At 37.2% G+C, this 237,112-nt stretch overlaps 4 protein-coding genes and 1 non-coding gene across 10 annotated transcripts; 3 read left to right on the plus strand and 2 right to left on the minus strand.

Annotated features, from left to right (window-relative positions):
* Positions 1–16,821: 16,821 nt before the first annotated feature.
* CD200 (CD200 molecule) lies at positions 16,822–54,695 on the minus strand. Of its 4 annotated transcripts, none has more exons than XM_058295854.2 (6): positions 54,610–54,693; positions 45,061–45,142; positions 41,829–42,155; positions 39,220–39,486; positions 36,991–37,098; positions 16,822–17,992 (listed from the first exon to the last, which is right to left on the minus strand). In XM_058295854.2, the coding sequence occupies exons 1-6, from the start codon at positions 54,625–54,627 to the stop codon at positions 17,964–17,966; spliced, it is 831 nt and encodes a 276-aa protein (XP_058151837.1). In that variant the 5' UTR covers positions 54,628–54,693; the 3' UTR covers positions 16,822–17,963. The 4 variants fall into 4 exon arrangements, with proteins under 4 accessions (XP_058151837.1, XP_004483464.2, XP_058151836.1 ...); XM_004483407.4 differs by lacking the exon at positions 54,610–54,693 and adding an exon at positions 54,411–54,514; XM_058295853.2 differs by lacking the exon at positions 16,822–17,992 and having other exon boundaries at positions 36,941–37,098; positions 54,610–54,695.
* On the plus strand, positions 50,688–50,795 carry LOC111761892 (U6 spliceosomal RNA). The gene has a single exon (XR_002795131.1). It is a non-coding gene; the product is annotated as a U6 spliceosomal RNA (small nuclear RNA).
* A 154-nt stretch (positions 54,696–54,849) lies between the features above and the next one.
* Positions 54,850–76,623, minus strand: LOC101424382 (OX-2 membrane glycoprotein-like). 2 transcript variants are annotated; one of them, XM_004483406.3, is made up of 5 exons: positions 76,502–76,623; positions 64,634–64,972; positions 63,599–63,898; positions 58,642–58,747; positions 54,850–54,972 (listed from the first exon to the last, which is right to left on the minus strand). In XM_004483406.3, the coding sequence occupies exons 1-5, from the start codon at positions 76,593–76,595 to the stop codon at positions 54,882–54,884; spliced, it is 930 nt and encodes a 309-aa protein (XP_004483463.3). In that variant the 5' UTR covers positions 76,596–76,623; the 3' UTR covers positions 54,850–54,881. The 2 variants fall into 2 exon arrangements, with proteins under 2 accessions (XP_004483463.3, XP_071070926.1); XM_071214825.1 differs by lacking the exon at positions 76,502–76,623 and adding an exon at positions 65,984–67,166.
* Positions 76,624–89,126: 12,503 nt separating this feature from the next.
* SLC9C1 (solute carrier family 9 member C1) lies at positions 89,127–218,707 on the plus strand. 2 transcript variants are annotated; one of them, XM_058296421.1, is made up of 28 exons: positions 89,127–89,196; positions 94,024–94,199; positions 97,579–97,679; positions 99,866–99,994; positions 103,812–103,977; positions 109,389–109,517; positions 115,199–115,360; positions 126,256–126,355; positions 130,975–131,118; positions 131,774–131,948; positions 138,585–138,666; positions 151,286–151,452; positions 153,344–153,469; positions 169,572–169,669; positions 170,514–170,633; positions 179,815–180,010; positions 184,628–184,813; positions 186,659–186,808; positions 188,173–188,224; positions 188,905–189,053; positions 194,723–194,848; positions 202,305–202,403; positions 202,919–203,092; positions 208,537–208,668; positions 208,798–208,983; positions 211,257–211,383; positions 213,356–213,408; positions 218,412–218,707. In XM_058296421.1, exons 2-28 carry the CDS (start codon positions 94,037–94,039, stop codon positions 218,415–218,417), a joined length of 3,498 nt encoding a protein of 1,165 aa, XP_058152404.1. In that variant the 5' UTR covers positions 89,127–89,196; positions 94,024–94,036; the 3' UTR covers positions 218,418–218,707. The 2 variants fall into 2 exon arrangements, with proteins under 2 accessions (XP_058152404.1, XP_058152405.1); XM_058296422.1 differs by lacking the exon at positions 194,723–194,848.
* A 5,876-nt stretch (positions 218,708–224,583) lies between these two features.
* GCSAM (germinal center associated signaling and motility) lies at positions 224,584–232,460 on the plus strand. Its single transcript, XM_004483405.2, has 4 exons — positions 224,584–224,786; positions 227,214–227,260; positions 228,834–228,862; positions 229,711–232,460. The coding sequence occupies exons 1-4, from the start codon at positions 224,758–224,760 to the stop codon at positions 230,014–230,016; spliced, it is 411 nt and encodes a 136-aa protein (XP_004483462.2). The 5' UTR covers positions 224,584–224,757; the 3' UTR covers positions 230,017–232,460.
* Positions 232,461–237,112: the final 4,652 nt, after the last annotated feature.

The following is a 237,112-nucleotide window of genomic DNA, read 5'->3' on the forward strand; positions in this document are numbered from 1 at the left end:
TCCACCTAAATTTCACTCCTTTTGTAAAGGACTTCAGGAATAGGAGTAAGACCCATTCTTATTGGGGTGGTGTATTAGTCAGCCAAAGGGATGTTGATGCAAAGTACCAGAAATCTGATGGCTTTTATAAAAGGTATTTATTTGGGGTAGAAGCTTACATTTACAAGGCCCTAAAGAGTCCACCTCAAGGATGCTTTCTCACCAAAGTCTGTTGCCATGTGTTGAAGCAAGATGGTGGACAATCTCTGCCAGCTCTCTTGGGCCTTCTCAGCTACTCAGATGCTCTGTTCTCTTCAGGTGCAAACTATCAGGCAAATGGCTCATCTCTTTTCCCAGGGTTTAGCTGTTTGAAACTTCTCTTTTCTGTCATATGGCAGTACAGAAATGACCATATTTCTCCTCTCCTATGTCTTTCTTTCTCTTCCCGTGTGTGTCTTCTTGAGTGTGTGTCCATTTATATCAGCCCACCAAGGGGGTGGGGACTCAACTCTGAGTCATGTCCTACTGATGTGCTCAAATCCAAACCCTAATCTTAACAGGTAATTTAATCAAGTACACCTCAGGTAAATCTAATACAATCAAAGGGCTCACACCAGGAAGAACAGACTAGTTTACAAGTAAGTTTTCTCTTTTTTTCTGGGGAGGGGGGGATGGTGTTCATAAATAATATCAAACTGCCACAGGTACACCATTTTAACTGAAGTAACCTCATCTAAAGGTCCTATTTATAATAGGTTCACATCCACAGGATTGGATTAAATTTAAGAGCATGTTTTTCTGGGGTACATACAGCATCAAACCACCACAGCAGGGGAGCAGGTGTAGCTCATTGGGTGAGTGCCTGCTTCCCATGTATGAGGTCCTGGGTTAAATCCCTTCTTAAATAAATAAATAAATAAATCACTGTATTTGAACTATAAAAATATTTGAATATATTAAAAAACAAACAAACAAAAACCCCCACCACAGCAGGGTACCAGGCAAATAACTTTCAGCATCCTAGAAAAAAACCACAGTTTTAGGATGGGATGGGTCCATGTATAAATGAGAAGGGGTGAAACAGTGAAAAGGAAGGGAAGGAGCAGAGAACAAAGACCTTAAGGAGAGTTACTCTCCTTTTGTGTGTTCATCCTCTTTGCAGAGTTGGGGTAGGGGAGATCCTTTAGCAATGGTCAACCCTGGCTATTATTTTGGGACTGTAATAGATTAAGGTCTTTTTTTTTTTTCGTTTGTTGCTTTCCTATTGATTCTGGAACTACTGTTCTTTGCCTCACATAGATGATGGTCATGAATCTCCAGGATTTCTACCTTACCTTGAACTTTCCCTAAATTCTGTTTGGTGTGTTACAGAGAATGAAGGTGCAATGGAGAAAGGAGGTTGGGTGAAGGTTGAGGAAAAGGAAAGTTTGGAAGGGAAGACAGTGAGAAGACCATGAACAGTCTTTCTCCATGTGGAAGCAGCCATGTCCCTGACAGAGACACAGGGAATATAAATTTTTCAACACCTTCCTTTCTCTATCCCTTTCCTATTCTCTTTGTGTCTTGTGCTTTTTCATTTCTTAAAGAAGCATGCAACTAGATGCACTGAGATTTGGAGGGATGCCATAAAAAGGTTTGTATCACTGTTTTCCAGTCTGCCGTGGAGCTCTGACATTCCAGCAGAAATTAGTACATTCAACCAGAACTAAGACACCAAGCAAAGTCTCATAAAAAATTCACAGAGAACCAAAGAGCACATGTGCATATGTGCTACCTGTCTTTATGAACAGATGCTTTAAAAACATCTTGCCCATTGCCCTTATGAGTATTAGTCAGACCATATATCTTTTTTTTTTTTAAGATTTATTTTCCCTCTTGGCTTACCACATGGCCACTGGCTAACCATGCAGGCATGCTTTCTTTTCTTCTTTTTCACCAGGAGGCCCTAGGGATGAACCTAGATCCTTTCATATGGTAGGCGGAAGCCCTATCACTTGAGCCACATCCGTTTCCCTGAGACCAGACCATAAATTCTTAGTCTTAATTGTTTTCAAAGACCCAAAGGTTTTCCTGTAGCACTGACTGTTCAAAGGTTAAAAAATAAAAAAGTCTATATTATGATATGAATAGAGTATGAGTAAATTCTTACTTCCAGCTGAACTTGAGTATCTGGGAGAGCAAGTGAGTCAACTGGGGAAGAGAGGAAGGATATCTTCATAGTGGATGAGTAGTCCCACCAGTTCTGCCATGGTGACTAGGGGATTTCCTTCTCCAAATCATTCTGGACACCCAGCAGCAGCTGTGAGGGTGAGGCCCTAGCACATGGATTTAAGGAATGTTTCCTATACTCAAGGATGTATTGCTTAGAAGGAGAGAATAGAATCATCCTTAAGGGTGGGAATGCATTATACGAGGGAATAAATATTTATTTAGTGCCTATCCTGAGCATAGGGTTGGGCACTAAAATGGGTATTAGAAAGTATGCCCATCACCTACTTATTCAAGAGAGGTTCAAGTGTTTTAATGTCTCAAATGGTCAAAGGCTCATATTATGGCTTGTGGTTTTTTTATATAATGCAGTTACTCAGAAGTTTACAAGATTTCTGTTGTATTTTCTTCCAGTGAGTTCTGTGTCCAGGAAACATCCAGTATTTTAGATATAGTTTTCAAGCCTGTCTTATATCTTCACTTCCTCACCTTCATATTTTTTTCTAGGTCTCAATTTAATTACAGCTACTTAGAATGTTATTAGGCCCCAGCAAGAAGGTATTACATCTTTTTTTTCCAAGTAAGAAATCCAATACTTTAAAAAGCTGAGAAATGTTTTCAAAGTTAATCAGCTAATAGGTACAAATGAAATTCTATTCCACATTTCCCAGTTTCTATCAAACCAGGTAGAGAACTCACAGCATTTCTAAGATGCTTAGAAATACCCTTAGGGAACTAAAGCCTCCTCAACAATATTTGAGAGGCCTAAGGTTCAAGATGGAGTTTAGAGGTATAAAAAGAGAGGAGAAGAGAAGGTGAAAAACATAATAATATGCCACAGAGGCAGAAAAATGAAATAATGAAATAACATATGTTTGCATTTACTAAAGACTGCCAATGCAAAAATACAAGAAATGGGTTGGCTTCTATAATGGGAATTTATTAGGGTAAAATCTTATAGTTCCAAGGCCATGAAAATGCCCAAGTCAAGGCAGTCTCACTGAAAGTCAGCTGCTGGCAAATCCTAGAAGCTTGGCCATGTAGCAAGGCAAAATGGTTGCCTGACTCTGACTTTTCCTCCAGTATCACTTTCTCCCCTAGCTCAGCTGTGGGCAAACAGGCATGTGGTGCATTTCTTCTCAGACCTCATCTCTTCAGCTTTGGGCTGCTCTGCTAATTCCAACTTCCAGCCTCTCGCTTAGCCTCTCAGGGGTTCTCTGTCTTTCTGTGGCTGTAGATGATCCTGGAGTTGTCTTTCACGTGGCAGGGTAAAAATTGTGGCTCTCTTTCTCTTTGTGTCTCCATTTATATAAGACTGCAGTGAAAGGATTAAGACTCACTGTAGGTCCTGTAAAAGCCCCTCAACCAAAGTGATTTAATCAAAAGTGATCTAATTAAAAGATCCCTTAAATGAATCTAAACAAAAGGTCCCACATACCTTAGAGGCACAGGAATTGGTTAGCTTAAGAACATAAAGACTCAAAAGACTCAAACCCAGGACAGCATATGTTAGGTAAGAGTGGTTCTAGGCATAGTGGAACCCAAAGCAAAGGCATTTATCCTTGGAATAGCCTGCCAAGGCTATATAGTCCCTTAGTTATAGCTAAACATTTTGAGAATGGACAAACAGAAAACTGTAAATATGGCTTATATTAAAGGCAAGTTATGAAAGTCAGGAACTATACTTAATCCCATTTTGAACTTCAGTTTCCTCACCTGTAAAAGGAGAATACTGATCTCACAACACAGTATCTGGCTGACTGTAGGTAGTAAATGCATTCCCCACCCCTAAAAAAAGACATGCTATATTTTGTAGGTACTGTTTTAATTTCCTTGGCTATTCAAGCAAATACCATGCAATGGACTGGCATAAACAATGGGAGTTCAATGGCTCATGATGTTGAGGAGAAGTTCAAATTAAGTACAAATCAAGACTTCATCAAGGTGATGCTTTCTTCCCAAGGACTGGTATTCTGGGGCTGGCTGCCAGTGATCCTTGCTGCTGGGCCCCTATGTCACATGGCAATGTGCATGATGGTCTCTCTTGGCCTCTCCCTTTTCTTCCAGGTTCCATTGATATTCAGCTTCTGGCAGCTCCCTCTGTGGCTTTCTCTGTCTGAATTTCATTCTGTTTATAAAAGGGTCCATAGGATTAAGACCCTCCTAATTGAGGTGGGTCACACCTTGATCAAAGTAACCTCATTAAAAGTTCCTGCCTTCAATGGGTTCACACTTCCAGAAATGGATTGGGTTTAAAGACATGCTTTTCTGGGAGTACATAAAGCTTCAAATCATCACAAATATATTCTAAAATTTGATTCTATAATCCTTTCCTGATGATAACAACTCCAAAAGGAAATTAAATCAGAATAGTTCTGCCAAAGCACCCAGAAAGAGGGTAAAAACATGAAGTAGAGGAAGTCTGCTCTCTGTGACCACATCATCCTCCCCAAACTTCAGCAAGATGCTAGGTATTTGTATACTATATGTAGGACACACAGGTGGTCAGATGAGAGCTCAACTCAAACCTGACTTCCCCAATTCCTAAGCCTTCCCTCCCCAAATATGCCTGTCAGTAGTCTGTGTCTCATCACTTTCAGGCATTGCTGATTAATTTTTAGAGGATCACCAACCTATTTGATATTCTAATGAAAGCTGTGATCATTTCCTCAGATGCAGGCATTGAATCATATGCACAGCAAATATTTATTGAGCACTTATTCTTTGCAAGGCACCACACTCAGTGCTGGAGACACAACATTGAACCTTTCTTTTCCTCATGGGTCTTACCTTCCAGAACTGTAGTCAGATAATAAATTGCAAATTACACAAATACTCATTTTTTTTTAAAGTACTGGTTTAAGGAGAGAACACACAGGTAGGATAAAGGTGTATGAATATTTGAACTGATCTGGTGGAGGCAGTTCTGTGAGATTTCTTTTAAGAAATTGTATTAGCTGAGAGTTTGAAGAATCAGTAAAAATTTAGCCAGCCAAATGGAGTGGTGAGGCTGAGGTGGGGATAGATTTCCAGGCAGATTACAGAACATATGCTAGGGCCCTGAAATAAAAAAGAAATGTCATTTTCAAAGAATTGAAAAGTGATATATTACAATAAGGCCCTGATTCTTCATTCCACCTTTTATCCACATTATCTGTTGTATGCTTTTGAAGTTCCTCTCACTAAAATGATGGTGTCTATTTTCACACTCCTTGAATCTGGGATGGCTTGCTTTGGCAAATAGAATGCGGTGGAAGCAACATGAGCTGTTCCAAGCCTAGGCCTCGCTTGCTCCACCTATTCTTTTGCTTTCTACTGCCACAGGAGAGTGCCCAGGATAGCCTGCTGGAAGATGAGAGAATGTGGAACAGAGTCAAGTTCCTTCAGTTTTTCTAGCTGATGGCCAACTGATTCCTGGACATCTGAATAAACACAGCCAAGATCTGCAGATCTGTGTAACCAACTACCACCATGTACAAGCAATATACTCCTGTGATTGTATGTCTCTGAGATTTGGTGGTGGTTATTGCATTAGATAACTAATACATGGATGAAATGCGAAGAGAGTTAGGGGATATGTGCAAGATGAAGCTGGTAAGGTAGCTAGGAACCATACTACTGGCCTTGTTAAGGATCTGGGATTATATCCTAAGAACAATGGAAAATCATTTGAGGGTATGAATAAGACAGGGGGATGGCATAATCAAAATTTGGAAAGATTACTTGAGTAGGTTTGTGGGGAATGGATTGGCAATATTTCCAACAAGTGATGATAATGTTTAGAATAAGGTAAGTAGTGGTGGAGGTGTAGGATGCATGTCTTCTATTTTGTAATAGTGATAAGATGATGATTACTTGGATATGGGAACAGAGGAAGAGAGAACTGTGACAAATGCCTGCCAGGTTCCTAGTTTGCATGCTTGGATGGCTGATAACATCGTTCACTCTAATAGGGAAAAACTGGAGGATGACTGAATATAATAGGACTGGGAAAGACCAGGAATTCAGATTCGGACCTGTTCGATTTTGAGGCATCTGGGAGGAATCTAAGTGGAAATGTTCAGTATACAATTGGGTACACATGTCTGGAGCTCAGAGAAGAGGTCTGGATTAGAAATAGCAATTTTGGAGTTTTGAGTTTATAGATGAAAATTGGGCAGGGATGACATTACACAGGGAAACTGCATAAATAAGAAAAAGAGAGGGAAAAGATAGTTTAAATAAAGAGTCTGGTGTAAGATTCCCTAAAAATAGGCAAAACATATTCACTGAGTTTATTGATATAGAAGTCACTGGATTCCTTCCAGAAAGCAAAAATTTGCTATGATTTCAAAAGGATGACCAGATTATCTGGTCGCAAACTCCCAAAGCCCAGGTTCAGATCCTACCTTGACAATCTAATTGGATCCAGAGTACTCGTTTTCCATCTCCTCAAAGGTGAGGAAAGTTACTTAGCTGTGCTACTGTGAGTTTTATTTCCCCAAGCAGGCTGTTGCCCCAAAGAACAAAATTATAATAATATAAAGAAGGTGTCCTCTTTATTTACCTGTAGGAAAGTCTGTTCCTCTGCACATTTAGAAAGCATTAGATGAATCAACTGCAGGGAGATGGCTGTGCAGATATGAAGTTCTGCCAGGCATTCTCAATCTATTTTTCCAGTCATAGCCAACATTGACTTCCTCCTGCCCTGGAAACTAACTTTCCTGTTTGGACTTGGCTTTATTATTTTTAACCCAACCAGAGATAATACACCATGATGGGAGTAAAATATGGGAATTTCTAAGAAATGATTCCAGAAAACTACGGTCAGAGATACACAAATCTGAGAAAATGAAAGCCTAAAAATCTTTTCAAAGACTCTCTTCTTTCCATGCAATGAACTTTCTCCATCCTGACCATTCAACACCTGAATCACTTCTCCCATTGCAGGATGCCAATGATTTCTTAACTCAGCCCCTCACACTCTTGAGAAACTCCAATAATTACAAAGTTCATCCTTTTACTTGCTTCCAGCTGTTCTAGTTCTGCCTCTGGACTTTTGTATTAGTTTCCTAGGGCTGCTGTAACAGCTTGCTACAACTTGGGTGGCTTAAAAAAAAACATAAATGAATTCTCTGACAGTTCTGGAGGCCAGAAGTCTGAAAGCACTGTGTCTGTAGGGCTGCACTCCCTCTGAAGACACTGGCGCAATACGTAGGTCATACTATTAATACTTACTTGAACAGCTATGACCAAGTTTGTGCATGCTCAGGCAATAACAAACACATTACAACTAACTCCCCCACTATCCTTTAGAACAACCCCTCAAGCAGCTATAGTGCTGCAGCTGTGTAATTCCACATCCAGACTCTGCTGACTGAAGTCATTTCCTGGCTTGTGTCCACATTATTTCATTCTCTGCCTTTGTGACCACTTTGTCTACCTCTCTGTGTTCTCCATGTCCTTGTAAGGACACTTGTCATGGAATTTAGGGCCCACCTGGATAATCTTGGATCATCTCATTTCAAGATCCTTAACTTTATTACATTTGTAAAGACACTTTTTTCCAAATAAGGTAACAATCACAGATTCTAGGAATTAGGATGTAGATGCATCTTTTTTGGGACCACAATTCAACCTACTACCACCTCCCAAGAATACATATATTTTCTCTTCCACAAAACTGACTTTCTAATGTTTAAAGAGAGATACTAGGTCTACAGTTTTTCACATTAAAGAGAAATTAACTGACATTTCTGGAGAACGACTGTATACCAGGCATGTAGCAAAAAAATATGTGCAAAGTTGGTCTCTATTTTAACCCTTGTTATTGACTGCCATTTATTTTCCCAACATTAAAACAGGTAGTAATCTTTTGATCACTACTTCAAGGAAAGGATATGACTGGTAGAAAATAGCAATAACCTATTTTTATTTTACAAAAGGGTAAAATCATATGCAATTGGAAGAAGAGAATCAGGGCATACATAAAGAAGAATGAACAGAGCAGAGAAAGGGGTGAAGTCTATGGATCCCAAGAACTAAGGATGCCTGGATAGATCCAACTGTACTAAAATTGTCTGTAGCAGATAAGGACAGTATAAAACAGCTCTTGTGAGTCCCAGGGAGAGAATTACAATTTGAGACCCTTTGGTTTTGGAGTAAAGCTGTGCCTTTTTCAATGCAAAATATTTCCTGTTGAGAAACAGCCCTTGGTTTACTATTGGGCCCTGGAAGGTCCTAAATACCTGAAGACGGGGACACAAATGACTCTTAACCCACAGTCATGAACTTTGTATTCTGATCCAACAGCCATAAAGTTGGGCATTCCCATTGACACTATGTCAAGTAGAATTAGTATTGATAAGCCCAGCCTCAAGAATGGCTTGAATGGGAAGTGGACTTGGCCCAGTGTTAGGGCGTCCGTCTACCACATGGGAGGTCTGTGGTTCAAACCCCGGGCCTCCTTGACCCGTGTGGAGTGCACCCTGTAAGGAGAGCCGCCCAGCGCGAAACAAAGTGTGGCCTGCCAAAGAATGGTGCCGCACACACGGAGAACTGACACAACAAAATGACGCAACAAAAAGAAACACAGATTTTCATGCCACTGACAACAACATAAATGGACAAAGAAGACGCAACAAATAGACACAGAGAACAGACAACCGGGGTGGGGGGAAAGGGGAGATAAATAAATAAATAAATAAATCTTTAAAAAAAAAATGGCTTGAAGATACAAATTAATTTTGTGGGCAGTTGGTCATTCTTTTAGTGCAGAGGATACTCTGATTGTATCGTCACCCCTCTCTCAACTCACTCTAAGTGCCTTAGGGAGAATTCCTATAGCAACTGAATAAAGAAGACAATATTCTAGCCTGATTAATGAGTGTTTCAAGGTGGAATTGCACTACTGCAGCACTACAGCTGCCCAAGGAATGGCAGTAGGGAAGCTAGTGGGGATGTATTTGTCATTGACTGAGCATGAACAAACTTGGTCCTATCTATTCATGTTGTATGACTTAAAGTTAGTTATCTGAATTGTTAGAATTATAGATAATGTCTTCAATTGCTATTTAAATTGTTTTCAAAAGATACTATATGAGGCCAGATGACTTCATTGGTGAGCTTTACCAATCATTTGTAGAGGAATTAACATCAGTATTTCTCAAACCCTTCCAATAAATAGGAGTATATACTTTCTAACTCATTCTATGAGGCCAGCATTACCCAGAGACCAGAGCCAAACAAAGAAACCACAGGAAAAGAAAACTACAGACCAATATCCCTTATAAATATAGATGAAAAATTCTCAGCAAAATACTAACATACCAAATTCAGCAGCATATTAAGAGGACTATAAATTAAGACAAAGTGGGATTTATCCCAGGAATGCAAGGGCAGTTCAATATAGAAAAATAAATAAACGTAGTATGCAACATTGATAAAATGAAGGCCAACAACATATGATCATCTAAATTGATGCAGAAAAAGCATTTGACAAAGTCCAAAGCCATTTCATGATAGAGACACTTAGAAAGCTAAAAGTAGAAGGGGACTTCCTCAACACGAAAGAGGCCATTTATGAAAACCCAACAGCTGGTAACATACCCAATGACAAATCCTAAAAACTGTCTCCCTAAGATAAGGAACAAGACATGGATGCCCACTTTCACCTTTTCTACTTAACATTGTAATGGAAATCCAAGCTAGAGCAATTAGGCAAAAATAAATAAAAGGCATTAAAATTGGAAGGGAAGATATAAAAGTATCTCTATTTGCAGATGGAATGATCTTATATTTAGGAAATCCTAGAGAATCCACAAAAATTGTTAAAGCTAGTAAAAAATTCAAAGTTGCAAGATACAAGATCAACACAAAAATCAATGGTATTTCTGTATGCTAGCAATGAAAAATATGAAAAGGAAATTAAGGGAAAAAATCCATTTACAAGAGTATCAAAAAGAATAAAATCCTTTGGAATAAATTTAACCAAGGACATGTAAGACTTGTATAACAATACATTGCTGAAGGAAATTAAAGAAGACTTAAATAAATAAAAAGACATCCATGTTCATTGACTGGAAGATTTAATAGTGTTAAGATGGTAATACTCCACAGAGTAATCTACAGATTCAATACCAGGGCACCAAAGCAGATTCTATCAGGCCACATACAGGTCTTTGTAACAACATTAGGAGTTTCTGCTGCCCGGGTCCCCCTCTATTCTGGTAAAGAGAGTGAGGATTACATGCTGTTAGTAAGTCACTTGACTTTTCCAGACCTTAGTTTCACAGATCCCTTCTAACTCTGACTCTTAGTTTCTCAAATCCTTTTAACTCAGACTTTCTGTGATTTTATTTGGTCTCCTCTACAGGGACTACCATGATGCTATATCTTTCAGCATGCATTAGAATATTTAGTCAACCCAGGGGCATATGTGCCCTGAACACTCCCCGGCACATTGTCTTGGGGCAGACATTAGATCTCAAGCTGTTGTTGACTTTCACTTAAACAAGATGCTGCCTTAGGATGACACTTTGGGGATAGGGTCTGGAATAAATTAAATACTGTTATCAGCTTGATAGCCCTGCAGTTTCCTCAAGAAATACCCTCTGCTTCCAAGGGATTAGTAAATTAAACTTAGCTCTAAGACCACATAGAAAGAAGAACCTCCTTTCCCCCAAGTGGTTCTAACCATTCTGGGCAGCCCCAGAACTAGCATGGTCACACAGAAATTCACTAAGACAAGTTGGAAGGGGAAATAAAATTCTGGAGTATCTTTAGGCTATATTTCATTAACACTGGTCTTGGCTTTTCCTACCAAGCCCTGAAGGTGTTTGATAAAGTCAATATACTTCCAGCAGACTGCTCACTGCTTTCTCAATTGGTCACTGAAATTTTAGTGTTTCTTGATGTTTCTTACCTAACAGTCATCTGTCCTATTACTTAGGAACATTTAATTACAGCCATAACTTGACTTAATTCCAAATGAGTTATTTACAAAATTGTCTTTGATTTACAAGGGAAACCAAAGTACACAGAAGTTAAGGAAATTACTAGGTACATATCTAAATAGCAACACTAGACCCAGGATCACATAGATTTGAAGTTCATCATCAAAGCATCTGGGCTTTAGTGCTTCTCTGGTGATACACTTGGACTAGAAAGTAAAAGCTACTCCTAGAAAAAACAAAAGCACCTTTTTAGCGAGTGTCTTTTGCTAGGGTTGCCATAACAAGCTGGATGACTTGAAAAAACAGAAATTTACTGTCTCACAGTTCTGGAAATCAGAAGTCCAAAATTGAGGTGTCAATAAGGCTGTGCTTCACCTGAAATCTGTGGGGGATACACCTTCCATACCTCTTCTAGTTCCTGGTGTTTTCTGGCAATCCGTGGTATTCCTCAGCTTGTATATGCATTTGCCTGACTTCTCATGGCCTTATCCTCTATGTTCAGTTCCCCCTTTCATGTTGGATGAAGGCCCACCTTCATTTTCATATTGCATGAAGGCTACCATTCATATTGGATCAGGGTCCACCTTAATTCACTTTAGCCTCATTTTAACTAATCTCATCTTTAAAGGTCCTATTTCCAAATATGGTCACAGTCATGGAACTGGGGGCTAATATTTGAACCTATCAACCCGTAAATGTTAGTGTCCCCAATATCTACACTAATATGATTCTGGTTAAAAGTTTCGACATACTTGGTCAGTTCTCTGGAAACTTTCAAGTTCAGGCAATGTGGTTTATTTTTGTTATGACCTGTTATTATTAGCTCTAGCAACACAGTATATTATTCTAGGGAAATAATTCAGGAATGACAATTTTGGCATCCTCTTTAGGTCTTTGGTTAGGGCTCTCTGCCATCTCTGAGGTCTTGGCTATTAGTACTCTAAAGGTAGCAAACCTGTACTTAGTAAGCCAATGCTAAATAGAAAAGTCATTAACCCTTTTGTTTTTTATTCCTTTCATCTTCTTTTAGGATGAAGATAGGCGGAACAGTTCTGACTGGTCTCCTCTCTCTGCCTCTGTTGAAGCAAAGTGTAGGGAGTTTCCTCTTAACTCCGTCAGAAGGCAGCTCCCAGTGCCAACACACCCTGCTCCTCTTCATTCCATTGTCCACCTCTGGACAAATGTGGGCCTGGTTCCAGGGGTTGGAACGGCAACTACAGACACATGACCTGGGCTGTTTTAGTGGGAATTTTAACAGTCACAAGGGCAAAGACACATCAGCACATAACCTTGCACACGTTTGGAGATGTACCCCTTCTCACTCAATCCTTACTACTACCCAGAGAAACAGACTTAGTACACACTTCAGTATTATAGTTGAGGAAATGTAAAGTCTATAAAATCAAATGACTGGTCCAAGATCACATGTTATTAAATGCCATAGATGTAACTTAAATCCCATTCTTTTGGCTCTAAATCCTTTACCTTTGTCCCTATGCCTCATAACTGCCAATTCTAAAAGTCCTTTTCCTACTCTCAAGTTCAGTCACACCCTTCCATAGGGTAGGAAGAGTGTTCCAACACACAGATGTTTGAACTTCTCCTCTCTTCAGTAATATATTAGCAAAAAAATAATTCATTAAAGAAATATTTATTGACAACTGATGTGCAGGGTATTCTAGGTACTAAAGAAAGGCAAGCAAGGAAACAGAAATATCTGCCCTCGTGAAGTTTACAATCTGGTGGAAGGAGACAGAATATAACAATAAGCAAATAAGGCAAATACCTTGTTAGATGGTGGTAAGTACAATGGAGAAAAATGAAGGTGAGGGAGCTAGGATGTGTTTGTTAGGGGACAGGGCAAATTGGCCATGCGGCTGTTTCAGGAAAAACATTCCAGAGAGAGGAGTTAGTACCAAGACCCTGAGGCGGAAGCATGTCTGGAATGTTGGCAAAATAGAAGAGGCTACTGTGGCTAGTACAGCATGATCAGGAGGGAGAAACAGAGGGTGCCTGAGAGCCCAATCATGCAGGACCTCATGGCCCCTATAAAGACTGACTTTCCAAGAATGACATGATTTACCTTGACTTACACTTTAAAACAGTAGTGATGAAAATTGAACAAAATGGGGTGAAAGCAGAAGCAGGGAGATTACATAGAAAGCTTTGACAATAATCCAGGAGAAAATAATGATGGCTTGAACCAGGTGGTAGGACTGGGGGATTCAAAAATCACTGAAAAACTTGGTGCCCCATTTTTCACATTTATAATATGGACTTAAGTACCTTCCTGCACTTACATGGCTATTATGAGGCTCAAATGAAATACTGTCTGTACAAGCTGGAGCCAGGTGACTTGGAAGTCAATTACCCTGGACAACTATTAGAGAGGCTGAGATCAAATATGGAATATCTTGAGATAAAATACAAAAAAATAAATAAAGCAAAACATTATAGCTTCTCAATAACTTAAGAAGCTTTATATATATATTTTAAAGTTAAATCCCTCCTTTTTAAGGTAAACTAGGAAGAACCATAGAAGAAAGATCAAGAAAATTGTTTCAACTAAAACCTCTATAAGATTTTTTAAGATTTTGAAGATTACTAAGAGCAACATGGATTTTGCACTCTTTTTGAACCTAGATTTATGATCTGTTTCCTAGTCAGTGATTAATGAATTCCTACACTCCCCCACCAAAAAAATCCTCATCAGTTTTAGTTTCATTTAAACACAAAGGGTTTTATTGCTTTCTGTTTCTGTAGAGGTCTACCACAACCCTGGGATTTTTTAAAGTTTTGACTAAGGAAACTATGTGATTAAATGATTCTAAGTGACTCAGAAGTTTGCAAGTTTCCCAATCATACTTAAAAGCCCAAGATACTCCTTTCCAATTCAGAAATACAGAAAAATCACCCCTAACTGAAGAGTTCAAGAAAACTGGGGGGAATTGGTGAGCGCCTGCCAGACGTAAGACAGGCAGGAGTCATGGGGAGAAAAGCAAGTCTATTTCAGACAGAGCTACATGCTCTGAATCATCCTTCCTCTTGCTATTTCACAATGACTCTTCCAAGCATTCTTCACCAAAACTTATCTGTCCTTTGTCCTGTGTCCAACTGTTTATCCTGATAGGGAACTAATAAGCCATTTAATAAGCCAGTTTAAATGGAATCATTCGTGATGGATAACAGTTATTCCTAGAGCTCTCGGATCTCTCGGCACTTTGAGGGGCAACTCCCAGACAGGTAATGGCCTAAATTAACCTTATGGTTGAATGGTGGAATGCTTAAACATTCCAAGATAGCTGTCTGATAAGGAATTATTTTGAGATAGACTCATGAAATCTTCTCATAAGGTGGTCTCCTTCCATGCCTGTACTTTAAATCAGCAGTCTTCAGTATTGACCCCAAGATCCTTTCAGGGTGTTCACAGAATCAAAGCAATTGTCATATTAATATGAATATATTATTTTCCTTCTTTACTCTCACTCTCCCACAAGTGTGCGCTGGTGTTTTCCAGAAGCTACATGATGTGAGATGTTGGTATCACTTTGACAGCTAATGGAATAATGGTTGCTTTTCAAAAATTCTCAGTTTCAATTTCAAATATGGCAAATACCAACAAATAGAATTTACAAGAAAAGCTCTTTGGGTCCTCAATAATTTTGTAAGTGTGTAAAAAGTTCCTGAGACCAAAATGTTTGAGAACTGACGCTTTAAATTGTCCTGCCTGATCCTGTGGCAACTCAGCTGACATACCAAAAATACAGCAAAACCAGAAGTAGGGTGATAATTCCCACTAAATTCCAAACTGTGAGGTAATCAGTTTGCAAAGATTGGTATCAAACAGCAAACTCAAAAGAGTATGTATAAGGAAGAGTCCCAGGCTGACTGGGCTATGTCAAAAGGACACAGGGACCAACTCAAAGTAGTTCCCACTAACCAAATCCTTGACAATTTGAATGTCACAATGAATAATGAAAGTAAAGGATTATAGCACACAGAATAAAAAAGAATCCATAAATCACAGTTTCACTATAAAAATAAAGAGAGACTATAGTATGGGAAGTGGATGTGGCTCAACTGATAGAGCGTCCACCTACCATATGGGAGGTCCAGGGTTCAAACCCAGGGCCTCCTGGCCCTTGCAGTGAGCTGGCCCACCCACAGTGCTGCTGAGTGCAAGGAGTGCTGTGCCATGCAAGGGTGCCCTCCATGTAGGGGACCCCACGTGCAAGGAGTGCGCCCGCCATTGAGCCACCCCATGTGAAAAAAGTGCAGCCTGCCCAGAAGTGGTGCCACAGACATGGAGAGCTGACGCAGCAAGATGACATAACAAAAAGAGACACAGATTCCTGGTACTGTCGAGAATGTAAGTGGATACAGAAGAACATACAGCAAACGACACAGAGAGCAGACAACAGGACAGGGGGAAAAAGGGGAGAAAAATAAATAATAAAACAAATAAATCTTTAAAAAAAAAAAGAGAGAGAGAGACTAGGGTAAAGGTCTTCTTTATAAAATAATGCCCGCCAATAGATGTAACAGAATAACAGAATAAGAAAAAAATACTATTTTGCAATACCAAAGTAGCAATAGATTCAGGCAATTTACTCAATCAACTGATACACAAGGGATCCTAAAACAAATTTTTTTGGGAAAAAGATATTCATACCACCCAAAGCATAACTGCCCATATCACTCATGGAGAGTAATGGAGTAATGACTAACCAAGTGAGTAAATTTAGGATTATAAGCAACAGGACATACTGACATCATGTGCTTCCTGATAGGCTCTGACACCATCTCTAGGCTATTATTGTCAAGAATATTTAACCCAAATATAATCATATGATTGTGAGGCATTCTAGAATGAAAAATGCTTCAATTTTTTGAATGTCAATATCATGAGAGAAAAAAAGGAGGCTTGACTGTTCTAGATTAAAGGAGACTAAAGGGGAATGACAATTAAAAGCAATGCATGATTCCCAATTGGACCCTAGATTTGTAAAACAGCTCTGGAGGATATTATTAGGACAAGTGGGGAAAGCTGAATATGGAGTGTGATAATGGTATTATGGTTACTGTAGTTCTTAGGACATTCATGGGGAAATTTTTGGGGTAAACCATTGTGAGATCCATAATGTATTTTCACATGTTTAACAGCTATAAATAGTTTGCATATATATGCACAAATAGCTGTTCATCAGCAATATCAAGCACATGATGTATTGGGTGACTTTTGTAAATTGGAACTCTGTAGTAGACATCAAAAAAAATGAAAAAGATTGTTAAAACAGTCCCCTGTCTTTGGGAACAAAACAATCTTGTGGGGGAAAACATTAGCTGAATTGTTCCATTCCATGACTTTTAAACTTGTGGTTATGCCATACACGTGTGATTCTTATTCCTATAGCATCTTGTGAATTCGAAAACATCAGTGTCTTGACTCAAGTCCTTCCCTGTACTATTCATCAGCCTCTGTTATTTCCTCTTATTTGCAAGTCACAATATCTGTTTACAACCCATCTACACAGAAGTCCTTTGTGTGTTTTAATATAATTTTCCAGTTGAACTCTTAGAAATATCAACTGCAATTTTTTGGGCTGGGAGATGGAGGGAAGGAACAGTTTCACACACAGAAGAAAAATACAAGTATTATCATGTATTTCCACATTTCCCACAAAATATAAGAAACCAACTATTTTGATTTGACATCTTTAATTGTTCAGTATTTTAATACAAATATAAGAAATATTCAAGAATTAAATAGCTTGCTAAATATATAAATACCCAAAAAAACAATAAAAACAATTTAAGCTTTAGTTCCTAAGTCACTGGATAAAGACAGAAAGCAAAAGATCCTGAAAAAAGCCACTAATTTGGTCTTATTGTTATTTAAGAGTTCAAAATTGTTCCACTAGTTAGAATGCTATCTTTAGAACAAAGGGATCTGTATATCCACACTTGTCTACGCTGCTATGGTGAGACGTTAATGAAGGGAAAAAGAGGCCAAGATAGACAAAGCATATGAGTTGGCTGACTGCAATACAGGAAATCTCCTCAATATCTGTTTTCATAATATATTTTTACTGTACAAGTTTGAATTCAGAACGATTAAAAATAGGGCTGAGTCTTACTATGAGACAAATGGAAAGGGAAAGAATCTTTTTGAAATGTAAATTCCTGTCTAATATACTTATTCTGCTGTATAGTATATAAATTAAATTAAGGTTGCCAATGTTATTTCACAATAAATTCAATTCTATTTTTGCAATGGTAAACCTCACAGCAGTACATGAAGTGAAACCAGGGATTCTAGCAAGACAGAGTTATAGCAAAGTGACTAGATACTGAACGATGGCAAGCAGATTAATGAGCCGAAGACCAGCAAGTAAAAATAGATGTAATCAACAGAAAGGCAAAAAGTAGTCTTAGAAAGGTTCTTTGGTCTTTCATCTTCCCATTTTCTTTCTTCTCTTTCTTACTTCTTTCCCCTTTGTTCCTTTTGTGTGTGGAATTATATCACATTTTAGAGTGGAATGGCAAATTATCTGGTCCACTTCCTTCATTTTCTGGCTGAGGACATGGATACTCATTGAGGTAAAATGACTAAGATCCAAAGTCAGTGTGCTAACTCAGGGCTCCTGATTCTAAATCCAGTGTCTTTACAAACTGTACAACGTGTTCATTACTTTATGGAATTAAGTCCTACAACAGACCTGAGAGGTAAAACCTTCTTCATGGAAACTAGACAAGCACGGAGCCTCTTTTTCTCTTTTAGGTCCCAAGGAGTATGGTTAGTTTTCCTCTTGCTTCAGAGTCAAGTAGATCAAGGAATAATTTTCAGGGCTGTGTATGACTCCTCAAGGGCTCTGGATAAAAGAAAAGTCAAGATATTAATTTTTAAACATTTATACTTTCTATCCAAATATATTTTAAGAGGACAAATAATATAAACATCAATAAACATAATTCTCCTGGTGCGTATTTCATTGGCAAAGGTAAGGAAATGGATATTCCTGGCCCAATATGATATAGGGGACTGTGATTCTCTTTAAAAGGACGTAAGTGATGCCAGGCAATAATAGTTGAGAGAATTATCCAAGACTGCTACTACTACTTTTACTACTACTAAGTAAAAGAACACATTCAAAATTTCAAATAATGTAATGCATTTTATTATTTATAAGACCTTGAGCTTTGTTTCCTATGAATACTTACTTGTTGGATATTGAGATGCGAATGGTTACAAAGTAGTTAGATTGAAGCTATTTTAAGGGCAATCGGCTTTCTAGACCATAAATTGGGAAGATGTAGGCCTTTCTATCAGACATGTAGACAGTGAAGTAAAAAGACCTAGAGTTTTGTCTTCATGCGGCCTCTCACTCTCTGTAATCATAGCTAATTCTTTATCAGAACCTGCAGGTTCTGTGTATTTTAGACACTGCCAACATTTCCAACATCAACTCTCTGTGGGGAAGGACCATTTTTCCCCAACATAGATTAGTACATTTGTAAAATACAATAAAAATAAATAACAAGAAAAATTAAATAAGAGATGAATAAATTAAAATCCATTTTTAAATTACATTCAGCAGACATGAAATTACTGTCATATTGCTATCACTAAGCATTTATACTCATTTCTGTACTTTTTTGCTGCAGAATGAAAATAAACAATTCTTAGATATTTTATTTCTCCATTGCTTAAACGATGGGAACTTAACGGGTCACAGTTTTGAGGCTAGAAGTCCAAAATCAAGGCATCAGCAAGGTGATGCTTTCTACCTGAAGACTGTGGCATTCTGAAGCTAGCTGCCAGAAATTCTTGGTCCTTGACTTTTCTGTCAAATGGCAATTTTCACAGTGATGTCTCCTCTGTTCTCCTACAAGTTCCATTGATTTCCAGCTTCTTCTGCTGGAAATTTCTTTTGCTTACAAGGACTTCAGCCATATTGTATTAAGACCCAGCCTCATTCAGTTTGCGCACACATTTAATAACATTTTCTAAGGTCCTATTTACAAACGAGTTCCTACCTACAAGAGCTGCATTGGGACATGCACATGCATTTTCTAGGGGTCATGACTGAATCCCCAACAGAGAGGCAATCATCCTCAGATGCACTTAAAACAATACTGCTCTAACACATTAATGGCTTTTCTGCCTTTTAGATTTCCACACATGTAATTCTTTTGCTAGTTACCACTGCTTTCTTCTCTCCCCATGGCTGTCCTGTTCTTTCCATTCAAGTCTCTGATTAAATGTCACCACTGCAGAGAAGACTTGCCTAACAAATTCCAAGTAAGTAGTCCCCTTCCCAAGTTTTCTTTTACTGCAGCTCACAGATATATTTTTATATCTAGAATCCAGAATAACAACACAAGTGATAGAAAATTTTCTTTAGAGAGCACTAGAACATATTTTTTGAAAATCTCTTAAGCCCAATAGTTTTGATTGATTGGTTGATTACTGGTGATTTGAATCTGGTCCAAAAGGTTTTTCCTTTCTCTAAAAGTTCTTGTACCAAGTATAGACTTACTTTATCCCAGAATGGCATACTTTATTCATAATCCTTGATGAAAGAGTTCCTTTTAGAATTCTTCTGAACTCTAGAATGCCTAAGAACCGGATCACCCGAAGTACTGGTTAATTTATAGATACCCAGGATTAACCCAGCAATTCTGATTCCTTGTCTTTTCATGTGGTCCAGGAATACTCTTTTTTAAACCAACAAGCAAACAAGCAAGCTCAACAAGTGATGCTAGTAAAGACGGCTTACTGACCATATATTGAGAAATTACCTTAGCCACCAATATTTTATACCATGTAATCTATTCCCTTTCAGAGGTATGGGTGACTTGACTGGGAGGGAGCACCTGGTCCAAGGAAAGCTAATTCATATGTTAATCATGAACAAGAATAAAATAAGTAAATCAATTATGTTCCTCACTTGTAACTTAGAATGAATAAATAAGAGAAAGAAGGAAGCTAGCTGTTGGCACTAGAACTGGATAACTGTATTGGGTAATTTATGAATTAATGTTATGAGAGAACAGAAACGATTAGTAAGCAGAATCAATGAGGTGTGTAAAACACGTAGAAAAGTGGGTGAAGAAATTGGTTAATGGAAGTTCAATGGTAAACAGGAGAAATTAGATTGAATATCCATGAATCACTGCTGCTGAGCACTCTATGGCAGCTTTGTGTTTACAGCATGTTCAGGTAGCTGCTCTTCTTGAGTTTTGACAATTTAGAAACACATTCACATATGCTCTCCCAGTAACTGTCCTTCCTTCACCCTCTGATTTGCACTAGCTTTAGTAAGTACCTGTTTTCCCCTCCCTCACCAAAAAAGCCTATCCAAAACGGTTTCTCTTCTTCAAAAAGAAAAAAAAAGTTTTTGAATATCAAGAAATAAATTTTAGGCAACACAAGTGCATTTCAGCACACGTACAGGCTTTTTGTGCATGTATTTTCATCACTGCTATGTATTTTCTGATCTTGTCTTCCCATTTAGCTTGCCTACACTCCAAATTTCTCCCAAGCTGTTGCTTGAAATTACTTCTATGTGCAGTTCTCTTTTCCAAATATTTCTACCTATGTGTCCAAACAAATTCAGATAACCTCTGTAATCCTCTTCCTAAAGGCTGTCCAACTGCTGCAACTCCTCTTTTCACCTCCATTTACTTCTTCACAATGTAAAATTGCCCCACCTTCAATATTTGTATAATTTATGAAAATAAAAATCAAGGCCCTCCAAAGGGATCTTAGAGTTAGTAATGACAAGAGCTAACATTTTTTGAAACTTACTATGTTGCATTGGTGTGCTGAAGCCATATTAGCTAAAGGAAAAAAAAAAGCTATAGAAAAAGGATTTCCTTTCCTCTCTTCCTACCCCCTCCACTTACCAAAATGTTTTTCAGTCCTTTTGATTTTGATGCAATTATAATAAAAATAACATATGAAAATATTTGTAACTTAAAAACCAATAAGACAGAGAGGATTGTGGGAAGATGATAGAGTAAGTAGCTCCAGGAATCAGTCCCTTCACCAGAATTTCAAAATTCCGGAGTTCAATAGAACACTGTTTAACATCCAGAGGAATAGTGGAAGGAAGAGGCTGGTAAACTGTGGTAAATACTTGCTCTCTCCATGCAGCAGTTATTGGTGCCAAGTCTTCATTCTCATAGCAGGCAGATACAGCTTGATGGTGCCAACAAGAGACATAAAAACTACTTTCCCAAGATTCAGGGTGGACATGAGACAAATCCTGAAAACAGCTTTTGATTCACTACTTTGGATCACTAGGGGCCCAATTCTGAGGGCAGGCATTGTTTCAACCTGCCCCAGATAAAGGTAGCAGAGGAAACTTAAGGATGGTATGCTTCCTTAGAGGACAGTTTAAGGGTTGCATTTGCTGAGAAGGTCAGGAAGGCACAGATTTGGGGAGGCACAGAAGCAGCTCCTAGTGCTCTTCCTGGCCCCTCCTTTATCCCCTCTGGACAGTTTGTAGCCAGCAGGTACTCCTTTGTGAATCCCTGGCTTTATTCCAGCTGCAAAAGACTGACTTGGGAAACTGCTCTCTGGTATGATCCCCTCCCAGGATTTACCTTCCAGGCAAAAGGAGCTTGAGACAATGAAACAGCTGGGGCAGACAGGCTAGGCCAAAGGCTAACCTGCTTTAAGTCCAGCAGTGGAACACCCAGGACACGGAGAAGGTCTATCTCCTGGGAAGTAAAGGGGGCATTCAAATTTTTGTAAACAGGGGATATCCTAAGGCCACTAGCAGGCACAAGCTCAGGGCAAGACACAGACCTGGAAAGACAGGGAGGACCCTGTCCTGTACTTTGTATTTGCCTTGGGTGGACCTTCTTGGTAAGAGAGCTAACACTCAAGAAAATCACTGACATATTGCCAGCTGGTTACAAACTCAAGAAACAGACATCTCAGGGAATAAATCTGAGAGTAAACATTTTAAAATATTAAAATGTACAGTATTAAATAAAATATTACAAGACAAAGAAATAGGAAAGAATGGTCCATATAAAGGAAGAAGATAAATCCAGAAAACATCAATGAAGAAGACCAAACTATAGACATACTAAACAAAGACTGTAAAAAAAAGACTTTCAATATGTGCAGGTGTATTGAAGGAAAATAGAGAGAAAGACTATCAGGAAAACAATGAATAAACAATATTGAGATTCTTAATAAAGAGGCAGAAATTTAAAATGGAATCATAGTTACCATAGTTGAGGACCACAATAGCTGAAATAAAAAAAAATATGTAGCAGGGTTTCAACAGCAGATTGGAGCTGGCAGAAGAAAGAATAAGTGAACTTGAAGATAAGATGATTAAAATGAGTCAGCATGAGAAGAAAAAAGAATTATGAAAAGCAAATATAGGCTAAGAGATCTCTGGGATACCATCAAGCACACCAATATGTACATTATGGGAGTCCCAGAGGAGAAGAAAGTAAAGGACAGAAGGAATATTCAGAGAGTATTCAAAGAAATAATGACAGAATACTTCCAAAACTTAGCAAAAGACATGAATATGCACATTCAAGAAGCCCAGAAAACATTAAAGAGGATAAACTTAAAGAAAAATATTCTTCATCACATATCAATCAAACTGTGGAATGCAAGGGACAAAGAGAGAGTTCTGAAAGCCACAGGAGAAAGGAACATATTATATACAAGGGAATTCCAATTACACTGAGTGTCAATTTCTCATCAGAAACAATGGGGGCAAGAAGGCAGTGGGTTGAAATACTTGAAGCCCTGAAAGAAAACTACTGCCCAAAATAATTATATATCTGGTGAGACTTTCTTGTAAAAATGAGGGAGAAATTAAGACATTCCTAAACCAAAAAATGTAGAGGGAATTCATCACACTAGACCTGCCTACAAGCAATGCCAAGGGGAGTTCTTCAGACTGAAAGGAAAGTACACTAAACATGGTTCAAAATTGCCAGTATACATTTTGTCAACACCTATAAAATTGTGCAGGGCAAAGTGTAAACTATAATGTAAGCTCTAATCCTTGGTTAGCACAATGCTTCAATATGTGTTCATCAATTGTAACAAATGTACCATACTAATGAAAGATGTGGAGGGGGAGGGAATGGGGTATACAGGAATCCCTTATATATATATATATATTTATATATACACATTTTGGGGTGGCACACGGAAACACCTTTTTTAAAATTTTATTTTTTATTGCCCACCCCCTTCTCCCCTGAGTTGTCTGTTCTCTGTGTCCATTTTCTGTGCATTCTTTGGTGTCTGTTTGTCTTCTCTTCATGCAGCACCAGGAACTGATCCTGGGACTTTCTGGAATGGGAGAGAGGTGCTCAATCTCTTGTGCCACCTCAGCTCCCTGGTCTGCTGAGGTGTCTCTTATTGTCTTTCTTCTGTGTCTCTTTTTGTTGCATCATCTTGCTGTACCAGCTCTCCACTTGGGTCAGCCTGCCACGTGGGCCAGCACTCCTGTGTGGGCCAGCACTCTGCATGGCCAGCTCTCTGCTCAGGCCAGCTTGCCTTTACCAGGAGACCCCAGGAACCGAACCCTGGACCTCCCGTATGGTAAATGGGAGCCCAATCTCTTCAGCCACATCCACTTCCCAATCCCCTATATTTTGATGTAACATCTATGTAATCTAAAGTTTCTTTTTAAAAAAATTAAGTAGTATAAAGAAATAAAGATCTTGGGTAAAGGTAGACATTTCAGTAATTATAAATGTCAGTATAATTGTATTGAATTTTTTGGTATCTAACTCCTCTTCTTGCTCCCTACAAGTGTTAAATAGCAAAGGCATAAAAATAAGATAAATCAATGATTGTGGACATACAATATAAAAAGATATAATTTATAACATGTATAAGAAAAGGTGGGGGACAGAGGGATTTAGGAATGGTATATGTGCCTTGAAGTCAAGTTGGTTTTGAAATATATATGACTGTTACATATTTAGGATGTTAAATTTTAACTCAATGGAAACCACACAAAAGAATAAAAAATAAATCCAGAAAGGAATGAGAATGGACTCAATATGGTACAATACAAAAAATCAAATAAATATGAAAATAGGCACTAACAGGAGAATTGAGGTACCAAAAAAAGGTCTATGACTTAAAAAGATTAAATAGAAAAATAGCAGGAGAAAGCCTTGCAATATAAGTAGACTTTTAAATCTAAATGGATTAAAACTCTTCAGTAAAGGAGAGAGGAGAAGATGGATTAAAAGGTATGACCTGACTGCGTGCTATCTACAAGAGACTCACCTTAAATCCAAAGATATAAGTAGGTGAAAGTGAAAGGATGGAAAAAATATACAATGTCAGTAGTAACCAAAAGGGAGCTGGGGTAGGTAAACTAATATCAGATGAAATGAACTTTAAGTCAAAAACAGTTACGAGGAACAAAGTCAGTCATTATATTCAGATAAAGGGATTCAATTCAACAAGAAGACATAAAAATTATAGATGTATATGCACCTAACAGCAGTGCCCCAAAATATCTGAAGCAAATACTGACAGATTTGAAGGGAGAAATTGATGGTACTACATTAATAGTAGGAGATTTTAACATACTACTAACAATAATGGACAGAACATCTAGACAGGTGATCAATAAGGAAATACAAGACTTGAAAAATACTCTAAACCATCTAGACCAAACATACATATATAGAACACTTCACCCAACAACAATAGAATACACATTCTTCTTGGATACACATGGACCATTCTTTAGGATAGACCATATCTTAAGTCACACAACATTCTCAATAAATGCAAAACATACTGAAATCTTCCAATATGTCTTCTCCAACTACAATGGATTGAAGCTAAAAGTCAATACTATAAGGAGAAATGGCAAATTAACAAATGGTGGAAATTTAAAAATGTATTCTGAAACAACCAATGGGTTAAAGAGGAAATCGTAAGAAAAATTATCAATTACTTGAGGTGAATAAAGTGAAAATAAAACATAAGAAAACATATGGGATGCTGCAAAGGCCATGCTAAGAGGAAAATTTATAATTCTTAAGTGCTTACATTAAAAAAGAAGAAAGATTTCAAATCAGAGACATAACCTCAAAACTAGACAAACTATAAAAATAGAGCAAAGTAAACCCAAAGTGAGCAGAAGAAGCACATAAAAATGATTAGCATGGAGATAAATGAAATAGAGAATTTAGAAAATCCCAATAGAATCAACAAAACTATAAGTTGGTTCTTTGAAAAGATCTTTAAAATTGACAAACTTTTAGCTAGATTGATAAATTAAAAACAAACACAAATGATTAAAATCAGAAATGAAAATGTGGGACATTATTACTGACCCCACTGAAATAAAAAGGATTATGAGAGAATACAATAAACAACGGTACCTCAACAAATTAGATAACTTAGGTGAAATGGACAAATGCATAAAAACACACAAACTACACACAGTGATTCAAGAAGAAATAGAAGCTCTCAACAAATCAATAATGAGTAAAGGGCTTGAATCAATAATCAAAAAACATCCCAAAAAAGAAAAGCCCAGAACAAGATGGCTTCACAGGAGATTTTTACTAAACATTCCAATAACTAATCCAATTCTGCTAAAACTCTTGCAAAAAATTGAAGAGGAGAGAACTCTCCCTAATTCATTCTATGAGACCAAATACGCTCACACTTAAGTCAGATAAAGATACCAAAAGAAAAGAAAATTACAGACCAATATATCATGAATATAGGTGCAAAAATCCTCAAAAACAATAGTAGCAAATGAATCCAAGAGCACATTAAAAGAATTGTCTCATCATGATCAGGTGGCATTTATCCCATGGATGGTTTAACACAAGAACATCAATTAATATAATATACCAATTTAACAGAATAAAGGGGGAAAAAACACAATCCTGTCAATTTGCACAGGAAGGGCATTTGAAAAAAACCACCATTTCTTCTTGATAAAAGCAATAAGAAAAGTAGGAATACACAAATACTTCCACAACATAATAAAGGGCATATATGAAAAACCCACAGCTAACACCATAGTCGATGGTAAAAGACTGAACGTTTTCTCTCTAAGGTCAGGAACAAGGCAAGGATGACCACTATCACATTTGTTATTCCACATTGTACTGGAAGTTCTAGCTATAGCAGTTAGGCCAGAAAAAAGAAATAAAAGGCTCCAAACTGGAAAGGATGAAGTAAAACTTTCCCTTTTTGCAGATAACTTGATCTTATACATAGGAAATCCTCAAAAACCCAGACTAAACTCCGAAAGCTAATAAATGAATTCAGGGAAAAAATAGGGTAAAAGATCAACACCGAAAAATCAGTAGTGTTTCTATACACTAGTAATTTGAGGAGATCAAGAAAAAATTCCATTTACAATAGCATCTAATAGATCAAATATCTGGGAATAAATCTAACCAAGGATGTAAAGAACTTGTACACAGAAAATTATAAAACATTGCTAAAAGACCAAAATAAGTGGACTAACATTCTATATTCATGGATTGGAAGACTAAGTATTGTTAAGACATCAGTTCCACCTAAAATGATTTACAGAATAAACGCAATCTTCATCAAAATTCCAACAACTTTCTTTGCAGAAATAGAAAAGTCAGCCATCAGATATACATAGAATGGTAAGGGCATCTTAAAAAGAAGGAAAAAATTAGACTCATGCTTCCTGATTTAAACCCTATTACAAACCAGAGTAATAAAGAACAGCTCGGTACTGACAAAAGGACAGACATACAGATAGTTGAATTAAACTGAGAATTCAAAATCAACTCAACTGATTTTGACAAGGGTGCAAAGACTATTCAATTGGGAAAGAATAATCTCTTCAACAAATGGTGCTGGGAAAATTAGATCTCCATTTGCAAAAGAATAAAGGTCACACCATATACAAAGTCAATTCAAAACGGATCAAAGACCTCAATATAAAGAGCCAGAACTAAAAACTCCTAGAAGAAAACAAAGGGAAGTATCTTTGGGATTTTGTGTTAGGAAAACTTTTCTTCCACTTAAAGCACAATCAACAAAAGAAAAAAAAAATAGATAAATAAAATCTCATTAAAATTAAAAGCTTTTGGGCCTCAAAGGACTTTATCATGAAAATAAAACAAGGCACACCACAGGAAAAAACATTTGGAAACTATGTATCTAATAAAGGTTTAATATACAGAATATATTTTAAAAGTTTCAGATCAATAAGACAACCTAGTTAAAAAATAGACAAAAGACCTGAATAGACATTTTTTCAAAGAAGATGTACAAATGACTAAAAAGCACATGAAAAGATGTTCAACATCACTAGCTATTAGGGAAATGCAAATCAAAACCACTATGAGATACAACTTTATACCACAACAATGGCTACTATTAATATTAAAAAAAAAAAAAGAAAATTGCAAGTTGGAGAAGATATGGAGAAATAGGAACACTCATTCATTGATATTGGGAATGTAAAATGGTGCAGCCACTGTGGAAGACAGTTTGGCAGATCATCAGAAAGTTAAGTATAGAATTACCATATGACCTGGCAATCCCACTACTAGGTATATACCCAAAAGAACTGTAAATAGGAACTTGAACAGATATTTTCACATCAGTGCCCATACTGGCCTTATTCACAATTGTCAAACAATTTGAGTAACCCAAATTTCTATCAACAAATGAAAGGATAAACAAAATGCAGTATATACACACAATGGAATATTATTCACCCTTAAAAAGGAACGAAATTCTCATAATTGTGACAACATGGATAAACTTTGAAGATATCATGTTGAGTGAAATAAGCCACAAACAAAAGGACTGAAGACACAAAAGAAGATATTTCATATCTCACTGATATCAAATAATTAAAATAAGCAAATTCATAGAGTAGAATCTAGACTGTAGGCCATCAGGAATGGGGTGGAGGTAGGGAACAAAATAAGGACTAAAATGTACAGTTTCTATTTGGGGTGATGGAAATGGTTTGGTAATGGGTGGTGGTGATGATATCAAAACATTGTGAACATAATTAACAGCAATAAATTATATATTTGAATGTGGTTAAAAGGGCAAATTTTAGGTTGCATGTATGTTACTATTCCAAAATTTAAAAAAAACAAAACCATGGAATGCACAACACGAGCAGTGAACTCCAAGTTCAATCGTGCACCATAGTTTAACAGTACACATTATAAAATCGTGGTTTCATCAGTTTGAACAAATGTTCCACACCAATGCAATGTGTTAACAATATGGTGGTATTTGGGAATCCTGTATTTTATGCATGATTTTTCTGTGAACCCACAACTTCCCTAAAACAAAGCAAAACAAAAAACACAAACAAACAAGACAGCAGTCTGATGATGTTTAGAAAACGCTAGTCTTTTACTGTAAAAGCTTGGATAAGATCACAAAATGTTGGATTAGATTAATGAATGTATTTATGTCCCTCTAAAATGATTTCAAAAAGGTATCAAATGGAAATGCCTACTGATCCTTGAATATCTGAGCCCTTCCTGTGGGCTTGATTGGTGTCTGGTCAGTAAAATCCACCAAGATCTTCTAACACGATTCTCCAAGTAAGAGAGACCCAGAAACCCCCATTTTAACAAGTTATGATACATCAGGAAAAACCAAAGTTTTGGTTATTCAGAACCAGTGACCTTGAGTATGAGTAACATATTAAAGGAAGTCAGAATCGCTTGACTTTATAAGCGGTGGAATTAGAGAGGAGGGGGAACTTGTGAAAACTGAGGTTTCAAGGGAATAAAAAGCAAAACAAACAAAAAAACCCCACCTCAGTTCTGTGTAATATTACAGTTAGTGATGATGAGAAAAAGAAGGAAAGCATAAGTAATGTTTTTGCTTAAGAGACCTGGCAGACAAAATATATCAGACCTTGAAAACGAAATCTTGAGTGGGAAAGCCAACATAATATGGTCAGAGGTTCTGACCGGCTCTGATGTTCTCTGACCGGGAGTTACCATGAACAAATTTAAGGCTATAGAATCACAGGTGTAGAATGATTGTTTTGGGAAATCAGGAAACAATCCCCCTCTACTCCTCATTCCCCATTCCTTCTTAGTATTTGTCGTAGGCATAGTAATGCCCCCTCCAAAGTGTCCTCATCTTAATTACAGGAATGTGTGATAACGTTACTTTACATGGCAAAACGGACTTTGCAGATAGGACTTAATTAAGTATTTTGAGATTTAGAGATTTTCTTGGATTATCTGGTGACCCAACATAATCACAGAACTCTTTCTAAGGGAAAGGGGGAGGCAGGAGAGTCAGAGTCAGAGTAGAAGATGGAGACACACTTGACTGGCCATTGCTTCTTGAAGAGACCCACATGCCAAAGAATGCAGGCAGTCTCTAGAAGCTGGAAAAGGCAAGAAAAAGGATTCTTTCTTAGAGCCCCCAGAAAGGAATGCAGCCCAACTAACACCTTTAGCCCAGTGAGACCAATGTCAGATTTCTGACCTCCAGAACTGTATGATAACAAATTTGCATTATTTTAAGCTACCAAGTTTCTGATAATTTGTTACAGAAGCAAAGGAAAACTAATATAGCATTTATGATGCTTCCCCCTCAGTTAAGGTGATCTGCATATTTATAAAGTTACCCAAATCTAATATTTTCCAGTTTAAAGCCCCAGACCCAATTTCTCCTAGTAGTGGGGACTAAAGGCTTGGATCTGCTTAGGGCAAAGTTTAGAAGGGTGGACATGACTATGCTGCTTATCTATGATGCTGACTTTGAAGCTAATGTTCTGTTTGATTCCAGACAAAACAATCAATAAAAGACATTAGGTAAAGGAAATATATATCAGCTAAAATGTGAAAGGAGCAGAGATAATAGAGGATTGCTCAGCTAGTTTTTCTCATTCTTCAGGTTTTCTATTAATTAGTCGAACAAATGACTCTAATGCTCATGACTAGTCTCAAAAGAGCTCCAAAGCTAAGAAAAGGGAATGGAATGAGTGTGCCCTTTGGGGACTGAACTGTCATATTTATGACACTTAGCTGGGCTTTCGTAGAAAGAACACTTTGAGAATGGTAGAAAGTCACTCTGGGAAATTTTAATTCTTACTTTCTATTTCAGTAATAAAGTACTGGACTCATGAGAGAAAAGGATGCTACTTGAAAACATATTAATCTTATTGTTACAGTCTAATGGAAAGGAACTGTGATGATCCCATTAGGAATGGTACAAAAAGAAAATGCCTGTACCTCATAACTTCCTTCACAGCATAACTTTACTGTTGAAAAAACAGTATCATGCTCTTTGGCAATTATACAGAACCAGCACAAAAGTGAAGTGAGTCTACTTTCTAGGTAAAGGAACATCGGCATAATTAGAGATTACCCCTCCATGCAGAAATGTAAAATTTGCTTATGTTTTTGGGAGCAATGAGTGAATGACTGTAATCAAAAATAAGCTTTTTCCTCTTTAATTTGACATTTATCCCACAAAGAGTTGAACTTACTTAACCAGATATATCTTACCTACCAGATTTTTCTTACTGGCTACTGGACAACTTCCAGAGATGTTCTTTTGTCTACTCATACTCAATAAATCCATGAACTAATTCATCCCCCTCCTCCTCTTTTGCTTTCTACAAATTCCAAACACACACACTCAAACGTGTGCACACTCTCTCAAATTCCCCTCATCACTTTCCCAACTACTGAGAACAAATACCTTGCAATGGGTTGGCTTAAACAATAAGAGCTTTTTGGCTCATGGTTTTGAGGTTAGAAGAAGTCCAAAACTGAGGCATTATCAAGGCTATGCTTTCTCCCAGAAGACTGTGGCATTCTGAGGCTGGCTGCTCATGATTATTGGTCCTTGGCTTCTCCATCACCTGGCAAATGGTGGCATCTTCTCCTTTTTCCTCTGGGTTCAGTTGACTTCCAGCTTCTGGCCACTCCCCATGGCTTTTCTTCCTGTCTCACTTCCTCTGCTTATAGTGGACTCTAGTAATCTGATTAAAGTATGCTAACTAGAAGTAACACCTAGAAGAGATTTTATTTACACAGGAATGGATTAAGAACTTGTTTTTCTGGGATATATAACTCCAAGTCACCACATCATCTTAGAGGTCTATGTTTTCAGGAGATTATGGAAAAAAAAAATAAGAAAGAAAACACAAGTAAAGGTGAGGAAAAATAGAAGACAAATGTAATAGAACTGTTACCCTTACAAACTGACCATCAGAATTCATTTGAAGAAATGAAATGTGTCTCTATCTATTATGATTTTTTCTCCTTTCTTCTTATAATGACACTTGTCCAATTGTTTGTATAACTTAAATTTTGGTTTTAATAAACTAATATTTCCTTGGACCTGAGTGTTTACACCTCCAGCATAAATGATACTTTGTTTACTAGCTGTATTCATATGGAACGAAATTATCCAGTTGTTAAATTTTTGAAACCAGTCAAGAAATAGTCACTTAAAATATGCTATTGAACATTCAATGAAGTTAATTGAATTGGCCATATGTCATGAAGATATAATCAATAAATGACAATCCTAGCACTTACAAGATTTAAAAGTTTTGGATACATTTTTTAATAAATAAGGTAAAGCTTGGGCACAGAAAAAAAGCAGAATCTTTTTGCTTCAAGAACTGAAGAATGAACTGAACATTGTAAAGACAACAGCACCAAATTACATATTTGAATGTGGCTAAAGGGGGTCATTTTATGTTGGATATATGTTACTAGAATAAAAATGTAAAGAAATATAGGACTGCACTTCCAGACTTTAAATCATATTACCTAGCTAGGGTGGTAAAAACAGCATGGTATTGGTATAAAGAAGACACATAGACCAATGGAACCAAATTGATGGCTCAGAAACACCCCTCACATCTATGGCCAAGAGATTTTTGACAAGCCTGTCAAACCCACCCAGCTGAGGCAGAATAGTCTATTCAACAAATGATGCTGGGAGAACTGGAAATCCATAGCCAAAAGAAAGAAAAAAGACCCCTATCTCACACCATATATAAAAATCAACTCAAAATGGACCAAAGACCTAAATATAAAAGCAAGAACTATAAAGCTCCTAGTGGAAAATGTAGGGAAACATCTTAAGACCTGGTGATAGGTGGTGGATTCTTAAACCTTACACTGAAAACACAAGCAGTGAAAGAAATCTGGATAAATGGGACCTCCTCAAATTTAAAACACTTCTGTGATTCAAAGGACTTCATCAAGAAGGTGAAATGGCAACCCACTAAAAGGGAGAAAATATTTGGAAACCACATATCTGATAAGGGTTTGATTTCCATTCTACATAAAGAGATCATACAACTTGTATTAGTCAACCAAAGGAGTGCTGATGAAAAATACCAGAAATCTGTTGGTTTTTATAAAAGGGTATTTCCCTCACCAAAGTCTGTTTCCATGTGTTGGAGCAAGATGGCTGCTGAAGTCTGCAAGGGTCCAGGCTTCCTCTTTCTCTTAAGGCTCTGTGGTCCCAACTTCTTCTAACATCAGCTGTAGGCTGGGATAAGTCACTCCCAAGCTTGTTTCTCTCTGGGTTCAGTTGCTCTGATCTCTCCACAAGGTCAGTTGTAGACTATCAGGCTCTCTCTCTTTCCAGGGCCTCTGCCATGTGTATGGAGCCTTCTCTATTCCTCTGTGTTCTTCTCCCATGTGTTTACTTCCCAGGGCTCCAGATCAAAAGACTAACTTTCTCTTCTGCCATGTCATTTTCTCTGTGAATCCCTGCCTGCCAAGGGGGAGGGTCTCAACATCCTACAACGTGGCCCAATCAAAGCCTTAGTCATTATTTAATCAAGTAAAATAATCCAATCCAAGCTAATATGCCCAGAGGAACAGACCAGTTCACAAACATAATCCAATATCTATTTTTTGAATTCATAAACAGTATCAAACTGCTACACAACTCAACAATAAAAGAGCAAACAATTCAATTTAAAAATTGGCAAAAGATTTAAATAGACATTTCTCCAAAGAGGAAACACAAATGGCCAAAAATCAGGGGGAAAAGGTTCCATATCACTCGCTATTAGCAAAATGCAAATCAAAACAATGAGATATCATTTAACACAGCATAGAATGACTATTATTTAAAAAACAGACAATAATAAGTGCTGGAGTGGATGTGGAGAAATAGGAACACTCTTTCACTGTTGGTGGGATTTTAACATAGTGCAGCCTCTATGGAAGACAGTTTGGTGGTTGCTCAGGAAGCTAAATAAGAACTGCCATATGATCCAGCAATTCATCCAGAAGAACTAAAAACAATGACACGACCATTATTCACAATTGCCAAAAGATGAAAACAACGCAAGTGTCCATCAACCAATGAATGGATAAAGAAAATATGGTATACGTATATGATGGAATATTATGCTGCAGTAAGAAGAAATGAAATTGGCACACATATGATAATATGGATGAATCTTGAAGACATTATGCCAAGTGAAGTAAGCCAGACACAAAAAGACAAATATTGCATGGTCTCATTAATAGGAATTAAATACAAAGAATAAATGCATGTAGTTAACAACCTAGAGTACAGGTTATTAGGAGATGAGAGGATGGTTAAGAAGAACTACTCATGCTTAATGTATGTAGAAGTTTTAATTAACTTGACTGTAAACGTGTGGAAATGGGCAGAGTTGATGGCAACACATTATAGTGAGTAGCAGCTTGTTTATAACTGCAATTGTCGCTGAAAAAGGTAGTATGTGGAAGTAAATGTCAATTGAAAGAAAGCTAGAGAATAATCTAGGGACTGAATAACACAGTGAACTCAAAGTTGGGATGATAATTGTGACTGATGGTACAGATGCAAGAGTGTCCTGCTGTTAACTAGAGCAGATATATATCACTATTGCAGGGTGGTGGGACTGTAGAGAAGCATTGGAAAAATACAATGGGTATGACCTATGGACTGTGGTTAACAGCAATACTATAATATTCTTGCATTAATGCCAAAGATGTTCTGTGTTGATAATGGAGGTGATCAGAAAAAGTGTGCCAAATGTAAAAATACACTACAGACCATGGTTGGTGATAATAGTCTGATGATATTATCTCACAATCTATAACAAATATTCCACTATGGTGTGGTGCACTGGTGAAGAGGTGTTGTATGGGAATTCTACACATGTGCATGATTGTTTTGTAAGTTCACAACCTCTGTAATAAAAATATATTTTATAAAAATGGGTGAGTAGGGGAAACATATACCAAACTAAGATAGGGACTATAGTTAGTAGTAATATTTTGATGATTGCTCTTGCATAGTTTCTATCAAATATTTCACAACAATACAAGGTGCTGGTGGAGGGGTGATGTATGGGACCCCTGTATAATGTTATGCATGATTATTTTGTAAGTTTACAACCTTTACTATACACTTACTATTTATACATATTCATATAGGAATGATGTAATTCAATAAAAAATCTATTAAAAAAACAAAACATAGGACTGAACAATATAAACAATGAACCCACTTGTAAATGATGGACTATAGTTAATAGCACAATTATAAAATCATTCTTTCATTAATTGTAATAAATGTACCACACTAATGGAAAGTGTTAAGAATAAGGTGGTTCATGGGAACTCTATATTTTATGTATGAGTTTTCTCTAAATTTACAACTTCTCTAATAAAAAAAAGAATGAATTGAACAATTGTATTTCCCAGAAAATTCAAGACTTTCTAAATGAACAAAGGGCTTCTTTTTTTTTTTTTTTTGGCAAATTCCCCTTTCTAGTGGAATGTACCTTGAATTTTGAAAAGATATTATAAGATTCTTGTACATGAGGGATATTTTAAAAATGAATTTGACCATTTATTCTTACATGCTCACAGCAGTAACAGGAAAAGTCAGAATAAAAAAAAAATGAACTGATAACAATAGCCCTTTCAAGTCAGGGCAATAACTAGAAAAGCATTTCGGCAGAAGTTGGGAGACCAGGATTCTAGACCTAGGCCTGCTGTTAACTAACTATGACCTTGGGAAAGTCACCTTCCCTCTCTGGGCTTCATTTTGGAAAAGGAATCGTAAAAAAAATGCTTGTATAAGGTAAACTCTAATAGCCCTTCTACTGTTGACATTCTGTAGTGCACTTAAGAGGTTTACATGCTTAATGTTTATGTGCAATAAAATGATCTGGTTTGTAATCTCCTCTCCCTGACAGAACAAATGTATTTACCTACTGATGTAAAAGAATCATCAATATTGAAGAGTTGTTGTCAGTTTTACAAGAATCAATCTGGTATTTATATCAGGCTCATGCAAAATAAAGCATTTATGAAAGTTATTAGTCCATAAGACATAAAATGAAAAGGAAAAAAAAGGAAGTATTTGAGTGAGATTATTAATGAAAATCTAGAACAACTCTTAAAGTCAACATTTTTTCTTCCCTGATCCTATCCTTCAATTATCTAAGATAGAGCAAATTCCTATAACACTCCTTCACCCTAGGAAATTTCCACTATCACAACATAAACTGCAGCTTTGCATTTGTTTCTAAATATTATGCACCATCTTCAGAAATCAAAGACATTTAATTTACTCTTCCTGCATAGGGCACATCTCTTGTATTACAGCATCTCATATTTTACAGCACCTCACAGCATTTTGGACTCAATAGTTATGAGGTATACTGAATTTACAGTAAGGGAAAGAGAATTGAAAAAAAAAAAGTCACTTTAAAAATTCATTCATTCATTCATTCATTAATGTATTTGCTCATTCACTAATTAATGAAAATGTATTGAGCACCTGGTATACGTAAGGTACAGTGATAGATATTGTGAGGGGATAGAGAGAAATTTACAGTCTAGAAGGACAGAATATTATAACCCAGGTTACAAGTGTGGATCACCTATGCATATACTATAGCGTTTAGGACATAGTGAGAGTATAACACAGAAAGTGCTATTTAATGAGTGATCATATTGGGCAATTCTGCAGTCTCTTAAATGGGCAGGTGATTTGTGAAATGTAAAAAGAGACTGTCCTCATTAACAAGAGGAGAAGGATTATGCATGAGTGCTGAGACTTCTTTCTCTGGGTTCGGACATTAGGTGATTTCACTGTGATAGGATAAACTCTTTTCTTATTTCTTCTCAACCCTTACTCTAACCTTATAAAATAAACCATATTAGCAAGTGAAAAACAGAAATGCCCAATTGCAAGAAAACGACCCTGTATTAGTCAGCCATAGGGGTGCTAATGCAAAATACCAGAAATTGGTTGGTTTTTATAAAGGGTATTTATCTGGGACAGGAGCTTACAGAAACCAGGCCACAAAGCACAAGTTACTTCCCTCACCAAAGTCTATTTGGAGCAAGATGGCTGCCAACGTCTGCAAGGGCTTGCTTTTCTCTGGGTTCAAGATTCCTCTCTTCCTGGGGCTGGCTTCTCTTTCCTCTGGGAGTTTACTTCCCAGGGCTCCACCTTAAGGCTTCAGCATCTAACTCCAACATAAGAAAGCCCCTGCATCAAAAGCTCCAACTCTGTCCTTTGCCATGTTTTTTATCTGTAAGTCCCCACCCAGCAAGCGGTGGAGACTCAACGCCCTAATGACGTGGCCCAATTAAAGCCCTAACCATAACTCAGTCATGCCCAGGTATACATCAGATTACAAGCATAATCCAATATTTCTTTCTGGAATTCATCAATATATCAAATTGCTACAGACCCTAAAGCATTTTAGAAACAGCATCAAAATTTGTGTGTCTTAGAAACAGCAAAGGAAACATATCATTGCTGTCCCCTTATTAATAGATGATCCTCAAAATAACTTTAAAATTATTTAACTTGTTTCTTTGTATCCCTGTGATGACTCACCTCGGTCCTGATTCCGGCGATGTTTCCAGTATAGTAAGATTGAGATTAAGATCAGAAGAATTACCAGGGAAATGATGCTTAACAACAGCGGAACTGAAAACCAAAAGCCTATTGAAGAGATAAAAGGAAAACAAAGTCACAGGAGGAAGCTACTGAGGCAAAAATTGATGAAGCAATGGTTATTATGAATTTCTACTAGAGTTAAGCTTTCAATTAAAGTTGTCCTTAAATGGGGTAGGATGTAGCTCAGTGGTTGAGTGCCTGCTTCCCATGTATGAGGTCCTGGGTTTAATTCCCAGTACCTCCTAGAATAATAATAATAGTAAACAACTCATTTCATGTTATCATAAATGCCTTCTAAAATTATCCTTAAATATATGTATTTTGACATCTATATTCATGACTTCATATTATAATTACTAATGTATGCATAATATGAGCATAACTAGCATGTTTTTCTGGGGTTGCTAATAAGAGCTTTGTAAGTATCTCATTCAACTCTCAAAACACCCCTGAAGTTAAGTATTATTTTTATCCCCATTTAACACATGAAAAACCTGAGGTTCAGAGAATTTCAGGAACCCAAAATCACAGAGAATTAAGTGGTCAGAAGCCTGTTTGCCTCCAAAGCACATATTCTTTACCAAACTGTCCATTAAAGTCATATATGTTTATTGAGGAAATTTGGAAAATACAGAAAATAATAAAGGAAAAATCTATGACTCCCATGATCCAACCCCCAGAAATAATCCATCTCAAAGTGTCATATTTCTTGTCATCTGTGTTCTTGTTATTAAATCTCTTTTTAATAGTCAATAAATGAGACTCAGTCAAAATACCAGCTCCTCAGTGTCTCTCTGTAACACAAGGCAAAGATATCAGAGCTGAAGCTCCCTGATTCAATCACCTTTAGCATCTTTTCCAGACCTCCATAATTTAATTGAGCACCATCAGACAGGGATTTGTCTAATTCTGATTAGTTCCAGTGCTTGGCATAATACTTTGCACAAGGAAGATTTTCAGGATTTATTTGCAGAATAAACAAATATTATGTCAATGATACAAACATTATGAATGATATAAATTTTTGAATTCTTAGAAAACATGTTTCTCTTCATGTTCTTGTTGTTAGGGAAGTCTACTCTGCCTTGATTGACCCTGAGGATCTCTTCGCAAATGGCAAAACTGCAAACCTTTTTGACCAAATTTATCTAAATATTCACTTTCTGCCTAGTTTGGTTTTTCAAGGACCCCTCATGGGTTACCACACCAGTGAGAAATCTGATGGAACACTTTTGTGGGTTTGATATTCACAATGCCCCCCAAAAGGAGCACCAAAATTTTTCAGGATACTTATTACTAGGTGCTTCATCCAGAGTAAGCATCTCAAAACTCACAGGGAAAGCAAACTGTTGCTGTTGTTGCTAAAACTTCTTACACCTAAAGCTGCTGTCCATTTTAGTCTTTTACCTAACATCTATGAGGCCCAGAGAAAATAGTTAGACAGAGCACAAGAGAGCAGTGGAGGACCTGAATGGGGCGGGGGGTAGTTTGTTTTAAAAGTGGGATGAAGACACCTTAGATCAATCTTCTCCTCGCTCGCTGATCACCCCTTCCCACATTGTAGATTATGCAAAGGTTTCATCACAGATGTCACTTCTTCCAGAAAATCTTCCTATAATCCTTCAAGATTGAAATGCTGCCCCTCCCCTTCCCCACTCCCATTAGTCCTCCCATGATGCACTACAGCTCTCTTATCAGAGCCTTTAACACACCGTTTTACAATCATCATTTCCTTCTCTGCATAGCCTAGTAGACTAGACACACTCTGAGTGCAGGTATTGAGTCTTGTTCATTACTGTATTGCCCGTGTTTCACCCAGGGCCTGGCACACAACAGACACTCAGTAAATGTTAGTGGAAAGCAAGAATAAATGAATGAATGAATCTCAGCAGAAGCATGTGGTGGGTGGACAGCGTTTCTGAAGAGGTACTTTATTTGCTCTCACAACTCTGTTTTCTGTCATTCCACACTTACTCTCTTCTCTTCCTAATTAGCTCACTGGTTAATAGGGAAAAAGTCTCACCAAGACAGAGACCGACTAAAATAAAATAAAATAAAATAAATAAATAAATAAGCATAGATGGATTAAATGAGGGAGGAAAAAAAAAGACAGTACCACCCTCAGGTACATGTACACAGATGCCCTCTTGACCCACCTTCTCTTACCTTTGTTCACAGTTTGCCTCAAGTCCATCACAGACCCCAGATGTTGCACCTCGCAGATCACCTCCTTGCCAACCTGACTCTTGGGGTCTTTGACCTGGAGGATGCTGATGATGGATGTGGTCCCATTAGGGTGTGACAGTGTACTGTTCTCAACCACTGACCCATCTACCTTCCAGGAGATCTTAGGGGCTGGGCGGGCAGTGGCTGTGCAAGTGATATTTAAGTGGTCTTCAGAGAATTCGTAGTGAAGGGATACTGTGGGCTGTACTGGGACAAAAAGAAATGATGGTTAGGCAGCAGGTCAGCGTCTGGAGCTCTCCTCAGAGATGAGAGGAGGATCCTCACAGAAAGACAGTGGTACATTCCACCCTAGCTGGGGCCTATCCAGTTCTTTGTCTAATACTTTGACCCACAGGATGGATGCTGGCCCAACACAATCCTCTCTGCAGATTAGACAGACTCTCTCTGCAGTTGTTCCCTACCAGAATTAGCTGAAATGGATAAGGGGTACTGAGAAGTCAGATAATATTCTTCTCTCCCAAACAGTCCACGTCCTCATTATTCTGTTCTCCTGTTCCATGGGTAATGCAGCAGCCCTGCCTTGTTCTAGGTATTCCTCTCAGAGAGCTTGCCAATAATCCCTGAACAGCACTTCCATACATGTAGCCTGCACCTCTCAGAAGCTTCAGGGCAGCTTCAGACAGAAAGCCCCTGGAAGGGCTGCTGATTAGAAGGAGAAGAGAGAGGTGTTTGCTACTTGGAGCTGAACCAGTGAATGAGATGCATGGAGGAGACTTGGAAAATCCCTGTTTGGGAGATCACACCACACAAAAAGTCAATGAGGAATTCACAGGCAACAAGGAAAAGAGCAAAACAATGACAGCTTGAAAGGCCTTGGGGGTCCTCATACAGAGTTAAGAAAAATAGTTCTTGAGAAGAGGACATTATCTTCCTAATGGCTACACCCTGTTCTCTTTTAAAATGAACTAATGAGTTCATTTTCTTTGGAACCCAGAGTTTACCACTGCTGAGTAATTGCAGACTTGTTCTTTATGTGTTGCCTTTAAAGTCCATGAGTGATTAAAGGTCTTGCTATGAAAGTCTAGGCTATACTTAAAGGTTCAAGAGATGGAGGGTGAAACTGGATGGGAAAGGAGGGCTATAATCCTGTGGTTCTGTCTAAAGAGTACACAGACTGCTACTGTCAGGAGGACAGGAGGACACATAAAAACCAAGGTAGAAGAGTACAGATGCTGCGGCCAGACTGCAGGCCAGGGTCCTCGGGTGCAGCAGATTAGAGCTGTAAGGCTTAGATTAGAGCTGTAAGGTATGGCAGGAAAGGGCCAGTATGGAGGAGAAACAGGATGACTAGCCAGAAGTCTCAGCGGAGTCTAGTTTTTGGACTAAAACTAAGATGAAAGATTATGAGAAAAGAAGGGAGAGTAGGAAAACAACAACAAGGTAAGAGAAAAAAGGAAGAAAAGGACAAAGAAAAATGTGATGAAGAAGGAAAAGAAGGAAAATGAGATAGGAGGGAAAAAGGAAAAAAAGAAAGGACAGAGGGATAGAGATGGGAGGGAAGGAAAAGAAGGGAGAGGGAGAAGAAGTGAGAGAGAAGAAGGAAAGTGAGGGAGGAAGAAAGAGAGGGGAAAAAGGGAGGGACAGAGAGAGAGAGAAAGAAGTGAAAATCAAGAAGAAAGCCTAGCATTTGATCTTTCAGGGAGGATTCATTATACAGACAAAATAAATGAAAGAAACTTGTACTTGGTATTGTCACACCTACCTTGCCACCTTTCCTACTGAGCCTACTCCTCCCCCATCTTCAATATGCTTGGTGTGCTCATATTTTCACTTCAACATTCCTAATAACCCTATCTAAGCTTATCTTACCCCTCCTAAGACCACCATCCTGTGTACCAGGCTACAAAGCGACCCCTTATTCTTAGTTCTTAGTCCTTGATCTCAGCTGTATGTTGGTCAAGAGGAAAAGAATCTCATTAAATTAAGCTCCTTGGATTTGAAAAGAATGCTTAGTTATCTAGGTAAATCTTTAGTTTGTTGGTGTCAATGTAAGTAGGAAGAGGTAGAGGTTCCCTTTTCAATCCTGAGACAGCTACTCTGACACAAAATGAGAGGCCACCACCATAACTGGGCTCCAGTTCAGCCTAATCTGGCTCTGTCCTTAGATCCAAAATAGTAAAATTTTAAGAGACCATAGAGGTCAACTATTTCACACTTGGGCAGATGAGGAAGCTCTGGTGAAGAGAGACAGGACCCTTGTGGGGTCACCTGATTGCTAGTGGCAAAGTCAGGTATGGAGTATATTGTTGCTTGTGGAGTACTTGCTGCCCTCACTAGTATCCTCAATCTACTCTGGTTGATGGTCAGATCCCCCAGAACAAAAACTGCTCCACGCACAGAACCCAGTGCAGCCTCATGAACTCTCCAATACCTGTAACTCCACCTGCAGTAGATATGAGAGACTAAGTGTCTTATTGTAAGTCTTTCTATGGTTAGGACCCTGAAAAATTAGACACTATAACCATGTGTCAAACATTCTTGAAAATAATATTTCCAGCCAGAGACAATGTATTCTCAAGGACTCTCACCATAGACAGTGAGGCAGGCTGTTCGTGAGATCTTCCCGGAACCAAAAGTGTTAAAGAGGCACTGGTAACAGCCCTCATCCTCCAGGGTGGTGTTCCAGAAGGTGATGGTTGAGTTCCAGAGTCCCAGCTGGGTGATGTTTAGCTTGTCCTTGTAGGCAGGCTGGACCACAACCCCATGGTCCTTGCTGTAGGTGACCATGTTTTCTGGGCTTGTAGCCTTGATTTTCTGCCATGTTACAATCAAGACTTCCTGGGAAGTTTGCAGAGAGCATTTTAAGGAAGCAGGTGTGTGCAGCAGCACACTTTCATCCTGGGTCTCCACTCTCCCTGCGGAATCATGAAAGAGCATTTATATTTTAAAACTTTAAATACACACACACATGTTTTTCTGATTGCAAAAAAGCACATTAAAGTCAAATATAGAAAAGACAGGTAAAACATAAAGAAGAAAGGAACATTTATTACATTCCTGATGTTGCTAAGAAATAAAGGTTCAAATAGGGTTAGTACTTAAAAGTAGAGTAGCAGAATAGAAAAACAAGAAAACTCTCAGTGACCAGAAGTTGTGAGGAATCCCTATAAAATAATAAGTACATGGGAAGAGATTAAAGATGGAACTGTCAAACAGAGTAGGAGAAGCATCAAGTGTGTTCTTGCCTGGAGTGGCAGAAGCTAAGAGCAAAAAAGCGTCAGAGAACAAAGGCAGAATGATTAGGTGAAGAAGATGGAGCAGCTCTACACATTACACATACATACACACACACACACACACACACTGCAAAGTCAGGCAATAGCAACAGAGATGTCTGTCCCCAGTCTATAGGAATATGAGGTAGATGTACAGGACAGTGCTTGGGGAGGCTGGCAGTACCACAGAGGAACTAGAAACTCTGACCCCACATGACAAGCCAAACATGCCCAATTTTCACTAAGCATAGTGCTGAGCATAAGCCATGGCAATAATTTCTTCCCCTCTCCAGTGCTGGCTACTCGTAGTGACGCAATAGATGATATAACAGGAATTCTCAACAAAGTAACAAATAGTCAAATATTTGAGAAAGCTGACACAATCAAAGAAAAATAAACTCTATAAATCCAAGAACTATGCCAAAAGAATAACAATATCATAATTCAATAAACACTTTAACAAGACTAAATGTGATATAATTCCAAGTAATAAGAAGCTGGCATTGTAAATAGCAGAACTTGGAGAGGCAGAAAATAATATAAAATCTCAACACATTGGCTGACTTAGCAGAGTGGACACCCCTAAAGAGTGAATTAATAAAGCAGGAAGACCAGGCCATGGAATTCTTCCAGAATGCAGTACAAAGGGATAAGGATAGGGAAGGAATTAAAGAAAAGCAATTAAAAACCTAGAGAAAACTTAAATGTTCCAACATCCAAGCAATAGGACTTGTAAAAAGAGAGGAAAAAGGAGACTGGAATGCAAACTCATATTTCAAAATGATAAAGGGGACAATCTAAAATAAGATATATTAATCATTAATCTTCATGTACCCAACAACATAATTTGAAATACATAAAGCAAAAACTGATAGAACAAAGAAAAATTTATAAATCCATCATGAATGGAAAACTTTTCCATACTTCCCTCAGAAACTTTAATTCCATAAATTAAAAAATAAGTAAAGCAAAAAGTCAAATGTAAGGAAATATAATTGAAAAACACAAATAGCTATATCTTTATATGTATAAACTTTCACCCAGAGACTATACAATCTTTTCAAACACATGTGTAACATTCTCCCCAAATTAAACTTGTAACGTCACAAAAAATACTGCTAACTTGTGGCCTTGAATACTGCCCAAAATGCAATAAAATTAGAAATCTGCACATTTCTTTTAACTCTCTAGGTAAGGTAGAAATCATAACAGAAATTATAAATTTTCATTACTGATGATCATGACAGAATTATGTATTAAAATTGGTGAAAACTGGGCGAAGCCTTTCATAGAGGGAAATACTGAACCTTAACTATATTTATTACAAAACAAGAGATTGAAAACCAGTACACACATACATTCAAACCTACCCATTACTGAAAACAGGAGTGAATAAAAAGAAAACATAAATTAATGAAATTGTACACAAAATATAGACGATCAAAAAATCAAAATCCATTTTTAAGACTAACAATATAGATGAAATATTAGCAAAAATAATTAGACAAAAAGAAGGCAGGACAAACAAGCCCCTGCCTCCCAGTAATATCAGGGATGAAATGGTGGACACAACAACAAATGAAAACTGGAATCCCTGACTTCTGTATAGCTCCAGTTTTAGTAATGTATACTCTTCAGAGATGGGAAAAGTTCTGACGGCAATATTGTCAGGGTCAGGGTTACTCGGAAGCTTTGAAGATTTTGCAGTGTAGAGATTTGAAAAAAAAAACACAAAACTATCTTTAATATAGAGAGCAGAAAGAGGATTGAAACTAGGGTTTAACTACTTGGGTGATTTTCTCTTTGACTGTGGAAGGAATCATTTAGTGATGAGTCTATAATTGTTTGCTCCTGATAAGGAATTCTCTTTTGATGCCCCTACCCGGTAATTGGTGCTGTAATGGCTACTTTAATACAGCGTTGTAGTTGGGTGTGAAGCCTGCCCTTCTTTCACCTGCTTTGCCTGCCCCATGGAGGCCAATGTAGAGCAACGCCCACTGAAGGTGATAAAGGCCAGCAACAAAGTGAGGGGTGGTCTCCAGCAGAATGGAAAAAGGAGAGCTAATGCAACTAGGAAATTCAGCAAACAAGTAGATGGCACAGGTGGATTTTATATATATACCTATTTATACACACACATATGAGATGTGAACTTTCATGACTTCTGCATTTCTGTATTTTCCTGTAATTAAGGGCACACCCAATTTAAGACTTACTGCCAGATTCCCTTCCAAAAAGACTGTATTCATTCGTACTTCCCAAAACATTTCCTCATCCTTGCAAGCACAAGCTACTTATTATTTTTTTAAAGCTATTCCATTTAATAAGTGGAAAATTATATTTTGATTTAGAGAGCAGGTTTTTCCTACGTCTGATTCATCCATGGAAACAGCTTCTAAATACTGTGGACAGCCAGGAAGAACCATTCCTACTCTTCCAAGCAGATTACAAATTTAAATAATTCATGTGGGCAAATGGAACTAACATGGCACAAATAAACAACAGTGGCCAAAAGTCTCCATCCCAGAAAATGTTTCTTCTTTACCTTGTGCCCTGCAGAGCACCAGTGCTGCCATGCTCCAAATCAGTCTGTAGGTAGAGAGATGATAGAAGAGCTTCCTGAGCACCTGAAGACAGAAAGCAAAGCACAGCAAATGAGGTTTTCATTTGGACAAAGCCAAGGAAACGTCAACAAAATCCCTATTTCAGGAAATGCTGCAGCTCAAGTTTTAACCCACCAGAGAACTTTGGTTTTTGTGGAGGCAGAACCAGAGGCTATAAATGGAAGAAATGAGTGAGTGTGCTCGGGATGTGGGGAGGTAAAAACCACCATGTGCTTCTTTGGCTATGGCAATCCCTAGCAATCTGGGCTTTGCCCTTAAAAAGTGCAGTGTTAGTAATGCCACCATTGCCAAGGGCAAGTTCTCAAAGACACAGGACCACCAGGGAAAACAAACTGCCAAAATGCATGCACAAACACAAAGTGAACACAAAGGTCAGGCAACATCCACATAGAAAACAATCTACATCCGTTAACATTAAAAATATAACTCATATAACTCAAGGGAAACCACTTCCCAGGAATATTATGTGGCTGTCTCAAAGTATGCTGAGGCAGACCTTCCCGCAAATTTAAGTGTACCTTTTAGAAACCAGCAGTGGCTTTAAATGGAATGTTTTTTATTTCTATGTATCTGGACAGAAATGGCCTTTTAACAAATCATGGTGGTATTTAAGGGAATGTTGTTCTGTGCACCATCTTGCTATAAAATGAGAGGGAGGGATATAGGCAGATCTTCTCTCTGTGGTGGCTCCAGAAATCTATTCACTTGGTCTACATGTGTGTTCATTGTAATGGGTACTGATCTCGGCAAGAAATAGAACTTTTCCCTATATTTTCTATATTTCAATAATAGAGGTATTAAGAAATGCAAGCTTTCCCTGTATTTTTATTTAACTGAACTTCAGTTTTATTTCATATCTCTGAAGCAGGCTAGTTTAGGGAATGAAAAGACGAGTCTGGAACCTGGCACAACACCATGAACCCTCCCTGAACAAAAGATCCTACAAGATGGCTGCCGGAAGAATCTCAAGAGAAGTCCCCATTTGGAATGGGATTTGTCTGGGATCAAGGAAAAGCCCCGGATATTCGCAAGGGGCCTTGCCATTGGGCCCCCAGGGGAATTGATAGGTGGGGTAACCAGTCAAAACAGCAAACAGCTGGGACTCCTCCCCTGACATTAACAAGGGGTGGGGTAATTAATGGTTTAAAAAGCAAGTCCAGAAGTTAAATCGACCCTTTTTCTCTGCTTCCCATTACGGCTTTTCTCTCCCTACCTGGACCAGCATGCAAGTAGACCTGGGGATTTGTAATCTGTGATGAGGATTTGTAATCTGTAATGTGGTTTTGTAGTCTGCAAATCAGCCCTTTTTACCCCTTTTCAGCCCTATTCCTCTCTCTGCCTGAACCAACCTGCAAGTATACTGGGGACCCTTAATCTGTTATTTTCTCCCATTTCTCTGTTCTCATTTTCTTAATAAACTACTGGCTTAACTAAACTGACATACATTTAAACTTCTTTTTTTGCAACATTTCCATTACAACTGGAGCTAGAAACTTAATTTCAGTCAATGTTGCACAACTTCTGTCAATTCAGCCCCACACCATCCCCACACTCCATAATTGTCCCAATCTGTGACACTGCACCCATACTGCTGGGGGTCTGACATAATGCCAAGTCATGGGACAGGGCTACTAATCATTGGTCACAGCCATCTATCCATATCGGCATCTGCTAAGACAAACAGTCACCGTGGCCATCGATTTGTGCAATGACAGCTTACAAGGTGCGCTGGTGTTCTCTCGTGTTCTTCCAGGCAGCTTCCTGGGCTGGGAGAAGGGAAACCACACAAGGCTCTCGGCGGGGACTCTGATGTATCTCTCCACCTCACTTTGCCTGTTTGCCATGCTGGGCAGGATTGCTTCCCACAGTTCTCCCGGGGAAACAAGACACGGGCAATTTCTGTACTTGGATCTCAACACTGATCTGCGAGCCCTGGAATCCCGACTCTCAGGCAGGTGAGCACAGTGCTCCCTTTTCAGGACACAAACTGGTATCCGAGGGTCGACACAGTCAGTCCCTTTTTGCTTTCTCAGTCTAGAAAATACTTCCCTCTCCTGGGGTCAGACAAGATGGTTCCTCCATCTCCTCTCATCCGTCCAGTCAGCTCTTTAGAGAGTGTGCCTAACTTGTGTCCTCGGCCATTTTTAGCATTAGGCTTTTGAAATTCAAAAGTTTCTGAAGAGTTTTTGAAACTCAAAAGCCTAGGCTCTTGCTGTTCCAATTATTGGCTTCTGAAACTGAAAAAGTCTTCATTTCTGCTTTTTTGGCAGTAGCACTCCTCTAAGGCAACGAGCATCTGACAGTCTAATTTAAGGCCAAATCAGACTGGAACCAAAAAGCATGTGGGATTATATATCAAAATAATACTCCAACTTATATTTTCTAGAAGGTGATTAAACCACTGGTAATAGCAATACTTACATTTATTGAGCAATTCTGAATATTTATTATGTGCCAGGCATTGTTCATAGTCTTGACATAGACTATTTCACTCAATACTGAGTATACACCTATGAAGAAGGCACTACTATTACCACCATTTTCAAAATGAGGAATATGAGGCACAGACAAGTTAACTAACTTGCCAAGATCACACAGTTAGGAAGTGGCAGGGCCAGGATTTAAACCTAGGTTATCTGGCTCCTGAGCTCATAACCATAACCACTCCATCATATTGCCCATCACATGTATAAGGGATGGTTCGTTTTAAATTTCTGACACATAAATATAAAACTGTGCTATCATTGCCTAAAGTCAAATTGCTGTTGTGAGGGATTATGAAACTGTCACTCACACAGCAGTCTCTACACTACTGCCCTGGAATAATATGCTAAATTCATTTTGAAGTTGGTATGTGAGAAGTATTTAACCACATTTCCACAAAGCTGACCAATCTCTGGAGGTCACTCAGTAACTGTCTAGGAGCAAGAGTAGTAATTATGCAAGTCCCAATCTGATTTCTCACCAGAGTCCCAGGTAGGCATCTGTCTCGACCTACAGACAAGCCCTCCCACCTCAGGGCACAACACTCTCCTCCTTGCACACCAACTCCACCAAACTGTCCTCCTTTCTATGTCTTGAAATCACAAAGCGCTTTCCTGCTTTGATGCTTTTATTTATGCTTTTCCTTCTGCCTAAAATGCTGTCAGATGAATGAATAAAATGAATAAAAGTCTGAATGAATGACACCAAATACATCATTTTACCCCAAACAGCCCCTCCTCTGGACCTTCTCTCCCAGGCACTCAAGTCATCCTAGACATCATTCTCCCTCTCCTTGGACATACATAATAGGTTTTCCCAAGTGAAGTCTCTTGTATGTATCTGTTCCTGTCCTTTACTCCCCTAGTCTCATCTCTTAGCATTGGCTATTTTGTTCAGTCATCTTCTAACTGAACTTCTGTTAAAACTTCTTTTATTCTTTAAATCATCATCTCTACTGAGTTCGACATTTGGCTGGGCTCTGTACATGTGCTTTGGAGACAACAGTGGATGAGAGAGACACAAGCCCTGTCATCAACAAGTTCACTATTTTGCTTATGTACATACTGGGTTGTTTTTTTTTTTAAATCTTTGTCTTTTTTACTTTTAACTTTTAATTTTTTTCAGTGCCAAAACCCAGTATCAAACCATACATACTGTTGACAGATTAAGTTTCCTTAAGTTCCTCGTTAGATGCCACCCCCTTAAAGACTTTCTACGGCTTCTTGCTGTTTAGAGAATACAGTTCATAGTTCTTAACCCAATACTTCCATTCCTGCAAATCATCTTCCACTACTCACCTACAGATACCTCTACATCAGCTAGCTTTGTCTATTTCTAAAGGCACCATACAATTTCCTGCCTTGGTCCTTTACTTGTCATCCCCCCAATCTGAAAAGCTTTCCCCCTCCCTTAGCTCTCACTTTTGATAAACCCATTTGCAGTCACCTCACTGTGCAGTGATCCCCCTCCTCTGAGGTATTTTGTGACTAGGTGTGTTAGAGCTGTTAGTGCTCTCCAAACAGATTCAAACCTCTGCCCCCCAGTGTTGAAGGGGTCTGACTTCCCTTTTTCCATGATCTCACCATTTCTAGATCTTGTCTCAACACACCAGTCTGTTTCCCAGCTTGAGAGAAGCTCTCCCTAAGTGCAGCCACCAGAGCCTTTTCCATAGTTGTGCATACCCACCACGTAGCCCAGACCCTGAGACACTGCTCCCAGCATGCTTAACCTTGGAATCTGCTACCTGTCTCGGTTCCCTAGCTGTCATCTGTCCACTCTCCCTTGCCAGTGGGAAAAATCTGCCAATTTTGTAAACAATGTTTGTTCTCAGCCTGTTTAAACTCCTGTGGTTGGGACATTGGCTGCTTACATGACTGGAAATAGTTTCTCTTGCCTCAGTGCCTCCCTAAACTTGGCTCTATTTTTTATGGTACTTAGAGGTAGGATCATCCTCTTCCACACAGTAGTGGACTGTTGTTGTCTATCCCTTGCCTACAAGAACCTCAAAAACCACCAGATCCTGTTGTGTTAGGAGGAATTCCTAGCCACTGTCTCCTTGTTCTAATCTATTGCCACAACAAACCAGCAAGAGGAACCCATTCTGACTTTATACGTTCGTATCAGCTCCTGCCTTGCCCTGACTTCTGCTGCTATAACTTGAATCTTATTTCGAGAATGTTGAACCAGAACCACTTAAATGGACTTGGTTTAGGGTCAGGATTTTTGTCAAAAGTTAGTGTTCTACCTACAGGGCTCCCATCATCTCATTCTAGATGTGTGCTGTAAATAAGCCCTGTGTATGTCACTCCTGTGGCTAAAATGACTTGCCAACTAGAATTCATTTTCCCCAATATTCTAAGCTGTATCTTCCTGGATGCCTTCAATTTTTCTGGAAATCTATTGTCTTAACGAATTCTTCTTCCTAGAGGCTTGGGACCAGGGAATAGCGAAACAGGGTCCTTGAAGTTCTGAATCTCTTCTCTTTTTTTTTTCTGCCAGAAGTATCTCTCCTTCCTTTTCCTGTCCAGGAAGAGCCATCCCGAAACTATATCCTCCTTACTCTACCACACAGACTTCTTAGTTCTGGTTAGTACCTGACTTCTCTTCTCTTAGGCAATAATCCCTGAAAGGCGAAAGAGATAAACCAGTTTACCAAGAGGTAAAACACATCAACAAGTGTTTCACGATACTGTCCTAATTACATAAAGACTTTTGAACACTATTGTAATCCTCACCATCTATTATATTTATTTCACCCATAAAACAGCTTATAAATTATTAGTTCTATTTGAAAATGCCCTGTCTGCCTTACTAGGTTGATTCTTTACTAGTATGAAAATTAAACAATTTTCTATCATTCTATTGCTAAAAAACAATTAAAAAGAAATATTTTATTTTTCTAACACAGTATGAAGTCTGTTAATATCTTTATGCTTCTCTTGGGAAAAGTGTAGAACATGGTATTCCTCCAACTCATGCTGAAGTCTCTTCTTTCATCTTACATTGTTGTTGTCATCTGGCATTATAGTTCTACTTTGTTTTAATCACAGAAATGTGATTAAATGTGCTCTCTTCTGCAGCACATGTACTAAAATTAGAATCATACAGAGAAGATTAGCATGGCCCCTGAGTAAGTATGACACACAAATTCGTGAAAGCATTCCATATTTTTTGTTGATAATGGGGGAGGATGGTATGGAAAATTGTGCTGAATGTACACTATGGACCATGGTCGGTGGTAATATTAACAGTTTGATATTATCTCATAATACGTAATAAATGTTCCACCATGATGTTGTTAGTGAAGGGGTATTGTATGGGAATTCTACACATTTGCATGATTGTTTTGGAAGTTCACAACTTCTGTAATAAAAATATATTTTTAAAAAATAGAGTGGGTTGGGGAAAAAATATACCAAAGATAAGATATGGGCTGTAGTTAATAGCAATATTTTGACATATTCTTCTATAATTTGTAACAAATGTTTCTCAATGATGCAAGATGTTGGTGGCGGGGTGATGTATGGGACCCTTGTATGATGTTATACATGTTTGTTTTGTAAGTTCACAACTTATATTATTGTTTATATATGTTCATGTATGAATTATATACTTCAATAAAATTTTTTAAAAAACTAAAAAAAAAATTTACCAGTAATATTCCTACTAAACATATTTTAATTAGAGTCAATACTTACTTACATTTTCAATATGTTATCCTTTTTCCATGTCCATCATTACTTCCTACATTCCATTCATTCCTTCTGAGTTTACTTTCCTTCTTTCAAAAGGGAACCCTGTAGTAGCTCTTTCAACAATGTGTAGTCTTTTCATGATAACTCACCTGGATATGGGATTCTATATTGACAGTTATTTCTCCTATAAAATTTTTCTTTCACGGATTTTAGAATTTATCACTGCTGATGAAAAGTCTGTTGTTAGTCTAATTGCTATGCTAGTATAGGAAGTCCACCTTTTTTCTCTTATAGCATTTACTATTTTTCTCTTCACTATTTTATTTCTTCTATTCAAGACTCAGGATGCCTTTTCATTCTAAGGACCCTTGCCTTTCATCAATTGTGAAAAATTCTCTGTTCTCTTAGACTATTGCTTCTTCCCCATTCTCTGATATCTTCTCTTTTTAGACCTTCTATTAGACATGTTTTGGTGCTTCTCACTCTTCTTTCCTAACTTATTGCCTCATTACATATCTCTGGGCTGCATCCTAAGGGATTTCCTCAAATATCTCGTTCAATCCACTAAGCTTCTCTTCAAACCTGCCTTGTCAACTCTAGAGCCCTTCTCTTGAGATTTTTATATCAAAGACTACATACATACATATATTTTTTACATCTAGGATTTCTGCTTTCTTGTGCATATTTAACGACATTGATTAAATAAATTGTATACATATTGTTAGGTAGACTATGACTGTTCAACAAATATTAGCACTTAACTACTTCCATAATCACCACTCTCAGCTACCTATACCATAAGTCCTGCCTTTGGATGCCAGTGTCAAAACTTAGCAGTGCCCAGGTTCTAGGCTTCTTCCACACTAACAGCTTTCACCTGGAAAGTCTTTCATTATTTGTGACCTCAGCCACTAAGAGGTACTCATTCCAGAGAATTTACATTTCTAGATTCCAGAACAACCAAGTCACTTTGACGAAGGAAGTCAAAGTTTATGCAGGTGTCTGAAAAGAAGCTCTCCACCTACATTCAATACTGCTTACACTGCTCCTTCCTATCATCCACTCCTAGACATCACCTTAATGTCTTTGATTTTGAAGTGCTCCAGAGACAACTTGACAATTTTCTTATTCTGTGCAATCCTCCGTATTATTGAGACTGCCCCACCCTGTCTAATTGTGTAGGAAAGTCAAAAAAAAATCAGACCACATGTTTCCTCAGGTTCAGTTACTAATGCCAACATAGTTTGTTTTATTTCCAACGAAGACAATCACAGAGAAAGAGATTGACATTCTAATCCCACAGCATTTTTTAAACCATTATCCAGACTCTAGTAGAGGCTATGTTGGAGAATGCAAGATGGATTAACTCTCCTAGTGAAAAATCTTTGTTTTCGAAAAGGTGAGACAACAGATGAACACTGAAAGTCAAGATATATAGACTGGGTGTCAGCAATGTTTAAGAAACAAACAAAAATCCACAATGATTGAAGCAAAGGGAATTAGAAGGGAAGCCCTGCTATTAAATACATACACCATTTTACACAGTTCTTTTTCTTCAATCCACACAGAGTAACTGAAAAAATTACTACTCTGAAAACAATAGTATTTATTTTTTTACAGGGCGGTGACCTGGGAGCAATGCTATGTGGTAGCTCTGGCGGGACCTGAGATAGTCTGGGCTAAACCAAATACCAAGTGTGTATTTGGTATTTTACCTCTCTGAGACTCAGAAAAAAATAACAGCACCAACCGCTTTAAAAAAAAGAGTGTATGAGTTAGCATATGTAAAGCTCCTAGAATAGTGCCTGACACAAACAAGCACTAATCCTTATCTCATCTGATTATTCTGAGAAGCACTTAAAGCACTTCCCATATATTTTTCATGTAACATGTTTTCATGTAATCTACAGCATCGTTAAAAATAAAAAAAAATTTAACTTAAATATTAAGCACTTAGTACAGTAACTAGGATATAGTAAATACTAATACATGTTAGGTAGCTAACAAAAATTAATTAAATCATACACTGGTGGGAACACTCATTGAAACAAAGAAGTGCACATATATTCCTTGCCTTCAGGGACAGAAAGGATGCTCAGAGGCCTCAGTCTTACCTGGCCACTGCCAAATCTGGAGGATACACTGCTTCCAAAGGTATCTCTAGTGCCTGAAAGTCCAAACCCTGGTGCCACCGCATGCAGGTACACAGCCTTGGAAAACCTAACCTTTCATCCTGCATTTTTATTTGTAAAAATGGGATGATAAACAATTCCTCACTTGAAAGGGAGTTTGAAGATGAAAAGGGCAGCTAGCAGGAGCGGACACTCCCTGGCCACCATTCTCCTTTGTTAAGGAAGACAAAAGAATCCTGCTGTGTGTCTACATGTGAAAAACTGCTCTGAGGCATTAAAATTACTTGGATTTTTATCTAATTCTACTAGTGGGGTAAATAGAAACCTTCCCCTTCATTTTATGTCACGTAAACAGATCCTGAATGAACAAGATTTCGAGTCTCTGGGTACTCGGCGTTGCGTTTCAACGTCTCTCACATGTAGCTGCAGCATCCACTGCATCACCAATTCCCAAGGCAGGTGCCAAGGGTGCTTTAGAAAGGGGCTGGGGAATCAAGCCGGGAGCAGGCTGTCCAGGTGACCACGCGCCCCGAATTCTGCATCGCCCCCACCTCCAGCCCTGGGTGCCAACACTTCTCTGCGCAGCTCCAGAGGACCGACCTGCTTTCTGTCGGAGCCGCAGCCAGAACCGAGTCGCGAATCTGCCCAGAGGACGCGCCGGTCTCCAGCGCCCAGTTCCGCCCCCAGTACAACCATTATCTTGGGAGAAGCATCTCCAGAGCCCTCTCCTGGTCGCATCCCCTCTCCAGAGACTTGCGACCGAGAACCGGGAGGTAAGAGGAATCCCCACTTTGGAAAGCAAAACCTGCCTCTTAGCAGCGTTACGCGCGGACCCCGGGCTGACCAACCTCCGGAGCAAACTGGGGCGAGCCGGGGCCCAGCGAATTTTGCCCGCCGTCTCCCGCCGCCCCGGGCCACCAGCCCGAGACCACCCGCACCTCCATCCTGCCTTCCGCTTACCCGCCTCTCCATCTTCGCTCCCCGCGCGCTGAGGAACTGCGCGGGGTTCTGCGAGCCGCTGAAGGTCGCCGGCGAGGCGGGGTTAGCCGAGCAACCTGCCCCCCGCCGCCGCCCCCGCAGCTCACTCTCCTCCCGCCCAACCGCGGGCGGGGGCTAAGACAGGTGTGGGAGGTTTCGAACGCAGCTCCTCCTTGCCTACCTTCAAAAGATTTTTCATTTCTCATTTTTCATAGGCGAAAGAGGATACCGAGATAGTGTGAGTGAGCAACCATGTGGAGAGAAAAACGCGCTTTTTCCGTTTTCCTGTCACTGAAATAGAGGGAGGGGGATGAGAAGGGGGAATGTGGGGGGGGGGGGGGGCGGAGAATAACTACGTCGCACTAATTAAACAATGGGCATGTCTTTACAAAACAAATTTACATTTATTATTTTTATCCAGAAGCAATCGATTCTGTGATTCTCTCTCCTTGCCTAATGTGACTGGTTTTTCTTTCTTTGGTGAGGAGTTTCTGCGTGCAGTGACCATGGGGATCTTGTTTCAGCAATTTCAGAGTTCTTGGCTCTGAAAAAAAGAAAAGAACAAACAGATCAATGAAATGTCCACCCTCTGAAGCCTTTTCTGTTTTACCACTACCATTTGTAAGGCTCCATGGTGCTGTTGCTTTCCCATCCCGCGCAGCATTACTCCCACATTAGAGCACCCATAAAATGCTTTAAACTGAAACTGAATTTGACAGAAAATTCTGGGTTTTTCTTTAGAAGCCTAATTTTTTCCACATATTACTTTCATATACTAATAACAGGTGATCGGTGAGTGAGGTGACAACCGCGACATTTATGCTCACATTCATTTTAGACAGAAAAAAAAAGTGTAGGTCTTAAAAGAAGTGTCACAAATTTGGGGGAAGTTAGAGAATTATATGAGTAGGAACACATGCAGATAGCACCACATTTGTATCTCAGCCCCTCACTCTGAAATTCTTTCCTTCTCCTCATTCAACCACTTTCTCAATCCCCCATCTCTCTCCAAGATAGTGTAGTACATACACACACATACAAATACAGAGTGTCAATATCTATATAATAGAAAGAGTCCCACAAGGGAAGGAAAAAAATGGAAGACTCTGACTAGTAAAATAACAACTCATTTTTAAAAGCAGAAACATGGAATACACATGTTGAAATGACTCATGAAGTGTCAAACAGGGTGCATAAGAGAAAACCCGTGTATAGACATTTTATAGTGAAGTTAAGACCAAATTAAGAAAATCAAAGAAATCAAAGAAAGAATTCTAAAAGCTTCAAAAAGGAAGAGAAAAGATCACTTGTAAAAATGTCATAAATGTATCAAGGCAGAGGTAGATGCAAGAAGACAGTGAATTATTATTTTTGAAACAAGCACTTTAAACTCTACTTTGTCTTTGTAAAAAATTGCTACTTGGTATTTTTTTAAAACTTTTTACTTTTATCACATGTATCATGCATAGAGGAAAGTGCAAACGAACATTATAAATATACCAAAAATAAGTAATACCTTAAAAAAAAAAAGCCATTTACCTTAGATCAGAAATGTTAACACTTGGGTATAAATCTAGCCAAGGATGTACAAACTATGAAGAAATATGAAGACAACTATGATATTTTTATGAAAGAAATAAAAATATCTAAATAAATGGATATTCTGTGTTCCTGGATAGGAAGCCTCAATTTCGTTAAGATGTCAGTTCTTCCCAATTTGATCTATGGATTCAATGTTACTCCAGTTATAATCTGAGCAAGTTACTTTATGAATAACAACAAACTGATTCAAAAGTTTATATGGAAAGTATGACATTGGCAAGATTATAGAGAAACAGAACAACAGAACAGAATAGAGGACCTAAAAATAAACACACACAAATATGGTCAACTGCTTCTTAACAAAGAAACCAGGAAATGCAATAGGAAAAGGATAGTTTTTCAAACAAGGTGATGCTGGAACAACTGGCCATCCACAAAAAAATGAGTCTAGATTAATAACTTACACACTTCACAAAGATTACCTCAAAGTGGATCGTAGACAAATGTTTAACACAAAACTAAAAGCATGGGAGAAAATCTAGGTGACCTTGGGTGTGGCAATGACTTCTTAGACACAACACCAAAAGCACACTCCATGTAAGAAAAAAATGATAAGTTGGACTCGTTAAAATTAAAAACTTCTACCCAGTGAAAGCATGGCTAAGACAATGAAAAGACAAGCCACAGACTGAGTGAAAGTATTTGCAAAACATTTATCTCATTAAGGACTTATATACAAAATATACAAAGAACTCTTAAAACTCAACAATAAGATAAGCCACCCAATGAAAAATTGAGCCGAAAAGCTGAACAGACACCTCACCAAGAAATATATACATATAGCAGTTTGATATTATTGATGACTTCCAAAAAGAAATATTGGATTATGTTTGTAAACTATTCTTTTCCTCTGGACATATTAGGTTATATTGGATTCAGAGGTTTGCTGATTAAGTAATCGTGCAAACCTTTTATGCCAGTACAGCATTGAGTCCCCACCCTTTGGTGGGTGGGGAGTCACAGATACAAGGCATGGCAAAGGACAGAGTTGGGGACTTTTAATGTTGGAGTTTTCATGGAGTTTGATGCTGAAGCTGGAGCCACAGGGAGAGAGACAGAGCCGTTCACCTGATAGTCCACAGCTGACCTTGTGGAGAGAGGCAAAGCCTAGAGAGACTCATATTCTACAGCTGACCTTGTGGAGAAAACAGAGGAACTGAGCCCAGAGGAACCCAGGAAGCCTGAACACTCGCAGCATCAGCAGCCATCTTGCTCCAACATGTGAAAATAGACTTTGGTGAGGGAAGCAACTTATGCTTTATGGCCTGGTATCTGTAAGCTCTCACCCCAAATAAATACTCTTTATAAAACCAACCAATTTCTAGCATTTTGCATCAGCACCCCTTTGACTGACTAATACAGTACAGATGTCATATAAATTAAGTTCAACAATCTATTTATGATAAAAATCAAAGAAAAATAAGAGCAGTAAATATTTCCTAAATGTGATAAAGGCAAAGTAGTCAAACACTGCAGCAAACATTATCCTTACAGAAATTTTAGTCTTTAAGTTCAGAAACAAGACAAAAATAAATGTTATCACTGTTATTATTTAATATAAAAAGAGGTAGGTATAAGAATGAGAAAAGAAGAAGCAAAACTGTCGTTATTGTAGAGGAATGGTCATCTCCCTGGAAAACAATCAGAATCAAGAGGAAAGCTTTGAATTAATAAAATGTTTAACAAGGTTTTCAAATACTGTTTAACTTACAAAGGTCAGAAACAATCCTAAACCTCTAGTAACCAACTAGAAAATTTCATTAAAAAATAAAATACCATTCACTATAGTCAAAAAGTTAAGATTATTAAGGGGGAAGCAGATGTGGCTCAACTGATAGAGCATCTGCCTACCATATAGGAGGTCCAGGGTTCAAACCCAGGGCCTCCTGGCCCATGTGGTGAGCTGGCCCATGTACAGTGCTGCCGTGTGCAAGGAGTGCCCTGCCACGCAGGGATGGCCCCCGTGTAGGGATGCCCCATATGCAAGGAGTGCTCCCGGCAGTGAGAGCCACCCTGCGCAAAAAGTGCAGCCCGCCCAGGAGTGACGCTGCACACATGGAGAGCTGATGCAGCAAGATGACACAACAAAAGAGACACAGATTCCCAGTGTCACTGAGAATGCAAGTAGACACAGAAGAACACAGCGAGAACAGACAATGCAATGGGGAGTAGGAGAGAAATAAATCTTTAAAAAAAAAAAGAATATTATTATAATTGTACTATTACCTCTTCGTAGCTTTGTCAGTTGGACTTATCTCAGACTTCCAATTTCAGTCTTTTTTACCACTCAGTGGACCCCCTCTCCCACGGATATTTGGGGTCATTATAGTGTCTTTTATCGAAATCTGTCCTTAAGAAGGAATCTTAAACTCTACTATAAACATAAATGATTTCCAACAGCCTTAATATATCCCAACCCCAAATAGAATATCATTTTAACAAAGTCAAATCCCTGACTGCAGGAATTACCAAGCAAACAGAAAATAATATTTTATAACAGAAAACTTTGACAGAGCCCTTGGAATTTTTGTGTGTTTTTTTAAATTTTTATTTGCAACTAGTCCTGTTTTACCCATCTTCTCTTACACAAGCAGGTAGTAATACAACTTACTTTTTCTTTCTCCAAAAAATAGGCAGAAAGGTCACAAGAACAACAAGTAGAAAAGTTATGATTGCACCAACTATAGGTAGCCGGTTATGTGAATAACTGAAAATATCTGAAAAACATAAATCAGAAACATATTCTTTGTGATTATATTCCTTTCTTTACACTGTATTATCATTTGGTCACTTTTAATCTGTAATGCTCTTTTAATTTTTTTTTTTAAATAGGAATTCCACTTATATATTATGTTTTGCTTTGATGTTAACAAATATCTTCTTCAAACATTATCCATGGAAACCATTAGCATCTAGTTATAACAAGTTGATTTTTTACTCAAGGAATGTTTGCATTTGATGGATTTTGTTCGTTTGTTCATTTTAAAAGAAAACTCCAATTCCACTTATTTGCGCCACCGTGCACATATAACAGACTCTGCCTTCCAGCTTCAGACTTGTCCTTCAGTATACATTCTTGTTGGGTTAAAGGAAATGTCTAGAAAACAAGCCAAACTGCATGAAAGTATGTGCTTTTTATTGTTTTCAAATTAATACTGTAAGATTATTTGCCATTTTCCATTTTATAAAGGAATATGCTAATATATATTCATGTTCATCAGAGCTTAAAATGCTTATCAATATGATATTAATATCCTACCATTGTCAAGAATAAGAAAAACAACATAAACACCTAAATGTTCAAACACAGAGAAATGATTAAGTAAAATACAATATTGTCATTTGGTGAACTATTATCCAATTACTAAAATGGAACTTCCAGAGTCTGTAACAACCTTAGAAAATAAATTTACAATAATAATAATTAATATTTAACAGTAAGGTGCTAGGCCTTGTGCTAAGCATCTTACAAGGATTATTTAGTGTTAATTTCTAGTTTTTACCTACTTTCTTTTTTAGAGAGACACCTGATAGCTCATTCCAAATACATAAGGGAGGGTGAATCTGGTGAATTTGGCACTAAAATGTCAATGAGCTCTGAAGCCAACAACAAAGCATAAGAAAAACGAGACTCTATATGAGATTTCAACAGAACAGGAATTTACATGTCTAATACTGGTTACAAAGCTAAGCAAGGAAGGCTTCTCTTCTTAATTTACTGACATTTGTTTCTGAGTGAGAATTAAAATTAACCATAATAATCTAATCTATCAGTGGAATATTGATGAGAGATATATTTGCAATTCAATTGGCATACTCCAATCTCATTACTTAGGGGAATTAACAAGAAAAAGGGAGCTGATTAATTTCAGTTTCAAGAGACAGACATAGCAAAGTCTCTCCTCCTTCCCAAGATGCCATTAAAATTATTGTAACAAAAGGATTAAATGCGAAACAACAAAGTGATGAGTGACCTTCAGTGGTCAAGAGATTTAAACAAAAGTATGAAAAATATAGAGTAGATAGCAAAATTGCCAAGGCATGATGCAGACTGAAAGAAGATGCAGCTTCATGACTGCACAGAGCAGAATACATTTGCAGAAAGAGTCCTGCAGAGGACTCTGAAGACAATAAATGTGGTGAGTGGGGGGTGAGTCACACAATTAAGATTACAGTCAAAAACACCCATTTCTACACCCAAAAGCAGAACTTTTGACATCCTGGTGCTTATTCCCCAGGCAATGGATTGGTAATATCTAAAACAATGTGGAGATCAGGATTTCAGAATAAAGACTTTTACATCGTGACTTTTTGGTTCTCCTAGCTAATTGCTGCTTGCTCTCTTTTTTAAAAATGCTGCCTCTTGACAATTTGCATCCCTTTGTAAACCTCCAATCAAGGCTCATAAGATATTGACAAAAACCTGCAATAGGAGAGAGAAAGACTGAGTAAAAGAAACACAAAATGAAAATGGTCAGTAGAAGGGGAAGATAAGGAAACAGATGATAATTATAATATCTCCAAATTATGATTCTCAGATGAGGTTGATATTACTTTCATAAAGCAGGAAGACAAGGCTATGAGAATAAGTAAAACAATTTCAATTTGCAAAATTAATTCTAAATTGCAAAAGCAGGTCAACAGACATGTTTTTCTTAATTCTTGAAAACTGAAGAATAGTACACTAGGTTGAAAAAGGCTCCAGAAATGAAAGATGAGGGATGTAACTTAAATGACTTTGCTTTAACTTGAGATTCAAGTTAAAAGTACACTTTGGATAGAATAGCTAGAAATAGCAGCTATGTACAATGGAGAAAGCATAGAGAGATTGTGAGGTGAGGAATTTTCTTGTTTTATTATTATTATTATTATTGAAATAATGAACATGCTCTAATAATGATTGAAGTGATGAACACACAACTATGTGATTATAGCAAGTACCACTGATTGTACACTTTGGATGAATTGTATGCTTTATTGATGCATATCAATAAAGTTGATTTGTTTTTAAAAAGTATATGGAGGGAAGCAGATGTGGCTCAAGCAGTTGGGTGCCTGTCTACCATTTGGAAGGTCCCAGGTTCAGGTCCCCATGCCTCCTAAAGAAGAAGAACAGACACCACACCTGCAGCAACCAGTTAGACACCGCTCCTGCAGCAATGAGCTAGACACCACACCCACAGCAACAAGTAGGTGCCTAAACGAGCAGATACCACAAGCCAGCAGATGCTGCAACCCATGGGGAATGGATATGGCTCAGGCCGTTGGGCACTCGCCTCCCATGTGGGAGTTCCTGGGTTTGGTTCCCTGTGCATCCTGAAGAAGGTGAGCAAACAATGAGCAGACAAGAGGAGAGGACCATCCTGGGGGAGTGGGGACAAAAAATGATATAATAATAATAAAGTAAACAAATCTTTTTAAAAAGGCATATGGCATATAGAAATATCAGAGATGAAACCATTACATGCTTAATAGTTTGAAGCTGTCTGACTACACAGAAAAAGGTTCTTTCTTTACAGATACATGGTATACTTTGTGGCTCTTAGGAACTCTTTAGGATATTCAAGTAGGATATTTCATGGAAAGATAACCATCAAAACTCTAAGCTAGAGCATAAAGGAATTAGAGCATTTGCTCTGAACTACAGAGGGCCACCATTATCTTAAGTCCTCTGTTTAAGTAGGAAAAGGATAGTATGTTATTCTTGATCCTAGAATGGAGTGGAGTCTGTCATTGGGCCCTCAGTTAGCTACAACAGTTTGCTACAACATCCTATGTAATTTTGCACTAAATCAAAAGGAAAAGTTAGAAGGGGAGGAAGGATTTGAGAATACCATCTTCGTCCAAGCTTAAATGGTTAATATTGAGGATTTTCATGTTTACTCTAAAAGAGTCAACTCTTTTTAAAAGGGTCAACTTGAAAGTTGGCAAGGTTTCACGATTAGAGGCACTATAAGGCTGGGTCTTAATAATGTTCAAATGATATTCCTGAAATCATATTAAGTGTAGCCTTATAAAATTATCTTTTTATAAGTCAGAATGGTGGTATGTCAGCAATATCATATCATGTCAGAACTTTAGACAGCCAGATGCTTACTCCCTAGCAATACCTGAAGAGCTAATAGTCAAGAATTTTCCAAACGTGATGAAAGACAGTATCCACAGATTCAAGAAGCTTAGGGGAACCCAGAGTAGGATAAACAGACATATCATAATACAACTTCTGGAAAACAAAGACAAAGAGAATATCTCTAAATCAGCCTGGGGAGGACGGGGCAGGGAGGTAGAATACATTTATTTCAAAGGGGCAACAATAAAACTGAGAGATTTCTATTCAACAGAAATAATGCAAGCCAGAAGCCAATATAAGGCCCCTAGCAAAGTGATGAGAAAATAACCACCAAGCTGGAATTATGAATTCTGTAGCAATGTTCTCCAAAACTGAAGACATTTTTTGACCAACAAATTGAGGGAATTGGTCATCTGAACACCTTCATTAAAGGGAAAACTAAAGGGAATTCTTTAGACAGAAGAAAAAGATTTCTATTAATAAAAGAAAGTGTGAAGATGGAGGAAGAAGTGAAAAAAGAACAGAAAGGGTAAATCTAAATAATATTGACTACACATAACAATAACAGTAATACATCATGAGATTTAAATAATTAACTAAAATATACAACAACAATAGCACAAACATGGGAGTTGAAATAAATCCATTATATTGCCTGAGATGTGGTAAAAGCACTAAATTATATTAAACTTTAAAAAGTCAAGAATGTATGTTATAATGTCCAAGTCAACCATTAAATGAAGGGTAAATTAACGTGTTTAGTAATAAACTAGTAGAGGGATTAAATGAAATTTTTAAAAATTAATGCAAAAGAAATCAGGAAAAGAAACAGAAAGGGACATAAAATAAGTTAGATGATAGAAAACAAATAGTAAGTTGGTATATTAAAACCCAAGTATGTCAATATTTATATTTCATATATTTAGAGGGACTAAATATTTGAATTTTAAATGATTGTTAGATGGGATATAAAGCCAAAATTATTTAAATGCTATTTTTTGGTTTTCAGATTTTGGAACCATCCTATTAGAAAACCATACCCAGTTAATTATTGTTATGAATCAAAAGATAAACACAGCTGACAGAGTTCCAGAGAAGGGTGGGCAAGGAGAGGTGGGCAGCTTGGAGATACTATGTGGATGAAGCAAGAATCCTACATTTAGTCATGGTGTTGCAAGTTGCAGAGTTGAGCAGCAAATGAACTACACTGAGAGGAAGAGGGAGGAAGAAAAGTTGTGGGTGGAATAGATAAGCTTAAACGTCATTGATTGAAGCAGAAATTAAGGGGAGAGCATGTAAATATCAATCAAAACTGTGCCATATAAAAAAAGATATCTAGGGACCAAAACTGGAGTAGGGGCTTTATTATTTAATTCCTAGAACCATGTATATGTATAACTTTGATTTATATTTTTTAAAAATAGATGACTTATACATCTATTTAGCAATGAATTTTGAAGATCAGTATTTCCTCTTGTTGTATATCACTTCTACTTACATTCTTGTTCTCCCAACAGAGGAACAATCTTCTCTTCCTTCTTTAGAGGATGATCCAAGCGCACGATCAGGTGTTGGAGTCGTAGGAACCTCGCAGTCTCCAAAGAAACATTACACAACTTAGTGACAGTTACGATGCCATTTGGGTTCTGAACAAGGTTTTCCACTGGAGGATTAATCAGGACTTGGGATGGTAAAAGAGATATTTGGGGAGCGGGTTTTCCCATAGCTGAGTTAATAACTGTAAGAAAATCTTCAGAGCTGAGATTGAACCGGACTTCAGTTTTTAATTCAGACACAGCTAAGGGAAAAAGGAGAAACAAAATTAAATATAAAAATATGTCATACCGGATTTCCTGGTGTTAAAGACTGGGCTTGCCAAAAAATTTCATATGAAGGCAAAATGTTGAAATCATACCCCTTTCAGATACTTCTCTATATATTTTACTAAACCTCACAATTACATCTGTACCCGCTGACAGGCCCCCCAGTTTGCAGGGAACAACTGGTGTTTCAACTTCCATTCAATATGAAAATTACATGCTCTGAACCCCAGTGTCTTACATTTATAGCCATATAATGGGAAAACACTATTGCACTAACTTTAGCCCTATAACAATTTGTTCATGTGAGACTAGGGGGTTCATTTGTTCTCTTGGGTCTTCATCTTTTCTCCTTTTCCTTCTCTACTGTCTTTTCCTTTTCCTCTCTTGCCTCAACTCTGTAGTGAGAAAATCCCCATTCTCTTTGTGTATTTTATCCACTGGATTAAAGCCAGTGTGGTGTGGTGTAAAGGAGTTAGACAAGACAACAGACAACCTAATTGCTATGCCTCGTCCTGTACTGTCTGACAACAGGCAAGTCACAAATCCATTTTCGGCTTTCATTTTTTCCTTCTGTACGAAGAAGGATTTGACCCCTAAGGCTTTGTCTTTCCAACTTCACTATTCTTTCTCTGGTCTCCATTCACAAAGATCCATCCCCATGATTTCTGTCCTAGAAATTTGCCTCCCCTTCCCCCAGAAAATATGTATACTTAGTATGTTAAGGCAGATTCGTCCTCCATAGCTTCCATGTGGAAACACATTAAATAGACACTGGTAGCAGGCTTCATCTTCGAAGGTCACTTCACGGATAGTTATGAGTGAGGAATTGGGTTCTATAATCTCACAGTGTAGCCGACCTAGGTATGGTGGAAGAATCTTTTCCCCATATTTACTGCTATAAGTGCCAATATTTTGTGGCAAAGAATCTTGGATCTTTTGCCAAGTAACTTGCATAACATCTGCTTGAGTTGTCATATTACAGTAAATTGTCACATTTTCTCCCAATACAGCCGTCTCATTATTTTTGTGCTTTATCCTATGTGAAAAACCTGAAAATAAAATGAAGTATTAAGTAAAAATTATTCTTACACCTTTACCTTACCAAATCAAAGCACTTATTTCACTGTGTTATAATTATCACCTGGGCACTTGGCTCATCTCGCAGGCACTCATGTGGGCACTTGGCTCGCCACGCAGGCATGCATTCTCTCCTTCTTTTTCACCAGGAGGTCCCACAGATCAAACCCAGTTCCTCCCATATGGCAGGTGGAGGCTCTATCACTTGAACACACCTGCTTCTCTAATTATCATTTTATTTGCCTCTCTTTCAACTAGAAATTGCACTCTCCTGTCTTCTCCATTAGCATATACTAACTCATCAATAAATATTTATTGAATGCATAAACTGAAACACAAATTAACCACATGGGTTTTGTTGGTAACAAATTGCTTTTTAGCTTATAGATTATATGGTAAGAATGATATTAGCTCAACTAAACTAAAGATTTGATGATTATAGGAATGGTAATAAGATAAATACAGGGCATAAGAATTTAAAGATATGAGCAAATAATTATCCTGAGATCCCCTTCAGAAGCGTTAATTCCCTCAAACTTCTGCTTAGTGTGTTAAGATTGGCAACAGGGCACAATTACTTAGTTGGTTAAGATAAAAAATTCTTAATAATTTTCCCTGACACTACATAGTAGTTGAAAATGGAATCTGATGAAGGTATTTTCTAATAGGAAGTTTAAGTGAAATTTTTTATTTTCCTTCTAAAGAAAAGAAAGATTTTGGAAAATTTGCCTATTAAATGTGTGCATGTCTATCTAAAGTGTCAAGAGATACAAAAAATAATTAAAATTAAGCTTAGAGTTTCAAAACTTCAATTTTTAGATGGGATAGTTTGCAGGAGGTCATGATACTACTGAGAACAACTAGAAAAGTCAGATTAATTACATAGTCATTTATTTAAAAGCAGCAAGGAACTGCAAAACCAAGAAAAACTATAGAATATAAAGGGAGTCTCTCAGAAGTAAGATGAGGATTGGCAGCCATACCTGGGGTTATTTGTCAATTCTCAGTTTGGGTTAGAATCTGAGAATCAGGCACCAGATAAGCCAGCAGAGATGTTTGGAGAACTGCAAGGACAAAATGGAGGATTTTGTGGTGCTTCAGAAACATGTTGATTTTTCCCTCAATATTTCTGCCGAGTTACAGAGCTGCACAGGATGGGAGGCCAAGAGCTAAATCAAAACCTCAGATAAGCAGAATGAAATTTTCCCAGTCTCAGGGATCTTAGACGATAAACACTCTCTCAAGGAGGACCCCTAGAGAGTAAAAAGCTCCAGAAAGAGTGCTGGATTCATATTGAAAAGCTGCTAAAACGCTTTCTGATTTGGGCACAGATCAAGGGAAGAATCTAGGTTTGGCCTTTAGCATTCATTGCTGCTGAGAAACAGAAATCAACAGAACTTTTGGTAGTAGCTTGAACCAGAGTAACAATAGAAAAATGAGGAAGATCAAACATATAGCTGGTCTTCCCATCAAAACATTTACCAAATTCTGAGTGTGTACTGGATAAGAGACTTGGAACTAAGTTCTCTTCTAAGAGTTTCTTCAAAATTCTCTCTCAAAAGCTCAGAAGAAATTCCCAAAGTCTCTTAGTGCTGAGAAGGTAAACATGCATTAGTCTCTCATTTTGAACCTCTAGAGAACCATGCTTTTAGAAAGAGAGATAAACCTATTAGAAGGTATTCTGAACTGAATGATAACAAAGATATTACATGTTAAAACTTGAGATATGCAACTAAAAAAGTGAACGGGGAAAAGGCATAGCTTTAAATCCACGCATTAGAAGAAAAATGAGGCAGAACATTGATAATAAAAAGCTTCCATCTCAAGATGCTAGCAAAAGAGTGGGAAATAAAATTTCTCGAATGTTTAAGAATGGAAATATCAACTATAAGAGTTCAAGTTAATCAAATGAAAGAAAGGACAAGATTAAATTATTTTGAAAGATTAGTAAAATTAATAAACCCCAAGCAATATTGATCGAGAAAAAAAGAAAGGAAATGCAAGTTATTAGGATAAAAGGGGGACTGCATAACAAATCCTGCATATATTAAAAAGATAATAGAGAATGATATCAACAACCATATGCAAATAATTTTGACAATTATCATAAAGCACAACTTACCAGCCATGACACAGATGAGATAGAAAGCCAGAGTCGTGAGATATCTGTAAAGATATCTAATTCATTATTAAAAATATGCTAAGACCAAATTTTAAAAATCAAGGCCTTTATTTACTTTCGCAAACAATTATGGAAGAAATAATATCAATCATATAAAACTCTTCAATAGAATAGGAGAAGTGAAAATACATACCAACTCTTTTTTTTTATTATTAGATAAGTTGTGAGCTTACAAAACAATCATCCATAATGTGCAAAATTTAGTATTGTACAATTGTTATAATTCATGAGAGAACTCTCTCATATTTGTACTGTTAACCACAGTCCATCTTCCACCACATGGTTCACTGTGTTATACAGTCCCATGCTTTGTACGTTCTATCCAAAGTGTACACTCAGTGGCTCTCACTTTCATAAGAGTTCTGCAGTCAATGCCTCAGTAAACCTTTTTTGTTTTTTTATTTTATTTTATTTTTAAAGAAGTTTTAGATTACAGAAAAGTTATATTGAAAATATAGGAAATTCCCATATGCCCTTCCCCCTCTCACATTTTCTCCTATTAATAACATCTTTCATTAGTGTGGGACATTTGTTAAAATTGGTGAACAAATATGAAGCATTGCTACTAACCATGGTCTATAGGTTACATTATGGTTTACATTTTGCATGGTACAATTTTATAGTTTTGACAAAATGTATAATGGTCTATATCTATCATTGCAAAATCAGGTAAAACAATTCCAATGCCCTAAAAAATGCCCCATGTTCCATGTATTCTTCACTCTCTCCCTGCTCAGAATATCTTTATATCAATGTTACGAGTTCTTCCATTACTAGAATCATAATAAGTTTACTTTGGTCCATAGTTGCATTCCCTCCTTTCCTTTGTTCATTCCTGAATCTTGTGGATGGTGATGCCCATTCTGCTTCTGATTGAGAGGGGGTGTAGATCCCATGAGGCAGATGGATGAAACTGTATTGTTTGCAGTTGTACATACTCTCTGTTTTTTGAGGGATGGGTGTTGTCCCTCATCATCCTTTTGTTAGTTGTCCTGGGTGAGTCTGATGAACTGGAGAGTAGGTGTTGGCTGCAACTCTGCTGAGATTTAGGGCCCAACTGGCATATGAACAGACTGAAGATTTAATCCTTGGAACATATGTTTAATGGATATAGTGTTAATTATAGGTTCAAATAAAAGGGGCAGAAGAACCATGTATATGGAAATTATAAATGATTCTAATTCTGTTATATTGGGGAAATATGATAACATATATTCCAAGGTAAGTCTCATTTATGGGGTTGTGTGCCCTGCCTATAGTGTCCAGATGTCTATAGAGCCCTCAAGAGGCCCCCTTTTGAGGCTTTGTTTACTGTGACAGTTAGTGAGATCCTCCTGAGATGTGCATAAGCATAACCTCTGGAATGACCTCCCAACTCATTTTGAAATCTCTTAGGATAAAAACTCTTTCAGATTTAATATTCCTCCCTTCTGTTAAGATCTTTTTCCAAGTGCATTGCTAATTGATGCTTGGTAATAATCCCTCAGTGCCAGGGAAGCCCAAACCCAGCAGTCATGTTCCATGCTCGGGGGAAGGCATTGCGTTTATATGCTGAGTTTGGCTTAGAGAATGGCTACATTTAAGCAACAAGGAGGTTTCAGGAGATAACATTTAAGCAATAGAAATTGCGAGGCTAACTTTCAATTTTACAAGTGAAAGGTTCATAAGTACACGCATTAATACCAAGGGGCCTGGCATATTGTTCTGTCCTCTTTCACTAGTCACTGCCTATGTACTCTAGATATTCTTGCTAGTCTATTAAAGAATGTAGCAGGACTTCTCAGGATAGGAATTTAATATTTTGTTGGTTATTGTGTGGGTCTCCACCCACTGAGATAGCACCCCATGACCATATGAGCACATTCATATTCCACAGAGGTATACCCCAGGTGCACCCTTTTCCACACATCCCACACCACCAACAACCTTCAGTAGTGATCCTCTCCTGCTACTGTTGTAAATTTTCTGAAATCCAAAACCTCCCCAAAAACAAAACCAAAAAAAACTTTGAACAATTCCCTTAGTCCAAAAGAGATCAGCTCTTTTTTTATTGAGGCAGCATAACCTTGGTACTAAATCCTAATGAGACTATTTCAAGAAAGAAGAATTATAGACCAAGCATCTCATGAATATGATGCAAAAATCCTAAAATAATATTAGGTGATCAAATGAATCAATATATTAAAAAGGATAGCATTATCACCAAGGTTTCCGCTCTCCCCAGTTATTCAAGGGTGGTTTAATATTTGAAAAATCAATCAATATGAATCACCATATTAACAAGAGAAAAGGAGGAAAAGTATATGAGCATCTTATTAGATTCAGGAAAAAAATTTGACCAATTTCTACATCTACTCATGCAAAAAGCAGGTATCAAACTAGGTATATAAGAGAATTTCCTTTATCTAATAAAAAGTAACTACAAAAAACTACATCCTGGGGAGCAGATGTAGCTCAAGTGGTTGAGCACCTGCTTTCTATGTACAAGGCCCTGGGTTCAATCCCCAGTACCTCTTAAAAAAAAAAAAAGCTACAGCTAACGTTATACTTAATAGTGAAATTGTGACTATATCTCCCTTGAGTTCAGAAACAAGACAAGGATTTCCACCATCAGCACTTCTCTCCAACACTCTTCTGGAGCTCCTAGCCAGGACAATAAACCAACAAAAAGAAATGAAAGGAATAAAGATTGCAAATGACATGATTGCAAATGTAGGGAATTAGAAAGACTGTATCTACAGAAACATTATTAGAATTACGAAGTCAATTTTAGCAGGGCCTAGATTTAAGGTCATTATTCTAAAATCAATTGTAAGTTTTCCAGTTTCAGATGTAACATGTAAAGAGTTTGGAAGGGTCATTCCTATCCTAACAACAACAACAAAAAACCTGAATGCATGAAAATAAATGACTTCTCTTGGGCCTATCATAGAATTGAAAGTGAAGGGCAAACCACCTCCACACCCCAAATCTGGAAAGAGAGGCAAATAAAGAGAAAAACAGATAAGATTTGCTTACCTGTGGCAGAACTACTGGAGACATAAACTGATAAGAATATTTCAATGGTTCAATGGTAATTTTGACCAAATTTGGAGGCTGAGAGTGAAACAGCTTTGAGAGTGACAAATTCCTCAGGGGCTAGGGGAACTCCCACACTTTCGTTGGTTACCTTCAGGAACACCATGGGATTTTTATCGTGAGCAGCCAAGAAAAATCACCTCTTGCCTTTGGCAGGGGTATGGTAAAAGTAAACATTTTGAAATAAATCCAGACTTTTCTCCATAACAAAGGCCTATTCTCCCCGGAAAAATATTTTATCCGAGCTTTATCTCATAAAGGCAGAAAGGAAATGACCCAACTCTAGATTCCCCCTTGGCTTTCCTTTCTCACCTAATAGGGGGAGAAAATTAAAAGCAAGAAAGAGTTGTGATAGTTACAGCCAAGGGACAGAAACCCACTGAAAGAATCAGATTTAATGATAAGATTTTAGAATGTTTTCCTTCCCACCATGTCAACAGGGCTCTAATATAGTAAGAATGGCTTACAACAGAAATAGCTGCAAAGCTCAGATTCTACTTAAGAAGGAGTTCTTAGAATCCAGGCATCAGGAAAGATGAAAACAAGGACACTGAAGGAATCTGAAACCCTTGGTACCAAGAACTACAATGAACAATAAACACAGACCAATTCCTAGACAGTTTACCTCAAAACTTACACTTAAGGCCTATTTAGTTTCTATGACCTGATAAAGCATCTGTAAATTTCAACAAAAAATTATATGAGATACTAAAAGGCAAGAAAAAGAAAAAACCATCTAAAGAGGCAAAGCAAGCATCAGAATGAGAGTAATATATAACACCAATTTTGGAAGTACCAGACTAGGAATTAAAGTAACTGTGATTAATACATTAGGATTTTAATAGAAAAAGTAGACAATATGGAAGAATAGATTGGTAATATAATAGGCAGAGAGATGGGAACACTCAGAAATTATCAAAATAAAATGCTGGAAATAAAAACATTGTAACACAGAAATGAAGAATGCTAGAACAGGCTCACTAATAGATTCAACAGTGTTGAAGAAAGAATCAGTGAGCTTGAAGATACGCCAATAGAAATTTTCCAAACTGAAATACAAAGAGAAAAAAGAATGAAAAAATAGAATGTAATATCCAAAACTGTGGGAAATTTTCAAAACGTATAACATATGCATAATTGGAAGAAAGAATAAATAGAGCAGGAAAAATATTTGAAATAATAATAGCTGAGAATTTTTAAAAAAGGAAGCAGATGGAGCACTTCCTAACTTATTCCTTGAGGCCAGGATTACCATAATACCAAAACTAGATAAAGACATTACTAGAAGGGAAAACTACAGACCAATATCTGTGATGAACATAAAGGCAAATTTCCTTAACAGAATATTAGAAAATCAAATCCCACAATTAAAAAAAAAAAAGAATTATACACTACAGCCACATAAATTTTATTCTAGGTATGCAAGACAGGGTCAATACTCAAAACTCAATTAAAGTAATCCACTACATCAATAAACTAAAAAATTAAAGTCACATGATCATAGCAAATTGATGCAGAAAAAGCATTTGAAATCAAGAAAAAATAGTCCAAGCAAACTAGGGCTAGAGGGGAACTTCCTCAATTTCAAAAATACAGTTACAAAAATCTACAGCTAATATCATATGTAATGGTGAGGAACTTGATACTTTACCCTTACTCCAGCATTAACAAGACAGGAATGTCCCCTCCAACTACTCCTGTTCAGCACCATAAAAGAAGTCCTAGATAGTGCAATAAGACAACAAAATAATATGTGTACAGATTTGGAAGGAAGAAATAAAACTCTCTTTGTTCACAGATAATATGATTTGTCTATGTAAAATATCCCAAAGAAGCAACAAAAACTAGAACTAATTAGCAACTACAGCAAGGATTAATATACAAAAGGCAATTGTTGTCCAGTGTACCATGATGAAAAATTGGAATTTAAAATAAAAAACACAATGCCATTTTTAATAACATCCTAAAAAATGAAATAGTTTGATCTAACAAATCTAGCAAAATACATGCAACATCTATATACAGAAACCTACAAAATTCTGGGTAAAAGAAATCAAAGATCAGAATAAATGGAGGGGTATTCCATGTTCATGGATTGGAAGACTCTATTTTCAGGACATCAGTTTTCCCCAACTTGATCTATAGAATTAGTGCAATCCCATTCAAAATGCCAGAAATCTGTTGGTTAGATATTGATAAACTGATTATAAAGCTTAAATGAAAAGACAAAAGACCCAGAATAGCTAACATGATACTGAGAATAAGAATAAAATTAAAGGAATGAATCTGCCTAACTTCAAGACTTACTATAAAGATACAATAAAGATGATGATATGATATTAGCAAAAGAATAGACATATGGATCAATGAAACAGAATAGGGGGCTCAAATATTGACCCACACAAATAGAGTCAACTGATCATTGACAAAGGAGCCAACATAATTCGATGAACAGATGTCAAATAAGTATGTTAAAATATGTTCAGCCACCTTTGTCATTAGGAAATTAAAACAATTAGGTACTGCTACACACCTACTATAACGGTTAAATTTTTTTAAGTGACAGCACCAAATGCTGGAGCAATAAGAACTCTCACTCATTGCTCACTGGAATGAAAAATATTATAGCCACTTTGGAAGACAGCCAGACAGATTTTTTACTAAGGTAAACATGTACTTACTATGTGATTCTGCAATCATATTCCTAGGTATTTACCCAACTGATTTCAAAACTTTTGTCCACACAAAAATCAGTATGTGAATGTTTATTGCACTTTTCTTCATAATTGCACCAAACTGGAAGCAAGAAAAAATGGTGTATTAGTCAGCCAAAGGGGTGTTGATGCAAAATACCAGAAATTGGTTGGTTTTTATAAAGGGTATTTATTTAGGGTAGGAGCCTACAGATACCAGGCCATAAAGCATAAGTTACTTCCCTCACCAAAGTCTATTTTCACATGTTGGAGCAAGATGGCTGCCAACATCGGCAAGGGTTCAGGCTTTCTGGGTTCTTCCCTTCCAGGGTTTTGCTTCTCTCTGGGTTCAAGGTTCCTTTCTTCCTGGGGCTGGTTTCTCTTTCCTCTTAGTGAGCTTATAACCTGGGGCTCCAGCTTAAGTCTTTAGCATCAAACTCCAACATCAAAACTCCAACATCAGAAACCTTCAACTCTCAACGCCCTAATCATAACTCAATCATGCCCAGGTACAGATCAGATTACAAACAAAATCCAATATCTATTTTTGGAATTCATAACCATATCAAACTGCTACAGATGGCCTTAAATATGCGAATGGATAAACAAGCTGTAATAATCCACACAAAGGTATATTACTCAGCAAGAAAAAAAATAAGCTAGCAAGCCACAAGAAAACATGGATAAACCTTAAATGTGAATTGCCCAGTGAAAGAAGCCAGATTAATAACTTCTGTCCATCAAGAGATAATACATCTTCAGCAGTGAAAAGGCAACCCACAGAGAGAAGTATTGACCATACATTTACATGACAAAGGACTTGTATCCAGGATGTATGAATATTTCCACAAATCAAGAAGACAGACAACTCAATAGAAAATTGACTAATTTTTAAACATATTAAGCTGCTGATCACCTGCACGAGAATCACTAAAATGAAAGACAGACCATACTGAGTCTGGTGAGGATGTGTAGAAAGCACAGCTCCAATACACTGCTGGTGAGAATGTAAATTCATTCAACCCCTTTGGAAAATGCTTTGGCAGTATCTTAAAGCTGAAAAATATGTATATCCTATAACCAGCAAATCTACTTCTAGGTAAGAAATGCATATGTATGCTCTCTACAATACATGTGCAAGAATGTTCATAGGAGCACTATTTAGAGTCAAAACCAAGTAATTACCCAAATGCATATCAACATTAGAATTGATAAATGAATTATAGAATTCACACAGTAGAATATTATACAGAAATGAGATTTAACAAACCACGCGACTCTCAACAATATAGATATATCTTACCAATATATAATTGAGTCAAAAAAAACAAACACAAATTGATGGATACTGAATGATGACACTTATTAAAAAGTTCAGCAACAGATAAAATGAATCTATGGTGTAAGAAATTATAATAATGGTACTATTGGGACAGGGGGAGAGTTAGAGGAAGAGGGCATGAAGAAGGCTTCTGGGGTGCTGCTGATTTTCTGTTCTTGATCTCTGCTTAGATGTATTGATTTGATCACTGTGAAAATTCATTGAGCTGTATACTTATGATTTATACATTTTCCTGCATGTCTGATTTAAATGCAAAGGTTAAAAAGAAATCTTTATGATCCTTATTCAACTTTGCTTATATTATCTGTTTTTCACTCACTTCTCTTAACTTTCATGTTGAAATTATAAGCAATTTTTTTCAAATATTTGTCCAAAGTCCTGATCTATGTTCACAGTATTATGGAATAATCAAATGCATATAATAACTTTGTTGTACAGATAGCACATAATTTATCAACAAAAGATCTATGAGGATGTCTCACTTAGGCTGCTTTCTGGGAGCATGATCTTGCAGGAATCCTTTGACTCCATAAGCCTCAGGTTTTTCATCTGAAGAATGGGTTTAATAATTTCTGACTCACATAATATCATGAATATCAAATAAAAACATATAGATGTAGTCACAATTACAATTACCATAGGTGATTCAGTTACCATGGATGATAAGGTCCCTGCACTCAGGAAGGACACAATAAAACATAAGGGAAGTCAAATAGCAACACAAAAAAAGTAACAATCATTACTTTTAGTATCTATTCCTATTTTCATATTTTGGTTGTTTGGAGCTGTGTGTATCCAAGCAAAATATGTTCTTAAATTTAATCTATTCCTGTGGGTGTAAACTAATTTGTAAATAGGACTTTTTGATGAGGTTACTTCAGTTAAGTTGTAGCCCACCTCAAACAGGATGTGTCTTAATACTATTACTCGAGTACTTTTTAAGTAGAATGAAATTCAGATATATAGAGAGAGAGCCACAGAGGAAGCAGCCAGAAGCTGAACATCATCAGAACCAAACCCAAAGAAGAGACCAGGAGGAACCACCATGTGCTTCCACCACCATGTACTTTGCCATGTAACAAGCTAAGGACTACAGATTGTTGGCAGCCACAGTCTTCAGGAGAGAAAGCATTCCCTTGATGATGCCTTGATTTGAACTTTCCCTTCACCTCAATACCTTGAGACATTAAATTCCAACTGTTCCCAAGCCAAATCATTGCGTGGTATGTGCTTGAGTAGCCTAGCAAATTAAAACACATATCCATTTCTATAATTGCATTTTCCACACCCTTTCACTTGTTTGTTCACATGCTTGTCTCTCCCGCTAGATTCCAAATTACTTGAAGACACAACCAGTCTTTTTCATTTCTCATTTTAGATGCTAAAGTAAGTTAGGAAGAAATACAGACAAGCTGGTTTCCTCTACCTGTTATCATTTCCTTTTGTCCATAGCATACGATGTTATCTATCAGATGGAATCACCTAATTGAATTCCAAAGCTACTTCTCCTTGGAAGAACTCCTTAACAAGAAGTTATGATTTTTCTTCTCTCCTGAAATTATCATGCTATTTTTCTCTCTTTAATTATTATACAACGTTGAGTATTGCATTTACCATGAACCAAATTAATTCTAGGTGGATTCAAATTAAATATGCTTAAAAAAAAAAAGTAAAATGATGAGAAGACAATAGGGCTGAACATTTATTAAATCTTTAAAGTATCCAAGGAGTACCTCAGCTCGTAAGGCTAGGAAAGCCCCAAAGGAAACAACAGATTTCACAACATATAAATAAAAAATTTCTTAATGACTGAGAAGATTCTCAAAAAAAAACAAACCCAAAATTAAAGAGCAAATAGACTGCAGGAAGATATTCACAAAAAATACTAAGGGAAAGGAAACAAAATTGATTTACCAATGTTAATTTGATTCCAGTTTATGGTCTCTAATTTGGAGCTGCTGAGACAATCTTCAAGATCAGTGCTTATTACCTTTTTTGTTCTCTTGTTTAATAAGTTACTGTCTCAAACATGCTCAAATTAAACTGGTTGCTAAATACCAAAAACTTGGAGAACTATATGATTGACAGACAGAATCAAGCATAATGCCCCATTTACTCAACTCTATAGAAATAAATGGACAACTGACTGATACTTGTTATTGATTTCCAGACAAATGCATCTGAGAGAAAAAGTGAAAAGAGTTACCTGATCCTTGTACCCACATGGGAAGCATAAGGAGCTGGAGAACGGGACGGAGCAGAAATCCCATGAAATTTGATGAAAAATTCTTCACTAACATTTGGAGTAGTAGATTTCCTAACTGAACTCCAGCACTGATAATTGAAAATATATTAACCGTTAGAGTGTTGTGCCAGATGGTTTACTCATTAACCACCTGCAAGTCATGGTAGTTAAGGAAATCAAAGTTGCAGGTTTAAAATTTCCTTCTTTTTCATTTTTTCAAAAATTTTTAAAAATGTCTTTCTCCCCCTACCACCTTGCCATTTGTGCTTACTGTCTGCTCTCCCTGTCCATTTGCTGTGTGTTCTTCTGTGTCTGCTTGTCTTCTCTTTAGGAAGCACCAGGAACTGATTCCAGGACCTTCCAAAGTGGGAGAGAGGCTCTCAATCTTATATGTCACCTCAGCTCCCTGATCTGCTGTGTCTCTTAATGTCTCTCCTCTGTGTCTCTTTTTGTTGTGTCATCTTGCTGCTCCAGCTCTCCACACACCAGCATGCCACATGGACCAGCACTCCACATGGGCAAGCTTCCCTTCACCAGGAGGCCCTGGGAATCAAACCCTGGACTTCCCATATGGTCAACCGAAGCCCAATCCCTTGAGCCACATCCACTTCCCTCCTTCTTTTTCTTAAAACATGTGTCACGTTCCTTGTCTGCCCAGCCTTCAAAATGTTCAGGTATTTAGGTCTATGAAGATCCCCTATCTGCCTGTTGTTCTATTCATGGCACATGATTCAAGCACAGGCTCTGAAAACTTACCTGCTGCCTTGCTAGAAAATTGAATTGTTCTTCTCTGGGGAGTGTTACTAGCTAGTTCCTTCCTAATACTAATACTGTTATCTATGCACATAATAGACACCAAACTAGTTTATCCACTTTATGTGAGAGCAAGTATAAAGATCACTCTCCAGGAAGATAAGCTAAATTTCTAAAAATATGTGTATATATTCCTCTTGGAATCTAAATTTTTACATGCTATCCCTACAAAAAAAATTGAGTAGAACAATTTAAAACTTACTTTAATGTAAGATCATTAGACAAATTTCAAATTAAATATTTTTTTATTAAAATGCAAAGAAACAGTGATCACTGTATGCTTCTTGTAAACTCCTCTTCTCACATATTATTGTAATCAGAAGAAAAGCATTCTTTGTCTGGTGCTTTTGATTAATTTTTCCACCTTCTTATTCCAAACTAGCCACCTGTCTACTCATATTTCATACACACAAACTCAGCAACTTCCCCAGAAATTCTTTGTCCTGCTCAAATCCTGGAAAAGCCGTGCTCATTCAACACCAATTCAAAACATACTTTAGCACAAGCAATGCACTTGAAAGTGAGGATTTTTTTTCTCTCCTGCACTGTTGTTAATGCTGGGTGTGATGGTTAGGCTAATGTGTCAACTTGGCCAGGTAATTGTGCCCAGTTGTTTGTTCAAGCAAGCACTGGGCTAACTGAAATATGAGGGCATTTATGGACTTTAGTCACCATTGACTTTACTGCAGTGGTAAATCATAGCTGATTACAACTACATCAATCAGGGAGATTGCCATCAGCAATGAGCGAAGCTTTATCTAATCAGTTGAATGCTTAAAAGGGGAAGTGATTGCAGCACTGAGTGAGAATTTCCCAGCTTGTCTTTGGATAGCCAACTTCTCCCAGAACTCATCAAGAAACTTCACTGGAATTTCGTTGCGGCTCCTGGTTGCAGCCTGCCTGCGGAACCTGGACTTGTGCATCCCCATGATCACGTGAGAGACTCATAAAACCACATACTATTAACAGATATCTCTGGTTGGTTCTGCTTCCCTAGAGAACCCTGATTAATATGCTGGGTTTTTAAAATGTTTTATTTTTTTAAAATGTAGTTAGATTACATAAATGTTACATAAAAAATGTAGGGGATTCCCATATACCCCCCACCCCACTTTTCCACATTAACAACATCCTTTATTAGTGTGATACAATTGTTACAATTGATGAACACATATTGGAGCATTGCCACTAAGTGTGGATTATAGTTTACTAAGTATTGCTTGAAAGATTGTATGTTCTGCCTTACAAGTTAGGGCAGTGATTTTTATCCAGAATCATTGACAATTATATTTAATTAGCCAAATAGATTAAAATTTGGGGCTTGAAGCCAGGACCAGACTTTGGAACAAATACTATCCTCAGAGAAATACAGTTGGTTTTTTTGCTATAGGGCAGGATCAATAACCCTTTTCCCTCTATACCTATACATCTACTCCCTGCCACATGCAAACACATACACAATAATGTGTGCACACCCAAGACACTTTCTGGGTAATAAGCCCTTCCCATTTTATCACTCGTAAATTTCTGTTAGAAATAATCTGCTTCTATCATAATTTCTCCCCTAGTTTTTGTCTCACCATGGTAATGAAGTAGAGCAAATTCAATAACCAAAGGACAAAAGAAAGTAATGCTATCAATCTACCACCTCTAGTGTTGGGAGCCAACCCTAAACCAGAAGGAGGGATCTTGTGAATAAAAAGGTATTAGGAGCAAGTGCTCAGAGCCGTCCACCTCTGGGTCAGTGAGTAATCAGAAATAGTTCTACAAAAATAGTTGGAGACTTCACTATCCCACTTTCAATAATGGATAGAACAATTATAAAGATCATCAAGGAAATAGAAGACTTGAACAACTCTATCAAACAACTAGATCTTACAGACATCTATCAAACATTCTACCCAATAACAACAGAATACACATTTTTCCCAATACACATGAAACATTCTTCAGTATGGATGACATGATAGGCCAGAAAACAAATTAAAAAGACTTAAATTATATAAAGTACATTCTTTGACCACAATGAAATGAAGCTAGAAATCAATAACATAAGGAAATTTGGGGAATTCATGAATATGTAGAAATTTAACAACATACTTAAATAAACAATGGGTCAAAGAAATCATCAGGGAAATCAGGAAATACTTTGAGATTAATGGAAACAAAAACACAACATACCCCAATTTTAGAGGTGAAGTGAAATCAGTACTAAAGGGAAATTTTGTAGCTGTGAACACCTACATTAAAAAAGTGATTGGGCTCTTGTCTACTATATAGGAGGTCCAGGGTTCGATTCCTAGACTCCTGGTAAAGGCAACCTGGCCCACACAGTGAGCTTGCCGGAACAGAGAGCTGGTCCATGCAGAGTGGTGGCCCATGCAGAGTCTGTCACGTGCAGGAATACTGGTCCATGTGGAGAGCTGGTGCAGCAAGATGACACAATGAAAAGAGACACAAAAGAGAAACAACAAGAGACTCAGCAGACCAGGGAGCTGAGGTGGGGCAAGAGATTGAGTGCCTCTCTCCTACTCTGTAAGGTCCTATGATCGCTTCCCGGTGCCACCTAAAGAGAAGACAAGCAGACACAGAAGAACACACAGCAAATGGATGCCCACAGAGAGCAGACAGCGAATGCAAAACAAGGGGGGCGGAGTGGGGCGGGAGAAATAAATAAATAAATCTTTTTAAAAAAAGATCTCCAATAAATAATCTAAAATTTACCTTAATAAATTAGAGAAAGAAGAGCAAGTTTGTATCTTGCATGGAATAATTTGGGTTTAGCATATTCGGGATTCACTCCAGTTTGTCTGTAGGTGTATATCTTTTAAGAAATTTGTGAAATTTTCTGCCATTATTAATTTTTTTGGTGTCACCTTCTTTTTCTTCTCCCTCTAGTTCTCTGATGGCCCAAATACCAGATCTTTTGTTTTAATCTGATATCCCCCAGTGGCATTCACATTTTTTCAGTCTATTTCCTCTGTATTTTTCAGAATCAGTAATTTCTCTTGTTCTGTGCTGAAATTCATTGATTCTTTTCTCTGTATTTCCTATTCTACTGTTGTGTCCATTTACTGTTGTTTTTTGTTTGTTTGTTTAATTTATTTCATGTATTGTGTTTTTTATCTCCAGACTTTCAGTTGTTTTTTTCTTTGTATCATTTATTTCTTTGCAGGGAGTTTTTTGCTCATAGATTCTATTTCTCATTTGTTTCCATTGTTTTCACAGTTATTCATTAAAGTGCTTTTATGATGATTGCTTTAAAATCTTTTGCAGATACTTCTAACATCTATGTTATCTTGAATTGGTTTCTATTTATTGTCTGTTCTCATTCAAGTTAAGATGATCTTAGTTCTCGGTATGATTAGTGATTTTTCAATTGATGTCTGGGCATTTTTAAAATCCAGTGTTTCAACAAGCCTCCTCTGGTCAGAAAAGAGGTGACACCACCTTGTTACTGGTAGGTGGGGATGGAAGGTCAAGTTCTGCAGTCGTTGACACATTACTGGGGGAGGGATTATTCTTGTTACTGTTAGGTAAGGGTGGGAATTCAGACTCCCCAGTAGGCCTCCACTGATACCAACCTCGCTCGGAGGGAGTGGGGCACCCCAATATTCCTCCTCACATGGCCTCCACAGATACTGTGGGAGACTGGCCTTGTTACCACTGAATGGTAATGAAAGTCCTTGCTCTCCACTTAGCCTCCTCTTACACCATCTCAGTGAGAGGAGGGAGGAGCACCTTATTACACCTGGATAGGGGCAGAACTCCAATTTCTGCACATCGTCTCCCCTGACACCAAAGAGCTGGAGTTGGGGGGAAAGTTTCCTTATGGCCAGGCAGGTTTGAAAGTTCCAGCCCCCCACTAAGTCTTTTCTTGACACCTCGCTGGTAGAGGTGGGGTTAGATTCTGACACCTTGTTATAGCCTGACAAAGGTGATGTTTAATCTTCCCACATGGCCTTTGCTGGTATGTATGGGGATGATGCAAATGTTTTTCTGTGGGATTTTTGCTGGAGTAGAGCAGTTATTGATAAAAATTGTCTGTCTGGCTTAGCTGTCCATTTCACGGTCATTTGGCTAGAGAGAGCAGGTTTTTCCTGGACTTTTAAAAATTGCATCCATTGGAAATTCCAGATTGTTAACTTCTCCACTACCCAGTCTGGGATATATGAGGTGAAAAGAAAACCCAAGGAACCCATCACTGTGTCTTTCCTTGGATGCCTTCTTCTCTCCATCTTTCAGAATCTTCTCTTTTTTGTTTTATATATCATGCCAGGACCTGGCCTTTAGCTGTACTTAGGGCAGAATAAGGAAAAGTACTTCTAACTAAGGGTATTGAGCTATGCTGTGGGAGTCTCCCAAAAGCAAGAATCCTGCACAATTCATTTTAAAACCTAAGCAACAGACTTGAACAGGAGCTTCACAAGTAAGAATCTACAAATGGCCAGTAAACCCATGAAAAGACAGTTATTCAACCCTGTCATTCATCAGTTAAATTCAAATTAAATCTATAAATGCAATAACACTGAACCCCAACAGAAAAGCTAAAATTAAAAACAATTCTCAATATGAAGGGTTGGCAAGGTTAGTGAGAGTTTAAACTAGCACAATCACGTTGGCAAATGTTTTGGCCGTATTTAGTACAACTGTGCTTTTGCATGCTTTTTTCCTACTAATCCATTCCTAGGTATATATCCAAAGAGTCAATATTTTAAAATTATCACAATTTCTTTGTGGTCATCAAAACTAAAAATAATTCAAATGTCCATCATCTGTAGAATGGATAAATTGTGGTGACAGTTACACAATTGAATTCTACATAGCAATTAAAAAAGAAAAGAAAAAAACTGCTGTAACACACAATAATGTGGATTCATCTCATGGATATACATAATAATGGGTGAAAAGTCAAACACAAAAGAGTATATACCATATGGTTCCATTTATATGAAATTCAAAACAGCAAAATTAGTCAATGGTGATAGGAATCAGAATAATGGTAATTCTGGGGAAGGAATATTGACTTGGAAGGGGGACAGGAGATATTCTGGTTTGCAGGCAACATCTTGTATCTTTCTATGGGTTTTAGTTTCTTGGGTGGATACATAGACTATTTTTTTGAATTAGACATCTAATATTTGTGCTGTATTAAAAAATTTAAAACAAGTGCTCTTCTATTTTACATTAGGAAACACTCTAACGGTCACACACTGAACCTCCTTGCAATCGAAATCATCTCGTTTTTGAGATCTTTATTATCTCTCTCTTCTTTTAACATACCTGCCTCTATACAAGTTCTTTTTACCTTAATCTCCACTATTCTTACCTTTCAACTCCCTTAAAATATGTCTCCTACCTATCTTCTATCTATCTGCCAATACAGATGGTATCACCCCAATGTCCACTGCTGACCATATCTTGAGGACATGATAGTTTTCCACAAAACCCTGTGCATACATGAGTTTAGTTCATCCATCAAAATCTGCCTCATTTGTATGAACATCCCATTAATTCTCAGGAAAATAATTATAATTTTCTTATATAAATAATGAACATAACTACTTCTATGGTAGCACATACTACACTATTGATAACTATTTGTTTATACACCAGTAAGCTATTTAAGGGAAATAATCACTTTTCAGTTATCTCTATATTCCCAAGGCTCTCATGTATGTAGAAATAATGCAGATAAGTTGAATTTTTCGTCAGACACCCCATTTCCTCACCAAACTCATCCATAAAACCAGTTCCCTCCTGTCATAATAAAGCTCAAATCCTGCTTCCTCTGAAGAGCCTTCGTTGATTGTCTTAACCAAATGTAATCCTGACTTTGCTTATCCTGAAAAGTCATAGCACATAGGCTATGCCCTCTTGTGGAATTTATTGTGCATCAAAATAATTCCAAATGGACATGAATCAAACATTTTTTTAAAAATTAACCTATCAAAAATTGGAAGTCGGAAGCCACCATTTTTGATCCTACCATGTGAAACAGGACACAAGAATCACAAACAATCAAAGCTTAAGTGTGAAGCTCTGAAGAGACTGGGCCCATGGAGCAGCTCAAGAGGAGACAAGCCGTACTATTTGTCTGAGAGCACACAACTGAACTTTGAAGAAAGTGGCACAGCCAAGGCTGAGGAAGGAGACTGGAAAGAGACAAGTCCTGTGCCTGGTTGCTCATAGCTGAACTCCAAGCTGGACTCTGGAAGATGGCAGTGAAGGCAGAGATTTGGGAAGAGATCACCTGCCATCTTTCTTCACCATGTGGCAGCTGACTTTGTGAGAAAGCATCTCTGATGGTGCCTTGATTTGGACATTTCATGGCCTCAGAACTATAAACTTATACTCTAATTAAAATTTCCATTATAAAAGCCAACCCATTTCTGGTACTTTGCATTGGTAATCCTGTGGCAAACTAAGAATGAAATGGTACCAGAAGAGAGTGTTTTATGCTGCTGCAATTACCAAAAATGCTGGAAAAGTTTTATAAATGGGTAAGAGGTATTTTTTGGAGGAATTGGGAGATGCTTGATAGATTGCTTTGAAGAGACTATTGGTAAAATTATGGATGCTAAAGATAGTTTTGATTAGACCTTAGACAGAAATGATGGCTGGAAAGAAGAGGTATCAGACAACTTGGCAAAAAATTGACTCCTTTTTTAGATGTAAGATAGAATTTGAAAATAATCTTGGACTTTTAGCTGAGATTTCCAAATTAAGTTGGAAATGTGGCAAATTATAGCAGAATACAAAAGGAAAGAGATAAGCTGTGAACTGTACTTCTGGGCACAAAGAAACCAAAGATGATGATTTGGAAAACTCCGATCTTCTGGAAAACAAGCTAGTACCCCATGTGAGGACTTAACTAAACTTGGAAATAGACAGCCATATCAATGAAAGTCAGAAATGGAAATGCATTTATCCAGAAAAGATTTATGGAAAGTCTTATGGTCAGATAGGCTTGGACCCCTGTTTCCTGCACACTAAATCAACAACCTTTTTGCAGATCTATATGAATCAAACTACTATCAGCCTGGAATAAATGGGACAGGGAGGGAAGATATTGAAGAAAAAATTGCTTTAAGAGGAAAACTGTGGGAGCTGAGGTCTGGACTTTGGACATTTTCTCAAGCCAGAGAGGGATCCCACCCATGTGTACAGAAAGGTGGTTATGATATTCTCCTTAACCCTTTAAATGTCATCCCTTTCTACACTGGTTCTTGGCATTGTTATTTTTGCCACATGAACTTCATCAGAAATTATGCTTCAACATTTATTTAGTGGGACAGAATTTTTTGAATGGACCCTCAATTTATTGCCTATACTGAAAAGATGAAGAAATTTGAGAAACAGACTGGACATTTTACATAGACTTTCCTGAAGATACGCATTTTCTTAAATTGAAACTAGTAGCTAGCATTGCTTCTGGGTAGTAGAAATAAGCATGTGTCTTGGCTGCTAAGTGATAAAAAGAACATTAATACCCTTAATTTCTTTCTAGTGGGAACTTTTTCTACTTTACATACAAGTTCTATATATATGTAGAAAAAAGTAAATATATATTTAAGTACAGTTTTTTGAGGATATTTTAAAGGCCATATTGCTAACCTTATAAAAAAGGTTTTAAGTACTGAAAGAAGTATTAATTTAGCTCTTTTATGCTGTAATGCTATAGGCCTGAAGTTGGAGTTGGTCTTAAAATCTTTTAAATAAATAATGTCTGTCTTGCTTTGCCACAGGGCTGCTGAAACAACATACCAGAAATGGGTTGGTTCTTATCATGGGAAATTTATCAGGGGCAAAAGCTACCGTTCTGCGGCGGCTTGCTCGGTCGGTAGAGGTGGGGTCTGGCTGGGGACGAGGGGTCGGTCCGGCAGCAGACGAGGGATCGGTCTCACAAGGGGTTGCGCGGTTTGGCTGACGGGGTCGCCCGGCGAAGCCGGCGACGAAGGGGTCGCCCGGAGAAGCCGGCGACGAAGGGGTCGCCCGGAGAAGCAGGCGACGAACTGGGGACAAGGGAGGCCAGGCCCTTGTCGGGGGCTCTCAGGACTGGAGGGCGCACGGCAGAAGAACTACCGCGGAGACAAGGTAAACACGCAAGTCCACTTTATTGAGGGAGAGGCAACCGTTTTATAGGGGCTGGGGAAGGCTGATTGGTCGAAGCCACGCCCTGTTCTGATTGGTTGCCGGCAAAAGGTCAGTGGGCAGTACTGGACGGGGGAGGGGTGGTGGTTAGGGATTGGCTGTCGCTGTTGCTGGGGGAAAGGGCAGGGTTTAGGGATTGGTGGCTGCTGTTGCTGGGGTGGAGGGCAGACTTGAGTTTCCCACCCACGCCTGGCTGTTGCTGCTGTTGGGGGAAGGGAAAAGGGCAGACTGGATTTTTCCGCCCACGCCTGGCTGTTGCTGCTGTCGGGGGAAGGGAAAAGGGCAGACTGGATTTTTCCGCCCACGCCTGGCTGTTGCTGCTGTCGGGGGAAGGGAAAAGGGCAGACTGGAATCTTCCGCCCTGCGCCTGCGCAGGGAGAAAGAAGAAGAAGGGTGCCGCCCTACAAGGCATCGTGTGGCGCTATCCGGGAGGAGGGGCGGCCGCGGAGTCATGGCTGCTGAGAAGGGGAGACCCGAGGGCACTCTGCGCCCATGCCGAGCTTCCTTCAGGGATGGCGGTGAGTCCGACCAGCCACCCTATTATGGGGGCAGCGGCTTGGCCTGCCGCGGCTGCTCCCCCGCCAGGCCAGCAAACCACACTTCAGCCCGAGGGGTGACCGCACAGTTCCAAGGCTATGAAATGAAAAATTAAGGCATCATCAGAGATGCTTTCTCACCAATGTCGGCTGCCTCATGGTAAAACAAGATGACCACCAATCTCTGCCTTCCCCTCCAGGCTCACCATCTTCCAGAGTCCAGTCTCCAGAGCTCAGCTCTGAGCTATCAGGCTATGGTTCATTTCTCCCTGGTGTTCAGTTCTTTGAGTTTCTTGGGGCTTTTCCCCTTGAGCACAGCTGTGGGCAAACCTGGAGTCCTTTCTCTCACATTGTAGGATCAAATATGGCAGCTCCCTTTTCCTCTGTGTGTGTGACTCTGTGTGTGTCTATGTTTATACCACCCAGTAAGAGGGTGGAGACTCAACCTGAGTCATATCTCACTGATGTAGTCCAATCAAAAGCAATCTCATCAAGTGATCTAAAGTGAATCTAATGGAATCAAAGGGTACTGAACCCACAGGAATAGATTAGTTTAAGAACATTATCTTTTTTGATTCACAAAATTCAAAATGTCACAGTGCCATTTCAGACAACTCTTAGTTGTAGGTATTGGCCTCATATGAGACTTTAAATATTTTTTAGAATTTGCCTAAAGAAAAAATATCATGGGTAGGACAATATAAGTTGCTAAAGTGAGTGTGAAGCTGCTGAATCAGGCGTAGCAAGCTCTGAGTACTTCCACTCTTGTTGGGAATTGGCCAATTTGTGGTGATTCTCCCTTTCTTTGAGGAGTCCTTTGTTATTGCAATGCACTATTGGCATCAGTAAATTAAAGCATTTGTGTATCAGAGGGAGTGGAATATTTTAGTCTGAAGGTTTTCAAAGTTATTTGAATTTTTAAACTGAGCATAATTTCTGCTTTTTACATTTTCATTTTTGTATATCATGTTTTCTTTATAGTTAAATCTGTGTTTTGTAACTTTGTGAGTTGACTTGCTGAATTTGCACTTTGAGCTGTTGATATAAATGCGATATTTGTCTGATTATCTGGTTTCCATTTTTGAACATCAACTGTCACCATTTATACTTACAAAGAAAAGTGCAGAAGTAATTTAATAATATTTTACAGTTAAAGGAATATTCCTATTTTTTACATGCTTCATTTGCTAAGCTGTTTTCTACACAGTTTCAACATGTATTTATCAAGCTATTTAGTGTGTGAAATTCAGTTAATCTGATAAAATGAAGAATATAGAAGCAGCTCTTTTTCCTGCTTAGAAAATTTATATTTTCTATACAGATGGAAGAATAGAGCTAAATTTTTAAGGGTTGATTAAACAAGCCTTTAACTCAAACCAAGAGTTGAGAATTCAGCTTATTGGTTTTTGCGTATTGTTTTCTGTTATTGATTGTTGTTTTCTGTTTTGGGGGTTTGGTTTTTAAAACATGAAATCATATTCTAATGTTTCTTTTTATTTTCTTTTTGTTGAAACTTATACTGTAAAGAGGTCCACGTAATGGATTAAAATGGATTAAAAAATGCAACTGAAAAAAAAATGGAAGTAAATAGCTTTCAATATTTATTTAACTTCTTAACCATAAAGGTGGACTGCACTTAAAAATGGAAGAAGAAATCACACACAAAACATTTATAGAGTTTAGGGTACAAAATATTTAAATTTAATAATGGTGAAATATTCTGAAAGCAAATAACAGACGAGAGGAAGTCACTCACAGCAGATATTATAAGAATAAAACATGACTATTTGTCATGAATCTCAACAACCAAATAAATCAGAGAGGAAAAAAAGAAAAAGAAAGTTAATCCTTGTAGTCATTGGGGCTAATTTAAGGGTTAGAATTTAAGAAAGAGATGAAGCATCGAGAAAAAAATAAAAAATAACTTAGAGAGAAGTCAATACCTTTCTCACAAAAATATACATATGATGATTGAAGCTTTCAATTGCTTTACTAATTATAGCTCTAATAGAAGATATGAGTGTGATTCTTATGTTTCCATCAAAATGATCTCAACTTAAATTTCATTAAACATCTGTACTTCATCACATTTAAACCCCTTTTTTCTATTTCCTTGACAAACCAATCCCCAAAATGGATTTACATTATTCACTTTGTGAAGATAATTTCTTTCAGCATAGCCTACTGCTTTGTGGCCACTAGGAGAATTTGAACAAGGGCTATGATTATTTTTCTGCCATCCAGGAAGATAATTTAGCATGTATCCTTTAGCAGTTAATTCTGTATTTGGTGGGTTTCTCTTTTTCTTTCCAACTCCTTTACATCTCTTATCTGCACATCAGCATTCCTTCTCAGATGCCCAAAATAGCATCACGAAGACTGTGTGTGAGTAAGAGAAAGGTAAAAATACAGATATCACACCTGCCAAGTAAATATCTAGATTTCAGAATAATTACAATATTTCTCCCCAAATATTTTATGATGAGACCAGGAATATGAAACTTGGTTTTATGTTATTATCGCTAGGTAATTCAAATTAAAATATTCTTTACATATTAAAACTTTTGGAATAAATGAGTGTATCACTGTTCCTGAGTATTTCCACATAACTCTCTGAGTCCACCTAGACTGATCGCCATAATTTCATTCTCCTGTATGCCCAGAACAGTCTTTCCCTTTCTTTTATCCTGACACAGCAAAATGTGTTCTTATATTTCAAAATCTTTAATACTCTTATTCAGGAAACTCACTCCTGCTAGAAGTCCAGGAAAGCAGTGTATATTAGCATTTTGTCAGAAATCCAGTGTTCCAAAACTTTAAATTAAAATAACCCAAATTCTTGAGTTCTTTTTTCACCCCTTATTTGTTTAATTGTTTAATGGAATACACTGCACTGCATTGTGGCTTCAAAAGCTGCCTTAGGTGTACAGCGGCGAGGCCGCTGCCTGTAGCACCTACCAGACCATATTTCATCAGCCAATCAAGTCAGGAGTTCTAAACCTGAAGCCAATGGGTACAGACCAGGGGCGGGGCTTGTTGCAAGTAACTGTCAGTGAGGTTGCAGTTGGTCTTAGCTGTTCTGGGGTGAACAAAATCGCTGGCCTCCACTTCTTACGTACGTACTGCAAGATACTCCTCCTGAGGCTTTGAAAGGTGAGCCCTCCCTAGTTTTCCTATCAAGGTGCTCTTTACCTTCGCCACTGGGACTTTCTCCCTCAGCTTCTCTCCAGCAGAAACAAATGCCCCTACAGTATTCCCGCTGTGGATTCAGCGGTTCTCTCTCGGAGTTTCCACCTTTCCTGTGGCAGCCAATCAAGTACTTTCCCAAAGATCAAACTTCCTCACAATTTGAATTTCTGTCCATCAGCCCCTGCCCCTCTTTCATTACATTTCTTATGTCAATTCTTTCCAAACTCTATTCACCTGACACATGTTCCCTTGGCTTAACGAGGAACTGAAAAGTGAAGCTCCAGAGGAAAGCACAGTGAAGCTGTGAATCTTCTCAGGTGTGTAGAGCTAACTCCCAGAGAGAGGGAGGACTCATTCTGCAGGAAGCATTAGCAGGTCAATGGATCACCCACCAAACTCCCACCTTAGGGAGAGGCATCCCTAACCTAGAAATAACTAAAGGAGAAACCTAGGATTTTTTTTTTTCTGAAGAAAACAATCAGTGAGGAAAGCAGATGTGGCTCAAGCAATTGTACTCCCATTACCATATAGGAGGTCCAGGGTTCGATGCCCAGGGCCTCCTGGTGAAGGCAAGCTGGCCCATGTGGCGAGCTGGCCCACACAGAGTGCTGGCCTGCACGGAGTACTGGCCTGTGTTGATACTGCCCCACACAGGAGTGCTGGCTCATGCAGAGAGCTGGCATAGGAAGATGATGCAGCAAAAAGTGACACAGTGGAGAAATAATAAGAGACACAAAAGCTCTGGGAGCTGAGGTGGCACAAGAGAATGATCGCCTCTCTCCCACCCTGGAAGGTCCCAGGATCAGTTCCCAGAGCCACCTAATGAGAAAATAAGTAGACACAGAAGATCACACAGTGAATGGACACAGAGAGCAGACAATGGAGGAAGGGGGGAGAAATAAGTAAATTTTAAAATCTTAAAAAAAAAATCAGTGAATAAGATGGCTGCAGTATTTTGTGGTAAGAATTTACTGAGGAGAAACCCACCTTGAGTTGTTGATATGAGTTGTAAAGATTATTGAGATTCCAACAGTCACCTCTTCAAGGATACTTTTGTCATCTAATTCCTGCAAAACATCATTAAAGGAAGATGTTCCCACTTTCAGTGAAGTAGTGTAACTTCCACTTCATGAGACAGAGAATTTTTCAGGGCTGACTGACTGTTAAGGACAAATCCACAAGCCACTTTTAAGAAAGTCATTGATTACCTCTATTCACAAAGGGAATTGAAGTATTAGCTAATTTACTGATAAATTAGAGATTCCATGTGGTAATTTCAAGATAAACCAATATTTTTTCTTTAATGGGACATGGACTCAAATATATTCAAAGCTATCAGAGGTCAATTTAAGCTGAAGAAAAGTTTTAATTAGGTTGAAAATCTGTTTATTCTCACCTATACTTCTTTACCCATACCTTTAAAAATGCTTAGAATAAAGTAATGTTAGCAATTGCATTCCAACTTAAGATGAGATTGCTTTGCAGGTAAAGGTCCATTAGGCAAATTTGGAGGAGAGGTTGAGGAAGCCAAACCTAGTAGCTGCCACATATTCATAGCCAGATGGTGAAACTCTTGTGAACTTGATCATTTATGTCCTTGAATTTCAAGGATAGTCAAGACTTGGGGTAATTTTATTTTATGAAAGGAATTTATTAGGGTTGACTTTATAAACACTTAAGTTTTCAAATAAATAATTTTGAAATAGAAAAAAGCTTCTTGGACAATGTCTCCTTTTTCTTTGGAAAATAAGAGCAGGTAGGCAGACAAGTTATAATACTATGTTAACTATATTTATACTTAATTGTGTTAAATTCTGCAAACAGGTACAAATATGTGATTATGATGCAGAAAAATAGTTTTCCTTTATTGGTCAAGTTAGTATGCCCTAGGATGCTTAGTCTTGGAGCAATAGTGGGCCACGTTAAGAGGTGACATTGACAATATTTTCCTGAGTAGTATGATGTTAACTAAAGGCAGATATCACTAAATCAAAATGTCCTTAGCTAATGGTAGGGATTTCCCCTAGAGTAGTGCTTTTTTAACCATGGCTATTTATTAGAATTACTGGGAAACTTCTAAAATTCTCAGTACCCAAGCTGCAAACCAGACCAATTAAATGTACTTCTGGGTGTGGCACCCAGGCATTGGTAATTTTCAAAACTCCCCACGTGATTTTATTGTGCAGCCAAAGTTGAAAATCTTTGTCTTTGGGGCATAGCTGAGCCTCTTCAGCTTTACTATTTATATTACTAACATCCTCTTAATAATATGTGAAGGGAAGGATAAGGCATTTAGAAATCCCTTGAGGGGGTAAAAAAAAAGGCAGCCACTGGCATCCGGGAACTGCTCGCACAAACAGTCTCAAAGAGCATCAATCAGACAATGTCACTCTGAGACCATAACAATGGAGACAAAAACATGGTCACCATGCAAGCCATAAAATATCTAATATCCCTTCTTTCAGCTAAAATGAGTGGCTGCTGCTTTACCCATTACAGGTTCAGCCCATCACGGCTTTGTCCTCCCTCTAGTCTGTGCTTTCTATAGATAAGATTTATTGAGATACCCAGTCACAGAATTGTCCTTGCTTTTTGTGAGCACCCAAAACAGAGTAAATCCCCACTTCCTTAGACGGTCTCCAACATTACCCTGACAACGCCCAGATCTTAAAATAGGTTTTTGCTAGCAACCTCTTATCTGAGACACCCAACAGTTCCCTATAGTGAGTAGTTGCCCTTACTGCAACAAATAATAAACCCTTGTCCACAAATATGTGCCTGGTGGTTCATGAATAATGGGCATTGAAATCTTTTTCTCACAAAATCTGACTCAAGAAGGTTGAAAAGAAGTTGGCTTTGAGCCTGAAAATTGAACAATGTTGCCTTTGAATTGGGTGGAGTACAGTAGTTTCAAAACTTGGCTACACATTAGAATCATCTGGAATATCCAGGCTGCACCCCAGACTGCATTAATCAGAATCTTGGGGGAGGGTACCCAGACATCAGTATTATATATTTCCACAAATAAAATAAAGATAATAAATATAGGGAGAAGAAAGACACAGACTAGAAATTAGACAGATGGAAAATTGAGGCTAACCAAGTTGAAGTTGCCCCAAGTCTTTCAACCTGAAAGCAGCAGCCCATCAGACTTTGCATCCAAGCAGTCTGACCACAGAGTCTGCACTTTTACCTTAGAGCTAATATGACACAACTATTGCAAGTGGTGTTTACAAGTCTTTTTTTGTTTTGTTTTTGTTTTTTTAAAAGATTTATTTATTTCTCTCCCCTCCCCTTTCCCCACCCCACCCCAGTTGTCTGTTCTCTGTGTCTATTTGCTGCATCTTCTTTGTCCACTTCTGTTGTTGTCAGCGGCACAGGAATCTGTGTTTCTTTTTGCTGCTTCATCTTGTTGTGTCAGCTCTCCGTGTGTGCGGCACCATTCCTGGGCAGGCTGCACTTTCTTTCGCGCTGGGCGGCTCTCCTTACGGGGCACACTCCTTGTGTGTGGGGCTCCCCTGCGTGGGCACACCCCTGCATGGTTCGGCACTCCTTGCCCTCATCAGCACTGCGCCTGAGCCAGCTGTACATGGGTCAAGGAGGCCCAGGGTTTGAACCGCAGACCTCCCATGTGGTAGACGGACGCCCTAACCACTGGGCCAAGTCCACCGCCCAAGTCTTTTTGTTGATGATGAAATAATACCAAACAGATGATACGACTGTGGGCAATTTTTTTCTTGCCTTTGAAATGTTTGTTTATATATTTTTAAGTGTTCACAATAAGCATATATTCATTTACTTAATTTTTCTGTGTAAAATTTGTTTTTATGATCTGAAATGAGTTTATAAAAACGTATAAGTACATATTAGCAATTTAAAAAATTGCTGGGTTATGAGAGGAAAATTAGTAATAACTAATTTGTTGTTCAGCAAGGCTGCCAGGTGAGATGCCAAGAATAGACACTAGAAGGAGTTGAGCCATTATTATAAAAGATAGAATCAGCATAATTCCCTGCATGAGCTTTAAGACCCCTGATGTAAAATTTTCCTTTCTATGTGTATCAGGTTTGATCAACTGACTGCGACTATTATTTATTGCTTCAAACCAAAATACATCAAAATCCTTATTTGTTCCTCTTCCAAGAAGTAATGAGACGGAACATGTAACATCTCCTTTGTCATGTCCTTTCAGTGTCAATATTTTTCTTATGTTTCTGGTGCTGTATAAAAATATAAAAACTAGAGAAAAACTGTCCCATCAGTGTCCAAATGAGATAAAAGAAGGCTATGATTGGATATCATCATGGTCAATTGACTTCTGTCTGGATAAAACAACAAAAGAGATTTGTACATTCTTTGCTCCATCCCATTTCCCACTCTGGAATAGCAGCCAGGACATGCTTCCAGAGGTTCAGATACACTGAGGGCAAAACCATCAATTATCCATTCTGGGACCAAGTGACCTGCACCAGACTGGTGGCTGGTTAAATGCAGAGTCTTTCTTTAAGACAACTGGATAGATGCAGAGTGGGTAATAGCTAAGTAGCTCTTGGCATTGTGAGTGAACCCAAGGGTAACCCTGAATAGTTTCTGTCATTTGAGGTTGTGCCTTTTCCATTTTATTTTAATTGAAAGCGTCATAGAAGGGAGAGGCACTCCTAATTTCAGAAGACCCTAACATTACCACTAGAAATAATTTAAAGAGAAATTTAGGAGTTTTTAAAGAAAAGCATTAGAAGTCCACGAAGGTGAGAAATCTTATGTTCCTTTAATCTTACCTGTGTTTTGCAGACAGCTGTAAGAGATGGAGAGCAGGCTAGACTCAAATAATGAAATTATAAATGTCAGCATTTCCAACAAAAGAATTACTAGCACATGGGTAGAGTTTCTCAAGATTGTGTTCTTGAGTGCTCCAAAAGATCTACCTGAAATTGTTCTCACATTGTCTTTGATCTGTGTAATTGGAGGTAGGTGTAATTCTCTCTTCATCTGAATTTCTTCTAAGGATATATTTTGTCAATGCCACATATAGAAATAAGGAAAGTAGCTGCAATAGAAAATAAGAGTTTTGTTCCTGACTTTATACCTTTATGCCAAGATTTTCAATTAAGTGAATCTAACAATAATCTGCCTCTGAAAGAGACAAGTAGGACCTGATTTCCATATACTTCGTCTCTATTGGTTTTAAAGTATTCACACCTTATTTGCTAGTTAGATTTAAGTGACTGAATAAAAACAGATAAGCATAAAATCAAGGTTTGGGGAATTTTTTTGGTTATCTGAATTACTATAAATTATAATTTGATTCATTTCACTTGGACAAAGAGTTTTTGAACTTCTGAATGGTTGGGTTAGTTTTAACCGACTTGGTAAGGAGTCTGGTTGATTTTTTTCTAAATGGTATATCTACCTAGCTCTTACGAAAATAAAACAACACTGTGGGAATTTTAAAAAGCACTTTTTTTCACTTTCTTTGACTTAAGTATTATATTACCAAAAAAAAATTTTAATTGAAGGCGATGCTATGATATTGCTTATTGCGCTTAGATAGCAATAATAAACATTAGCGTTCTTCTGAACTTTCTAATGTATAATAGATAACAGTTATTTAAACTTTTTATAGTCATAAAATACACACAACTCAGAAGTTCCCATTTTAACAAAATTCAAGCATTCAATTCGGTGGTATTAGTGTCACAATGTTGTGCTACCATCACCACTATCCATTACCAAAAGTTTTCCAACACCTGAAATAAAAATTCTGTATCCAGTAACAGTACTTCCCATTCCTCCCCTATCTCTGTCCCCAGTAACCTGTAATCTACTTTCCGACTCTTTGAATTTGCTTATCCTAGACATTAATATAAATTAAATCATATAATATTTACCCTTTGTGTCTGACTTATTCCACTCACCATGATGTGCTCAAGTTTCATCCATGTTGTAAGACATACCATAACTTCATTCCTTTTTAGAGCTGAATAATATTCCATTGTGTATATATATACCTCATTTTGTTTATCCATTCATCTGTTGATGGACACTTGGGTTGCTTCCACCTCTTGTCCATTGTGAACAATGCTGCTGTGAACATGGATGTACAAATATCTGTTTCACTCCCTGCTCTTAATTGTTTGGGGTATATACCTAGAAGTGAGACTGCTGAGTCATATAGTAATTCTATGTTACACTTTCAGAGAAACTGCCAAACTGATTTCCACAGTGGCTGAACCATTTTGCAATCCCACCAACAATATACAAGTGTTCCAATTTCTCTACATCCTCAACAACACTTGTTATTTTCCATATAATTGCCATCCTAGTGGTATTTCATTGTGGTTTTGATTTACATACCCCTGGTGATCAATATAGTTGAGCATCTTTTTATGTACTTATTGGCCATTATAATTTGGAGAAATGTCTCTTTAAGTCCTTAAATCTTTTGCCCATGTTTTAATTGGGTTATTTATCTTTTGTTGTTGATTTGTAGCAATTCTTTATATATTCTGGATATTAAATCCTTATTAGAGATAAGATTTTCAGATATTTTCTTCCACTCTGTAATTTGTCTTTCCCTTTCTTGATAATATCCTTTGATGTACAAAGTTTTACAGTTTAATCAAGTCCAATTTATCTGTATTTTTTGTTGCTTATGCTTTTTGTATCATATCTAAGAAATTCTTTTCAAGATTATGAAAATTTGTATCTATATTTCCTTCTAAAGGTTTTATAGGTTTATCTCTTAAATTTTGGCCTTTGGTCAGTTTTGACTTTTTTTTTGTATATGCCATGAGGTAAGGATTCAATTTCATTCATTTGCTTGGGGATATCCAATTGTCCCATACCATTTGTTTAAGAGACTCTTCTATCCCTATTGAATGATCTTGTACCCTTGTCAAGTATCAATTTGCAATAGATAGGTGGATTTATTTCTGGACTCTCAATTCTATTCCATTGATCTCTATGTCTATCTTTATGCTAGTCCCACACTGTTTTGATTACTACAGCTTTGTCATGAGTTCTAAATCAGGAATAGGGAGACCTCCAACTTTGTAATTATTTTTCAAGATTGATTTGGCTATTTGGGATGCCTTGTGGTTTCATATGAATTTGAGGATCAACTTTTCCATCTCTTCAGACTTGAATCTTTTTATGTGTTAACTCTGAAAATCAGATTCTTCCCCTTCCCCAGGATTTTAGTACCGATTGGCTCTTTGTTGATGATCTCCTTCAATGCTCAGCTTAGTTTATGATGAACCCGCCGACCAACCATGGCTGATCAACTGTGGTGAACAGCTAGGTTCTTCTCATATCTTTCTGAGCATATTTTTTACCCTGAGCATGTATGGAATGTTTCAAGAATTTCTAAGTATGTGTGAATGTTTCTTCTCCTAAAAACTAAAATTCTCTTGCCAGCTTCTCCTCCAGGGCCCCAGGCACTGTACTCTGTGTTTCACTATCAGTGTTTTGCTTCAGGCAGCTAGTCTGCTTGGCTCAGTTTTACCTTTGTACCACATCTCTGCCCCAGGTAAATTCCGAGTTGAGTGACCCAAACAAGCACCTTGAACCAGTCTTCCAAGGAGAAGGTTGAAGTGGATAACCAAACACACCAAATTTGCAGTTAGGTGGGCTAAAAACCAGGCATGAGGGCCCTGCCCTAGAAACATACTTGAGCTACCAAGCCACTGCCAATCTCACAACCTACAGTACTAAGCCAGGGCAAGCAGATGTATTCCACATATTTTCTAATTTTGTAGGTTTTCTTCCTGATTCACTGTTCACTGAGTCACTATCCTCAGTCATTTTCCAGAATTTTTGGAAAGTTAGTTCTGACAGATCTGCCTGTTTTCACTCTTTCTGAGAGGGAGTTGCCAGGGACATCTAATTCCACCATCTTGTTGATGTCACTCCAATATAAAACAAATTTTTCTCATTGGGCAAATTATTATAACTGGTTCCTCATTTTTAATTAGCCTGGATTTTTCATTAATATTTCATTAATATTTAACTGTTAGTTGCAGGATTGCTAAAGAAACTAATCTCTGATTTGTTTATATTATAAATAGTTCGGTAGTAACCCAAGAGCTAAGAATTGATAGAAAAAATTACTAAAAAAATCTAAGGAAATTTTATACTTAATAAAAGAGGTGAAGCACGTACCTGGTGGATTAACAATTACACTGATTCTGTGTGCTTAGGTGTGAAGGAAGGTCTTAATTACAGGAAAATAGGAAGTGAGTAAGTAGAACATTGTATCATTGTCATCAGTTTTTTTTTTAAATGCCACATAAAAGTTATAGAAATGTGATATTTCATTGCCTTTCAGTAATGACATATTTTTTGCAGCATTTTTGAACATGCGCTTGAAAGACTTTCCAATTCCTCTCCCTGTGATATTGTTTTTATTTGGATGCAGCTTTGAAATATTAAGTTTTACATCTGACCAGGTATGTACAGTAAATATGGATATTTTTCACTGTATCTAAGAGTCATATAAATAGGAAAATGGTTTAAGAAAATTTGCTAAAATATTCCTTGCCTTAGTGCTTTCCCATTGCTTAAAATGTGGATTGCATTAGATCAGCTATGTAGGAAAAGGAAATAGACCGGAAAGAGTTGAGACCCTGCAAAACATTGCCAAAACAGAGCCCAGGTCTGAACTAGATAGGCAGTTGACTCTCATGTCCTGAGAGTCTGAGATGTCACTGACTGTCCAAGTAGAATTCAAAAGCTCAGGCAAGGGCAGTGGATGTAGCTCAAGTGGTTGAGCGTCTGCTTCCCATGATGAAAAATCTGATATTGAGCCAATCCATTGCCTTATTTAGGAATCTTTTACAGGATTTTCATTAGACTAGAGATCAGTATCTAAGTGTGCCTGACTTAGAACCTAGCAAGTTAACTAAGCTGAACCTCTTGCCTGGAGTGGGAAGTGAGGAGAATAGCATATTACAGTAGTTGAGGCAGGTACAATATTACAAAACAGTTGGGAACAGTTGCAGTCAGGCAAGGGAGAGAGAGAATTCTTACCATTAACGTGAGGGATATAAAATGCATTTCTGAGATATTAATAGCCCTCAGGCCCAGGGGTTGGCAAATTTTTTCTACAAAGGCCATATAGTATTTTACACTATGCAGGTCATACAATCTCTGTCATAAATACTCAGTTCTGCCACTGTAGCACATAAGCAACCATAGACAAGACGTAATTGAATTGGCATGTCTGTGTTTCAATAAAACTTTATCTGCAAATTAGCAGGGCCAAATTTGTCCTATGAGCCATAGTTTGTGAATCCCTGTTGTAATTAGAACTTTTCTGAAAATTATTGACTTTCCCCCAAAATTTAGCCCATAATGTTTACAAAATTAAAAAAACTTGGTTAACATGTATTCACATAACTAGAAATGGATCAACTTCTTCAATTTTCTATCATGAACAGATTTTAAAACCATATGATCTTGACATAATTGAAATTCTAAATACATCTATGAATCTAACTCTATTTGTCAGTAACTCTAAAAGAAGAGATTATATGTCAAGACTTGCAAAGGGTCTGAGATTTTCCTCTTGCAAGCTAACAAGTTAGCCTGCCATGGATACCAGCAGAAGACATGGGAGTCCTAGGTCAGAGACAAAGGACTTTATTACTCACAGTAACTGTGCCAGAGTATCAGCATTATTTTGTGCAGGTTCCCTGAACCCCAGTTCCCATAGGGAGAAGCAAAGAAGGTCAGGTAATCCTACATACACACACACATACACAAAATGAATTGCATTACAGAAAAACCTGAGTTTAGAGAACATTAATCTTTTACAGTGGGTAATAAGCTTCTTTGCCCTCTTAACCCAGAGGAAGTCATTATCTTTAGTATACCGGACAATATGAAACTTGCCCGTTGCTCTGGAGGAAGAAACTTCTCTATCTTCCAAGGCTGTTAGCCATGCATACATTCTTGAGAAGATAGTTCAAAAGAAAAGCAAGATGTAGAGAAACACAAGACATGGGAAAACACAAGAGACCCATGGAAAATTTCCTCTCAAATATAATACTTCTTATTGCAGTAGGTACTCAGTGTTTCCTGACTGGGCTGAATTAATGCCCATAACAGGATTTACACACATCACCTACATATTTCATGATAACATCATTATTTAGTTCTTCTATGAACTGTATAACTTTCCATTCTCTACCTTTGCCGTTCTATCATACCCCACACACTTTCTATACAGTCGATGGTTAACTATTTGTATTTTCTGAAATTCCATATGACAATTTACCTCTTTGTAATTTTGCATCCAATAATCCATCCATATGAAACCTCTTTCTTCCTTTTACATACCTGAAAATCCCCTATGTATTCTCTAATATTCATGTCAATGTACTTCCTATATCTGTTATTTTAAAAAATGAGGAAGAGGGTTGTACATTAACTTTCTTCTGTAATTGGAAATAAACTGATTGAAATTTATGAAAATTCAGTAGAGTTAAGACTTAGCACTTACCACATTGCAATATATCTGTCTTTTTAACTGTCTCTCTTGCTAGAGATACAAGTGTCTGGCATGTATTCTATAATAATAGAGGATGGAGAAATGGATAAATGAGAAAATGACCTGTTTTTTTTACATTATTAGGTCCAAAGATATGCAAATGCCATACAATGGATGAGTCCAGAATTATTTTTTAACCTATTTACACCCATAATTATATTTAATGTTGCATTTGACATGGATGTATACATGCTACAAAAGTTACTTTGGCAGGTAAGAAATATTCCTTTTCAATAATATCATTCACTCATGAATTACTATATCATCTATGCTCAGATTTTTTTAAAATTTTGCTGCAAAATGGAAAAGAGAGACAAGGAAAAATTATGGAGTGGGGCCATGGTAAGTTCAGCTTACTGTTTTAGAGACTAAACAGTATCTTATCAATTGTCTAGCATATTGAAGACACAAGAAAAAATTACTGAGGAAAAATTAATTCCCAAAATCTGACTGGCAAAACTTAATGTCAGCTATAATTTTTATCTAAGATGGTATAGGAAGTATTAGAAGTACATTAGGTGCCTAAGAGGTACCTCCTGAGAGCCTCCATGTTGCTCAAATGTGGCCATTCTCTAAGACAAACTCAGCATGTAAATGCATTACCTTCCCCCCAGCATGGCACATGACTCCCGGGGATAAGCCTCCTTGGTGCCGAGGGATTACTACCAAGCACCAGCTGATGATGTAACTAGAAAAAGACCTTGATGAAAAGGGTCAACTCAGACCAGCAGAATATCTCAGCCTACATATCATATAAGGTGTTAAAAACTGCTTTTTGACTTTGGATAAAAGGGGGAAACGGAAAGGACAAATGAGTTTATATGGCTGTGAGTCTATGAAAAAGAGTCGGGCAGTCATCAGAGGGGTAATGCTTACACATGCCTTAGCAGGGTACCAGAGACAGGCAAAATAGATAGAAATCTAGGTACTGGTTCTCCTCAGGGCTACAGAGACCCACAGGTTCTATGGTCATGGCAGATGGCTCTGGAGTTCAGGGCCATGTCAGTTAGCGCTACTTTGGAATTTGTGTTCCTGAGTGTGATGTAATTGGACTCAGATATGATCTTTCTACACATGCCTCTTCTGTAACTTTTACTGGACCTGTGGTTGGCATTTGGGTTGGTGTATACTCAGGAGACCTGAATCTCTGGACTGTCCATGTGACAGCCAGGTCCTGAGCCTCAGCAGACTTGCAACTCCTACCCTCTGGTTTATTGGACTTACCCTGGCCAGCTAACAGGGAGGTGAAGAAGATCAATCACCACACCAGGGAGCCAAGAGTGCCTACAACTGCAAGCAGGAGAATTGCATCCAGCATCCATGTGTAATTTAAGCCCCTCTTGATGTAGCGGGGGACTGGACAAAACCATCCCAGGGTCCACAGGATGGAGGAATAGAGTATGGATTAGAGTGGACTTACTGGTGTTCTGCTGGGGAACTATTGTGCTAAGTAAGGGAAGAAGTTGTAATATTGATGTGGAGAAAGTGACCGTGGTAGCTGCTGATGGTAGGGAGAGGGAAGAAGAGATATGATGTGGGGGCATTTTCAGGATTTGGAGTTGTCCTGGGTGGTGCTGCAGGGACAGATGCTGGACATTGTGTATCCTGCCATGGCCCACTGGGTGGATGGGGGGAGAGTGTAGTCTACAATGTATACCACCATTCATGTGGTGCAGCAGTGCTTCAAAATGTATTCACCGGGTGCAGTGAATGTGCCACGATGATGGAAGAGGTTGTTGGTTTGGGAGGAGTGTGGTGGGGGGGAGGGGGTATATGGGGACCTCATATTTTTTTAATGTAACATTTAAAAGAAAAGAAAAAAAATTTTAATTAAAAAAAAGGTACATTAGGTCCAGTAAAAAGAAATTGTTGATTACAGTGATGTTTTAAATATCCACCTTGTAAGGCTTCCCACACTCGTATGTAAAGGAACAAAAGAGAAGAAAGCAAAAAACAGCTTTAAGCCTAACAATAAGGAATTTTTCAGTCATGTGAGATATGAGTCACTTCAAGGAAAGACTGAGGAAAAAATGCTCCACATCTTAAGCAGGGTGGACCTTTCTTTTAGAATAATCAAAAATGTTTTGTAAATATAAGCTCATTACCTAAACTAAATTAGAAGCATATATATTAAATTTATATACAAATTGGTCAAATCACAAAAAATGAAATCGATTCCAACAGATGCAGAAGTGGTTGGGCTGGCTCAGGTGATCTCTGCTGGACCATCTCCTGCATTTCTGTTCAACTGAGATCAGCCAGCATCAGGATGATACAGATGGCCCCTTCCTGAGTCTGCAGGTTGTTCTTAGGGCTGGCTGTCAGCTGGGGCAATGAGCAACACAGGCACACAGATATCTCACCCTCTAGCAGGTTATTCCAGCCTTCTTCAGATGGTGGTTGCAGATACTCAAACAGCAGAAGGGGAGGACAAGCCTAATTTGCCAATGCTTTTTAAGTCTCTACTTACATCACGTTTGCTATCGCTCCTTTTGGCCTGAGCAAATCACATGGCTAAACCTAAAGTCAATGTGGGAAGGGACAGGGATACAGGAAGCAGAATTACCATGATCACTTAAAAAAAAAAAAGAACAGTTGTATGTTTACAGAAAAATCATGCAGAAAGTAGAGTTTCCAAATTCCACTCTGACCCACAGATTGCCTATTAATAACTTGCCTATTAATAACATTTTGCCTTAGCGTGGTACCTTTGTTAAAATTTTAAAATTGATGAAACAATATTTTTATGATTATTTACTGTTAGTCCATAGTTTCCATTAAGGTTCTTATATTGTTACACAGTTCTATGGGGTTTTTCCTTTTTTAATTTTTATTCTGATACCTAAAATTTCTCATTTTATCCACAAATACATAATTCAGCAATGTTAACTATTCACAATGTTACTATTGGTACAAAAATAATTGCATTTTCAGAACATGAATTTTAAATCATTATAACTAGGCTCAAACACATCTTTATTAATCAAAATATGAACAATTGCAATCAACAGATTTTTGCCAGTGAGAAATAAGTTTGTTTATTCCTGTAGCATTAAAATCCATGCTTTGGGATTCAACAAACTCTTGGAAAGCATTTTCTGCATCCTGCAGTTTGTGGAACCATTTTCCCTGCAAAAAGCTACTGAGATGCTTTAGGAAGTGGTTGTTGGTTGGTGAGAGGTCAGGTGAATATAGCAGATAAGGCAAAACTTTGTAGTCCAATTCATTCAATTTTTGAAGCATTGGTTTTGCAACGTGCAGTGGGGTGTTATCATGGAGAAGAATTGGACCCTTTCTGTTGACCAATGCCATCTGCAGGCACTGCAGTTTTCCGTATATCTCATTCATTTGCTGAGCATACTTCTCAGATGTAATGGTTTCGCTAGTATTCAGAAAGCTGTAATGGATCAGACTAACAGCAGACCACCAAATAGACACCATAACCTTTTTTTGGTGCAAGTTTGGCTTTGGGAAGTGCTTTGGAGCTTCTTGGTCCACTCACTGAGCTGGTCATCACCAGTTGTCATATAAAATCCACTTTTCATCACATGTCACAGTCCAATTGAGAAATGGTTCATTGTTGCATAGAATAAGAGAAAACGACACTTCAAAACAACATTAAAAATTTTTTTTTTTTGGTCAGCTCATGAGGCACCAACTTATTGAGCTTTTTCACCTTTCCAATTTGCTTCAAAGGCTGAACGACCTTAGAATGGTCGATGTTGAGTTCTTTGGCAACTTCTTGTTGTAGTTGTAAGGGGTTCAGCTTCCATGATTGCTCTCAGTTGGTCGTTGTCAACTTCCAATGGCTGGCCACTACGCTCCTCATCTTCAAGTCTCTCATCTCCTTTGCAAGACTTCTTGAACCACTCCTGCACTGTGTGTGCACATAGTTGTTATATTAGAAACCTTGAAATTTCCCTTTGATGGACTGAATATGATTTCACAGCTCCAATAATCCTGATTATCTGCTTTTTAAAATGGCCTGAAAAGGCCAACTGAGTTTTCTCTTCATAAAATCTCTTTGCAGATACTTTTAATTACAATTCCTGGCCTTTTGGTGAATTATGTCTTAATTATTTGGTATCTGACATCTATGAATAAATTGCTTTTGAAGACCACCCCATGGTTATTATTTGCAGCTATCCTTCTTGGTTCAGATCCCATGCTGACAGCAGCTGCTATAAGAGATCTTGGTAGGTATAGCTTTCTCTTTTCATGTATTTAAAATACCATCTTTTTGTATTTAACTTTGCTGTGAGATCTTTTGTTCATTGTAAGTTTTACTATGTGAAGTGGGGTAGTTAGGGCTTGAGGATTGACCATAGAGATTGTGGTGGTTATGCTTAGAAGAGAAGGAAATACCAGCAATGAGCCTACTTGGTATCAAAAAAAGCCTATATCCTGAACACTATTCCATCTATCTCTGGAAGTGGCTCCTCAGGAAACAGAGGTTGGCTGTCACTGTGGGCACCAAGGTAGAAGGGAAAATGGACGTTAAATGTGTGGAACCAAAGTAAATGGGGGGCAAGAGAGGAGTTTCTTGAGAGTACACAAGGATGGATATAAAACATGTAATATTACACCATAACATAAAGGAGATGACAGACTGATAATGTAAACCATAATGTAAAACATAGGATAACTAAAAATGTAAAGAACTGTGTATCCTAAAGTATGCACCATAATGTAAGCACAGATGTTACCTTGTTAGAAAGCTAATATCTCAGACTCTGTACATCACCTTAAGTAAATATGATATGAATAGGGCGTAAGAGTATCACTGTGGAAGGGAGAAGGTTTTCTGGTGGATGTGTGGGAGTGCTGTATATTATATATATGCATTGCTGTGGTCTAGGACTCCTGTGAAGAAATGCTGAATAATTGGGGGGGGAAGAAAAAAAAAAAAAAAAAAGGATAGGATGTGGAATTTTTTCAAATCAACATTCTTTATCTAAGTTCTTTATCTAACTTTATCCAAGTTCTTTATCTATCCTTTAAACCCATCGCTATATGCCATTCCCTAGTAAGGGACCATGACATTATATTGGGCTTCAAATTTCGGGGAGTTCTGGATCACAGAGTGTTTCAACAATGGCAATGGAGGGATACTGGTATGGGATACCAATGACAGGTGATATATGGCTGACAGGGAGCTGTACAGAACATATGTCCAGGGTGCATGGTAATGATTGGATATACTCATAGTGGCAACAATTAAAAACCACAGCAGGGGGGGTACTGGGTTCCTGGCCAGTGGTGCTCTGTCGTGGTCCTAGGGGAGCAGCGACAGTCTCCCAGGTACAGCGGCGGGGACCGCGAGGGAGTGAGGGTTCAACAGTGAGCCCCTGATGCTAATGACTATGCTTGTGAGCTGATAAACCTAAAATAAGAACAAGGCCTAGAGCAACATTGTGCCTGGGAATTTCCTCCTGTCAGCCTTCATGTTACTCAAATGTGGCCAGTCTCGAAGCCAAACTCAGCATGTAAATGCAATGCCTTCCCTCCAGCGTGGGACATGACACCCGGGGATGAGCCTCCCTGGCAACGAGGGACCACTATCAACTACCAACTGATGATGCAACTGGAAAAGGACCTTATACGGAAGGTTGAATGCGGATCAGCAGAATATCCATGTCTACATAAAATAACATGACTTTAAAATGCTGTTTGACCTAAAGTAAGGGGGAAATGGAAAGGAGAAATGAGTTTATATGGCTACGAGTTTCTAAAAAAGAGTCTGGAGGCTGGCAGAAGGATTGCCCTCATGCACAACTGAGCAGAGTCAGAGAGACAGATAAAGCAGATACAACCCCCAGATATTGGTTCCTTTGAAGGCTAAAGAGACCCATGAGAGTTATGGTCATGGCCGATGGGGTTAACTACCAGAGGAGATGGCCCCTCTTTGGAAATGGTGTTTATGTGTGATGAATCTGGACTCAGATGGGATCTCCCTTCATAAGACTTTCATGCTAATGTGCTGGAGGTGCAGTTAATGTTGGGGTTTAAGATATATTTAGGGGATTTGAATCTCTGGACTGACAATGTGATAGCCAGGTCCTGAGCCTCAACAGACTCCAGCACCTACAATCTGATTTATTGGACTTACCACACTCAGCTAAGATGGAGTTGAAGAAGGACAATCACCACACCATGGAGCCTAGAGTGATTACAACTGAAAATGGGAGGATTGCATCCAGCATCCATGTGGAATCTGAGCCTCCTCTTGACATAGAGGTGCAATGGACACAACCAATCCAATGTCCACATAGAAGAGGTGGCATTGGATTGGGAAAAGTGGACATGGTGGCTGATGGGTATGGGGAAAGGCAGGAAGAGATGAGAGGTGGAGGCGTCTTTGGGACATGGAGCTGCCCTGGATGGTGCCTCAGAGGTAATCACCGGACATTGTAAATCCTCACAGGGCCCACTAGATGGAATGGAGGAGAGTGTGGGCCATGATGTGGACCATTGTCTATGAGGTGCAGAGGTGCCCAAAGATGTACTTACCAAATCCAATGGATGTGTCATGATGATGGGAACGAGTGTTGTTGGGGGGGGGGGGGGGTTGAATGGGACCTCACATATATATATATTTTTAATGTAATATTATTACAAAGTCAATAAAAAAAAAAAGCCTATATCTCTGTGGAATAGGATGAGGGATTATTTGGAATCCTTACCTTGATATGTACTTTTATCTTGGGAAAAAAACAAACAAACAACAGTTTTGGGGTCATGAAAATACTGTATTGTATATACATTGTGATATAGCTGTTGGCCAGCATTTCCTTTCCTTTTAAAACACTGTCATTAGAATAATGCTATTTTTTTTTAATTCCACTTTTGGAGTCAACGTCACCATTAAGGCTAAAATTCTGAAAAATCAAAAACAATAAAATCACCAAACATATAGTGTTTTTCATGTATATTATTTTAGGAGAAATAAATCTATATTTAAAATTATATAATGTTAGTTTGACTCAGAAAAATAAAATAATCCAAGAAACAAGAAAACAATGACCTAATTTGGTTTCCCTCAGTCACTTTTTATTAATGAGAATTTAAAATATTAGTTTTAAAATAAAATTTTAATATGGTGCACACATACATATACATACATACATATACACATTCTTTTCAGTTTCATTTTATATACATTTAAAGGGAAAAGAGCTATCTGAGGCAAATAGAACTAAAATAGGGGAATATAAATATATAAATAAAGGGAAACTGGTTCTTCAAGACCAGGAAGTTTAGTGAGGTGAAGACGGTGCAAAGGAAATACCAACATCTATCCCCCAACCCTGATTCTTCTTTTCCTTCCCATATGCTCTTTTACCCCACATTCTTGCCTCTATTTGACTCTGTCAATGTCAACCTTTTTTCTATTCAAAAGATTTGAGGTAATCCTAAACTACCTGAGAGCATGTCATACTTCACTTCATAATCTCATAATCTAGTGTTCCACTGATTTTCTAGCTAGTCATGGTTAAATATAAGTAATCTCTTTGGGGTACCATAAAAGGTTATTCTCATAAATCTTGGCTATCCCCAATATATATTATCCCATATTTGCCATTACTTTTGGAATTTTGTTTTTCTCTCAAATTGCATCTTTCAGATATAGTACTTTACATTTGGAAGCATTTTTGCTGAGTTTTCAGAGCAAGATTTTAATATATTTTAAAATTTTACTCTCAAAAAGTATCCACCCAGGAGTACAGTAAAGTGTATGAGGACAGTCACATAGTTTGGGCTTTTCATGGTCTTGTAACAACTTTTATGTCCCCAAATCTGTTATTTTATTTCAAAATATTTACATTTTTATATAGTTCCATTTTCTAAAATGGAATAATTTTTAAAGAGTATCAACAAAGTTTTGCTGAGTAACAAACTCCAAAACATAGTGGCTTAAATCAACAATTTATTATTTCTCCTGAGTCTGAGCAATTGTGACCACATGGTCTGGGCTCTGTGGACCTTGCTGAGCTAACAAATGTACAGTTAGTTGGAAGATCATCTGTGGGCTAACTGGGAAGACCCAGCTTTCCTCCATGTGTGCCTCCCACTCTTCTAAAAAGGTCACCAGAGAATGTTGACATGAGAGAGGAAGCAGGAATGCTCAAGGGCTTTCTCAAGTCTCTGCTTGCATCAAGCCTCATAACCACACAGGCTCTACTTCTTTAGTGAGAGAAACTACACATAGTAGATACAGGAGAGTTAAGGAACTGGACTCTCAGGGCGCTTGATCTACCACAGAATGCCTTACCATTCCTGTTTTCCATCAGCACTTACTGTAGGTAGATTGCAATCACAGAATGGTTGGGTCACAAAAAGGACTTTTACAATGTAATGATACTTCCTCTGTATGAATTTGTAGAAAATTCACTAGAATGCTCAAAGGTATGGTTTTATAAGACTATAAAAGTTATAGTTTTAATACTAGAAAAATGACAACTAAAAGATATATAAACTTAGTATATCATCACAAATAGAGTAAAACTAAGAGGAAAGTAGGTACTAGCAGAGTGTTCTCCATATATAAAGCTTGACTTATAAAACCATTGAAAGTTAGACAACTTCTAATTATAGCTAGATTATTTCAAATTACCATAATACTTCACTTTGTGCAGTGTTATAAAGCATTGGTCTATGAATTTACTTTATCTCTCAGTCATTAGTTTCTGTCATACCTTAAATACATCTGACTTATGAAGTATGTATTTCTATAGTCCAAATCACTGAAATAAAAAAACTGTGTAATAATTATCATGTTTTCCATATGTGCTTTGAAGCAAGGAATGAGAGGCCTAGTTATCTCATTTATATAAACTGTAATTAACCACAGTTAATCTAATAACTGCTTATGGTGGTCTAGGATTAACTAACATTTGATATATGACTAAATTTCTTTGAAAGGAGTTTTCAAACAGACTAATGTTTAAATATGTAGGAGAAATTATGTGACATAAATCAGTTTTCAAACAGACTAATGTTTAAATATGTAGGAGAAATTATGTGACATAAATCTACAGCAAAGTAGATCCTTCCATTTGGTTGTTATGGGATGAATTGTGTTTCCCAAAAAGATACGTTCAAATCCTAACCCCTAGCCCTAAAAATGTAACTGTGGTTGGAAATGGGGTCTTTGAAGATGTGATTATTTAAGATGATGCCCAACTGGGTTAGAACAGGCCCTAATCCAATATGACTGTTGTCCTTATAAGAAAAGGATGTTTGAACACAGACACAGAGATAAGAATTCCATGTGAAGATGGAGATAACAAGGCCATGTGGAGACAGAGTCAGAGATTGGAGGGATGCAGCTTCAAGCCAAGGAATGCCAAGGAATGGCAGAAGCTGGAGGAGGCAAAGGAAGGAGACTCTCCTCCATTGTTCAGAGGGAGCATGGCCCTGCTGAATCTTGATTTTAGACTTCTGTCCTCCAGAACTGTGGGACAAAAGATTGCTGTTGTTTTAAACCACAATTTTATGGTGCTATGTTATGGAAGCCCTAAAAACTAATATACTGATAAGATGTTATTCTTCAATATGGACGAATTTCTTTCACACTTTAAAATTTTTTTTTCCTCTCACCCCATAGGTCTTTCCAGAGTCCTCACAAATTTAATTAATGGAGAATGTTTGTTGACCTCTGTTATGTCCTTAATTATTTTTACTATTATTTTGCATATCAACGAACACATGCATTATAGGATAAACCATTCCCTTGGTAAGGATCTATATTTTTCTAAATTTTAAAAAACCATAATCTTATATCTTCTAAAAGCTGACATGGATTTAGTAAGGTCTTACCATAGTTATGCTTGTAAAAATATAATAATGAGTATTGGAATAGTTGTAAACTTTCCTTTACAAAGAACTGTCACACATACTTTATTTGATGTTAGTGTGGTTTTGCTTATGAGGCTGAGTGGGGAATTTTCATGAGGGTGCTCTTGGAAGTAGCATTCCTCAAGCCTGAGCTGAACCAGAGTGCTTACCAACAAGGATGGAGGGGTGTTATTTTTTTACGTGTTCAAGATGAGCCTGGATGATAAGCCAGGTAGTGCCTCCACTAATAGTAAAAGGAGGCAACTTCCCTTTCCTTTGAGCTGAGACTATTGCTCTGCAGGGAACATAGAAAACTGTCAACTCAGGGAGGAAGCATGAGTTATGTGGCCACCTACGGGGCCTGATAGCAGTGCTTGTAAGCAGAGGTATTGCAAGAATGTCCATGGGCTCTTTCATTTTATCACATTCATATAGCCCTAAACCATAAGTATGTTTTTCTTTGTTGTACATATGTGTGTATATAAAATAAATGATATGTGTACACTTTAATGAATGACTGTAAGGTGTACAGCTATGTAATTTTCACTCAGGACAAGAAATACAGTGCTACTGTTAACCCCAGAAGCATCTCATATGTCCCTCCCTGATCAAAACCCTGATGATTCCTCTTAGAAGAGACATTCTCAAAATGTGGTCTCTAAATCCTGGGTGGGGTGAGGTAGGGTGCGGAGGTGGTACAGCGGTTGGAAGGGACCCCTGAAGTAAAAATATTTTCATAGTAATACTAAGAAGCTGTTTTAGTCCCCTGTGGTAGATTGACTTAAGTACCCCAGGAAAAATATGTTCTTAATCTTAACTAGCATTCCTGTAGGTGTGCACCCATTGTAAATTGGAACCAGGGTGGGCTTCAATCCAGATTACTAGAATTCTTGTAAATAGAACCCAGAAGAAAGGCAGGACAGCACCACATGAAGGGAGGCAGAAATACAAGCCATTGAACTCCAAGAACGACTGGCAGCCGGCACCAGAAAGCTGCTGATTTTCTGGAGAAAGCAAGCCTTACCAATATCTTGCTTTTGGACTTCTAACTTCAAAACCATGAGCCAATAAATTCCCAGTGTTTAAGCCAACTCATTGGATAGCTTTTGTCACATCAGTCTGGCAAATAAGACATACACCAAGGGGTCTGTATGATGGCAAATAATTCACTCTGATGTAGTATGATACTTCCACCTCCCCCTTTCCATGGCAATCAAGAATAAGCAGCTGTCCTAGGATCATCAAATATTTTTTAGCAGCAGGTCATTTCCTATTTTTCCATATCAATATCCCATATTACCTTACCAACCACTCAAAAGGAGGAGATTTTAGCTGTAATTGTTTTTGTGTTCCTGAAGGGTACTTCAGTGTTGAACATTCAAGGACAAAGTTTACCTCTATTCTTACCCCTGCCTTACATATTCATAATAGATTCCTAAAACTCGGAAATAAAGACCATTCTTTTCCAAGAAGACCCATTCTGGAAACATCCACCCCTTTGTTTCTTAAGTCTTTGAGGCTTGTAAGTAATAATCTAATTCAATCTCTAAAGGAGCTCTATATCCAATGTTAGTTTCCTCATACCATGGAAGATGGGAAATATCTACGGTGAACTGGGAAGTTCCAAATACAGCACTGGAAAATGGATTGTATTTAAATGATTTAAATTTGCCATCTGTGATGTGTAAGAAAGCCAGATAACCACACGTACAAGTTGTTCCACAATTCAGAGTATGAAGGGAAGTGAGTCATTTTTGTACTCAAAGACCTTCTACCATAAAACTGCCTGTAGATGTGGCATTCCAGAAGATGATTAAGGTGAGTATTGAAGAAGATGTCTATATTCAGAATTATCTTGATAGCTCACGGGCTATTGTTGTGGTAGCCTGAAAGTATAAATTACAGTCATACATGCCAGTTGGAAAGATCCATATCAGTTGCTAAATCTGGCCTCATTTAAGATAGTAAATATTGATCTCTGAATTTCAGGGGCCCCTATATCAGAAATGACACCTAATGAAGAGAACTTCCTTGATATTGATTGGGAATTTCAGAAGAGTGCATGAAATTGTGGATTTGTTTTGAGACTGTTCATGGACTAATCAACCAACAAACGTTTTTTTGATTTAAAGCTATTTTCCTTTCTTTAAAGAACAAAACAACTTTCAAACCAAGATCTTCTAACTCCAATTCCCTCTATGCCTCTAAAACCAGAATTCCCATTATCCGTTTCGGTGACAGGAGTTACTGGGCTTCTAAAATCATTGCCATGGCCTGCTCTTTCCTAGAAAGCATGTGGCCTAGAGAACCATTCATGGAACTCCCCTCTCACATTCAGATTATCGTAACAGAAATCACAGCTCTCCACTTGGCAAATTTGAAAATCATAGCCCTCTTTCAGCCAGGGGAATGAGTCTCCATGAGAAGGAATTTTAAGTCAATTCAGCACTCTTTAACAGTTCCATTCCCACCAGTGGGACAAGGATGTAAGAAATGATTCTTTCCGTTTCATTCTGCTGCCTCAGAGAACCGTTTTAGGACTGACTTCCTAAACATACCCATGTTTTCTTATTGTGGATGTTGTTGCTGTTTTTCTGTTGGCCACATTTTGCTTTGGGTTACTTCTTGCTCTGCACCTATGCCATTGGAGTTGTCCCTTCGCAATTTCCTGTCCCCAGGACAAACTCTCATTTGTGATTCAAACTTTGCTCCTCTATTTCTCACCCTGTAAATATGGGGAGGACATCCTCATCCACTGGCATGCCTGGCTCCAGCAACCAAGGTTATTGAGGGTCTAGGTTCCCTGTTTCCCTAGGAAACACATCTTAATGATTTAGTGGAAAGCAACTTGGAAAAATATATACCCATAAAGGAAAAACCAGTGCACTAATTCCACTTCTGGAAACCTAAGGAAGTAACAGAAAAGCACAAAATATTTATATACAGAAATATACACTGCAGCATTGTTGATCAAGGGGAAAACTGAAAACTAATGAAATGACCAATAATAAGGAACTGGTTAGATGAATTCTTGCATTAAATTATTCAAGGAATAGAAATTATATAAACTATATAACTATAGAATATTTTATATAAGTAGAATATAAAATTGCTTATGTAGTATTGCCCAACTTTGAAAAATAATGAGAAGAAACAGCATGGATAAGCTGTTTAATCATCATATTGGCTTTCAGCATCCTTTTGATCCTGATTCTATGAATCTATAATTTGCTCAAGATTTCAAGGTTAAGTAATGTCAGAATTAATAATATATGCTCAGACTCATCATTTAACTTTAGAAGTTAAATGCTTCTACCCTATACTAATAAAAGATACTTATTACTGGAAGACAATATCATTATTTATGTTCTCATTATTATTATTAATTACCATTATAGCTTTTATCTAGAAGAAAAAATCATGTTTATATACTAGTTACATGACAGGCCTCAAAAAAATTAGTCAGTCCACAAATCCACTGCCAATTAATTTGCAAAAGGGTGCTTAGTGCATCTAGTGAGGAAAGAATAGTCTATTCTACCAATGGTGCTGGAAAAACTGTATATCCACAGGCAAAAGTGAAGTTAGACCCCTACTGCATACCATATACAAAAATCAACTCAATATAGATCAAGGATGTAAATATATGAAATAAAACTACAAAACTCTTAGAAAATGCCATAGGGGTAAGTGTTCATAATCTAGGATTTGGAAATGGATTCTTTGATCTGACACCACAAGCATGAGCAACAAAAGAAAAAAGACAAATGTAATTTTGTAAAATTAAAACAATGTGTACAACAAAGGAAATGAACAAGAAATTGAAAATTCAACCTTGAGAATGGGAGAAAATTGTTGCAAACCGTTTATTGAATAAGGGCTTATTTTGGTTTGCTAAGCTGCAAAAAGCAGATACCATAAAATGGCTTGGCTTCTAACAATAGGAATTTATTAGCTTACAGTTTTGAGGCTGAGAAAAATGTCCAAATCAAGGCATCATCAAGGTGATGCTATCTTCCTGAAGAATGGCTGCTGACAATCCTGGACTCCTCTGTCACATGAGAGGGCACACGGTGGCATCTTCTCTTCTGGGTTTCATTGCCTTCAGCTTCTTGCTTCCATGGCTTTTTCTCTCTCCAGATTCATCCTGTTTATAAAGGACTTCAGTAAGAGGATTAAGACTTACCCTGGGCCATGCTTTAACTGAAATATTACCTAATCAAAAAGCCCTATTTACAATAGATTTATATCCACAGGAATGGATTAGCTTTAAGAACGTGATTTTTCTGGGGTAAATACAGTTTTAGGCCACCACAGGGTTTAAGGGATTCCTACAAATCAACAACAAAAAGATAACTCAATTTAAAAATGGGAAAAAATTAATAGATATTTCTCCAAAGAAAATATACAGATGGCCAATAAAGTATGAAAGGATGCTCAACATCACTAGCCATTAGGGAAATGCAAATGAAAACCACAATCTGATACCACTTCATGCCTACAAGGATGGCTATTATTTTTTAAAGTGGAAAATAATAAGCCTTGGAGAGGATGCAGAGAAATTAACACTCTAGTGCATTGTTGATGGGGTTGTAAAATGGTACAGCCACTGTAGAAAGCAATATGGCAGTTCCTCAAAAAGTTGGAGAATTCCTATATGACTTGACAATTCTACTTCTAGTTTTACTCAAAGAAAGTGAAAACAGCGTGTCAGATAATTGCACACTAATGTTTGTACCAACATTAGTTACAATAGCCAAAAGACAGAAGCCTAATTTCTACTGACAAATGAATGGATAAACAAAATGTGGTACAAAAACATAATGGAATCTTATTTGACTAGAAGAAAGAATGAAGTTATGAGACATGGTGCAACATGGAAGAAACTTGAAAGCATTATGCTCAGTGAAATAAGCAGGCACATAAAATAAATATTGTATGATATCACTTATAAGAGATGACTAGAAATAGCAAATTTTCAGAGATGGGAAGCAGACTAGAGGTTACATGGTCAGGCAGAAGGGGAAGAGAGAGTGTTTATGAAAATAAAAATAATAAAAGCATCATCTAGTATTACAGGGGGAAAAAAAGAATCTCTATCCCCCAAAACTTCCAATCTCTTGGGGTGGAGAACAGAAAAAAAATTTTTTTGACTTGCCAAGACAACACAGTAAATCCATCTGGAGTTTTTCTTTTTCTGTTTCCTCTGTAAATATTAAGTTAGAGCTAGGGTATAAATTCCATGAGTTTATGGATTTTCTACTCCTTGTTCATTTCGGTATCTCTAAAATATATATTACCGTCTGAAGAAAGTAGACACTCAATAAATAAATATTCCTTAAAAAGGACTGAAAGAAGTTTTTAAGTTAAACTGACTGAATTTTACAAACTTACACATGACTTTCAGCATTTGAAAAGAAATGGTTTCAACTTAGAAATAAGAAAATACTACACTTCCACTAAAGGCAATGAGCTAGTTTTAAAGACAATGACAAGAAGAAAAGTTGACCCAAACTATCTCTTAATATTAAGCGTAAGTAAATTCTATTAACTATTTTTTATTTATCCCCTTTCTTACAGTACAAGACTTGGCTGATGAAATGGCATTACATTTTCTAGCAAGTTTTCTGATTGGAATTCTAAGTTCAAAGCTGATCCAGCTGTGGATTTCAACTGTTTTTGGTGATGATGTCAATCATATAAGTCTTAGCCTTTCAATTTTGTACCTCATCTTTTATATTTGTAAGTGGGAGGCTTATCTCTAAAACTAAATGACATACAAAATTTGAAAATAAAATAATGAGAAAATGTGAACTAGGTAAAAGCCACTAAGAAGACATTCAACTGACCTAGAAGGAAGATTTTGGTTGAAATAATCTATCAAAAGAGATAACAGATTGAATACCTATACTAAATAAAACAATGTACCAAAAATATATACAGCAAATACTATTAGAAAAGAAAGAATTGGACAGAAATTAAAATTACACTGAGATATTTTAACATGACTATCCTAGGGAATTTAATAACCAATTGGAAGAAAAAATAAGCATGGCTATGGCTACAAAAAGATTTAAATGGCAGTATATATGTTTGTTTCATAAGATATAAATAATTTTATATCTTAATATATAGCCTGAGTGTACACTGGGTTCTTCATTTATCTCAAAGATCTTTAGCCAATTTTCCTGAATTCCCTCTTCTATTGTCTATGAAAATCCAAATACCTTCTCATGATTTCTGAAAATTTCAATAATTTCCCCTTTCTTCTCCTGAATATGCAGCAATTTCCAATTCTTAGCAAATTCTCTTGAAGACTGGGACAAGGGGACCTCCCAGGAAAGTTACATAATATACTTCACAACTCTCTGAGATTTGATGACTTCTTCTATTTCCTCAGTTTTCCATATTATCTACTTAATTTTCACTACTTGACTCAAGTATAGAAATTAGGGAAATAGCTTTAATACTTGAAGGTGTACTTTGGGTCTCATTCCCTATTCTCAAACAGTTTAACAAATTATTTCTTCAATCTATTCTATTCCTCTTTCCCCTCCCCTTGGGGTCCACAGTGACAACCAAACTTCACTGCTTGAAGAACAAGATTCATAGCTACTTCAAACAATACTGAGGGCTTGACACACTCAGGATGGAGGAATAAAATATGGATTAGAGTGGATTTACTGGTATTCTACTATAGAATTATTGTGACTGTAGCAATGGAAGAAACTGTATCTTTGATGTGGAGACAGTAGCCATGGGCCTTGCTGAGGACAGGGAGAGGGAAGAAGAGATGTGATATGGGGGCATTTTTAGGACTTGAAGTTATCCTTAATGATGTTGCAGGGACTGATGCTGGACATTATATATCCTGCCATAACCCACTGAATGGACTGGGAGAGAGTATATTCTATAATGTAAACTATAATCCATCTGTATAGCAGTGGTCCAAAATGTTTTCATCAAATGCAGTGAATGTGCCACACTGATGAAAGAGGTTGTTGATGTGGGAGGAGTGGGGTGAGGGTGGGGGTATATGGGAATCTCTTATATTTTTTAATGTACATTTTGTGTGATTTTTGTATCTTAAAAGAAAAGATAATTATAATTTTAAAAAATTATTTCTTCAAGGCAAATACAGTACTCCCCCTAACTGATTTTTTTAATCAGGTAGAGAATTTGTGTTTTTTTTTTTTATTTATTTTTAATTGTATTTTTTTTTGAAGACCATAGAACCTCTGTGTCTCCATAACCCTCAGGAGCACCAATACCTGGGGTTGAATCTACTTTGGCTGCTTTGTATCTACTTTGTATCTGCTGAGGTGTGCATAAGGGTGCCCCCTCTGATAACCTCCCAACTCTTTTTTGAAGACTCTTGGCTATATAAACTCATTCATCTTTACCATTTCCCCCTTTTGTTTAAGGTATTTTTCTAGTTGCACCATCAGTTAGTGATTGGTAGTAATCCCTTGTCACCAGGGAGGCTCATCCCCAGGAGTCATGTCCCACACTGGGGCCGGGGTGGGGGGATGTAATGCATTTACATGTTGAGTTTGGCTTAGAGAGCGGCCACATTTGAGCAATGTGGAGGCTCTCAGGAAGTAACTCTTAGGTACCCTGCAGCTCTAGGCCTAGTTGAAATTGAAGGCACACAGGCTTATAAGCATCCTAACTGATATTATAATCAAAATTTTCCTTAACTCTTTTTAACTCTTAAAATTGAAGTTTATTATTCATACATGAACATCCTTAAAAAGTGTGTAGTGTAAGTTGTGAACTCACAAAACAAATATGCATATCATCATAGATGGCTCCCATACATTTTTCCGCCACTAACACTTTGCATTGTTGTGAAAATTTGTTACAAATATGAAAGAGCATCAAAATATTATTACTAACTATAGCCAATATCTTACATTTGATGTATTTTACCCTAACCCACCTAGTTAATGACACTCTGTATGTGTATTGTATACTTGTTACAGTTCATGAGAGAATGTCCTCATATTCTGTTAGCCATGGTCCTTCTTCCACCACAGGATTCACTGTGTTAGAGTTCCATGCTTTGCACAGTCCATTCAAAGTGTACAATTAGTGGCTCTCATATTCATCACAGAGTTGTGCTGTCATAATCTCAGTCAGTTTTAGAACTTTTTCATTACTCCAAAAGGAAAAAGCCCATACCCACTAATACCCCCCATTCTTGTCCCTTTGAATTGATTTAATATCTTCTTTCCCACTGCTGCAAAAATATTACAATATTACTGTTAACTATAATCCATAAATTACATTAGTTGTAATTTTCCCATGTATCACCATATACTTAACATTTTGTAAAGGAAGAACATTCTTATACTATTAAACAATCTTCATCCACCACCAAAATCACTATGTTATGTAGTCTGTATGTTATTGTCTCACTTCCTTTCAATTGAAATATTACATCAGCAGACTACCCCTTTGAGCCAAAATCACATTTATACATCAGCAGTGTTAGTAATAATCCCTATAATGTAATACCATCAACTCTATTCATTTCCACACATTTACCTTATTAAAAATTCTACATTCATTAAGCATCAGATCCCATTCTCAACCCACATTCAATTTCCGAGTAACCAATACCCTAGAGTTTACCTCAGTGACTTTACTCATTGTTTTAGCTCATATGAATTGGACTGTACAATATTTGTCCTTTTGTGTCTTAACAAATGTTTTCAAAGTTCATCCATGTTGTTATACGTATCCTAATTCCATTTCTTCTTACAGATGAATAGTATTCCATTGTATGTATATATCACATTTTGTTTATCCACTCATTGGTTGATGAGCACTTGTGTTGTTTCTATATTTTAGCGATTGTGAATAATGGTTCTCTGAACATCGGTGTGCAAATAGTACTTGCTTTCGTTTCTTCTGAATATATTCCTAGTAATGGGATTACTGGATCTTATGAAAGTTCTATATTTAGTTTCTTGAGGAACCACCAAGCTGTCTTCCACAAAGGCTGCACCATGCTACATTCCCACCAACAGAGAAGGAGTGTTCCTATTTCTCTACATCCTCTCCAGCACTTACGGTTTTCTGTGTTTGTAATAATGGCCATTCTATAAGGTGGGAAATTATATCTCATTGTAGTTTTAATCTCATTTCCCTAGGAGCTAATGATGTTGACATTTTTTCATGGGTTTTTTGGCCATTTGTATTTCTCCTCTGGAAAAATGTCTATTTAAGTCTTTGGCCTATTATTTTTTTAATTGGGTTACTTGTCTTTTATCATTGGGTTGTATGATCTCTTTATATAACACGGATATCAAACCCTTATTAGATATGTGATTTCCAAATATTTTCTTCTGTTGATTAGGCTGTGTTTTCATTTTCTTGACAGTCCTTTGAATCACAAAAGTGCTTAAGTTTGAGGAGGTCCCATTTATCCATGTTTTCTTTCATTGCTTGTGCTTTAGGTGCAAGATTTAAGAAACTACTGCCTACTACAAGATCTTGAAGATGTTTCCCTACATTTTTTTCTAAGGATTTTATCATTATAGATTTTATATTTAAGTCTTTGATCCATTTTGAGTTAAATTTTGTATAAAGGGTGAGATAAGGGTTCTCCTTTCTTTTGCATATGGATATCCAGTCCACCCAGCACCATTTGTTGAATAGACTGTTCTGGCCAAGCTGGATGGGCTTGACAGCCTTGTCAAAAATCACTTTGCCATAAAATTGAGGATTTATTTCTGAACAGTCAATTCTATTCCATTGTCCAACACATATATCTTTATGCCAGTATCATGCTGTTTTTACCACTCTAGCTAAGTAATGTGCTTTAAAATCAGGAAGTGAGAGTCCTCCAACTTCATTCTTTTTAAAGAGATTTTGGCTATGCAGGATCTATTACCCTTCCAAATAAATTTCATAATTGATCTTTCCAATTCTGTAAAAAAGACTGTTGAAGTGTTATTGGGATTGTGTTGAATCTGTAAATAAACCTGGATAGAATTGACATCTTAATGATATTAGTCTTCAATTCATGACCATGGAATATCCTTCCATTTATTTAGATCTTCTGCAGTTTCTTTTAGTAATGTTTTGTAGTTTGCTGAATATTAGTCCTTTATGTCCTTGGTTAAGTTTACCCCTAAATATTTTACCCTTTTAGTCTCTATTGTAAATGGGATTTTTTTTTCTTGATTTTCTGCTAAGACTGTTCAATACTAGTGTACAGAAACATTACCAATTTTTTTGTGTTGATCTTCTATCCTGCCACTTCACTGAACTCATTCATTAGCTCAAGTAGTTTTCTCATGGACATTTCTAAATATAAAAATTCTAAAATGTCTGTGAGAAATAGTGAGAGTTTTACTTCCCCTTTTCCCATTTGGATGCCTTCTATTTTTTCTTGCTTAGTTGCTGTAGCTAGAATTTCTAGCACAATCTTGAATACCAGTGTTAATAGTGGGCATCTTTGTCTTGTTCCTCATCTCAGCAGGAAAGATTTCAGTCTTTCTCCATTAAGCACAACATTAGCTTCAGATTTTTCATATATGCACTTTATCATGTTGAGAAAGTTTCCTATCTTTCAGAGAGTTTTCATCAAGAAAGAGTGTTGGATTTTGTCAAATGCCTTTTCTGCATCAATTGACATGATCATGTGATTTTTCTTCCTCAATTTAGTAGTAAGATGTATTACACTGATTTTCTTATTTTGAGTGACCCTTGCATACCTGGTATAAAACCCACTGGATCATGACGTATAATTCTTTTAATGTGCTGTTGGATTTGATTAGCATGTTTTTTTTGTTGAGGAATTTTGCATCTATATTCATTAGAGAAATTGACCTATAAATTTCTCATTTCATGTTATTTTGATCTGGCTTTGGTATTAGGGTGATGTTGGCTTCATAGAATGAGTTTGGTAGCATTCCTTCCTGCTCTAATTTTAGAAAAGTTTGAGCAAGATTGGTATTAATTCTTTTTTGAATGATTGGTAGAATTCATTTGTGAATTCATCTGGTCCTGGGATTTTTATCTTTGGGAGGTTTTTGATGACTGTTCCAATCACCTTACTTGTGACTGGTTTGTTGAAGTGGTCTATTTCTTTTAGGGTCAAGGTAGGTTGGATGTGTGTTTCTAGGAATTTGTCCAGTTCATCTACATTGACTAAATTGTCTGCATACAGTCATTTATAGTATCTGCTTATGATCACTTTCATTTCTGTGGGTTTAGTAGTAATGTGTCCCCTCTCATTTCTGATTTTATTTATTTGCATCTTTTCTTTTTTTCTTTGTCAGTCTAGCTAAGAGTTTGTCGATTTTGCTGATTTTTCAAAGAACCCAACTTCTGGTTTTATTGATTCTATTTTTTTTCTCAATTTCATTTATTTCTGCTCTAATCTTTATTTTTTCTTTCTTTCTGCTTACTTTTGGATTAATTTGCTGGGTTTTTTTTTTCTAGTCTGCAGATGTTCAGTTTTAATTTTAATTTAATTTTAGTTCTTTAATTTTAAGGTCTTTAAAATTAATTTTTAGGTCTTTAATTTTAGTTCTTTCTTCTTTTTTAATGTTAAGTGTAGAGGGCTATAAATTTCCCTCTCAGCACTGCATTCACTGCATCCCAATGGTTTTGATATGTTGTGCTCTCATTTTCACTCATCTCAAGATATTTAGTGATTTCTCTGGTGATTTCTTATTTGACCCACTGATTATTTAAGTGTATGTTGTTTAACCCCAATATATTTGTGCGTTTTCCCTTTCTCCACCTGTTTTTGATTTCTAGCTTCATTCCATTATGATCAAAGATAGTGCTTTTTATAATTTCATTCTTTTTAAATTTATTGAGACTTGTTCTGTGATCCATTGTGTGTTCTATCCTGGAGAAAGAGCCATGGGCACTTGAGAAGACTGTCTATCCTGCTATTTTGGGATGCAATAATCTATATATGTCTGTAAGATCTAGTTCATTTACCATATTATTCAAGTTTTCTGCTTCCTTATTGATTCTTTGTCCAGTCATTTTCCAAAGCTGAGAGTGCTGTATTAAAATCTCTTCCTATTATTTTAGAAACATCTATTTCTTTCTTCAGTTTTGCAAAAGTGTGTCTCATTTATTTTCGGGCACCCTGGTTGGGTGCATACATATTTATTATTGTTATTTCTTCCCAATTAATTGCTCCTTTTATTAATACATAATGTCCTTCTTCATTTCTTATAGCAGTTTTGTATTTAAAGACTATTTTGTCTGATATTAGTATCACTACTCCAGTTCTTTTTTTATTGTTGTTTGTGTGAAATATCTTTTTCCAACCTTTTACTTTCAGTGTATTTGTACCCTTGCAAGTGTGGTGAGTCTCTTGTAGACAGCATGTAAATGGCCGAAAATTTTTTTAACCATTCTGCCAATCTGTGTCCTTTGACTGGGGAGTTCAATCCATTATCATTTAATTTTATTGCTTTAAAGGCATTACTTACTTCATACATTTTATCTTTTGACTTTCCATTGACCTATCTTACTATTATCTGTCTTTTTACCCTTTTTGCTACCCTTTCTAAAAATCTTCAATTCCACATCTTCTCCAGGTCTCTCTCTCTATTTTCCTCTCAGGTGGCACCACACCCTTTAGTATCTCTTGTATGTCCAGTTTCTTGGTGACATACTCTTTCGGTTTTTGTTTATCTCAGAAGACTTTAAATTCACCTTCAGTTTTGAAGGACAGTTTTACCAGATACAGCATTCATGGCTGGCAATTTTGCTTTTTCAGAACCTTTAATATCTCATACCCCTGCCTTCTCTCCTCCATGGTTTCTGATGAGAAATTGGTACTTAGTCTTATTGAGTGCCCCTTGTATGTGATGAATTGTTTTTCTCTTGCTGCTTTCAGAATTATTTTTTTATTTCTGGTATTTGGCATTCTGAATAGTAGGTGTCTTGGAGTAGGTCCATTAGGATTTATTCTGTTTCGGGTGCATTGTCATCCTTGGATATTGACATTTGTTACTTTCAGATGGGTTGGGAAATTTTGGGTCATTATTTCCTCAAATAGTTTTTCTGTCACTTTTCCATTCTCTTTTCCTTCTGGGACACCTATAATGTATATGTTTGTGCATTTCTCATTGTCATTCAATTCCCTGAGACCCTGCTCCATTTTCTCCATTCTTTTTTTGTTTTCCTTTCTTTTCAAATTCAGATGCTCTATCTTCCAACTCACTTATTCTGTCCTCAGCCAATTCAAATCTGATTTTATATGCCTCCGATGTATTTTTAATCTCTTTCATTCCCATTAGATCTGTTACTTTTCTTTGCAAATTTTCAAATTCTTCTTTGTGTTCAACCAGTGTCTTCTTAATATCTTTAATTTCCTCAGCAATCTCATTGAATTTATTAAGGAGATTTGTTTGGATATCTGTGACCAGTTGTCTCAAATCCTGTGTTTCACCTAAAGGTTTAATTTGTTCCTTTCACTGGGCCATCTCTCCTTGTTTCTTATTATGGCTTGTAATTTTTTGTTGGTGTCTTAGTATTTGACTTTTTAATGTGTTTATTCTGTGCTCAGTTTCTCTCTTTAGACTATGGCTTTCATTTTCCATGTTTTCAAAAGTATTTAAAGATACAGAGTTGATATTAAAAGGAGAAAGCTGGATAGGAAACCACACATACAGCAGGACACTGATTTTTGTAAAAATAACACATACATATGCAGAAAAATAACTAGATGAGACCTCTTCACAGCACTGATGATGATTATCTGAGTGGGGCTACTTAAGGATGATTTACCACATGTCTTATTTCTTTGTAATATTTTAAAAAGTAGTAAATATGGGTTTAAGAATTCCTTGGACAAATTTTTTAAAAGTTATTATAATAATGAGAAAGAAAGAAAGAAAGAATTCCCTGGAATGGGTTATCAGTGAAGGCCATGGAACCTGCTCCTCTAGACTTCTTTAAAAACAGGACACCTGGTGCAATAAGAGTTTTCAGGTAACCTGCCTGGCAGCAAGGGGGTGGGTTTGGAGGCTGTGGAACCAACATTTAGTTTCTGGGTCATTCTAGCATGACTGAGGAATTACAATTTTGGCCCATGCCATCTAGGAATTAACAATCTAACTAGAGAGGTCACACAGCAATAGTTACTAGCCATTCTCTACATGTTACTGTGCTAAGCCCTTCCCTTCTAGACAGATGACTTCATTTAACTTTCACATATGAATCCTAAGAGAGGATCTTTGAAAAAAGGAAACAGACTTAGCAAGGTTAAATAACTCCCTCAGAGTTACACTGCTAACAAATGGCAGAGTCAGGATTTGAACTCAGAGTTCAACATCAAAATCTGCTGTCTTAACTACTAATACTACCATACAAGCCTTAAAAAAAAAACAATCTATTAGACAATTTAAAAATCACCACCTGTTACGACCAAAAGAACCCTCACTCATGTACACCTCACATCACCTGGGGTCTGGTCCTTACATGTTTCCTGCCCAGCAGAAAACTCTCAGGCGTCTGAAGCTAAGCAGTAGCCCTGTAGAACAATCCAAGTGGAGGCTATGGATTTCTTATTCACTGGCTTTTTGTTAAAGCTTCTTCTGTTTCTCCTCCATGAATGTTCTGTTTGTTTTTATTTGCCTCCTTATATTTTTAATATTCCTTTTGTCTTCTCTCACTGCTTTTCCTGGAGGACTAATTTGGGTAGCAATGTTCCCTGGAGACAACCTTCCCAGCTCTGTTCCCAGTAAAAACAGGCTCAGGGGATCCATGAAGGGAGTGTAGATGGATTCCAATATGCTCTGGAGAGCAGACACAAAAGGCCTCCAATCTTTGATGTCTCCCCAATCTAGGCTTTCCTCAAACACCCAGTAGTTAGCACTCTTTATCCAGTTGTCCCCTGCTGTCCTAAGGTTATTCTGTGCCTCTAAATCTCAGCTGACTTAGCTCTTGGTGGGAGTGTGGTTGACACTGTTTCCCAGCCTACCTGGAATGAAACTGGTGCACAACTCCCAGGCCCAGAGATCTGCAGATCGCGGAGCCCCGCTCCCCAAGGTGGGCAAGGTGACTCTGCCTGCACTGTCTTGAGAGAGAGTGATCATATGGCTCTCGGTTCCTCTCCTTCCTGGGGCACCTTTGGGATGAGAGTGCAACAGCTCTTCAGGGTGGGTGAGACTGTGCTACCTGCAGAGAGACCTGCCTCCCCTCCTTCCAGAGGGTGTCAAACCTAGAGTGCAGAGCCCCTTTTTAGATGGATGGGGTGAATCTGCACACCCTACCCGCATGAGAGTGCACACTTCCCCTCCTGACAGGGGACATTGGACCCAGTGTGAATCTGCCTGCTCTGCCCCAAGAAAGTGTTCAAACTGCACCCAATTTCCACTCCTGCTGGGTGTGGGGGCCTTCCCAAACTGGTTGCACTGGATCTGATCCATAAGGCCTCAGGGGACCTACTGGTGTGCTTTTCAGTCACTCCAACTTCCACTCCTGCCAGAGGTGTAGACAGCACAAAAGCTGCTGGCTTCTTGGTGACTTGGGCAGGTTTACACCTCAGCTGTGCTCAAGATTGGAATCTAGCTAGCCGAATTTGGTGCTAGGCCACTTCCCTTCCCCTACTTTTGGGAGAGGGCGCTTTTGCTTCCAGCCAGGGAGTAGGTCCAGAGGCCTGCCTCCCCAGTAGTCACCTCTTTAGCTCTTATATCTTGGCAGTGGAGATATGGGCAAATTTTAACATATATATATACTTTCTATAATGTCTCATTTAAAATTTTTACAGTAATAATATATTGCTTTCATTAACTAGGTGGGAGGAACTTGAATTCTAATACTCTTTTTTTTTGAAGAACAAATATTTTTATTTGTGTCTTACAAAGCCATATGGATTAGATGACATTCTTAAGGTATTTTAAATTAAAACTACATTTTTTTCTTCTTTATTTTCTTTTAAATATTACATTCAAAAAATATGAGGTCCCCATATACCCCCACCCCACCCATACCACCCCTCCCACATCAACAAACTCTTCCATCATTGTGGCACATCCACTGCACCCAGTGGGGGAGAGTGTGGACTAGAGTTATTTTTAAGAACATTCTACTAACAGTTCTTTATACTCTTCAGTACCCAAAAACAAAATTAAATTGGGAAAGTAGATCCATATGGGGTCTCTGCTGACCTGACTCCCTTAGTCCAATCAAAGGGTCAAACTACTCCTATCTCCTATTGTCTCCAAAAAATGAAAAGTATATGGAGTGGACTAGCCCATAAAGAATTTATCAGCTCATTTCCATTCTATACTAGCAGTGCCCCTCCGAGACAATTAGTCCTTGCAGAGGGCAATTAGACTTTGTAGAGGGGGCTCTATATCCTATGAAGAGTTTTGTGAGTGCCACACTTTTACCAGTGATCTGAAACCAAAGCAATACAGGGATGTCCAGGATAGACTTTACTACAAGAGTAAAAGTTTGAGGCTATGGAGGAAAATGGAAGACAGGTGATGGTAACAATTTGCAATATTTTCTAACAAAAACCAATAGGATAGCCTCTCTGTAAAATAACTGTACTATCAAGATATCTGATATTATCATTAATGATAAAATTTGTGCCACTTTTGATGTTAAATTCATGCTTTATGTTTATTTGTTCTTAAAAATAGGTCAGCTATTAGGAACATCTGGAATATTTGCACTGTCTATTATGGGACTTTTTTTAAATTCTACCAGTTTTAAACCAGGAGTTGCAGCACTGCTTCTTGAGTAAGTAGCTAACATATTTTACTTTGCTTCATACATGGGAATCTATCATATTGTAGAAGTAACTACATCTATATGCATGGTCAAAGCAAGATCTCAACTTGAAAACTGCCAACTAAAACTATTCCAAAAAAACACTATTGCTGGTGTCTTCTTATCCTCTAATTTCAGGCTATATCTGTAACCTCACCTGGGGTTCATGCTGGTTCTATTTTCCCCACTAATTCCTCAAGGCTTTGACCATCTAGTCAATAATTTCCAGTCTAAGTCTTATATCCAAGATTGAGATGAAGCAACTGAGGTACTTACCTCAGGTACAAAATTGAAGAGGATGACCCAAAATTCAGCAATCAGGATAAATAATATTTTCATGAAAGAGTTTTTAAATTTGAAACTAATGCAAAAATCCTACTGTGAGCAAAATTAAAAATTCAAATAAAAACAGAATCAGTATTACTGATAGTTCCATTTGCTCCATACTCCAATATGACCCAGCACATATTGCCACTAGGAATGGAAGACCAAATTAAAAGATTAAGACTAAGGCATTGTTGTAAAAGAAAGTACGGCTAAATGAAATGAAAGCAAGGCTATGTGTACAAATGTACAAACTGTGACCTGCTGAAGGACATTCAACTGAGGGGTGAGTGGAATTTGTGTCAGCCTAAAAATAAGGGCATTTTTTCTAATGCTCCAATGCATGGAGTGGAGACTTGACCTAAATTGATTTTTGGAATTTTATAGAAAATTATAGAAAATTTTATAGAATATTATAGAAAATAAGATGAAGTCAGAAGCCTGAAGCTTAAAGATGTAGAATTTTATAGGATTTTGGACCAAATCACTGAAATTTAATGTCAATTATACTGAAAGCTAATTGTGCTAGCAGCTAGGTAAATTAATTTGCTACAGTTGTGGGAAGAATTTAGATAAATTATTTTTTTTCTTTATTAGAGACATTGTAGGTTTACAAAGCACTCATGCATAAAATACAGAATTTCCGTATACCACCCCGCCACCAACACCTTGCTTGGTGTGGAACATTTGTTACAATTGATGATAGCACACTTCTGTAATTGCACTATCAACCAAAGTGCATAGTTTAACTTAGGGTTCACTATTGTGAAGTGTACTTCTATGGATTTTTTTTTTAAATTTCATTCTGTTACCTTGTATACAACCTAATATTTCCCCTTTGAATCATATTCAGATATAGATATATAAATATATTTCAGTGCTGTAAATTGCTACTATCACCACCATCTATTACCAAAACATTTCCATCATTCCAAAGAGGAACCCTGTCTATTTTAAGCTTTATGTTCCCATTCCTATCTTACCCTGTCCCCTGGAAACCTATATACTAGAATCAGACTTTATGAGTTTGCATATTCTAATTGTTTCCAATAAGTGGGGTCATAAAATATTTGTCCTTTTCTTTCTGGCTTAGTTCATTCAACATAATGTCATCAAGGTACATTTTTGTTGTCACATGTGTTGGGACTTCATTCCTTTTTACAGTTGAATAATATTTCATTGTATGTAGATACCAATTTTATTTATCCCTTCATCCTTCGATGGATAAATTTAAAATTTTAAGCAAATTTTTAACTATATCTTTGTAAAGGGACTCTGAAGTCTCTCTTCACCGTGTTGCTCTACTTGAAAGCTGTCTCTTCCCTAAAGATATACTTCCTTTGCATTCTTTCCCAGTTGTGGTGTTTTTCTCACTCATATCCCTGGCTCTGAGTCTAGTCTGCTCCTCAAAGCCATGTCTAGATCATTTCTTCCTCTTCCCCCTCCTCCTCCTCCTCCTCCACAGAGGAACCCAGTTTTGAAGCTTAGGTCATCAAATTATACTCTCTGCCATCTTTGGTTGAGGTAATCTATAGAACCCTGAGTCACATTCTCCATTTCATGAAGATTTTGGCTTCTATTTTACTGTGACTCTCTCCAACACTACTCTTTCACCACTGGTCTTTGGTTTCTCCAGGAGAGTAGAAATCAAAGATAATAGCTGTGTGTCCTGCTACAAATTATAGCAGGTCCTTGTACTATCCAAGAGAGGAGGTTTACTATACCATCTCCCATCTTTTCAGGTTACTCTCTTTAGTATCCCAATTCTAAGAATTTCACAACCACACTGAGACTATATTACATTGATTCTATGAACTGTTACTGACCCTTGCTTTCACAGTAGCCTTCCTCCTTACCTAGGTCATTCCTTTTGTTTAAAACTAATAGGATATCATGGCATAGGCTTCAGCATTAAAGTTGAGGTACTTTAAATGGCAAACAAAGTCCCATGATGTATAACCCATCTACTTCTATTATTCATTTTCTACCATTCACTCACACTCACCCTGCTTAGATACACTGACTGCCTTGCTATTCCTCAAACATGTCAAACATACTCCTCCCTTAGGGTCTGTTCTTTTGTGTTTCCAATCTTGGAGTGCTATTGCTTAGATATTAACATGTTTTCTGCCTCACTCCTTTCATGCTTCTATTCATACATCACCTAATTAAAAAGAAATCCCCTTATTAACTTATATATAAAAATGGAAACTACCCACTCTCCAGTCTGCACAATCTTTCATACCTGCTGAATTGAAAATGTCCATTCCATAATATCTTATCATTCCTCTAGACTAGTGGCTGTGCAATATTGGGCAATAAAAATAAGACAGATGCCTAAATCTACTAGAATCATAATCTTTGAGAGTGAGCTCATAGAATTTCTGAATTAAAAACTTTCCCTAGACGATACTGATATACAAATAGGGCTATGACCCATTGCTAACTTATAAAAATATATGTATATATATGGTCAGCTCATTATCACCAAATGAAGGAACTTTAAAAAATATATTCAGGAGCCCTTTTTCAAGGTGCTTTCCTAAACACACACACACACACACACAAGCGTGACTGGGTGCACACATCTTTTGGATGGGTTTGGAACTCAGTGGATTGGGTCACACCCACTCTGAGTCTGATGGAAACTGATTCCTTATAGAATCTGATTTTTCACTCATCAAGTTTCTCCCAGTAACTCCTACCCCATATAAAAGATCTTGACAGTTAGTTCCTCAATATCCATTGCTTCACTGATTTGATTACCTTTTATGCTAATGAATAAGACAGTGGTTTTTGGCATTTGGTGGCATTTTTCCACAATGCTAAAGTTTTTTAATCATTCCATTGTTAAAGATTAATAAAGATATGATTGTGGCTCAGATTCATCTTTCACTTGACTGAAATATCATACTCAATTAATGTTTTCAAGTGATTTCATTCATTGTATAGATATGTGGGTATGTTCTGAAGTACTTTTTTTGGCACCTATATACATGGTGCAGCAATTGGACTTGCATCGGATAATGAAGTCAAAAGAAGTACAGAATACAAATACTATGTAATTATCATAAAATACATCTTAGAGGATTTGTCCCCCAAGTTAGTGTTGAGTGCAATTTCTAAATCCAGAAAATAACATAAAAAGTAAGGCCATACACAAAGAGAGAATCCTTTGTGTATTCTCTTGCAAGAGAAAAGCAATGCATAACATATAAGGGATACCCAATAGCATTAAGTACCAATTCTCATCATAAACCATGGAGACAAGAAAGCAGTGGTATGATATGTTTAAAACACTGCAAGAGAAAAACTTCCAGCCAAGAATTTTATATCCATCAAGATTGTCTTTCAAAAAAAGAGCAAGTTTAGAGTATTCACAGATAAACAGAAACTAAGACAGTGTATAACAAAGAGACCACCTTTGCAGAAAATACTAAAGGGAGTGTTACAGCCTAAAAAGAAAAGACATCAGAGAGAGCCTTGGAAGACAGTCTAGAAATGGTGATTGTATTAGTAACAGAAACTAAATGTGAAAAAAGAATGTTGAAAATAAAATGACAGATAAAGCCCAAAGGTCAAAATGGGTGAAATAAGAACTGCCTTTATAGTAATAACATTGAATGTTAATGGAGTAAACTCCCCAATTAAAAGACACAGAGTGCGGCGGCTTGCTCGGTCGGTAGAGGTGGGGTCTGGCTGCGGACGAGGGGTCGGTCCAGCTTGGGACGAGGGGTCGGTCCCGCTTGGGACGAGGGGAGAGCATTCTTGTGAATAAAAGATTCATGTCTTCTGAGTGAGTGCTAGCTGGATTAGAGGCAAAACCGTCATTCTATCACTATGTTAATAAGACCAGGTATTTAAAATGCTTTACCGAGAAATTATCTTAGCTCGTTCTAATGAAATGAGGATTTTACAGTCAGTATTTCTGAGCTGCAAGAATCATGATGCCTGAATGATTAAATTATACCAAATAGCATAGTTTCATAGAGAACATTTATTTCAAAGTCTGTCTAAAAAAAATGACACAGATTTACATGCAATATAAACTGGTTTAAATTGATTTAGAATTTGTTTTTGCCTTAATGGTCCTTTCGGCCCTGTTAGATTTTTAAGCCCCTTGACTGTTGGTAAATACCTTATTCATCTTTATTTTATTTGCATAAATATATAAAACATTGTACCTCACAAAGATAAACCTTGCAATAAATATGTTAGATTAACTATAATTAACTCTATTTAAAAAAATTTTTTTTTAAATGCAGATTCTGGAATTGTCTATCATTTGCAGCTTTTCTTATGGTGTTTACTTTCACTGGAGTTCTAATTCCTGCATATACATATTTATATATATCATTTTCTGATATATATTATTCATTAAATATCTACTTCACACTGATTCTCTTAAGGTAAGAATGTAATTTGAATTTTGCCTAGGTAGAAAGTAGAATATTAGCAATTGGAGTGATGGATTTTAAAAACATGTGAGACTCCTTTTATGGTATTTTCCCCACTCCCATATCATCTCATTTTCAGCTACATGGATAGACTCTTTTCATGTCTTAGAACTGGAAAATTACATGAATTGGAAAGTCTGCTGGTGTCAACTAAATGGAAATTAGTCCCAAACTATCAGGTAATATTAATGTAAGTTGTAAGAGTGATGTATGGCTAAGAAAAGAAATTTAAATGAATTGACCAATATTGGACCTTTTCCTCACTACTTACTCATTAGGTTTGCTTTTATTCCTTCTTGGGTTTCAGAATACATCTACAAAATGTGTCTATGTTTTGTGTTCTTTTTTCCTGAAGAAACACCACTCAAGGGTAACATGGGATTATCCTACTAATTAGCTAGCAAAAGAAATAAAGAGAGGAATGTCATTCTTATAATTCAGTAGAATATCTCTGTGCTCCTTTGGTGCTGTGCCAATAGTGCACGAAAAAATGGTATTTTATTGGAGAGTTAGCAATTCTGCAGAGAAGAGATTGGAATAAAGTGGAATGAAATGGAAAGAAATGTCTGCAACAAAAATAACTTTTAAAAACTATTTTGTCTTCTAGACTTGTGGTCATTCTACTAATGAGTCCTCTTCTGTCTCGACTTGGTCATGGATTCAATTGGCGCTGGGCATTCATAATGGTCTGGAGTGAAATGAAAGGGATGCCTAATATAAGCATGGCTCTTCTACTTGCTTACTCTGACACTTACCCTGGAAGTGAGAAGGAAAAATCCCAAGTAAAAAAAAAAGCTGTATTTTAAAAATTTGAATAGTTTACAAAACTGTTGCCCTGCCCCCAAAAATATTTTTTTTGCTGTGAGGTAGCTCAACCCCACTTGGATGGTGAGGATGCTGTATCTATGATGGCAAGATTTGGGAGAGGAGAAGCAACTGGCAACTTTCTACTCCCCCACTCCAATTTAGGGGTTCCTAAGTTCCTTCATCACACTAACACTTCCATTCTGTTTTATTTTACCTAAATTCCCATTATAAAGGGAAGATTGTAAAGTAATTATTATGTCACTAAATAATTCTCAGACCAAGCACTAAAACATCAAATTCTCAAACACAGCTCTTAAATCCAAAATTGTCTAATATTACATGACCTCTACTTTTTACCTATTTCTGTATTCCTGAATAACCAAGATGAGTGTCATCACCATACAAACTAACCAGTATAATGATGAACACTGCACACAGACCTAAGACTTGACATTTTTAGCTTGACTGTTATTTGCTGTGTGGCCTTTAACAAGTTATTTAATGAGCATTCCTCCAAATGTCAGTTTCTTCATCTCTAAACCAACCTAATAATACCAGTGATATTCTTGGAAATGTTTAACAGTTAACTTTCTTGGGTGGAAACGGGTGGTGGAGAAGCCCTGTTTTGGAGTGTCTGTCAATTTCTGTGGTGTCACCACTCCCACCAAAATGTCAGTCAGCTCACAAATTTTCTGAAAATTTAATAGTAACCCCTCATGAACTAATGCAAGCTAGCTCTGGCACACCACTACCTCAATGGGTTATTGTGAAAAGAAGAAAGGTATATAAAATGTTCAACACATTGTTAAGCATAAAGTAAATGTATAAATATTAAACTAATATTATCATGATGATGGTTATGATGATGATGATGCCATGGAGCCCTGTTTTGAAATAAAACCTCAGTAAATCAAAGCACTTAGTGAGATCTCCCCACTACTAATAACTTCTTGAAAAGAAATTAAATACATCTCTCTCAATTTAATCTAGCTTAACCCTACAGTAACCTGTTGAGAGGCAGATTGAGAGGCACTACAGTAAGGAAGTCTAACTGAAGTCAGAATGCATTTTTAAACCTGCCTCTACCACTCACAAGTTATGTGACCTTGGACTATTTACAGTGCCTAGTTCCCCCATCTGTATAATTGGAACAGTATTGTTATCTACTTTACAGAATTGTAGTGAGGATTAAATAAGTTTAGAATGCTGTACGCCTGCTATATGCCTAGTATTTAAGTGTTGGCTCTTAATATTATTAAGATATTAAGTTAATTTAGTGGTCCTCAATTTTGAATGTACTTTAGAGAGCTTTTGGAAAAATACAGTGCCTATGGAATTCTGGTCTTGGTCATGATGAATAATAGATACTAGATTTATCTTCCATTATGAAGAACTATAAAAAGAGTTAAATTATTTGAAGCAATTGATTTCAGGTATTGGACTAGAGACATTGCATGGTTAGATCCTTGTAAGAAATGGAACCCATGAGGTAGTTTAATGTTCACTCTGGTTTTCTTCCAAACTGTGGCACAGAGAAGTGAAGAAAACAGCAGTGGTCTCACTGAATGAAGAAAATAAAAATCATAATTTAAGTCTGCTGAATCAGCTTCAATTGGCAGGGCAGGGTACCAGAAAGGGGTGAACTGTATAGAAACTGAGCACCAAAAATCTGTGTGGGGGAAGGCATGGGATAATTAGTCCAGTACTTATCTGTACATGTGTAAAAAAATAATTGGAGAGAAGCAGAAAACAGCTTTTAGAGAGCTTTGAGCTGAATGGCTATTCTGCAGGCCACACACTACTAACTGACATTGGCATTCTAACTAGCCACAGTTTCAAAACCTCACTGAACACTACATGGGTTGAGCTATGACTCCAGAAAGGCCATGTCTTAGAAATAGGGATTATGCTCTGGAGTAATGTTTACTCTAAACCCACTCTTAGAAAGGTCAAAACCACACCTTGGCATGATAACCAGTGATCTGCCAGTAAGTTACCTACCTACCAAACCAAATGGAAAACTTGTTAAAGAAAGAAAACATATTCAAGAATATCAACAATGTAACATCCATAAATCCAGCCTAAAATTAATATTTCTATACATGTGATGAAGAAGAAGAAAAAAATGTGACTCATAATAGGAAAGAAAATTATTCAATTGGAACAGACCAAGAAATGAAACACATGTTGGAATAGCAGTACTATTACAAATATTTTCAAGAATTTTAAAGAAAAAAAAAATGGAGTTAAAAGTGAATACATGGAATATTTCAGTGAAGAAACTGAAATTACAAAAAAGAACTAAAGAGAAATTCTAGAACTGAAAAATAAAATATCTGAAATGAAAGTTTCACTTTATGAGCTTAATTGAAGAATAAAGAGGACCAGTCAACATTAGTAAATGACGAAAAACAGAGGAAAAAAATTAAAAATGAACAGCAGCTCAATGATTTATGGAATTATATCAAAATGTGTAGCATATATTTAGTTGGTGTCCAAAAAGAAAAAGGAATGGTTAAGGCAGAGAAAACACTGAAGAAATAATTATCAAAATTTTCTTAGCTGCTTTTAGAAAGCCAACCACAGATTAAATAAGCTAAATAAGACAGAAGCAGATAAAATGCAAAGAAAACCACACCAAGACACATTTTAGTCAAATTGATGAAAACTAAAGGGAAATAAAAAGTTTAAAAGCAGTCAGAATAAAACACGCACATGCATGCACACACAAACATATACAGATAAATTATAATAAAAATGACACCTACTTCTCACTAGAAACAATGCCAGAATATAATGGAATGGTACTTTTAAAGTGCTAGGGGTGAGAAGAAAGACAACATAAAATTCTAAAATATCCCTCAAACACAAAGATGAAACAATTCTTAAATGAACAAAAGCTGAGCAAATTCATCACCAGGAGATCTGCACTATAAGAAATGCTAAAGGAATTTCTTCAGGCTAAAGAGAAATGATAAATAGGAAATCATCTTTATGGACAAAGAGAGCCAAAACTTATAGATATATGGATAATTACAAAAATTTATGTCTTTCTTGATTTCTTAAAAGACAATTAAGTGTTTAAGTTAGTGATTTATTGTGGGATTTACAATATATATTAGAGTAAAATGTCCTGCAGGCTATAAGAAGGGACATGAACCTCCTTGCCATGGTGGTGTCAGAGAAGGTAGAGGTAGGGACTTGGGTCTTTCATCCCTGTTGGGTAACAGCAGGACTCCCACCCACAGTGTCAATGGAAACCATGTGAGGGGCCTAAAATTCCATCCCCACCCAGAAATACCAAGATGTCCTTCCTCCTCCCCACTAGAAAGAGGTGGACATACCAAACAAAGCCTTTTTTAAAAAATGGTCTTAAAAATGCTCAAGGAGATGAAAGAAAGTACAGAGAATAAACTAAGGAATATCAGGAAAACAATGCATGAACAATATGAAAGTCTAAGTAAATAGATAGAACTGTTTAAAAGGAACCAACTACTGGAGTTGAAAACCACAATAACTGAAATGAAAAATTCTCAGGAAGGTTCAAGAACAGATTGGAGCTATAAGAAGAAAGAATTAGTGAGCTTGAAAATAAGATGATTGAAATGAGTCAGGCTGAGTAGCAGAATATTACAAGCAAAAGTAGCATAAGACCACTATGGGACACTATTAAGAACACAAATATATGCACTATGGGAGTCCCAGAAGGAGAAGAAAGAGCTAAAGGGGCAGAAGGAATAGTCCAAGAAATAATGACAGAATTCTTCCCAAACTTAGCAAAAGATGTGAATATGCAAATTCAAGAAGCACAGAGAACAGCAAACAGGAAATATTTGCATGCTAATTGAAGTTGAGTTGATACCAAACCAAACAGGATTGTTATACATTTAAGATGTTAAATTTTAACCCCATGATAAACTCAAGGAAAATAGATGAGAAATATATTCAGATAGAAATGAGAAGGCACTCAATATGGTTCAACACAAAAAAGCAATTAAATATAAAAGTAGGTTTAAATGGGAATGAAGAATACAACAGGACTAAGATCTACAAAGGCTAAATAGCAAAATGGCATCAGAAAGTCCTGTATTATCAATAGTGACTTTAAATGTAAATGGAATAAACTCTCCAGTCAAAAGGCAGCAATTGGAAGAATGGATAAAAAAGTATGACACTAAAATATGCTTTTACAAGAGACTCACATTAAATTCAAAGATACAATTAGGTTGAAGGGGAAAGGATGGGATGAATAAATACTCCATGCAAATAGTAACCAAAAGGTAGCTGTGGTGGCTATACTTATATTGGATAAAGTAGACTTTACATTACAAGGGACAAAGATGGTCATTACCTATTGATAAAGGGGACAATTCAATAGGAAGTTATAACAATTATAAATATATATATACCTAACAGTAGCATCATAAAATACATAATGCAAATACTGACAGATTTGAAGGGAGAAATTGAAGGTTCTACATTGATAGTAGGAGACTTTATCACACCACTATCAATAATGGATAGAACAGCTACCCAAAAGACCAATAAGCAAGTATAGGGCTTGGATGATAAACTAAACTAACTAGACCTAACATATATAGATAATCACATATAGAATACTGCACCCAAAGAAAACAGAATACATATTCTTCTTGAGTGCACATGGATCATTCTATGGTACAGATGATTTGTTGAGTCACAAAACAAGTCTCAATAAATTCAAAAGTATTGAATTCATACAATGTATATTCTCTGAAACAACATTGGAATGAAGCTAGAAATCACTAATGGAGAAATGAAAAATTTGCAAATATGTGGAAATGAAGCAATGTACTCTCAAGCAACCAGTGAATCAAAGAGAAAATCATAAGCAAAAGTATCTTGAGGTGAATGAAAATACAACATGCCAAACTTGTGGAATGCAGTGAAGGCAGTGATGAGAAGGAAGTTTGTAGTTCTAAATGCTTATATTAAAAAAGAAGAAAGGCCTTGAATTAGAGACCTAACATAAAAACTGGAAGAACAAGAAAAAGAGTAAATTAAACTCAAAACAAGCAATAGGAATTAAAAAGAAAATTAGAGCAGATGAATGAAACAGAAAAAAAAATAGGAAGAATCATCAAACCAAAAATTGGTTCTTTGAAAAGATCAACACAAAACTGACATTTAGCTAGATTGAAAAAGGGCATACGGATTCATATATACCAAGTAATTACTAGAACTAATAAGTGAACTTAGCAAGATCATGGGATATGTGTTCAATATATAAAACTCAATTGTGTTTCTATATATTAGCAATAATCACGATAATGAAATAAAAATAACAAAACAATAGCAGCAAAAACATGACCACTTAGTTATAAATATAAAGAAATATGTGTATTAGTCTATTGCTATGCAAGAAAATACCCCCAAACATAGCTGCTTTAAACAAACATTTATTATCCCAGTTTCTGTGGATCAGAAATGTAAGTGCAGATTGACTGGATCCCTCTGATTCAGTTCCTCTCGTCAAGTTTTAGTTAAGTATTAATTGGGGTTGCGATCATCAAAAGGTTTAACAGGGGCTGAAAAAATCATCTTTACTCATGTGGTTGTTGGCAGAATTCAGTTCTTTGCAGGCAATTATTTTAAACACCTCCCTTATTTACTACATCTTGTCCAAAAGCCTTCCTCAATTCTTTGTTATTTGGGTCTTTCCATAGATCAGTTTTCAACATGGTAACTGACTTCCCTCAGAATGAGTAAGCAAGAGATAAGGAAAAAGCAAGCACCCATGATGGGAGCTGTAATCTTTTTATATCTTAATTTGGAAGTAACATCCCATCATGTCTGCCAAATTGTATTCAATAGAAATGAGTCAGTAAATCCAGTAAGTCCAGTCCACACTCAAGGGGTGGGGATTTCATGCAGATGTAGATAATAAGGGTGGAGATCTTTCAGAGCTATCTTAGGGACTCTTTTCTATATGTGCAAGATCTGTACCTGAAAATTACAAAACATTGTTGAGAGAAATTTTGATCTAAATAAATGGGGAATTATACTATCATCATGGATTAGAAGACTCTAGATTTTTACAATGCCCATTTCCACCATATTGAACACTATATTCAACACAAACCCAATCCTAGCAGATTTGTTTTAGCTATAACAAACATATCAAGGCCTCTCAGTTGTTCTCTTTCCTCAGGTGAGGGAATTTATTTGACACAGATGAACTGGATATTAGGCAGAGAACTGTGAGTTTACACAGGTAGATGTATAAAGTGAATAAGCATTGATAAGGTAAGTACAAGCATAGTCTCAGAGCCCAAGAAGTGCATCAGTGAAATTTAAGGACAAGCATTCTTTTCTTTTATCTCTGTAAGTACATATTTACCTGTCAGACTGTGGGTCCTGATTTTTGGTTTGGCTCCAAGTGCTTGGACAAAGTACGTGCAGAAAGACAGAAAATCTCCAGAGTACATTCTTCCTGCCTGACATCCAAATTCCTCCCCAGCCAAGATCATCTATTGATATAGTACAGCTTATTTTCATTTGCATCACTAAATAGAGCGTATTATATGAAATTGCCATGGTTACCTACTTTGTATTATTTTTTTTCTTTCTAGATATTATTTCATGGAGTGTCAATATGCTTAGTTACCCTGATTTTCAATAGATTTATTTTGCCACTGGCAGTTACTAAACTAGGTAAGTCCTACTAATTAGTATAGTGAGTGACAGGAAGGTATCTAAATAGGCTAAAGAAATACTAATAATGATGAATCAATATTTTAAAAGTCAACAGTGTCTAATTGAAGAAGAAATCAAGTCTCTATTTAAAGGCATATTAATGGACTAGGTCAATAAGCTTACTTATTTATAAAAGATTACTTATTTACATTGAATCAGCTTAACTAAAATAATAGTATATATTTAGTCATTTATTCAATTATTCAACAAATTTTTACCGATAGCCTACTATATTCCAGGCACTATTCTAACTGTTAGCAATTCATTATGAAGACATACAAAATATCTGAGTTGATGAAGCTTATATTAGAGTGAGTAGCATCACAATGCATAAGTCAAATAAAGTTATATCAAAGAGTCATATGGACATCAAAGTAAGCAAACCACAAAATGAAATAAAACAGGTGCTAAATTCATGAAGCACAGAAAGAGGGTGTGTTCAAATAACAGAAAGAAAGATTTGAGGGGTTGGAAACAAAGAATAATGTGGAGTGTTAAAGAAGGCCAGATGGGAGAGGTAGGAAGGAGTCAGATGATGAAGAGCCTTTTAAGTCCTGATCAAGGAGTTGGTATTTCATTCTAATAGTAAAGGGAAGTCTTTGGTAGGTTTTAAACAAGTAAGTTTCATCTCATGAGTAAGGTCTTTAAAAGACCACCCTAGTTTCTGTGGATAACTTACTGGGGACAGGGGAAAGTAGAAGCAGAAATACAAGTTACAAGTCATTGTATTAGTCTGGGGGGTATGTAGTGGCTTGGACTAGGATGGTGACAAATGGGTGGAAAAATATGGACATATTTGAGATGCATTTAAAGTTAGAAATTGGCTGAGAGGACTAAAGATAAAGATAATTAAGGATCACTTACAGATATTTGGCCTCAACAATGGATGGGTATTAGAGCTAATCAAGAAGTCATGGGAAATGACATTTCAGAAAGCATGTCAGAAGGTTTTTTGTTTATCAAATTGAAATGTCCAATAGACAGGAAGTGAGAGCAAAGAGGCTGTGAAGTATGAGTCTTGAGTCAAGGGAACAGGTCAAGACTACAGATGTAAATTTGGGGTTCTTTTTTTACTTTGTTGAACTGTACTTAAAGTAAGCTTTATTAAGCAATTGCATGCCCTTTGTTCCTAGAATGGTACCAGACCCATGCCAGGAACCTAATGAATATATGGTGAATGAATGAATGAAGTCTATTTATTTATGCCTTTGTGTTCCCAAACATTACTGTGATAAATCTAACAAATGTTAATATATATTCTTTGTGAGGGCAGAAGAGGGTTTGGCTTTGTGTACCATATCCCCCTCTGGAATATTCACAACATACATTAGCATTTTACAAGCACTGAGAAGTCCTGTAGTAAAGAAACCTGTGTAATTGCTTTGACCTTATATAAACATAAAATAACATTTAAAAATACTAAATTTTAGACCCATACCAAGCCATTTTGTTTTTGTCACCTTAAGTGGCTGTCAGTAGTGGGATTTTTGCAATCTTATCCCATTAACTATAGAAAGAACTTTTTAAAACACATTTTGTGCTCTATAAAAATCAAATATAAACACATGATAACTTTATCTTCAGTATTTCCTATTATGAACATTTCAAAATGCAGATTTTAAAAGCATTTTTCTTGCTAATTTTGCATTTCCTTTGAAATTTTTTGAAATTTTAATATTGATCTTCCTCAGCCAGAACTTCTTCTGCTCCATTGTTCAATTAGAATAACAGGCTATAGGTAATATTAATTTAAAAACATGGTTCCTTTACTTATTTCTTCAGTAACTGGTTTTCTCTGTGCTAGAATGATAATTTCCTGATCATTCTAATCATGCAGGTTTTCTAGTCAGCTCTCATGCAGCTTTTCTAATCAGCTAAAAAGAGACCAAATGGATTCTTCCCAGATCCCACATCCCTTGAAAAGTTTCTATTTGATCAATACCAGAAAGACTTAAATTAGGTGATATCTGTTAAAATAGCAAAGTAAGGAACACTAAAATTCCATCCCATTAGAAAAGCAACAAAAGAACTGGCAAAATTTTTTTTAAAAGTCTGAAGCAATTTCTTCAGATCCCTGGAAATAATAAAAGATTTGTAGTTACCTAAGAACCATTTATTCAAAGAAGAAATGGCTTAATCTTAGTAAGAACAGCAAGGTTTGTGGCATTTTACTTATCCCAGTACTTTCCCAGCTCCCAAGATCAGCCAGAGCTTTCAAAATAAAAGCACACATTCCCACTACCAGAAGGAGCATAATGGATCAAAAGGCACATCTCTATTTCACCTGACTTGGAACTGGCCAAGTGCTAAAGCTGCTATCCACGGAGGGTGAAAGGTGTTTGTTGAAAACAATTACAGACAAATGTTTTCATCTCTGCTGCCTGCATTAATAGATAACAGCTGGGTCAAAGAACAGACTAAAAAGGCTTGGGAGGAAATGGTGAAAAATGATATGTCCATAAGGGATTTGCAAAGTTCTGACTGGGAATCTATATACCACATGCAAGACAAATGCTGTTTAATGCTCAGCAAAGATCAGAGGAAGCACTAAGCACTCACCTCTGGCAGATATCAAGGCTTTGTGAAAGCAGGAAGTGAATACTAAGGCAGAGCAGTAAACTACCTGATTGAGTGTTTGAAGCATGCTCCCCGCCCCCCCCATGTGCACACAGAGCCCCTAGACAAAGACTGGGCATTTCTGTCCAATCATTAGCTGACCACTAAGCTAATAGAAGAGTGATTTCAGCTGCCACAAGGGTGAAAAACACAGTCTTTAAAGAATTGGTTCTGAAAATCACAAAAACAAACAACAAATACAATAAGCAGTAACAACAATATACCCTAGAGAAGGAAAGTATTCTGATTTCCAGAGATGTCACATTATAGGATTAAAATTGACCAGTTTTCCAAAAAATGAGACATGCAAAGAAAATAAATATATAACCCTATACACAAGAATAAAAGCAATCAATAGAAACTATCTCTGAGGAAGCCCAGACATTTAGTTTTCCAGATAAAGATTTTAATCAGTTATTTTAAATGTGTTCAAAGAGTCAAAGAAAATAATGTTTTTAAGAACTAAAGGAAAATAAGAGAAAAAGTCTCACAAAATAGAGAATTTCATCAAAAAATGGAAATTATACAGAGAAAACAAATAGAAACTCAGGAGTTGAAAAGTACAATAACTTAAATAAAAAGTCTACTAGATGAGTTCAAGCAGAATTGAGAAGACAGAAGTAAAAATCAGCAAACTTGAAGACAGGTCCTTTGTGAATATCCAGGCTAATGAACAGAAAGGAAAAAAAGAAAGAGAGAGATGAACAAATTCTCAGACACCTGTGAGACACTATCAGACATATCAACATATGCATAATGGAGATCTCAGAAGAAAAGGAGAAAGTGAAAGAGAAAAGAAGGCGTATTTGAACAAGTATTGGTGCAAAACTTTCCAATTTGATGAAAAACTTTGATCTATACATCCAAGAACCTCAACAAACTCCAATAGAATAATCTCAAAAGGAGATCCTCATCTAGTCACATTATAATTAAATTGTCAAAATATAAAGACAAATGAAAGCAACAAGAGACTTATCATTAATAAGAACATTTGCTTTTCTAAACAAAAAGGGAGCCACAAAAAGATTAACAAATGATTTCTCATTAGAAATCATGGATGTTAGAATCATGGGGGGAAGCAGACTTGGCTCAACAGATAGAGCATCTGCCTACCACATGGGAGGTCTGCAGTTCAAACCCAGGACCTCCTTGACCCATGTGGAACTGGCCCACACACAGAGCTGATGGGCACAGGGAGCGTCGTCCCACACGGGGGTGTCCCCCATGTGGGGGAGCCCCACACACAAGGGGTGCACCCCATAAGGAGAGCCACCCAGCATGAAAAAAAGTCCAGCCTTCCCTGGAGTGGCACTGCACACACAGAGGGCTGATGCAGCAAGACGACACAATAAAAAGAGACACAGATTCCTGGGCCGCTGACAAGAATGGAAGTGGACACAGAGGAACACACAGCAAAGGGACACAGAGGGCAGACAACTGGGGGAGAGGGGAAGAGAGAGAAATAAGTTTTTTAAAAATGAAAGGGGAAAGTTATTAGAAAAAAAAAAACAAAGGAAGGCAGTGGGATGACATATTCAAAATCCTGAAAGAAAAACTATCAACCAAGAATTCTAAATGTGGCAAAACTATCCATCAAGAATGAAGGATAAATTGATATTCCAAAATAAAAACTGTGGACTTGCCCTACAATTAGTATTCCAAGATAAATACTAACAGACTTGCCCTACGATTAATCCTAAATAAAACTACACTATGCATTAAATCATATCTGCATGAAGAAATAAAGAACAACGGCAAAGCTAACTACATAGGTAAATATAAATTCTTGTAGTATTGCATATTTGGCTTGTAAATTTTATTTTATTTTCTCATATGATTTAAAAGACAAATGCATAAAATAATCATTATAATGGACACACAATAGAATTTGTGACAACATAAAGGGAAGAATGGAACCATATAGTAGTAAAGTTTTTATATATTATTGAAATTAAATTGCATTAATCTTAACTAGATTGTTGTAAATTAAGATGCTCATTATAATTCCCAGGTTCACCTCTAGGAAAATAAGTCAAAAGTATATAATAAAAAAGAAAAGAAAGATTTATTAGAGAACACTGTAGATGATAAATTTTTAATTTATGTTTTTCTTTTTTTATTGAGCTTTAGTTCATATAACATAAAAGTCCTCATTTTAAAGTGTAAAATTCAGCAACTTTTAGTGTATTCACTATATTGGGCAGCCATTGCAGGTATGTAATTGCAGACCATTCCTCTCACCCCCAAAAGATCTGTGTATCCATTAGCAGTCTCAATTTCTCCCTTCTCCATGCCCTGGAAACCACTAACCTGCTTTCTATCTCTAGAGATTTGCCTATGCTGGACATTTCCCACAAATTGAATCATATAGTATGTGTCCTTTTGTATCTGGTTTCTTTCACTTAATAATGTTTTCAGGGTTTGTCCATGTTGCAGCATGTAACAGTAGTTCATTCCTTTTTATGGATAAATAATATTCTTTTGAATGGCTAAACCTCATTTTATTTATCCATTCTTCAGTTGATGAGCATTTAGGTTATTTCTCCCTTTTTGGCTACTACAAATAATTCTGCTATGAACATTTGTGTATAAATTTTCTTGAAAGAGCTGAAGTAGAGAGCAGTCTAGGCTGGAAATATAAATTTGGAAGTTTTAGCATATAGATGATATTAAAGGGGTGAGGGATGTGAGCTTATGAAAGTGTTTTAGCTCTCTTCAGAAAAACAGAGAGGACTCTCTGGAGAAGAGTTTTAAATATATGTGAGTGTGTGTGTGTGCCTGCTGCCCTAATCCCCCAAAAAGTTATTCTGTTACTAAAGATCTGGGTTACAATCTGAGCATGTGTGCCAAACCAGGTCCCAACAGAAAGCAAATGGCACACACAAACTAGGATAAGTAGACAAGGATTTATTAACAGAGACCCTCAGGCCCTGTCCAGCAAGCGGTGCAGCGGCAGCACCTTTTGGAGCTCTGGAGCTCCAGGTGTTGGTGGACCGCCCTCGTTGACCTGCCTCTTGCGCCAGGTCGAGAAGCCCCGGGCTCCACATGTTTGAGGAGAGGGCATGTTATCTGGCCCGCGGGTGGGCCCAGAAGCCCACCTGTGCCCGGTTCTGTGCCCAGCTCTGTGCCGTGCTCTGTGCCCATTTTGGCAGCCATGAACTTGCTGTAAGAATCATGGTACAGCAATTTGTCTTGGATAGATTTTTCAGAGTGGAACTAGCAAGAATGATGAGATGGAACCAGAATGATTCTCCAGACAAAGCCAGCAAGAATGCTCTGATTTTCTTATGCAGATATTTCCTCAAGAAAATTATCTTTGGGAACAACTGCATTTTTCTGCAAAGGCTTAACTTTTCGTCCATGATGAAATGAGATAAGGTTTGTTAAGGCCTTCCTGATGTTGATTGTTGGAAATAATTAAAGACATAAACTATCCAGAGCCACTGGCATACAAGTGGACAGGGAAAACAAAAGAAGACCTAAAAGCCCAAGAGGTGTCCCGAAGTAATGTGCAGGAATGTAGCAGAAAGGGCAAAAAGTCAGGGAAAAAGTGGTTGTAAAGCATCAGGACAATTTGTTTCTACTTTTTAATTGCAGCTACCTAGCTATGTGACCTTTAACAGTGAACATCAATATTAACTGTTAAAAAGTAGGGGATTAAAACTGTTAATACAGGGTAATCAGGGTGTACATCATCATCTGAGAATTTTTCCAAAATATGTTGTTAGGGAAGATCAATGTGCACAGAGAGCTGAGGGTGTGGTCAGCTGTGCCTGTGCCTGCACGTAAGCAGAAAGGAGCTGACGTGCATTGCTCACTATTGCCAAAAGTTGGAATCAACCCAAATGCCCAGATGAACAGATGAACGGATAAATAAAATGTGGTATATACACACAATGGAATACTACTCAGCTTTAAGAACGAATACGCTACAAACACATGTGATAACATAGATGAATCTTGAGAACCGTATATTAAGTGAAGCAAATCAGGAATTGAAGGACAAATGCTACAAGACCTCAATGATATGAAATAAGTAAACTAAGCTGGCTCAGAGAGCTAGTGACTGGATGATAGGCTTAAAGGAATTTGGGGGTAGAGGAAGGATGCAAGCTGACACCTATATGGGTGAAATCTATGATAAGCTGGAGGTAAGTATTTGTATAGGAAGGGATAAAATGGGGGCATAGGGTTACCTTTGGGTGGGGCTTTGTAGGCTTGAGGGGGGCTAAGGATGGGAGGATGGGTAATATTGCCCAAGAAATTGGGAGGAGGGTAGGGGAACATATGAACATAGGAGATTGTCAAGTATTTGGTTGAGAGTATAATGCTGAGAAAACTTTTTCAAAAATGTAATAAGGAAGGTTACCTGTTTAAGATACTTAAAGGGGATAATCTGATGTAGGACAGGCTTCTAGAGAGTGTGTGTGTGCTCATTTTGCCATAGTGGATTATATCATTGTATAGAGACCCATATAATGAGAGTGAAGGTATACCCACATCCTAGGGAGGACTGATGTTCTCAAATAGAGGGAATTGTATCTCTTGAGAGAAATGGTGGCTCCCAGTGCATTAGGGCAGTTGAGCATGTCAAGCCCTCAACACTGTTGCAAGTATCTCTGCGGCGGCTTGCTCGGTCGGTAGAGGTGGGGTCTGGCTGCGGATGAGGGGTCAGTCCAGCTCTGGACGAGGGGTCGGTCCCGCTCGGGACGAGGGGTCGGTCCCACTTGGGACGAGGGGTCGGTCCAGCAGCAGACGAGGGATCGGTCTCACAGGGGTTGCGCGGTTCGGCTGACGGGGTTGCCCGGCGAAGCCGGCGACGAAGGGGTCGCCCGGAGAAGCAGGCGACGAAGGGGTCGCCCGGAGAAGCAGGCGATGAACTGGGGACAAGGGAGGCCAGGCCCTTGTCGGGGGCTCTCAGGACTGGAGGGCGCACGGCAGAAGAACTACCGCGGAGACAAGGTAAACACGCAAGTCCACTTTACTGAGGGAGAGGCAACAGTTTTATAGGGGCTGGGGAAGGCTGATTGGTCGAAGCCACGCCCTGTTCTGATTGGTTGCCGGCGAAAGGTCAGTGGGCGGTACTGGACGGGGGAGGGGTGGTGGTTAGGGATTGGCTGTCGCTGTTGCTGGGGGAAGTGGCAGGGTTTAGGGATTGGTGGCTGCTGTTGCTGGGGTAGAGGGCAGACTTGAGTTTCCCGCCCACACCTGGCTGTTGCTGCTGTCGGGGGGAGGGAAAAGGGCAGACTGGATTTTTCCGCCCACGCCTGGCTGTTGCTGCTGTCGGGGGAGGGGAAAAGGGCAGACTGGAATTTTCTGCCCTGCGCCTGCACAGGGAGAAGGAAGGCATCGTGTGGCGCCATCCGGGAGGAGGGGCGGCCGCGGAAGCATGGCTGCCGAGAAGGGGAGACCCGAGGGCACTCTGCGCCCATGCCGAGCTCCCTTCAGGGGTGGCGGTGAGTCCGACCAGCCACCCTATTATGGGGGCAGCGGCTTGGCCTACCGCGGCCGCTCCCCCGCCAGGCCAGCAAACCACGCTTCAGCCCGAGGGGTGACCGCATATCTCTGAACGTGGCCCTTCAAACAATGAAGATTGACTGTCACTGTGTGTGGGCCCTGAGGGAAGGGGGAAAGAGGTATTGAATAGATGGAATGAATGTAATTGTGTGGGCAATAGAAATGTTCCACAAGATTATGCAAGGATGGATATAAGACATGTTAAATTACACCAAAAATATATAGGGGCTGATAGGCTAAAATGTAAAACATAAAATAACTAAAAATTTAGAAAATTGTATAGTCTAAAATATAAACCACAATGTAAACCCAAATGTTACCTTATTTGAAAGCTATTGTCTCAATATCTGTACATCAGTTTCAGTAAATATAGTATGAACATGTAAAAAGATTATTGCTGTGGAAGGGAAAAGGGTTTTATGTTGAATACGTGGGAGTACTGTATATTGTATATATGAATTACTGTGATCTAAAACTTTTGTGAAGATAAGCTTAATAATTGGGGGGGGGGAAAGTAAAGAAAAAGAAAGGACGTAGACACTGAGGAAAAGACGGAAGAAGTTGCCTTGCCAATTTGCATACAGGGCAACACTTATTGCAGTGATGGAAGGCAAAACATCAAAACAAAGCTTTTGCATTTTTAAATTTTTTGATACACCAATTTATTTTTACCTTAATTTTTCTAAATTGATATGTATTCTATATCTAACCTCTAAGCTCATCACTATATTCCATTTTACTATTAATGGAACTGGCAATATATTGGGCTTCATTTTTGAAGAAGTTTTGCATCACAGAGAGGTTCAACAATGGCAGGAGAGGAATACTGGTGTGGGATGTTACTGTCAGGGCATACATGGTTGGCGGGGAGTTCTCCAGGGTATATATCCAGGGTACATAAAAATGTTTGGGTATTTTCATAGTGGTTACAATTGAAAACAATAACTGAGGGAATGCTGAGATCCTAGCCAGGGGAGCTCTATCACAGTCCCTAAAGGAACAGCAACAACCTCCCAAATGCAATGGCAAAGACCAAAAAAGAAGGAAGGTCCAACAATGAGCCCTTGATACAAATGACTAAGCTTGTAAGCCTGTGCACCTGAAATAAGAACAAGGCCTACCTCCTGAGAGCCTCCATGTTGCTCAAATGTGGCCAGTCTTGAAGCCAAACTCAGCATGTAAATGTGTTGCCTTCCCCCCAGCATGGAACATGACTCCCCAGGATGAGCCTCCCTGGTACCAAAGGATTACTACCAAGTACCAGCTGATGATATAACTAGAAAATGACCTTGAATAAAAGGGTCAACTCGGACCAGCAGAACATCTCAGTCTATGTATAATACCAGGAGTTAAAAATGCTTTTTTACCTGAATCAAAGGGAGAAATGGAAAGGACAAATGAGTTTATATGGCTATGAGTCTCCAAAAAGAGCCAGGAGGTTATCAGAGGGATTGCCCTTATGCACACCTGAGCAGAGTCCCAGAGACAGATAAAGTAGATACAACCCCAGGTATTGGTTCTTCTGAGGACTACAGAGACCCACAGGTTCTATGGTCATGGCAGATGGAGTTCAGGGCCATGTCAGTTGGCCCTACTTTGGAGTTTGTGTTTTTGCGTGATGGAGCTGGACTCAGATGTGATCATTGTCCACAAGCCTCTTTTACTTTTAACAGATCTGTAGTTGGTATTGAGGTTTAGTGTATACCCAGGAGACCTGAATCTCTGGACTGAGCATGTGATAGCCAGGTCCTGAGCCTCAACAGACTTGCAACTCCTACACTCTGTTTTATTGGACTTACCCCACTCAGCTAACATGGAGGTGAAGAATGTCAACCACTGCACCAGGGAGCCAAGAGTGCCTACAACTGAAAGCAGGAGAACTGCATCCAGCATCCATGTGGAATCTAAGCCCCTCTCGGTATAGATGTGGAGTCGACATAACCATTCCAGGGGCCACAGGATGGAGGAATAGAGTATGTATTAGAGTGGACTTATTGACATTCTATTGTGAACTATTGTGATTAGTAATCGAAGAAAATGTGGCATTGGTGTGGAGAAAGTGGCCATGGTGGCTGCTGAGGATAGGGAGTGGGAGGAAGAGATGTGATGTGGGGGCACTTTCAGGGGTTGAAGTTGTCCTGAGTAGTGCTGCAGGGACAGTTACTGGACATTGTATGTCCTCCCATGGCCCACTGGGTGGACTGTGGGAGAGTGTGGGCTATGGTATGGACCATTGACCATGAGGTGCAACGGTGCTCAGAGATGTATTCACCAAGGGCAATGAATGTCTCATGATGATGGAGGAGGATGTTGTTATGGGGAGAGGAGTGGGGTGAGTAGGGTGCAGGGTATATAGAGACCTCATATTTTTTGAATGTAACATTAAAATAAAGACCAAAAAAAAGCCAAAATAAAAAAATAAAGAAAGGAGCTGATGTCCTGATAAGAAGAAATTCAAAGAGAAACCTCCTCAAAGAACTTCATGCCTGATAGCCCCTGCTCTGAAAACAGTGACCTAGTTAACTGCTTTAAATAAAGCTTGTGGTGACACCTCAGGGCCTTGGCTTTGCCATTAGCTAGCCTGGCCCACCTGGTCCCCTCTAATCTTGAAAAAACAAAAACAAAAAAACAAAAAAAGAGAAGTCCAACAAAGAGGTGGAAACTACAATACACATATAGATGGAGTGCTGTGCCCCCTGGGGCCAACAAGAAAGCTGAGCTGGGGCTGGGTCAGCAACGGAATTCCAGTTTTGAGGTGATTTGTTCATGGATATGATCAGCCACCTCAGTAAAGTTGGATTGGAGAGTTATTTGTGCTAATTAAAAATTTAAAAATTTTATGTACTAAATACCAATATATTTTTGTTTTTCATGTGTTCACATCTTATTTGGAAATGCCTTTTTTGCATGTGTAATTACAACAAAGAATGCCTTTATTAACAGGCTGTTAAGGCAAGTTTCAGTGTTTCTTTAAAACAATCTTCTTTATTGAACTTAGTGGCAAATAACTAGGGTTAGTTACAACAAACTGTTGCCACACCTCAGTCAACCAGGATAGAGAGAATCAGGAAGTCAGCAGCCTGAGAGGAGCAATGAAATTTGGGCAAGAAATATAGCTGGTATGCAACAAGTCTACATGGATGGAGTGAGAGAATAAATAATCCAACTCATTCTTCTCTCTCTCTTTGATCTCCTCGTCCAACCCAACAGAGAGTCTGAGAGTAGGAAGACTGATTTAATCCACACTTTGCAGCACCCTGCGCCAGACAGCAGGTGCTAAAATGTGAAGAAGGGGATTTGGAGGGGAATGAAAAGACAATCAACATGTTTTGGAAAAATTCTCAGATGGTGATGTACACCCTGATTAACAATCCCGTTTTAATCCCCTGCTTTAGCAGTTTTACTCCCTTACTTTTTAACAGTTAATATTGATGTCCACTGTTAAAGGTGACATAGCTAGGTAGCTGCAGTTAAAGAGCTAGAAACAAATTGTCCTGATGCTTTTCAACCATTTTTTTCCCTGACCTTTTGCCCTTTCTGCTACAATCCAATTTTTTACTCTAATGGTAGTTTTCATCAATCTCATATTTCCCAACCTCCTTTCCTCTGTCATTTACAACGAAACAATGTCTTTTTTGAAATTTTCGGAGTCTCAAAATAGTAAAATGGAAAGAATGGAGTAAGAGGTGAGGTTTTACAAAGTATCATATGTTCTATTTTGTATCTAAATAGACATAAAATCTTACTGTGGAGCAGCTGTTTATTTGCACTGAAAGAAGTGAACATTTGTTCATGGAACATTATTGCTTTCCAAAGATGTTTCTATTGCACAACAAAGGAATATCTGTGTGATAGAATGAGTCCTTCAAACTTTAATGAGATATTGCTATTTCTTTTAATCAACAAAAGATACTCTGTGCAAGTAATTTTACAATCCATGAATTTCAGAGTTGACACTGAAAGTTGTTCCAGTGTGTGAGTTAATCATTTAGCATAATGATTAAAAGCATAGGATTTGGAACCAGGCTATCTGCCACTAACTATCTGGATGTTTGACCCTGAGGAATTTACTTAACATCTCTGTGCCTCTGTTTCTTCATCTATTGAATTGAGAAAAGAACTGACTTTAAAAACAGATGAGATGATCAAGACCTAATACATGCAAAGTGCTGTATATAGTAAGCATACTTATTTCCCAGCATATAGTAAGCACTTAATAAACAATAGCTATTATTATTATTATGCACCTTAGCTTTTGTGAAAAGGGGAGTGAAAGTAGAAATGCTTGAAATTGTTAGTATTACCATGATAAAGCAAGTTATATTGTCTTTATTCTAACTTTAAAATACTTAGTGGAAATATGTTAAGATAAGCAAAAAAGGAAGCTTTATAATCTGTATCCAAATGGCGATGTTCCTACTACTTATTTGCTCTTTTGTCAAAGGTCTTCGTGATGTCACATCAACAAAATATAAATCATTTTATTATACATTTCAACACTTTCAAGAGCTAACCAAATCTACAGCCTCTGCACTCAAATTTGACAAAGATCTTGCTAATGCTGATTGGAACATGGTTGAGAAAGAAATTATTCTTCAAAACCCATATGCTGTAAGCAAGTAATGTCTTTTTTTATTCTTTCAAATTAGACAGGCTAGAACTTACACAAGTATATATCATGTTATAAATTCATATTTTTAACACTTGTAACTGACATACCAGTTGCATTGGTATCTTTATTTACCATAATAGGAAGGAAGAGATCTTTATGTATCATCAATCAACAAAAAGTATATGTTGCTTTCTTACTATGCATAAGGCATTTTGTGATCACTGTCAGGCAAAGCAGTGGTCACGGCTCCCTTGACCATGTGGACCATAAATGATGTAAATTCAAAAGGGGGAGGAATATATTAGCATGGTTTTTAAAAGTATCATATAGGAGGAGAGTGAGACTGAGAATGTTGCTATTTCCAACTATAGAAATGATCCCTGAAGTATAGTCTTAGAATGTTGCTATTTCTTGACCAGGTTCAAGGTGAGCAGAGGCCTTCATTCAGTCATTTATTCAAATTTATTTAGGCTACTAGATAAGCTTAAGTAAGCTCTTGCTAGACCCTAAATTATGGCTAATATTTTTAATATTTGAATAAGAATTCAAAGCCAGTATTATAAGTTTAGCTGTGGATGAGATGTCATCTCTTGTTTCTGAGATATGCTTTAAAATCTCTATGACCAAACTTATATTCATTCAGGAACACTTAGCTCACCAATCACTCATGGTTTCCAGAAGGAGAAATAGCAAATGTTGTCCAAGGATCTTAATGCTGCTGCTGCATTGCCATCTGCTATGTCACTTCCAGTTTTCATTGCAGTGTTTTTCTGCATCACACAATATGAGAGTTCAACTTCTAGGAATATAGAAGTCAGATAATTGGTGTCTAGGGAATGAGATTTCCCCTAATTCATCTCATATCTACTAAGCAGAGCTGGAAGCTCCAGGTGGAGACTCAGAACCAAATCCTGTACCTTCAAGAATATTGCCAGGACTTCTAGATAAAACAAGTACCAAGCCAAATCCTAGGATTTTCTCTAGTAGCTCCAATATCTATCTGGTTGTAACATTTTGGTTGTAACGTTTTTTGCTCACCTCGCTGCATCAGAATCATCTGGAAAGCTGGTTAAAAATATTAATTTCCCAGCCCTTACCCAGGAGATTCTTGATGCAGGTGATCTAGGGAGGGTTTCAGGAATGTGTATTGTAACTCACTACCCAGTAGGTTTAAGGCAGAGTCAGGGTTGGAGATGACCACTTTAGTACTTGCTCAGTTTCAGAAAGCAGAATGATCAAAAAGCAGCATGAGGAAAATTAAAGATTTATACAAAGAGCATTGGTCTTGTACTCAGAAAACCTAGGTTTGTATCCCAGCTTTCCCATTTAATAGGTAGCTTTGTGATCTTGAGCAAATCATTTGTTTTCTCTAACCTTCAGTTTTTCTCATCCATATTCTCATCTCATTAATGCCATGTTCACTTTCTCTACCTTAAGTGATTAGTTTAAAGCAATGTTTCTCAAACTTGAGCTGCATCATAATCATTTAAAGGGTATGGTAAAATGCAGATTGCTGGGACCCATACCACAGAGTTTCTGATTCAGTAGGTCTCTGGTGGGATCTGAGAATATGCATTTCTAATAATTTGTAGATGATGCTGATGCTTCTGGTGGATCATGCTTTAATAGCTGCTGGGTATATGTATGGTCATATATGCAGTAACTTTTATAAAATGTTATAAATGTATAGATATGATACAATCTCTTCCCCCCAAAAGTGGCAACTTAGGATAACTAAACAAAGATGTGGCAAGACATGTAAACATTCATATGTATTTACCAGATTTTCTATCATTTTTCAAACCACAATGGCATGTCAATTGTTGAAGGTTTATGCTAATAATATAATAAACATGTATTCCTTTTATCTTTGATTTGTGTTTAACTTAGTTGAGTCATGAAGAAACAACGGAACATCAAAAGGTGAAATGCCCAGACTGTAACAAGGAAATAGATGAAACCCTTAACATTGAAGCAATGGAGCTGGCTAACCAGCGTCTCTTGTCAGCACAAATAGTTAGTATTTTATTATGTTCTATTAAATTATTCTTTATCTAAAATTATACTGAAAACTTACTCCTTTCTTGAAGACATCTCAATAATGCTCACCTGCGTAATTTAATAGATTGTTTACAAGGGAAAGAGAAACCTGGCATTGTTTTAGGAATTTGTTTGGTTGAAAAAAATTCCTCTTCCTTCCCTTTTTCCTTTCCTTTGTCTGTCTCTTCCCTCCCCTCCTAACTCCTCCCCTGCCTTCCCTTCTTCTCCTCTCCTTACCTTTCCTTACCTTTTCTTCTTTTTTGCAGAGGGATATATACAATCCTTTTTCTTTCTGATAAACCAACTTTAAAAGTAACTACCCTCTATCTAATGGTATATTATAAAATAGTATAAACATCAAGAATTCTCTATATATAACTTTCTAATTTAAAATAATGAAAGAAGACTCCATTTTAGAGTAGATACATTTATCCATTCGCCTTCTCTCAATATTCCTATATATGCATACATAGAAGATATTGTGGGTTCCATGCCAGACCACCACAATAAAGCAAATATCATAAAAAACAAGTCACCCTGATTTTTTGGCCCCAGTGCATATAAAAGTTATGTTTACACTATACTATAGTCTATTTAAGTGTGCAATAGTATTATATCTAACAAATAATGACCATACCTTAATTTAAAAACACTTTATTGATTAAAAGTGCTAACCAACATGTGAGCCTACAGCAAGTTGTAATCTTCTGGCTGGTGGAGGGTCTTGCCTCAGCGTTGATGCCTGCTCATTGATCAGGGTGATGGTTGCTGAAGATTGGGTTGACTTTGGCAATTTCTTACAATAAGCAAACATGAAGTTTGCTGCATCGATTGACTCTTCTTTTCATGAAAGATTTCTTGATAGCATGTGATGCTGTTAATAGCATTTTACTCACAGCAGTACTTTCAAAGTTGGAGTCAATCCTCCCAAACCTACTTTATCAACTAAGTTTATGTAATATAATGTAAACACTTTATTTTCACTTCAACAATGTTCATGGCATTTTCACCATGAATAGATTCTATCTCATGAAACTACTTGCTTTGCTCATCCATAAGAAGTAAATCCTCATCTGTTAAAATTTTATCATGAGGTTGCAGCAATTCAGTCACATCTTCATGCTCCACTTCTAATTCTAGTTTTCTACTATTTCTACTACATCTGCAGTCACTTCCTCCACTGAAGTCTTGAACCCTTCGAAGTCACCCTTGAGTGTTAGAACTAATTTCTTCCAAACTACTGTTAATGTTAATATTTTTTTCCTTATCCTATGAATCACAAATGTTCTTTTCTAAAAATGTTTTTATTTATTTTTAAAAGATACTTAGATTACATAAAATGTTACATAAAAAATATAAGGGATTCCCATATACCCCACTCCTCTCATTTCCCACTTTTCCCAATTACATTAACAACTTCTTTCATTAGTGTGGTATATTCATTGCAATTAATGAAAGAACATTTTGGAACATTGCCACACAGCATGGCTTATAGGTGATACCATAGCTTACACTCTCCCACTCAATTCTGTAGGTTATGGCAGGATATATAATGGCCTGTATGTATCAGTGCAATGTCATTCAGGACAATTCCAAGTCCTGAAAATGCCCCCATATTACACCTCTTTCTCCCCCTCTCTGACTTTAGCACCTCCAGTGGCCATGGTCTCCCCATCAATAATATAATTTCCTCCATTGCTAGAATCACAATAAGTCTATAGTAGAATATCAGTAAGTCCATTCTAGTCCATATTTTATTCCCCAGTCCTGAGGATTCTGGGATGGTGATGCCTACTCCACCTCTAATTGAGAGGGGGCTTCAATCTCATATGGCTGATGGATGGGACTTTCTTGCTTGTAGTTCTAGATTCTCTTGGTTTCTTGATGTGGTGGTTGTCCATCCTCACCTCCTTGTTAGTAGTCCTGGGTGAGTCCAAAGAACTGGAGAGTAGGTTTTGCAACTCTACTGAGGCTCAGGACCCACCTGGAACATGGACAGCCCAGAGATTCAAGTCTCTTGAACATGCACCCACCAACTCCAGCACCAACTATAGGTTCAAATAAAAGGGACAGAAGAGGCATGTGTTGAGAAGTCACATCTGAGTCCAACTCCATCACACTCAGAAGCACAAACTCCAAAGTAGGGCCCACTGGCAAGGCACCAAACTCCAGAGCTACCTGCCATGACCATAGGACCTGGGTGTCTCCAGAGCCCTTAGGGAGCCCCACTATTTGGGGCAGTAGCTACTTTGGCTGTCTATGAGATCCTGCTGAGATGTCCATAAGTGTTACCTTTCTGGTGACCTCCTGACTCACTTTGAAGTCTCTTAGCCATATAAACTCATTTGTCCTTCCTTTTCCCCCTTTTATTCAAGGTTTTTTTCCCAATTACATCACCAGCTGATGCTTGGCAGAAATCCTTTGGTACCAGGGAGGCTCATCCCGGGGAGTCATGTCCCAAACTGAGGGGAAGGTAATGCATTTATATGATGAGTTTGGCTTAGAGAGAGGCAACATTTGAGAATATGGAGGCTCTCAGGAGGTGACTCTTAGGCACCCTACAACACTAGCCTAAGTTGCAATTTCAAGAGCAAAGATTCATAAACAGTCATCAATCTCAAGGGCCCATCAATCTCAAGGGCCCATCAAGGGCCCCTCACTAGTCTTTGCCAGTGTACTTGGGGGATTGTTGCTGTTCCATTAGAGAATGTGGCAGGGCTCTCTAGGAATGGAATTCAATATTCTTTCAGTTGTGTGAATTTCTACCCACTGTGGCAATGACCCACGAACATTTCAACATATTTATATTCCTTATATGTATGCCCAGATGAACTACCTCCCATCAATCCCCCATCACTGAAACCCCACACCAATGATCCTCCCTTGCCATAGTTGTAAACCTTCTGTATTTCAAAACTTCTTCAAAAATGAAGACAAGAGTATTGCCAGCTGTATAGCATTGGTGGTATAGTGGTGAGCATAGCTGTCTTCCAAGAATATTGCCAAATTCAAGTAATAGGTAAATGAAATAATGTATGTTTAAATGTAAGAAATAAAATACATAATAATTTAGAAAAACCAAACTAAAATAAAGTAAAAATGGGATTTTATGATAATGAAAAATATTTCTAAAAATTTTTTTAACATTTTGCCTTTCATCACTATAATATCTGTTGTCCTGTATATATAGTGGCATTTTCTTCCATTTCTTCTCTAGTGTCTTACTTTTTTTCATTTTGTCTTCAAAGAAGTTTTAGGCCTCAGTAAAGTCACATACAGAATATTCGGGACTCCCTTATATCCCTTATATCCTTATATTGTTATATATATAACAACCTCCCCCTTTTCCCCCTTCCCTATTAATAACTTTTTTACATATGGATGGTACATTTGTTACAACTGTTGTACCAATACTGAGACATAGCTACTAACCAGGGTCATTGGTTTATATTTTAAACCATACACTTTTATTAATTTTTGATGAAATTTAACATGGCTTGTATCCATCATTGTGAGTCCATGCAGAACACTTCCATTGCCCCCTAAATACCCCCTCTTCCATATATTCTATTTCTCCCTCCCTCTTCCCTCAGGGCCCACTGCAACCACCATGCTTCACACCTTGAAGGACAAGATTCATGTCCTTGCACTTGCACAATGCTGAGGGCTTCACACACTTAGTGTGTCCTCCCCTAATTCCTTCCCACTCATTATGTGGGTCAACCCTAATGATACAACACACGATGACAAAATGATCATTCACACATTCTCTAGAGGACTGCCATGGTGCACCCTGTCCCAAATGCCTCCCATCCCACACCCTAAACCAGTAACCCTTTCTTGTCATATTGCCAAAAAAACATTCTCAACATTGTAGTTCCAACCACTTACTCACCAATTCCCAATCCTCACCTGCTCCCTCCCCCAACCCTACCCCTAGTTGCATGGAACATCCAATTCATCTTCCCCACCCTACCCCCTGTCAAGCTTGCACTTGTATTCCTATACCCGAGTCATACCCATACACTGCACAACTACTTACCTTCACTTGATCATAGATTTCACCCATATGGGCATTGGCTCACAACCTTCTCCCTTTCTATTTCCTGTAAACATATCTTCCAGACTCTATCTCTGTGAGTTGGCTCGATTTGCTTAATTCATATCAGAGAGGTCATGTAATATTTGTCCTTCAGGGCCTGGCTTGCTTCACTCAACATCAGGTCCTCAAGATTCATCCTTGCTCTCCTGTGTGTTAGTACTGTATTCCTTCTTACAGCTGAGTAATATTCCATTGTATGTATATACCACATTTTGCTTATCCATTTATCTCTTGATGGACATTTGGGTTGATTCCAGCTTTTGGCAATAGGGAATAATGCCGCTATGAACATTGGTGTGCATATATCTGTTTGTGTCCTTGCTTTCAATTCTTCTGGGTATATACCCAGCAGTGGAATTGCTGGGTCATATTGCAGATCTATAGCTAGTTTTTTGAGGAACCACCAAAATGTCCTCCACAATGGCTGCACCATTCTAACTTTCCACCAGCAGTGGATGACAGTTCCCATTCCTTGACATCATCTCCAACACTTGTAGTCCTCTGTTGTTTTATGGCCGCCAGTGTAATGGGTGTAAGATGGCATCTCACTGTAGTTTTCATTTGCATTTCCCTAAAAGCTATTGATGTTGACCTTCCTTTCATGTGCTTTTTAGCCATTTGGATTTCTTCTTCAGAGAAGTGTCTTTTCAAAATACTTGCCCATTTTTTAAATGGGTTGTTCATCTTTTTATTTTTGGGATATAGAATTTCTTTATATGTGCTGGATTTTAAGCTCCTATCAAATATTTTATTCCATTGGGTGGGTTGTCTTTTCACTTTCTTGACAAACTCCTTTGAGATGCAAAAGGTTTTAATTTTGAGGAGGTCCCATTTATCTAATTTTTTCTTTCACTGCTTGGTTTTGGGTGTGAAGTTCATGGAGTGATTTCTTATTACAAGATCCTGTAGATGCTTCCCTATATTATCTTCCAAGGTCTTTATGGTCCTGGCTCTTATATTTAGATATTTGATCCATCTTGAGTTTGATTTTTGTATAAAGTGTGAGATGGTGTTCCTTTCTCATTCTTTTGGATATGGATATCTAGTTCTCCAAATACCATTTGTTGAAGAGGCCATTCTCTTCCAGTTGAGTAGGTTTGTGGCCTTGTCAAATATCAGATGACTGTATATGTGAAGAGCTATATCAGAACTCTCAGTTCAGTTCTAATAGTATATCTATCCTTGTGCCAATGCCATGCAGTTTTTTTCCTTCTTTATTTTTTTAAATGTTACATTCAAAAAATATGAGGTCCCCATATACCCCCCACCTCCCTCACCCCACTCCTCCCACATCAACAACCTCTTTCATCATCGTGGGACATTCATTGCATTTGGTGAATACATTTTGTAGCACTGCTGCACCACATGGATAGTGGTGTACATTGTAGTTTACACTCTCCCCCAGTTCCCCCAGTGGGCCATGGCCAGACACACATGTCCAGCACCTGTCCCTGCAGTACCACCCAGGACAACTCCAAGTCCTGAAAATGCCCCCACATCATATCTCTTCTTCCCTCTCCCTACCCTCAGCAGCTACCATGGCCACTTTCTCCACGTCAGTGCTACAATTTCTTCCATTACTAATCACTATAGTTCCATAGTAGAATATCAGTAAGTCTACTCTAATCCATACTCTATTCCTCCATCCTGTGGACCCTGGATGGTTATGTCCACTCCCCCTTTATATCAAGAGGAGATTTTGACTCCACATGGGTGATGCTCCTGCTTGCAGTTGTAGGCACTCTTGGCTCCCTAGTGTGGTTGTTGACCTTCTTCACTTCCCTGTTAGCTGGCCATGGAGTTTTGATCACTGTAGTTTTGTAGTATGTTTTAAAGTCAGATAGTGTGATTCCTCCAATTTCATTTTCCCTTTTCACTGTCTTTGGCTATTTGGGGCCTCTTGTCCTTCCAAATAAGTTTCATAGTAGTTTTTCCAGTTCAGTAAAAACTGCTGTGATGATTTTTGTTGGGATTGCATTAAATCTGTGATTAGTTTGTGTAGGATAGACAATTCAATGATATTTTGTCTTCCTATCTATGAACAGGAAATGTTCTTCCATTTATTTAAGTCTTCTTTGATTTCCTTTAACAGTGCTGTGTAGTTTTTTGTGTATAAGTCACTCACATGTTTAGTTACATTTATTCCTAGGTATTTAGTTTTTTTAGTTATTATTGTAAATGGTATTTTTTCTTGCTTTCCTCCTCAGATTGCTCATTATTGGTGTACAGAAATGCTACTGACTTTTGTGCCTTGATCTAATAACCTTCAACTTTACTGAACTCATTTATAAGTTCTAGACACTTTATTGTAGATTTCTTAGGGTTTTCCATGTATAAGATCATGTCGTCTGCACATAGGGAAATTTTCACTTCTTCCTTTCAAATTTGGATGCCTTTTATATCTTTTCCTTGCCTCAGTGCTCAAGCAAGTACTTCTAATACAATGTTAAATAGGAGCATTGATAGTGGGCATCCTTGTCTTTCTCCCAGTCTTAGAGGGAAAGCTTTTAGGATTTCACCATTGTATATAATGTTAGCTGTGGGTTTTTCATGTATACCCTTCAACATGTTCAAAAAGTTTCCTTCTACTCCTATCTTTTGCAGTGTTTTTATCAAGAAAGTGTGCTGTATTTTGTCAAATGCCTTTTCTGCATCTATAGAGATGATCATGTGATTATTTTCTTTCAATCTATGTGGTGTATTACATTGATTGGTTTTCTTATGTTGAATCATCCTTGCATACCCAGGATGAAACCCACTTGGTTATGGTGTATAATTCATGTTGTTGAATATGATTAGCAAGTATTTTGTTAAGGATTTTAGTATCTGGGTTCATTAGAGAGATTGGTCTGTAATTTTCCTTTCTTGTTATGTCTTTGTTTGGCTTTAGTAGTAGGGTAATGTTCACATCATAGAATGAGTTAGGCAATGTTATTTCTACTTCTGTTTTTTGGAGGAGTTTAAGCAGGATTTGGTGTTAGTTCTTTCTGGAATGTTTGGTAGAATTCACCTGTGAAGCCATCTGATTTTGGGCTCTTCATAGTTGGAAGGTTTTTTGATGACTGATTCTATCTCTTTACTTTTGATTGATCCATGGAGTTCATTAATTTCTTCTTTTGTCAATGTAGGCTGTGTTTCTAGGAATTTGTCCATGTTCTCTAAGTTATCTTTCTTGTGGCACATAATTTTTCAAAGTATCCTCTTATAATACTCTTTATTTCTGTGGGGCCGGTGGTGGTATCCCCTTCCTCATTTCTTATTTTGTATATTTACATCTTCTTTCCTTTTTTCTTTGTTAGTCTAGCTAAGGGTTTGTCAATTTTATTGATCTCAAAAAACCAGTTTTTGGTTTTGTTTATTTTTTCTAGTGCTTTCTTATATTCTATTTAATTTAGTTGTGCTCTGATCTTCATTATTTCCTTCCTTCTGCTTGCTTTGGGGTTAGATTGTTGTTCTTTTTCTAATTCCTCCAGGTGTGCAATTAGGTCTTCAATTTTAGCTCTTTCTTTTGATACATGCATTCATGGCTATGAATTTCCTTCTCAGTACAGCTTTTGCTGCATCCCATAGGTTTTGATATGTTGTGTTGTCATTTTCATTTGTTTGAAGGTAGTTATTGGTTTCTTTTGAAATTTCCTCCTTGACACACTGTTTATCTAAGATTGTGTTGCTTAACTTCCATTTCTTGTGCCTAATCTGGTTCTCTGGCTCTTACTAATTTCCAACTTCATTCCTTTCTGGTCAGAGATGTATAGTTTCAGTCTTTCTGAGTTCATTGAGAATTTTTCTGTGGTCTAGTTTGTAGTCTCTCTTGAAGGATGATTCATGTGCTCTTGAGAAGAATGTGTATTTGCTATATTTGCATGTAAAGTTCTGTATATGTCTATCAGGACCAGATCCTCTAATGTATTATTCAAAGTCTTTCTTTCTTTATTGATTCTCTGTTGAAATGTTCTGTCTAATGGTGATAATGATGTATTAAAGTCCCCCACTGTAATTTTAGAGTCATCTATTTCTCCACTTAGTTTTTCCCTTGTTCACCTCAGGTATTTTGAGGCACCCTGGTTAGGTGCATCAATGCTTATGCTTGTTCTTTCTTCTTGAAAGATTACCCCTTTTACTAATATATAGTGTCTGTCTTTGTCTTTTACAGTAGTTTTGCATTTAAAGTCTATTTTGTCTGATATTAGTATAGCTACACCCACCCTTTTTTTTTGGCTATTGCTTGCTTGTAAGATTGTTTTCCAGCCATTTACTTTCAGCCTCCTTGAATCTCTGGGTCTAAGGTTTTGTCAGCAAAACCTAACTTTAGACAGCATATAGATGGGTCATATTTCCTTATCCATTCTGCCAATTTGTGTCTCTTGACTGGTGTGTTTAGTTCATTAACATTCAGTGTTATTACTGTCAAGGAACAATTAGCCACATTTTCTTTGGGTATATGTTGTTTTCATCTTTTTAGTTGTTCTCACACTCTCCTCCAACTCTCTCCGCTGTTTTTTCCTTTGAACCTGCAGAACTCCCTTTAGTATTTCTTGAAGGGCAGGTTTCTTATTAGCATACTCTCTCTTTTTTTTTTTTTAAAGATTTATTTTTATTTCTTTAATTCCCCTCCCCTCCCCCGGTTGTCTGTTTTCTGTGTCTTTTTGCTGCATCTTGTTTCTCTGTCCGCTTCTGTTGTCGTCAGCAGCACGGGAAGTGTGGGCGGTGCCATTCCTCGGCAGGCTGCTCCTTCCTTCGCGCTGGGCGGCTCTCCTTATGGGTGCACTCCTTGCGCGTGGGGCTCCCCTACGCGGGGGACACCCCTGTGTAGCACGGCACTCCTTGCACGCATCAGCACTGCACATGGGCCAGCTCCACACGGGTCAAGGAGGCCCGGGGCTTGAACCGCGGCCCTCCCATGTGGTAGACGGACGCCCTAACCACTGGGCCAAAGTCCGTTTCCCTCAGCATACTCTCAATTTCTGTTTATGTGTGAATATTTTGAACTGTTCATCTTTTTGAATGCCAGTTTTGCTGGATAGAGAATTCTTGCCTGGAAGTTTGTTTTTTTTTTTCCTTTAGTACCTTAACTATGTCATACCACTGCCTTCTTGCCTCCTCAGTTTCAGATAAGAAATCAGTTCTTGATCATATTGAGCTTTCCTTGTATGTGATGGTTCTCTTTTCTCTTACTACCTTCAGTACTTTCTCTTTGTCTTGAGCATTGAACAGTTTGATAGTTATATGTCTTGGAGTAGACCTGTTGGGATTTATACTGTGTGGAGTGCACTCTGCTTCCTGGACAAGTACATCCATCTTCCTCAATAGGGTGGGGAAGTTTTCAGCTATTATTTCCTCCAAAACTCCTTCTGTCTCCTTTCCTTCTCTTCTCTATCTGAGATGCCTGTAATAAGTATGTTTGTGCATTTTGTGTTGTTGTTCAGATCCCTAAGTCCCTGCTGGATTTTTTCTAACTTTTTATCCATCTGTTGTACTGTCTGTTTGATTTCAGATACTCTGTCTTGCACATCACTAATTCTTTCCTCTCTCTGTTCAAATGTGCTGTTATGTGCTTCCAGTGTATTTTCGATTGCTTAGATTGTGCTATTCATTACCATCATATTCATTATCTTTTCATGTAGTTCACAATTTCTTCAGTATGCTCACCCAGTGTCTTCTTAATATCCTTAATCTCTTCCTTCACTTCATTAAGTTGGTCCATATTTGTTTGGACAGCTTTGATTCATTGTTCAATGTTCTGTATCTATTCCTGGTTTTTAGTTTGTTCATCGAACTGGGCCATGTCTTCCTGTTTCTTGGTATAGTTTGTAATTTTTTGTTGCTAACTGGTTATCTTTTTATCTTGATGGGTTTATACAGTTAATTAGCTTATCTCTTTACTTTAGGGTTTTATTTAGTTGCTGCTTGTGTGTGTGTGTGTGTTAAGTTTTCTCTTTGACACTGTCTTCTTAATATTCTATTTCCTTGCTGTTGTCTATGTTCCCTTGAAGAAAAAAAATTATGGCCAGAGAAAGCAAAAGAAGTAGAAAAGAAAAAGGGTAATAGTAATAAATAGTAAAAGAAGAGGAACTCTATAAGACCTATGAAAATGAATATTTAACTCATTTAAGCAGTATAGAGTTATAGGAATAAAAAAAGAGGAGTACTTACAATGAAAAGGGAAACCAAATAGAGAAAAATATATAGAGTGAATTAAAAGGCCAGAATGATGAGGAAAGAGAAAATAAAGGACAAAAAGAAAAAAGTTCACAAAAGGAAGAAAACAGAATAGATGAGGTAGAAATAAAAACCAGAAAATCTGAGGACTAAACAAAGTGAGGTGGAATGTAAGAACAACAGAAAGCGGAACACAGAAAGATGCAGGATGGAAAAGAGACAGCATTGGTAGGCCAAATCAGTATACGCAGAAAAGGGGAAGTCAAGGAAGAGGAAACACAGCAAACAAGAAAAAAAGTCAGAAGCACCTAATTTTAAAAGGGAGGGGAGGAGAAAGAGGAAAGAAAAACAAGAAAACAAAAACAAGCCCACAAGCAAGCAGTCAAATAAAAACTAAGGAAAAACTGTCTTCCATCTTAGGCCCCTGTGTAGCTTCTCAGGCTGCTGGTGTTCATCAATTACCCTGCAGCCTGCCCTTTGTAGGTTTTGAACTGGATTTTAGCAAGTAAACTAAGTTAAGTTTTTTAAAAAGTAACCTTTTTTAGGACAAATAAGAGACCCAAGAGAAGCTAATACAAAAATAATGTTTATATTTTCCCTGTCCTAATGTATCAGCTGGACGTTAGATATCCTAGTGGATCAGTACTCTAAGAGGAGCCAGGAATTGAACTAGGGACCTCATATATTCAAGGTGGAAACTCCTCTACTGAGCTAAACTTTCTCATTGGTTTAGCTAGCTCTTCAGAAAGCTATCCAGTCACTTTCCCTCAGGCAGGTTTGACTCTGCAGTTGGATAGATTCCTGCTGATTAAGTGCCTGTCCCTACCCCCTTTCTATTCTTATTGCTTTCTCTCCTAGGGCAGCAGTATGCAATGGACTGTGTGAGGGATCCCCCCTCACCTCTCCTAATCAGGTTGAATTCCCTTTTGAACTTCAAATTGGACCCTGGTGACCCACAGAAAAATGACTCTCAACCCTCTTCCAGACCACCCCCTCCTCCCAGGGGACCCTAAATTGGCTCTTGGAAGCCTATTAAGACTTCCTACTGCCTACCGCCCTTAAGAGAGTTGAAATTTTGATAGTTTTCAGCACAGGAGAAGTCAATTGCCTGACTCTGCCCTCTCCCAGACCAAGTTTCTCTATCCCAGGGCAGTTAGGTAAATCAGGCTGCCTCAGCAGATTCGCCTCTCCCCTCTTCCTGGTGCCACCTCGAGCCAGCTGGTATGCTCCTCAAAGCTCAAAGGGGGTCCAGGCGATCCAACCCACAGAAAGGAAACTCCTTTCCACCTTTTACCAAAACCTCCTACTCTTAAAGTATGTTCCCTCCTGCTGGGTGGCCAGTGGGAGTTGGGGCTCACATCAGCTTTTTACCTTGAGGGTGGGGCTTAGCTGTCCCACAGTTTCCAGTCTTAGGGCCATGAAACTGAGAGTTTTACCTTGAGCAATCTATCTCTTTGTCCACTCTTTCCAGATTCATGCCCCAAGGCCCACAATTGTTCTTAATGGCTTCTAGAATGGTGACTCCTTTCCAGAGGGTGTTCAATTTACCTTGCCCAGATCCATTTAAGGAATCACTATCTATGGCAATTATACCCTTACTTAAGTATTTCTTAAGTAATAAGTCTTGAAAATTGAAATAATTCCTTGGGATCCATCAGTTGTAGAATGGATGTTGTGTTAGGAGGCATGAAAACATCAATCTCATTGTACAACTCCATCACAGTCTTGGGTGATCAAGTGCATTGTCAATAAGCAGTAATATTTTGATAGGTTTTTTTTCCTAAACAGTAGATCTCAACAGTCGGCTTAAAATATTACTCAGTAAACCATGTTGTAAACAGATGTGTTGTCATCCATCCAGGTTTTGTAATTCCATTTATGGAACACAGCAGAGTAGATTTAACGTCATTCCTAAGGGTCCTAGGATTTTAAGAATGGTAAATGTCCATTGACTTCAACTTGAAGCTGCATTAGCCCCTAACAAGAGAGTCAGGCTATTCTTGACATTTTGAAGCCAGGCATTGACTTCTTTCTAGCTATGTAAGTCCTAATGGCATATAGTTCCAATAGAAGGTTGTTTTCTCTACATTGAAAATCTGTTGTTTAGTTTAGCCACCTTCATCAATTATCTTACCTAGATCCACTGAATAACTTTCAACAGTTTCTACATCAGCACTTGCTGCTTCACCTTGTATTTTTATTTGATGGAGATGGTTTCTTTCCTTAAATTTCATAAACCAATCTCTGTTAGCTTCATACTTTTCTTCTGAAGCTTACTTACCTCTGTCAGTACTTCATAGAATTGAAAAGAGTTAGGACCTTGCTCTGGATAAGGCTTTGGCTTAAGCAAATACTGGTGATGGTTTGATCTTATATCCAGATCCATTAAACTTCCTCCAGAGCAGTAATACAGATGTTTCACTTCCTTATCATCTGTATGTTCTCTATAAGAGACTTTCAATTTCTTTCAAGAACTTTTCCTTTGCAGTCACAACTTGGTTATCCATTTAGTAAAAGAGGCTTAGCTTTCAGCTTGTCTTGGCTGTCAACATGCCTTCCTTATTTAGGATAATCATTTCTAACTTTCGATTTGAAGTGAGCGATGTACAACTCTTCCTTTCACTTGAACAGTTAGAGGCTATTGTAGGGTTATTAACTGGCCTAATTTCAAAATTGTTGTGTCTCAGGGAATGGCAGGTTGGTGAAACAGTCAGAACACACACATTTTTCGATTAGGTTTGCCATCTTATATGGGCATGTTCATGTCACTCCAAGATAATTACAATAGTAACACCAGATATAATAATAATGAAAAGTGAGAACTATCACAAAAATTACCAAAATATAACACAGAGACATGAAGTGGGTACATGCTGTTGGATAAATAGCACCAGAAGACTTGCTCAATGCAGGGTTTCCAAAAACCTTCAATTTGTAAATAATGCAACATCTACGAAGTGCAATAAAATGATGTGCAATTTAACAAGGTATGCCTCTACTTTTGTTTAAAAAAGAAAGAAGTAGTTTAGTAGGCTTTGCACTAAGTGGCTGAGAATACAAAGATGAATTTAGTATGATGTTCTAAAACTTCCTTTGTATTCTTCTATTGCTAACTTTTGTATTTTATATTTCAGATTTGTTCTAACAGTTATACTTATTAGTCATTCTTATGATCAAGAAATCTTTTCTATGTATGCTTTATTCATTTCTTCAAGAAGTTGATATTATTTTATAATTTTCACTGGTTACTTCCAATAACATTTCTATTCAAGAATACTTTAAAATCTACCCCCATGGTTTGGCAAGTACCTCTAGCCTCATTTTGTAGAAAGAGTAATTGGTTAGTTCATGTCTGAAGACTTTTGGACCTAAAAATATGGGAGTTAAGTATAACTTATGATACATGCATATGAAAACCATGGAATAATATTTATGGAATTAATACATATGCAATTAAATAGAGCCTCTTTTCCTGCTTGAAAACTTGTAGAATTATTTCTATTTCCTTGTAGCTCAAACATTTTAAGAAACCATGTTTACCTATTTTTAACTTTTTTTCAGGAAAATATAGTATTAAGAGCTCTCAACTCAAACACAATGCAGGATGCTCAATTTTGAGTCTTATTTTTTCTATTAACATAAGCAACTTAGGACTTATTCTTTTTAGTCTTTATTTTGCAATCTGTAAAAGGGAGAATTTGTGCTGACTGAATGACCTCTTTGGTTCTTTCCACTTCTAATATTCTACATTCTCTGCAAAACATAATCCATTTATATACATTTTTTATTTTTTGTCTTTATGTTTTATTCTATTATATCCCTAATTGTCGCTTTTGTGGTACTTTTTAACTCTTGACCAGGATCCTATTTTTAAAGTAGGTTGAATCTCTTTGCTCTCTTCTCCCGAGACTCATATCACCCCATATCTTTTTAGTCCATCTCTAGTCTAGACTTGTGTTCATGTTTATCTTGGTTTGCTGATTTGGTTCCTGCAGGTTCAATTCTAATATTCACTGCTTCCAGTAATAATATCAATTGGTCTGTTATAGTTTTCAAAGATTTAAAGTCTTTTATTTAAATATTATCCAACTCTTGTTCAAATGAGGCCATATGTTGTCTGTTATTGTATACTGGAAGAGGAAGCACAGCATGGCAAAACAGAGTGATGCCATAGAGGCCAAATGTCATAATGGGGAAGAAAAAGGCTTTAAATTCAGAGAGATCTGGGTTTGTAACATGCTCTTAGAGAAACAATTTAACTCTGAGCCTCAACTTCCTCATCTATAAAATACACATAAGAATACCTTCCTCAAAGTTGTTCCAAAGAATGATTGCCTTTGTATAAAACATATATAAATAAGTTAGTTAAGTAGTGGAGTAGAGAGCTCAATAAATGGCAGTTATTTTCATGAATCAAGTATTCTCTAAATGCTTACATTTTGAGGGGAATGACCATCTAAGAATTAAAATTGTTCTGGTATCTGACATCTTTGACCTTTGTGTTGCCTAACTTTCATGGGTCCCATATTTTCTGCTTTCTTATTTTCCCCCAAACTACAGTTTTTATCTTTAATAATAATAAAGATATTTTAATCTTATTTTATAAGTATTTAATGACATTAAAGGAGAAGAATTCTACTCTTTTTCATTCCTGTCTTTACTGACAAAAAACCTTTGATCTCTAAACTTCAGATCTAGTTGCTATTCCTTTCTAATATTCCCCAAGAGAGAATGACTTCTAGAGGACCGAGGAATCTCTGGTTATATTATAAATCCTAGTATAAGAAGTCTGTCTATACAGTGATTCCCAAAAGCGTTCTGCACATTGAAGCCAGAGACAAAATCGTTCTCATTCACAGTGGTATCCTCAGCATCAAACCTAGTGCCTGAAGCAGAGTTCCTAATAAATGTTTATTGAATGAAGGAATGACTGTGTTTTGCAGAATAGCAGCAGTCTCTGTAATGCTTATTATAGACTGGAGGAAGAGTTCTATTTTCAAAATATTGGAGGAAATGGAATTAAAAATGAAGGAATAGGGAAGTGGACTTGGCCCAATGAAATAGGGCGTCCGCCTACCACATGGGAGGTCCACGGTTCAAACCACAGGCCTCCTTGACCCATGTGGAGCTGGCCCATGTGCAGTGCTGATGCGCGCGGGGAGTGCCATAACACGCAGGGGTGTCCCCCACATAGGGGAGCCCCACGCGCAAGGAGTGCGCCCCGTGAGGAGAGCTGCCCAGCACCAGGGAGAGTGCAGCCTGCCCAAGAATGGCGCTGCACACACGGAGAGCTGACACAAGATGACACAACAAAAAGAAACACAGAATCCCCGTGCCGCTGATAAGGATAGAAGCAGTCACAGAAGAACACACAGCGGAATGGACACAGAGAACAGACAACTGGGGAGGGGGGGGACATGGGGGGAAAATCAATAAAAATTAAATCTTTTAAAAAAAATTAAAGGAGTAAACTAGGACCCTTTATTGTAAGATTTCTCTGAAGCTTTAGTATTCTATTGTGACTTGAGACTACAGCTTGCAGCAGTTTCCAGACTTGGTCACCGAACTCCCTGTATTTTTTGAAACCTAATTAATATCTAACAGCACCCTAGTTTCCTGCCAAACCAGTTTGGAACAGGCAGATCTGAACTGATCTCGTGGACTGGACTCCAGAGAAGGAATTTATTTTTCATAAAGCTAGAAGACTTTTAAGAGATATGTGACTCCTTTATCACAGAACATTTTCCTGTAAAGGAAGTAAAGAGTTGTCATTGTTTTTCATGTCACATAATGATTTGATTCAACATTTCTTTTAAGGCAAGCTACCAGAGGCAATACAGGAATGAGACTCTGAGTCAGAGTGCAGTCCAGGTGTTGGTAGGTGCAGCAGGAAGCTTTGGTGAGAAGAAGGGAGAGTAAGTATATTGTCAAGAGAAGACTTCCATTGCATTTATTTATTTTTATTTTTTATTTTAATTTTTTTAAAGATACTTAGATTACATAAATGTTACATTAAAAATGTAGTGGATTCCCATATGCCCCACTCCCTACCCCTTCCATACTTTCCCAACATTAACAACATCCTTCATTAGTGTGTACATTTGTTACAACTGATGAACACATATTGGAGCATTGCCACTAAGTGTGGATTATAGTTTACAATGTAGTTTAAACTCTCTCCCACACAATTTTTTAAGTTATGACAAGATATATAATGGCTCGTATCTGCCATTGCAACATCATTCAGGACAATTCCAATGTCCCAAAAATGCTGAAAATGCCCCATATTATACCTATTTTTGCCCTCCCTGCTCGCAGAACCCCCAGTGGCCACTGCCTCCACATCAATGATAAAAAGTCCTTCCTTGCTAGAATAACAATAAGTATATAGTAGAATAACTGTAAATCTACTCTAGTTCATCGTTCATACCCCAATCCTAATTGAGAGAGGGTTTAGATCCAAAGGGGATCTGAATCCAAAATATATGAATCATGGTATTCTTTCTCTGCCTGAATCTTAAACTCATTTTTTAAAACATGTGTCTCTTTTTATACTCTCTGTTTAATGAATAATACCTAAAACCTAACTTTATGAGTATGTCTCTCTTCAATCCATAACTTCATGACTTAGATCTATGGCTATAAAAGTTTATCATTCCCAGTCAACCCTGGCAAAATGGTCTTCCTGTTTTCTAACAATACCACATTGAACCTATCTCAAATGCTATAAAACATGTTTTATCATACTTTTTTTTTCAGGCATATGAGTCATGAGACAATAAAGAACTACTCTGAAAGTCAAAAATCACTTACCTTTATGAGAAAAATACTGCTTAATTGGGTATACAATACTAAAAAGGAAAAAGGGGTCCCCTCAAGGTAAGTGATTTTAAATGAATGAAAAAGGATATTACATTCATATTAAATTCCTGTTTATCTTCTTTTTAATTACTTTGGATAATTTGAAAACTATTTACAACTAAATTACTATTATACATGTAAAAATTAACTTAAGGAAAAAGGCATGTATAATAACATTTTTTAGGTAAAAATAAATCATTAACCATTCTAAAGTGTACAATTCTGTGGAATCAAGTATATTTACAATGTTGTACAAACATCATCTCTATCTAGTTCCAGAATTTTGTATTATCCCAAATGGAAACCCTATACCCAGTAAGGAGTGACTCCACATTCCCTCCTCCCCAGAGGCCTGGCTTTCACTAGTTTGTTTTCTGTCTCTATGGATGTACTTATTCTGGATGTTTAATATAAATGGAATCATACAATATGTGGCCTTTTTTTTTGGTCTTCTTTCATTTAGTGTATTTTCAAGGTTCATCCATGTTGTAGCATATATCAGTACTTCATTCCTTTTTAGGGCTGAATAATATACCATTGTATGGATATATAACATTTGTTTATCTATTCATCCATTCACGGGCTATTGGGATGTTTCCACCTTTTCACTATTGTGAATAGTGCTCTTATGAATATTAGTGTACAATTATTTATCTTAATACCTGCTTTTATTTTTTTGGCATATACCTAGGAGAGGTGCTGCTAAGTCATATGGTAATTCTATGTTTAACTTTTTGAGGAACTGCCAAACTGTTTTCCACAGTGCTACATCATTTTACATTTTCCCTATCAATGTATGAGGGTTACAATTTCTCCACATCTTCAGCAACATTTGTTATTAACTGATTTTTTATTCTAGCCATCCTAGTGAGTATGAAGTGATATCTCATTGTGGTTTTGATTTGCAGTTCCTTGATTACAAATGATGTTAAGCATCTTTTCATGTGCTTATTGGCCACTTTTAGAGAAATGTCTATTCAATTTTTTGCCCATTTTTCAATTGGATTGTATGTCTTTTTGTTGCTTAATAACAAGAATTATTTATTTATTCCGTATACATATATATGGTTTACAGTAAATTTCTTCCATTATTGTCTTTTCACATTCTTGATATGTCCTTGATAAATATAAATCATCAATTTGATGAAGCCAAATTTATCTGTTTTTTCTTTTGCTCCTTGTACCTTTGGTGTCATTCTTAAGAATCCATCCATGATGATTTACTCCAACATTTTCATATAAGAGTATTTTAATTTAGCATTTACATGTTGTACTTTATCTATTATGAGCTATGTTTTTTGTGTTTTTTTTAACATGGGCTCACCACCATAGGAATGGGTTAAGTTTAATTATCTTTTTTTTAAAAGATACATAGATCACAAAAAATGTTACATTAAAAAATATGAGGTTCACATGTACCCCCACCCACCCACCCCCCACATCAACAACCACTTTCACCATTGTGGTACATTCATTGCATTTGGTGAATACATTTTGAGTTACATTTTATATGTGGTGTGTGGTAGGTGTCTTAGTTTGCCAGAACAGCAATGAAAAACACCATCCAATGGGTCAGTTTAAACAATAAGAAATTATTGTCTTGGTTTTTGAAGCCTATAAGTTCGAAATCAAAATCTCAACAAGATATGCTTTCTCCTCCAAATCTGTAGCTTTTTGATGCTGGCTTGCTGCAATCATTGAGGCTCTTTGCTTTCATCTCTGCCTCAATCAAATGGTGTCCTCCTGTGGACTTTCTCTGATTGCACCCAAATTTCCTCTGCTTATGAGGCTTCTAGTAATTTGGATTGATGTCATCCTGATTCAGTTTGGCCTTATGTAAATAGGATATTCCAAGGGCCTCTTTACAAATGAATCCACATGGTAACTCACCTTAAAGTAGACAAATGGGTTCACACCCACAGGAATGCAGATTAAGGTTTAAACATGTCTTTTGCGGAGTACACGGTTCAATCCCCAACTAATCCCCAATGGAAGGGGGCCAACTTCATTCTTTGCATGGGGGTAGCCAGTTGCCCCAGCACCATTTGCTGAAGAAACTATTCTTTCTCTCATTAAATGGTCTTGATTGCCTTTCTGCAAATCAGTTGACCATGAATGTATGGGTTTATTCCTGGACTCTCAATTCTATTCAATTGATCTATATATCTACCCTTATGCCAGTCCCACAATGTTTTGATTACTGTAGTTTGTAGTCAGATTTAAAATTGTTAAGTGTGATTGTTTCAGATTTGTTCATGTTCAACATTGTTTGGGCTACTTGAGATTTCTTGCAATTTCATACACATTTAGATTTTGATAGGGCTTGCTTTGAATCTGTAGATCACTGTGGGTAGTAGTACTATTTTTCATGGAATAATTTAGGAAATATCCCCCCTCTTCTAGTTTTTTGAATAATTCTTCCTTAACTGTTTGGCCAAAATCACCAGCGAAACTATCTGGTCTGGGTTTTTCTTTGTTGGAAGGTTTTTGATTACTGATTCAACCTCTTTGTTACAGTTCTGTTCAAAGTTTCTATTCTCCTTGTGTCAGTCTGGGTGGTGTGTGTTAATAGGAATTGTCCATTAATCTAGTTTATCTAATTTGCTGGCATATAGTTGTTCATATTATTCTACTATAATCCCTTTTCTTTCTATAATGTGTATAGTAATTTCCCCATCTTCATTTCTGATTTTATTAAGTTGAGTATTCTCTCTCTCTCTCTTTTTTTTTTTTTTTTTTTGGCTGATCTTTTCAAAGAACCAAATTTCAGTGTCCTTGATTCTCTATATTGTTTTCCTATTCTCTATTTCATTCCTTTGTTCTAATTTTAATTGTTTCCTTCTGTTATGGGTTGAATTGTGTCCTCCAAAAAAATATGCTGAAATCTTAATACCCAGTACCTCAGAATGTGGCCATACCTTGAAATGGGGTCCTGGCAGTGGAATTAGTTACAATGAGGTCATACTAGAGTAAGGCAGAGTCCTAATGCAGTATGGTGGGTCTCCTTATAAGAAGAGAACAGAACAAGTTGGAAGAGAAGATGGGCATATGAATACAGAGGCAGAGACTGGAGTTGTTCTGACATAAACCAACAAAGAAAGCCTGGGGCTACCAGAAGCCAGGAGATACAGGCATTGAACAGATTCTTCCTAGAGACTTAAGAGTGAGTATGGTCCTGGTAACACATTGATTTTGAACTTTTAGTCCCCGGAACAGTGAGAGAATAAATGTTTTAAGCCACCCAGTTTGGAGTACTTACTTCATAATGGCAACTCTAGAAAACTATTACACCTTCCTTTTGTTAGCTTTTGGTTTAATTTACTCTTCTTTAAAGCTAGTTTATTGATTTGACATCTTCTTTTTTATTAATGAAAGCATTTAAATTATAAATTTCCCTCTGTGTCCTGGTTTTGCTGCATCCCATAGGCTTTGCAATGTTGTATTTCATTTTCATTCATTTTTTAATAATATTCATATTTCTCAGGTAATTTCTCCTTTCACCTGTTGGTTTATTAATAGTATGTTATTGAATTTCCACATATTTGTGAATTTTCCAGTTTTCCTTCCATTACTGATTGCTAGAATCATTCCATTTTTGTCAGAGAAGATACTTTGTAGGATTTCAAGTTTTAAATTTATTGAAATTTGTTTTGTGGTATAATATTTGGCCTATCCTAGACAATGTTCTTTATGCACTTGGAGAAGAAAATATATCCTCCTGTTCAAATTCTCCGTTTCATTATTGATCTACTTTCTACTTTTTCTATCAATTACTAAAGTGGGATATTGAAGTCTCCAACTATTATTGTAGCACTGTCTGTCTCTTCCTTTTAATTCTGTCATTTCTTTTTCTTAATTTTTTATTAGCGAAGCTATAGGTTTACAGAAAAAAATCATGCATAAAATATAGAGTTCCTATATACCACCCTATTATTAACACCTTGCATTAGTGTGGTACATTTGTTACAATTCATGAAAGAATATTTTTATAATTGTATTATAATTGTATAATTATGTTTGTGTTATACAGACCATGTTTTGTTTTTTTTAAAATTAATCTAGTAGCATATCTTGATTCATATATTTTGGAGCTCTGTTGTTAGGTGTTTATGTTCATAATTGTTATATCTTCATGGTGCGTTAACCATCATAAATTATTCAAGAAATAGTGAGGAAATCATAAAGTAGATTATCATTAAAATAGATTGAATAATGCAAGGACAATGTTTCTAATGACAGTTTTGCAGATGATTCAGAAACATTCTTTCTGTGATTACATTTTAATCAATTTATTTTTCAATATCTAGCTCTCTATTCCTGCATAACAAATAACTCTGAAATTTAGTGCCTTAGAACAATAACAATCATTTAGTTTGCTCACAAATCTTGCAATGTAGCTAGGACTTAATGGAAGCAGGATTTCTCAGCTCCATGCAGCATCAGCAGGGATGACTCACCTGGAACTGGAAGATGAGCTTCCAAGAAGCAATCTCACATGAAAATCAAGATATTAGTGGCTACAATAGTTTGCTACAGGGCTGCTAATGCAATATACCAGAAATGGTTTGGCTTTTACAATAGGAATTTTTTTAGGGTAAAAGCTTACAGTTCTGAGGCTGTGAAAGTGTCTAAATCAAGGCATCATCAGAGATACTTTCTCACCAAAGGTTGGCTACTAGAGTTCTACCATGTGGTGAAGCAAGATGGCTGTTTTGCTGGTGTCTCTCTACTGTCTCCTGGAGCTCAGCTGAGATCAGACATCTCTCTCTAGACCTCATCTCCTTGAGCCTCTCAGGGCTTCTCTGTCTTTCTTCAGCTATAGGTGAACTTGGAGCCCTCTCTCTCACATGGCAGGATAAAGATGGCAGCAGTTCTCTTTTTTCTATGTGTTCTTAGCTTGTATAAGACCCAGCAAGGGAATGAAGACCCAATCTAGGTCATGCCTGACATAGTCCAATCAAAGCCCTAAAGTGATCTAATCAAGTGATCTAATCAAAGGTCTTTTAATGAGTTTAATGCCATCAACAGGTCTCACACCCACAGAAATGGTTTACTTTTAACGATATGATCTTTTCTGGGATTCACAAAATTCAAACTGTCACACTGGCTGTCAGGTGGGAACACAACAAAGGCAATTGGATAGTGCCTCAGTTCTTTACGTAGGCCTTTGCCCAGGGCTACTTGAGTTTTCTTAGAATATGGTGGTTGTCTTCAAGAGTTTTTTGTTCAAATAAACAAGAAATGAAGGCTGCCATTCTCTTAATATTGTGGCCTCAAAACAGCTCAGCATCATTTTTACTGTAATTTGTTGGTCAAGGTAGTCAGAGAACTTTCTTAGATTTAAGAGGAGGGTATACAAACCCCTCTTCTCAATAGGAGAATCAGAAAATCTTTAGTCTATTACACTCAAATAGCAAAAGCATATTTTTGTATTTTAATTCTTTAAAAACCTTCTAGAATGACTTAAGCCACAACTTTCTAAGTAATTCATTTTGCTGATGTAACTTTAAAGAGAAATATTAGAAAAATGATCATTGATAATCAATGTATCCTTTAGACTATATTATAAATATCATTTATCTTAATTAAAGTGAGTAGGAGTACAAATGACTTGATTTAGAATCCCAGGCTCCATCTTTCATTAGCTGAAAGAACTCTTTAGGCTTCAGTTTCCTCATTTGAAAAATTAGTATGTTAATATCAATATTATACTGTAAAAATTAGCTGATACATGTAAAACATCTGGCAAATTGAGCAATGCATAGTAAGTATTAAAATGTGTTAATTGGGTTAGCCTCTGCCTACCTCATGGAATTGTCATAAAAATTACTAAACCGTGTATAGAAACACTTAGCTCAGGGACTGGCACTGGGGAAGCAGCTATGCTGGCATTTGTTGCTAAGTCCTGAATAGCATTCCATTCAAGATTGAGTTCTTCAGCCAATAGATGAAGTCAGTATCAAACATGAACAAACACACAATCAAACAAATAACCATGAAAAACAGTCAGTAGAAGTAACAACAGAGTTAGAGCCCAATGACTTCAGCTGCTAGAATTATTCAATGTGAGGGCTTTGTATGATGATATGCATGTTTGTTTGTAAATTCACAAATTTTACTATGCATTTATTGTTTCTAGATGTTTATGTATGAATTACATCAAAATTTTTTATTTAAAAAAATTGAAATGTTTAAATTAATAAAAGATGATCACAAACATGAACAAGTCCAAAGAACAAGGCAAACTTTAAACCAAATTAGAAAAGTGGAAATATGTATATATATAATTATTGAAATTAAAAATTCAACTTCAGTTACTCAGAACTGAATAATAAAATTAACACAGCATAGTTAATCTTTTGGAATGCAGCTTGAGCTATACAAAGAAGAATAAATGCACAGCCTTGAAGTGTTTTAATGTTAATGTCAGGGAACTTTTAGAAAAATAACCAGAACTCTGAGAACCGAAATGGTAAAATTTGGTTGGACAAATCCAAGAATCTTGAACACCCTCATTCTCATGAGCACTCTGGTCTCACAAACATCCTGTAAAGGACACTTGTTGCTGATACTTTTATATTCCTACAGTGGTTCTTGGAAGCTTGATCATGCCAGTGACCTACAGTAAATGACCTACAGTAGATGATAAAAAGGAAATGTCTGGCTAGATTTATTATGTAAGACACAATCACATGACCTTGTTCCCTGTGAAGACCCAGAGGACATTCTCTTCATTAAAGCAATAGTGAAGCTCTCAGATAAGATCAATGATGGTTGCCCTCTGCAGGCCATTGTGACAGTAGGAGAGGCTGCCATGGAATTGGTCTTTCTAGGATCAAAAGGGTTGATGGGATTCAGAAAAGGAAGAAACCCCATGGAAGCACTTAATTGTTAGAAGCAAGGTGGAAATAATTTCTTTCATGGGCAATAAACCTGGAGTGACAAGCAGAGTGCCTTGATTTACAGAAATTTATGGTGGTACCTAACAAATAATGGTATTTCAAAAGGTACTGTAGATGAACATTTAACTGGGGTGCTACTTGACTTGTCAAGAGAGAGAAAAAGAGAGGAAGTGATGAGATCAGCCATTGAAAAGGAAAACTATAATCCTTCACCACTTTCTATATCTAAATCAGTTTTTAGGACCAGAGCTCTTGAGAAAGGACCTGCAACAACACCACAAGTATATGTGATAAACACTTCTTCAATATTTTTTCAAGTGGGTATTCAGCCATTTTATCAGTTAACTATGTATGGAGAAAAAAGAATACCAGATTTTTCAGGACTTTTGGATATGGTATTAGGCAATGTCGATACCAAAGACCTGAAATGTTATTATGGTCCTCAAATTAGAGTGAGGCTTTTAGAAAGATGAACAATTTATTCAGTTTCTGAACCAATCTTTCTCATAGAGTCTAGTAGATCCACTTCATGGTTTTTATTCCCCTGCCTCTGAATGTATTATTAGGATAAATATATTTGTTATCCAGTTGAACACTCAGGTTGATTCTCTGACCTACAAGAAAAAGTACTATCATGTTAGAAAGAGCCAAGTGGACAAGGGGAACCTCTAGACAAGAAGTAGATAAGAAGCAATATACCATTCAGGAGGAATTGCAGGAATTATCATCAACATTAATGATTTAAAGGAATTATGGGTGTTCCCCATTCTATCCCCTTCAATTCACCTATCTGGCATAAAAGAGCAGATTATAGTTAACCAAAAACTTAATCAAGTGGTAGCCTCAATTGCAGTGCTTTGCCATAGCAAAGGTATTGTGGTACTGTTCCTGGAAGAGATCAAGAAAAACAGACTGGAGACAGGACTGAGAATGGCAGAGGCAGTGTCACCATGAAGCTAACAAGGTTTGAACTCCGTGCCTCCTCCCTCATACAGGCACTGTTCCAGGCCTTGGAGGGTCCAGGCAATGTGACTACATGATCATATGTTTCTCTTTCCATAATCAGTCCATATAGAAAACAAATCTACCCCTGAAAATGGGAAGTGACCCAGTATTTACCAAATCTTCTATAAGTAATTGATTAACCAATTACTTTCAGTTTTAATAATAATTCATTGAATAATATATAAAGTATATCACTCCTCCCACATCCAAAATTCCACTCTCTAGCACACTTCATATGGAAACTGTTTTTCAAATATATACATTAATTTAAAATTTGTAAAACAAAATTTGTAACAATACTATTCTATTACCATACATCCTGGGCTTTGTTCCAGTTGTTATGCTTCAGCAAGGGAAGAAGATCATAATACACTGTGAAGTGAAAAAAAACAGGTTACAGAACAATATGTATGATGCATTTCCTTTTGTGTTTATAGATAAGGATTATATAAATTTTAAAATATTAGAAGGCTATTCAGGTTGTTAATAGTAGCTATCTCTGAGAAGTGGAATTATTTATTGGAAGTTTGGAGAGATTCCTTGTCTCTTATTTTTAAATATTTCTAGTTTCAATTATTACTGTCTTATGCCCAAAAGTCTTCTATTAAAAGTAAAATAAAAATAAATTGATGGCCGCGGACTTGGCCCAGTGGTTAGGGCGTCCATCTACCACATGGGAGGTCCGCGGTTCAAACCCCAGGCCCCCTTGACCCGTGTGGAGCTGGCCCATGTGCAGTGCTGATGCTCACAAGGAGTGCCCTGCCGTGCAGGGGTGTCCCCCGCGTAGGCGAGCCCCACGCGCAAGGAGCACACCCGTAAGGAGAGCCGCCCAGCGCGAAGGAGAGTGCAGCCTGCCCAGGAATGGCACCGCACACACGGAGAGCTGACACAACAAGATGACACAACAAAAGGAAACACAGATTCCCATGCCGCTGACAACAACAGAAGTGGACAAAGAAAGAAGACACAGCAAATGGACACAGAGAACGGACAACCGGGGTAGGGGGGAAAGGGGAGAGAAATAAATAAATAAATCTTAAAAAAAAAAAAAGAAATTGATGAGAAATAAGGAGGGAGAGATGGAAAGAGGGCAAACTAACCTTAAGGTGTTTAGCAGAGGAAAAAATTAGAAGGACAAAATCTGAAGCAGCATGTCAGAAATTGTTGGCGAGTGTTGACTGCTTCCCAGAATAAAGTAAGTCTCCATAGCTATTGATTTTTAGAATATAACTGAGTATATAATGAAAATAATTTGATGTGATTCTTTTATCAGATCAAACTTTTTTTGACAGATATTGCTGTTTTCGTCTATGCCATAAAATAGTATTTACTGATGAATTTGAATATATTGGATACCTTGTGGTAACAATGAATATGTTTCCTATTATACTTTCTTGGATACCCCGGATAAATGATATGTATGCACATGAATTAAGACATGCTAACTACTTTTTTCTACTACTTTATATTCTGGAAGCCATAATTAAGGTAATGAAATATTTTTTGCACGTGAGAATGTGATAGGTCTGAGAGATTTCCTCACATTATTTTTTTAATACTACAGAAAATTTCTCCCTAACCTCTCAAAACAAATAAATTTCAATTGCTCATATTAATTTAGAATGAATCAATAGAAAATATGCATGCTTTAAGCACTGATTTTGTATTTGCAAAAATAAATTTTAAAAATGGTATGTGTCAAAGAGGTACAGAGTAAGTTACAAACATATTAACAGTGTTCCTATTAGCAATATTCATATTAGCAATAGGGTGTTTGGTAAGAAAAGCTCTGTAAGTCTAAAATACAAAAACCAAGAAAATGAAAAATACTAATACTCATAAAAATTTGTGTCTCTTTTGGGCCAAGAATTATTACTTAATTTTTCAGTCAGATTTATCCCTTATAATTGTCAAATAGTGTTATTGCTGTTCACTTTATCGCACTAAAGTGACCTGACAGACCTACAAAAAAAAGTTTTTAATATACTTATATAAATAAAAAAAAATATATATATATATATAGGCCAATAGACATTTTATATTTGGAAAGGATTTCATAATTTGATTTTTAACCGCAATAAAAAGGTAACTTTTTAAATAATGGAAATATATGACTACGAACTGATGATAGTATTGTATCATATGGACCAACAAGTTGAAATATAAAATAGTTTAGTCAGAAAATTTAAATAATAGGGATTATATATGATATTTAGACAAAATAAATAAATTTCATATCTTTGCTGGGAAATTAAAATGCTACTGCAGAGCCATGCTATGGGGAAACAAATAAATTCAAATAAAATCATAGCATTTGCATATAAATTCAAAGTTAGTTAGAAAGAAGTAGGAGGAAATAAAGAAATTAGGGTTAGAATTAGTAAGAGGGTGAGGGTAAAGGTGCAGAGTCCCCTAAAATCACTTAACACACATACAGTGCAAAGAGCACGGAGCTCAGATTCAAAAGACATTGGTTGTAGTTCTGGTTTTCTCTGACAATCTGTAAATTGTTGACCAAGTTACTCAACATTTCCAAACTTCAATTATTTCTTCTATAAAATGGCAGGTGGACCTAAATGATCTAGGTGTCTCTAGCTCCAATATTCCTTGTTCTTTGCCAAGGGTGGGCTTAATACAATCAGCCCCACATAAGACACAAGAACTAGGCTACAGACATATTACCACACTGCCTAGCAAAGAGGTCCTCCCAACTGGATAATCCCATTCTTGTCTCTCCCTACTAGTTGACTCAAGATTCATCCTTACTGCCCAAATGGTAACCTTGCATTCACTTATCATTTCATATATTCTCCTTTCTATTTAGTAAAGGCTTTTTATTCAGGTAACTGTACATTGAAAAATTGCTTCTGCTTTTTTCTACTATACATTTTTAAATCATTATGTTAATAACAATAATGACAAATGATTGCTAATCATGTATCAGTCATTTGGGTTACAGCATTTCAAATCTTTAAAGTAATCCTGTAAGGTAAATATTATACCATGCACTTTACAGATGAGGGACTCAAATCTCTGATATCTTGTGTAACTTGTCTAACAAGTCACATAGCTAATAAATAGTAGAGTTGGGATCTGAGCCCTCAAAGTCCCGTTCTTTCCAATACATGTCTGTCTTAAAATCTCCTTCTTTGTATTTTCAATATTTTCCTAAAACACTCCTCATCCTATTCGAGAAATTGACCACGTGGGTCAGAGGATAGGCTTGACTGAGCTCCTAAACATTATCTGACAACTTTGCATTCAACAAACATTCCTTCTTTTGAAACTTACACAGTCCTTTTATCGCATGCATTTTCTCGATATTCTAGTGACCTCCAGATAACTCCTTCCTATATCTGAATACTGGGCATCTGCATAAAGTTATATTCTTTATATGAATTCCTTCCAAGTTCCTAAGGGAATAACCCAACCAATATCTTGTTTTAGTGAGAAGGAAATGAGACATCTACTGAGGATTAAATGGTGACTTGGAAAGGGGTTGCAAGACCAAGATCCTCTACCTGCTTTCCAGAGTCACACAATGAGTTTCTTTTTTTCAGCCTGGCCAAATATAAGTAAGTTCAAAGGAAATGGCTCTCTATCACTAAATATTCAAGAGTCTGCTTGTGAACAAGTATGGCAAGTTCTTAATTTAAAAAAGAACATATGCTCTTCCTGGATCAAGAATATGTGTATATCCTGCACTTTCTTAGCATCAGAATGAGGTGGGGGTAGGGGAATCAGGCTGCTAAGAAAAGAAAATAATCAAAATTATAAATCATCATCTTAAGTATTATAATAGAGATATGTACAGGGTACTCTAGGAACAAACAGAAGGGGTTTTTTTCCCAGAATAGTAGGGTCAGAGAAGAAAAGTTTTCCAGGGAAGGTGATATTTGAGTTAAATTTTGAATGATGAATAAGAATCCAAGAAAAGAATGAGTATATGGCATTCGAGACAACAGCACAAGGGAAAGCTTGGAGACAACAATATGACATGCAAGAAACAACATTCCCAATGACTAGAACTTAAGGAAGGGTTAGTTGGGAGTGGGGATTGGTGAGATGCTAAATTCATATGGATAGTATGTAAATGAGGCAGGAGACATAGTAATAAAGGACCTCTTGGGCCATGCTTTCTCATCTACTTCCATGACATCAACTACCATTAATAATCTAATGATGCCTAGATTCATGTCTCCAGCTCAAATTTTATCCAGAGCCTCAGACCATCTAGATAACAACTGAGTGGATCTCTCCAATGAACACTGTGCAAGCATCCCAAACAAAGTGGACAAAGCAAATTTACCTTCACTAAACATCTTCCTCCTTCAGAATTCCACTGGAAACCCAATTTGGAATCCACAATGATCTTTGACATTTCCCCACTCTCTTAGCTAGAGGTGGTTTTCAATAAATGTTTTTTGAAATAAAGAAGGAATGAATGAATGAATTATCATAAAGTAGTAGGTATTTTGAATATTTTCTGCCTTGGAATAGATGCTTCAATATTTTAACAATTTTCATTTCAAATTAATAAAGTCATTTACTAGTTTGAGTGTATATTTTAACTTGTCTAAACTCAAAAATCATTTTTAAGAAGAAAGAAAGATGTTATTATATTAACCATCAAAGTATGTCACAATTCCAGAATATTTAGAAATTACTTGTTCCAGTATTATAAACTCAGGAGACAAATTGTTAGGTGAATCAACAGCAAAATAAAATGAGAGAAAACATGGGGTATACATATGGGATTTAAAACTTTCACTTATATTTCACTTTAACTTATAAAATCAACTCCTTCCATAATATTCATATTGTCTTAGAAATTTCATATTCAACTAGAAACCTACCTCAACTATTTCTTTAGCTGGGGTTCAGTTTACCCTGCATAGAATTATCAGAAAAACTTTCTCAGCTATGGATTCTTGGCACTGAAATGCCTGTTTCCAAAATTCAGATTGTTACCATATTAAAGCCTTAAAGTTTATGTAGATAACACAAGGATAGGGAATTATATATTCTGAACTGGTATTATGCCCAGTGCTAGGAGATTGGAAAGTGCTTTGATTTTCCCACTTCTTTTTGGGTTCCTTCTAAAATATTATCCTTTTCAAGCATTCTAAAAGAATGTTCTCACAACGAATACTTTGAGTCATCCTCCTTCACACTCTTTAGATGTATGGGGGAGAAAAACAAAATAAACAAGTAATAAACAGAAAAAAAGCAGAAACAATTTTTCACCTTACAGTTATCTGAATAAAAAGACTTTCCTACTACTTGACCTGCTTTTTTAAAAATTCTAAAAGAGGGCTCTACTGTAAAATATGTTTATGAAGTGAAATACACATAGCTTCTGAATTGTACTTTGAACATGCATGTGTTAATGAAGCCTCACATTAGATCTACATACAAATATATTTGCTGAAATGCAGAAAGAGTTTGTGCAAGACTGACAAGGTAATTCTAACAAAATATATACTTTTGCTTGGATTATCGAATATTAAAGATGCTGTTTATTCAGTATCATCACAGAATGAAATTACACAAGTGAATTTAGTGAATAAAATATAACCTTTTAGTAAATAAAATTTTAAATTTAGAACTCCTTTAATTACAAAATCTTGCCCAAATGTATCAAAACCATAATCTAACTTTTTCTTGATTTATCATAATGAGTATGTGATCTCAATCACATACTATTGTAAAATGAAATACAATTCTCAGAACTATTGTGCTATTCAGATGTTTGTTTTAAACTAAGGGACCCTGGCAAACTGTGTGTTTATTTGAGTTTGTCTGCCTTTCCATTTCAGCTACTTAATACTGGTATTATTATGTAAATCTTTATATCTATACCTGTGCTATATACTCAATCCAAAATCAATTATTCTGAATGGTCCTCTCTTTTACTACAGGATAAGCTGATGAACTTGTTTTGTTTGTCTGTTTAATTTTTATTTCCTGATGGTATTCCAGACAAGTAGAGTCTGAAGATAGATTAGAGAAAAATCTAACTGGTGATATTTCCGCTATTATGGAAAATGATGTGGTGAAAGCAAAAATAAACAGAATACATGTAATTTCTTTCTAAATCAACAGCTAGGAGCAATGAGAAAAGATTATTTTTTGCATACCTGGAACCTGTTTGAGCTAGCAATTACAATAGTGGGCATCACAGATTTAATACTTGTTGAGATGCACGTCATTAGTTATATGTTTGACTGGATTCAAACAATGACCTTTTTAAAAATTCTTCGATTTCTTCGTATACTACGCATTTTAAAGGTAAAGAACAATTTAATTATGCAATTTCAAATTTCTCTGGTGTGAAATATGGACTAAAATCAGTTTATTAGTTGTATGATCACCACTTTCTGTTGGGTTATATTTTAAATTTAGTTCCCTTTTGACAAATTAACTTTTATAACAATTTATATTAGGGATATCCAAATTATATTAGAAATTAATTTAGCACATGAGAGTATAGAAATACGACTTTTCCTTTGAATATAGAGCACATGAAAAATTTCATATTAATATAAATAAACCACAAAATAATATTTATTCTTATAGATACCATGGGAATAAAAGATATCAAGAGAAAATAAAACCAAAACCATGCCATCCATTTATAATTACAAAGCAGACAGCATGCATTCACACAAATTAAGAAACAAAAAATAAATACACATTCAGTATTATATAAATTCATAGTATTATAGAATCATGGCATCAGAAATGACCTTTGATTATCTAATATGTCTTTCCTACAATGCAGAAAACCTTTATATAATAATTATGATTGGGTAGTTATTTACTTTCAGTATGATTATGTCAGTGACATGGAACATAATCCTTCACAAGGCATGTGAAGTGTTAATGGATACAGATATACTCTTCCTCTCTATCATTCTTTCTGTATTCATGCACAGTCAAAATGAACACACCCAGATATATGGTAGATATAAAACTAAGTAAGACATAGTTCATCTAGATACAATGCTAACAGACTAGAATCTTTACATTTAAAGCTTTGTTATATAAGTTTAAAAAATACTTTTGCTACTGGGAAGTATATTCTAAGGAATCAATTCTGTCTAAAAGTATGCAACCCGTAGTATATGTGGCAGTATTATATGGGACTGTAAGTAATTCTAGTGTGCAATTTGACCCAAGGAAGGCAAGTCTGTATTCCAATGACAAGTTAATTCTTCCTGATAGAAGGATTTAAAGAATCTACTGGCCACTTGAACTAAAGAAATTGTTACATCTCCTAATAAAAGTTTGTTCGTATATTCAGGAAACTGAACTTTATGTCAAATGACAGGACCTTGGAATATGAAAACAAATTAGATATGGTCTCTGTCCCCAAGGTGCTTTCTTTAGAAGGGAAATAACAAGTAATCCATATATTCAAATGCTATGTGGTAGGATGAGTGAAAAGCAGCAGTATGTAGAGAATGCTGGGTAGGCTAGAAAAGACTTCATTTATAATACTTGGGCTGAATTTTGAAGGATGAATTAAGCTCTTTGGGAATTATTGGAGGTGATTGGAAGGCAGAAGAATATAAGGGGTTCTGGAGCATAGACAAGGGGAAAAAAAACAGCCAGTTCTGCTGGAGTTGGGGGGGATGGGGGCTACACAATAGTCAAGGATAATCTGGTGACTTAAATCCCTCAGCAAATAAATAGAGAAGAGAGAAGTTAATTGTGGAGTTTAACAAAGCATATGGGTGTGGCAGGTTCCAACCCCAATGGCCCACTTAGGAGGAACTTTAGTAGATTTAGTATGTAAAAGCTGCCATCTTTGATGGACTTCTTCACTAAGATACAAGCCCAGAAGATTAATCACATTGTTTTCTAATAATTTAAACCAGCTGAAAAATGGCATCCAGTTCTCTATAAGAAAAATAAAAAGAATAAAGTCATAAACTTCACACAGTTGTCCAATTAATAGTTACAGGAAAGTAGCTATAGTCATGAAGTTATAAACACACCATGAATAAAATAAGAACCTTGACAGACTGGAGCATACTTAGCTTCTTATTATTATCTATTTTGGTTAAACTAATCAACATATAATCAACTAAAATTTGTATGATTTATATTAAATGGCAGTCTTTTTTTCAGCTTATAACACCAAAATTGCTGCAAATAATAGACAAAAGAATGAGTCATGAACTGTCCTTCAGGTATGCTGTACTAAAAGGATATATCCAAGGCGAAGCAGACATATTGACTATAATTGACCAGATTGCAAGTTCCAAACAGGTTAAACAGGTGAGGAAAACCATAAAAACTAAGAAAATGGGCAATTGTCCCCACCCCTCTCTTGGTCTCCCCTATCATGTTCTGTTCTTTCCTCTGTTTATGTAGAGTAGTCTTTGCTCTCTGGCTTTCTAATTAATTTCTGTGAAAACTTAACAAACTAGTCTACATTAAAATTACAAAAATGCCTCCTTAAAGAAATGTCAGTGCCATATCAGCAAGTTCCAAGACTCTTAGAAGGCACCTTTCTGTCCCTGTGGAGGTTACCATGAAACCCATGGGCAGTGGTTGGCCCCCTCCCAATGCCAGCTCCGCAGTCTGACAGGCTACGCCAGATGCATTGAATAGGAAATACTGGAGCTTGATGAGTGATGGCAGCATTGGGTGAACAGTTTCCTCATGGGCCCAAAGGTTCTTTCCACCTTTTTTAATTCCTGCTTTCCCCGTAGTAAATAGTAAAGGAAGTAAAGACAAGCGATATGGTAAATGGAAAAAGGAAACACTCATGAATCTGGAGGGAAACTTAGTCTAATTTCCTCATCATGCAGGTGATTAAAACAAGGTCAAGCAATGTTAAGTGCAAGTAAGTGGCAAAGACCGTTCTAAGGCCGAAGTTCTAGCTTTTATTTTCATTTTCTAGACTGAGGCAGCTTGACACAAACACGTGCCCACAAGGTGGTTAGCTATTGTAGAATCAAATATTTGCTTTTCACAGTAATTTAGAATAATTGAATGCTATTTTTTCTTAGGCCCAAATCTTTGTAGTTGAAAAACTTTACATTCTCTGTGTTGTAGAAGGAACCAGTATCCTCCCTCTCTTCACCTCCAGTGACTTCAAAACTATTTTCCTGAATTCTATTACCCTTTCTAATCACTCATATTTAGCTCAGGAATTTGATGTTATTCAGGGTAAACATACAAAAGGACTTGAAACTCTAAAAATGTTGTCCTGTTTTAGACCTCATTCTGCTCTCACATTGCTGGCCCGACTTTCTACCTCACTAAAGGTTGAAAGCTGCTCCTGTGTCTCAAATTTGGAGACTCACATAAAGCTGAATGGTAAAGTACCAACCATGCCTGTAGTTTTTAGAATCAGGATTATCCTACAGCAAGTTACTTTAAGGAAAATATGTGACTCACATTTAGGCCTCCTAAAACTGGCCTGAGTAAAGTCAACTCTCACCCTCTCCATCACTCTTCCTATAGCAAAGCAACTTTTCATTGTACAAAATTAAATTCTAAACCCCTGAAAAGCTCTCCTCCACATTTTCCTTTATAGTTAAAATTTCGTTTACAAAATCTATCATTTGCAAATATAAAGATATTTTACAACAGTCTGGCTTTCCAATAGGGATAATGTTTCTTTTGTTTTGTAGATACTATTAAGACGGATAGCAGGGGATACAGGACGTGCTATGAAAGAGCTAGGTAGGTACCCTTCACCGTGAAGAGTCAGCATGGCTATCTCTTATCACTACTTATCACAAAGTCATGGTTTTGATAACAAAATTTATCTTTGAGGAAACCTACTTAGTACAACTACTAAGATAGATAACCTCAACAATCAAAGTGTTCTCACCCAGTTTCGGTAGAAATAGTGTAATATATCTCTCTATGCTTACTCTCACTTCCTTATACCACAATGAAGGCCTTTTAATTCCTCTTTAGAGAACACACATTAGAAGATACATGTAGAATCTAAATAGTTCAACTATGGCAGGTGTCCAGAATCTAGATCAGTCAAGAGAGCACAGATGGATGAGTCATCTGGATTCCCAGGCAGGGTGAGAGGACAATGACAGTGGCTGAGTGAAAGGACTTGATTAGAAGCAATTTCTAAGCACACAGTCTGTATTAAAAACTGGAGTTAGAAAGTGGGTAATGAGCTCCAGATACAGAATCTTGGTTTGGTCAAGACAACTGCAGGCAGAATTCTGACACTACTGGTGAATAATGATTGATTGCAGCAGTTCTGTAAGGAAGAAATGCATTTTCCTATGTTGATGGTTGTACTCCATAGGTTTAGAACAGAGAGATTAGTTGGATGACTACATGGAATATTTAAAATATTGTCTTTATTTCATCTGAAAATAATTTGTTATCTTCAGGCTACATAGAATATGATCATCCAGAAATTGCCATCACTATGAAAACAAAGGAGGAAATTAATGTCATGCTCAGCATGGCTAGAGAAATTGTTAAGGTTTTCAGGTCAAAAGGAATTATTCATAAGGTTGAAGGTTCTGAAATTAATAAGGTAAGATATTTTTTAAAAGATATACTTGTTTGATATGTGGTCATTTGTGGGCTTCAAGCCTACCTTTGACTGCTATCATTCTAAGCATTGAATGCTTTACTGGAGGTCTTATCTAGACCAAAAAGGAAAGAAAAAACATTGAAAGATGGAAATTTTGAGAAGGAAGGTTAGAAAACTGGTATTGTTTGTTTATTATTTAATTTAAAATTCTGAGGAATAAATTTAAAATCCATAGGATAATTAAAAGAGTTCAATAGGGTGTCCAGAAACAAAACCAATAATAAAAATTCTAATGCAAAATAAGAAAATATTATTTTCAGCATCCGTAAAATAAATAAATAAATAATGCTGGACATTGTATGTCCTGCCATGGCCCACTGGGTGGACTGGGGGAGAGTGTGGGCTACAATGTGGACCACTGTCCATGTGGTGCAGCGGTGCTCCAGAATATATTCGCCAGGTGCAGTGGATGTGCTGCAATGACAGAAGAAGTTGTTGATGTGTGTGTGGGGGGGGGGCCTCATATTTTTTGAATGTAACATTTAAAAGAAAATAAAGAAGAAAAAAAAGAAAAATAATATTTTCACAGTAGCCATTAAAAATTCTAAATCGTTAAGTGTACACCTAACACAAAATATTCAATACCCATGGAGTGCTTTTCATCTTAAAATCTGTACTAAATACCTGAATACATGTTTTTGTTGAAAAGGGATCAACAAACTTTTCCTCTAAAGGGCCAAATAGTACATATTTTATGCTATGTACACCAAATGTTCCCTGCCACAACTACTCAACTCTACCATTGTATCATCGGAACAGGTATAGGCAATATGTATATGAATGGGTGTGGCTGTGTTCCAAGAAAACTGTTTATAAAAATAGATGTCAGGCATGATTTGGTCCATGGGTAGTAGGTTGCAATCTATGCTGAAGAGAATTACTATTACAAAGATGTGAATTACCCATAAAATAACCTGTAAATTTAGTCAACCTTTATCAAAATTCAAACCAAGTTTTTAGTAAATTTTACGTGCACAATATCAATTGCTCAGAAATTATTAAAAGCAAACAGTGAGGAAGTATTTACCATACAAGACAGTAAGACATGCTGTAAATCTATAATAATCAAACAGTACAGAATTAGAATAGAGTAAGAAAAAATAAATCAATGGAATAGACTTGAGTTCAGTACCAGCCTTAAATATACATAATGATGTAGTATGTAATACTAAGAAGTGATATTGCAAATTAGAGGGAAAATTATACTTTACTTGATAAATAATCCTGAGGCTTTAAAAATTCATATGGAAATGCTAACATTAGATCCATACTTCACACCATATTATAGGGGAAAAAAAACCTTCTAGGTGCAATGAAAATGTAAACTAAAAAACTAAATGAGTGGTAATAAAATGGAGAGCATATATTCTTAAAGTGGAAAAAGCTTTGTCAAACTACTTGCAAAATCCAGATTGCTTAAGTGAAAAGATTATTAAATAATACTCATACAATTTTAACCTTTATATGTGGAGATATATTTTTAAAGCAGGTTAAAAATCCAGGAACAACTTGGAAGATAACACTTGTAACAAAAATTACACACAAAGTAGTAATAGCCAATATCCCTCAAATCAATGAAAAAGAGGACAAAAATACCACAGAAAGTGTTTGAAAAGATGTTTTACGTCTCTAGTAACCAAGAAAATAGAGATTAAGTCATTAATAAATACCATTTTTTTGCTCATTAGATGAGCAATAATGGAAAAGACACTGTCAATGTTGAATGTTGATGTTATGAGAAAATAGTCACACTTAAGTATGCCAGAAGGTAATGCAAATGACTACAGCCATTCTGGAGAGCAACTTAGCAAATGACAGTTTGAAATATATATATATCCTTTGAACTAGCAATTACATATGTAGAATTCTGTTCTATAGATATTTAAGTTCAAAGACATATGCTCAAACATAGATGTTGGAAACAAGCAAATCCATCAATTTAGTGATAATTGTGTAAATTATGATTCATCCATGCAAATTAACATTATATATAAATTAATACAAATAAAAATCTGTATGTACTCACTTGAAAAATTCACCAAGATATAGTAAAAAAGTAATGTGTAGAACAATATGCATAATATGACTAACATGATTTTTTAAAATTTCTATATAGACATATGTTATGTAATACCTAGAAAAAATATTTATACAAATATATATCAAAACTGATAATACTGGCCACATCTGGAGGAAGGAGTGGACCGGAGAGGAGGAGGATGAAGGGAGTCTTAGCTTTTTATTCAATATTTTTCACAATGCTTGAAATTTTTGCTCAGAAATATTCTTATGTTACACTTTTATAATTACTGAACTAATTTTTAAAAGGAAATTTTGTGTGATATATGGCCTCTCAGGGATCCTAGTTGCCATAATTTTCCTGAGGTCTCCAGAATAATATCCCAAAGACACAGATACATGATGCCTGTGTGCCTTGTATGAATAAACAAAATCATCATGAGCAATGCAGATTTTTTTAAATTTAAGGTTTACTTTATAGTTTAATTGTCCAGTCTGTATTTCCACTTGGCTGTAAGAAAAGACCGGTGGAAAAAAAGGGGCACCTGAAGGAAAAGGGGGGAAAAAAACCATAACTAGAGGAAAACCTACAGAAACCCATGATAAAAACGATACAGAAAGGAGAATAATAAAGGCACAATAAACAAATTAGTAAATATTTACTCACTTGATCCTCACCGCCACCCTGTGAGTTGGGTACTATTGTTGTTCTTATTTTATAGGAGAGGTAACAGAGGCACAGAGAGATTAGGTCAGTTACTGCTAAGTACGAAGACAGTATTCCAGTGAGGACATTCTGATTCCAGAGCCCATGCTCTTAAAACCAAAAACAGAAAAAGATGGATGTATTTCTGAGCAAAAAAAACACTAGGAGTTTGAATTTAGTAAACCAAGACTATTACACCTGATTGTGAGGAAGGTTTACCCTGTAAGAAACAGAAATAATGACCAGAAGCAACACCTTTTAGAAGCCTTGTATAACAATGCTGGGTCAAAGTCAACTTTTTTCCCATCTGGATAATCAATTGACCCAGCATCATTTATGGGAAAGACCATCTTCCTCCACTGTACTACAGTGGAACTTTCATCATAAATTAAGTGACTGTGTATGCGTAGTTGAGTTTCTAGACTCTATTTTGATCTATTGCCTTATTCATTCAACATTGAACCAATATCACTATCTTAAATGCTAAAATTTAATAATGTCTTCATATCTGATAGTGTTTCCTCCAGTTTTGATCTTTCCTTCAAGATTATTTTGACTAGATTTGACATTTTGTATTTCCAAATAAATTTCAGAATTGCCTCGCCAATTTCTACTAAATCATTTACTGGAATTTCTGTTGGGATCGCTTTAAACCTGAACTTCAGTTTGGGGAGATTGACACCTTTGTAATATTGACTCAATGTATTAGCATGCTATCTCTCCATTTAATTATGTTTTAAATTTCTCTCAATAAATTTTGTAGTTTTCTGTGTAGAGGTCTTATACTTATTTTACAATAGACATTCTGTAAAAGAGAAAACAATAAGCTTCTAACGTAAGAGAATTTTCATGATATTGGATTAGGCAAATATTTCTTAAACCTAACACAAAACTGGATTCAAATAGCATTAAAATTAATAACTTCTCTTTTTTCAAAAATTAAGAGAATGAAAAGATGATCCACAAAAAGGAAGAAGGTACTTGTAAAATAAATATATTCAACAAAGAACTCATCCCAAATATATATCAATCTCTTACAAATCATTAAGAACAAGACAGAAAACCCATTTTTTAAAATGGGCAAAAGATTTGAGCAGGCACTTCATGATAGAGTATAATCAAATGACCAACAGACAAAAGAAAAGATGCCAAATTTTATTGTCACAAGCGTGTTGCAAATCAAAACCAAAATTAAATACCAATTATATTAGTCAGCCAAAAGGGGTGCTCATGCAATGTACCCTGTTGGATTTTATAAAGGGTATTTATTTGGGGTAGAAGTTTACAGTTAAAAGAAAAGATGCCAAATTTTATTGTCACAAGCGTGTTGCAAATCAAAACCAAAATTAAATACCAATTATATTAGTCAGCCAAAAGGGGTGCTCATGCAATGTACCCTGTTGGATTTTATAAAGGGTATTTATTTGGGGTAGAAGTTTACAGTTATCAGGCCATAAAGCATAAGTTACTTACCTCATCAGAGTCTGTCACCACATATCGATGCAAGATGGCAGGCAATGTCTGTGAGGGTTCAGTCTTCCTCCTCCTCCCAAGGCTCTCTGGTCTCAGCTTCTTCTAATATCAGCCATAGGCTGGGACAAGTCTTTTCTCTCTCCCATAGCTAGTTTCTCTCTAGGCTCAGCGGCTGTGCTTTCTCCACAAGGCCAACTGTCAGGCAAATGGTTCATCTCTTCCTGGGGCCTCTACCATGTCTAATGTAGCCTTCTCTCTTTCCTCATGTACCTGCTTCTCTGTGTGCGTACTTCCTGGGCTTCAGAATCAAAACTCCAATTAACTCTTCTGCCATGTTGTTTTCTCTGTGAGTCCCTGCCCATCAAGGAAGCAGGAACTCAACATCCTACCTATGTGGTCCAATCAAAGCCTTAATCATAATTTAAACAAATAAAAGTGAAATCTTTGAATCCAATACAATCAAATATGCCCAGAGGAACAGACCAGTTTAAAAACAGAATCCAATATCTATTTTTGGAATTCATAAACAATATCAAACTGCTATACCAATACACAACAACCGAAATAGCTAAAATCTAAATTTTTAAAAACCTGACAATATCAAGTGTAGACACTGCTGTGGAACAACTGGAATTCTCCCATACATTAGAGTGGAAGTGAGTGTAAATTCAATCATTCACTTTGGAAAATTGTTTTATAGTGTCTCCTAAAGCTGAACATATACACATCTTATGACCCAGAAACTAGACTGATGGTGATAAACCCAACAAAAAATGTGTATACACATACACCAAACAAATGTCCACCATAGCATTACTCATAATAACCCAAAACCAAAGCAACCCAAATATCTATCAACAGTTGATAAACTTGTAATTTATTCATGTGACACAATATTAAAAACAATAACCTCAGAAACATAATGTTGAGCAAATGACACCAGACACTAACAAATACTCTTTGATTTTGTGCATATAAAGCTCCAAGCAAGACACAGCTAAACTATGGTGACAGAAATCAGGAGAGTAGTTTTTTTTGGATAGACTGGAAGAGAACATAAGGGAAGATACTAGGCTACAGTAAATATTTTATTTCTTGGTTTGGGAGCTGGTGACACAGATTTTTAACTTTGTAAATGCTCTTTGAGTGAACATGTATAAATGCACTGTTGTGTGTGTATGCTATGTCTCAATTAAAAAGTTTACTTTAAAAAAGTTTAATCTATGACTTCAGAATAATAATATAAGGAGTGAGAAAACAAATGCTGGAAGAGGGGAGAGATGGAGGTTTCCATGAAAAAATAGAAATCCCAGAAGAACAAGAATAGGAAATCATACAACACCATAATTGTTCTAAACATTCTGTGAATGCCTATTTGGTTCACCTAATTTCTAAAATTTTGTGTTTTTAGTTAATCATGGCGAAAAAAAGAGAACTGTTTGAGTTTCAACCTATTCACAGTCCTCTTACCATTGAAGAAGTATTGTATAATATTCCATGGCTAGATAAAGACCCAAACTATATAACCTTCATTCAGGTAACATTTTTATTTCCTAGTTAATACTGTTTTCAGTGTACCAACAAATGATCTTTTAAAAACTAAAGGTTTAATTATGATACTCTCCAATTTGAAATTCTTTAAATGTTCCTTATTGCATGTAGGATAAAATTAAAATTCTTACGAGCAATATGCAGTCTTTCTTTAATCAGCTTCCTGCCTGCCTTTCCAAATTCATCTTCTGTTGCCCATTTGTCACACATCCTCTGTACTGTAGCTTTACTGTCCACTCATGGTGACCCAGGTATTTTTAACTGTTTCCTAATTACATTTCTTTGCGGGTATGCCTTAGTCTCCAGGCTGCTTTGATAAATACCACACAACATGTGGGCTTAAACAACGGCAATTTATCATCTCACTATTCCCTAGGCTGGAAGGTTTTTCCTCCTCCTGAGCTGGTAGAATTCTGGCAGGCTGGCCATCTTTAGGATTCCTCAGCTTTCCCATCATATGGCGATGTCCTCTCCTTTCTCTTCCAGGTTCCTGCTGACTTCTGGCTTCAAGCTCCTCCCTGTAGCTTTCTCTCTTACTATGTTTGAATTTCTTCTGTTTGAAAGGACTCCAGTAATCAGATTAAGGCCCACCTTCATTCAGTTAGGTCATACCCTAACTAAAACAATATCTTCAAGAGATACCATTTACAATGGGCTCACACACAGAGGTATGGGAAGTACATAATTTAACCTACCCCAGGGTGCAATTTACTTTATTTGAAATGCCCTTTGTTTTCCCTTTTTTCAAACTTTCCCTCTTCATTACTCCTCTGGAAACCATGCCACTGAAGTGCTTATTGTCCTCTTTGCATTCATTCCTATAATATCATTTTTTCACAATTATTTAATTCATTCATAATTCATATTTATTCATTCATAATTAATGAGTCCATTTCATTAATTCATATAAGGATTTGTTGTACTACTGTTTTGCCAGACATAATGCTAGGACTTGGGGATGCACACAATAAAAATTAATGTTTGTTACATACATGTTTGCCTGGCAGTAGTCTAAGATTTTTCATGAATTCTGTCATTTAAAACCTCAACAGCACTATATCTTAAGAACAACCATACCTCCCTTACTACAAATGAAGAAATCAATGCAAAGAAAAAGTCAGTAACTTCTCAAATTCAAAGAACTAGTTAGTAGTAGAGATGGGATTCAAAATCAATCTATTTCTAGAGCCTACAATTTTTAATCAAATGATTAAAGCTACTATAGTACCTCAAAATAAACAAGGTATATAATCCCAGTCTCATTAGTTCATAGTTTAGTTTGTTAATCAGGCCAAGAAGGCAAATAAAAGGCATTCCAGGCAGTGAGGAGAATATGAGCAAAGAGTCAGAGGAGTGGACGATAAATTGTAACCTGTTTAAGGAACTAAGCATAGTGTTTTAAGTGTTCTACAACATTTGAGTATGTCAAATCAGAGTGTGAAATAGAATTAGACAAACATTCTTATTAAAAGTTTAGATCATATTATGTAAGTAATGAAGAACAAAAACAGGGTTAGCTTACTTTACGTAAGTGACTACTGGCTTTGTGTATAATCTGTATCAGGGTACAAACACTGCCTCAGGGAAGCCAGTTCGGAGGCTGTTGAAATCTGCATGATTTAATAAAGGTCTGAATTGGGATAGCAAAGGTGGGCATGGAAAAATAGAAGATAGATTCAGAAAATGTTTAGAGGGTAATAAAACAGTAAGGATTGGTAATGGATTGGCTACCAGGGAAAAGAAAGGAGGGGCACAACTATTAACTTTAAACTTGAGTGTCTGCATGTATAACGGTACAACCAATGAAAGAAGAGAATACAAGAGGTGAGTAGGTTTGGAAGGAATAATAGTGAGTTCATTTGAGGGTTTGTTCAGGTAGAATGTCTGGGTGGCAGTGCAATGTATGAATCCACATTTCAGTGGAGACTGAGGAATTATCAACTTATAGTGTTTAGATCACTCAGTGGTGTGGTGCATATTATGAGAGGTGTAGTAGTTGGCAAGAGAATCTTGGGGCATTGAGTGATGTATGAGAGACTTTGATATAGTGCTCTTGAGGGTTTTAAATGACATTTATGTCAAGCAGTGCTCTAAAACATATTTATCAATTGCAATGAATGTATCATGCTAATGAAATAAGTTGTCGATGTGGGAAAAGTGGGGGGTGTTGGGAGTGGGGCATACAGGAACCTTCTATATTTTTTTAATGTAGCATTTTGTGTGATCTATGTATCTTTTAAAAATAAATTAAAAATATGTATTTTTTAAAAGTGCTAGTCACTGGCGGCGGACTTGGCCCAGTGGTTAGGGCGTCCGTCTACCACATGGGTGGTCTGCAGTTCAAACCCCTGGGCTCCTTGACCCATGTGGAGCTGGCCCATGCGCAGTGCTGATGCGTGCAAGGAGTGCCTTGCCATGCAGGGGTGTCCCCCGAGTAGGGGAGCCCCACGCGCAAGGAGTGCGCCCCGTAAGGAGAGCCGTCCAGCGTGAAAGAAAGACAGCCTGCCCAGGAATGGTGTCGCACACACAGGGAGCTGACACAGCAAGATGACCCAACAAAAAGAAACAACAGAAGCAGAAAAAGAAGACGCAGCAAATAGACACAGAGAACAGACAACGGGGGGGAGAGGGGGAGGAGGAAAGGGAGAGAAATAAATAAATGAATAAGTCTTTAAAAAAGAAAGGAGGCCACAAAGTAGAATGTTTTAAGAAGAAGGGTGGGTACTAATAACACCATCATATGCATCAGATAGTCCTGGTATGTCATGGACTGAAAAACAATCCTTAGTATTGGATAATATGAAAACATTGGTTATCCTAAAATAATGATTCCAGCTGAGTTGTGAGAATGAGAGACAGAGGTTGGAAAGGGAAAGAAATGTTTACAATGAATGTAGAATATTCTTTCAAGAAATTTGGGAGTAAAGGGAAATTGATGAGTGGTTATAGCAAACACACGATCAATGGAGAACTATTTTTAGGATGAAATATATTATGTGGAATGCATACTTGTGTGGGAAGGAGTCATAAAGAGGTAGAGGTTAAGGACTCGGGGTGGGGGGAGATAAGTGAAAAGGTACTCAAAGAAGTAGTTTTGGGATCGAATGCCCCACCTGTAGAAGACCAATCTGTGATTCGTCCCCAGTGTGGAGTACCAGTGGTGCCAATATTTTACCCAGTATATACCTTTATTATAGCATTAAGTACATTACAGTTATCTTTACATCTCTCGCCTATACTATAATTTTTAGCTCATCCAATTTTTTAATACCCCAATCCCTAACACTTTGAATAATATGAGTGCTTAATAAGTATTTGTGTAATGAACAAACAAATGGGTCTAATTTGCTTTCATAAGATTCTTTTTCTATGCCTACCTTGTACTAAAAATAGCAATTATATTTTTCCAACTGCTTAAAATATTTTGAAGTGTTGAATTTTTTAATTTATTTCATCAGTCACTTGGAGTAGGACTATATATAAGACATATCTGTGCCATTAGCCTGAATCTATCCCCATAAATTTTTTTGCTTTTTTATAATATTTTATTGAAATATATCATCATACATGCACATAGATAAATAATAAGTGTATAATAAAACATGTGAACTTACATACAAATCATCATACAGGGCTCTCATACACCCCACCACCAATAGCTTGCATTGTGAAACATTTGTTACAAACTCTGAAGAGCGTTGTCAAAATATTACTACTAACAATAGCCCATAGCTTACATTTGGTGTATTTTTCCCAACCCACCTGATTATTAACACCCTGTATTGGTATTATATATTTGGTATATTCGTGAGAGAATGTTCTCATAATTGTTCAGTTAACCACAGTCCATCTTCTATCACAGGATTCCCTGTGTTATACAGTCCCATGTTTTATACAATCCATTTGAAGTGTACATTCAGTGGCTCTCATTTTCATCACAGAGTTATGCTGTCATTACCTCAATCAGTTTTAGAGTTATTTCATTACTACAAAAGGAAAAATCCCATCCTCCCTTAGACCCCCCCCATTGTTGTTCCTTAGATATATCTTCTTTGTCATTGCTTCAAGATTATTAAATATTACTCTTAACTATTATCCATAATCTACATTAGTTGTAATTTACCATTCATCATGTAGCACTATATTCTTAGCACTCTGTAAAAGAAAAGCATTCTAAACTTAACCAAGGACATAAAGGCCCTGTATTCAGAAAAACTACAAAACATTGATAAAAGAAACCGAAGAAGACTTAAATAAATGGAAGGACATTCTATGTTTGTGGATTGGAATACTAAATATCATTAAAATGTCAATTCTACCCAAATTTATTTACAGATTCAATGCAATCCCAATAAAAATCCCAACAATATTTTTTGCAGAAATCAGAAGCCAATAATCAAGTTTATTTGGAAGGGTAAGGGGCCCCAAATAGGAAAAACTATCTTTAAAAAGAAGAACAAAGTTGGAGGACTCTCACTTCCTGACTTTAAAGCAGATTACTTAGCTACAGTGGTAAAAATAGCATGGTATTGGCGTAAGGACAGAGAGATTGGCTAATGGAACCTAACTGAGAACTCAGAAATTGACCCTCACATCTACAGTCATGCAGTTTTTTACAAGGCTATTAAACCCACCCAGCTGGCCTGGAACAGTCTATTCAACAAATGGTGCTGAGAGAACTACATAGTTATATCCAAAAGAAAGAAGACACCTATCTCACACCTTATACAAAATTAACTCAAAATGGATCAGGACTTAAATATAAAAAAAAACAACCATAAAGCTCCTAGAAGCAAATGTAGGAAAACATCTTCAAAATCTTGTGGTAGGGCTGGTTTCTTTCCTTGTGCCCAAAGCACGAACAACAAAAGAAAAAAATTGATAAATGGTGTAGCAGTATGATAGTTTATGAGTTCCAGAAATAGATATTGGATTGTGTTTGTGAACTGGTCTGTCTGAAGTTTCACTTTTACTTAATTAAATTATGATTAGGGCTTTGATTAGACCACATCAGTAGGTCATTGAGTCCCCACCCATTGGTACGTGGGGCCTCACAGATAAAAGACATGGCAAAAGACAGAGTTGGAAGTTTTGGAGCTGGAGCCCAGGAAGTGAACACACAGGAGAAGAACACAGAGGAATAGAGAGAGCACCTTAGACACAGCAGAGGCCTCAGGGAGCAAGAAAGAGCCCTTTGCCTGATGGTCTACAGCTGGCCTTGGGGAGAGCAGAGCAGTTGAACCCAGAGAGAAACAGAGCCCCAGGAAGAGAGGAATCAAAGAAGCCTGAATTCTTGTCAGACATCGGTAGGCATCTTGCCCCAACACATGGCAAGAGGCTTCGGTGAAGGAAGTAATGTATGCTTTACGGCCTGGTATCTGTAAGCTTCTACCCCAAATAAATACCCTTTATAAAAGCCAACGGATTTCTGGCATTTGGCATCAACACCCCTTTGGCTGACTAATACAAACCTCCTCAAAATTCAACACTTTTCCATCTCAAAGGACTTTGTCAAAAGGGTATAATTGTAGCCGACTCAATGGGAGAAAATATTTGACAATCACATATCTGATAAGAGTTTAATATCCATGATATATAAAGAGATCATACAACTCAACAATGAAAAGACAAAATATCCAATTTAAAAATGGGCAAAAGACAACTGTCCAAAGAAGAAATACAAATGGCAAAGAAACACATGAAAAAATGTTCAACATCACTAGCAATTAGGGAAATGTCAATCAAAACTACAATGAGATATCATTTCACAGCTATTAGACTGTCTGCTTTTAAAAAGTCAGAAAACTAAATACTGGAGAGGATGTGGGGAGATAGGACTGCTTATTCACTGTTGGTGGGAATATAGAATGGTACAGCCACTATGGAGGACTGTTTGGAAGTTCCTAACAAAATTGAATACAGACTTGCCATGGTACCCAGCAAGACCAGCAATACCACTGAGGGCAGTGACATGAATAGATACGCGCACACTGATGTTCATACCAACATTATTCATGACAGCCAAAAAAGTTGGAAACAACCTGCGTCCACCAACTAATGAGTGGATAAATTGTGTAGTATACACACAATGGAATATTATGCAGCAGTAAGAAGAAATGAAGTTGTGAAACACATGACAATATGGATGAACTTGGAGGACATTGTATTCAGTGAAGCAAGCCAGACTCAAAAGGAAAAATAACATATGATTGCCCTATTATGAACCAAAATATATTATGTGAAATATAAATATGGGTAGAATTGCATATATAAGACCATTTTTCTTTGAAGCTGAACAAATTTAAGTTAATACTGCACAATGTTAATATCAGACAAAAAACATACTAAGTGAAGGAGACCAGACACAGAGTACTACATATTGTGTGATTCCATTTATATAAAATGTAGATATAGATCAGCTTATAAAGATGAAAGGAGATTAGTTGTTACGTAGGTCTGAGGAAGGAATGCCAAGAGATTTGGAGTCTTTCTTTTTGGAGTAATGAAACTGTTCTAAAATTTTTGAGATGATGAATGTACAACATTGTGATTATGTTAAAAGCCATTGATTATACAATTTGGATAGAATAGCCAGAAACAACAACTACTTACAATGAGGGAAGCATTCTTGAGAAGTGAGGAATGTTCATGTTTGTTTGGTTTTTATTTGTTTATTATTATTGAAATAATGAAAATGCTCTAACCATGATTGAAGTGATGAATGCACAACTACGTGATTTTAGCAAATACCATATTATTGTACACTTTGGATGAATAATATGCTTTACTAATATGTAGCAATAAAATTGATTGTTTTTTTAAAAATGAAGAGCATTCTTAATATTTATATTAACTACAGTCTTCATCTACCACCAAAATCAGTATGGTTTACATTCCCAAGATTATTCTCTAGCTTCCTTTCAATTGACATTTACATCCACAGTCTACCTCTTTCAGCCTCAATTACATTTATAAATAAGCAGTGTTAGTTATACTCACTATAATGTATTACCATCAACTCTATTCATTCCACATTCACAATGAATCTTATTAAAAATTCTACATACATTAGGGATCAGCTCCCTTTCTCAACCCACATTCTATCTGCTAGTAACCCATACTATAGAGTTTACATAACATTCCCATTACTTTTCATCCAGATGAAACCTCTCTATTACATTTTTATCCCTAGATTATTTCTTTACCAATCCATGTATAAATATTCCACCTGAAATTATATACATCTATGAATATCTATGTTCCTGTCTTTGCTATTCATAATCCCTATTTTCTCTCACAATTTTTTTTATTAATGTGATATCTTGGGAAACCCATTAAGTAATATTTACTTAAAAATGCAAAAGTCTTTCTTAATGTAAATGTCAACATCCAGGACTGCTAAAATATTATTTTTAACTTAATGTATTTGGTGATATTTTTAGGAAGGAGCCAAAATTGTGACATTTGATTGTGGAAATGACATATTTGAGGAAGATGATGAATGCAGAGGAATCTTTATAATTATTTCAGGCATGGTCAAGGTAAGGCAGAGTTACAAATACATTTGTTAATATTAGTTTAAAACTCCATAAAATTTGGAATTAATAGCTTTCTATTTTAAGAATTGCATTATTCTTTTTGTTAGGATGGCAACTACTGTCCAAATGACAATTTACATATTCAGACACAATGTATAACACCCCTATCCACCTTTTTAGCCACAGATAGCAAGAAACCATTAAAAGGATAATGTTTTAGGATGGGAAATTATATAATATCGATTGTTGTAAATCATAAGGCTGGTAGTGGTTGAGTAGGTAGAACCAGAAAGGGCAAGGTATTTAACAGTGCATTGTTTCTAAGTCATTGTTAATTTAATTAATTTATTTTAAAAGCCAAAAGTACAAATATTCTCAATATATATATACATATATATTAATATATAAATAACATGATAGAAATCTTAAAACCAAAAGTAAAATGGCTATAAATTAGGTAATTTTGATAATACAACTGAACTGATATATGTATTTTTTGCTTTTTTTGTTCCACATAGCTTCAAAGATCAAAGCCAGGATTGGGAATTGACCAAATGTTCTGGGAGTCAGAAGAAAAAGATAATCAGATAACTTACACAGACTATATGATCAGTGGAGAGATAATAGGAGAGTTAAACTGCCTAACTAATGAACCCATGAAATATTCTGCCAAGTGCAAAACTGTAGTGGAGGTCTGAAAATATTACCCTATGTCTTATTGTTGTTCCTTGTTAAGTAGCTTGTTTGAAGTTGTTTCTGTACTTAGTATATGTTTGCAGTCTGGTGACTAATTTTTTCAAAATAGGAATGGTTAAAAAAAAAGGATGGTAAAAGAAAAGAACATGCTATACAATTATACTCATCCAAAAAAGTGTCCTGACAAAATGGTTTGTGAAAGTTAACCTACTATATTGAAAGAAGGATTAAATCAGAAAAAAAATGAATATATGAGCTCTTCCATGGGGAAATTGGATGGAATATGTTAACAGTTAATACCATAATTTGGATGGTAAGGAAGAGGAACAAGTCAGTGAGCTAAACTCTATTAACAGAAAAGTTGAGCAAAGTGGATGCAAGTTTTCCAGAGCATGATTGAGGACAGAATATTCAATGTATCAGGGGCTCCCACTGGCCTAATCAGAATATCAAAAAAGAATAATGACTGTAATCAGTTGAAACCCATCAAATACGTAAAAATCCATAAATTGATAATGATACCAATTTTTTTTATTTCCATAGCGATTGGTAGGATTCCAACTTATTACTCTGAAAATGAATTGTTTTCTAAAAGAGACAAAAGTAAACATTTATCCTGCCTTTCCTCTATGAACTCTTTCTGGGAATATATTTTTAAAATGATAAGGAAATATTCATCTTTATAGAAGAATTACAGCTAACAAATGTAGAATTAGAGAATTAAAAAATTTCCATTTTGCCAACCCCAATAAAATAATGGATCTAGACAACAATCATGAATAGACCCTAAAATTACTAAGTGGAATGCTACTGGGAAACTTTATAATGAGAGAACAGGCTGACACTACTTAAGAGCATATCCATCTTAGCATCACTAGAAGTAGGACAACCAAGCATTATGTACTTCACGATATGATACAACTAAAGTACCAGCACCATCCATGAAATCTTCTTGCAAAAGAAAAGAGATAAACTAAAAACTCTTCAAGTCTCTAGATCTAACCAGTTTACAGGCAATATAGGAAAGAAAGAAACAAGGTAAACGACACCAAAAGGAAATTAGCTAAATCTAGAATGTGGGGCATTCTACAGAACAAATGGCCTAGTTTCTCCACCAAGTCAATGGAATAATAAGCATGGGGAATTAAGAGATATAACACAATAGTCCCAGTTGAACAAACCAACTATAAAGGGACCTGCTTTGAAGAAATTTTAATATGAACAGAATATTACATGATATTATAGAATATTTTTAAATTTTGTTAGGTATGATAATAATACAGTGACTATATGTTCAAAATGTCTACCATTCAGAGATGCATATTAAAATATTTACAAGTGAAATTACATGATGCCTGGGATTTGCCTAAAAATGCTCTAGCCTTCTGCTTCTGGCTGTAATGAAGCATAACTTCATTATATGCATAACTACCATAAACAACAATAAAACTTAACAAAGTGCATGAGGCAAATGTTTTCAACCATTGTAACTGAAATTCTTGAAAGAAGAGAAACTTACAAAATAAATTTCACATTCACAATGACTCTCTGCCTAGGACAGTTTCCCAACCCTGAAGTAGCAAACAAGAATCCAAGCAGAAGATGATGATCCTACTGAATTAAAGAGGAAAGGCTCAGAAATTGAAGGCACTGAAGTCTGGAACCTGTAGTACAGGGCATAGAAGAAAAAGTTGCACACAAGGAGACTCTAAACATCTATGTGGCAGTTCTCCACAAGTCCTTGTCTGAGGGCTGGGCTGCACATGTACAGGATAGCAAAAAATTAGACTTACCCTTATCAGATTGTTGGAAGAGATATGAGGTCAAGTAGTGCCAGCAATTAGGTACTTTGAAAATTCAGTCCTGCCAGAAAGGAGAAAACTTTTAAGACTTCAGGCATCCAGATGAGAAACAGAAAGAATAGGCCTTTGGCATAAGGACCATGACATAAATTAAGGCCTACTCTAAATCCACTCTAACAAAGCCTAAGAGCAAGCCCCAATAGGATCCACAGTAGAGAAAAAGCCACAGAAGCAAGAAGCTAGAAGCAGTGATACCTGGAAGAGAAGAGAAAGTCAGCAGATGTCACCATGTACCTTGCCATGTGACAGAGAAGTCCAGGATCACCAGATCCAGTCTTCAGGAAGAAGGAATCATCTTGATGATGCCTTGATTTGGACATTTTCACAGTCTCAGAACTGTATGCTTATAAGGTAATAAATTCCCATTGTAAAAGCCAATTCATTTCTGGTATATTGCTTTCAGCAGCCTAGCAGACTAGAACAGAGTGGGAATGGTAAAGGATAGGGTATGAAATGTGAAGTGACACCAGGGTGTGGATTATTAACTCTAGAGAAAGAAATAGAAATCTAATAATATGAGATATAGCTTAGAAACCAATAGAAGAAATAATGGAACATAAACATATCCAAATAACCCTAAATAAGATGCAAAAGGAGCAAAACTTGAACCAAAAAGTAGGAATAAATGAGAAAGAAATAGTAAGATGGTAGGCTTAAAGTAGATAATATCAATGTTTATATTAAATATAAATGTCTAAACACTTCAACTATAAGGCAGAGATTGTCATCCTGGATTTCTGAAAAAATGTAAGTTCCAACTATGTGTTGTCTACAGGAAATGCACATTAATTTCAAAGATATAACTGGGTTGAGTCAGTAAGCATTAGAAATATTGTGCAGCTATATTAATATTAGGCAACATGAACCTCAAAGAAAGTATTATAAGATATAAAGAACACGATTTATAATGAAAAAAGGATTGATTCAGAAACCCATGTAATTCCAAATATATATACCTCTAACAACACAACTACAATATTCTTATAGTAAAAGATGACATTCCTAAAAAGAGAAATTTAAAAATTCATAATCATACTTAGAGATTTTATTACCCCCTCAGAGTAATTGATAGAAAAGCAGACAAAAAAAACAAAAAATCAGAAAAACAAATAAAAAAAAAAACAAATAAGGATATGGAATATTTGAACACTATCAGGAAACTCAACTTAGTCAGCCTTTATAGATTAATACATCCAACAACAGAATAATTCACATTCTTTCCAAGTGCACCTGGAATGTTCACTGAGATAAACCATGTACTATTCTGTAAAAAAAAAACTCAAAAATTTAAAAGATGGAAATCTTACAGAAAATGTTCTCTGACCAAAATGGAATTAAATTAAAAACTAATAACAAGAAATATAGAAAAACTCCCAAAAAATAGGTAATTAAATAATATATTTCAGAATAACCTTTTGGGCTAAAGAAGAAACCAGAAGGAAAATTAGAAACTATATAATAATGAAAATTTTGTGAAAATGTACCATATCAAAATGAATGAGATGTAATTAAAGAAGTGCTAAGCGGATTATTTAATGTTTTAAATGCCCTTATTAGTAAAGAAGAAATGTTTAAAATAAATGATATAATTTACCACCTTAGTAAGCTGGAAAAGTAAGAGCACAGCCAATATAAATAAGTGGAAAGGGCAAAACATAAAGCCAACAATAGAGAAAGCTTGCAAAGTCAAAAGCTGACTCATGGAAAAGATAAAGTCCTTAGCAAGACTAACGCAGAAAAAAAGAGACATACAATGAAACCACACACACAAATTACAAATATCAGGAATAAAGAGGAGGTATCACCAGAAATCTAAAAGGCATTAAAAAGGTAAAAGGAGAACATTATAAACAAATTAATATAAATAATTATGTGAACTTAAAGTGGACAAATTTCCTTGAGAAACACAGACATGTATCCAAACTAAGTCAAGGATTAGGAAATTTGAAAAGCTCTATAACTAATAAAATGTTCTGATTTTGTAATCAAATACCTCCTCACAAAATAAACTCCAGATGGTTTCACTGGGGACTTCTATTAAACTTTAAGCAATAAATACTAACAATCTTACATGAACTTTTTCAGAAAATAGAGGAAAAGGAAAGATTCCCAACTCATACTATGGGGCCAGTGTCACCCAATATGAAAAGTTGACGAAAACATTTCAGGAAAATAAAATTAAAAACCCATATCCCTCACGAACATAGTTACAAAAATTACTTAAAATGTATTAGCAAATTGAATCCATAAATACATAAGAAAGATAAGACATCATAACTAAAGATTAAGTTTTTAAAGATCATTGTGATTCACCATATTATCAGAAAGAAGAAAACATATAATTTTACAAAATTCAATACTCATTTCATCATAAATTTTCTTCAAATCTAGAAATATAAAGGAACTTCCTAAGCCTGATACATTTCATCTTTGAAAAACCTACAGCTAGCATCATATCTAGTGATGAAAAACTAAGATCATAAGATTGGGAATAAGGGAAGACATGCAGATTAATGGGAGAGGAAAGAGAATCTAGAAATAGATAAACACATACATCGTCAATTGAGTTTTTACAAAGTTCCCAAGTATTTCAGTGATGAAATAATATTATTTTCAATAAATGATCCTGAAAACACTGAATATCCATGTAGAAGTAAACAATCTCAATCCCATAAACTATGCACAAAAATTAGTTTGGAAAGATCATAGTCATGAACACAAAAGTTGAGCTATAAAATTTCTTGAGTGAAAAATAGGAAATCTTGAGTTAGGCAAATATTTCTCAGACAGAACACAAAAAGCACTACCCATAAAAAGAAATACTGATAAATTGGATGTCACCAAAATTAAAACCTGCTCTTCAAAAGACACCATGAACAATACAAAAAAGGGAAAGTCATGGATGGGGGAAACTTCTTACAATACCTTTATCTGATAATGGACTTGAAATAAGAATATATAAAGAACTCTTACCACTCAAAAATAAGGAGACAAACTATCAAATTAATAATTGGGCAAAGGATTTGCACAGACACTTCATGAAAGAACATACAAATGGCCAATGAGCACATAGAGGATGGTCAACACCATTAGCTCCCAGAGAAGAACAATACGATATCACTGCACACCTACTACATTGGCTAAAAATAAAATGACTGGCATACCAACTGTTGGCAAGAATGTGGAGCAACTGAAATTGTCATACTGACTGGTAAAAGTAAAAATTTTCAACTACTTCTGAAAACAGTTTGGCAGTTTCTTGTAAACATACACTTAACCATATTACCCAGAAATCTTACTTGTAGATATTTAACCAAGAGAAATAAAAATGTATATACTCAAAGACTTTTATTATAATTTGCTTTCTATTATTTCAGAACCTGTAAGAATAATAATGACCCTCTCATTGAATCATGTGGCCATATGAAAAGATTAATTAGGTTTCCAGGCCATAAACATGAATCTTACATATTTTAAATTCTTACCCTTAATGTTACATATAAATGAGAAAACCTTATTCCTTAAACCATAGGTGCACAGAATGAAATACTGAATTTTTTATGCCCTCCTTTTTCCAGACATGTTTTATTTCCAAAGCACACTTGTATGAAGCTTTTGAGAAATGCTGTCCTCTCATAGAATATAAAATGTGGCTAAAAATTGGACTTTCTATTACTGCCAAAAAAGTCAGGGAAAATTTATCTTATGAGGTAAGAGTATATGATCTCATTCTTTCCAAATGGAATTGCATTAAAATATTGGTAGTAAATAATTATTTAGGAATTTATATTAAATTTTATAAACAAATAATAGACTATGAAATCATGCTTTTCTTTTAGGACTGGAACTACAAGATGCAGTTAAAGCTATGTAATGTTCATGTAAAAGATATACCAATGCATGCGAAAACTGGTGTTTATGATGAAACTGTAATCTATGTTATCCTTATAAATGGAGCTGTAGAAGATTGTCAGTTACGGAAAGCTTATAGGGCACCTTCCTTAATTCCTACAACATGTCATCAGGTAAAGAAATACTAATTCATTTCTTCAGGTCAAAATGTCGTATATATAACAATGTAATAGTATGAAAAAAACTGTCACTATAATGTTGTTTTTTCCATCCTCCCATTCTTTCCCTCTCCCTGACCACGCCAAAAATACACACACACACACATACACACACACATACCAGGAGTTCTTTGATTGCTTTGCCACTGGGTAGCCCAAGCATCAAGTTATTCCTGTCCATTGTCAGTGAATTAGACCAGACTGCACATTTGGGGCACAGTTAGATTTTTGTTGCAGTCTTACTCAGCAGAAGAGGGTCTTGATATGTGATGAAGATCATTCATACATCACAGAAGGACTTCTCTCTCTGAACTGTATTGTCAGTACTCTTGAAAGGTTCTGCAGGCCCATGCTAACCTGAGTACCAGTGGTGTTTTCTTAACTTCTTCTAAAGGAATTGTACCAGTGAAGTGCCAAGCGAGTTGCCCTGTGGTGTGTTGTAGGAACACAGGCTCAGGGACAACAGAAACTTTCAGCAAATGACTCCTTCTTACACAGCACAATGAGTCCCAAAGAGGAGGGGAGAAGATCCCAATGTGGCCAGACAGGGTCACTGGGTGGCAGCTCCACAAGCCCTACCTCACCTCAGGAGAGGAGGGACAAATGTGTTTTGCCAAGGGCAGGATATTTGTACAACGTCAGGGGAGGGGCCCTGCAGCTGAGGGTTCCTGCCCTGGTAAGCAGTTGGAACTATCTGTTCCTGGTTTAAGGTAAGGTCAGGCCCCTTTATTAGACCTAGCATCAACCCTGGCTGCAGAAGGGAAACAAACTGAAACATCTACCCACAGCAGGAAGAGGAAAGGCAGTAGGAGAGGGCTGGGATATGGCCCCTAAGTGTGTCCGTGACTTCCCCAGCATGAAGGGCTTCTCATATTTAAGTTGTCAATTGGATTCCCCTGTTAACTGAGTTCTCAATCAAAATGAGAGCATGCACTGTGTATGTGTGTATGTGTGTTGGGGGAGAGTAAGAGAAACACATGTCAGAAGGAATCAGGGGGCATAGAAAATACAACCACAGAAAAATGGACATAGGGACCTAGAGTTTATTAGGCATATATTTTTTAAGCAGCTAATATATGACAAACAGTGCTAGGTGCTGAAGTGTAAAGACATGTGAAACTTGCAGCCTGCCCTCAAGAGTTCTCTCAACCAAGTGGAAAGAAATAGATATATAAATACATTTACAAAATGTTTACAGCTGTGACAGAAGCACTTACAGGATATATTTGGGACACAAGGAAAAAGTACGGTGGGGATATGAGGGATCCTGAAGTGAAAAAATAGTTAAAAGAAAATTTTCTAAGTGGAAGCCACCAGTGCTGTGACCCTTCTTGCCTTTATTCTTGAATACTTAAGAAGAGAACTTTGGTTGGGTGCTGGTTAGGAATTTAGATAGTCTAGTAAAAGTTACCTGAGGCAGCCTGAAAGCTGCCCGACTGTGCCTACTCTCCTAGGCATAGACCCCTGCTTGCTGTGGATCGGGTACCAATGTGATTCAAAACATACTGAAAACAACCACAAGATGCAATGATTTCTTTTTATTTATTTATTTATTCCACCCCCCCCACCCCCACCCCCCCCACACACACCCATTGTTTTACACTTGCTGTCTACTCTCTGTGTCTGCTTGTTTTCTCTTATCATCTTCTCTTTAGGAGGCACCAGGAACTGATCCTGGCAGAGAGGCACTCAATTGCTTGAGCCACCTCAGCTCCCTGGTTGTTGTGTCTCTTATTGGCTCTCCTCTTTGTGTCTTCTGTGCACCAGCTCTCCACGTGGGCCTGCTCTCCACACAGGCCAGCTCACCTTCACCAGGATACCCTGGGAAACAAATCCAGGGCCTCGCATATGGTAGACAGGAGCCCAATCACTTGAGCCACATCTGCTTCCCTGAAATGATTTCTTGAAATCTATTGTTTTTTGAAAAAACTATCTAACAAACTCCAGTAAAACTCTCTGGGTGATTTTTTTTAAAGCCAATAATGATTAAGTCTTGATCATTTTTCTCATTTGGAAGAGAAATGAAGAAAAAAAATTAAAAATCAAAGAAAGCATGTGGCATAATGGCTTTCACAAAACCAATGTATCCAGGTATTTTAAGCTATCTATATTTATTGATATTTTCTACTTTCTCCCAAAATTTGGACAGGGGCTGAGAAAGCAGCTTGCCAGAGAAACCTTTCCTTATATATTTCTCAGAAATTAACTTGTATTCTGTCAACTTTCAGATACAAGGCACTGAAAATTTCACAAAAATAATGATTGTTCAGACTTCAGTTGATATGAAAAAATTCAGAAGGAACACTAAAAATTGTGTACTTTCAGATAAACATTCTCATTCATCACTATCAACGGGTAAGTTAGATTTCTTTGAGCAATTGTGAGAACTTAACTTTCCCTCTAAAAAATAGTCATATATATATTTGAAAGCTGTTGTATGCATTGTTTGTTCTGCCTAGAGTATCAAGAAATGCTAACTGCCATATTTGATTTACAATGTATGAATTCAGACAGTGAATATCTAAGTTATTGTTAAAATTATTCTCTATTTCATCTACAAGAAAAAACATGTGTAATTATCAAAATAATATGAAAAAAGATTAAAATATTTTATACAGCCATGATAATAAAAATAGTGTTTGCTGTCAGGACATAGAGATCCTTAGGACTGAATGGGTAACCTTGAAATAGAGTCTATTCTTTATAAAAATTTCATATTGTAAAAGTTGAATCATAACATAAATGACTGTTTAATAACTACTATAAGGCCATTGACTAAAATTTGGAGAATGAATTTGAAATAGATTTAAAAATTGAATAGTAAATAACAACAATAATAGAATTCAATATCCTTTCACAGAAGGGGAAATAATGTTCTAAATTTAAAAATATAGAAATGAATTTACAAATTCTGCCTGCCAATAAAAATTTTCCAACCAACAGATAAGGAAAGAAAAATCCACAGAAGAGAACTTTCATTGAAACCAAAATGTTGGAAGATGTTCAACTTTGATATTATTTAAAGAAAAAAACAGTAATTAAATATTTGGGCTACTTAGTTAGTGAATTTTTAAAGAATTATAATACCCATGACCAAAAAATGTAGTGAAAGTAATGCATTTTCTTTCTTTGTTGATACCAGTAAAAATTTGATAAAGTAGATTTATCAAAAGATACCAAAAGGATATAAATAAAACTATTTATATCCTTTGATTAAGTAATCATAGATGGTTATCCTAAAGAAATAAAGCAAAAGAATGAAAATAGTAATTGAGCATGATTTATAAGAATAAAAGATTATAAGTAATCAAAATGTCTGATGATGAATGACTCATTATACTAGCACATCAATCAACACAACTGAATGTCCTATAGGCATTAAAAAGTTAACATTCTATGCAGCAACTTGGAACATACCAACAATATATGTCAAGTAAAAATATCCATGAATTAATTTTAAGTGAAATCACATAATGGCACAATGCTAATTTTAAGTTAGCAGTACCTTTACTATATTACAATTAAGTAATTTTGAATCCATCTGGACACGAAATACTATCATCTCACAGTTCCCCACTGATTTTAAGATTAAGCATAAACAGGATGTATCAGGACCTTTACTATCTACTCCACCAAACATCTCCCCTTCTCATTTTCTAAACCCTAGCAAAACTAAACTACTAATGGTTCACCTAATAGATCTAGAGTGCTCTCATTCCTGAGCCTTTGCACATACTGTTCCTTCTGTTTGAAAGCCACTAAACATTGCCCTCCCCCATCTTTCCTTTTCAGGAGTGGGGCTAACTCCTTATCCTTTAAATCTCAACTGCTTCTCCAAGGAGCCATCACCAATGCATCCTAAATCAAAACTGCATTAGCTGACTTTCCTGTATGTTGACATAGTCCGCTATGCACACAGCCCTATACATTGCTTTGTATTTATAGGTTTGTTGGTCTGTCTGCTCCACTAGACTAAACACTCCAAGAAGACAAAGACCTTAACTCTTTGGCCTTCTCATGTGTCCCCACTGGTTACTGTAGAGCCTGGCACTCTTAATAGAGATAAATGTTAAAGTATTTGGGCATAGTGGGTCTACAAATGATCTTATCTACTTTCCAAACCTTCTGCACACTTGTTATAGAGTCTCTTTGCAGGATTTTCAATTTCTTTTTAAAAAGCAACCTTTCTTCCCACCAAGTGAGATTACTGCCAATTTTAGATCATGGGTCCTGACTGAGAATGAATTGCACCTGGTTTAATTTGTTTTAAATTGAATACGAGTAACTTGTTTCTGTGCTTGATCTAACACAGTCTTTTTTGAACCAGTTGAAAATAGAACATTGGAAGAAGACCCTCAAGAAAATGAAAATATTAACAAGGTAAACTCAAAGCTGTCTTTTTCAAAGTTTTATTTTGAGTAAAAGAATCTGGATATTATGGAAACTACAGTATCTTTCTTATTCTGAAGGAGTTCACCTGCTAATTATCTTGTAGATTTTGATAGGAACACTTTCTCTTAGCAGGGTACAGTGGAAATTATATCTTTTAGGTAGATAGTAAAGAAATGACAAATTTCAGTGGATGCCAGAATATTCTTTTTTGAATTACATTAGCAGCCAAGGAGCTACCAAGGGTACAGTTGTTAGTGTACATGAGCTCCTTCCATTTCTCCAGCTTGTACATATCTGAAGGCTCCCATTGCTACCTCGGTCTGTGCAACTGGGATCTTCCAATACAAAGGCAGCTTGTCTCTATACCCACAATGCTAGCAAAAAGTAGGGGCTCAATAATAAATGCTCTAATCTACTCTATCCCAGACTAACCTTGGTTGTTCATAAAGTTCCACAAATACTGATCAATTTCAGGATCCACTACAATTTGAAGTAGATCATGTGGGGATCTTAGAATCTTCAAAATGCTAGGGTTAACTTGGTAACAGAATCCCAAGTCCAAGTTCTGAAAGACTATAGGGCTCTGGCATTGAAACTGAGCACAGAGAAATATAGTGAAAGTACCTCACTACATCTATGCCAGCCTACCTGTGTCTGTATCTTAGGGCACTCCAGATGGAGTGGGGAATTTATTTGTAATTCTAGTCTTTGCCAGGCTTCTTGTTTACCTTTTTAGGAGATGCTGACTATGATACCCAGAATCTGAGAAATTTCTGTTATAAATACACAAGTCAGAGATTTTTGTATTTGGTTGTTAAAAATATATTTTGCACCAATACATTTGATCTTCTGAGCCTTCAAATTCCTTCTCCCTCAAATCTCTCTTCCCTAGTGTTTATTAAATGAAAGGTGATTATGGGATCTGTGGGGGAAGGTGAAGATGTTTTTCTCACTTCCTTCTTTAACTCAAATCCAAGTTCTCTGGCCTTCAACAGACTAACACTTTTTTTTTTTTAAGATTTATTATTTATTTATTTATTTCCACTCCTTGTGGCTTGTTTGCTGTCTGTGTTACTCCAAGTTCTGTGTCTGCTCGTCTCCCTTTGTTGTGTCATCTTGCTGCGCCAGCTCTCTGCAGGAACGGGCCATCAGCTCTCCGTGGGGTGCAGAACAGCAGTTCTCCAGGGGGTGCGCGCAAGCCTGCCTTCACAAGGAGGACCTGGGACATGAACCCAGGGCCTCCCATATGGTAGACAGGAGCCCAATCGATTGAGCCACAGCTGCTTCCCCCAACACTCTTCTTTCAGACCCAAGTTCCTATCCTGCATGAAAGCAGCAAGTTCAGACCCTCTCTAAATATTTTAGAGACTTCCCGGGGAAACTTTTCCTTAAACTTTTCCTGCTTGTTGTTTGTTGCCTGGAACACCTGCCACCATAGTATAGGGGCTGTGAATATGGGCTCTGGCATGAGATTCCCTGGATTTGACTCCTGGTCCCACCACCTATTAGCCAGAAGACCTTGGCCAAATGTGTTAACCTGCCTAAGCATCACTTTCCCCATTTATAAAACCGGAACAATTACAATACCTATCTCATAGTGTTGTTGTAGGGACTAAAGAAACAAAGTGTAATGCATAGTGCTTCCAACATAACAAGCAATCCACAACTATTATTACCATCATTCTCTGCAATCCCTTCTTAACATCGTAAACTACTTCTCCAAATTTCTTTGGCTCTCCCCGTATTAATTCTCTAAAAAATAAAGGTGCAACCACTTCCTTTAATTCTCTAAAACATTGCTGCTGTTGGAGACTAGGGAATAGCAAATGGAAATTACAATGCAAAAGACAAAAGATGAGGAGGACTTAAGACTAGACGTTAGATAGCTTCTGGAGTCCACCAATTAAATCATCTTTTCCCTTAGTCCTGGTCAGTGGCTAAGCTTGTAGAATTCAGTTTACTAGCATATTTGGACAATGTGTGGGGTGGAGGGAAGAGCCAGGGAAGCTAATTCTCTTTCTGTACGTAAGTCTCAAAAAGTGTTGCTCTTTCATCAGTTAAAAAAGTTTTGATGACATGCGATGGTTCATAGAGGAAGTCAGTCCATTAGATGGTTGGAACATGAGCTAGTGAGATATATAGAGAAGTCATCTAATTGTGCTATTTAGTAGATACTTTTTCTCCCATATGCTGGATACTGGCTATGTTTCTGGCCTAACTCCCTTCCACTGCCCATATATCTCTGTGTACCTTTTCTCTGCCACTCCACTACAATAGTGGCTTTACCTTTCCATAATGAAAAGACGTGCCAAAGTTTTGTCACAACTTCAAGCAGCTCCTTACAAAATGTTTTGGTCCCCAGGATGGAGCATGCAGTGCTGTCACTACTGGAAGTCCAGTCCTTGGTCCCCTGCTCTGTAGACCAGATTCCATACCAAACCCATTTTGGAAATCTGACCTTACTGTACAGGCTTACAATTTGATTCCTGTCTCCTATCTCAGTTTCTAGAATCAATAACCAACAGAACTACAGGATCATGTACAACAAAATAATAACGAGGTCGCCCCTGAACTTGAGGTTCCCCTAGAATAGGGCTTCTTAATGTTCTTCACTCCACGGACCTTTTTGCCAGACAGGTGAAAACCACAGACCCTTACTAAGTCCACACTATGCTGTGCATTATTTAATAAATATCACACCTGCACCAACACATTCCCAGAAGAATAACGTTGTTGGTTTTTTCTATTTCAATTCAAGCTCACAGACCCCTTGTTAAGAACCCCTGCTCTAGAATAACTTTGGGTAAGCTTAGTTTCCCTAATTTGATCAGGAACACACCTGTCCCTGAAGATACACACTGAAGCCAGTTAATTTGTCCTTGGTATTATAGTGTGAATCATAGCACTTTCCTCTAGCCAGGTGATTCTTCTAATGACAATATTTCTAAATTCAAATTTGGCAAATTAATTTTAAAATAGTTCCCTTTATCTAGATTTCTGAAAACAATAGTTTCCTGGTTTCCCTCCTATATTTGGTTTTTTAATTTCACACTCAATATTGGTTGCTCCCAATTCAGCAGGTCATTTTTCGAGCTGCCAGGTACTGTGGAAAATATAAAAGGGCAATAAGTTATGACTTGGATTCTCAAGAGTTGATGTTCTGGTTAGGATCACAAAACATACCAGAAGGAAATTAAATAACAATACAAGATATACTACAAACAGTGCCAATCAAAGCTAAAGGAATTCAAAAGAGAAGCAGCTGGCTATTAAGAATAAACAGTCTTTGAGGAGAAAAGTAGAATATTTTGGAATAGAGAATACAGGAGAGCAAGATCTTTGGATAACTATAAGTAGATCATTCTGACTGTTGGCTGTTCAAAATATGTAGTCTAATGGAAAACGTTTGTGCATATATGTGTTTTTATATGACTGTCATGTAAATATCACTGGGTTAAAATTTTAAAAATCAGATAAACAGGTTTGTCTAACATTAGAAAATGTAAACCCTTGTTCGCCACCTCTTATGACAAAGACCACATTTAAACATACATTTAAAGGGAGGGGATAGAAGAGATGTAATGTGGGGGCATTTTGAGGATTTTGAGTTGTCCTTAATGACACTGCAGGGTCAGATGCTGGACTTTATATATCCTGCCATAACCCACTGAATGTACTGGGGGAGAGTGCGAACTACAGGGTAAACTATTATCTGTGTAGTGCAGCAGTGCCCGAAAATGTGTGCACTGAGTGAGATAAGTGTGCCACAATGATGAGGGAGGTTATTGGTGTGGAAGGAATGGGGGAAGGGGGAGTGGGAGGTATACAGGAACCTCTTATATTTTTTAATGTAACATTTTTTGTGTGTGATGTATATATCGTCAAAAAAATACAATTCACAAAATAATGTGGTGAGGGGTGGGGAGTGGGTTATATGGGAATCTCTTATGTATTTTGTTTTTTAATGTAACATTCCTTGTGATCTAGTTAAAATAAATAAATAAACAAACAAATAAATAAATATTCTCCATTACAAAATAAATAAATAAAGGTTAAGAATACACTATGAAAAAGTATTTGCAACACCTATAAGCAATAAAATCAATGTATTTACTTTGGAAAATGTACACAATATGATAAGGAAAAAACTATGATTCCAACAGGCAAAGATATGAATAGCCAGTTCAGGGAAAAGACAGTATCTAACAAATGGGGAAAATAGTCATTAAGAAATGCAAAGTAATACAACAATGTAGTATTGTCTTTGTTTATTAGATTAACAAAAATTTTATTCAATGGTAATATCTGTTTCCCTTGAAAGTAGAGTGATGCTGATTTTCTCATATTTTACTGGTAGATGGACAAAAGCAGTTTGTCAATATGCAAAAAAAGTTTTAAAAAATGCTCATATACTTTGACTCAGTGATAGTGATTCTGCCCTGGAAATTGATGCAAAAAAAGCAATCCAAAGCATTAAAAAAACATATTGTCAATATTTCCAGTTTGTTACTATTTTCTAATGGCAAAATAGTAAAAAGACTCAAAGTGTCCAACAATTTTTTAAAAATATAATTTCACAACAGAACACCCAAGCAAGGAAATAAAGGTTGGTTGTAACAGGGAAAGCAAAACTATACATATAACACTTTTTAACATGAAAAAGGTGAGAAAAATTAAATCTAAATCATTAAATGATGGTAAAATTAAGGGTATTTTTGTTTGCCTCTCTTATGTGGTTCTGTTACCCTTATAATGAAAAAAGTAATTATAAAACTATTAAAGATTAATTAAACATAAATTATTTGAAAGTTATCTATTTTTTTCCTTCCATCCTTTACATCCAGCAATAATAGTTCTGGGAAAGGGAGTGATCAAGAAAATTTTCTTGTATGAATGTAAATGACTTTCTAATACAACGTATTTGTGGTTGTAGGATAATGTTGAAAGATTCTAAAGTTTTTTTATATTTTTTTCCTTCCCACTTCTGTTAGGAATGATTGACACAGATGTTTTGAAGAGTTAACCATCTGTTTTGTGATGCCTCCTTTTGTTGAAACTCATTTCTCGATGTCAAGAGGAAACAACTTCAAACTGGCATCCCATGTAGAAGAAAAATGTTTGAACATTCCAACTTTTAGGTTTAAAACATTTAAAAATTTCTATTACAGTATCTTAGAGTAAGTTTTTGACTTAGAGTCAGAAACAAGCTTTTTCCACCTAGATAGTTTTCACATTGCATATTAGTTTTATGAAAAATAAAACAATATTAAATGTATTTTAGACAAGACTCTTGATCCAAGTATTGATTTTTGTCATTCATTGTACTTTATGAAACTGGAGGTTCTCAGAGAGTGAAAATAGTAAAGAATGGAAATTGAGCCACCAAATCATATTTCTTAGCCCTAAATGAAACTTTCAGAAAGTATCCATTTTATTTCACCATTATATTTACAAAAATGAGCATAGTACCTTGCACATTATTTTTAAAATAATTATTTTTTAACCATGAAGAGTGTATGCTTTCTATAGTCTATGTGCCTAACAAGTGCTATATAGTTATGAACTCATCTAATTTTCATAACAATCCCATAAGGCAAATATTATTACTATTCCCAGTTTGCAAATGAGTGCACTGAAGTAGCATTGAATTTGAATAATTTATCCCAAATTGTATGGCTAGTAAGTGACAGAGCAAAAATCTGAAAACGAGCCTGTAATAAGCTATTGCAGTATAAACCACACAAGTACGGTAAGCCTTGAACAACTATCTGAAGAATTAATTAAAAATTAGATGTATGCCTGGAGAGTCATGCTCCACCTGGGATTTGGGAAATGTGAATGCCATCTCAAAATCTTTTCTGGCTAAACTAGTGGTGGCCACATACGCAGAGACCGATAATAGGGGGCATTGAGACTCATTCACTAAAGTGTGATAGTGGAGAAGACAGTTTGGTTTGTTCCTGTTGGGAAAGTCAAATCAAACCACCACTACTTCTCTCCAATACTAAATTCAACCAATTTGCTGTTGTTGTTTTTCCAGTGACAATCTTTGCAAGTTTTGAAGAAGCCCATTAATGAGTATCATTTCTCTCCTGAGTTCTGAACCAACTGAAAATTAGCACAAAGAATTAAAGCAGAGATTAAACACATTACACATACTGTTATTCTGATTAAGCTTGCATCAGAGAACATGGTTGCCTCCTGTCTCCCAGAATTGGACAGAATGACTACTGTAGGCATTTATCAATAAGCTTATCGCATAGCTGAAAACAGTAGTAAATTCAAGATTCCTAAGGGCAGATTCACTCTAAAAAGAAGTCAAGAAGGGGCAAGTCAAAGAATGTACAGGTTCTGCTTCCATACTTATCAATCAGATAAACCTCAGTAGAATGCGGACTTAGAGAAAGGTCAGGAGTGTTAAGGCAACAGAGACGTAAGCCCTCATTTGGGAACAAGGCTCCAGGAGGGGGAAGAAGTACTCAATACCAACAGTCTCTCTCACTCAGTATGCTTCAGACACTATTCTGAGTGCTGTACCCTGCTAGCTCATGTAATCATCAAAAGAATTTCAGAGGGTAGACACCATCATTAGCTCTATCATTTTACAGATGATATAAGGAAGCCTAGAGAATTCAGACAAATTGTTGAAAGCCATGCAACTAAATGTGATGATACTGGGACTCAAAGCCTCTGAATGTCCAAGTACATTTGTCATATTTTGCAAACTTTTTTAGGTTCTAGGTTTTATTTGGAGATTCTAAGCCATTAGAGAGAGAAGAATACACTTCAGAAATATTAGTCATTATCTGTGTTAAACTAGGTTCATACCTTGGATTGTAAGCATTTTCACAGGGGAAAAAATAGCTCTTCACAAGACACTGAAATATGAGATAATTCCAATACTATGTGTCATGTAACCCACCCTCATCAGAGAGGAACGCGTGATTGTACGCCCAGGGCTCTGCCTTTCCCTGAAAGCATGTAATGCACAGAATTGTCTGAGGAGGGTCCTAAACAAGGTATCCTTGAAGCTTGCTTCCATTCGACAATTTAAAGGAAACCCACTAATTTGCTTACAAGGTCCAGAACATCAACTTTTTTAAAATTTTAGCTAAAATGTTTTCCAAGGTCCTCCCATCCTTGGAATTTTTTTCAGTCTTTTTCTCCTGATACATTTCTTATTGTCTATATTCTTTATTAGTCTTGCAAATGGGAACCAGGAAGGAATATTACCAAGGGTCATTCATGGCCCAAACAATGACACTTGCCTGCTGTTGACCTCTGTCAGAGTTCTTTCAGTGAGTCCAGTACCCATTCTGGCTTAGCACAGCTAAAAGCAACCTTCTGAACCTTGTTCTTGGCAAGTCAGTGGAGCTCTATGCTAGAAAGCCAAAGCCCAGCTCCAGAGTTTACCCAAAGAGTCTCTGGAACTCTGTTGCTGTCTCTTCTTTAAAACCAAACACTCCACAGTGAGGACTATCAACAATGAATAGTCACAGTGTTCAAATACTTAACTCTCTGACATTAGCCAGGACTCCTAACCAGCTCATATTCTGGGCTAGCAAGGAAATAGGCAGAAAGATATACCAGGAAGACTCATTGATAATTATCCCACTAAGTATGTTTTACCCTTTCTTTAAGACTTTTTAAAAAGAAACAGAGTAGGAAAGACTACCTAAACTGTTAGATTCCTGGCTACACGAAATCTTAAATAACCCAGCTCTTCTATCATAAAATGTTCCCAAAGGATCCTCCTTGTGCATAAATCACTCTCCCAGTTCCCTTCTCTCATCACAAAACTTAAAAAAGGCTGAGCTTGGAGCTGGATCCATCCCCATCCAAGTCTTTGAGACTGCAAGACTGTCTCAGAATCACTCATCTCAAAGCCTTTCACCTGCCTTGGCATCTGAAGCTTGCGAGGAGTTTGAAAGCTATTCAACAAATCACTCCCAAGACATGCCAATGTGCTGAACTTCTCCAGGCACATTGGAGTGATATAGACTAGGGTTCAAAGTCAAGCTCATCTTTCAGTGAGTACTTATTGAAGAGGACAATGAGTAGGTAAAGTCCATGCCTTCTCTGAGCTTATATCCTAGCCCTGTAGCTTCCTTTTGGGGTATCCTTAGCCACTATTAGCTTGAATGCCCTGTCTGTAAAATAGGTAATGATTTTTATCTCATGGAATTCTAGCATGAATAAATGAGAAATTCTAAAGCATTTAATACAGTATCTCCCAACAAATGGTTACTTTGATTACATTAGCCTATGATCCTAGAGAAATAGCAAAACATTTTTTCATTTATCATTAATCCTATACAGTAATGACAAGGGATAGGAAACAAATTCAAACATCTCAAGTCAACCTTCCACTAATTTCTCCATCATCTGCCTTTTACTTCTGGTTCAATTCATATAGTTTCTAATATATATTAGGTGCTGAAAGAGACTAAAGGGAAGGTGGGCTGGCTATTATTCAAAGATTTGTTTCTCTGGCTTCCTTAATGTGGGTGGTCCTATGCCTTCATCTGTGGAGTGGTGGTATGTTATTTAGTCCAGAGTTGGTTTCACTACAATAAATGTGCTTATTATAAATATCCTACTCTTTTCTGCCGCTTTGGCAATCATAAGAAATTTTCATGGTTCGTAGCCAGCATTTTCATAGCTCAGCTGCTCTATCTAGTGGCCTAATTAAACTTGAAGCTTGAAAGTAAGGGAGCACCCAGCCTTTCCTTACAGTACAGTGACAGACTGCTTTCCAACCCTAACTCCTACTGCATTGGGTCTGGACTCAAAGAAGTCTTTGGACAACACTGGAACTAAGTCCGAGGAACTTGAGCTCACTGCTGCTGACCTCACAGCAGTGCAAAAGTTGCTGAGACCCCTTGGAGAGGAAGATTTTAAATCATATTGATTTCAATGTTATTTATGTGTTTTTGCCTGAAGGTGAAAGGGAAGAGAAACGTTAGTTGTAGCAGTGTGTCAGGACTCCATGGTCTATCTTACTATCTGTCTCTCTCTCTCACCCACACACAGACCACTTCACACAAAAAATGGCAGATCAATGAATGTTATTTCTAATGAATCAGAAAATACTTTTTTCTGATATGCAGAAAAAAGGGCCTTAGAGGATTTGGAAGACTTTCCCTAAAATTTATTGTAATTAAGCAGCCTGGGAAAGGAAATGGTTTTGTCAAAGGGAAAGTGAGAGAGACAGACTGGAGCAGTCCCAGATTCCTTTGATCTATATGCAACAGACACTGTAATTTTGAGTAAAGCCTTTATTGGGAATTTTTTCTTGCTTCACTGCTTATTATTTACTAATAAGAGGATTTCCCTGTATTTCAGATCATTTCCAAGAAAAGAAAATCTGCTACCCCAATATTTCCTATAGCCAATCACCAAGGGTATTAATTAAAAATTGAATGAAAGTATTATTTTATTGTAGATAATAATACCATTTACTTCATGCATGAAACCCTCCTGGCATTACCCTCCTTCCTCTCACAGGCCCTCCTTTACTTCTGAATATTTTTGTCTCCTTGGTAGGGATTGTCCACCTCTCCACAAGTTTCTGACGAAGAGCTCCTGGAAATCCCCCACAGAGCAAATCTGCAATTTGTAGAGCAGCAACAGGTCAAGAAGAAAGTGATGTGCAACAGGTCTAGTGTTGTACAACTGGCACCCCAGCTTCTCTAAACCTGCCTTTTCTAAGCCCTCTCTCTATTCTGGTCCTGCCTGTTTTGAGGTATGACCTCTATATTACACAAACCCAAGCAATAAAGTATTTGTGGGCTTTGTTTTATTTCATTTCAAGGAGCTCCACAAAGTCTCCTGTTTTGCTCACCATTAAACCCAGAGTGCCCATGATATAATAGAAATGTGTTGAAGGAATGAAAGAATGAGTGGTCAAACTGGAATCACTCATCAAATATAAGGACAATACAAAAACAAAAACAAAAAAATCCATGATTCCTATCCCCAAGTTCATTTCTTTCTTTTTCAACCTTACTTATTCTATTAATATATATCCACAATAAAATGCACCATTTTCAGTATACAGTTCTATGAATTAAAAGAAATTTATACTGTCATGTAATCCCAGCACAATCAAGACAGAGAGCAACAAAAATTCCCTCATAGGTCAAGCCGCCCCCCATCCCCACCCCAAACCCTGCTCCTGGATCTCACTAATGTGTATTCTGTCTCTATTTGTTTGCCTTTTTCAGAAAGCCAAAAAAGATAGGCTTTGAGTCTGACTTCTTTCACTTACCAAGACGCAACTGAGGTTCAGCCATATTGTTGCACATTAGCGATGCAATCCTGTTATATCGCTGGGTGGTATCTCATTGTGCAGGTGCAACAGATTGTTTAGCCATTCAGCAGTTGAAGATGATCTGGTTTCAAGGTTTTTTGGCAATTATTAATAAATCATGATAAACATTTGCATACAGATTTTAGGGGACATATATTTTCCTTTTACTTGGGTAAATGCCTAGGAGGGGAACTGCTGGGTTTTAAGGTAGGTCTATGTTTAACTTTGTAAGAAACTGCCATTCTGTTTTGCAAGTGGGTGTATCATTTTGCATTCCCACCAGCAATGCCTAAGAGTTCCAATTGCTCTGCATCTCAAATCATCATTATTTGTTTTGTTTTCCATGTTAGCCTTTCTAACGTAGAAGTATTGAATTATAGTTAAAATTTACATTCCCCGATTCTAATGATGTTGAGCATCTTTTCGTGAGTTTATTTATCATCCCTGTATTGTCTTTGGTGAAGTATCTGTTCAAAAATATTTTATCCACACGTTATGGGGTGTTTGTTTTCTCATTTTCAAGTTTTGAAAGTTCTTCATATGTTCTGAATATAAATTCTTTCATCAGATATGTGTTTTGCATATACTCTCTACTAATCTGTAGCTTGACTTTTTGTTTTAACCTTTTCTTTTTTTAAACAGAGTTTCCCCCTCTGACTTTTCTAAGAAAAACCAAGTGGTTTGTGCCTAATAAATTTGGGTACCCGCAGTAAGAAAATCCCATGCCCGCCTGTAATTGCAGATGGGGATTCCCCAAAGGCTCGACGCTCTCATTGACCGTCAGCTCTGGTTAAGGCCGCTAGCCAGACGGGCTCTGACGTTTTAGGAAGTTCTTCACATGTGCACCTGTAATCTCCTCCCCTTGGGTTTTTCCTTCCTGTACAGAGAGATAACCTTCTCCTTTAGAAGGTTCGGAGCAACGCAGCCCCTTCTCAAAGTCAGGGGCCGCCCTCTCAGAGAACCAGGCATGCTGAGAAGGAAGTGGTAAAGGGGACTGAGAGGAAGGTGCCGAGAGGACGGAGAAGATGGGGAACTATCTGTTGAGGGAATGCAGGTGAGTCCAGACTCCCTATGGGGGAGAGAGGAGATGGATTGGGGCAACGAAGCAAGAAAGAGAAAAAGGGGGCTGCTCTTTGGGGTGGGGGCGGGGGGTAGGGAAGGAACTCGAGAGGTATTAAGTGCCTACTATGAGTCAGACACTACTTTAAATTCTTGATAGGTTTTACCCTCTTTCCAGAATTGCGGGCAGCCGCTAGCAGAGAACACTTGAAGGGCAAAGGGCTTTATCAAGTGAGGTCTATACAACAGACTACCATCTAGGAAACGGAACAATATTCTGAGGGCCTGGGAAAGGGATGCTTCCTGAGCTCTTAATCCTCCATAAAGAGCGCCAAGACACACCACCCTTTTGGTCACTATTTTAAGATCAAAATAAATAGCTTCCTGCCTCCATGGTCTAATCTGGTGCATGCTTCCTGTAAGCAAACAAGCAGAGGTCATGTAAAGAGGTAGAGAATTTGGCTTAACTTTTCTGAGCCTCGGTTTCCTTGTTTTAAACGTAAATAATAATACAATATGTACCTGGGGGGTTCTGTGTGTGTAATGTTACCTTGGTGCCTGACACATAGTAGAGTTCAGTAATTTGGAACATAGTGTCATGTTTCAGGTGTTCTTCTCATTAATGTCAAAGCTACTCATATGAAAATTGGATTCCCCTCAAGAAAGGGAATCCCTAGCTGAGGGTGTTTCTAAGGAGTAGGAACTGGTCAGGGGGCTCTTCACAGGATTATGTTTGGCGTTCCACATGTCAGTCCATGCCAGTGGAGGTGGGATGCCGGAAAAGGAGGTGATCTGATATGCCACCATCAAAAAGAGACTGGCAGATCCATAGAATAGCTCATGCCCTGACCCTCTCTGAGAATCAAGGTTGTCTGGGACTTATCCTCCCTGGATCCTCACAGTGTTTTGTTCACCCAGTTGCTCTGGCACTCTTTTATTGTATTGTTAATTCTAACTTGATGCCTAGATGTGAGCCTCAAATATAGGCATTGTTTCTTCTTACTCAACCTCAAATCCCTAGTTCCTGGCACTTTTTCTGGCACATAGAAAGCACTCAGTTGAGTATCAGATGTATGGTTAGAAAGAAAAAGGCAAGAAAAACTGTCTTAGGAAGAAAATTAAAAGAAAACGCAGGTAGCATGTGAGTGAGAAAGCACTGATTAGGAGTTGGTCGTGTCACCTTCGTATTTCCAAAGCACCAATTAATGTGCCAGTAAGATGAAAGTATTTCAGCATGGCAGATGCGTCCAAGTAATCTAGGATGGGTGCTGTCTTGGGAAAAAAATGTTTTCCATAAACATGACAAAGCTGCCAAAACCAATGGCAAAGCTGCCAAAAACAGCCTTGTGATTTGTGTCATCTCCTAGGTATTTTAGATGCTGGGGTTGTCACATCGTTGAAAGGTGTTTCTGCCTTCCACGGTGAGTGGAAAATTGCTTTCAGGAGTTATTTCCCTAAGTGTGGTTTCAATGTGGTATTTGCTGTGAGTTACCTGAAGGTCTTCTGTGAATTCTCTGCAGACTGTGGCTACAGCCGAGGCCTGTCACTGGCCCGACACAATCACCTGAGAGTTGGTCAGGGAAGCGGTGCCTCAAGTTGAGTTGAAACAGGAACAATAATCTCAGAGGCGGTGCGCTCTCTTCAAACAGGAAAGCCTCAGAAGCCAGGAAGAAACAGGCTACTAATGTAGAGAAAGAACCCTGAATCACACTGCAAATCCCAAAGTCTCTACATTTCTGTCACTTGCACAGAGGATTTACAGCTGAGGTGATCACATCATTTATCATCCAAAGTAGGACATCTTTGAGAGTGATTAATAACGTCATTAACCAGTGCCATCTGAACGAACCAGGGTATACAGTCACCCTCCTTACACCAGATGCTATCCTTGTCTCCTGAGATGATATTGCCTTCCATTATGTTTATACCATGCTTTCCTAGGGGGTCATTTATATGGTGCAGTTACTTCTGCACTCATATGAGAGATGTTGGTTGGTTGGTTTCTTTTGGAGACTATAGATAAGGATTGGGAAAAAAAAAAACCCTGGCTCCTTCATTCAATGATATAAAAGAAATCAATATTTTGTCAGGAAAATAAATCTCCCAAAAAATTTACCTGTAGCAACACCATAGTTCTCCATCTATAGATCAATTCCATATCAGACTTAGAAAAGGAAGAGAGAGAGGGAGAGAGACAGAGGGAGTGAGGACAGGAATGCAAAGAAATAGATTTCTACTTGGCTTCATCCTTTATATTTCCTTCTTTTCTGACCTCTAATTTCTCTAGGCTGAAAGAGATGATATGGAGAAGCTATAACTTTAACGAAGTGTTAAAAACAAGTTTTTATCAAGTAGTATTATCATTTTCTTTAAAGGTTTCTGAATATTGAGGCATCCAATTTATTTTCCTTTACTTTTATAGGAAAAAGATGCGTATTTTTAAAGCAAGACAACATTTCCAAAAGGAAAGTAAGTAATTGATTTTCCATTATTTTCATTTTTGATAGACTGACATTTCCAAATTCCCTCTACTCTCTGCCCCCAAAGTCACTTGGACGTACTTGGCACATTTTAGCAATTGCTTCCCTATTTCTCTACTTGACTGTGATCTCATTGGAGCAGGGATTGGTTATTGATCTCCATGTCCCTCAGTCAGACCCTACATCTGGGGGATAAAAAGTGGTTGGGTCAAGGCACTATAAAGAACTGGGAGGAGGCCAGGGAGTTTGGGGAGAGGCAGGGCCTTGTGGCTATGTTAAGGAATTAGGTCTTTGTTTGGAGAACTGCAGGAAATACTGAAATGCTTTAAACAAGGCAAGTATGATCAGATCTGCATTAAAGAGATCAGCCCAATTGCAATGCAGGGAACATTTAGAAGGCTAATAAAACAGTCTCTTGTGGCAGCTCAGTGTTGAAGTAAGAAAATTCTAGAAGTTTGTGACGTTTTACATGCAAGATAGAGATTAAGAAAGTGTAGGCTTGGTCACAGACCAGTGCATTCCTTAGGAAGACAACAGAGTTTTGTCCCTGACTTCCTGGGTTTAAAGAGGAGAGCCTAGTTCATTCACTTTGAATCTTATAAGTGAGCCTTATAAAGTATGTAAATAAATAATATAGCCTTCCCACCCCTTGCCATTTCACCTAGGGGAGTTGTAGGTCCAGGAAACCACAAACTCCATCAGGAGTAAAATGTGGTAGAAATAAGATGCCTATGTTGAAGCCTTGCTAGTGATAATCAGGGACATCCTGAACGGCCTTGGGAACTTGTGGAGATGCGAGAATCTGGAATGACATTAACGAGGGAATGTAAGCCCATATATGATACAGTAGCCTGCATGGACACACCTGCCCCCTGTGTAGGGCCATAGCATGAGGTTTCCATGAGAAAATACAGTTGTGCTTATCCAGCTAGTGTGCTTGCAAGGGGCTAGCAAGTGTGTCCATCTGCCTCTTTGCTTAGTGGCCAGGGCCAGGGTTTTAAGGAAATAGGATTTTGAAAAATTGGCCTGCTTGCATTTGTATCTGCTAGCAGGTACAGGAAAAGAAATGTCCAGCTTAAGAGTTTCCTCCTCTGTAAAGCTTTTCTTGGACACCAACCCTACACCACACCATCTCCTGTCACCTACAAAAAGACCTCTCTCTTCTCTGCATTGTGGATCTCTCATAGACCGTTGTCTGCTACTCTGTGAGCCCCTTGAGGACAGATACTGTTTTGAATCATCTTTGTCTCCCTAGTGCCTGGTACAGAGTAGCTATGCGATTAAGACAGGGAGAGAATAACTGATAAGATTTCTTATCTAAAGACCCACAAGTGTATCTCCTTCCACTCAGCCTCTCAGCCTCTGTACAGCTCTGCTGTTTCTTGTTCATGTGGCCCTGTCACTCCCCAGAGATGTGCTATAGATCAGGATAGGATGATAAGGGCTGCTCCAGCACCTTTTCTTTAGCTCTCTGGTTACTTATATTCCAGCACCGCCCTTCCTCCCATCCCCTAAAATTGCTTCATGACCTGAAATTCATTGACTATTTTTTCTTTCTCCAGGTAAAAGAATGCCACCTGCTCCCAGTCAGGTAATGAGCCTTTTTCTGAGATGGCGGCAGAAACGCAAATATTCCAGGTGGCAGGAGAAGCTATCCTCCAAGACCCCTTCCAACCTTAACATAGAAGAAAGATTATCTGATGTACATGCTTGAGATGTAGGGACCGTGTGCAGGGCCTGGAGGTCGAGGCAGCAGCCACCATCTTTGTACAACTTATTAAAAGGAACTAACACATACTGAGCCCTTAGGTTATGCCAGGCACTGTGTTGAGCATTTTGAAATGGATTTTCTCATGAAACTGCCACAACAACCATGTAAAATTGTTACTATTATTTCTCCTCATTTTACAGATGAGAAAACTGAGAAGCTAACTGATTTCCCTAAGGTCAGACAGCTGACATGATGGCAGAGCCAGGGTTCAAAATCAAGCCTCCTTCCGAAATCCATGCACTTCCCTCACACTTAGCTGCTTTTCTTTTATCTCCTTGAGATTCCACCAAGGGAGTGAGACCTTCCCTTGAGTCATTTCACTTTTTAATAATACAAGTATCTCTAGAACATATGGTTAAGAGGGCAACAGAGAATTCTCTGATGGCTGTCCACAGGGCCCTGAAACATTAGGAGTCGTTGAAGGTGCTCAGGGGTCACTCTGGAACATGGGGCAGAGAAGACTGGCTGGGTAGGCTGTGTGCTCTGGGTGGCATGAGAACTCTGGCTGCCTGGTCTAGTGGATGGGATGGGAGTGGCCATTTAGGAAACATGGCCAAGGAAAGGAGGGAGGTCACAGGAGACAGACTTTACCTGTGTTGAGACTAGAGTGAAAAGGGAATGGTGAGAGACCAGGCCTTGACGATCACTACTCTCCTTTTGACTCGCAGGAAAAGGCTGAGCTGACTTTCTCGGAGGAGGTGTGCTACACCCTCATCAATCACAGAGTTCTCGAGAGAAGGCCATCTGCTGATGGGTATTATGAGAACGTTGCCCCCAATGCTGAGAGGCCCAGAGAGTCCTTGGGAAAAACTGAGACCGAGTATTCACTTCTCCATGTGCCTTCCACCCCTAGGCCACCACCTCCCCCAGAAGATGAATATGAATTTATCATGCCTAGTAGAATCTCCTATCACTCTCTGCAACAGTCATGCCCATTTATGCCCCCTTCTGAGACTCAGTTTTCCCATTTATGATGACATGGTTGAACCAGCATTTGTTTCTCAGTAGCCATCCAGTCTATGAAGCAAATAAAAGGGGGAGGTGGGGAGCAGATGTAGCTCAGTGGTAGAGCACCTGCTCCCCATGTATGAGGTCCTGGGTTCAATCTCTGGTACCTTCTAAAAAAAAAGTGGGGTGGGGGGTGTAGCAGTTTGATATTGTTATGAATTCTAAAAATAAATATTGGATTATTATTGTAATCTGATCTGTACCTGGGCATGATTGAGTTATGTTTAGAGTGATAAAACGCATGACAAAGAACAGAGTTGAGGGTTTCTGATGTTGGAGTTTTAATGTTGGAGTTTGTTGCTGAAGACTCAGGAAGTCAGCACCTGGAAGAAAGGAATCTTGAACCCAGAGAAAAGCAAGCCCCAGGAACGTTGGAACCCAGGAAGCCTGAACCCTCGCAGATGTTGGCAGCCATCTTGCTCCAAATAGACTTTGGTGAGGGAAGTAACTTATGCTTTATGACCTGGTATCTCTAAGTTCCTACCCCAAATAAATAGCCTTTATAGAAACCAACCTGTTTCTTGTATTCTGCATCAGCACCCTTTGGCTCACTAATACGGAATTTGGTACTGAGGAGTAGGGAAGTGCTTTTTCAATTACCGAAATGCTGGAATGGTTTTATAAATCGGTAAGGGGTATTTTTTGGAGGAATTGTGAAATTCTTGATGGAAAAGGCCTAGATCACTTTGAATAGACTGTTGATAACAATATGAATGCTAAAGAGACTTTTTATGATGCCTTGGAAGTAAATGATGAAACTATTATTGGAAACTGTAGGAAAGACAATCTGTGTATTAAAGTTGCAGAGAACATAGCAAGATTAACTCCTGGTGTTTTATGGAAGGCAGAATTTGAAAATGGCGAGCCTGGGCATTTAGTTGAAGAAATTTCCAAAGTAAACCTGGAGAATATGACTTGGCTTCTGCTTGCTGCTAATAGCAGAATGCTAGAAGAGAGAGAGATGCTGAGGACTGAACTGTTAGGCACAAAGAAAACAGAAACTGATTCTGAAAATCCCAGGCCTCTGGAAATCAAGCTCCCAGATGAATGTGCCACACTGGAGGACTTAACTAAACTTGGAACATGTAAATCAGGATGGAAGATGCAGTTATGTTGGAAAGACTTGTGGAAAACCTTACTGTCTGATGGCTTGGACCCTTGCTTCCTGCATGCTAAACCAACAAGGTTTTCGAGAGAGCCATATGAACAAAACCACTGTCAGCCTGGAATAAAAAGGACATGGAAAGGAGAGATTAAAGGATAAACAGCTTTAAGAGGAAAACCGTGGAAGCTGAGATCTAGAATTTGGACATCACCTTGGGCCAAGAGAGGAACCCCACCCATGTGTACGGAGAGGGTAAGTTTGCCCCAGCAGTTGAAGAGGGTAGATGTTCCTGTCCAATGTTCTAGGAGAGTTTTGCTGCTCCAGGGTACAGAGAGGGTGGGGCACATTCCCCAAGGATTAGGGCAGTTAAGGACAGCACCCCAAAGGTCTGAGAGGGTGGACCTGTCCCCCAAAGGTTAGGGAGGGCCAGGTGGTCAACTCATTGCTCTGAGATAGTTGAGTTTGTATGTCAAAGATTAGGGGGAATGTTGTCTTCACAACGCTGTACTAGGGGGTTAAGACTCTAACCCAAATATTGGGTAAGGTGTGGCAATCACCCCAACACTCTTGGAGGGAGAGGTCTGGAGCTTGGTCTACACCTAGATTCTTGATGAGGCTGGAGCCAAGAAAATAGCTGTTGAGTAAGTCAGTAGAAAAGGTGGGTCCCCAAATGGCCCCTAGGAGAAGAAACCATCTTCTTAAGAATGACTCTCAGACTTTGAAATCGAATGGAGGATGTCCTGCAGGTTTACTGAACTGTGTGGATGGCAGGATTACTGAACTGTGACTCATGTTTCCCTCCCAATTTCTCCTTATTGTAATGAAAATGTTTCTCCTATGTCTGTGCATTTGTGTATTGGAAACAGAAATTGTTTTGTAAGTTTCAGAGGTCTGTAACAGGCAAGACTTTGCCCAACACAAACCGTATTTCTTTAAATTGATTGTGATATGATTTAGTACTTGCATTGTTACTAATTTAAGGTTTTTCAAATATTATAATGTCTTTTTGGAATTCAGAGGGTGGAGTGTAGCAGTTTGATATGGTTATGAATTTCAAAAATAGATATTGGATTATTCTTGTAATCTGATCTGTACCTGGGCATGATTGAGTTATGATTAGGGCATTGAGTCCCCACCCACCAAGGGTTGGGGACTCGCAGATAAAAGGCATGACAAAGAACAGAGTTGAGGGTTTCTGATGTTGGAGTTTGAGGCTGAAGACTTAAGTTGGAGCCCCAAGAAGTCAGCACGCAGAGGAAAGAGAAGCAAGCCCCTAGAAGAAAGGAACCTTGAAGCCAGAGAAAAGCAAGCCCCAGGAATGTAGGAATCCAGGAAGCCTGGGCCCTCACAGACGTCGGCAACCATCTTAATCCAAATAGACTTTGGTGAGGGAAGTAACTTATGCTTTACGGCCTGGTATCTGTAAGCTCCTACTCCAAATAAATACCCTTTGTAAAAACCAACCAATTTCTGGTATTTTGCATCAGTACCCCTTTCACTGACTAATACAGGGGGTGATGTGGAGATTCCAACTGAAGAAGACCTGGAGCACAGAGCCTTCTAGCTCATCCTCCCTCACAACAATCCCTTCTACAGTGCTCTATGCAGAGCATGGTTTACCACCAACAGGGCCTTTTAGAGCCTGTTTAGCATCCTGTCTCCTGATGACACTCCTTCATCTGGAGAAAGATCAACTTACTATCTTGAATACCAGTATTTGAGATGGCAGTGACCACCTCTGGTTCTAAGTAGTTTAAGAAGTGGATTGCCCTACTCAGAAGTGGTAGGGGCTCCATGCTACCCTATAGGCTGGTGCACATTTCAAAGGTTTCTGTTCCTCTCTCCAGTTCTTCTAATAAAATGTCCTCAAGATTGTCCTGTAAAGTCACTAGGAAGTTTGACTCATAATGGTAAGTATACCCAAATGAGAGTCCTCCTGTTGCACTGTGAACCTGGCTCTTCACATGTGATTTTCCAGCTCAACCCCAAATGGGAGTCTCTGTGGCCTTCCTCCTACTTCATACCTCTGTGCAGTGGCCTTCCATGTTACTTTGACTTGTTGGACTGAGTAGCTTGGTAGATTATATGAATTGAATCAGAATGTTCCAGGCCAGGTTCTTGTCATAATTTTAACCCATATATTAACTTCTGTAGCTTAACATTTCTCCCTAGAGCTCTTAGAAAAAGCCTAGCATCAAAAATGATAAAGTAGAAGGGCCTGTGGAGATCCTCTAATCCCACTATTCTTTTGACTCATAGGGTATAATTTGCCCAATGTTACATTTCAAGTTAGTGGCAGAGCTTAAACAGGAATCAGGATTTCCTGGCTTCCAAATCAGTGCTCTTCCAATACAGTACATGTAAGAACTTCTACCATATGATAAATTTATATATTCAATACTATGTATAAAATATGAATAAAATGATCATATGGGAAAAATCTCACACACATACACACAGACCTTCTCTTGTGAGCACTCCTCTTCATGCCCTAATTATTTATTTCCCCACATCTTTTCTTCAGTGTTCCTAGAATTATGTCTTTCCTCTAAATTAGGGATCAGCAAACTAAAATCTGGCCCATTACATGTTTTCATAAATAAAGTTTTATTGGAACATAGCCATGCTCATTTGTTTACCTATTGTCTATGACTACTCAACCATGGGAGAGTTGAATATGACAGAGACAGTAGGGCCTGAAAAGTCAAAAAATATTTACTGTTTGGCCCTTTACAGAAATATGTTTGCAGGCCCTTGCCCTTAGAGCCATACTCTAAGCTAAACTTAAAGAAATATAATTTTTTTTTTGGTTATTGGCATAAACTCATAAGATCTGGTATCAATAAAATAGTATGGAAATATTAAATCACCAATTAGAAGAATCAGGTAAAAACAAATAGCAAATTATAATATAATAATGTTTCTCTATTCAGATCTCTGTTCTCAACTTACTGTTGTGTATAATTCATGGCCGCTGACCTAATTTAGGGTTGTTAAAATAGTAAGAAATGGGAAGTAGATGTGGCTTAACCAGTTAGGCACCCACCTACCACATAGGAGGTACTAGGTCTCCGTGTCAGTGCCTGCTAAAGAAGACAAGCTGATTCTGCACCTGCCATAACCCACTGTAATGAGCTGGATGCCACAACCCACCACAATGAGCTAGACACCACAAGCCAGCAGGTGCCACAACCTGCAGGGAGCAGATGCCGCTCAGGCTGTTGGGCACTCACCTCCCATGTGGTAGGTCCCAGTTTCAGTTTCTGGTACCTCCTGGAGAAGACGAGCAAAACAACCAGCAGATATGAGAGAACCATGAGGGTGGGGGAAGGGGATAAATGAAAAATAAATAAATCTTTTAAAGAAAATAGAAGTTTGCTGAGATAAGCAGTAGATGCATTTTATGTTTAATTACTGTTTTGTTTTCTAAGCTAAACAAACCTAAATAACAGTATTTAAACTGTACTAAGTGCTAACAAGGATAAATCCAGTGATTTGATGTTGGACATGTCAACACAGATTTGCTGAGAACTTAGCCATTTGACAATCTTCAGCTAAAGAGTCAATCACGTTAGTATCTTGTCCTCTGCTCACTTCCTATTCTTAGCAAAATTCCTTAACATGGAATCCTGACTTTGACATTTGGTCAAGACTCACTCATGTACAAAAGGAGGTAAGTGTGGTAGTAGGGAAAACTGTACAAGAAGTAACACAGCTTAGGGGAAAGATTGTGGGCATTGGAGTCAGATAATCAGTGATTTGAATCCAAGTTCTATATTTTCCTCACTCTGTGACCTTGAGCATATTCATTACTTGGAGGCTCAGCATTTTTATCCATAAATGGGAGGCTTACATCTAATGTATGTAAATCATCTGTCACATGTGCCCAAAAAAATGGTATAAAAGAACAAGCAAAACAAAAGGTTTTTATTATGATTCAGAGAGGAAAACATGTGCTGCTGTATCTGGTGATCTGGTCTAAAAAGTAACAGGCAGTTAAGTGCAATGGGCAGGCATTGCTGGAGTCGTCCAGCTATTCTTCCCAAAGAAGCAGAACCATGGTATTGCTGGTGTTTTGTGCGAGAATTTTTCACATTCATATTGGATCACTGTGGAAGTTGGTTGATTTCCATATTCTTAGCACCACATGGTAAGTTATATTTGTTTGTGACCTATCCTGCAAAAGTATTACCTGTCTCAAACAGTATATTCATTTTAGCCAAGAACATGCTGCATGTAAAGGCTTACCCAAAGTTATTCTTTAATGAAATATAGAGGGATTTTGAAAGGGAATTATTTTTTAGTAGAGAGCCATTTCAGAGTTTCAACATACCTACCATGTCTGTATAGGATCCTGACTCTGTTTTCCATACATTTCAGGATTTCTGATGACCACTGGGACCCTATTCCCAGAGGATGCACATAGGTATAAATGCATACATGCAATTTGTGTACAATTTCAAGGGGTTGGGGATGCAACCCCTCAGGTCTAGAATCGGTGTTCTTAATGAAGAAACTGAATTTAAACATTTAAATTACTTTCTTAATTCAAAAATATAACCAGGAAACCCACCACCACGCTGGTGTTAAAACATAACCAAAGTTCACAGAAACAGTTACAACTTTATGCAGCAACAGCAGCCTCTGTGGTTTCCGTTTTATATTCATACCAGCATCTATAAATAATCCCTTAATCTGTAAATAAATTCTTACTTACAACAGATGAGGGCAACAAGAAAAAGCAAACATAGGTCAGGAAAATCTGCCATTGACTAGAAATAAGCTAAATGCTGACCTTTATTTTGGACAAATGTGGCTGACAGGTGCTTCAACTATGCTCAGGGATGGAAGGGCAGAGGCAGAAGAGAAAAATAGATGAGTCTCTGTTTACCTTTTTCTTACTGTTCTTTCCTCAGCTTAGCTTCTTTAGTTCAGCAAAGCAAATTGGTCTGAGTATACCTTGGTTCTTCCAACTCTTAAATTGGTCAGTGGAGAACGCAAGTCACTCTCACTTTGCTGTAGAGTGCACTTTTGCAAAGCTTTGAGTAGTCATTATCATGATAGAATCTCCTAGAATCTGGTGGTCAGTCCTCACAATTCATTTGTTCCCCTTCCACTTGTCTCTTTGTGTCTTCCCAGAGGTCAGCCTGGGTTGCCTGCCAGGGCCAGAGGCCAGTCATCATGCATGGATCCCAGCAGGCTGGGTTTTGCCACCTCCATTCTACACGGCTTCAGGCTAGTCCCTTTACTTTTCCAGACCTTGCTTCCCAACCATAAGATGAGGAGCTGCCTTCAACACTAAATGTCTAAGATCCCTAATCATAAAGGAAACATTGCCTTAGTTTGCCACAGTGCTGCTGATGCAAGGTACCAGAAATGGGATGGCATTTACAATGGGGATTTTATTTAGGGTAAAAGCTTACAGTTCTGAGGCCTTAAAGTGTCCAAATCAAAGTACCATCTTTCTTGGGTGAGTGGTGTTCCTGGCACCCTGCCACATGGTGATCAGGCATATGGCAGGGCACCTCCCCTCAGCTTTGAGCAGCCCGGTGAGCCCAGCCTCTTGCAGGCTTCATGCTTAAACTTTGGCTGCTATCAAAATTCCTCTCTCACATATCAGGGTCAAAAATGGCAGCTTCCTTTCTTTGGGTATGTGAGTCCCTCTCTGTGTCCCTGTTTATATCAGACCCAGCAAGGGGGCAGAGACCCAAGCTGGCTCATGCCTCACTAAGGTAGTCCAATTAAAAGCCCTAAAGTGATCTTATCAAATAATCTAATCAAAGGCCCCTTAATTGAACTGAATGAAATCAAAGGGTCCCATACCCACAAGAATGGATTAGCTTCAAGAACATGATTTTTTCTGCGATTCATAAATTCAAACTGTTACAAATATTAAAGGACGTCTATTGATCAAGCTGCTAGTAAGCACCAATATTGTGAAATAACGTATTTCAAAG

Source organism: Dasypus novemcinctus, chromosome 4, assembly GCF_030445035.2.
Source record: "Dasypus novemcinctus isolate mDasNov1 chromosome 4, mDasNov1.1.hap2, whole genome shotgun sequence".
Taxonomy (NCBI): Eukaryota; Metazoa; Chordata; class Mammalia; order Cingulata; family Dasypodidae; genus Dasypus; species Dasypus novemcinctus.

What these genes read in the sequence shown, in the direction of transcription:
- LOC101424382 (XM_004483406.3), bottom strand. Translation starts at nt 76,595, where the DNA reads ATGTTAGTGAAGAATTTTTCATCAAATTTCATGGGATTTCTGCTCCGT. An exon ending in AATCTGCCTTAACATACTAA is followed by an intron (nt 63,899 to 64,633) that starts GTATACATATTT and finishes TTTTTCCCTTAG; the next exon opens with CTGTGTCTGAATTAAAAACT. An exon ending in ATTTTTTGGAGAAAGAAAAA is followed by an intron (nt 54,973 to 58,641) that starts GTAAGTTGTATT and finishes TCTTTTTTTCAG; the next exon opens with AGCCAAGAACTCTGAAATTG.
- SLC9C1 (XM_058296421.1), top strand. Translation starts at nt 94,037, where the DNA reads ATGGAGAGCAGGCTAGACTCAAATAATGAAATTATAAATGTCAGCATT. An exon ending in ACGTGCTATGAAAGAGCTAG is followed by an intron (nt 188,225 to 188,904) that starts GTAGGTACCCTT and finishes TGTTATCTTCAG; the next exon opens with GCTACATAGAATATGATCAT. An exon ending in GGGAAAATTTATCTTATGAG is followed by an intron (nt 208,669 to 208,797) that starts GTAAGAGTATAT and finishes CTTTTCTTTTAG; the next exon opens with GACTGGAACTACAAGATGCA.
- GCSAM (XM_004483405.2), top strand. Translation starts at nt 224,758, where the DNA reads ATGGGGAACTATCTGTTGAGGGAATGCAG. An exon ending in ACAACATTTCCAAAAGGAAA is followed by an intron (nt 227,261 to 228,833) that starts GTAAGTAATTGA and finishes TTCTTTCTCCAG; the next exon opens with GTAAAAGAATGCCACCTGCT. An exon ending in TGCCACCTGCTCCCAGTCAG is followed by an intron (nt 228,863 to 229,710) that starts GTAATGAGCCTT and finishes TTTGACTCGCAG; the next exon opens with GAAAAGGCTGAGCTGACTTT.
- CD200 (XM_058295853.2), bottom strand. An exon ending in GGTGCTCTGCAGGGCACAAG is followed by an intron (nt 42,156 to 45,060) that starts GTAAAGAAGAAA and finishes ATGATTCCGCAG; the next exon opens with GGAGAGTGGAGACCCAGGAT. An exon ending in GAGGCAAACTGTGAACAAAG is followed by an intron (nt 37,099 to 39,219) that starts GTAAGAGAAGGT and finishes TCTCTTCAATAG; the next exon opens with GCTTTTGGTTTTCAGTTCCG.